At 44.8% G+C, this 288,358-nt stretch overlaps 2 protein-coding genes across 4 annotated transcripts in view; both read left to right on the top strand.

Annotated features, from left to right (window-relative positions):
• The first annotated feature begins 35,943 nt into the window (after nucleotides 1-35,943).
• FASN (fatty acid synthase) lies at nucleotides 35,944-196,671 on the top strand. Its single transcript, XM_078653765.1, has 43 exons — nucleotides 35,944-36,092; nucleotides 66,691-66,828; nucleotides 94,867-95,019; nucleotides 98,161-98,334; nucleotides 99,667-99,867; nucleotides 101,560-101,682; nucleotides 101,916-102,031; nucleotides 107,906-108,040; nucleotides 111,839-112,301; nucleotides 114,012-114,199; nucleotides 117,434-117,623; nucleotides 118,286-118,380; nucleotides 119,112-119,246; nucleotides 124,821-125,024; nucleotides 126,310-126,425; nucleotides 131,371-131,546; nucleotides 132,609-132,800; nucleotides 133,234-133,314; nucleotides 133,551-133,739; nucleotides 137,203-137,382; nucleotides 137,761-137,964; nucleotides 139,231-139,541; nucleotides 139,623-140,012; nucleotides 142,135-142,302; nucleotides 142,655-142,773; nucleotides 152,028-152,182; nucleotides 152,550-152,753; nucleotides 155,948-156,098; nucleotides 158,944-159,122; nucleotides 159,624-159,743; nucleotides 160,550-160,672; nucleotides 161,544-161,767; nucleotides 163,231-163,432; nucleotides 166,551-166,702; nucleotides 171,333-171,424; nucleotides 172,690-172,841; nucleotides 174,230-174,475; nucleotides 183,015-183,203; nucleotides 184,196-184,423; nucleotides 192,173-192,393; nucleotides 192,900-192,998; nucleotides 193,622-193,873; nucleotides 194,553-196,671. Exons 2-43 carry the CDS (start codon nucleotides 66,702-66,704, stop codon nucleotides 194,688-194,690), a joined length of 7,557 nt encoding a protein of 2,518 aa, XP_078509891.1. The 5' UTR covers nucleotides 35,944-36,092; nucleotides 66,691-66,701; the 3' UTR covers nucleotides 194,691-196,671.
• Nucleotides 196,672-246,093: 49,422 nt separating this feature from the next.
• DUS1L (dihydrouridine synthase 1 like) overlaps nucleotides 246,094-288,358 on the top strand; it is a 266,802-nt gene continuing 224,537 nt past the window's right edge. The window contains exons 1-6 of one of the 3 annotated variants that reach the window (XM_078653767.1): nucleotides 246,094-246,211; nucleotides 271,166-271,412; nucleotides 272,891-272,999; nucleotides 274,193-274,243; nucleotides 274,338-274,450; nucleotides 275,139-275,221. In XM_078653767.1, the coding sequence (XP_078509893.1) occupies nucleotides 271,176-271,412; nucleotides 272,891-272,999; nucleotides 274,193-274,243; nucleotides 274,338-274,450; nucleotides 275,139-275,221 (593 nt within the window). In that variant the 5' untranslated portion in view covers nucleotides 246,094-246,211; nucleotides 271,166-271,175. Of the gene's footprint in view, nucleotides 246,284-271,165; nucleotides 271,413-272,890; nucleotides 273,000-274,192; nucleotides 274,244-274,337; nucleotides 274,451-275,138; nucleotides 275,222-288,358 lie in introns of all 3 variants that reach the window. The other 2 variants (XM_078653766.1, XM_078653768.1) reach the window with 2 other exon arrangements.

Raw genomic sequence — 288,358 nt, forward strand, 5'->3', positions numbered from 1 at the left:
TGCCAATTAATCGAAATTAATTACCAATTAAAAATTAATTAACAATAAATTTAAAATCAATACCAATAAATGAAAAAAATTATTTACTTAATAACAATTAAATTACTTCCCACCCTATTCCCCTATAAACCCACAACCCGCTACAGAAAATAAATTTAGAAAATTAATATAATTAACAATTAATCAATTAATACAAATTAATTGGCAATTAATAAAAATGAATTACCAATTAAAAAATAACAATAAATTCAAAATGAATACCAATAAATAAATAAAAATATTTAATTAATTAAAATTAAATTACTTCCCACCCTATTCCCCTATAAACCCACAACCCGCTACAGAACTAAAAAGCAAAATGTAATTAAAAATTAATAATAATTGCTAAAAATTAATATTTAATTTAATATAATTAAATTACTTCCCACCCTATTCCCCTATAAACCCACAACCCGCTACAGAATTAAATTACGCAAAAATTAAATAACATAATATTGATTACTTAAAATACATTAAACATACATTACAAAAATTAATATACACTTTTCACACATATACTAACATACAAAACACTTAAAAAAATTGATATTATTAACAAATCGATATATTTAATGCCTATATTGTATACTTCGATATTTTGACTTCTATATTTTGAAAATCGATATTACTTACCTTAAATTCGATATTTTTAACCACTATATTGTGTCCATTTGATATTTTGTCCATTCTATATTTTTACTTCGATATTATGTCCATTCTATATTTTGGAATCGATATTATGACTGTTTACCGGATCAGCCGCCGCAGGATGAGGGTGTGGTAATGCTGTAGTGTTTTATCTAGGAAACCTGAATCGATATTCCTATTTTATGCCCTTGTCCGGTTATAATCATTAATATCCATACAACGGCATAATAATCATATCCATAATTCAGTTGTAGCACATGCTGTCACATTAAGCAAGGCTACTTCTCCGCCCCCTAGTAAAGCACACCGAGTTCTCTAAACACAACCAAGCCTCCAGCAACCTGGGAAATCCCCCTTGCTTTTGTTTTGATTTCGTCCTAGAACTCCTGTAAATCACTGTAAGAACGGCCAGTTCTTAGTGACATCTTTATTGACGTCTTATGTCCAACCTTACGTCAAACCCAGGCACCTTTCAGATATAAATATACCAACGTTGCCTTAAGCAAACACACGGTAGTGATTCTGGAGCAGAGCAGCTATCTACTTGCCGGAAAGCCCAGCTGATGCGAGAGCCCACGGACGCTGCCCCTCCTCCTTGACGCGCTGAGAAAGACGCTGTCTTTTCGCTTGCCGAGAAATCCAGGTCCAGCGTTTCCAGCCTACCCTTCCGGGTTGCTGGGATATCGAGTCCTGAGAGAGAGATACCAGACCTCCTGCTTTCTATTACCCAGGTACGGAACTGACTAAACCCTTACAGAGAATTCTTGAGTCAGATTCTTGGCAAAACAAACTTAACTTAAACTGCTACTTACTTACTCCTTCCCACGTATTAGGCTTAGGTCAGGTTCACCGGGGTAGGCGTATTTAGAAGCACCAGTTGAGTACGATTAGTCAATGTATATATGTATGTATATATTTGATCTATTTTAAAGTATCATATGGCTAAGAAACCATATCAATGCTTTTACAGTATTATTTTATAATCCTCCTTTTACTGTACGCACTTTACTTTACCATGAGTATTACAATCGTGGCAATTCATTTCTCTTGTATGAGGAAGAAGACTGCTCAATAAATAACACCTTTTATTGAAAACGCCCGTCTCTCTTTTCTCTGCATTCTGGTGAAACTAAGTACGCACATTTGACTGAGTGAAATAGCTGTCTTTTGTTTTCACACGACTCTAGAGATACACTCTTATTCAGGGAGAGCAAAGTTGTCATATTTTATGGTTGTCAGAAGCTAATCCCTTCTTGTCTATCCAGGGAGGTTAAACTCCTCCTCGTTTATTCGAGAAAGTTTCTAGTGACCTCTGAACTAGCTGGCAAACCTTAAGTCTAATATAGTCAGTAGAGACCTAGATAACCTCAGTCCTACGTCTACACTGCTGAATATATTATTCCAATGCGCAGAGCCTATTGGGAATATAGGAACTACACTACAATGCGAGGGCGGGGCGCGGCACAGAAGGAGCCTGCCCGCGGGGGCAGGCGGAAAAGCTTGCCGCCCCGTGTCCAGTTCCCGGAGTTGGAATTTCTGCAAGAAAGGGCGGGCGTGCCTCCAGGCCCCCGGCCGGCCACAGGGGAACTGTTAATCGGCCAGGAGAAACGGGTGGGAGCAGGTGGGGGGAGGGGGGTGGCGCCAGTGATTAATGAGGCGCTGGTGTCTCCTGGTGTGTTGGGTCATGTGCTGGAGTGGGAGGGTGGGCAGGGGGGCGAGGGGCCCTCACGCATAACTCCCGAGGCAGAGCAGGCACTAGTGGTTGGAGAGGAGGATGTTGTGGGGCAATGGGAGGACGCTCCCATTGACCTGTCTATAGGCTCAAGGATCCAGTCTCTGGCCCCAAGGTGATGGGGGCGGCTCCGCGCTGGGGGGCCACATGGCTGGGTATTGGAGCCTGGAGTGGGGTTCCAGGGCTATTGCCCGCCCCCTCCCCTCCCGAATTGGGAGGGGACTGGCGTGGGAGGACAGGCTTCGGGAGCAGAGGCTGCTTGTACAGCTGAGCTCTATTTTGAAGCTGTTTCTAGCATTATATGGTTGTTTTTTAATATAATTTGACAAATTTAAACCGTGCCTAAAACTCTGGTATAATCTTTCTGTGCAGGGAGTATTGTGGCGGGGCACCAAGGGAAGTGAGGACTGAGGGTCCAGTTCCATTCTAATCTTTTGGTTCAGGCCCACCTTAAAATAGACGTTGGGGCGCAGACGCGCAGCAAGCAGTCACTGTTGTCGGTTGTGAGGGTAAACTTGCTGAACTCAGCAGCTGTGACATGAGGTCTGTTTTGAAGCAGTTTTTAGCATTGAATGCATTGTTTTTTAATTTCCTTTGACAAATTTAAACGGTGCCTAAAACTCTGGTATGAACTTTCTGTGGGGGGAATATTGTGCTGGAGCACCAAGGAAAATGAGGACTGCAAGTCACATTTTTGTCAGTTGCGTTCTAGTCTTTTGGTTCCGGCCTGCCTTAAAATGGATGTCGGGTGCAGACGTGCAGCTAACCAGCCACTGTTGTCAGCTGCGGGAAAGTGCACAATACGGTTTCTGGCAATGGCTCAGAACGGAGATGGCCTTGGTCATGGCAGCAGAGGAGCTTCGCTCCACATTGGACTCCGGTGCAAAGGCTGTCTTGAACCTTTTGGATCTTTTGGCGGCCTTTGACACTGTGAACCATGACATTCTCATTCAAAGGCTCCAGAAGCAGGGAGTCTCAAGTTTAGCACAAAGTTTGATCAAATCCTACCTTAATAATAGCCGACAATGTGTTCAGATCGGTGACTGCTGTTCAGAGCAATTCTCACTTCCTTGTGGGGTGACGCAGGGCTCATCAATGAGCCCTACGCTGTTCAATCTGCATGTCACCCCCTTAGCTGATGTTATCAGGCAGTTTGGCTTCTTGCTGGTGTCCTATGCGGACGATACCCAGATTGTAGTATCCATCTCAAGCAATCTGGAGGAAACGGTGGCCCGCTTTAATCAGTGTATGGCCCGCGTAGATCACTGGATGAGGGCAAACTGCCTAAAGCTTAATGGAAGCAAAACAGAGGTTCTTGTGTTGGGATCTGACACCTCCTTTTGGTCTCAGAACTGGTGGTCTCTGGATATGGGAACACTTCCCAAACCAGTGCACAAAGTCAAAAACCCGGGCGTCATCTTTGATGACAGTCTCACCTTTCAATATCAAACTAACAAAGTCGCCTCTCAGGTGCATCTAACACTAAAACTAATCCAGAAGGTGAAATTATATATTCACCCAGCTGCAGTAAAAACATTGGTAACAACTTTAGCATTGGCCAAACAGGACTATACAAACGCCCTTTATCTGGGCCTTCAGAAACAGCACATACTCAAACTGCAGCGGGTTCAAAACAGTGCAGCCAGGATGCTGCTGAATATTCCTAAGTTCCAGTCTGTGTGCCATGACCTAAAACAACTACACTGGCTTCTGGTGAAGAAGAGATCTGAATTCAAATCCTTGTGTTTAGCGTTCAAGGCTTTGCAGGGAACAGCGCCTGAATACTTGAAGCAGAATTTGCTATGGTACCTTCCAGGCAGAATACTTTGCTCAGCTCACAGCAAACTCCTTCAGATACCCAAATTTAGGAGAGTTTGTTGGGGAGGAAGTAGCTTTCGCCTCAACACTGTAAAATTGTGAAATTAATTTACTTTACCCATAAAAAATTGCCCAACATGACTATTGTTTAGAAAGACTTTGAAAACCTGGCTTTTCTCAAACTAAATCATCCGGTTTTACCCTTTTCCGGTAGATTCCTCTGCTGCAGCGCCAAGACGCCCTCGGGCATTCGAGCGCTATATACATTTTCAATTCAATTCAATTAATTGTTTTTTAATTTTCTATGATAAATTTAAACTGTGCCTAAAACTCTGGTATAATATTTCTGTGCAGGAAATATTGAGGTGGGGCACCAAGGGAAATAAGGACTGCGAGTCATGTTTTTGTCAAGTTGTGTTCTAGTCCTTTGGTTCAGGCCTGCCTTACAATGCAGGTCGGGGCACGGACGTGCCGCTAGCACACCTAAGGCAAGCACGTCTGCGCCGGTCCGTGCCCATCTGGTACCATGGGCCAGGGAGGCTGCATTTTTCTAACAAGGTAGGATTCAATACACCTCCGACCAGTTGCGATCACTACGCAGACCAGTCTCCAACACCTGCATGCACTGTATAAACCGCAGTAAGGCACGTTGCAGCTGTGATAACTGTGTTGGTCCCCCCGGTTAGATCTAAATCAATGGCACACTGATGGTATCTTCCCCTCACCAGCTAGACGGGCCAGCCTGATCGATTGTTGATCGCTGGCAGCACACACATATGATATATTTGATGTGCTTTCAGATTTCCGTCTGGATATGCTGTTTCTTACAGAAACGTAGATGTCAGAGGATTCAGGCCGGACTTATCTCAGGCACTTCCCTCCAACTATTGTGCTGTAAAACTAGATTGGCAAGATAAAAGTGGTGGAGAGATAGCCATTATCTACAGGGAGCAGCTGAGCTGTCGTGCTTCCCTAGTTACAATTCCGCACTGCGAGAGCCTGCCCACACTCTATTTTTCTTGTATCCTTATCTATAGACCTCCTGGCCTGTATGCTCAGTTTCTTCAGTCCCTACCAGGAGCAGTGGCAGAGGTAGCCATCGATAAAGCCAACCTCACTGTTCTGAGCAACACACAGAAGACAATACTTTAAAATGTCATCTGCATGAAATGGCTGCATTACAATTAGCTTAGTTGGTTGAAGGCCCCACACATGAGAAGGGCCATACCATTGGTGTGATTTTTAGTAACATGGACACACTTCTGGTTCAGACTCCTATGCTCCATATCTGGTCTGATCACTTACTGATCCCAGTTACGCTACCAACGCCCCTCTGTAACCTGCCTCCTTCCCCGTTCATGAGACTAGACCGTGTCTGGACCAAACTTAATGCAGAAGAGTGGAAACAGGCCTTGGGAACTTCCACACCTGCCCTTACATAAAATGGCAGTTTGGCCTGATGGAATCTAAAGAGGTATTACTTCATAGCGCAAAAAGACGAAGCGCGAAGCAGGTCTGGCACGCCATCATAAGCACAATGATAAAGAAAGGATTACAATATGGAGCACGAGGAGTGCATCTCTTTCCCTTGAACTGCATCTTACATAAAATGGAACAGGTGCATCGCATCAGTTAAAAATGGATCACTGAGTCCATTTCAAAAAAGCTTTATTGGATTTTTTCATAGGAAACGATAAAAGAGGATACATATAAACACAGTTAATAACAGTACTAAAAAGCTGTAGAAAAGCTATATGCACACTATTTAAATATACAACATTCTTATTTACAAGAAACAATTCATTGCAACAGCAATCTCTGTTTTTTGTAAAATATCTTGAAATGCAGACACATTTAAATCGCCATAACTTTCCAAATATGATGCTTTTTCTATAGCTACCTACATTCGTTAAAAATCTTGCCATAGGGGGCCGTGGCCAATACCCGGAATGTAATGGCCGCCTAACCTAATCGCTCCGTGAGCCCTTTCCTCCCCTAGCTATCCTGAACGCAAATCTTGGACCCCTGTGGTGGGTAAACACACCGGAGATCTGGCAGAGCCTCCACAGCTGACTCCCGCTGCCGACTGTCTTTTGTGACTGGAGTAAACAGCCCCAATAGTGGCCTACATTTCGGAGCCGCACTGTGGTGCATTGATAGGGGCGTGATCAAGTTCCCGGCCGGCACCGGATGCACCCATCCTGGTAAGCGGGGGCGCGACTCCTGGTACCTCGCTGGTGCCCCTGCGGCAGTGTCGCCCCAGCCGCCTGCCTTGCAGCGCCGCCTCCGTGCTCACTGCCGGAGCGCGGACGCTGGCTTGACTGCGGAGTAAGTGACGAGGCTTCTGGTGCCGGCCCCGGCGGTGGGCGAAATTGGTGTGGAGGCCCTGGTGCGTGGAATAAGCGGAATAAACCGGCCTCGAGAGGCCCCCCAGCTGAGTGATGACCGGGGAGCTCTGGAAATCCCTTTGGGGGCCTTGCAGAGAATGGAGACAGGGCACCCCTACACAGTGGCCAGAACTCTGGCAGTGGTTAGTGTGGGAGCAGTAAACCAGCATGCTCCATTACCCTGTGCATCAGCCGGTGGGGACAAAACTTACTTCAGGCGTCGGACCCCTCTTAGCCTACCAGGACTTAGATCAATGTTGGAGGGGAGCGTTGTGACACTCGGGCGATCCTAGGGTGCCTGTGTCTGTGTACCTTACCGCCATCTGGCCACCCGGTGGGGCCCGAGCCTGTGCCCCCTGTGAATACTGTGCCTTTGCTCAGACCAGCTTGGCTCCATACAGACGGAATTGAGCTCCTCCCGAGGTGCCACGGGCGCCTGCCTACATTTCCAGCCACTGGGGAGCGTATTCCAAAGACCTTTCAGTAACTTGTCCAAATGGCAGAGGAGAAGGGTAAGATGGCTGGCGCAAGGGGACAGAGGATGGTGCAGACCAACAAACTCGACCGCTACGCCCTCCCTAAGGATATGCTCCGAAATCGACAGTCTGGGGGTGGCCAAACCGGGGACCAAGATGGGGAAGACCAAGAACTATCCTTGAAGGACGTAATGAAGGAGATCACCACAGGTCACACCGCGCTGTGAGCACAAAATGGATACCATCGCCATCTGGGTCAACCTGATCCGAGCTGATCTCTCCAAGCTAATTGAGAAAATTAAGCAGGTGAAACTCACCACCGCCAGTCTTGTGGATGACGTCGCACAGCAACAGGGTCAATTCCAAGACATTCATACCTTTCGGAAAGAAACTGAACTCAAATTAGATGACTATGAAGGTCATCTACGGCGTAACAACCTGCGCATTTTGGGTGTACCACAAAAAGCGGAGGGGCAGGCCCCGAAACTCTTTGTAGAAGACCTTGTGCTACAACACCTAAAACCTAAGGGCCTCAGTAAGTTTTCTGTAATCGAGAGGGCGCACAGGGTCCCCTGCGGTCGGCCCAAGCCGGGAGCCCCCCACCCACGACCGATGCTGGCGAGAGTGCTCAACTTCCGAGACATGGAGGTCATCCTCTAAAACACCAGAGTAGGAGCTCCACTACGCTTCGAGAACGCAGACATCTCCTTTTTTCCCGACTTTACGCAACGGGTGCAGCGTCAAAGGCGATCCTTCATGGCAGTGAAGCAGAAACATGAGCCTAAAGTATTCGATGTTGTTCCCTGCACGTCTCCGAGTGAAATTCGATGGGATAAAATCTTTTTTTTTAGAACAAGCGGAGGAAGCAGCAGACTGGCTTGAGTATCGAACAGACCGAGCCCCGCGGGATCGAGATGCTGGGGATGAGACCCTACTCCCATCCCATGGCTGACAAGGTGGAAATGGAAAGGAGACACTCTTTGGACTGGCTACCTATCAAGTCTAGCTGGGCAGGTAACGAGTGGCGGAGTGAGCTTCTTCTGGTAAAATTCCTCCCAGTGCCAAAACTGGACACTTGAATGTTGGTTTGTGACCTATGCAGGGGTCTCTTTCTCCGTTACATCGGGGGGAATACGGGAAGCAGCGCCCTTACGTTTTCTACTAATAGTTCATTTTCAGGGCGACTGGCACTCTGCAAGTTTTCTATGGGTAGTTTTGAACCTAGAATGCAGAGCAGCAGGGTGGGGGGTAGTTGGGCTGGGTGTGGGTACTGGGAGTTGTATTTAAGCATCACTACGGTTTGCGCACCGGTAATGCATGTTACTATTAATGCAGAGGCACTAGCCATTGGAAACCTGAGCTATGAGCGACATGGGGGACAAAAAAGTTAAGATATTAAGCTAGAACATCAACGGACTTGGGGACAAAATCAAGCACAGTGTGGTTCTTCAATACATCAGACAGCTGGCCCCGGATATTGTTCTCCTTCAGGAGACACACCTGGTGGGGAACCTCTGCAAGTCTATGCACAGGGGGGATACAAAATGGTCACACACGCAGGTTTTACATCAGGCGTCAGAGGTGTCTGTATTATGATTAGAAACACTCTCACTTGAGGTGGGCTTCGTCTGGACAGATGAGAGGGGCAGATACGCTGGGATTTTGTGCACATGGGAGGGCAACACGATCACCTTCATATCAGTATATGTACTTCCGGGTCTCCAAGACACCACCTTCACTGAGCTGGGTTTACTCCTTCTCTTGGTGCCGGATGGCCTCCTGGTCCTCAGTGGCGATTTTAATGCGGTGGTCTCGGGCACACTGGACTACTACCCTCCTAGGGAAATAGGTCCCTCAGCAAGCTGGCTGTCTGAGTTCCTTGACACCATGGGGTTGGTGGACGCTTGGAGAGTTTACCACCCAGGCCAGATACAACACACTTTTCACTCTGGCACCCACCATAGCTTATTGCCTGATGCCGGCAGCCCTAATTACGCACATACACAAAATCAGACATTTAGCTAGGGGTATCTCCGATCACTCACCGGTATGGACACACATAGTACTCAGTCAAACCACGGTGGGCAGGCTGGCTCCTATCAACCATGTACATAAAGGAGCTGAAGGGGGTAAAAAGAACAGGTCGCTCACGGAATCATATACAACAAAATACCTATTCTATAGGTGAGTCAACCATTCAGTGATCCCTCCATGCGTCTAAAGTCACTATACTTTGTATGATAAAACAGTGGTCATATTTATACCGTCTGTGTCTAGGGGAACCTGATTCACCTAATATTTTGTAAAATATTTTTTTTTAATTGGGATGTGTCTAAGGCCTCTGTCTCCTCTGTACCACCTACTAGTGTGTGTAACCCATCATAGAAAGGAAAATAGAAAGACAAGAAAAATAGTGAGAGAGGTAGGCAGCGCTTAACGGGAGTAACACCATGGGAGTATGCAGACTGGTTCTCACCTGCATCCTCAGGTTCTCATCATCAGCAACTGCCAACCCAAACCAAACAAATTGATGAAATAAGAAAAAGGATAAAGTGCTAGGTGTGATATCATGTGATGCCTGTGTACCAGATAACTTATCCGGACACGTGGCGATGTCGACCCTATAAGGAATAGCAGTGTCTGGACTGGGGTACCGCTATCCCTAATCTAAAAACGAGCTAAGCACCCACTGGCTATGTAACTTTATTCCATGCTGTGGGTCTGCTCACTTAAAAAACAACATGTTTCATTGCCTGGAATGAATTATGGCAATTTCATCATGGCAAGGGTCACTTTTACACACTGCACCACTTTGTATCTCTTTTGTATAGCTACGGGAAACAGAGACAACACAATACAACAAATCAACCATTGGCATCAATCATAACGTATACTTTTATAGATGTGTGACCCCCTTAGTTTCATGAACATATTTACCAGGTAGTAGCTCATCATGGGCATACATGCACCCCCTGTAGTATTGAATGTGTGCTGATCAACACTCACACTGTCCGTTACTGTGACTGCTGTACGTCAGTCTGGGAAGAAATAGGGAGATATACGTTGCGTTAAAATTCTGCTATGCCCCTAAATTTGTGAGTGAAATTAGGGCACATTTCTTTTTCTAAAAACACTTTTCTAAGGTTACACTTTTTGAGCATGGTAATACAGCGTGGGGAAGTTAGGTGTACGTTCCCTTTGAGCCTTGTATGTATCTCGCCCCTTCTGCTTACAATGCGTGTGGATATCGCTTGTTTGTTCCTAATATCACAGCATAATTTCGTTTATTTGCTCGAGACAGCAGGATCATGAACCTTCGCCTAACGGGAGTGACCCAGAACGCCCAGAGAGTTTAACAGCACTACTTGCCACTTCTTGCATCCCCAGCATAACTTCATTTTGCTAGCAGTATCGTGAACCTGTTCACCACGAGATAAACCCAGAGGGCTTAAAGGCACTGCTTACCCCTTCCCACCTACTGTGTCCCCGCTTACCATGACCTGGCGAGTGACCAGCATTCGCTCAGCTCCTCGCGGTCTCGACGCGCTGCACTGTATTTCAAAGCACATCGAGCAACGGTGGTGCATGCGTGCCCCACCCCTCTTCTAACCACAGAGTCCTCTACAGTTGTTATGGGCTAGAGCGGTCGACATATTGGAGAGGAGTTCAAAACTAGCTCCCTTATTGGATTTCCATGGGGGGGGGGACATCGATTTTGCACATACTTTTGTGTCACGGACCATATATTGCTAAAAATATTACACATCCTGGTGAAATTGAATACTTATGATAGGAAGCTCTCGGATATAGCATTTCTATATGTATCCTATGATATTGCATCATCCAAGTGGAAGGTGTGCCGGACCCACCTAGGCGACACAGGCCTAAAGTATGTTTACAGTCACGTGATCCCGCTCTATCCGCTCATCACATCTACTCATAGGCAGATATTGGTCGACACGACCATGCACTCACCCATGTTGGCTACATGCAAAAATTGTATTCTCAGGAGGACTTAACGGGGGTACATGAGATTGGCATTCATCTATATTTAATGAAACTCTACTCTGTTCCATTAAATAAAGTCATTCAACCCGTGTTGGTCCACCCTCTTCTGGTAAATCCAGCGCGCTTCTTTAGTACTCAGTCTGGTTTCTATATTGTGCTGGTTGCCCCAACCTTTTCCAGTACCACCTGTCGTATGTCCTTGAAGTGGTGCTTCTGTGTTTGGTAATGTTGCACCAGTCTCGTAGTTAATTTACCAGCTTTCAGTGTGCTCAGGTGTTCCTGTATTCTAGTTTTGACTTTACATGTCGTGAGTCCAATATAATGCAGTCCATATGGAGACGTAAGTCTATAGATGACATTGACTGTGTTGCAATTACTGAACCTGTTAAGGTACTAGGTCTTCCCGTTATTCAAGGTCACGTTTTTGACAGATGTGGTGAGCTCACATACCGAACACCCACCACAAGGTTAATGACCAGAAGGCACCCCGAGTCTTTAGCTTCCTGAATCGGGCGGGTATGTACCAATCGATCACGTAAATTGGCTGACCGCTTAAAGGCAAATCTTGGTTGGGGCATTTTCATGGTAGTAGTACTGAGCAAATGCCAATGCCTCCTGATTAGGGATAGCGGTACCCCAGTCCAGACACCGCTATTCCTTATAGGGTCGACATCGCCACATGCCCGGATAAGTTATCTGGTGCACAGGCATCACATGATACCATGCCTAGCACTTTATCCTTTTTCTTATCTCATCACATTTTCTGGTTTGGATTGGCAGTTCCTGATGATGAGAACCTGAGGACGCAGGCGAGAACCAGTCTGCATACTCCAGTGGTGTTACTCCCGTTAGGCGCTGCCTACATCTCGCACTATTTTTCTTGTCTTTCTATTTTCCTTTCTATGTTGGGTTACACACACTAGATGGTGGTACAGAGGAGACAGAGGCCTTAGACACATCCAATTTAAAAAAAAATATTTTACAAAATATTAGGTGAACCAGGTTCCACTAGACACAGACGGTATAAATATGACCGCTGTTTTGACATTTATTATTTATTTATTTATTTAGTGTTTTATAGAGCGCGAACCAGACCTGTGAGGGTATCAGGGCGCTTTACAGTAGTATCGGGTAGGATAACAGGACAAAAGGGGGGGAGAGTAGAAGGGATAGGGAACACATAGAAAGATACAGTACATGGCAAGACAAAACAATCATAAAATCCGACTCCCTATTGGGATAGGAACAGAAATGATACAATAAGCTAGAAAAGCAGTCTCAGCACCCTGGAAGATTGTTCGGAAGAGCAGAGTGGATAAAAAAAGGAGAGGGGGCCAGGGATAATGCTGTAACGATAGGTAAAGTCAGGTTATGGAGGCGAATGTAACGTGAGCCATACAAAGTATAGTGACTTTAGACACATGGAGGGATCACTGAACAGTTGACTCACCTATACATTAGGTATTTTGTTGTATATGGCTCCTATCAACTCCTGGTACCTTAAAGATCCAAAACTTTGCACAAACCTTCTCAAGGCCATAGACAAGTATTTTACCGAAAACACGGGGTCGGTCTCCTCGTCCCAGTCTCTATGGGAAGCTTTCAAGACAGTGATCCGAGGTCAGGCTCTGTCCTTGATCAGTGGGGCAAAGAGAGAAAAACAAAAAGTCATCCTTGACATAGAGGCCGAAGTCTATTCACTTGAGAGTGACCTTGAGTCAGGCTTAACACCAGAAAAACTACACCTCCTGACCCTGAAACGACATGACTATAGGGCCCTGGTCACTGACAGAGCCAAATCCCTGAGTAGAGAACGTCAAGGTAGGCTATACGATCTGGGTGACAAAGCAGGGAAACTAATAGCCTGGTTGGATAAAAAGGACTTGGCGAGCAGACTAGTCCCTGAGATAAAAGACGACAAGGGTGCCTCTCTAACTGAACCCCAAGAGATAGTTGACAGATTTGCCGCCCATTTCCAATGGGTATATTCGACTGTGACCCCACACACTGAGGAAGACTCACAAGACCTTTTACGCGACATTAGATTCCCTTACCTACCAACAGCTGATCGAGATTTTATGGACAGTGACTTGACTGCAGACGAAATTGCGCAAGCAATACGGGCACTAAAAATGGGCAAAGCTCTCGGACCAAATGACATCCCCATTGAGCTATACAAATTGCAGCCAAATAAGCTTGCACCGCACCTAAAATCGATATTCGAGGAATCGCTGTAGCATGGGGCCTTACCGAGAGATCAGAGAATTGCCACTATAGTCACTATACACAAAGAAGGGAAACCCCGGACTGACTGTGCCTTGTATAAACTGATTTCCCTCCTAAGTGCCGAACCTAACATCCTGGCTAAACTTCTGGCTGGTGATAAGCACCCTGGTGCACTAGGACCAATCCCGCTTTATGCCCCACAGAAACATGGCCCTGAACTTATGCAGGATCCACGGAGTGCAGGGCAAAGCTTCAACCCATCAGGAGTTGGCGGTGATAGTGTCTCTAGATGCGACCATGGCATTCGACACGGTAGAATGGCCATATCTCTGGGCCATTTTGACGGAACTTGGCTTTGGGCCTAAATACATTCAGTGGGTGCGTCTCCTACATCAAAAACCCTTGGCGCAGGTCGTGGTCAATAACAAATTGTCAGCCACGTTCCCACTCCATCGTGGAACCCGTCAGGGCTGCTCACTCTCTCCCCTTTTGTTTGCCCTCACCTTGGAGCCACTGGCAGCCTGGATCCGACAAGACCGGATGATACGAGGGCTGCGATGGTCCGCAGGATGGGAAGACCGCTTATCGCTTTATGCAGACGATATTTTACTCTACTTGGCCTCCCCGGCAAAATCCCTGATATTAGTTCTAGACATTTTGGCAGTGTTTGGTAGATTCTCCGGTATTACAGTTAACTGAGGTAAATCCTTGGTGTTCGCGCTGTGGAGAAACACGTCTATCCCCCCCAGAAATTGCCCAATCCAGGTCAACACAGCGGGCTTTACATACCTGGGCATTTTTATCTCTCATGATTTCTCGGTGCAGTATACCCAAAATCTTCTCCCTCCCCTGCACAGGCTTAAGAAAGACATCAGAAAATGGAAATCCCTTCCCCTCTCCCTGCTGGGAAGAGCAGCCCTGTTTAAAATGATGTTCCTGCCCTCTTCCTCTATGCTTTGCAAAATATTCTTGACCCGGTACCCCCACAATATTTTAAAGAAATTGAGGGCCTGCAGAGAGAATTACTCTGGGATGGTAAACCGCGTATCGCCCTTAATAAATTGACCTTGAACTGCTACGATGGAGGCATAAGCCTTGTCAAATGTCAAATGTCAGACATTCTTATATGGCGCACAACTCACCGTGAGGTCTCATGGACCTAATATATTCCAGATATTAAAAAATACTATTGGACCGCGCACCTAGCTGCCATAAATCAAGGTACGTACGGACGGGGTGACGACCCAGGCTATGCCATAGATAGATGGCCCCTCCCTGGAGGGAATTACAACAGGGCGCTTTACTCACGGCCTAACAAATATAGCTTGACGGGCCCCACCAAACACTTGGTCCAGGTTTGGCATGATGCAACCAATTCCCTTGGTTGGGGACGTGAACTAACGCTGGCTACCTCCCTTTGGGACTCTGAATCTTTGGGCAGCCTATGGAGATCAAAAGGCTTCGACAGATGGGATCTCATTGGCTTTATGCAAATAAAGGACCTCTGGGGAGAAGGGGGAGTTAAGTCTTTCAATACATTACAGACTGAACATGACTTAGCTGAGACAGAATACTTCCGTTATGCCCAAATTCTACACTCTCTCCGCACGCATATACCAGTAGGCACAACACCTCCAGCCGCCTCGCCATTAGAGGACAGAATCCTGGATGGCCACCTTCCCGAAAAGGCGATCTCCCTAATATATAAAAAACGGATAAATAATATGACTGACCCCCTCCAGGTATTAAGGGAGAAGTGGACCGGAGAAGGGATTGAGATAGATTACAAAGATTGGCAAGGGGCGGTTTCATCTCCTAAAGTGGTTGCCATACCAGCATGCCTTCGATTGGTTCAATAAAAAATCCTCCATCGTGTGTACATCACAGGGCCACTCTTGATCCACATGGGGGTCACTGACAGAGGGGCCTGCAGGAGAGGGTGTGGTCATTTGGGAACCTTTTTCCACACTATATGGGAATACAAGTTTGTTAGCGCCTTTTAGCATGAGATAGACGAGGTAAAGTCCGCAGCACTCCATACCCGTCTTTTGTCGGAGGCGAGACGTTGCCTCCTCAACATATGGGAACACACAGATCTTATCACTCACCAGAAACAGTGGGCGACCCTGGGATTCATGATTGTCAAAAGAAACATTGCACAACTGTGGGGAGAGGTTAAATTGCCGACATTAGAGTCCTGGGAGAGAGATATCGACTGGTGTATGTTTAGGGAAAAGACATGTGTCGCTAGGGGTAACCCCAAAAAATTGACACGCATCTGGGGCCCCTGGAATAGTTATTGGGGTGAAATCCGGACACCACTGGAATACTCTGAACTGAATACCCCCCTCACCCCGTGATGTTCCCATCTTATGTTGTAATGTTATCCTTAACATCCACAAGTCGTTTTTAATTGTTCCTCAGTCACTGTGACCTCTGTATTGTTGTATGAACCTGTTTCAATAAAAAGAATTATTAATGGGAAAAAAATCTTGCATAGACAGTGTTATATACTTATTGGATAACAACTGTAAGAATAAAAATGCTGGGCAGCATTTCCTATAACCAAGTGTCCTTAGTATCGTCAAAACCCAAATCGTTTTTGTATTTTCATAAAATTTGCAAAAAAACACGACATGACTTGTTGTCTGCTGTGAGTTTCCGTCACAGGGGCATTTACATAGGTATTGTGACCAGTTGTTTATCTCAGGAAAGCTTGTTAGGTGATAAAAAATGCCCCTTCTAAAGCATATTAACACTAACCTGCCGTAAGCCCCCTCCAGGAATTGTAAATATGGTTGTATATCATAAGTGACCACCATCGTTTGATTATTACAAACTCTCTGCTTTACAAGTTCGAGGTAAGTCTAAGATTCACTGAATTACTTGAAAAAGTGCTGCCCCTTAGCTGGAGGAAAGACAGTAACTGGACACAGAAATTGCAATGGTTTAATGCCCACTTGTTGTCCATGAAGAAAGAAGCAAAGCGTTTGGAGAGGAGCTGGAGGAAGTCTTTTGAGAACTCAAGGAAAGGGGCTTATTGGAAAGCTATCAGGCTTTATCACACAGAAATTAAAATGGCCTAAGCCATTTCCCAAAACACCAAAATCACCAACACCTCCAACGCCTCAAAAGAAAAATCTTCAGAATTTTTAAAGATATCACTATATCACCCACAGTATGCCCAAGACTAGAGGCCTCTGCGGAGCACTGCAACAATCTGGTAAACTTTTTTCAGGAAAAAATACTGAACATTTACTCCTCCTTTCCTGATACAATTGACCTGAGCTGTCCTTCATTTAATAAACTACCATCTAGGAGGAGCCAAGATGGCGATCGGAACAGTCGCATAAACGCTTTGCTCCGAGGGCCCTTCCTCCCCGCACATCTATCCTGAAGATAATCCTGTGCGAGGTTTGCTGATCTAAGTTGTTGAAGGGAAGCAATCACTTACCGTCTGTTTCTGGGGCTCCACCGTGCAGTAGATCCGAAGAACTGTCCCCGTCTGCTTGCCGGCCTTCGTGGCGCTGAAGCCGGGGCCTCGAGTGCAGAGGTTGCCCGGCAGTGATCGTAGTGTTGGCGGCCCTGGTCGGGATGAGAAGCCGGTCAGTGGGAGCCTGAGAGCCGTGAGCCGGGAGAGTTGGTACCAACCCACTCCCAATAGTGGGTTGCCCGTGAACCCGAGATATTGCCGAGCCGGAGAGAGCCCATGTTACCCGGTTCCCCTTGGGTGAGACGCCCGACCATATTAATAGTCCCGTCCGGGAACCAATGGGTGGCTCCCGGCGAGCTGCGGGGAGCACGTCCGGCCTTTTGGTGACTCTCCTTTCTGCAGCAAGCGCCGACTGTCGAGGTCCAGCCATGGGACCTGCTGACACTAGTGTTCGGACGGGGCTCGGAGGTGGAGGGGAAGTGGAGGAGAACGAGATGGCTGAAATGGCGGATGGCGCCTCGGAGTGCACCCCTCCCAGGGACAGAGAAACCGCTGAACTTGAGACCCCCGGAGTTCGGCTACGTGGGGAAACGCTTACGCGTAGCCACGTAATGGCTGCACTGACAACCTTGCGGACTGCTCTGCTCCGGGGAGCCCGGGACTTGGAAGGAAGGATCGCCGCCATTGTTGACCCGCCATTTTGTAGCGGAGTGGTTTGCTTCCGAGTCGGTGCCGATGCGTCTCCCTCTGCCGCAGTGTCATGGTCCCCGGATGAGTCTACAGTCTTGGAGGCGCGAATAGATTTGGTTCCTGAGCTTATTGTCGTCACACCTGTTCCACAAGTGGTTGTCTCATCGGGGCCTTTTTCTGACCAGCAAGTGGAGAAGCTACATCGATCCATGGTACATGAGGCCCGGACTGTGCTGCGGGGCTTCCCACACCCTGTGCTTTCCTTTCCGTGCTTGGCGGACCTGTTTTTGGACTTGGAACTGTTGGTGGTCTGGGTATTGTTGCATTCCGGCCTCCGCCATACATCGTCAGTTGTCTCTCGGTGGCTAGGACCATGTTGGGCGGCGGCGCTACCTGGTCTGCCTGGAAAGATTGAACCTTTTGTATGGAATTGTCTCCCGACTGCAAGGCTGTTTAACATTGCTACTATTGACAGAAGTGGCCAGGGGTGACCTCGCTTGGGACTTGGAGGGACTTCTTGCTGGTCAATGGTGATTCAAGGGCACGTTTAGTGGGGCTGTAATTGTACAGGATTGATTGCGTAATAGATTGCGTTTTATGTGCTTGCTGATATTTGTACTTTTCCATTGCTTCTGTTTATACGATTTTATGTATTTGGGGGTGAGAGTGACTGGGTAACCGAATCGCCGGCCCTTCTCCTCACATTTTTTCTTCTTTTTCTCTTTTCTTTCTATATTTCGGGTCTCTTATTTAGGACGACAGGCACGCTGCTGGGGGGTAGGCCGTAGCCTTTTGCAGGGGTGCAGGGTGGGGGGTTGGGGGATGGGTTTGTTTTCTGCTTCTTTTTTGTTTCTATGGCCCTTTGCCCTCTCCTTTTTCGATGTCGTCGTCTTCATGTCTCCCATTGTACATTCCCTTTTAGGGGTGGGGCTCGCATGCCGTGCCTGGTACGTTACTATTGCATTTATCCTGACTTTGGTACTCTTCTCCTTTCCCATTCAATCTATGTTCATCATCGGAGTGATAATGTGTTTTAACTGACTGTGTTGGGAACGGGAATGACAATGCGATGTCGATTTTTGATTTAATTTTTGGTTATTTAAAAATGAACCGTTTCTAATCCTTGTTATCACGTATTATCTTGATTCTCTGCTGTATCCTGGATGTGGCTTTGTTTTTCATCACCGGATTGATGTGATACTTCTTACTTAATTTCTGCTCGATTTAAATAGAGGCCGGCCACACTGGTTGTAGGCCCGTGTTTGTGATTTCATGCTAACAGAAATAAAGGTTCTTTAAAAAAAAACAAAAAAAAAAGAACTACCATCTAATCCAAGAAGGCCATCTCCTGTCATTGCTGTCCCTTATGGAGAACCTTGCTAAAGAACTTCTGAATGCAGTAAAATGAGGCTTGCCATTAGACCCAGCCCCATTCATGTCCTCCGATAAGGAACTGACCGCATTGCTCCAGTATTGGTAGAGCTGCTAAACTCCTCTCTCGCAAGTGGTCCGGTTCCACCCGCTTAGAAGCATGCAGTAGTCAGACCCCTCTTGAAAAAACCTCCTCTCTCGCAAGTGGTCAGGTTCCACCCGCTTAGAAGCATGCAATAGTCAGATCCCTATTGAAAAAACTAACCCTGGACTGCCTCAGACTAAACAACTAAAAGCCTGTATCCTTACTTCCGAGAGTAGCTAAAAGTCTGTAAAAACACGTCAATAAGACTTTCTCAGCATTTCTGGAATTGCAGTCAGTGCTGCATTACAGCCTGCATGAAGAAAATACTCAAGATTCCCAGATTTAGGAGATCACATTGGGAAGGTCGCTCCGCATCCTACCTGGTGCCCAAACTTTGGAACTCCCTCCTCCTTAAACTCGATGTCTTGGAGCAAGAATTCCCCTTCCACAAAGCTTTCAAGACCCGGTTGTATAGGGAGTAGCTACACCCCGGACCTGTTCTTCAGTGGCTGTGAAAGCCTGGGAGTCCCATGGGTAGCCATGCTCTATACAAATACTGCAGAATATAATAAAATACAATGTCTGATTGAATGAGTCCAAGATGTCATTGAGGGTTGATCAATTTGTCAATTCTTACCACAATTTTATAGTGGCCTTGACACGCTCAGCATAGTCCACCAATCCCAAATAATATAATACTACTACTACTAATGTAGGTTGAGACCCAGTAGGGGAGAGGGGCAGATTGAAACGTTGTCTGCTTCGGGGTAATCATCAGAAGCTAAATAAAGATATATATATAAGAAAAAAAGAAGGAATTAACTAATCTGCCTTAATTGTGTTCTGGAGTGTTACACAAAAGAATAAAAAAATATGTACCATACCGAAATGTCACAATTAGTCCTGGGTGGTGAACTCCACTCCGTTTGCATTGTTTTTCACACTCTGCAGAGTACGCGGAGTTGTGAAAAACTCTGCTCGGCAAATACTAGCAGAATTTTTTCCTCGCTCCAGCTCGCCAACGTAAATGTGGCGAGCGTGATCAAGGAAAATCCAATGCTAGACCACCTCCCAGCGAGATTTCTGAATGTGAGCGGTCACGGATGGTAGCGGCGGTTCACGTTGAGAAACTATCTGTTGGTGTTGAGGAAGCTGCTGCTCCAGTAGAAAATCTACTTGCGCAGCAGAAAAAGGCAGTGCCTTTTTGCACTGCGTGTGGTACCGCTTGCGCTGATTTTTCAGCGCGGGTCAAACACCCAGTGCTAAAAATCTGCGAAAAAACACAACCTAACACACTCAGCCACATGCGGAACTCCACATAGTTCGGCTGAATTTTTGGGGTCACTTTGTGGAGTTCTGCATAGCGGAACTCCACTAACTGCACCCAGGCCTACTCATAATGGCCTATGGTATCTGACTGGAATGTTATAATGGCCTATGGTAAGCTACAGAAGATTAAGTTGACTACACTCACTTCTGTCACATCCAGAAAATATTCTGCACATCTAGGAAATATATTCATAGAATAGTAAAAAATGTGTCATCTTAATAAATAGTTCAACCACTGTCCGGACAACACAGCTTTCTGAGTTCTGCAAATTACAAGCACTGCACCAGTATCTGTGTTGTGAATTAAACATGAAACCAAACCACCACGTTTTCACCGAAGACCAGCACCGACTACTCAATGTATTGTTAGTTGAGGTAGGTGTCTGGTAGAATGTCAGAATGACATTTGAGAATTCTGTCAAGCTGAAGTACCCAAATGAATAAAAGGAAGTGGTCCAAAAAGAGTAACATTGTTATAGGAGGTCATATTTTGCTTTCAGACTGTTTTCTCAGGGACCAAATTCAAGATGCCATTTAAAACCTAATGAAGGACCTTGATTTCTGGAACAGGATCTATAATTTCTACAGAATGTAATAGGGCAACTATTACATGGAATGTGTCCCATTTCTAGAAAATTTACTAGGACATTATCAACTCGTAAAGATTTGGCATGAGATGGACATTCTGATGATTTCCATTCTGATTGTCGCGTCTACCTGACCACCTACCATGAATGGTAATTGATGTGTAGTCCAATTTCAAGAAATCAGTGTTTCCCCTAGTGACTAGTTCTTCAACACAAGGGAATATCTTAATGAGGCATGGGGTTAAAATATTTGCTGAGGTCACATCCCCTACTACATCAGAAGTACTGGTACTTCACAGTATGAAGCAATGATAATGCTAAAAGTATGGATCTGGTGCTTTGATAAACGTCTGTAGTTATTTTATAACTATATATATATATATCATATTTTGTGTCGTAATTGTTATGGTCGACATGATGTCACAAGGTTAATAAACTGTGAAAGCGCAATGCGTGTGCATCTCAGGAACCATAGTAAAGCTGAGTGTGGGTGTCTTCTTTTCAGCACTCAGCCCAGCCTGTGGTCTACCTGAGGCCCAACTTTAGAACTCAACAGTCTTAATGCTTAGGGGGGACTTGCACATTTACCCTGTCAAGACAAGCATTCAAGCTCTCGAGCAGGAAGAGAATTACAGACAGGTTTATGAAAGTACACTAGTGTTCTGCAATGTATGCTTTATATACTGCCAGAGCTGCTTGTTCACATGCACACGGTGTGTTTGCTGATCAACGGTTTTACTTGAAAGGTTACTACTGGCCACAGTGCAGAGGTCACGGTGGATCATTATATTTATTCTTGATGATGTCGTCTGGGTCAGAAGTCGCATCGGCCGTTCCTCTGATCAAGGTCACATAGCATGTAATGTCGTGAGTGGGTGAGATGGTAGAGTGGTGTAATTTCCACTTATTTCCTCATTATGCTAATAAGTGTTTTTAAACCTTAAACAATTCTGCCTCTTTGTGATAGCAGCATGTTGGCAAGTATGCTTCTGGTTGAGACATTTTGGTGGGTTTGAAGTTTATTTTGCGCAGAAGTGTCAGCCGTGCTAAAAAAGTTGGCTACTGTTGTGAGTGAGCGGTTGCCCAAGCATGCTTCTTTATTTGTCTTTAGTGATTCAGACAGTGGCATGCGGGGTGACCGGAGATGGCTGCCCCTGTAGAGCACACCCTGTGTTCAAGCTCACTGTAACCTGAGCCTTTCTTCTTTTTTTTTTTTTTTTAACTTTTTTATTAATCCTTTTACTTTTTTCATCATTCATCAAAAGTAGACACATTTCGGCCATGAAATCCATTATAAAGCGTTATCATGATGTATACTAGGACTTAACACACCTTCATTGGTAGGTAAAATAAAATGAATGTGCACCAAAATAGGTATTATTACCATTTAGACAATTTGTAAGAATACACAGAAACAGTATCAAAAAATAAAACTACTTTGAGAACGCTAAGGTATTGAAAAACAAGCTAATACAAAGAGACTACCCTAAGAAAATAGTAAAAAAATTAAATAAAAAGAGTTTAGTTTAACCCTAAATGTTCTTAGAACCCAGTAACCCAAGAATTTGAAGATACAGTCCACCCCTTGACCCATGCAACAACATGCAGCACAGTAGCTATCTGCATTAAATCTATTATAACAAATAACTGAAAGACGTCAGAAACCTTTAAATTATAAGAACTCCTGCTTGCTTTCCGCTAAGGGCAAGAATTTCTTTTTTTTTTAATTTCGACAAGTTTTTATTATTAGCAGGTTTTTTTTCGTATATACATACAGTACACTGATAGCATTGATAGGAGCGTGTATCGTATGATCGATAGTATAGGCACATTGTTGAGTCTTGTTGTACCCTTATTCAAAGAGAAAGTGAGTGAGAGATAAAGAGAAGAGGGTGAACCTGCGCCTTTCATACAGAAGTATTCCCCCAGATATGGTAGCTTTCCCCGCCAGTGGGATTTCTTCCAAGCGTCACACTGGCACACACACTGGGCAGGCAGCATTCCCAAGTATGAAAGATCCATACACGTCGACAAGTGGGAACAGATAAAAGGGAGATTTTTGTGAAATAAGGACATCGTTACAAGTTAACAAGTAAATTCCAATCCCTGTGTAAACTCTAGAATTGCGAGTTGTGTGATGATTATTACACCCTTGCAGCTTCCACCTGATAGATTCCGGCAGGTCAAACCTACCGTAATTTATTGGGAATCAAAGGCTCAGAAATAAAGGCAAAAGATTGTGTTTGAAACCAACCGTGCAAGTTAGATCTTAATTCCAGGTATAAAACTCTGAATTGAAGGATTTACCCTGGGGTGATCTTCTAGGCAGGGCAGCTGTCTCAAGCAGGAGAGGGGATTTTATCAGAAAAAGATGCTCTCTAGGGTATTATGGGACTCTCCGTGAAGGACTCTCAGATAGGAGTCTATCCCAGGCAGCTACCGGGTAGGGATTGCTCCTTTAGGTAGTTGTCTCTTCAATGGGGGCAAGAGGACTCTCTGGGGCAGCCATGTTCTCCCTCCCAGCCAACGGTGCCCTGTCCTCTTCTTTATAGGAAGGCTACTGCAGATGAAGAGCTCCCCCAGGTAGCGGCTCTCCCATGTAAGGGAGGGTTGGAAAGGTCTCCGCCGCCTCCCAGTTGTAGGCCTCTCCAAAGCGGCGCAGCTCTACGGGGTTATGACTCCTACGAGACATGAAGACTCTCCCAGTAGCAGGGCACACGTCCTAAAAAAAGAAGTGGGGGCGCTGACGTCAATACAGGAAGTGACGTCACTTGAAAGGTGGCTTGCACCATCATTTATTTATTTATTTATTTATGCGATTTTATATAGCGCGAACTTTACCCGAAGGTGTCAGAGCGCTTTACATAGGACCCAGTTTCAACCATAAGGACTGATGGTTACATTCGGAAGAACAGATTTGCAAATTTTTGACTTACATAAGAACCAGTTGAAAACATACGGATTTAGGATTACATGCGTACACAAGGAAGATACACAAATGGATGTATTCTAGGCCTATACTAGTAATATCTCTATCAACATAGGGAGGGGATACACATGGATATACTCTAACAGTCACATAGGGGACTAGTCGTTAGAGTTATCACTCATTGCCTCCCCTCGCTCACCCCTTAGATGCGATTACATCAGAGAAGACAGTGGTGAGCCTCGTTCTGAATGATCTCCGATCTCGCCCCAGAGAGGCCAAAGAGTGAATGTGTGGCTCCATTTGCTCCAGTTATCGAGCTCCTGGTAAAATAAGTGGGGGGACGCCGTTCACCCGCGTGGTACCCTGACTCAAGCCCTGCCCAGAAGACACTATATTTCTTGCTAGTAAAGCGCTTAAAGCAACCAGCGCTCCCAGGCACGAAGAATGCGGTCTTCGAGTCACGGAAGCCCTTCTAGGCAAGGCCTGGGTGCCAGGCTGGGCGGCTCCGCGGCGAACGGCTGATCGCTGCTAGTCCAAGTTCAGCGCGAAGCTCTGAACTCTAGTAACCCTGCCCATGTCTCCTCGGGGAGGTGAACGACCGCCAATAAGCCTCATTCACGGGCTCTCCAGTTGCATCACCAGCCGCCTCACTTCCTCGTTAGCGCCGCCCCCTTGGCAGAGTCACCACATCACCCTATCTCCTAGCAACTCCCACACATCTCTGATGGCTGGGCCGGGAAACACCCCCATCCGCCCTGCCCCGCGCGGAGACCTGCCCCAGTCCGTAGGAGGCAGGTACCTACCGCGACCGAGGAAAGAAACAGACTGCAGGACACAGCCGGTGGGTCTGTCACTGCGCTATAGATAACCAAGTCTCCAGCTCTGCACATCTACTGCTGCTGCAGTGCAGGATGGACAAAAATGACAGCGATGGGACGCCACTTGTGACTTAGACACACAAATATATACCACACACACAGTGACAGGCAGCAGAAAGCAGGAAGGAGGGTCGGGCTTGTGCTCGTTCACGTTGTCTCCTCGCGGGGACACAGTTGAATTGTGGGAAATCCTTCGAGTTCACATTTACGTAAATTACACTGTTGGATAATCTGAACGTACGTGCGTGCCTCTCGGGTGCAGAGGCGTGCGTGTGTGCTTCGATCCTTGTGCTTTTATGCACGTCTGTCTGGTGATTATGAAGGTGCCTGCCTGGTGAGGAGCCCTGCTAAAGTTTCTGATATCTCTAATAGTGACTGTCTCTGAGCTCAGAGTTTCTCTCATTTGTTTCCGAATGTGTCCCCGCTCTTGTAGGTGGCCGGGTGATCGGATCTTGCCCACCAATTCCACAACCAATGGCTCATTGAAGTGAAGGTAGCCAACACGTTGAGTAGGTGAATGTAGTATTTATTTAAGCTATAATAAAATAACAGATGAGAGCCAGGGAAACGAAGTCCTTCTCTCAGCAACTCCTCCAATCTCTCTCTCGTTCCACATGGAACCATCCTACCATTGCATTCTAACGTTCTACCCACGTGAACTTAAAGGAATAACAACATAACACATCCCCCCCCTATACAATAAAGAAAAATTGAACATAAGAAAATAAGTGGTAAGGAAATAAAAAAAACAAAAGGAGAGTTCATCCATATTACACAGTATAGTCTTTAAGCCATTTGGGCATAGATCTTGTTCTTTTATCGAGTAACACACTGGTCTCATTCTGGTTAACACTTTTGTCCAAATTTGTAGAGCTAGAGGTATTGATGTTATTCTGGACTTCATGACTGTAACCCTCACCCACTCCCCCTTCAATATTTAAAGGAAAGCTGGATTGCCTAGGCTCAAAAGAAACAGACGCAAAATCATTACTAAGCTGAGACTGAACATGACTATTCTCAAAATGATCCTCCACCCAATCAAAACTGTTGACATCAGAGTCAGGAAGCACTTCTACGCAGTTCTGGTCAGGGTTAAAGGCAATATTTTTAAGATTCCATACTCTTCCATCCTCCAGTCTTACAGAATTTCTTAAAACTTCAGCTACTTTACATGGTGGTTCAAAACGACTCATACCCTTAGGTACCCTAAAAGGTTTTTTAACTCTTACCCAATCTCCAACCTTAACAGAAACATCCTTGGTGTTGTGATGAGAGTCATAAAATTCTCTACTCTTCTCATGATTGGACAGCAACTTATCTTTGACATCTACTGGAGACCAACACGCTATTTTCCCATCAAAAAGCCAACCAGGATTAAATTTACATCTAGCTGTTCTGCCTCTCATCATTGTGAACGGGGACAAACCAGTGCTGTTCTGCACCGTAACTCTATATGACCAAACTGCTTTTTGTATTTGTATTCTCCAATCTAGTCCACTATGCACCGAGGCCTGAATGACACCTTTAACCACTCTGTTGAACCTTTCAACAGTGCCATTCCCACTAGGGTTATACAACGCAGTTGTCTTATGTTTGATTCCACACCTGTCGAAATACTCCTTAGCTTGCCTGGACGTAAATTGGACACCATTATCAGATAGCACGCAACTCGGTAACCCTTCCACCAAGAATATTTTATCCAAAAATCTAAGTACTGTTTGAGTGTCCACCTTTTCAACAATTTTGACAATAGGCCATTTGGAAAAAAGATCAATTGCTACTAAACCATATTCTTTAGAGTCCCCAACAGGCCCAAAAACATCAACGGCGATGGTGTCCCAAGGAAAGCTAGGAATTAAACCATCACTCATCTTGGGCTTAAATGTCCTGAGAGTCTTGTCAGCGGACCTGCAAACCTCACAATTCTTGACAAACTCCTCGACTTCGCTATCCACTCCTGGCCACCAAAACATCCCCTTAACAATTGATTTGGTCCTCACGATTCCAAAATGCCCCTCATGACAAAGTTGCAGAATTTTCTTTCTTAATGACATGGGTGGAACAATTCTATCACCTCTAAAAAGCATATCATTTTCAGAGGACAACTCCATGCGGATTTGCCAAAAAGCATTCAAACCAGGAACACTCTTTTCCTTGGGCCAGCCCTTGCAAATATATTCTAAAACATTTTTTAAAACAGAGTCTTTTTCCTGTTCCACCAACCATTCTGTTTTACTTATGGCAGGTTCACCACAATCATGCACTAAAGCCACACAGTATTCACTCCAGGGATCATCTTCACATTTTTCAAGAGGAGGTGGAAGCCTCGACAAACAATCGGCAATGCGGTTATCTCTTCCAGGTAGGTAAACCATTTTATATATATATTCTTTCATCCGCATCGATAATCTGGCTAATCTTGCAGACGCACCTGAAATGCCTTCACATGATAAAATGCGGATCAACGGTTTATGGTCAGTGCGAATTGTCACAGACTTCCCCCAAACAAATGCTCGGAAATGTTCCAACGCCCACGCACATGCAAGGGCTTCTCTTTCGATAATAGGGTACCTACTTTCTGCAGGGGAAAGTGCTCTAGAAGCAAACAAAATCACTTTTTCTTTACCCTCCTCATCCTGTTGTGACAATACAGCACCCAAACCCTTGTCACTTGCATCAGTTGTTAACAAACAATCCAAATTGGGGTCAAAACTGGCAAGAGCATTTACTTTTTGTAGTTCATTCTTGATTAACTTAAATTCTCCTTCACATAACTCACTCCATATGAACTTAGTGTTCTTTTTCAAAAGAGCACGCATATTATAAACTTTTGCAGCAAAATTTTTTATAAATTTGGCACAATACTCGGCCATGCCAAGGAATGCTCTTACCTCATCTTTTGAAACAGGTGCGGAGAATTTAACTATATTCTCAACTAATGTTGGTTTGGGTTCAACTCCTTCCTCACTTATAATATGTCCCAAATACGAAACACTTCTTTGACTGAATTTGCATTTGGATAACTCTACAGTCAGACCAGCTGACTGTAAGGTTTCCAAAACTTGTTTTAACTTAAGGTCATGGTTCTCTTTGTCTTTAGCCGCGATAAGAATATCATCCTGAAAGAAAGAGATATTTTCCATGTCTCCAAAAAGTCTGTGCATCAACCGCTGGAAAACAGCAGCGGCTGAAGCCAACCCAAAAGGCATACGCCTGAATTGGTAACAACCAAACGGTGTTATGAACGCCGTAAGATTCTTAGAGTCAGGATCCAACATCACCTGGTGGTAAGCGGCAGAGAGGTCAACCGTGGAAAACCACGTAGCACCTTTAAGGGAAGATACCATTTCATTGATTTTGGGAAGGGGGAATTTTTCAACCACGATATTGTTGTTTAAGTGGCGCAAATCAATGCATAGACGGATTTTTCCGTTGGGTTTCCGGGCAACCACAATCGGCGAAATCCACTCTGATGTCTCAACTTCCTCTATAATGCCCTTAGTAAGTAGTCCCTGAATCTCCTTTTTAACTTCTTCTCTTATAAGTATAGGAATGGGTCTCACCTTGTGAACTTTGGGTTGTGCGTCAGCTTTTAAAATTATCTTATGTTCAAACTCCTTCAGAACACCTAATTCCTTGCTAAACACTTTAGGAAAACTTTCAGACAAAGTTTCTCCCATTTTACTGCAGTCATCTAAAATCAATACTTTGTCTTTAGAATTAGGGTCTAAAATAATGTGTAATTTTTTCTGATCGAACCACCCTAACACCGATGGTCCTATCTTTGCCACATACAGCTTCGCTCTTGTGGATCTGCCTTTAAACAAAAAGGTAAGCCATCTAAAACCAATCATACCAATTCTATTACCCGTGAAACTGATTGGGCAAACATCTGATGGATATAATTGTTCACCAATCTTATTCACAAACTTCTTCCGCCAGACTTCTTCATTTATAATCGTGTAAGGGGAACCAGAGTCCGCATACACACTTATGACTACCCCCCCAAGAGATATCTCACAAATAGGTTTTCCTTTTAGTGAATCCTCAGAGATGTTGATAACGTAGTTTCCCCGAATACTTTTTATGCAACAATCATCCTCAGCTCCCATTTCATCCACACTCTCATCCTCATCCTCATACACATATTTCACATTACTGCGTCTGCGACACATCTTGCTAAAATGACCTAAAAGTCCACAAATACCACATTTTTTTTTAACGCTGGACACATTCTACTATATGCTAGATGCTCTTTACTATCACATCTATAGCATCTTCTATCTTCCATGTTTTTGTTCTGAACTCTTGTAGGCTGACCAGACCATCTCCCTTGTTGTTGCTGCTGACGAAAATTCTTATTGGAAGCCTGAATTTTACAAATAGTTCCCGAAGCCTTGGACAACTCTTTCCCAGTCTCGTTTACCACCGTGGCACACCTCCCTGACATTTCAGATTTTCTCATGATGGCAATTATATCATCAAGAGGTGCATCACCATTAACCCATAAACGATCTTGTAGGGTAGTGTTGTTGTTGTGCATCACCAACTGATCACGTATAAGGTCATCATGCAAATTGTCAAATTTACAATCGATGGCTAATTTTTTGAGGTCATCCATCCATTCATCTACAGTTTCCTCTTTAGTTTGTTTTCTTTGAAAAAATTTGTGCCTTATGACTCCAATGCACACCTTAGGTGCAAAATATTTGTCCATATTTTTTATCGCATTTTCAAACTCATTTAGACCAGAGTCATCGGACGTACTCATTCTAGAAAATGTCTTTAAACCCACGGGACCTAAGGAATGTAATAAAAGTCTCTTTTTCTGCTCAGGCTTCATTTTCTTAGTTTCATCAACAGCCTCCAAATAATTAACGAAGTATTCTTTCCATTCTATCCACTTTAAACTAGGTTGGGTACCTTTAACCCAAAATGGTTCTGGAGGACTAATCGAAAAATTTTGTTGTGCCATGTCCTTAGCTACGGTACTTACACTGGAATCACCTTCTTCCATACACTGTAAGGTGCAGTTTAAATTAATAATAACAACTTTCTCCCGACTTCCTCATCTGTTATAATGCTCCACAAGGAAAAAAAAATAGTTTTTTTTTTTAATTTTTTTTTTTTATAATTTATAAAAGATGTTCGTTCCACCTACTGTGAATTTATCCTCTTAGAGTGAGAGTTTTATCTCTTTCGCGTTGCACCACGCAACTAGACTTTCATTCCGGAGCGCGTCATTCTCGGTTTCTTCTCGATGTACCTGATGTAAACAAAACCCGCAAAATGGCCGCCACGTTGGGGTCACGCTGCGTGACCTGCGTCTGACGTCGGGTGCTGAGGTGATGCGATAAGTCTTCTTCGCAGCCGGCGCACGCAATGGAATGGCAGGCTGAAGTGACGCGCGCAGTCTTCTTCGCAGCTGGCACACGCAATAGAATGGCAGGCACAGTTGAAATGATGCAGGTAAGCGCTGTTTGTAACGGTTGTTTAAAGTAACGCCGTGCTCATAGATACATATCTATTAACACGTAGTCGGCAGGTGGTGGCAACGTAAAAACGAAAGAGAAAATTTGTAACTCACGGAAGTCTCTTGTTCAAATCCGCTTCGATTTCTTCACTCTTTAAATATAAAAGTCCTTCGAATTTTTCCTTTAACAAAATGGTCCGTAAAGACGTCCAAACGCCGGTTTCCCTCGTCGCCAAATTGAAGTGAAGGTAGCCAACACGTTGAGTAGGTGAATGTAGTATTTATTTAAGCTATAATAAAATAACAGATGAGAGCCAGGGAAACGAAGTCCTTCTCTCAGCAACTCCTCCAATCTCTCTCTCGTTCCACATGGAACCATCCTACCATTGCATTCTAACGTTCTACCCACGTGAACTTAAAGGAATAACAACATAACACTCATGTCGGGGTGTGATGCTGTGTGTGGGACGCTGTGCTCATGATAGTGAACACTTCTAACCATTCCATCCTCTGTGCTCATGTTCTTGTCTGACTCTACTCGTGTTCTTGTGTGTTCTGCTCAGTTGTTCACTCCTCCTTCCTTTGTCCGTCTGTGCCCTCACGCGAGTCTCTCCCTCTCTGCTTATGTCACCATCAGTCTTTGTGCTCATTTTTGAGAGTTCAGAAGTGATGGATGGAAATGACTGAATGATGTGACCCCTTGCTAAAGACAATGGGCACAGGACATCTTCTAACTGCACTGTTACAGAATAACCAGATGTAAAGCAGCCCCCCCCCCTCCCCCTCAAAACGAGACAGTCCTGGAGATGAACACAAGCAGTTCTACATGTGTTTGCCCTATTAGGTTTCTGTGTCTGAGATACAGCTCATCTTTGTATGGCACAGCAACTCTGAGACTCGTCTCGAGACACCCACACCATTTGGGGTGACTCTCTTACCACAAAAGTGATGAGTGAAAATGCTTGAGTCGATTTAAATCAGTGGCAGTCACTCTGGATGCATTCCATTCCATTCCGTTGTTTTAGCTGTCACTTTCGAGACTGGCCTTGTTTAATCGGGTGAGCACGTGTCTGGTGGGCAGTCTGCTAGCTTACTCAGTGGAGGCCTTCCTCTCCATCACTGTGGTGGAAGACCGCCTGCCATATGTAAGGATCTCAGTCCGCCTGGCAGGGATCTATCTGTCTGCTGATGGTGCCGCCATTGATTAGGCGGGTAAGCTTTTGGCAGGGCTGAATAGTGAACGTTGAGTGGGCACCATATTTTATTTCACCCACTGACTACTTATTTTTTCGTATGTCTGTTAAAGGCAAATAAAATGACCCTGATGCAAAGGGAGTTTTCTCCCTGCGCATGTGGGCCATTGTTTCTTTTCTCTGCTCTGATTACCCAGGCTTGGAAAATATTTATCAAGAAGATCACTCGAAACAGGGCAGGCCTACCAGAGCACGAACGGCGGTGGCCCTGTGGTGGACAAGTCACCACCACCTGCAGTCAAACAACTGTTCCCCCCTCTAGATGTGGTGGGGAACGGCTGGTTTGGCAGTCAAACAAGTGGACATTTGGTATCCTCCCTCCTTCCCGCCAAACTCTAAACCATCCTTTTACTTTTCTATGGATGGTGTATGTTATATAATGACAGGAATGAGCTAAAAACGTGGAATAGAATGTGGCCTAGAGCGATTCAAATCACTTTACGCCAGGTCCATCCATCAATTGTGCAGAATCTTAATTGTGCTCAACACTGTTCATGTCAGGGTCCTCAGCTCGTGTCAGTGTCCGTTTCTCACTGCTCATGTAAGTGTCTGCCTCTCGACTCATGCCAAGGTCTTATCAGTGTATTGGGTCCTTTTCAGTTCGGGTCTAGTGCATTTCTGCACTTGCAAGAAGGCATGGGGTCGTTTGCCTGTATAGCCAGTTATCAGCAGGTGGCATAGAAGCTGTTGCTCCACTCTCCAGTGTGCTGGAGAGGTATTTTGTCACAACCGCCCAAATCACCAGCAGTGTCACTTTCATCAAACTCCAAAAGAACCGTGCTGTTTAAACCTGGACGGGAGCTTTTATGGCCCACAATGTAATCGTACAGAAGTTAATTACCCCCACTTATCGCCTTTCTCTCACAGTATCTATCTGGCCGTAGTTCTGTGCTGATGAATGTTGCCAAGCAGGCAGTACATGATCGCACTTCTCATGCAGCGTCATTTTCTTGGACCCCAGTGAATGCTGGGTAATGCTGCAGCCCAGGCACCTGCTCGCGATGGCTGCCTTCAGCTGATGCTGCAGGATTCACACTGATGCATCGTGATTTGCACTCTTGGTACCGCGCCAGGGCCCATGGGGAGGGCAGGTGTTGAGTTCCTGTGAATTATCGAGGGCCTCGATTCTACCCTTTGTGTCCACGCTTTTTTAGTGGGATCGGTACAGCTAAAACATTTTCATCTGGTGATCCGATAAGCCATATTTAAAAACATCTCTGCAAGTGATGCCGCACCATGAAGGGATATCATGAAACCTTTCACACTAACGACTTTACAAGAAGAGGATCAAAAGGTGTGACAGTGAAATGAGCTGTGAAAACAAAAAATAAAAACAATTCAACGGTAAACATAAACTAAAACTGTAAGCTTGACTAAAACCGCATACTTCCCAACTTCCGTTTCAATAAAAAGAATATAAACTAGGTACATGTGGAAAGAACATGTGAAACAAATGTCCGTAGATGGAAGGATTTTTATGTGAACATTTTTCAAGAGAGAAAACTACATTTTTTTGCATTCACGAACTCCCTCACCGAAACCAGCGAAGAGATTTCAAATAGATTTCCAATAGGGAAAGCCAATCTTCATTGGTGATGATGCGGAATGTGATCCAGATGATAACAAATGCCGGGAATTATGACATTTGCTTTAGTTGAACCTACAGGACTATAGTGATTTGTGTTATTTTCATATATCCCACACAATTTAAGAAAGGAAACAAAAATATTAAAATCCTTCATTCCATTTATCAGGCCCTTGCTTTGTTATAGTGGAACAGTCGATTTCAGTTTTGGATATTTGAGCGTGCCTCCATGCCTTGTTCTTGATACAGTATATAAAGGGACCATTTCGCTGTGACCAGTACTGCAGTTCTGTACATTTGATAACTCTGAATGCTCACTTTTAATTTAGCATAATTGCTGCTAAAACTGAGGCTGTGTCTCCCAAATCTTTCAATTTCTCGCTGCAAATCTTTGAAGATCTTAAAGCACCCCTGGGATGATCTGCAGATAATTGTGTATAACTCACTAGTTGGTTATTGCGTACACACTATCTTGAAGTAGTGCATCGGTACGTTTATGTGCACCCAAGTATTTGGTCTGTGAGACCACTCATGTTGATGAGGCAAATTATTTTAGATTTCGTCAATCTACCACGCACTGGTTGGCATCTTAGAGTTGGAATTCTATAAATATTGCAGAATAAACCCCACTATTCTAGATATCTTGTTCATCCCACAACCACATTAGCTGTGCTGTTGTTGTCCCAACATACAATATCTATAAAGTCACAAAATGCAAAATCTTGTTTCAGGGCACATATATTTTCATATCTTATTATATATGGGACGACTCGTATCACCTTGTTACTGCTTCCCTCTAGGCGGGATCCCCTTTAGTGGTGAAGGGGTGACTTCCTCAGTAAAAGGTCACCATTAGTGCTAGAAGCTCTGCTCCCCATGCCCCTAATTTGGAAACCCCGGATATAGTTTCCATTTTGAGCTGGCCGCTGCTTTCATTCAGTCACTACCCTCGGCAGTGACTGTTAATGGCAGCTGCCTTCAGACCCACACTCAAATTGGTGCATTGTTTGGGCTTAAGGAAATATATTTGCCTGATTGTATATGTAACACAGAGTTTTATGTATTGCTTCCAGCCCTGAGGAAGTCATAAGGGTTACACCCGCATACGACGAAACGCGTTGGCACAAGGGAGTAGAGGAGAAAGAAAAAGAATAAAAGGATTAAAGACAAAGAGACGAATATACATTTCATGTGTCTTTATATGTTTAATGGAATGTACTCTTTTTGAATGTTTTTTAGCCTGTGCAACAGAAAACTGTGAATAGGGTTTTCAACTTTGTGTTGAGCTTTTGGAGGGATTGGGTGTTTACTCTCCCTTTCTGTGAGCACGGCTGTACTGTGTGGGTGGAAATTGTTCAGAAACAGAATAATTAGTGTAAATTTTACATGAGCGCTCACCATCTCTTTAAACACTGCTTCTTTTTGTAATGCCTTCAGACCCCCTTTGGGGGACATGACATAAACTGATCCATCACTACTGTGAGCTGAAGTCCCCAGCTCACTGCACAAGCATAATCTGGTCTCATTGTAGGTCTGGCGTTAATTAAGGCCTTTTGATTTCACTGAATATATATATATATATATATATATATATATATATATATATATATATATATATATATATATATATATATATATATATAATTCACCGGTGATTTGTGATATATATTTTATATATCACAAATCCTCGCTGCATGCACCTCCATGTTGGAAAAAAGGAGCATGGACCCCAAACTGAGTGCCTTTAATATTCTCCGCCATAACTCATTTCGGCCGATGCCGGCATTGATCACATTATATATATATACCTGTAACACGTTTACTGGAATATAAGTATTTTTGAGATATTTGCACATATGCCCTTCCATTTGCGAGGGATACAAGCCTTACTTAGACCCATGCTGAATGGGACCACTTACAGATTTTACCTGGACTGTGGCAAATCTGTTTATGAATCCACGTTTGCCCTGAGGAAGTCGATGGGCGATATTGGCGAAATATGTATTGGCTACAGGCTACATCTTGGCTATACCAACTACGCCAATCTGTTGTCATGAACCATGTGTAATACATCTACGGTTGTGAACAGGATGAGAGAATTAAGAAATGAAAAAATAAAAAAGAATACTAACACACAAGATTTGGACTGATACTTTCTTGGATTGACTCCCTGAAGATATAATTCTGATTACTCATCTGCCTTTTGCTCGGGAACGGTATTCTGTTTTAAATAATGTTTTTAGTTTTAACCATTTTTTAAAATATATATAAATATATATTAGCAAGATCCTGGCACCTCTCCAACAATTAAGTTGTATAAAGCTCATGGCAAAACGATACTGACAAAGCCAAAGGCCTGGCAGCCAGCGCCAACCCCATTGGCTTTACCAGTGCTTATTGAGGTTGATGCTGGTTATGAGGCTAGTAGAACGTGATGCCAGTCCTGACATTTTAGGGAGTAGACACAGAGTCCAGTGTGTGCCACTGCACAGAGCACATGGCCTCTTAGCCCAGCCTCCATCTTTGTTACCCTGGCTTTTTCCTACTTTTCTTTTTACCTTCTTTCCTTTCTTTTCTCTTTCTTTTCATCCTTTGCTGACTCATTCATTTTTCATTTGGACACCCTCTCTAAATGCATATTTTCCAAATCTCCTTCCTCTCTTCCTTCTCTCACCCATCCCTCCTACATTCCCATGTTCTTCTCATCTGTTTCTTCATCTCTCCCATCCCATGCCTACACTCCCTCTGACTTTAACCTATCTTTCATCTCTCTTCACTCTCCTCTCCTATACTTCCACTCACTCCGTCATAACCTCTCCTTCAACTCTTTCCTTATCTTCCCTGGACCTTCCACCGCTCCTCCCTGTACCCCTTTCTTTAGTCTTTTTCTAGTTTGCCAATTTCCTCTCCTCTTGCTCCCTCCCTTTTTCTTTACCTCTTTCTCCCTTCCTCCTCCTGTCTCCAGGCCCTCTCCCCCTCCTCCTCCCTGCCGCCCTCCCATTGGTCGGCCCTGAGGAGGGAGCTGTCAGCCCATGTGGCGTGTCTGCAGAGGATGCTGTTCATTTAAATAGAGTCAGACCCGGAGCTCGAGGCTGAGGGAGTGAGGTCTGCTTCATCGGGACGAACCGAACCGGGTCGGAAACAGGTATGGAGGGCAGGGGACCCGGGCCGGACGCTGCTGCCGCCGGGCCGGGGGTGGACCGCGGGGTGTATGGGGAGCGGGAGAGGAGGACACCGAACCGGGCTAAACGGGGCACACCTAGGGGGGCACGAGGGGGGCCCTGTGTGGGGTGTGCGGAGCTCGTGTGGACACCGGTACCGCACCGGGGGTGCGGCGAGCCCAGCACGTCACTGGAGGAGGCGGCGTGAACCCGGCGGACCGGCCTGGTACCACTAGCATCGACCTCTTAGAGGGGAGATTAGACTGGGGGGGGGGGGGGGGGGGGGAGTGAGAGTTGTGGGTCCGGGCCCAGCGGGGGCACCGGCGGCCGGGTAAAGAGGGTGTGTGAGGTGGGTGGAGCACCGTCGATCTCGACTGGCCGGGCCGATCACAGGTACCAAGGACAGAGGTCTCGGACCCGAAGCTGGGGGCTGCAGCGCTATTCATTCATTCATTCATTCATTCATTCATTTCTGCTCTTATGTGAGAGAGTCTCGCGGGCTCCGGATTACAGCATGGCCAGAGGGTGATGCCCAGGGTAGGGTATAGTAGGGGCAACATATCGCCGGGTCCCTACATGCCTCCGTGCCCCCTTTCTCCCCTCTGACTACCACGCAGAGGTCCTTCACCCGGGATGCCTGGGAGCTAAAATGGAAGAGCCCTCCAGACGTAACAGAAGGGGGGGGGCATTTTATAAAAGTGAACATTACATGCCATCCGGGTGAGAATTGTAAAAGAAGAGGCTGGGGGTCAATAGGGGAAACACGCATAGCGAATGCTTACTTTATGAAATGTTACAGTGGTGCCATGTTGTTTGTGTGATGGCGGTGGCCATACGGGCCGGATACTTCTTTTAACGTCGGTACACATTTGAGTTGTAAAGGCACAGCCCTTAAACCTGATGCATACTTTGAACGGACTGAGGGGGTCACGTTCTTTCATTTGTTAGATATTAAAAATTTTGTCTGTGGGGGTCGTCTGATTGCCGCGGCTGCTGTTGAGGTGCTTCCCAAGGTTGCTGCACTGAGGCCACTCTGCTGCATTTCGCATCCAGCCATTTTGATAAGACCCCCCCCCCCACCATCCCCTCCCCCTCGTCATTACTAGCCCCCCCCCCCAGGAGCCGGGAGCCGCAGCCCCCTCAATCCCTTCTACAGCTGAGCACCATAGAGCTGCTGCGCACCCCTTCATTGCCCCCCAACATCAGCTTGAAAAGCTGACAGGTGGAAGACACCTTCAGGCATTCCCTGCACACTGGGCCTGAGCGTGACGCCCGTCGGTGGGCGGGGCCTGCGGAGGGTGACGCGGACTGTGACGTGTAGGAGGGTATGCCGGCACTCCCTTAGATACTCACCTTCATAGAAAGCATACACACAATATTACAGCGTCGCCAGACGAGGAGCTCCACATAGCACACGCTCACCTGTGCACGGAAAGGTGCGCTTCATGCCCGAGTATGAACATGTGTACTTTGAGCACCGGGGCCCGGTGCGCCCATTGCACAAGGGTGAAGGAGGAGGCTTGCGCTATTCTGTGTTGTCTTCATTATCGCGCTCATTTATGTCGCTTAAAGTATCGTTGCTTTTCTTGCCTTCGGTACGGAACAACGAGCCCTAGTTGCCTTTTCGTACGTCTTGGTATTTTCTGCTGATTTGTGTTATGTTTCAAGCTCCTCCCGCCCCTTTATGAGGTCAGGAAGCTAAGCTCGGTTGTGATGCACGACTTTATTAACTCTGCAGATGGAGACAGCCTTCCAGCACTTATGGGATTGGTTTTGTGCGTGCTAAATTGTCGAAATTGTGGGGGAGTAAACATTGGTGCAGTGGTTATTTTCCTGTAGTGCGAAGCCAGGACACAGGTCAGAGATGGGGCCTTGTACTTGACTCAGCCTTCACAGCTTGTTTAGGTTCTGCTGAGGGTGGCATGCCCGGTCCTTTTTCGTAACAATTATGTCCAGTGTTAAGAACTCACCCTTCGTTCCCAACTACTCAATCTTTTGACACATGAACTCCAATTCTCTAAAATGACTTATTCAATATAATTAGGGCTCCTGGTTTTAGGGTATTTATATTTTTGTCATTTCCGTCTGTATTTATCCATATTTATTTTTTGATAATTTTACCTGTTATCATCCATATTTATTTCTCTAAGTATTTACCCAGTTAAGGTACACTCGTGAATGAACGCCTGACAGGTTTCAATGATATACACACACTCAGATGATAAAATACCCACATATAGGAAAACTTGCATATTTTACTGTCAAGGTTGTTCAAATCTACAGCTGTTTAAGGCTCTTTACTAAAGTTCCTTTATTTTTTTAATCCCTCGCCTGTCAATCGCACAGCTTTTGGCCTGGCAATCATGATTGACAGCATTCAGAATAACTCAAAAACAACCCAATTTCCGTTTTTATCTACATTTTAAAATAAATATATACGGGAAAATAAATGGTTTTCTGTCAGTATTTATCTGTAAAAATCTGTAAAAACGGAAAACAGGGAGCCCTAAATATAATGTATTTACAGTTGTTTATAGTTTATTGTTTTTCATTATTAAACATTCCAGATTTCTACTGATTGATTGATTGGTTGTACATTTTTATTCGATTATTAAAAATAATCACAAAAGAATAAAACATATATTTAACAATAAATATTTATGTTAAAAAAGAGATGCACAAAAATACATGATCACATGGGCAGAAACATATGAGATTTGGGTCATGGTAGCCAGCTGCGAAACAGGTGGGTTCTGATTGAGCCTATTCGAAATTTAGTTAATAGGGACCTTTTCCATGGATTCCTCACAAGTGAAAGTTAAGGCTCAGGGCCATCACTGGTTTTAATAACCAAGTAGTCTCTCAGTGTTGATTTTACCTGGGCCTCCCTCTCTCTAGATTCTGCGGCACTTGTGCAAACAACACCCTGGCATGTGCATGCTTACTCAGCGCTTGGGGGGGAGATGTACGGCTCAGGTCTGACAATGAATAAGTTCCGCCTTACGTAGTCAAGCCATGGGGTCTTGTCACCGTGCTCTCATTTAAAAAACTTCAAGATCACATCACAATTAAAAACAGTGGGGCAGATTTATGAAGGCCTTGCGCCGCCGGTGCGTCATTTTTAACATGGGAAAAAGTGACGCACCGGCGGCGCAAGGCCTTCATAAATCTGCCCCAGTGTGCCGATTGCACCAAACCGTCACCCATATAAGCCGAGCAGCAAATCTAAATGTGTCTTCCACAGATGCCAGGTTCAGTTCTTCATGCATGACGAAATTAGGAGTTCCTGAGCCCAGTCCTAACAGCATTCTACTGAAACGGTTCTCCTCTTGCCGTAGTGTTCTACAGTCACGGTATCCCCATGTGGCTACCCCAAAAGTCAGAAGGGGAAGACACTTCGATTCATATACTTCCAACAGGGGCAGGAATGGTTTCCTATCAACGCTGGAGGCAAACCTGAACAATGCCCCACTGAACAGTCCAACTGACCATCCTTACCAGTGTACCTTGTTCCCTGGCCCGGTCACCTAGTGGGAAAACTGACCACTTGTGTGCAACTACCTCTGTGGAGACAGCTTGAGCCTCTGGGCATCATCATTGGGGGCCAAATCTGACAAGGGAAGAAATCTCTTATTAATAGGAACAATATGTCTGGCTAACCCATCTGCCCTGGGTGATGGATTCCTGTGCCATGCCTCCATCCTTGTTTGCAAATGTTTAGAAAAAGCCTAAATGAACAATCTCAGTTTCAGTGCCCGGCAAATGCATCCTGGCACCACATTGAATTGAGCGGTGACCCAGACCTGGGTTTTTACAATTAATTACAATACAATCCCTTCTCAATTGTTTAGTCGAATAACCGACCCACCCAACCCTACTCACAAACAAAATATCATTGTATTCATTGATAGTAAAGTCAGAATTTTCAGTCAGCCAGTGAAATACTTTGTTTTTGTGCTGAGAGGTGGGTTCTTCCCTGAGGAGTTCAAGTATGGTACACATATCATGATGGCTACATAGGGGCAACATTCAGAGTGGGGGATTTAAACATGATTGATTCAGAATGGACTGAACCTGACATTCAGTACCCTAGACTGGCAAGACATTTGGAGCTTTTACCACCCAGCAGACCCCTACCTCCATTACGAGAAGGCAAAACTCCATCAGCTTGTGAGGAGGAGGGCTGATCCACAGTGACAACCTCATCCCCATGGGATGGATGTATACCCGAATTGAGAGCAGAACTCGTAGCCAAAGGTCTTCCCAAACTATACAAAGCTGACTTGGTAGATTCAGAATGAGCCATTGGATTTGTATGGAGTTTAGTTAGTTTCAGAATATCTTCTTTCAGACTTTGAAGCCTGTCCACAAGCAACAACAATAGATTTATTTTTCTCTAAAATACAGTCGCAGTCAATATTTAAGGCTTCTTTTGGGGTTCCATTTGCAGATTAGGACAGGCCTGACTGCCGGGAGGTAGACAAAGTGTTCCTAAATGTATTTCATTGGGCTCTAGAAGTCCCTGCTTGTTTGGTTTTGAGCTTTCTTTTGGTAGAATGACCTCAGTCACTTGCGTTGTGTTGCTGAGTTGTTAAGTAAGCCAGTTGATGGTGAGTGAGCTTGCAGTTCAGGCACATCAGGTGATGGGCAACATGTTACAAGAGGGTCTTTGATCCCCACGCGGGGATGGTACCCTGGCTCACCTGGTTAAGAACAGTTAGGACCCTCTCCAATGTCTAAAGATAGACGTCTCACCACAAGGTCAATTTCTTTGGAAATTACTCCAACAGCACGGGCCAGGAAAGAGTCAAGCATAGTGCCCCCTGATGGTTTAACAACAGAAAGATCTACTGTTGCATGGACCTTGGAAACTCGAGACCCCTGCCTTAGAGAAAGTGACTACCTATTTCAAGGGACAGTTGGATTTGTGATATATTTCTGTTTCTTCTGCTTTAGAGGGGAAGACTATTTATTTATTTCTAGAGTTTTTTTTATACATCACTCCTAACCACCCAGTGGTGGCCTCAGAGCGCTACGAGTCTCGGAGTAGTAGAGTATGGCAATGGGCCAGGTTGTGAATACAGAGCCTGGCAATATGAAGTAGTGAATGGGATAGAAGGATTTCGTGCCCAGGTATGAATCAAAAGATGGCAAAGTCTTTAAAAGACTAAGTTCAAAGCCAAATGGGCTGTGCCAGTCTTAGGCGTCTGGCTGACTGGGCTATAAACACCGGGTCTCTAGATTCTCATGCATTGGCTTATTCAAGTTATTAATATATGGGCTAAGTTGGTCAGCACACTGGACCTGGTTCTGAGTTGTACAGTCCAATCTCACTCATTGCTGCCTGTCACTGTGGACAGTTCTGAACAATTCCAGTGCACAGGAAGGGACACAAGGCACTTCCTAGGAAGATCTGACATGGGTGTCAAAGAGTGACAATTTCAACAGCTGCCAACGTGTTTGGATCGTGTGGCTCGGATAACAATAGCTGGGTCTTGGGAGTTTTGTAGGTTTTGAAAAGAAACTTTGGCTTGAAAATCATATATTGTTCTGGATTGTCAATTGCATAGTGTGCTTCTATGTCTTGTGTAGCTTTGAAGCGCACATCTGTGCTTAGGTGTGAATGGCTGGGAGAAAATAAGGAAAGTATAGGGCAATCTTAACTTCCTTTATTTAGTCCATTATTGTGGTCTTAATTGATGGGTTTGAACCATTAATCTTTGTATAAGCCATGCTAAGAAGTATGGTGTCCCTGAAGACATACCTTTGTTGGTTGGCTTGGTGTTATAAGTGCGTGATCTCATCCTAAGGTATTAAAGACCAGTGGTACAGACCACACTTGCAATATCAAGAGACCCTTGTTGAAGATGAGCAAGAGCCTGAGTCCCAGGTGATAGACCAGGAGATGCTGCAGTTCATAAGGGTCCCTAACGTGTGGGTGCTGCGGGCCTTAGCCACCTGTGCAGTAGGACACATACAGCCTTAGACAGGAACAGTTTAACATTTTCAGGGCATTTGAGAGTTTGTCCTAGAGTCCAGCTGTTGTATGGGGGTGGCTGTACAGATCTAATCAACGAGCACTGACAAGTTGAGGGAACTCTGTGCATATGTAAATGTGTATGTTGGCTGGACCAGTGGGGCTCATTCATTTACAGAGGGTAGTTGAGAGTGTTGGTGAATCTGAGGTGACAGACAAATGCCCATGGCAATCCACTGCACTTTCACAAGTTCTTCTTGGAGCACAGAGTTTGGGAGAGCAATCATTGTAGAAGTTGTATTGAGAAAACCCTGGATGTCTTGAAAGAATTTGTTCAGTTTGTTTATGGAGTCTTGCTTTTTAGTGCTCAGATTTAGGAACTGAAGGGCAAAGCTACAGCAAGAATAACTTGAGGAGGTGCACGCTTTCTAAAACACGCACAGACTTTCAGTGAAGCATTGGCACCATCACCAGATACTCAGTGCTAAGCTCTTAGCCCCATCAAACACATGCTGGAAAGCTGTCACCAGAGGCCTCTAAAGAAGCTCAGAAGCATCATTGGAGACATACAATGGTGTTCTGTTACCATATCCAGAGGGATTGCCTCGGCTAGTTTACGTAGCAGGGCTGCATATTACATCAAAGTGGCATTTTGTCAGTAAAGGCCTACTTAAAGAAAAAGTCATGATTTTACGTTCTTCTTAAGGACAAATAGTCCTCCGTTCCGGACACAAAGAAAGAAAAGAGTTTCAGGCTCTGGTGAAAATATAGAAAACATTCTTCCACAGGTACAAGGTTTGAAGAAGCCATGCTTTTTCACTGACAGGTTTTGTGAAAGCTTTGGGCATCCTGGTGCTCACATATCCTGGTGCTCACATATCCTGGTGCTCACATATCCTGGTGCTCACATAATGCCACTAGTTTTCCCTGAGATGAAGTTACTAGTAAAGGGTGGATACGTTGGTCAAGATAGGTGTTCATTGGTGCACTCTCCAAGAAAAGTTGGGTAGGAGCAATATGAATCTTCTTTAAACACTATATCTGATCAGAAGCATCCCAAATTAGACTGCATTGCTGTAAGCCAAGCCAGAGGATATTGTCATTGTGTGACAGATAGAATCTGTTGTTTTGAGGGAGAACATGGAGAATTGTCTTTCAGATCATTAATTGGTGGAAATAAAATCAATCCATAGTGTTTCCCTGGAATACCAGGAGATACACATCCCATAGAATCAGACTGACAGCTTATTTGCCAAAGATCTTCACTCACTACCTGAACCTCAAGGAATCACATGCTTTTGACTCAGCATCAAGACCACACAAAACCAACCCTTGTTAGCTCTATCTTTGACCCTTCTTCTGTAATTAGGTGCAAGAGTGGCACTAACTGCCAGGATCTAAGAATGATAATGTTTCACTGTGGCAGAAGCATTTTCGAGTTCTGGGTTTAGAGGTGTGGATGCACTGAAAAGTGAATTCAATTCTTCAGACATATGTATTTGTGTTCTTTACCCCGGTGTACTTTGGCTTCATTTTTGTTTTTAGCAGGATCTTCAGAATGGCAGTGTTGAAGGTTGGAGATGGAGTGATCTTATGTTAATAGGATCCTTTTCTAGAATGCACTCTGGTTCAAAGGTAGCAAAATCCAGAATGGCTAACTTAGAATGTGTCCGTTTTTTGGTAGCTGCACTAAGAAGACTATCATATGATCGTGTAGGGTATCCTCTTGAGAAAGTTTGTTGGTTGAGTGTAGTTTGGATGAATTATTGACTTTTAGCTGTGTGATGGCAATAACATCATCTTTCTTTTCATTATGATGCTAAGATGGGTATTGATTTAGGTGCATGTTGGTTGGCTGTGGTTGAAAGCGGTTTATTGTTTTTCTGGTACACCCTTGGCTACCATTTCAATATATTTAATACAGGTAGACAGAAGATAACTTTGGGTTGGGTTTTGAGATTAAAAGATGTAATGTCACCTCTTAGTGAAGTGGATATATGTTCACTGTTTGTTTTTACAGAGTTAGGAGTATCGCGAGATGTAAAAGTATTAAGACTCATTACTCTCATAGTATTATGATGAATATTAAGTAAGACTCATTCATAATTGGCTCTTTTAGTGTCATGAAAACTGTGGAGGACTGGTGGCTATAGATGTTAGAGGATTGTACCATCATTTCTCGAATAAAGATACGCAGACAGCTTCAAATTTGTCATCATTATAAAGTGAGATTGAAAAATTGTACCAGTAAAATAGGTTATTGTTTTCCGCTGCGAAGAAATTAGAAGATATTATGTCCGGTAAAATGAAAAAGTCTGTCTTTGTTTGCCCGGTTTCGGTTCCCAGTCCTGCCCTGGAAACAATCACCCTGTGCATTCTATGATAGGACGAGTAGAAACAATCCCATGTGTATGTATGGTAGCAGGAGCAAAATCACAATCCCATGTGCATTCTGTGATAGGCGGAGTAGAAACAATCGCCCTGTGCATTCTATGGTAAGAGGAACAGAGGCAGTCACCCTGCGCATTCTATGATGAGAGGAGCAGAAACAAGAACCCTATGCATTCTATGGTGAGAGGAGCAGAAACAAGAACCCTATGCATTCTATGATGAGAGGAGCAGAAACAAGAACCCTATGCATTCTATGGTGAGAGGAACAGAGGCAGTCACCCTGCGCATTCTATGATGAGAGGAGCAGAAACAAGAACCCTATGCATTCTATGATGAGAGGAGCAGAAACAAGAACCCTATGCATTCTATGGTGAGAGGAACAGAGGCAGTCACCCTGCGCATTCTATGATGAGAGGAGCAGAAACAAGAACCCTATGCATTCTATGGTGAGAGGAGCAGAAACAAGAACCCTATGCATTCTATGGTGAGAGGAGCAGAAACAAGAACCCTATGCATTCTATGGTGAGAGGAGCAGAAACAAGAACCCTATGCATTCTATGGTGAGAGGAGCAGAAACAAGAACCCTATGCATTCTATGGTGAGAGGAGCAGAAACAAGAACCCTATGCATCTATGGTGAGAGGAGCAGAGACAATCACCCTGCGCATTCTATGATGGGAGGTGCAGAAACTGCCCTGTGCATTCTATAATGGGAGGTGCAGAAACAATTACCCTGTGCTTTCCATGATAGGAGGAGCAGAAGCAATCCTATGTGCATTCTATGATGGGAGGAGCAGAAACAATACCATTTACATTTTATGACAGGAGTAGCAGAAACAATCCTATATGGATCTATGACAGGAAAGCAGAAGCAATCCCATGTGCATTCTATGATAGGCGGAGCAAAAACAACCCCATGTGCATTCATTGATGGGAGGAGCAGAAACAATCACATGTGCATTCTATGATGAGAAGAGCAGATACAACCCCATGCTGGGAAGGAGCAGAAACACTCCTATGTGCATTCAATGATGGGAGGAGCAGAAACACTCCTATGTGCATTCAATGATGGGAGGAGCAGAAATTTTTTTCCTGTGCAATATATGATGGAAGGAGCAGAAACCATTGCCCTGTGCTTTCCATGATGGGAGGAGCATAAACAATCGCCATGTGCATGCAATGATGAATGGAGCAGAAACAATGTCACTGTGTATTCTATGATAGGCGGAGCAGAAACAGTCACCATGCACCTTTTATGACAGGAGGAGCAGACACAAACCCATGTGCATTCTATGGCAAGAGGAGCAGAAACAATCCCATGTGCAATCAATGATGGGAGGAGCAGAAACATTTGCCCTCTGATTTCTATGATGGAAGAGGCAGAAACAAGACCATGTGCATTCAATGATGGGAGGAGCAGAAACATTTGCACTCTGCATTCAATGATGGGAGAAGTAGAAACAATTGCCCTGCGCCTTCGATGATGGGAGGAGCAGAAAACATTGCCCTGTGCTTTCTATGATGGGAGGAGCAGAAACAATTGCCCTGTGCATTCTATGATGGAAGGGGCAGAAACAGGACCATGTGCATTCAATGATGGAAGGGGCAGAAACAATCACCCTGTGCATTATATGATGGAAGGAGCAGAAACAGGAACATGTGCATTCAATGATGGAAGGGGCAGAAACAATCACCCTGTGCACTCTATGATGGAAGGGGCAGAAACAAGAACCCTATGCATCTATGGTGAGAGGAGCAGAGACAATCACCCTGCGCATTCTATAATGGGAGGTGCAGAAACAATTACCCTGTGCTTTCCATGATAGGAGGAGCAGAAGCAATCCTATGTGCATTCTATGATGGGAGGAGCAGAAACAATTGCCCTGTGCATTCTATGATGGGAAGAGCAGAAACAATCACCCTGTGCATTCTATGATGGAAGGGGCAGAAACAAATCCATGTGCATTCATTGATGGGAGGAGCAGAAACAATCGCCATGTGCATTCATTGATGGGAGGAGCAGAAACAATCGCCATGTGCATTCATTGAAGAGAGGAGCAGAAACAATCGCATGTGCATTCTATGATGGGAGGAGCATAAACAATGTCACTGTGTATTTTATGATAGGAGGTGTAGAAACAGTCACCATGGACCTTTTATGACAGGAGGAGCAGACACAAACCCATGTGCATTCTATGGCAAGAGGAGCAGAAACAATCCCATGTGCATTATATGACAGCAGGAAAAGCAGAAATAATCCTATATGCATCTATGACAGATAAAGCAGAAAAAATCCCATGTGCATTCTATGATAGGAAAAGCACAAACAATATCATGTGCATTCTATGACAGGTGGAGCAGAATTAACACCATGTGCATTCTATGGTAGGAGTAGTAGAAACAACCCCATGTGCATTTTATGATCGTAGGAACATGAACAGTTACATCATAATACATCCTAAATGCATTTTATGTTACAGAGGGTGCAGAAAACAGCCTGGAGAGATGCAAGTCCAGTCCTTCTCACTCCTAGGCAAGAGGGCAGCAGTCAGCAGGTCAGCACAACACAGCAGAGCAGGAGTCCAGCAGAGTGACAGTCCTTTCTGCAGCACAACAGTCCTTCTGCCTGGCAGTATATCCATAGGCCCAGAAGTGTACTGAAGTGGTAGTGTCTGAGGTCCAATACTTAAACCCAGTTATGCCTTAAAGTGGGGGAGACTTCAAAAAGAGGCATTTGAAGTGCAAGAGTCCCTGCCTTTCCTGTCCTGTCCTCTTACTCACTACAGGGGGGTATGCTGCACTTTATGTGGAGACAGGACGCAGCCTATTCAGGTATAAGTGTCAGCTCCTGCCCAGGATGGCCCATCAGGATGTGGTTGGTCCATCAGTCACACCTAAGCTCCCTTTGTGTGTAGCGTTCTAGAGCGAATGCATAGACAGAAGCACCAAATGGTTAAAGTAAGAAAATGCCAACTTTCTATAAATTTTATTTTCAGAATTGCAATTTAAAATTCAACTTAACCATAAGTTGTGATTTTAAATTGTTAAAACCAGAGACACCAAACTTGGGGGTCCGATCTCTTCCCAATTGGAAATTACACCTATAAAATGTAATACGGTAATCCCAATGCTACCCTACGAGAGAGATAGGCCTTGCAGTAGAGATACATTAATTTGAGAGGTTTTTACTACCAGGACATTTAAAACATAAAAGTGCATGTCCTACTTTTTAAATACACTGCACCCTGCCCTTGGGCTTTCTGGGGCCTACCCAAGGGGTGACCTATATGTATTAAAAAGGAAGGGTTGGGCCTGGAAAGTGGTTTAACTCGCCAGGTCAACATGGCAGTGTAAACTGTCAACAAAGGCTCTGCAGTAGCAGCCTTGGGACATTTTTTAAAGGGCTACTTAAGTGGGTGGCCCAATCAGTGCTGCAGGCCCATTCATTAATAGGCTCTGGCCATATGTAGTGCACTTTACTAGGGAATTATAAGTACATTAAATATGCTAGTTGTGGATAAGTCAATCAAACCATGTTTAAGGAGAGAGCACATGCACTTTAGCACTAGTTAGCAGTGGTATAGTGCCCAGAGGGATGTATGACGTTACAAAGCAGGATATTACAATGCCTGCCTTTACAACGCGGTTTTTACATCGCAAACCTTTACAACGCATAGCGCTTAGAGGTGCTGGATAGTGATAAGTTTAATTTTCTATTCCAACTCCAGTCCCCGTGGACACTAGGGAAGGTGTTGGATAGAAAATTAAACTTATTCCCTATCCTAGAGCGCCCCCCAGCGCAATGCATTGTAATGGTTTGCATTGTAATGACCGCGTTGTAATGGTAGTGCGTTGTAAAAGTTTCGTTGTAAAGGTTGTTCACCTGCCCAAGAGTCCTAAAATCAACAAAAACAAATTCAGTAAAAAGGTGAGGAGATGGATTGCAAAACATTTGGGGGTGACCCTGCAGAAAGGGCAATCTCCAGCAACTCTATTTTGTGTTGTCCATTTTTTTATCTTATTACTTTTGACCCCAATAGTGGTCACAACAACAGTCTCTGGTCAGTTCACTTTATTTTAAGTTTAACCAGAGATTCACAGTTATGACATTAGCTTGCATATGTTGCATGCTTTTTTAATAGACCAACTTGCACGTGTGCATCAGAGCAATTATCAACACAGTAATTGTGATTTCCCAGAAATTATGTTTTTTTATAGAAAGTCCTCTATATCATTGGGAACTTCACAAAAAACAAGGTTATCCATGGGATGTTTGTAATGTTGAATGTTTTTTTAACAGAAGACAGTCCTAACATGTAGACTTGGAAAACAAAACAAACGTGATGCATTTCTTGTATGAGTTGTAGGTTCGGGCAGTGAATGCACTGATTGGTTTATTACAGAGAAAGTCAAATGTAGATTCCTTTCTTTGTGCCACACTTATGGATTGGAGGGATCCGCATTAGTCGATATCCAGATCATAAATATGTCATTAGTCTATGTTATCCGCAACTTGATCTTAGTACTGCATGGTTGGGATGTTGACCCAACTGGCCTGAAAAACATGCCATGTTCATGTTGGCTCATTTAAGTGTGAAGACTTCGTCCCTTCGTTGCATTTTTATTTTAGGAGACCCTCACCCACTAGTTCTAGCTTGTGGTGTATATCATCTCCACTTGTGTGTCCTAGTGGTTAGCTTTATCACCTGGTCCCCTACCTGGACATGAGGATGGCCCGAGTAGGTAACACCTTCACCAGGAGGGAAAGTATCTGGATATAGAATTAAGTGGGATCTGTTAAATGGAGATTAAAATTTGCTCCTACGCCAATATAAAAACTTTAATGTGTGTTGGGGTAGGGGAAAGGTTAAAAAGAAAGGCGATGTATGGGGATGAATAACTGATCCTTCACACCTTACGACAGCGGTCTACATGTTTCAGCCTTTTTGCCCTTTGGGGTCTATTGGCTTTTGTCAGGACTTTGTTGGACCATGTCCCTTTATTAGATATAGGGCATAGGCTCTCCAGTTTTCTAAAGATACTCAAAGATATCAGAGTAAGCACATTTACTCACAAATCTTCAATGGTATCTCTTGTTGTCCATATTCTTAAGATACGGGCAGTCTTATTGTCGCACTTGCATCAAAGTTCCTGCTTGGCTTTTGCACCTAATGTGTCCTCCCCATCCTGCAATATCCAAATCAGCCTATGTCCAGCAGCAGTAGGACATTCCAGCCCGAAGTGTCAGGCTATGTCCCCTCTGAACTGGAACACAAGCGATCCAAGGCTGGTTTCAGCTTGTCATTACGTTGTGGCTTGAGTCCTACGGCATAGTTAGCGTTGTGCCCATACCTAGGCATACCGGCACATTTAAGGTGTAGTACTGAGAAAAACAGAAAAGCGATGAGTGGAATGCTTGAATTAATCTCAGCCACTTGTAAGAACTCAGGGCAGCATCCCAGTCCATCTTCCCCCACAACACAATAGGAATAGTCCAGCCCGAACTGCCAGGCTAGGTTCCCTCTGAACAAAAAACCAACTAACCCCAGACTGGCTTACTTGGGCCTCCTCAGTAGGGTGTAGCTAGGCTCCTATGGCACAGTGAGCATGGGACCCATGTCTGGGCCTATCCATTGTACTTAGGATGTTGTACTGGGGAAAATAAAAAAGTAATGGGCGGTATGCTTAAATTTACTTCGCCATCTGGTAATTCCTATGGGGTGCTTCCCAGTTCGTTTCTTTTTCTGGTAGTAAACATTTGTGAAGGATATGACATCTTTTAATGATCAATGTGCCACAATTGAACCTTAAATCTGCAGGTACCCTGAATGGCCTGACACGCATGTGAGACCAGACGTGTCACTCCGAAAGCATGTAATAGAAGTTTCTAGCAAGTACCTTATGGTTCAGTTAAAACAGTATGTCTGAAGTAGTGGTCATTAAAGTAGTGTCTTTATTGAAGAGTCGATTTTCAAAATGTAAAAATAGGAAATTGATATAAATGAAAGTGATCCAGAATAGGGTTAAAGATGCATAATAATGACCTACCAGAAATGTGGGATAACTGGTGGTCTTTTGGAATTGTAAAAACGCCAGGAGTTTGGGAGAGAAAACACAGCCTAATACAAGGGTCTTCTTAGTCAACTCTAGCATGTGATATTGGGTATCTTGTATAAGGGCAGCAGAGAAGTTTGTTTCTAAAGTATAGTGTTTGCTAGTACTCTTAAACATTATTTTATATAATTAGTAATGGTTTTAGCGCTCTGGAATTGCCTTTGTCAGCCGGTTTTATGTTCAGTCTCCTATAGATGGTGTTTGATTGGATGAAATGCCACTTTAAGTCATATAGGATGACCCATGCTTTCTGAGTACTATAATTTATCAAACCATGCTTAAGATAGTTATCTTATCTTTAACAATTTCAATTTCTGGACACGAACCATGAAACCCATCTTTAAAAGCTGATGATGCTTGTTATAGTCCATGATCGTCAGCTAGCTGTTGTCGTGCTAGTAAGATGTGTTTCATTAAGAACTAATCAGTTTCCAAATGGGATCTGGTTTCTAGGCGGAGATAAAGAGTAAAGCTTCCGTCAGAAGGAACCTCTCTGGATTTGGGAGGGCAGGGCAGGTTGATTGCTGGAATGTGAATGTGCGATGCCATTAAGTTGTTCTTTTTGAATCGTTTGTGGTAGATTCTTTGTAAGGTTTGTGTTTTTTTCTAGAGTCAAGTGATTCAGACAATGACAGTGGTCCCTCTGACTGTGCCCCTATCAATGAAACAAAGCCCTAGCCATGCTTGGTTGTACTGCATTAGTAGTGTATTCCTGTCTTCAATTGCTGAGACCTTGTTCACGTGTGCCTGAAATGTCAGTACTTTAGTCTAAGTAACCATTTGTTTGAACCTGGTAGTATGTATTCATAGGTGTTTTGTTTTTGTATTCCTTTTATGTTTCAATAATAATTGGTTCTGCTAATCATTCATTTCTATAATAATTGCACAATTTGATACAGGTAGTTTTTTTTTTGCATTTCAAGCTAGTTTTAAAATACATTGTTACGCATAGTCATTCTAGGGTGGGGTTGTGATTAAAAATTGTATATTACTAAGAACCAGTCTTCTGCCCCCAGTGAAAACAATGGTTTATTAATTTCATAAAATGGAAACCCATTTCTTCTTACTTTCTTCTGGTTTTATGCTCAGTCAGACTAAGATTACCTTGGCCTTTTTTTTTTGCATTGTGATGGCTAGTTTACTGCAATTTGTTAGACTTAATAAGTACATTGTAATTATTTTATTCAATCTACACAATATGGACATTTTCTTGGAGTTCAAATATTGTGTGACCTGACTGTCTTGTTTTCCAACTTTGAAGTCTTTGTAACCCTGGAGTTGTTTCTTGTTTTCCTCTGTTATTTTGATGTCTTTTATTGATTTCGCAGAGCGCTCTTTGGCGCCTTGCTATTTCCTAGAGTTGTTTTCCACTAATGGTGTGAGCAGCGCCTATGATTAGCATCAGTCTCTAGAGCACCTGTAAGGCTCAGGAGGGAATCATCTCGAAGTTTTCAGCAAGTGTATTAATGCCACCTGTGTTCATTTGCACATTACATCAGGGTGGAATACACCTGAAATAGCCCTAACGGTGTCTAGTGAAACAGATAAAAGTATTTTATTCACTTGGTTATAGACGATATTAGTCGAGGCAAACCAGAATCAATGGACATCTTTAGACCGGTTACCTTGCATTCCGCCATCTTGATCCTAATTTACAATGAAGGACAACAAATGGGGAGGCGGGACGGAATCAGGCCACGATGTCAATGACATTAATACCAAAGAGCCCGGTGTTATCCGTTTACCCCTTCAACAGGTCTGGGGACTAAACCCCTCCATTAGGAGAGGAAGTCTTCAGTCCTTCCCCAATCTCTGCGGGGCTCCTACAATGACAACTTGCATTCCTGGTTGGATGAAAAGTATTTAAAGAAACTGACCACACTCGAATGTGTCTGTAAACTCTGGAGGAGGCCCTAAAGCTATGAAGACACCGCTCCCACCAAGACAGGGCCTGAGGACACTACTCCCTGTGGAGCACGGATGTCCTGGCTCTCCTGTGTCCCTCTACCACAGCTCGGCCGCTGATTGGTGAATGGAAGATGTGGGAATGATTGGTGGCTTCTGGTTGTATCGACATCCCTAATGTGAGTTGCTGCAGTGGCTCTGCATGCTTTAGTTGATCTTTTTAGCACATTTTGGCAGATCGTGGTATGTTATTATTATTTCCCAATGTAAGCTAATGGTGAATAGCTCTCCTTTAACTGAGGCTCGCCACATACATGTTTAGTCCTACTAGCGTTCCCTGTAACTCTAAAGTGCCTACGAGTGAGATGCATAATAAACATGTCCCTCTCCTGGGGTGAGGAGTGTCTGACTCTTGTTAGAACGGGATGCTTTCAGCATCGGACGGTGTGAACACCCCAACGGAATCTCCACACAGACCTAAAACGAGAAGGTTTAGAAATAGAACTCGAGTAGGTAGGAAAAGAATGAGATTTTATTTCCCAAAGAATGCACATACATGTTTGTTTTTGCTGTGTGCAACGGATATATTTCTCTCCTCCGAGTCTCCGACCTTTAACTAAGACCCACTTCACTCATTTCTGGAACTCTGCTATGTAAATTGCTTTGATTATCATTTTATTTTAGTTTTTTTTTAAGAAATGAAGAAATGAAATCTTCATTCTCAGGGAATACTTACTAATAAAAAAGTACTTGCCACAGAAGCTGAAAATATGAAAAGACATCTTTATTAAATTTAATAAGTGAGGCCACGTCACACAGAAGCCGTAGCAACTGAATGAGGTAGTCTGAAGAGTACAGAAAACAGAGGCCTTTTATATGCTTAGGGTTACAAACTTCAGCATACAAGTAAGGGGCAGTCCTAGCTTTTGCAAGCATGCAAAATACCTAACATTCCTTCTTAGGCAAGCCGGACAAACCCATAATAAAAGGACCACAACCCATATGATAAACAGACCATAAAAGAAGGAACAGAAACAGATAGAAGTAGGATAAGGCATGTTTGTGTGCAGTAAAACTTTTTGATGTCCTGTGCTCTGATCCTTAATCTTGATCAGCTAAAGGGCAGGAACTGGTTTAACAAGGTCAGCTTCAGGCAACAGGGTCAGTTCACTCAGGTCAAACAGGAGTCAGCACGAACTCGAGCTAAGGTGTACATGTCCTTAAAAGACTAGTTCAGCCACAATCATTGGCCTATGTGAGGGCAACCACAAAATGGCTGCCATACACAAAATGGAACCCACGGGTTCAGAATTCACAGAACCTCAGACCCTCCTTTTGCCCGTACATAGGCAATCACTCAGTCTGTATCTGCATCGATGTCAATATTATCCGTTATTCCCTTCACTAAGGCATTATTACTCGAGTTATCTTTCATGGAACGCAAGGGATAGACTTCGTTGGCATAAATAAACATCGTCTGATATGCCCATACAGACCCATTGTAACTAAATGACAGAACCAAATAGGGAATACCTCTATCTGTAGTATGTGGCATAAGCCCACACACCCAACAATTAGTGGTGTTCATTACTAACTGGTGTTGATGCTGAAGCTGTAAAAAAGGAATTATTAGTAAACTCTGACCTCCTAACCAGTTCATGTTCAGGTAAAATATGGAAAGAATGCGAAGAAGTAGTAGTAGGAAGAGACATAGGTTGGGAGGTGGGTACAGATGTCAATTGGGTAGCAAAAACAATCCAACCCACAAAAGACAACGTCATGCTTAAAAATACTAGAAAACATGTTATTAAGAACATATGGACAACAGGAGAAAGTAATGACCACTATTACAAACAAAATTATCATTTTTCACAACTCTAAGCAGAAAGCAAATCCTAAAATTATCTAGTAAAATTTTTTTAGGGCTCCTATGCATTTCAGTAACTTGTTATATGTTCAGGTGAAACAGTGGTGATCCTCAACAATGCTCTGAGGTGAAAAGGGATACTCTTCCACAGGGAATGGACTTTATTCTGCTTTTACTAAACAGAATACTACTTTAAAACAATGCCAGCAAAACAGCAAAAATCAGTCTTCTAACACCCATTTTATGCAATCGCACGGGAAATACCCAGAGTCCGTCCAAGCCTCTCCGGCAGGCTTCTATTGTTCATCAAATCCTCATCTGTTGTTTTCTTCCGCATGGGCCTCTTCATTCAGGCCTTTCATGAAAATGGTCCTTCTCAGTATCCGTCGGATTGCCCTCCTGGCAAACACTCACAGCTCATTCGACAGTCTCAATGTCTCAATGCGGTACACCAATATCTCTTCTCTGCGGCAGGCACTACATATAGTGTGCTCTCCATTGATCAAGGGCACAGATCATTTTATGCAGATCCGGGTCTACCTTCTCAGGCTCCAACACTCATTACTCAGTGTCAGAGAACGCTCAGGCTGCTCTTTCATGAGCACCATAATGTAGTGCTCTTTGCAATCTTGGATCCTCCGGTGCACTGCACTTCCGTTGGAGCAAAGGAAAAGGGGGGGGGGGGGTGTGTGGCTAAAACTCAGGCCAAGGGGCTCAAGGGACTGCACACTGTCAGAGGTTGCCAGCACATGACAGGTGGAAGGCTGAAGCCTCAAAACAACATTAATCCTTCTCTTTCGCTCTTTTGCGCTGAAATTCTGGTTCTGTGATGTCCAATGCCATCTGATGGAGCAAGTACGATTCTGTGGAGATACCATGGATGGCGCTCTGGTGATCACTGTCCAGCCTTGCTGCTTTTCTGGGTGCTGAGACTGTCACTGATGGGAATTAGCTTTTCATCAAAGGTCCGCAGGTTATTATGACTGAATCTCGCAGAACCTAGTGACGTAGGAAATGGGACACATTTGTTATTTTCCTTCAATTTAGTACAAAAACAGTTTGTTTTTAACAAGAGGATTGCAAGCAGGTGGCCTGCAATCTGCGAGGGAGTGGCCATACGCCATGAGACAATTCTGGTCTAGAACACACTGTCATTCTCATAGAATACAAAGACAAAGGCAATAAGCAAAACAGTGCCTCCAATTTCTTCAATTGGGTTTCTATGTGAGAGCATATCCTCTACCATCTAAGGGTAGATAACTATATGAGAATTTTATCTAAATGGATGTCCTCACACATAGTCTAATGGGGTAAACACATTTTTTCTCTCAATGATTAAGTCTAGGTGTTCCTAAATTCCTTATCTAGAACATCTCAAAAGAGAAATCACATGATACAGATTATCAGGGACATGTAGATACCTCCCTTTTAATAACTGTGCATCAAGTGCACTATGCAATACACAGGCTAATGATCAAAATGTGAAAACTTGTCTTATAATAGCATTGAGTCAGTTAACCAGTCCATCATTACCATGACGGTCAGACTGGAAAACATCGAGGTAGGCCTAAAGAAAATTCTTAAAAACAGTCTGGTCATACAAAAGGGAATTATACATAATATAGGGGGTTCCTAGTACATTACTGCAATCTGGAAGTGTGAACCTGAACAATACACCTACAATAATAAAGGCTGACTAGTGAAAGGAATATGGAAAAGAGAAATGGGACTAGGTCACAGTTAAAATCCCCAAACGCTAGGCACGATGTGACATCGGTCAGGGGAGAAAAAGAAACATCTATAGGAAGAACAATAAATTACTTGAGTGAACAAAAATCAAAAATAGTTCAGAGATGTTAGCTCTACCGCTGGCCGCTAAACCATATACGGTAATCTCAGCTAATGTTCCAGTTCCTTTTTTCAGGGGAAAATGAAACCTTGTTTCCTTTATGGTACAAAGCCATACACTACTTAGGAAGCAGAACAAAACTGACTAATGTGATATAGAAATTAGGTCACCATGTACAAGAGTCACAAATCTATAATTTTATCCTTACTTCCAATCAGGATACATAAATGTAGGGCTGCCTGTTCCTTAAGGGGAGGGGCAGTACGTGACTAACAGCATGTGACACACTTTGATTCTGTATATCTCTTTTTTATTTTACTTCAAATACCATTAAAGCCAAATTTGACATACACTGATGAAGTGTTGTCTGTCTTTCTGTGAAATTTACTGTCAAAGCAAATCTACCCAACTGTTTGCAGGATACACATCGTCATGTATATCCCTTCACAACACAGGTAAACTTGTAATAGTATCAAAAACAACAACATAAAACAAAAAACATGCAAAAAAACGCACAAAACGGACATGTCAAGCCATCAGATATACTTGCTGTATATCAAGCACAAAAAACATAGACAAGACAATAGCATATGTAAATGAGCGGCGACGCACACACTTCAAGTCCTTTACTTTATGCACTGTGAACCTGCAGCCCAAAACGCAATATTTGGGCTTGCTTAATTTGTCAGGTTTAAAATCCTCACCCTCCTTTTGACAGCAAATCACCATTTATTGGACATTTGGCTGTCAAATACAACCCACTATGTCTCTTCTGACACACAGGACCCGCAGGAACAATTCATGATAGGACCAAATACACAAACATTAAAAAAAACACATGAACATTTCTTCCCCAAGGCTACGCATAAACACATCCCTTTTTAACCAATCAAACTCACGTGTCTTGTCAGCCTTAAAATTACCCAGAACAATCCATGAATGGTCTGTGGGCAAAAGCAAAAAAAAATACACAACACACAAAAGAGAGACATTTCTCATAACAAACAGACATCAATTATACCTTTTAATCAGAAGACAAAACATAATACACATGAACAGACACAAAAATAAATGTCCATTACTTAACTGTTACCATCTTGTCAGTCAGCTTGCAACATTAAGCCATTTTAACTTTCCAAAAGTAAAATTCTTTCACTGACACTCCATGTTATCTTTGGGCCACAATTTCCACTGTAAAACATCATTCTTAATTGGAAAATCATTCTCACTTAGGCATGTAGCCTTCAAAATTTCAATAAAAAGCTTTGTCTTATTTTCTGTCTAAGACTCAATGCAATGCTTCATTTTCGGTCAAATAAAAGCAACTAGCAGACATTATTTTTTTAGAGGCAGAGATACAAATATATCATTTCTGCAGAGCATTTAGCATGTGTTGGGACTTTCAAAGAAACCTTTTTCATATTTTCCCTTTGGAATGAAGTTCTTTAATTTTGTGGAGAAACCAGAAACCCTTCCTTTTAGAGGCCTGTTTAGCAAGGTCATTCTGCATTTCACAGAGACAAGGCCCTAATTTAAAAGATCACAAATGTCAACATGACAGCCTCCTTCCATTGTTTACAGGGGAACTAAAGATAACACCTCAGCGCGACTTGAGCAAGCCTCTGCAGCTCTACTAGCCCCCACCCTCTGCTCATTCTGAGGCTGACAAAGGCAAAAGGCCTTCCTAATTCCTCCTAACCTGCAATAATTCACTCTATTTTGAAAAATAATGTCTCCTTTTTAGGCGCTAAAAAATTATCTCTGTTTCCAGATTATTAAACAACATTTACTGTGAATAATTCACAGAACCTAATAACACACATACCAGTTTTAGAACAAGTGCTTGTTGCAATGGTACTTATTTCATCAACCTTAAATGAATCTCACTGGGCCATTTGAAAGCAAACCCCAAATGAGGACAGCCTGCAAATTTGTATTATACCTAAATGTATGCATTCACTGAAGCCTAAAAGCACTTTAAAGCTATTATAAATGGAAAAAATTCAAAAAATCGACTTTGATATTTGGGGCACTTAAAAATAAATATCCTATAAGTATATTACATATTAATCATCCTCAGAATGTTCTTTACACAATACAGATATTAGACATCAGACATATCTCATGCAAATCCTTAGAAAAATGAGTTTTTTACGCCTTCGCTAAGTGAGATGTCATATGCTAATGTCTTCATTATGCAGTGCAACACAACTCAAATTAAATTATAATGCTAGGAGGTCACAGTATGAGCATTAAGCTTCATGAATAGTAAAAACGAATTTTGTAGCACTTATTTTTAATAATTATTTTTCATAATGTAATAATTATTTTTAATAAACCCAATAATTTTTTATAATACCACATATAAAAGCAAGCTGCATCCCTTATTTCAGACATAAACAGAAAGGGGTGAAACACTCAGGACACACAATACGGCGTGCTTTAGCCATGCATTTCATAAATAGCGCCAACGCTATTCACTTACAGAAATTGCACTAATGGGAAAACCACATAGACATTTACACACACATTTAACCCACAAACCAATACTCAGAACAAAAACAAAGGGCAGCCCACAGACTGTACTTAAACCAAACCATTTGTAAATACTAGTTGTAAGTCATATTTACAAGAAACGCTTCTCAATTGTGTTTCAAAAGACTGCAAAAACAGCCCAACAGACTGATGTATGTCCAAGAAGCGAAAATACACTCAATTCACTAGCTTTGGCCAGCAGAACACCAAAAAATCGTTCTGCATATCTTCCTTCATAACATTGCGCAGAACAAAGGATCCTTATATGTATTATGTCCTATTTTAATTCCCTGGGGATTACAGAATCACCAAGGAAGAAATATGTTTGTATACTTAAACCTATTTAAGTATTCCTTCTAGGAGAGCCGGCTAATTAATTTCACATCACACTATGGTACCTTCCAAATAAAGCCACACATTCTTCTTATGTGAGGTTTTAAACAGGCATGCCAAAAATATTGCAAAATATACAATATTATAATCAATGTAGTGCTTAATGTACTTTTCGTACGTGCAACGTTCAACTAAACCAAATAGAGAAAATTCTCCTCATTACCTGTTCTACACAAATTGCAATTCGCATATACAAACCTATACAAATCCAAAGTTGGCCAACACAAATTCCCAAGTTCCAAAGTTACAGTCCTAAATTTGCTAAGACCAGGCATCTTACAGCTCACTAATCTACCTTCAAACTTCAAGGGGTTATCAAAAACGATATACTCGCAAATATACGAGACCCTCGGCTTTGGTAATTGCAATAACCAAATCAAAACCAAGAAACCAAACAAAGTCGTGGGAGCGACCCACTTGTACTTCTTATTCTTACTAATCAAAAGGTTATCCAAATTCTAACTGTCAAGTTCTACATGACCTAACGGTCCTTTTTTTGAATACTCACGCCAAAAAGGTTCTCAGTCAGGAGTGACATCATGTGGAGGATCAAAATCAGGAAGATCAGAAATATACCGGGCTGCGAAGACAGAGAATCTCCAGAATCCTTGTGCACAAAGTAGCAGAGCCCCATCCTCTCCTCCTCAGTAGATTTCAGTCTCCTGACAAGATCACTCCTTTAGAGAGTCACTTCTCTGATGAAGCCCACATTGGCCGCGCCATTTGAAGAAATGAAATCTTCATGCTCAGGGAATACTTACTAATAAAAAAGAACTTGGCACAGAAGCTGAAAATATGAAAAGACATCTTTATTAAATTTAATAAGTGAGGCCACGTCACACAGAAGCCGTAGCAACTGAATGAGGTAGTCTGAAGAGTACAGAAAACAGAGGCCTTTTATATGCTTAGGGTTACAAACTTCAGCATACAAGTAAGGGGCAGTCCTAGCTTTTGCAAGCATGCAAAATGCCTAACATTCCTTCTTACACAAGCTGGACAAACCCATAATAAAAGGACCACAACCCATATCATAAACAGACCATAAAAGAAGGAACAGAAACAGATAGAAGTAGGATAAGGCATGTTTGTGTGCAGTAAAACTTTATGATGTCCTGTGCTCTGATCCTTAATCTTGATCAGCTAAAAAGCAGAAACTGATTTAACAAGGTCAGCTTCAGGCAACAGGGTCAGTTCACTCAGGTCAAACAGGAGTCAGCACGAACTCGAGCTAAGGTGTACATGTCCTTAAAAGACTAGTTCAGCCACAATCATCGGCCTATGTGAGGGCAACCACAAAATGGCAGCCATACACAAAATGGAACCCACGGGTTCAGAATTCACAGAACCTCAGAAATCACATTGTCAGAGGTGGATGCCGCCTAAATTAGTTTTTTTATTTTAGTTTTTTATAAAGAACTCACACTGGCATGGGTGGATTCAGCGGGCACATACTTGTACAAAGCAGAAGCGACTGAGACAGTTCACCAGAATCGTGGGAAATGCTAGCTCCGCGCCAGGCCCGAAGCTGTTCAGCGTTAAAACCTTTCCCTTGTTGTACATCAGGGAAGATAAATGAGAGGGATGGGCCCTGGCAGCAGCAGGCAGGGAGACTGGGAAGCTGCAGGGGTTCATCTGGCCACACAGCCTATTTGATGCATTATGTGTTGTGGACCAGACCAAAGGCCCCGGAGCAGTGCACAGAGTAGAGGCACATGCACAACTTACGAAGTACGGGAAACACAGACATGAAGCACTGCTCCTGCTTAATTCCTTGCCAGGCTTACGTTGGAGACCAGCATACAGTTCAAATTGGCAATACCCACAAAACCAGCTTCCAGGGAAGCCCCAACTACCTGGCCAATCTCATGACTTTTTTTTCTGGATCCAGATATTCCAGTAGCAAAAACACACTATTATAATTTAAAACAAAAGTGCAGAACAGACATTCATCAGAGTATCAACTTGTCTTTGGAAGTCTCCATCCTTCTTCCTGAGACAACAGCCAGATTTACTCTCCTTCAGAAGGGTCTTAAAACCATTCCTATTCAAGGACACTTCGACTAAGATCTGGGTAGATCTGCGTGTTTGCACCCACTGTGGAATCTATCCATGGCACGTGCTCTCTCCTCCTCTTAGCGAACTCTCCACCAGCCCGTACAATGCTGCCTTCTATGCCTATCTCAGCCCAGACCGCACCCTCGGCACCGTGATAGCGCAGCTGTTACAGGTTCAGTTCACGCATTCCTGGTATGGTTTGTCAAACTTGTAAAGTGCACTAATGTCACGCGGTGCAGTGGCTGTATGTAAAAATATCAGATAAATAAATAAGAAGTTCTTCTACTCACCAGCATCTTGAGGGCAGAAGAGAGGCGAGAACTGCCATCAGGAAGAGGGTGGGGGCCTGACAGATTTTGGATGAGGGGGAGTGAGCAAGGGCGTCAGAAGGAAAGTCTGCAAGTGATCTGACGTGTTCACGGAGAGCAGCCTTTGAGGTCTGTGCCCTGAAGGTTCACCCTGTGTGAAGGAGACCAGGGGATCTGAGAAACGATGGTCAGCCTTAGGATTTCTGTGAGTGGCTGCGGCATGAAGGCCAGCTACAGGGTCCCGGGGCCTCTGTGAATGTCCTGTGAGTGGCTGAGGCATGAAGACCAACTACAGGATCCGAGGGTCTCTGTGAATGTTCTGTAAGTGGCTGAGGCATGAAGGCCAGCTACAGGATCCGAAGGCCTCTGTGGAAGGCCTGTGAGTGGCTGCGGCATGAAGGCCAGCTACAGGGTCCCGGGGCCTCTGTGAATGTCCTGTGAGTGGCTGAGGCATGAAGACCAACTACAGGATCCGAGGGTCTCTGTGAATGTTCTGTAAGTGGCTGAGGCATGAAGGCCAGCTACAGGATCCGAAGGCCTCTGTGGAAGGCCTGTGAGTGGCTGCGGCATGAAGGCCAGCTACAGGGTCCCGGGGCCTCTGTGAATGTCCTGTGAGTGGCTGAGGCATGAAGACCACCTACAGGATCCGAGGGTCTCTGTGAATGTTCTGTAAGTGGCTGAGGCATGAAGGCCAGCTACAGGATCCGAGGGCCTCTGTGGAAGGCCTGTGAGTGGCTGAGGCATGAAGGCCAGCTACAGGATCCGAAGGCCTCTGTGGAAGACCATGAGTGGCTGATGCATGACGGCCAGCTACAGGATCCGCAGGCCGCTGTGAAAGACCATGAGTGGCTAAGGCATGAAGGCCAGTTACAGGATCCGAAGACCTCCGTGAATGTCCTGTGAGTGGCTGAGGCATGAAGGCCAGCTACAGGATCCGAAGGCCTCTGTGGAAGGCCTGTGAGTGGCTGATGCATGACGGCCAGCTACAGGATCCGAGGGCCTCTGTGAATGTCCTGTGAGTGGCTGAGGCATGAAGGCCAACTACAGGATCCGAGGGCCTCTGTGAATGTCCTGTGAGTGGCTGAGGCATGAAGGCCAGCTACAGGATCCGAAGGCCTCTGTGGAAGGCCTGTGAGTGGCTGATGCATGACAGCCAGCTACAGGATCCGAGGGCCTCTGTGAATGTCCTGTGAGTGGCTAAGGCATGAAGGCCAACTACAGGATCCGAGGGCCTTTGTGGAAGGCCTGTGAGTGCTGAGGGATGAAAGCCAGCTACTGGATCCGAGGGCCTCTGTGAATGTCCTGTGAGTGGCTGAGGCATGAAGGCCAACTACAGGATCCGAGGGCCTCTTTGGAAGGCCTGTGAGTGCTGAGGTATGAAGGCCAGCTACAGGATCCGAGGGCCTCTGTGGAAGGCCTGTGAGTGCTGAGGGATGAAGGCCAGCTACTGGATCCGAGGGCCTCTGTGAATGTCCTGTGAGTGGCTGAGGCATGAAGGCCAACTACAGGATCTGAGGGCCTCTTTGGAAGGCCTGTGAGTGCTGAGGTATGAAGGCCAGCTACAGGATCCGAGGGCCTCTATGGAAGGCCTGTGAGTGACTGAGGCATGAAGGCCAGCTACAGGATCCGAGGGCCTCTGTGGAAGGCCTGTGAGTGCTGAGGGATGAAGGCCAGCTACAGGATCCGAGGGCCTCTGTGGAAGACCATCAGTGGCTGAGGCATGAAGGCCAGCTACAGGATCCGAAGACCTCCGTGAATGTCCTGTGAGTGGCTGAGGCATGAAGGCCAGCTACAGGATCCGAGGGCCTCTGTGGAAGACCATGAGTGGCTGAGGCATGAAGGCCAGCTACAGGATCCGAAGACCTCCGTGAATGTCCTGTGAGTGGCTGAGGCATGAAGGCCAGCTACAGGATCCGAAGGCCTCTGTGAAAGGCCTGTGAGTGGCTGATGCATGACGGCCAGCTACAGGATCTGAGGGCCTCTGTGAATGTCCTGCAGTGGCTGAGGCATGAAGGCCAGCTACAGGATCCGAAGGCCTCTGTGAATGTCCTGTGAGTGGCTGAGGCATGAAGGCCAGCTACAGGATCCGAAGGCCTCTGTGGAAGGCCTGTGACCTCTTGAATAGCTGTTTACCCTCTCAGGCACACAATATGGTCCTCTCTGGGATATAATGTGCACCTCTGAGATGCGAGGGTCTCTGGAAGAAGCTGCGAGCTGCCAGCCTGGGTGAAGGGGCTCAAAGCTAAGATAATATTCGCTGCTTGATGTCCAGAAGGAAGCCGTAGCTGCACCTCGCGTCTGCCCGTTGCCTGAAGCGGTTTTGTCTTACACGGCTCCCTTTAGCAGAGAGGGATGAATGCATGACGGGACACAGAGGCGCAGATCATGGGAGGGCTCTTGGCACCTTTACGGCCGAGTGTGCCGTGGACCTTGTAGAAATCAGCGCGTGAACCGCTTCCCGCACTAGCCCAGGTTGGAGGCAAGCGCAGTCTTTACCCCCTGGCCTCTCTGAGAGGAGGCGCTGCTAGAAGTGTGTAGGGCTGGCTAAGCACTGAGACAGCGCCCCCGCTGGTGGACTCGCTGTGGACCGTCCCGCTGCCAGTGCGGCAGACCCGAGGAAGGAGTATTCAGCACCTGGCTAGCTCCCTCCGAGGACTGATGCTGCGTCCCCCGGCCCCGGAGAGCCCCTGTCCGCCCAGGCGCCGTGCACCGCCAAAAGTCAAAAGTCAAAAAGTTTATTATGTTTTGGCTCTCAAAGAGGGCCACATAAAATTAAACACACCATTATACAATTAAAATAGTTGAAAAATAGCAACATACAACAAGAGGAAAAACACTACATTATCGGCGAGTAAAGCAATCATCAACTTCTCACTGTACATCATTAATAAATATTTAAGAACCCTTTAAAAAATTTAAAAATTCTGCAACAAAACATTTCATTTGGAGGGCAGTAAAGTGCTTGGAAGAACATTTTTGCATTTACAATTCCTAATTGTAAACAGATTGGTTTTAGCCTCGCCTCGGTGCAGCTATGGGAAGAGTTCCTTCCCAGGTTTGCAGCAGTGCCGGGATTGACAGGCACTTACAGACACAGACACGTGGACGTACACGGGGAGTGCGCAAAAGGCATACACAAAAATACAAATGTAACTCCTTCTATATATGCCGTTCGGTAATCCGCCGGATAAAGATGCCGACATGCCGTGAGTCCGCAGATGACTGTGTTTGCTGAATATCCTGTTATGCTCTTCAGTGGCGAGTGGTCCCTCTCCATTCCCATGGCGAGTGCCCAGTGTAGGCTCCTACACTGGGTCCACGTGCGCCTTCTAACAAGGTAGGGTAACCCAGTGGGTACAAGATGCACCCAGGAGCATTCCCCGGTGGGTTCGCTCCTTCGTCTCTTCCGGTACAGTGTTCTGCACATACTCTTGGGTCGCTAAATGGACGAACGGATGGATGCTGCCGTGAAATCTGAGGACTTGAAACACTCAGACAGAATAATACGTCTGTGGGTCGCGGCTGCTGTCGTAGGGAAACTCAGACATGCGTCTATTGCAAGCCTCCCCTCGAAGACCTGGCCAACGAACGCCACAAGTCCCCCATGGCCAGCACCTTACCAGAGGCATCTTTTAGTCTCTGTCAGACAATTTGCTCCTAGTGGAAAACACTTGACAGTCTCTCTTGCTAGCCGAGCGTGGGATGCTAACATGGTGAAGGGCGTCTGATGTTTTCATCCTTCGAGGGAAAGACCGAAATAAGGACCCAAAGACAGTGGCCAGGCTTGTAATGGACGAATGAATGAAAGAATTAACTACTTCCAAAGTGCAATGATATCCAGCGGGTATGGTGCTGCCTGCTTTACTAGGTTGGATGACATAGGCACATGTGGCCCTCTGTGCGATATCACATTGCCCTCTCTAAGATTAACGTTTCCTCTCTGGGATCGATTGTTGCCCTGGCTGGGGTAGTAGGCTGCCTTGTTTGGGATAGAATGTTGCCTTCTCTAGTACAGAAAGTATATATGTCTGGAATCTAACGTCGCCCCTCTGAGTTAGTATGTTGTTCTCTCTTGGATAGAATGTTGCCCTATCTTGGAAAGATTGTTGCCCTCTCTGGTGCACAATGTAGTCCTCTCTGTGATATAAAGTTGCCCCTCTGAATTATCATGTTGCCCTCTCTAGGATAGAATTTTGCTCTGTCTGGGATATAATGTTGCCCTCGTGGTGTTAGTATGTTGCCCTCTCTTAGACATATTGTTGTCCTCTCCTGGATTGATTGTTGCCCGTTCTAGTGCAGAATGTTGCCCTCTTTGGCAGTGAATGCTGAGCTCTCTGGCGTGTAATGATGGGCTCTCTGGCGTGTAATGCTGGGCTCTCTGGCGTGTAATGCTGGGCTCTCTGGCGTGTAATGCTGGGCTCTCTGGCGTGTAATGCTGAGCTCTCTGGCGGGTAATGCTGAGCTCTCTGGCGGGTAATGCTGAGCTCTCTGGCAGGTAATGCTGAGCTCTCTGGCGGGTAATGCTGAGCTCTCTGGCGGGTAATGCTGAGCTCTCTGGCATGGCATGTTTCCCTCTAAAGGATGGAATGTTTTCTTCTCCAGGAGCAACAAGTGTCGCCTTCTCTGAGGCAGATGCATAACAAAACCCAGTCTCATCATGCTAGAAGTAATTGGGATACGAAAAGCTCAGGTCCTATGGCAGATAACAATCAGATTTTTGGCATGCTTTAAAAAAAAAAAAGTTTTGTTTAATGACAGCCCTGTTCTGAACGCACATCTATTAATTTGAAAAATCAATGTTTTCTCCCTCTCTTCCATCCTTGCCACTCATGGCTTCTCTATCCCCGCTGCCTTCTCTCCTCCCTACATTCACAATCTTCCTCCTCCATCGATCCCTCATCGACCTCCTTCTACGATCCTTCCATTTTCTTGTTCTTTTTTTATTTCTCTCATCTCTCCCTGTTCTCACCACCACCTTTTCCTACCATACCTCTTGTCACCATTGTTATCCTTTCCTCCTCATGCTTCTTCTCTCCCACTATTTCCCCCTCACTGTTTTCTCCTCGTGCTCTCCTGTTTGCACACTGCTTTCCTCATTTCCTCTTCTCTGACTTGCTATTGCTCCTTCCTCCTCTTGTCCACCTCCTGCCTCTCCTAACCTGACTTCCTCTTCTCCATTACCTCCTTAGAAAGTCACAAGATGGAGGACATAGTCATTGCTGGGATTGCAGGGAGGCTGCCGGAATCAGACAACCTGCAGGAATTCTGGGAGAACCTTCTCAATGGTGTGGACATGGTCACAGAGGACGACCGGCGGTGGAAGCCAGGTGAGTGATGGCGTGAAGTGATTGACGACATGAAGTTTGGAAGTTGTGCTGCTGCCAAGAACGTTTCATTGTCAAACCTCTCACCTAATCTATCCCCAATTTGCAATGGACAGAACCAAATCCAAGGCAATCAGGCAACCTCTTCCCTCAATCTCTTGAACTTTGTAACATGCCACCCTCGGTCCAGTTGCAGTGATGCCTGCAGACACCATCAGCACGCCAGTCGATACCTTGGTGGGCCCACTTGTTCCAGACTGCATGCTCCACAGACCAACCAGCCTACTATGAACCTTAGTTCTCACGAGGCCCCTACTATGTAGAACTGCCCCTCTGTAAGCTTGTTGTGTTAAGTTCCACAGGTAGGAGGAGGCTGCACTAGCACCTTTCCCATACTCACGGCTTCTACTTCGTGGCTTACTCGAAATGGCTGAAATGGCGGAGTAGCAGTGACAAGGTCCACAGCACTATGCTTCCTTCATCGTAGGATAACTTGTCCCTGCAGCTTGTGGCCAGGCTCCTCTTCCAGTGACCCAGTAACAAAAGCCCACATTTTCCTCTTGTGCATTTGTACCCTAAGGGGTTTTTTAATGCAAATTTTTTTTTAATGAATTTGGCATTCAAACATTTGGCTACTGCATAGACGGACAGCTGATTAGAGAGGTGTTTAAACCAGGAAGATATATAGTAAAGAGACGATTTGGCAGAGTCTATAGAAAGAGATGGTTGGCTATGCTTCAGTTAAAGCTTCCCAAACCTTGAGAATTACCATTAGTAGCATTCCACTCTATTGTTTTTTTAGCTTTTTAATGCATTACAAAAGAGTCCCAATCAAATGGAAGGACATCTTTGCACCATTCTAAAGTAACAGTCCATCAAGCCCTGTCCCCATTGCACCACACGCAAACAACCCTTGTCACAAACCAGAGTGGCCTTTTATTACAGGGGATGCTTTGTGCAAGGGGAATTAAATTATAGGGATTAAGCATGCATCCGATTTTACATACATATATAGTTTAGTGCAGGTATAGTTTGATCCATGAGGTCATTAAATATAGGGATATGATATGCATGGAATATGATATACTGGTATTATTAGAAGAATAAGGTAATGTAGTCCTGGCGTAATGTATGTGTGAGCTCGAAGAGACAGTGAGTGGGCAGCTGAGCCTTACCACATTGGGGAAACTAGAGGATTTGACAACAAAAGCGTTCTCTCTCTTTTGACTGTGGTCTAAAGTTAGCAGAGAGAACAAGGGACCTTGAGAGGCTCAAAGTCCCTAGCTCGCACTGTCTAACTTTAGACCACAGCCAAACTTGTTGCAAAGTCGTTTGTTTCTAAAAAGGGAGCATGTTTTGTTCACTGTTGTGGCCGTTTATACACCGGTCCTGATTAAAAAAGATTAGACTTGTTTGCAATCACTACCTGTTTTTGGAATCCACAGTGCTACCTCTTCAGAGTGAAACTGACCACTCGAGTGTAGGTGTTTTTCCAATCCGCAAATAAGCATATAGGGGAAAAAAAAAAGACTTCAGGTTTTAGGTTTCTGTGTTGTAACTTGTACATTGGCCGAAAAATGCAAACTTTCAATGTGCATTAATAGCCTAGTGCGTCGGTTGCATTGTAGCGAAGTACTATCAAAAATGGACCCTGGGCATTCAGTCTGTTTAGTGAATCCCAGAGATGGTCTGCTCTGGTCTACTCCTGGAGTAATCGATTGACCAGACCATCAAAGGAAGCTGTGAATTGCCCAGTGTTGTTCAGTGCCTATCTTCTGGCAGTGAGGAAATGTCTCCTCTCTGATCGGCACAGATTATATTTAGAAGGGTGCCATAGTACTATTTGCGTTTCACAAATGGCCACAAGAGGATCTTGTTGATCTGAGTCCGCATCTCATTGCAATTTACTTCATATTCTTAGCGGCTTTTCATGGTCTTCAGTGTACTAGGGATCAATTGTAGCCAATCATGGGAAGCGTCCATCCACTCAACTGGGTCTCCATCCTTTGCTGCGTTATTCAAATGCCTTTGTATAGGCCACCACCTGAGCTAACACAGCACACAGCTTCACCACTTCTAACTCTCAAACAAACATTAGAAAAGAAATTGCTACCTACAACATTATTATTAATGAGGTAAGTTAGAGTGTCACCCACTCCGAATCAAAATTTTCGGAACAAATCTATTTGTGCATAGGTCGGTTCAAAACATATTTAGTGATCGCAAAAATCCTGGTCGGAAATTGCGACCAGTATGTTGCAAGCAGTACATGGTACATCTGGCCCTCAGTATTGTACAATATGAATATGATGAGTATGAAATTAAGAATTGTGGACTCAACTTTATTGCAGTTGAATCCACCTCTCTTCACTTCTCCATTCCTCCTAATCACCAGTTATCGAATGCCTTCTGTCTTTGGGGCCTATATGACCCTTCTCTCCTAGACCATAACCAGCTTCAGATTTCCTTTCTAATCCACTTGCACACCTCACATATCACCAGCATGAATCTCCTACCAACAATGACTTTACAACTCCACTATTGTAACCAACTCATTCATTAATCGCCTAATATATAACTCCAACTTATCCTCTGAATCTAATTTTAACCATTCCATAAAATACATGTTACCCTCATACAATTTTAGACATAATCAATGACATGGTTTCATCTTGAGAGCATAAGACAATAACCAATTAATCTTTAATCACAAGTATGCTTTACTGAAGTATGAGCTGTATTCCTTCAAAACAAATTAAACAATGAAGGGGCCACTAACCCGGCTTTTGTGGAGTAGTGTGCTGCCCACCAAAAAACACCTCAACGCCTTGTCAAGAGTAGTAAGCGCTATATAAATGCTATCACAATACAATACAAGAATCTCCTACTCTGACAAAACACAGGTCAGGAGCACATCAGATCTAACCTTCAGGAAGGTCCTCCACCTCCTTGTGAAGCCACTGTCCTACAGCTGCCCGTGTGACTGCAAGTGATGCTCTCTTTCGCATATCTGCGCCTCAATGAGTGCATCCCTAACTAGCAGCACCCTCGATCCCCCTTACATCGATTATTGTTGCTGCCAACTGTATCTCCTGGTTCCTGCAACTGTCAGGCTAATGCGCAGGGATGCCAATAGCATTGGATACCGTTTTCCATTCAACGTATATAGAGGTAGAAAAGACAGAGCTGTCATCTGAGCTATTTCCGCCATGTACAATTAAAAAACGGGTTTTGGCTGCTTGCCATTTATATGTTTGGGGTTCTCATTGTGTAGAATGCTTAGCAACTATGCTTTGTGGACCGACAACTAATACCCTTCGTCAAAGAGACAAATGAAGAAAACACATTGAATTTCCCTCGCCCTATGCCAGATGGGATTCACATTAGGCGCTTTATCAAGAAAATGGAATGGTTTTACTGACGAAGCATCACTTGAAGTCACTTACTTTAGCAGCTGAAGCAAGAGATTTGATCTTTTCTCCATCACATCCACAATCTCTGGATTTTAAGCCTAGCCCTAGGGTTACTCAAGCCCTGCATTCACCTTCAGGGTACGTGTGCGAAACATGATCACAGGCTGCTGTCTTCCTAAGCTGCCACATTCTGAGCTGTTTGTTGTTATGTATATGGATGTATAGTACAAAAATCTCAGAAATGCTGGATCCGGCGCTTCTGTCAGTTTATTTGTTTACGTTTTTTCTGTGTAGAAACAAATGTTTCCAATTGCAGTCTAAGACTGTGGGGTCACCACAGCAATGACCCATGAGTCTCACATGAGCCTTAGGCCTGCAGCAGGAGGATGCTACCTATTACATTGCCAAGGCAGGCAGAGCGCTGCAGCTGTGTACGGCAGTCTCAACGCAAGGGCTGCATTCACCACAGCACTGCATAACCCCATAGGAACTTTATATATGCGTGACTTATGCATTTTACTGCGGTGGTATGGACACCATCAATAAAATGCGTTAGTCTAACCCCTGGTGCATGGTACTTGACAGAGCTGACCGTGCACTATTGTACAACAGGACAGAACCCCACACATACATCTATCAGAGACAGGACAGGCCATTCATTAGCTATTGCAACATCCAGAACCCTCGTCACCATTGGTTGCTTTACGAACATACCCTTCTTCCACAAAATGGACATACCTGCGTTCCTCTAAGTAGTGTAAGCGATTCTGTACAGCCTCTGGTCTAACCCACTAAACACTATGCACATCCACTCATAATCCATTGAATTTGACACATTCACTTGTTATGAGAGCAAACCCATTAACATTAGTTAGAGTGCACTCTTCACATCCTAAATCCGGCCTTGGCTAAAGACCTCGGAAGTGCATGGAAAATCAACCATAAGTTCCGGAAAGCTTGGCGATGTCATACAATTACTAGATTGTGCACATACAAAACGGAATAGTACAACAGAATGCTGGCAGTCCAGTTTGTAGGAATTTTGATAGCAGACTGTTCTTGGTGACTATGAGTATGGCAGACTGTGAGTGGGCATTCTAGGGGGTGAGTTCCTGGAGGAGCCTTCACTCCTCTCCTAGGTAGAAGAACATTCACAATGATGTCTTCCTGCCTCCGCCATCTTTAACTTAAGGGAGCTCAGAAGTGGTCATCCTTCTTCTGTACTCCTCTGTACTCTTCGAAGGCATATGGCATTAACAATGAGACCCCACAAGGATCAATCTTGTCATCCTTTCGGTTCAACATGTACATGTATCCTTTTGCCCTTTGCACAATTGCTCCACCAAGCAGGGGTATGATTTCACATGCATTCTTATGATGTTTATCTTTAACCTAGCTAGTGCACAAGATTCTTAAATCAAAAGACAAATCCTTTCATAGGCCCTCAACATTGTCAGGGGATCAGTGGCCGTCAACTTTATTAGGATGCACCTGACCAAAATCTTAATCTTAATTACCTTCACTTCACAATTCACCTTATGGTGAGATAAAATGGACAGACCCCAGATCCTTTGGCAATGGTGTGGAATTTAGGAGTTCTCTTGGACAGCACCGCGTTGTGTGATGGATACCTCTTTCTTCAACCTTTGCTTTCTAATAAAGATTCTCCATTTATTGACCACTTTTTTTGCATATGCTAGTGATGAAAGCTGTAATTCATCCATATCTTGATTTCCTAAGGAATTCATTACAGGTCTTCTAAAAAATTTCCCCATCCTTGATCACTTTTGGCATATGCTAGTCATGAAAACTATTATTAAGTCACATCTTGTCTGTGCTAATTCAATCTATCTTGAATCCCCAGACAAAATATTAAGTCAACTGCAACTTGATTTAAATTCTGTAGCATGAGTGCTTTCCAAAATCGACCAGTAAATCACGTGTTGCCAGTTCTGTGATCTCTTCACTGCTTACCTGTTTGGTATTGGGTAGCCTTATAGGTCCTACCAATTGTCCTAAAATTCCTACACCTCAGATTACCCTCCTTTCCTGCAAATGCATGTTCTTTCTCTGTCATCATGCTTGTCATATTGTCAAATCAATTCTTGCTTGCCACCGCTAGGACCATAACGGTCCTAGCAGAACGGAGACCATTCCTTTTCTGCAGCAGTGGCCAAACGGTGGACCTCTCTTCCTTTGATTTTCTGTTTTAAAGGCCCGCAGAAATCGGGTTTTTTTCTGGCCTTTTTTCCTGGCCCCTATTAGGTTTTAAGGTTGTTTCTTCCTAAAGTGGCAAGAAGGATTTGTGCATGACTGCTCTACAAATGAATCATAACATAACATCCCTTATGTTCACAGTCCTCGAGCTCTCAAGATTTAGAATTTTTTAGGAGTTAATACTAAGAGAGTAAAGCGTGTCTTACTCTAAAAGAAAAATGTCATCAAACCACAATCCAGAATGAGTTGGAAAATACATAGGAACAATGAAGCCAAAACTACACAGGAGGTGGCAACAGTGAAATAACAAAAAGCGCTCAAAATGTAAAATGAACTCAAAACATTGATAAAAGTGATGCATGCCATGTAGTTACCGTGAGAGACAGTTCTTTCCAAAATTCATCTAAAAATAGGAAATGTATCTAGAAGTAGTAAAGCAAAACTGTGCTGTCTGCTGGCACCCGCGGTACAAAAGGGGGTGGTGATGGACGGAGCATCCGAACCAATCAAACACTCACACCCAGTCAAAAGATCTGGGTTTAATCCTTCACCGTTCTTTAGCCCACTCCACCACCCCAGTTCAGACATGGCTATATGCAAATCAGTCTGACCCTGTGCCTCATGGGAACAGTCCAGCCCGAACTGCCAAGCCATGCCTTCCCTGGACCGGAAACAAGCTTCCGAGGACCGGTTTCTGGCATTACAGCCGTCTTCAGCCCGGCTTGCTTGAATCCAGTGGCAAAGTGAGCAAGGGACTCACGTCTGAGCATACCCTGCCACACTTATGGCGGCCAAAAGCGGTACAAAAGGGGGTGGTGATGGACGGAGCAGCCAAACCAATCAAACACTCACACCCAGTCAAAAGATCTGGGTTTAATCTATCACCGTTCTTTAGCCCACTCTGCCACCCCAGTTCAGACATGGCTATGTGCAAATCAGTCTGACCCTGTGGCACCCAGCATCAGCTAAGAGGGTCTCAGATACACTAATCTAGTCTTCCAGACTTCAAGAAAAGAAGCCTTCAGATCACATCAAGTGACCACCCCTATCTCACAAAGAAGAGATCAGGCTTTCCCATTGTTCTCAGTGTAGGCACCCTGCTGCAAAGTACCTATCGGTTTGCTAACTTTCTCTTAATAGTCAGCCGAATTTCTATAACATTAAAATCCATCAGGTACATTTTATTTCTTGCCTCCTCTCTTGGTGAAAGCTTGATCTCATGGAGAGAGCTAATTCCCAGCCCACACCACTATAATATGTATTAAAATTAATATTCTTCTGAGAAAAGGGGAAGGCAAAGTGTACAGCTTCACCATGGAAACAGTTTGTAAAACATATTGCTTTTTTGTATCTTGTGGTGTTCTTTTAAGTCTGGCCCAGAGACAGGTGTATCTGTCTTGCCAGCCTCATGTTTTCAAAAAAGAGTTATATATTTTTCCATTCACTAGCAACCACCTTAACCCATCCATATCCACAAACATATTAACACACTCACAGCAAATTTATTGTACTCATTTACTACATACAAACTAAACCATTTTGTATTGTCTCATCAACCACTACAATACCCCACAAACCACACCTGTACACTTTTCTACCACACAATGGCAACATCACTCTCCCACAAAACACTCTGTCCTATACCACTGACAAATCCACACATCACCCACACAAGACAAACCCATTCTATACATAACTTGAATCCACCCAGACACACACTCCCTGTTCATACAAGGCACCAGCTCTACCCTCTACTTACTCCTAACAAACCCCTTTCTGTCGCCACCAAACCTATACTCAGCCCTCCATCATTTCATTCACAGACACCTGTCTCCTCTTTTTACCAAAAGCACACAATCTAACAATCCTTACACTCCACTCCACCACACATATTACCTCTTTCAGCTATCAAATCTAGCACATACACTCATAACTCTCCATCCCATCTCACACACCATACACAATCTTGTCCAAAGCATATCACCATCCTCATTACCATTCAACTCCCAATCATCAAAAATGCTTTACATACAAATCCTTTTAAAAAAAACACTGTATCATCATCTCTTCTCACTAGTCCACAAAAACAAAACTTAACACACACACACCAGTGGAACAAAACATAACACACACACTAGTTCATAATACATTACATCACAAACAAAAAAGATACACCCACTCCCACTTTCCTGACTACACAGATAATACACATCCTAAACCATCTTTACTGCAAGCTTTCTCTCCTCCCCTACACCTAACAAATACACCACCACAACAACTCTCATTCAACCACCTTTCATCCATTGCACAGTTCAGAGCCTTACAACATGACTTGCATGATGTACCATCACCCCTAACTCATGCGCCATCCAGCCTAACACACGCAAACAAAATAAACAACATGCTACTCTTCACAACTGTGCATCACCATCTCTATTACACCAGAAGGCTACTTTTCGAAAACAACACAGCTTACCAACTCCGTCTCACCCACCATCTCCACCATCTACAAAACAGGTCCATTTAAAATGCCTTCTAAGCCTCCGGGACGAGGAATACAATACAGAAAAACAACTCTATTGCTATCAGCATGCAGCTAATGCCAGCACTAATAACACACCTGCTACAAGATGAAAAAAATACTGCTCACTCTTCTACAAAACAAAGTCACACCATCACCAAAACACAATCTCTAAACTGCCTACTAATGTATGCTTGATCACTATCTAAAAATGTACGACCTACTCACTGACACAACCTTTCATGCTCTTCATAACTGAATCATAGTTGGGAGATGACATGGCTCCAGTGTAGTGTCAAAATATCACACAAAATTGTATAGGAAAAAGTGGAGGTGGCCTAGCTATTATATTCAAGCAAAAATACCGCACAAAGACCGTCTCCTTGGGAGACAGACGTTTGTGGTAACGGCAGCCAGACTTTGGAATGCCCTTCCACTACAGATCCGGTCAAGTCAATCCCTCTTTCCATTCCGAAAACGGTTAAAGACCTGGCTGTTTAATCAGTAAACTTATCCTGATCACTCAGTAACCTCTTTTTCCCAAGAGTCATGTACAGAATCTTTAGCGCCGAGACGCCTACAGGCATTTGTTCGCGCTCTACAAATGTCAAAAATAAATAAATAAAATGTAAATAAAGCTGACAATGTCTCCATACAAGTTTGTGAGACCCTCTTCTCCAGGCGCAACCCTACAACATCTTCTTCGTGGAACTTCCTTCCCCTTTACAGAACTACACCTAGCAATGCAACATTCCTAGCCACATTTCCAGATGCAGTTTCAAACCTGATAACATTTATACTCAAACATATGTATTCTTGGTGACCTCAATATTTGGTTTGACAAACCCACTATGCCCCACCCAAAAACCATTATCACTGGCCTCAACACACTGAACCTACATCAGATCATCCACAAACCCACACACATTGCAGGCACTTCCTAGATTACATTTTTGCAAATCCAGAACTAATTACCTATCAAACGATGATTCCAGTCACATGGACAGATCACCATTTGCAAGCTTTCCACCACAAAACACCACAAAACAACACACCTAAAACCACCTGAAATGCATCCGCCTATCGACTCTGGAGCAAACTCAATTTTTAACACTTAGAAAAATAACTAACACCCAACACAGATCTAGGCACATTAAACTCCATTCAAAAACAAGACGAGTGGCTACAGGAAGCCTTTGATGTCCTAATACCACTCAGAACAATAAAACAGGACAAAAGAAAACAGGCACCTTGGTAAAAAACAGAACTAAAAGAGATAAAATACCAAAATAGGAAGCTGCGATGCACCTGGCTCAAAACAAACCTCAATCAAGACAAGCTACACCTACAGAAACTTAACAGATTATACGGGTCAGCAATCAAAAAAAGCTAATGAAAAAAGGTACTATTCAGACATAGTTCAAAATGCTTAATGTGGCAAATAAAGAATGTTATCAAATTCCCACAGAATTTAATGAACCTAAATGCAGAGAAGGAACTAATCCCATTACTCAAGAATTCAAGGACAAACAGGCAAATCATTACACAACCAAAGCAGATACATTGGACTCCTATTCAAAACAAAGGAAAACCACCAGCACTAACCCCTTTCCCCAAAAAACGTACAAGAGTAGGCTACCTCAGCCATTGCATTCCTTCAAACAAATATCACAAAGTGAATTTATAGATCAGGTGAAATCAAGCAGGCCTGCCGGCAGCCCTTCTTACCGTTGTCCACCGCACACTTTCAATAACATTCTTCTAACTACCTTCCCTGCCACACCAGTAAGAAGAATCATCCATAATTCCTTAACTACGAGAATCTTTCCAGAAGACTTTAAAAAAAGTCTACTTATGTCCATTATTAAAGAAAACTAAACTGGACCCACTTAGCCCCGACAACTACAGACCAATTACAAATATACCTTCCTGGGCAAACTGATAGAAAGAGCATCATTCGCCCAGATGTCACAATTCATTGAAGATAACTCTATACTTTCCGACTTCCAAACAGTATTCTGTCCAGGAAGAGGAACAGAATCTGTCCTCATCGTCATCTGGAATGACCTCAAGAACAATGTCTGCCTTTGACACTGATGACCATGACACTTTAATACACAGACTCAACAAAGTTGGCATAGAGGGAAATGCTATTGACTGGATCACATCCTACCTTTAAAACCAAACAAATGTCATCCTTTCTCCCCTTTTCGTATCCAAACCGTACTTCATAAAAGCAGGGGTCCCTCAAGGCTCTGTCATCTCACCCATGCTTTACAACATCTACATGAAGTAATTACTGGCAATAATCAATTAATTTCAGCTCACATGCAATGACTATGCAGATGGCACACAAATACCCCTTACACTGCACGGCTTTATTACTTGTATCCTTTAAATGCTTAAATTTCAGACACGTCTTTTATTTTCCTTATATTAAGCACTCCAAGAGAGTGTATGTGTTTTCCAGTTGTCTTCCCAGTGTACTTCTCTTCCCCCTCCATGCTCCATGCTGCTCTCTCTCATCCATGTGCTCTCACCCCGTCTCCTCCTTATCGCACTCGCCCTCGTTTGCTTCTCCCCACACGTTGTATACTTGCCCATGTGCTTCTTCCTCCCAGCTCCATGTTGCTTCCTCTCACCTGTGTGCTTCTCTTCCCCGTGTCATCCGTATTGCTTCTGCCTCAGCCCTCCATGTGCTTCCCCATCCCACTTTCTGTGTTTCTTCCCCACCCCACCCCACATTCCGTGTTTCTTCCCCCACCCCACATTCCGTGTTTCTTCCCCCACCCCACATTCCGTGTTCTTTTCCCACCCCACGTTCCATGTTTCTTTTCCCACCCCAGCATGACGTTTTAGGCATGAAGCTTCTGGCCACGTCATAGGTTTTTTTTTCTCTCCTTTAGCAATGCTGCACAGCACTGGGGAGGCTGTAAAACATACCTAAAAAACATTGGCAAGTCCTACAGGTCCCAAAGGCACGACCGGTTAGCCTTGACAATGCTTTATTTATTATTACTATTATTATTTTTCACAGCAGGCTGGGGTTGGGATCATAGCTTTGAAACAAAGGCTGGAATGCCTCAAGTGATTAAGGCCACTTGCTCAGCCTGTTCCGGCTTTCAGTAATCAGCCCTCAGCCGCGGCCTGAGGCTGATAGTCTGAACATCCTGCGGATAATGCAGGGAGAAAACCTCGTCCACAGTCACGGCCAGGAAGGACTGTTGTGTTCCTGGCTCCCTCCTCGACCAGGTCTTCGGCAAATGTGACATCATTCAGACTGGTCACATAAGTATATGTACACAGATGACTTTGTTTTCGAAGAGTCTTTTACATATATAGATATATAAAGATATATATAGATATACACACGTGTATATATACACACACACACATATATGTGTATATATATAAATATATATATATATATATATATATATTTTCACTCTTTGTGGAAAAATATATATATATTTTTTTTTTATATATAATATATATTAGAGTCTCTGAGCCTGACAACAGCAGACCCATCTCCCCCTAAGCCCTGAAGGTCAATGCTGCTGGGGACCACCCTGTAGGAGTCGAGAACCACCCAAATGCAAAAAGAAATGATTTTGAAGCGAGGGTGGTCTTCCTAGTCACTCTTCAAAACCATTTGTTTTGCATTGTTCATTCGTATAGTGCCAAAGTGCTGCAGGCTAGAAGTGGGGCTAGACTAGCCATCCGCAACAAAACTGAGGGCTAGCCCCGGCTCTTCCAGCCCATCGGGATAACAGGTTGGGCCCAGTGGCGCCAGACATGTAATGTTATGCCATGTTAATGAGTTTTCTACAGCAGGCGGGTACTCGGAGTGTCCAGGCGCTACTCAGACATCAGGCCTGCGTCACTGTTCTTTCCCTCAAGCACACGCTTGTCACTCTTTGTCAGACTCTTGGATAACACACCCTCACACACAAGACCCTCACTTTTGCCTCTATGACCCCCACTCTCTAGTACCTTCATCAGTCTCTGTCTCTCACAAATGTCACTCATTGTCGGACACACACACACACGTAATTGTTCCACACACATACAAGGAGGCACTTCTCTGAAGGTCATCCATACACCACTTCCTGTATCTTTTTCTCTATTTCACAAACACACACCGCTGTCTTCAAAAACGTGCCACACTCAGGCATGATAATGTTTCATGCAGACGTACCTCATTCTCACTCCTATTCACTTATACACCATTCTTTCGGATCCTCGCGCACCACTCTCTCCCTCCCTCACACATGCCCCTCTCACTGTCTTTTCCTTTCTCTCAAACGTTGCTGTTTCTGTCCCTCACACATGCACTCAGCGCCCTCTCACTTCTTTCCAGTGTCAGTTACTGAAGGTCTCAGCTGTGTTTGTGGCTTTGCTGCTGTCACTTCTTACTGGTGACCATGAAGCACTTGTGATCTCCCAGATACTCCTGATGTCTCCTGCTCCATTGCTGGGCGTTGCTACAGTAAGGGATGCTTGAAGTGGGTCTTCAGCTGGCTACCACTTCAGGATATCCGGTTAGTTTCTCGCGAGTCATTGCTGGCCTCAAGTGCTCGAGCGCTATCTCCTTAGGTAGGGATGTCTCCATAAGGACTGTAATCCAAACAGTCAGTATTTGAAACCTAGCCTTGATACACTATAATGTGTAAACGTTCACTAGTAGTTTTGAGGCTTTACCTTCTCTGCCAGGTTTCTCCGCTACTCTACCTTCGAAGGTGTCGAGTTAGAGAAGGTGGTGTGGAAAGTGTGTGATGATACTGGAGACTAGTGGAATCTGTTCCTGTTCTTGGTTGTGCGCTCTCACATTTTGCTTGCCTTAGATTAAAAGAATGGTCCTAGGCTTTTACTGTGGTGACGGGTGACATACCGGGTGTTTCTTATGGTTTCTGGCTGGTTGTCTCTTGGAACATGCTAAAGGTTTCGCTTGACCTTTTTACCCTCCACTGCATTAGGTTATTCTCTCGTGTGGATCTTGCATTACACCTTATCCACCTTGCCATTGGATTATAAGTATATTTCTTTCAGGTCCCTGGTTTTCTTTATCATAATCACAAGCTCCTTGTTTGCCACTTTGTTTTGTTATTTATTTATTTGTTTTGAAAGTGGAAGCTTTGCCCATAGGGGCTTTATTGTGATAACAACATAGTAGGTGTTTGCCTATACAATCCCACCACCCACCTCACTCTGTTATTTGTCTGAATTCTGATTGTAGCTTTTTTCAAAATATATATTTATTGTGGGAAAGATTGAGCTTCCGACCTCTTTCTTCATATCTGTAACCTTCCGGTCACACTCAGTGATTGAGCGAACATTTGATTTAAGCCTTGGTCTCAGGTGTGTTAAACACGCCTGTGCATGTCTTCGCTTCTCTACTATTATGGTAGCTGTGGTTGAGAATCGTTTCTTGATTTTTTTTTTAAATTGTAGCCTTTTAAAATATTTTTTTTGCATTAATCGATGGGATGGTGGTTGGAGAGTTGGTTGCGACTTTCTTGAAAGGCGTCTTGCATTCCATGTTTCTCATATAATGTTAGCGCTTGCTTTCTGTTATGGGGTTTTATGTCTGGTTTTGGAGCTGTTCACTTTCCAGCCGGATGGGGGTCTTGATCCAAAATTACTTTGGTGGTGTAGCCAAATGAGCAGACCGTTAAGTTGGCTGCTGTAATGCCCTTGATGAAGCCTGTCATCGGTCACCACTCACTTCCCATCTCTTTTGATTGTCACTTTAATCATGTAGTTTGTCTAAATAGCCTTGTCCTTTGGGTTTGGTTCGATGTGTTAATTATGCTGTTCACGCTTGAGGTTTTTTAACGCACTCTCTTGGCTGATGGATTATTTAGAGGGTTTTGTTTAAAGCTGCTTACTTTTTCTAAACTGATTTAAACATTCCTCATTCTGTTTTTCTTTTATACAGTTGAATAACAGGATATTAGGTTACACTGTAAATTTATTCACAGTGTGCTTTCTCCTCACAATGTTTATTTAATGCCTTCATTAACTCGGCTTTCAGTTCCTCCTGTCAAATATTTTTCTTTTTTAATGCAGCCAGACAATTACCGTTTTCACTTGCTACTGTTGAACATTGGACTTCAAACATATTATCTTCGTTTCATTTACCCCTCTCCAAGATGGCCGCCTAGCACAAGCCTTCTTCTGCTTGAACATTTGAAGAGAGATGTCCTGCCTGCAGGCGCCTGGCTTTTGCAGGCTCCATGCACAGCACAGCTGCTTCCTGTGGTGTTAGCTTTCTAGACGCTACCGGCCTGCGTGTGGCGTAACACGCGCCGGCAGTCAACGCGGGACAGCGCATGCGGGAACGGCTGTTCGCGCACGTCAGAGCCCGGCAGAGCGCGATCTCTAGCAGACGCCCGGCGCTCTTCCCCATAGTATATTTGTAATTAAATAAAGTGATTTCCCCCCTTACACCTGCCTCGGAGTGATCATTGAGGTGTACTTGTGCACCTCTACAGTGGCGACAAGGAGTGGGATCTGTCCACTCTACAAAAAAAAAAATAATAATAGTAGAAATAGTACCTGGTGAGACAAAGGAAGTAGAGGCACAGGGAAGCCCAGGACAAAGATCACCCAGGCCACCTACCTGCAGAATAAGGAGGAAAGAGCGTAGGCGCTACAAAACCGAAGGGAAGAGCGTGGCAGAGGCGCAGAGAGGAAATCAGGCGCATTGACAGTCGGAGAGCCTAGAAGCAAGGCAACCTGCGCAGAAGCACGGTAGGAGCACGCAACCACCCCCACCAAGGGCCCTGGCTGAGAAGGGTGTCCACGAGGGAGCAGGAGGGAGCGCACCTTGCTCCACGACGCCGCAAGCAGAAAGCGCCAACGCACCTGGCAGCCCCAGAAGTCAGGGAGGGAACAATAGCGCGCCGGGCAGCCCCAGAAATCAGGAAGAAGGGCCAGAGAGACAGGTCAAGATGAGCAATCAAGCATCATCACTCACAGCACCGATCCCGTTCCTACCCAGGCCAGGAGAACCACAGATGAAGTGGGAGGACTGGAGGGAGTACTTCAAAAACTACTTAGAAGCCCTGGAGGATGAATCAACTGATGAATTCACTCACGCAAGACGGAGACGGATATTGCTGCACAACCTGGGCCCGGAGGGCATAAGGGTGTTCAAGAACATTGCGACGGCGCCACTACAAGCAGTTGACGCAGATGTCTTCAAACAGGCCTCAGATGACCTAGACGCCCATTACCGCCCAGCTGTATGCGTCTCCATAGATAGGTTCAACTTTCAGCAAAGGAAACACGGCGGCGGAGAGTCAGTTGACGACTATGTGGCAGCCTTGAGGAGACTAGCAGTCACGTGCAAGTACGGGGCACTGGAAGAAGACTTTATCAAGGACCAGATAGTAATGCACACCACCAACAGGAATGTGCAGGGCAAGCTATGGGCTCACGGTGAGGCAACATTGAAAGAAGTAATTGCAATGGTGAAAAAAGCTGAACTCTCCAAGCGATGCGCAGAGGCCGCGAAAAAAGACAGTGCGCAAAGAGTCATGGTTAACAAGATTGATGATACGGAACCATCGAATAGATACAACATGGCGCCGGGAGACAACCGCGGAACCAGCAAATAGGCGGGAAAACCGGGACAAGCAGGAAAACAGTCCTCATTTACCAAATCAACGTGCTATAGGTGTGGAAGTGCGAACCATGCAGCCCAAGACAAACGCTGCCCAGCTTTTCGTGCGAAGTGCATGTTCTGCGGCCTGATTGGCCACTACGAGAAAGTGTGTCGGAAGAAAGAGAAGAAGACGATGGTAAAATACATAGCGCACCAACAGCAGGATGAAGGCGCCGAGGAGGAGTCAGACGAAGACGACGGAGTGTTGTGCATCGAGGAGCAAGTACTAGGCATCGACACTCAGCGGTCTGACAAGCCGAGAGCAGACATGTTAATAGGAGGAGTAAAAATCAGGATCGCGATTGACTCTGGATCCCCGTACACCATTGTGCAGAGATCGGTGTGGGAAGAGGAATTCAGACCGAGCCTGGGCCCACAGCTAAACCCACCGGACATCAGGCCAGTGTCGTACACGAGCAACCCGATCCCCATAGTGCGATACCGGAGCCTGAAGTTCGAATTCAGAGGGAGAACAGCTGGGATGGAGAGACCAGGGAGACTTGGGGATCAAGCTAGACCCAGGAGGCAAAGAACAGGTGCTGCTGACAGACAGTGAACAATGGCCAGACCTGGAAAGGGTGAGAAGAGAATTTCCCAACGTCTTCGGTGGCAAAGTGGGCAAACTGGAGAAGTACATGCATCAAATCGTGCTCAGGGCAAACTCCCAGCCAGTGTCCCACAAGGTCCGCAATGTCCCCATTGCAGTGAGGGAGGCGGTCCAACAAGAACTGTCTCGACTGGAAGAACAAGGGATCATTGAGCCGATCGACAGCTCAGAGTGGTTGGCTCCCTTGGTGGTCGCCAGGAAACCCAATGGCAAAGTGCGCCTATGTGTGGACTTGCGCGAGCTGAATAAATGCTTGGTGGTAGAGAAGTTTCCCCTTCCTAGGATAGAAGAAATGCTGGCGGGAACCAGGGGAGTGAAATGGTTCTCCACCATTAACCTCACGTCAGCATACCACCAGATCGACCTACACCCGTCCAGCAGGAAACTGACGTCTTTCATCACCCCCTACGGTTGTTATCAGTTCCACCGGATGCCCTTCGGGCTGGCGTCTGCCGCGGCGGTATTCCAAAAGCTCATGCATCGCCTGTTCAAAGATGTCAAAGGCATCCAGTATTTCCAGGACGACATCCTGGTAATGGGGATGGATCGTAAAGACCACGACACCAAGCTGGACAAAGTGCTGAGCGTCTTACAGGAAAGAGGACTCCCGGCGGAATGGGAGAAGTGCAGATTCGGAATGACGTCCGTCACCTACCTGGGGCACGAAATAAGCGGACAAGGGATCACGCCCAAGAAAGACAATGTGAGAGCAATCTACCAGGCCAGAGCACCTAACACCAAGGATGAAGTACGGTCATTCCTAGGAATGGCCGAGTACTACAGAAAATTCGTCCAACACTTTGCAACGAAAACGCACAGATTACGACAACTGATAAGAGACAAGGCGTCGTTCCAGTGGGATGACGAGGCTCAGAGGGAGTTCGAAGAGCTGAAGGAGAACATCAGCCAGGCCGTACCATTGCAGGGACATGACCCAACAGGAGTCACCATCCTCACCACTGATGCCAGCGAAAAAGGCCTGGGAGCAGTCCTCGCCCAACAGAGAGACAACAATACAGTTGAAACACTCAGCTTTGCGTCCAGAGCGCTGTCACACACTGAACAGAAGTTCAGTGTAATAGAGAAAGAGATGCTGGCGGTTGTATGAGCCATGGGAAAGTTCTGGCAGTTCCTGTGGGGCACGAGGTTTCACCTACAAACCGACCACAAGCCACTGGTCAAGGTGCTAACCTCAAGCGGACATGCCACGGCCACCCCGCGGATTGCTAAAATGACTCTCAAACTATTAGAGTACATGTATGACGTAGAGTACATCCTGGGTACACGCAACAAAGTGGCGGATTATCTCAGCAGGGCCTCAGCCATGGAGGATGCACCCACGCCTGCAGAGGAGAATGAAGAAATGGTAGCAGTAATGGAAGACATGGAGAAGGCGATCAGCATACAAGAATGGGCACACGCATATAGAAAAGATGAGACCTTGGAAGAAATCAAGAGGTACCTGGTAAATGGGTGGCCAGAAAAGAAAAAGCTAAAGGAGGTGCCCAGGAAACTGTACGAAGTGAGAGAGGAGTTATCCATGAGTGACTCAGGAACATTTCTGTACCGTGGGGACAAGGTGGTATCCCCAGAAGAGCTGATCCCCACATTGCTGAACCAACTGCATGAAGGTCACCTTGGCATAGTGAAGACCAAGTCGAGGGTGAAGCAGATGTAGTGGTGGCCAGGAATGGATATCATGATCGAGAGACACGTCAGGGACTGCAACCAATGCCAGGAGTCAGACAAGGTGCTCAAACCGTTGAGGCCAGCTTTGGGCAGTTTCGAACAACCCCGTGATCCATGGGAAGATCTAGCTGTCGACATCCTAGGGCCGATATTAGACGGACAAGGAACTGCCAAGTACTTGTGTGTGCTGGTGGACAAGTATTCCAAATGGCCAGAAGTGCATGTGCAGGAAGAAATGGACTCGGAGGTAGTCATCAAATTCCTCACCTCGGTGTTCCTAAGGGAAGGCATCCCAAGGACTATATTGACAGACAATGGCCCGCAGTTCACATCAGAGAAGTGGCACAGATACACAGAGAGGAACGGAATCAGGTCCAAGCACACCTCAGTGTATCATCCAGCCAGCAATGGACAGGTGGAAAGGTTTAACCGAGTTCTGATGGGGTCAATTCAAGCTGCCATAATGCAAGGAAAAGACTGGGAAACAGAAATTCAAAGAATGCTGTGGGCGTATAGAATTACTCCCACTGCAACAGGGTACAGTCCCTTCCAAATCCTTAGAGGCAGGCACCCGTTCACGAAGGACAATGTAGTATGGAGAGAAAAAACAATCACCCGTAAGTGGTCGCCTGCTGTAGTCCAGCACAACTTGGAGAAAGCCCAAAGAGTGTACACTGACCACTACAATCAAAGGAAGAGAGTGAAGAACTCGACGTTGGAAACAGGGGAATGGGTGAGAGTTAAACAAGCAGTACTGAGGAAGAAGGGAGAAAGTAAATACAGCCCACCTCTACAAGTGGAGGAAGTGTACAGCAGAGCAGCCCTCCTTAGTGACGGTAAGGTGTGGTCTCAAGATCGCATGGCTAAGGTAAACAAGATTGTGAAATGGCCGGAGGAGAAAGGCAACTGCATTTCTGTTCAAGGACAAGAAGGAGGAACTGAAGAAAGAGAGTCAGTGGACGAAAGTCTGGGAGGTGGAGATGCGTGCATGGAAAGTGAAGATCTGGTTAAGACTAGTGTGAAGGGAACACCAGCAAGGGAAGAATCGACACCTGGGAGATTGGGACATGGTCAAGTGAGAGAAAAGGTAGAGAGCCCCGCTCCTGAGGTGGTCCGTGGAGCCTCCACTCCGGTAAGACGCACGCGCGCTGGGAGAATGGTAGTCAGACCTTCACACCTCAGAGACTTTGAGTGAGATAACGATGAACATTGAACTGTCAAAATCCTTTGTGTAAAAAGGGGAGATATGTGGTGTTAGCGTTCTAGACGCTACCGGCATGCGTGTGACGTAACACGCGCCGGCAGTCAACGCGGGACTGCGCATGCGCGAACGGCTGTTCGCGCGCGTCAGAGCCCGGCAGAGCGCGATCTCTAGCAGACGCCCGGCGCTCTTCCCCATAGTATATTTGTAATTAAATAAAGTGCTTTCCCCCTTACACCTGCCTCGGAGTGATCATTGAGGTGTACTTGTGCACATCTACACTTCCTAACCCTAGGTAGCCCTAGACCTCAAACAAACTGGCAGGACGGCCGACATGTTACATTATCTGTGACCTGTTTCTCGCACTCCAAGGGCCTAGTCCCCGGAGCCCCTAGTTCCTAGAGCTGGCTGTGATACAGGCTGATTTGAGTCTTCGATTCAAGGAGTCGAGCAGCAACTCACTCCTCCAACGATACTCTTCTCTTTAAGGACATACTTTTTGATATAGATTTGTGAATGCCTCTTGTGCCATTAGTAAACCAAATCCCTTTAAAAATGTAGAAAGTGACCGTGGTAGATGTGACGTACTTCTGGCTCTGTGATTGTGTGTGGGAGGCATACAAAAGACGTGGTTAAGAAAGTGTGTCTTGCTCTTTCCCCGAGTTGATTTTGAGTGTCATGTTTTCGTTATCAGACTGGTAAATAGAAATGCAGTCTTCGCGCAGATTATTTTACACAAGAAGTTCCTTTGCGTGAGGTTACTCCTACACGCGCTGTTACAAAGCTCAAATCATTTGCCCCTGAAACGAAGCGTAGACACTGGCTTTGACAAGGTTTAAGAGAAGAGCAGTCAAAGAAAATATATTTAATCTATCCTTAAAATGTATTTACTTATTTCGAAAGGAGGACACTAACAATATAGAGAACACAGGATAGTTTAAAAAAAATGTCAATATGATTGAGAGAAAATATAAGTTTTAAATGTTTTCCTTCACGCACATGGGTGATAAGTGCACTCGCGAATGTGTGACACCTCAAGCCAGTTCAGATTTTTTACCCAGCAGGGGTTTACAATCTTACACTTAAAGTTTTATAACAAAAATTAACATGAAAATCCCAGCGTGCAAAATGCTGGACAAATGAACAGGACTCACTGAATCTGTCACATGAAATGGGCCACGATATTGTTTCTCCCTATTGTACATCAGCATATACCCTGTTGTACATCACCCTGTGGCCCACAGTGCTGCTAACACTCGTGTTCATCTTGGCGGATGGAAAAAGGGGGTGCACCTCGCTGCATTTTGAACAAGGCCCAGGGGCTCTGCAGCAGCCGCTGTGCAATAGGTGGTGCTGCTGATTGGGATCTACTATGAGCAGGCTGCTTGCATGAGGGGAGGGGCATTAATTGTGTATCCAGCAGTATAGCATCGGCATGGAACAATTTTAATCAACATAATATTTTTGGATTTTGATGGATGTTTGATTGTGCATTAGGCTAATCACAGCAATTGTTACCTGCAAGGTTTATATATGGGAATATTGTATTGGTGTCTTTTTTAAACTGTAAATAATCAAAAATTAAACAAGCACTTTCAACGCCAATGTGTTTGGCTTGCATTTTGAGTACTGATTAAACATAAAAACACTGCTGTTATGGAAAAATCAAAAAACATATTTCTGTCTGTGTGGCATGTGTCTATGATATAAAGAACGTAATATGCAATGATGCAGTGTACGTTTTCTGATGTGAATTAGTCCATCATTCATTGCAAGGCAAGCACTCTATAGGAGGCATCATGATACACTGAATAGCCAATAACATGAGGTGAGATAGAATTACTCCTCTGGACGGCCAAAGCACACTATCTGTATAATTTATAGAACTGGTCAAAATAACTCATGTAGACATTTGTAAAGCCAGAACTAAAAAAAACTTTAGGCCACTGCTCCACGCCATCCTAGTTCCATACTGCAGACAGCCCCGGGTCTCTCAAAAGTACATCACCCAGTATCCCCTGGTGCACTCACTCACTCAGGCACTTCACCCAGTATTTGACTACGGGATATCACTCAGGGCACCTTTCATGCACATCATCAAGCAGGCATCAGAGGTGTATCACTTGTGTCCCCAGGTGTACATTATCCTGTACTTCGCTGCAGCATGTCACCATACGCCCTCTTGATGTACATCACCCAGTGTCCCCTGGTGCACTCACTCACTCACTCAGGCACCTCACCCAGTGTTTGACTACGGGATATCACTCAGCGCACCTTTCATGCACATCATCAAGCAGGCACCAGAGGTGGATCACTTGTGTCCCCAGGTGTACATTATCCTGTACTTCGCTGCAGCATGTCACCATGTGCCCTCTTGATGTACATCACCCAGTGTCCCCTGGTGCACTCACTCACTCAGGCACCTCGCCCAGTGTTTGACTAGAGATATCATTCCTAGCACCTTTGTTGCACATCATCAGGCAGGCATCAGAGGTGGATCACTTGTGTCCCCAGGTGTACATTATCTTGTACTTCACTGCAGCATGTCACCATGCGCCCTCTTGATGTACATCACCCAGTGTCCCCTGGTGCACTCACTCACTCAGGCACCTCACCCAGTGTTTGACTACGGGATATCACTCAGCGCGCCTTTCATGCACATCATCAGGCATGCATGCACCAGAGGTGGATCACTTGTGTCCCCAGGTGTACATTATCCTGTACTTCGCTGCAGCATGTCACCATGTGCCCTCTTGATGTACATCACCCAGTGTCCCCTGGTGCACTCACTCACTCAGGCACCTCGCCCAGTGTTTGACTAGAGATATCATTCCTAGCACCTTTGTTGCACATCATCAGGCAGGCATCAGAGGTGGATCACTTGTGTCCCCAGGTGTACATTATCTTGTACTTCACTGCAGCATGTCACCATGCGCCCTCTTGATGTACATCACCCAGTGTCCCCTGGTGCACTCACTCACTCAGGCACCTCACCCAGTGTTTGACTACGGGATATCACTCAGCGCGCCTTTCATGCACATCATCAGGCATGCATGCACCAGAGGTGGATCACTTGTGTCCCCAGGTGTACATTATCCTGTACTTCGCTGCAGCATGTCACCATGCGCCCTCTTGATGCACATCACCCAGTGTCCCCTGGTGCACTCACTCACTCACTCAGGCACCTCACCCAGTGTTTGACTAGAGATATCACTCCTCGCACCTTTGTTGCACATCATCAGGCAGGCATCAGAGGTGGATCACTTGTGTCCCCAGGTGTACATTATCCTGTACTTCACTGCAGCATGTCACCATGCGCCCTCTTGATGCACATCACCCAGTGTCCTCTGGTGCACTCACTCAGGCACCTCACCCAGTGTTGGACTGCGGGATATCACTCAGCGCACCTTTCATGCACAACATCAAGCAGGCATCAGAGGTGGATCACTTGTGTCCCCAGGTGTACATTATCCTATACTTTACTGCAGCATGTCTAATGCGCCCTCTTGATGCACATCACCCAGTGTCCCCTGGTGCACTCACTCACTCAGTCACCTCACCCAGTGTTTGACTACGGGGTATCACTCAGCGCACCTTTCATGCACAACATCAAGCAGGCATCAGAGGTGGATCACTTGTGTCCCCAGGTGTACATTATCCTGTACTTCGCTGCAGCATGTCACTATGTGCCCTCTTGATGTACATCACCCAGTGTCCCCTGGTGCACTCACTCACTCACTCAGGCACCTCACCCAGTGTTTGACTAGAGATATCGCTCCTCGCACCTTTCATGACCATCATCAGGCATGCACCAGAGGTGGATCACTTGTGTCCCCAGGTGTACATTATCCTGTACTTCGCTGCAGCATGTCACCATGCGCCCTCTTGATGCACATCACCCAGTGTCCCCTGGTGCACTCACTCACTCAGGCACCTCACCCAGTGTTTGACTACGGGATATCACTCCTCGCACCTTTGTTGCACATCATCATGCAGGCATCAGAGGTGGATCACTTGTGTCCCCAGGTGTACATTATCCTGTACTTCGCTGCAGCATGTCACCAAGCGCCCTTTTGATGCACATCACCCAGTGTCCCCTGGTGCACTCACTCACTCACTCATGCACCTCATCCAGTGTTTGACTAGAGATATCACTCCTCGCACCTTTGTTGCACATCATCAGGCAGGCATCAGAGGTGGATCACTTGTGTCCCCAGGTGTACATTATCCTGTACTTCACGTCAGCATGTCACCATGCGCCCTCTTGATGCACATCACCCAGTGTCCTCTGGTGCACTCACTCACTCAGGCACCTCACCCAGTGTTGGACTGCGGGATATCACTCAGCGCACCTTTCATGCACAACATCAAGCAGGCATCAGAGGTGGATCACTTGTGTCCCCAGGTGTACATTATCCTATACTTCACTGCAGCATGTCACCATGCGCCCTCTTGATGCACACCACCCAGTGTCCCCTGGTGCACTCACTCACTCAGGCACCTCACCCAGTGTTTGACTACGGGGTATCACTCAGCACACCTTTCATGCATAACATCAAGCAGGCATCAGAGGTGGATCACTTGTGTCCCCAGGTGTACATTATCCTGTACTTCGCTGCAGCATGTCACCATGTGCCCTCTTGATGTACATCACCCAGTGTCCCCTGGTGCACTCACTCACTCACTCAGGCACCTCACCCAGTGTTTGACTAAGGGATATCACTCAGCGCACCTTTCATGCACATCATCAGGCATGCACCAGAGGTGGATCACTAGTGTCCCCAGGTGTACATTACCCTATACTTCACTGCAGCATGTCACCATGCGCCCTCTTGATGCACATCACCCAGTGTCCCCTGGTGCAATCACTCACTCAGGCACCTCACCCAGTGTTTGACTACGGGATATCACTCTTCGCACCTTTCTTGCACATCATCAGGCAGGCACCAGAGGTGGATCACTTATGTCCCCAGGTGTACATTATCCTATACTTCACTGCAGCATGTCACCATGCGCCCTCTTGATGTACATCACCCAGTGTCCCCTGGTGCACTCACTCACTCAGGCACCTCACCGAGTGTTTGACTACGGGGTATCACTCAGCGCACTTTTCATGCACAACATCAAGCAGGCATCAGAGGTGGATCACTTGTGTCCCCAGGTGTACATTATCCTGTGCTTCGCTGCAGCATTTCACCATGCGCCCTCTTGAAATACATCACCAAGTGTCCCCTGGTGCACTAACTCACTCACTCAGGCACCTCACCCAGTGTTTGACTACGGGATATCACTCAGCGCACCTTTCTTGCACATCATCAGGCATGCACCAGAGGTGGATCACTTGTGTCCCCAGGTGTAGATTATCCTGTACTTCACTGCAGCATGTCACCATGCGCCCTCCTGATGTGCATCACCCAGTGTCCCCTGGTGCACTCACTCACTCAGGCACCTCGCCCAGTGTTTGACTAGAGATATCATTCCTAGCACCTTTGTTGCACATCATCAGGCAGGCATCAGAGGTGGATCACTTGTGTCCCCAGGAGTACATTATCCTGTACTTCGCTGCAGCATGTCACCATGCGCCCTCTTGATGTACATCACCCAGTGTCCCCTGGGGCACTCACTCACTCACTCACTCACTCAGGCATCTCACCCAGTGTTTGACTACGGGATATCACTCAGCGCACCTTTCATGCACATCATCAAGCAGGCACCAGAGGTGGATCACTTGTGTCACCAGGTGTACATTATCCTGTACTTCGCTGCAGCATGTCACCATGTGCCCTCTTGATGTACATCACCCAGTTTCCCCTGGTGCACTCACTCACTCAGGCACCTCGCCCAGTGCTTGACTAGAGATATCATTCCTAGCACCTTTGTTGCACATCATCAGGCAGGCATCAGAGGTGGATCACTTGTGTCCCCAGGTGTACATTATCTTGTACTTCACTGCAGCATGTCATCATGCGCCCTCTTGATGTACATCACCCAGTGTCCCCTGGTGCACTCACTCACTCACTCAGGCACCTCACCCAGTGTTTGACTACGGGATATCACTCAGCGCACCTTTCTTGCACAGCATCAGGCAGGCACCAGAGGTGGATCACTTGTGTCCCCAGGTGTACATTATCCTATACTTCACTGCAGCATGTCACCATGCGCCCTCTTGATGTACATCACCCAGTGTCCCCTGGTGCACTCACTCACTCAGGCACCTCACCGAGTGTTTGACTACGGGGTATCACTCAGCGCACCTTTCATGCACAACATCAAGCAGGCATCAGTGGTGGATCACTTGTGTCCCCAGGTGTACATTATACTGTGCTTCGCTGCAGCATGTCACCATGCACCCTCTTGAAATACATCACCCAGTGTCCCCTGGTGCACTCACTCACTCAGGCACCTCACCCAGTGTTTGACTACGGGATATCACTCAGCGCACCTTTCTTGCGCATCATCAGGCATGCACCAGAGGTGGATCACTTGTGTCCCCAGGTGTACATTATCCTGTACTTCACTGCAGCATGTCACCATGCGCCCTCCTGATGTGCATCACCCAGTGTCCCCTGGTGCACTCACTCACTCAGGCACCTCACCCAGTGTTTGACTAGAGATATCACTCCTCGCACCTTTGTTGCACATCATCAGGCAGGCATCAGAGGTGGATCACTTGTGTCCCCAGGAGTACATTATCCTGTTCTTCGCTGCAGCATGTCACCATGCTCCCTCTTGATGTACATCACCCAGTGTCCCCTGGGGCACTCACTCAGGCATCTCACCCAGTGTTTGACTACGGGATATCACTCAGCGCACCTTTCATGCACATCATCAAGCAGGCACCAGAGGTGGATCACTTGTGTCCCCAGGTGTACATTATCCTGTACTTCGCTGCAGCATGTCACCATGTGCCCTCTTGATGAACATCACCCAGTGTCCCCTGGTGCACTCACTCACTCAGGCACCTCGCCCAGTGTTTGACTAGAGATATCATTCCTAGCACCTTTGTTGCACATCATCAGGCAGGCATCAGAGGTGGATCACTTGTGTCCCCAGGTGTACATTATCTTGTACTTCACTGCAGCATGTCACCATGCGCCCTCTTGATGTACATCACCCAGTGTCCCCTGGTGCACTCACTCACTCAGGCACCTCACCCAGTGTTTGACTACGGGATATCACTCAGCGCACCTTTCATGCACAACATCAAGCAGGCATCAGAGGTGGATCACTTGTGTCCCCAGGTGTACATTATCCTGTACTTCACTGCAGCATGTCACCATGCGCCCTCTTGATGTACATCACCCAGTGTCCCCTGGTGCACTCACTCACTCAGGCACCTCCCCCAGTGTTTGACTAGAGATATCACTCCTCGCACCTTTGTTGCACATCATCAGGCAGGCATCAGAGGTGGATCACTTGTGTCCCCAGGAGTACATTATCCTGTACTTCGCTGCAGCATGTCACCATGCGCCCTCTTGATGTACATCACCCAGTGTCCCCTGGTGCACTCACTCACTCACTCAGGTACCTCACCCAGTGTTGGACTGCGGGATATCACTCAGCGCACCTTTCATGCACAACATCAAGCAGGCATCAGAGGTGGATCACTTGTGTCCCCAGGTGTACATTATCCTGTACTTCACTGCAGCATGTCACCATGCGCCCTCTTGATGTACATCACCCAGTGTCCCCTGGTGCACTCACTCACTCAGGCACCTCACCCAGTGTTTGACTACGGGATATCACTCCTCGCACCTTTGTTGCACATCATCAGGCAGGCACCAGAGGTGGATCACTTGTGTCCCCAGGTGTACATTATCCTGTACTTCGCTGCAGCATGTCACCATGCACCCTCCTGATGTACATCACCCAGTGTCCCCTGGTGCACTCACTCACTCACTCACTCAGGCACCTCACCCAGTGTTTGACTACGGGATATCATTCTTCGCACCTTTCTTGCACATCATCAGGCAGGCACCAGAGGTGGATCACTTGTGTCCCCAGGTGTACATTATCCTGTACTTCGCTGCAGCATGTCACCATGCACCCTCCTGATGTGCATCACCTTGTGTTCCTGTTGCACATTATGCTGTGCTTAGCTGGTGTGCCTGTGTTGAACAGGGCTATGTGTGACTGTTGGTCTGTGTGCTTTGATGCCTGGACGTTTATTGGTCCCTGTCCAGGAGCGGCTTTTTGTCTCTTCGATGTTCTGAGAAAGGGTGTTAGTGGGTGTGTTGGTTTGAGTGCGTCCATATGTAGTGCACATGTATGCGCAGGCACATTACAAATGCAAAACCTGTTGACTCTGTCAGTGCTCCTTTTTACACAGACATCTGCATATTTAAAAAATATCGTATCTGCACCCTGCAGCCCACGCAGGGAAGAATCAGTAAGATGCACCGGAGCTGCACGCACGTCACACAACCCAAGCTTTTGTGTCTCACACCGACACTGGCTAATGTGTGCACGTACAGCAACCACGTTCTGCCTCTCTGACGCTCACCGCTCCTTCCATGCCTGGTTCTTGGTGTGCTTCACAGAGGGGCCAAAGATTGAATGGGCAGGTGGTTTTCACTTGCCTGCTCCCACCTGAGGTTTTAGTCACAGTAGTGGGCGGTGTGAGAAGGTGCCAGTCAGTGGTGACATCTTCTGATTGAACTTTCCAGCCACTGATAGGGAACTGGTCTGGCAGTGTGCGTTATATCAAAATGTCTCTTCTTTTAGGACTCTATGGGCTTCCCCTGAGAAATGGAAAACTTAAAGACATCAGCAAATTCGACGCATCCTTTTTCGGAGTCCACCCAAAGCAGGCGCACACCATGGACCCACAGCTGCGCCTGCTGCTGGAGATGTCCTATGAAGCCATCCTGGATGGAGGTAAGCAGAGATATGTCGCAGCGACAGGTGAGGGACATGGACCTGGTGAAGGCCCCTCAGGGTTAAGAGTGAAGGTGAAACACATGGTGCTGCAGATGCCTCTTAGGATTCATAGGGCGGAAGTGAACTGCACCAGCGGCAGCGATGCCTCCGTGGTGAGGGTTGGGAGAGGGGAGACATAGTGTGATGTAGATAGGCCTCTCGGGCTCACTTGGATGGAGTGAAAGGTGCGACCTGGTTGAGTAATCCCATGGCTAAGAGTGTCTGTAAACCTTTTATTTCTGGGGAGGGGCCTCAAAGGGTTTAGGTTTGGCAGGGAGCAGGAAGGTGTTATGTTGCTCCTGTCGATGGAGCAATGAGGAGGCAGACTAGGCTTTCAGGGGGGAAAACGCTTTATTTATATATCACTCGCAAGGAGAGCGCCGAGCGTGTCTCGCGCCGACGCTCCGCTGTAATCTGCGCGTAGCTCCGTGATTCTCGTCTTCGCGCGTTGCGTCATTACGCAACCCGCGAAGACTAGAGCGACTCTACAGAAGGTACAGTGGAAAGGCCTCACAGAGATTTAGGTTGGAGGTGAGCAGCAAAGTGCGTGAAAAGGCCTCCGAGGGTTTACCAGAATGCTGAGATTCTGCAAGGGGCTGTGAATAAGGCTTTTAGACCCTAGAGGAGGAGGTGAGAGGCAATATGCAGGAGAGAGCCACCCACGGACTCGTGGCTAACACCCCTGTTGGTCACTGCCAGTCTAGTCTTTCTTAAAGGAACCCTAGATAAAGAGTGTGTCGGAAGGTACAACAGTGAGTGAGTATGGGAGCCTGTGTATGTAATGAAACCATGGTACTGGCTCCACTGTTGCAGTGTTCAGTGGGGTTCTAGTACTGCACCCTCTGCCAGTGACAGTAATCCAGGGGGTCTACCACTGCAGCTGTAGTATCGGCTCCTCAGTTACAGCGATGGGAGAGTGGTTCCAGCACTGCAGGGCAGCTGTAGTATCGGCTCCTCAGTTACAGTGATGGGAGAGTGGTTCCAGCACTGCAGGGCATCTGTAGTATCGGCTCCTCAGTTACAGTGATGGGAGAGTGGTTCCAGCACTGCAGGGCAGCTGTAGTATCGGCTCCTCTGTTACAGCGATGGGAGAGTGGTTCCAGCACTGCAGTGCAGCTGTAGTATCGGCTCCTCAGTTACAGCGATGGGAGAGTGGTTCCAGCACTGCAGTGCAGCTGTAGTATCGGCTCCTCAGTTACAGTGATGAGAGAGAGGGTCCAGCACTGCAGGGCAGCTGTAGTATCGGCTCCTCAGTTACAGAGATGGGAGAGAGGGTCCAGCACTGCAGGGCAGCTGTAGTATCGGCTCCTAAGTTACAGCGATGGGGGAGGGGTTCCACCAGTGCAACTGTAGTATCGGCTCCTCTGTTACAGCGATGGGAGAGTGGTTCCAGCACTGCAGTGCAGCTGTAGTATCGGCTCCTCAGTTACAGCGATGGGAGAGTGGTTCCAGCACTGCAGGGCAGCTGTAGTATCGGCTCCTCAGTTACAGTGATGGGAGAGTGGTTCCAGCACTGCAGGGCAGCTGTAGTATCGGCTCCTCAGTTACAGTGATGAGAGAGAGGGTCCAGCACTGCAGTGCAGCTGTAGTATCGGCTCCTCAGTTACAGCGATGGGAGAGTGGTTCCAGCACTGCAGGGCAGCTGTAGTATCGGCTCCTCAGTTACAGTGATGGGAGAGTGGTTCCAGCACTGCAGGGCATCTGTAGTATCGGCTCCTCAGTTACAGTGATGGGAGAGTGGTTCCAGCACTGCAGGGCATCTGTAGTATCGGCTCCTCAGTTACAGTGATGGGAGAGTGGTTCCAGCACTGCAGGGCATCTGTAGTATCGGCTCCTCAGTTACAGTGATGGGAGAGTGGTTCCAGCACTGCAGGGCATCTGTAGTATCGGCTCCTCAGTTACAGTGATGAGAGAGAGGGTCCAGCACTGCAGGGCAGCTGTAGTATCGGCTCCTCAGTTACAGAGATGGGAGAGAGGGTCCAGCACTGCAGGGCAGCTGTAGTATCGGCTCCTAAGTTACAGCGATGGGGGAGGGGTTCCACCAGTGCAACTGTAGTATCGGCTCCTCTGTTACAGCGATGGGAGAGTGGTTCCAGCACTGCAGGGCAGCTGTAGTATCGGCTCCTCAGTTACAGTGATGGGAGAGTGGTTCCAGCACTGCAGGGCAGCTGTAGTATCGGCTCCTCAGTTACAGTGATGGGAGAGTGGTTCCAGCACTGCAGGGCAGCTGTAGTATCGGCTCCTCAGTTACAGTGATGAGAGAGGGGTTCCAGCACTGCAGGGCAGCTGTAGTATCGGCTCCTCAGTTACAGCGATGGGGGAGGGGTTCCACCAGTGCAGCTGTAGTATCGGCTACTCAGTTACAGCGATGGGGGAGGGGTTCCAGCACTGCAGTACAGCTGTAGTGTCGGCTCCTCAGGTACAATTATCAGGACAGGGAGGTTATAGTCCTGCGCTGTGGTTCCTCCTGAACTCCAGTGATTGGCCACAATGATTTGAGATCCCTTGTGCACCCAGTGAACCCGGCTCAAGGACCCTTTAATGCCAGGGCATCGATTCAGGTGCTACTTTTATTGAAACCGCTTTTACGCATGGCGTGGCAAGTCAAACCTGGCCTGGTGCCTTTGGAAGGCTCTTCAGTTGAATTTAATGTATTTAGTAAGCCACCAATTGCAATAAATGGTGTCAGTTTTTTGTACTTTTTCCCTTATTTCGAATCTTTAAAAAACTCCACCTGAATTAACATTTTTTTTGTTGATACAAATCTCAGGGGTCTGGACTTTTCCTGCTCTTGTGTTAATTGTTCACAAGTGAACATGAAGTAACCACTGACTTGTTAGAGCTCATTTTCTCAAATAATCGTTTGCAATAAAAACCTGGCTTACATTTTTGTCATCAATAATCTTCAGTAGATTTCTTTTCAAAGATAGTAGTGTTATCAGGCCTCGTCTCACTCAGTGCAATGAGCATAGGAGAAATCACCTGAAGTGTCTGACATGGGTGCCCAGCTGAGGTGCATGGCCATGGGTGCAAGGCAGAGTCCCCTGGATCCTATTTCAGATGTCTCCACCAGTTCTAACCTCACGTCTCTTTTACCAGGCATCAATCCGACCCTCCTCCGAGGGACTAACACTGGGGTCTGGGTGGGCGTCAGTGGCTCCGAGGCAGGAGAAGCATTCAGCAGAGACCCAGAGGAGCTGCTGGGCTACAGCATGACCGGTTGCCAGCGCGCCATGTTTGCCAACAGGATCTCCTACTTCTTTGACTTCAAAGGTAGGTTCCCAGTGGTCACTTACGCCAAGTATTGTGCACAGGGTATGGCTGTGTTAATAAATATAGTTGCTTTATCACACCTTGTTTGTTAATTATTAGTTATATATTATTTATTAGTTATATATTTGTTAGATCATCTTAAAATATAGTCCTGGAAAGTCCACTTAGGCCTCCAGTCTCTGTACATAATAAGTCACTATTGATCAGCTTGTTTTCAAATGTACTAAAGCAGAACATCAGTCTGTGATGTCATCACTGTGCGACATCTTTTTGTTTTTCTGATTTAGAGGGAGCCAAGCAGGTGGGTTGTATCAGTTCTCAATGTATTTCTATCATCCAGAATCCATTACGGCCAATCAGGACGCAGCATGTCACAGATCCATTTATTATTTATAAGTATTGGTAACCAGGTATATAATCAGGCGCACAACTGAATGTAAAAACCAAGTAATCAAAAAATGTGTAAATAAATGAGTGCTCCTAAGGGAAAGAAATAGGTTACCACTCTATCCCACAAGACCCAGAAAATTCTGAGTACAACAATATTATCCAAAAAGTTCTCCCTGAGCGCTTCAAAAGTATAAAATGTTCATAGCATATCTTGTAACACAGGACTAGTTATGTAAGTGCAGAAGCAGTCCATATATTCTTTTCTTCCTTCAATGCAGCATAAAGTTCATACGGTAATATCCAAATGTAGAACGCAAATTTCAGGTATCCAATTTAGAAAGTGTATCCAGAAGTTATTTAATAGGCGTTCTTAGCAGCAAACACGGCTGCTAAGAACGACTATTAAATAACTTCTGGATACACTTTCTAAATTGGATACCTGAAATTTGCGTTCTACATTTGGATATTACCGTATGAACTTTATGCTGCATTGAAGGAAGAAAATAATATATGTACTGCTTCTGCACTTACATAACTAGTCCTGTGTTACAAGATATGCTATGAACATTTTATACTTTTGAAGAGCTCCGGGAGAACTTTTTGGATAATGTCACAGATCCATTTTAGGGTTACTTATGGTCTCGTTTTAAGACTTTGGGCCTGATTCCGATCTCGGTGGACAGGGTTACTCTGTCACAAACGTGACGGATATCTCATCCGCCAAATTACAATTCCATTATATCTTACGGAACTTGTAATACGGCAGATGGGATATCCGTCATGTCAGTGACGGAGTATCCAATCCACCAAGATCGTAATCAGACCCTTTGTTTTTTGTTTTAACAGTTGGTCTGCTGCCCGAGGGGAGCAAATAAGTAGCATTTCAATGAAGGTCCATCTATCAGTCATCAGATAAACTTCCCATTCTTTTGTGCTTTCTAGGTCCCAGCGTGGCCATCGACACAGCTTGCTCTTCCAGCCTCTTGGCTCTTGAGAACGCCTTCAAAGCCATCCACCACGGAGAGTGCGACTCAGCCATTGTAGGGGGAGTCAACTTGCTGTGCAAGCCGAATACATCTGTGCAGTTCATGAAGCTGGGCCTGCTCAGTCCGGATGGTACATGCAAGTCCTTTGATGCTTCAGGTAACGATTAAGCCACAACATTTGTAGAGGCAGTTTATGTGAAAAGTGAAGATTAACACTTTACGTACAGGACACAAAGGTAGAACAGCATTTAGTACCCCAGAAAGATCCACAGAGACTCAAACCTATCTGGAAGAGCCACACTATAACACTTGAGTCCCTTAGGAAAAGCCACAAACTCATATCAGGACCCCCTCTGGTAGAAGCACACACTTTCCCAGTAGGGGTCCATACTGCACCATGCATCTTTAAAGAAGCTGTCCCGTAACCTTCAATGCAGATGGTTCACTAGCATATATAATATTACATTTCACATTAATTACGAGGGCTAAGTGTGGATTGTTCACCTGACCAGGGCAGCTTCAATAAGTGTTTATTTTCTCTCTTAAAACACCTCCTTAATATCAATTCAAAAATACTAAAACACACTTGGAGACTATTCACAACAGTAAATATACAATGTGTAGATTTAATACTGATAAATTTACACGTCTACTTTTGAGTTACTCTACTACTTTGGGCTATTCACAAAATTCTGATGGAGTCAAACTTGCGAGTGTAAAGTTTCTACCGCAGTAGTAAGTCCATCAGCACAAATGACCAACAACTGATACTGCAAAATCCCTCCCATAGAAAATAATGGAGGTGGGGATTTGAAATATCACCCCCATAGGAAATAATGTTAAATTAAAATATCTAAAAGAGTTTAAAATATAAATACATTTTATTTTTATAATGTAATGTTTAAAACAGAATCTAAAAATACAAAACGTCTTTTTTTATTTCATTTTAACATATTTTTATATCCTGGGCTGCTTTTGGTTCTCGAGTCCAGTCCTGGCCCCATTTGACTTCATCAGAGGGGCCTGCATAGCAACAAGTTCAGCAATTTCCTCATAGATCCCCAGAATGCTGTTTCTGGTACTACGTGGAAGACATTCCAACATAAATTCTGAGTGATGCTGTGACTAAACTACACCACCCACTTTCCACAGTGTACATTTCTCAGAACTAAATATAATATTTATATATCTATATATATATCTATATATATATATCTATATATATATATATATATATATATAAAAAAAAAAAATATATATATATATATATATATATATATATATATATATATATATATATATATAGATATATATATATAGAGAGAGAGATCTCTACTGCCCATTAGCACTATTTGAATAAGCATTGGTAAAGGAAATAATGTTTACCTCCATATTCTAACATACAACCCTGGCTTGGAGCTGCCAGAGGTGCAGTCTACACATCAGGAAAATATTAGTATATATGTGTAAGCTGCTTAGAGCGTTTACTTTTATTTATTAGTTCCTTTAACTTCAACTTTCATAGAATTTTCGTTTTCCGACTATGTCTCTCTCTTTCTTTTTGCCTCTCTGTCATCTCTTTGCTCCTTTCTTCCACTATCTCTTTCTTATCTCCCCGCTTTTGTATTACCATTTTCACTCTATCCTGCCTCATTTGTCTCTTCCTGCCCCACCGTACACTTCTCCTTTCGTGTCTCTCTTGTTTCCCTTGTGACTCTGTTGTGTAATTGCTCTTCGCCTCCTGTCTCTGCCGTCCCTGTATATCGCCGCTCCTATCTCTCCCTGCCCCTGTCACTTCCCATTTCGGTCCCTTCCCACTCGTTTACCTCCTTTGCTTCCTCTTTCCTAGGCAATGGATACTGTCGGTCTGAGGCAGTGGTTGCAATCTTGTTGACAAAGAAATCCAGGGCCAAGCGAGTGTACGCAACAGTGGTGAACGCGGGGAGTAACACTGATGGCTACAAAGAACAAGGTGGGTCAGAGTGGTAGGGCTAGGTACTGGAGTGTGGAGGGGTCTGTGAGAGTGACAAAAGGTCTGTCAGATGACTATTTGTTCCTAACACACACACACACTTTTCATTGTGGTCAATATTGGCAAGACTTTTGGCCTCTAAGAGAGACTTTGTGGAGTGTTGAATAGATGGAGGTGTTGAATGTCCCTGTAGGACCAAGAAGGACACTGATGCAGCTCCTTTGTGTTCCCAGGCATAACGTTCCCTTCTGGAGAGATGCAAAGGCAGCTGGTCAGCGCGCTCTACAGAGAGGCCCGAATCTCACCGCAGGACGTTGAGTATATCGAGGCCCACGGCACTGGCACTAAGGTGAGCGAGAAAGACACTTGTGCATGGTTATCACCAAGTAGAGCTAAAGCTGATCCCAGCAGTAGGCTGTCACTAGTGTGAGCTTGTGGTGGGGCAGTGCTGGTGCTGAGCATGGCTGGTGCTTGGTTGGCACAGAATAGGTATGGTGCTGTGTGTTAGCAGCACTGATTCTGAGCAGGACAGTACTATGCGGAAATGGAGAGATGGATGGGGGTTGACCAGAGTTCGTCATGCTGAAGACTGATGCTGTGCAGGGCTGCGGCTCAGGCTGGGAGGTTGATGCTGAGCCTGGACAGAAGCTGAACAGGTTTGGTGCTCGCCTGGACAGCAGAGCTGCAGCTGAGCAGGCCGCGTGCTGAGTCTGGACAGCAGAGCTGAGCAGGCCTGGTGCTGAGCTTGGACAGCAGAGCTGAGCAGGCCTGGTGCTGAGTCTGGACAGCAGAGCTGAGCAGGCCTGGTGCTGAGTCTGGACAGCAGAGCTGCAGCTGAGCAGGCCTGGTGCTGAGTCTGGACAGCAGAGCTGAGCAGGCCTGGTGCTGAACCTGGACAGCAGAGGTGCGGCTGAGCAGGCCTGGTGCTGAGCCTAGACAGCAGAGCTGCAGTTGAGCATACCTAGTGCTGAGTCTGGACAGCAAAGCTGAGCAGGCCTGGTGCTGAGTCTGGACATCAGAGCTGCGGCTGAGCCGGCCTGGTGCTGAACCTGGACATCAGACCTGCGGCTGAGCAGGCCTGGTGCTGAGCCTGGACAGCAGAGCTGCAGCTATTCAGGCCTAGTGATGAGTCTGGCCAGCAGAGCTGAGCAGTGCTGCTGCTGAGCCTGGACATCAGAGCTGCGGCTGAGCAGGCCTGGTGCTGAGTCTGGACAGAAGAGCTGCAGCTAATCAGGCCTGGTGCTGAGTCTGGACAGCAGAGCTGAGCAGTGCTGCTGCTGAGCCTGGACAGCAGAGCTGCGGCTGAGCAGGCCTGGTGTTGAGCCTGGACAGCAGAGCTGCAGCTAATCAGGCCTGGTGATGAGTCTGGACAGCAGAGCTGAGCAGTGCTGCTGCTGAGCCTGGACAGCAGAGCTGCGGATGAGCAGGCCTGGTGCTGAGTCTGGACAGCAGAGCTGCAGCTAATCAGGCCTGGTGCTGAGTCTGGACAGCAGAGCTGAGCAGTGCTGCTGCTGAGCCTGGACAGCAGAGCTGCAGCTGAGCAGGCCTGGTGCTGAGCCTGGACAGCAGAGCTGCAGCTAATCAGGCCTGGTGCTGAGCCTGGACAGCAGAGCTGCGGCTGATCAGGCCTGGTGATGAGTCTGGACAGCAGAGCTGAGCAGTGCTGCTGCTGAGCCTGGACAGCAGAGCTGCGGCAGAGCTGCGGCTGAGAAGGCCTGGTGTTGAGCCTGGACAGCAGAGCTGCAGCTAATCAGGCCTGGTGATGAGTCTGGACAGCAGAGCTGAGCAGTGCTGCTGCTGAGCCTGGACAGCAGAGCTGCGGATGAGCAGGCCTGGTGCTGAGTCTGGACAGCAGAGCTGCAGCTAATCAGGCCTGGTGCTGAGTCTGGACAGCAGAGCTGAGCAGTGCTGCTGCTGAGCCTGGACAGCAGAGCTGCGGCTGAGCAGGCCTGGTGTTGAGCCTGGACAGCAGAGCTGCAGCTAATCAGGCCTGGTGCTGAGTCTGGACAGCAGAGCTGAGCAGTGCTGCTGCTGAGCCCGGACATCAGAGCTGCAGCTGAGCAGGCCTGGTGCTGAGCCTGGACAGCAGAGCTGCAGCTAATCAGGCCTGGTGCTGAGCTTGGACAGCAGAGCTGAGCAGGCCTGGTGCTGAGCCTGGACAGCAGAGCTGCAGTTGAGCATACCTGGTGCTGAGTCTGGACAGCAGAGCTGAGCAGTGCTGCTGCTGAACCTGGACATCAGAGCTGAGGTTGAGCATACCTGGTGCTGAGTCTGGACAGCAGAGCTGCGGCTGAGCAGGCCTGCTGCTGAGCCTGGTGCTGAGCATCTCTGGCGCTGTCCATTATAATCGTTAACATCACAACGGCTTCCTCGCACTGTTCACAAACAGAGGTAGTTAAACATTCCCTTTGAGTGCAAAAACAGGTCATTAATAATATGTTAATAATGTTAATAATAAATATTGAGCAGGAAAGTCACCCCGCCCCCCATATACTCCATAACAAAAGAAATCTGTAACCAAAAAGTACAAGCAAATGCATAAAGTTCTAACAATAAAGCTTCTAAATCCCTCCCCACCTTTCATAACCACTCATTTACTGCCTAATCCGCCGCGTAGTGCTCTGACTGAAGGAATAAGCCACCAAGGCCAAAGTACATGTGGACAATGGCTAGCATTGAGCAGACCTGGCCATGTCCTCTGGATTCATTTGTTTTCCATGTCCTCTTCTCTGATGTCTTTGTTTGTCCTCTTTCTTTGTTGGTGCCTAGCGCTACCTAAGGTTCGTGTTTCCCCTCACTTCTAGCCGCTTTTCCTTTTATCCACACCCCCCCTCCTCTTCCTCTATCCCTTCCCTTTACTGCATGCATCTGTCCCCTGCACAGGTCACCCCTTTCGTCTTCAAGCTCTTCCATCCTCCTTCTGTTGAGGCTCCTGCCCTTCCTCTCCCTGGTCTCCTGCTTCTGCATCTCTCCCCATTCCAGTGGTGTACCTCAAAGGATGGGCTCCCTGCAGAACGTGAAGAGGGGCCCCTGAGTCTCACATAACTCACAGATGTTCATTAGGGCTGAACGGGGCCCCCCTGTAGGGTTGAGGGACCACTGAAGGGTTGGGGAACCACTGGCACTGCACTGCAAGGGCTTGTTTTATTTCGACCTTGCACTTTACTGCTTTCCTCTAGCCTTCTGGATCCAGTGCTTAATTTGTGACAGAACGAGGTCCGGGGCCCTAAGCTCTGCTCCAGCGGCGCTGATACAAATCGGCGGGCCGAATAACAAGGCTGCTCAATGGTGAAGTTTCCTCTGGCCTCTTTAATCCACTAGTCTACCACTCACCGCTGTCACTAAGGCTCCCTGTTGCAGGCTCCTGCTTTCTCCCGTTGTGGCCTTTTTCTGTCTTTCCCTTCCTCCCTCTTTGCTGTTTGTGTGTTTTTCTTTCTGTTGCTCGCGGTCAATATCTGAGGAGAAAAATAAGTGCCGGTCCCCAAAAATGAGAGCCGTTGGGCCCCACCACTTTGACAAACCCGAGGCACAGACCTTGTGCAGCCGGGAATTAGAACAGCAAATGAGTGCCTTGGATGGTATCACCTAAAGACAACCTGGGTAGGCAGGTATTACCTTGCTTCGAAATGAAATAGGCAAGGTTTCGCCTGTACCCAGAGGCTGTTAGCTAATGGACAAACTGATTTAACTAACACGTTTTCACGAAAATGAAAACAAAACAAAGGTATGAAATACGAGTGTTGAGACCATACCTTGTGGCCAAACAGAGGATGGCTGGTAGTAAAAGAAATGCTTTTCGGCATGTCATAAGTGTGGGATGGGGAAGACTCTAGGAACAGGCTTCTGTGGTCTTTTGTGATAAAAGCAAATTAAAATAAAGTCCAAGTAAGCTCAGAGGCTTCTTTGTTGCCAAGCCACTCTGGGAAAATGTAATTAATTCTGAGAAGCACATAACAAAGTGAACCGTTCCTCCATCGCCTCCTCCTTGTTAATCACATCTGAGACAATCGAGGCTTCTTTCATCCTCCTACTCGTGCCCTTCAGTTTATTCTTATTGCTTACCAGCTAAGTTCAACTGAGCTGTGCAGGCAGCTTTCAATAACTCACAAATTATTGGTGGGACTAACAAACTGTGCAATAATGCTGAAAAAAGCACGGGATTTCAGTCTGCTGCACTAGAACTGGTAGGGATTGCTGGAGCTTGGTATCCCAAACTGCGGTTGACTGGCAGAGATGATCAGCTGGAGTACCTATGGTAGAGTACCGCTAGCTTCTTTCCTTGTCAGAAGCTCTACATCCCATGGCAGCACGTGTGGTGTCTTTTCCAACTAGAGAACACTCCACAGGTCTGTGGCTGTGTCTTCCCTTGGTTTGTTTATATTACCAGGCATGAGGCCATGTTTACCAGCTGGCTCATGGACCCAGGTGGAACCTACATTACATCAGGGAAGACAGCCTCATATTTCTGGATCACAGCCAACCCTGTTCTCTGAAGTTCTGTGATCTCATAAGTATCGCACATAGACCACAAACATTCAACTGCCTCGCTATAACCAGCAGCGTTAGAGAACACTTCTCCAATGTTACTCTTTTCTCATCCAACTGGATGTTCACCTCTCTGCCAATTCAAACATATCATCTGCAGTCTCACGGGGCTCAGCACTTTGTCACACTTCTAGTCTCCATATGATGTTCCTGGTGAACTTCACCGGCAACTACATCCTGGGTTTCCACATGTACGCAACAATGCATATGTACACATCAGGATAGTCAGCGATGCTGCTGATCCTTGACTCATCCTGTGCAGCCTCTCACATCCTAAAAAGTGGAGGCGTAGGAACGGGTGCCATCCAGACACCTATAGGACTTAGATTCTTCTGCCGGGACTGGGAGTCCCCACCACACACCATTTGACTAATTAGCCTTTCATGGACCAAATTCTCTTTTTGACTTTGTCACAAAGTACTCATAAGGTTGGAGTAACTATTGACATTGGTTTGTCTCCACTTCCTGTCTCTAATTTCGCAGGTCTACAATGTCGCAAATAATGCACTATTCTAGCTTATCTTTGCATCTTCTGCAGAGTTCTGCCTCTGTTTCTCCTGCCATAATAGATCACTTCCAACTTCTCAAACGTTATTTCATAAATTATTGTAGTGACAAACATAGCACCGTCTATGTTGTGGTGTTGTCCAATTGGCAACATGTTCAAAGTCATGCTGACCATCTCATGTACTGAGTGAGACTCTTCGATCACATGTTCCTCAGCTGGTGACCCTCAACCGATGTCAGACAAGCAGTCCAAGACCATAACTCAAGGTGCAAGACCCTTCATAGTCGACCACCAACTATCTCACCAACTGATCGCACCACATCAACTGTCCAACACATTTTCTGACTACTCAAAAGAGACTTTCAAAATATTTGGTGATATACAACTGTTTTGAGTGTAGAACCTGACATGTTGAAATCTCTTCTCTTTGTTGTCCTTTGTCTTACCTCTTGAACTCCACACTTACTCTTCATGCCTGGGGACAATCACCTAATCCCCCTCCTCCATCCCCATAAGCACGATGAGGTGGCCATTTGCTATCATGAGTGCTATCCAAAAGCAATATATAAAATAAAACTTAAATCCAAATCCTCTTCTGCCGCATCCCCACTTTTTAGGGGTGCCTAGGGCCATTGAGGGGTAAACATCTATCTTATGGATTAGTTTCCCAGTGAAAATAATACAAAAAAGAAAATAGCACAGAATTTTGTCTGGAAAATAAAATGGGAACAGAGGGGGCATTTAAGTCTTACAATAGTTCTTGAAAAGGTCCACTAATCAGCGTGAATCCCTTAACCTCTGCTCAGTAAAAGGGAAATAATATACGCACTAAGTACACTCCGTACAAGCATAACCATAAATCCAGCTACCACTGGTCACCTCTTGCTACCTGTTTCTCTTTCTGTACAGTTGACAATCCCCACTATAAAACTGCATTAACCAGTCAGATTAGCACCTATTCGGGGAATTCCACGTCATTCAATTTATAAGGCTTCTTCATCTTTCCATCTGTCCGAATTCCTCCTTTCCTCTTTCTGGCCCCTCGTATACTCCTCTCTTGCTAGACTTGTCCCATCCTCTGGTGCCCATTTCCTTATGCCAGTAAGTGCTTTGCATACATCTGAGGCTTCTGTCTGACTCGTTCATTAAATCTGTTTCTTGTTCCCTCAGGTGGGCGATCCTCAAGAAGTGAATGGAATTGTCAATGTTTTCTGTCAATCAAACCGGGAACCATTGCTGATTGGGTCCACTAAGTCCAACATGGGCCACCCGGAACCTGCCTCTGGGCTTGCAGCATTGGCCAAGGTATAGTAATCTCAGAACATCATAGTTACCATGCGATTCTTTCATGTGAATAGCTGCTGGCATCTCAGTGTATTTGAGTTTTTCAGGTTTTGTAAAATTTATTTATTGTACAGATTTTTATATAGCACAAACTTGACCTGAGTCGGGTATCAGAGCGCTTTACATGAGCACCAGTTGCGTTTTACATGAGGAAACATTACATTTTTAGTTAGGCACAGGGAGATCAAGTGATTTGCCCAGAATCACAGGATGTTTTGCGTCATTGCCGAGACTCAAACCCAGTTCCCCAGATGCGAGGTCGACCGCCCTAGCCGTTGGCCAACTCCTCTCCCATGGTAACTATGGACTATTGAATGTGTTTCACCTCTGGGCAGGTGAGCAAAAAGTGAACGTAGAATTACACAGAGCCATCAGGGTTACTCCAAGCATTGCACATTGGATGTACCCCTATACCTTGAACAGCATACTTTATGTAATGTTCCAATACCACCTCTACCTATAGTCTGGATGTAACATCTATCTCCTCAGAGTTGGAAATGCAATCTTGTCTGTTCTTCACTAACTTATGATGTGTCCTCCGAGCAAATTCAAGTTCATTGATGCTGTGGATGAAATCTGAAGTCTGGTCTGGTTCTTGTCTTGCAAGCTTCTTGATGATGTAGAAGTTCTTTTTAGGTTTTCGTTTGTCAGGGGCCTCTTCAATACTATTTGTCTATGTCTTTTTGATTTCTGTGTTTCTCCCTTCTGCCTGGGCTAAGAGCTCTTCTTGGTGGTTCAGTTCCGGTTTAGTTTTGCATATTTTCTTTGGCATGTTTTTAGTTTTTCCTCTTATTTTTCAGTCTGTTGGCTTGTATCCCTTTCCATTTGTCTTGGCTTATTTGAAGCAGTTGCTCTCCTTGGGGTTGGGCATGTTCTGTTCTTTCCTTTTGGACTTGGACAGTGTCGTCCCCTTCTGTTCTCTCGCTCTAAGCCCACTTCTTCCTTTCTTTAGGGGAGCTGCTGTTTATCCTTCTAGGGAGGTTCATAGGTGAGATGTCCACAGTACACAAGGTTTGCTCCTGGCCTGAGGTGGACATCCTGGCTATTAATGGCAATTTGCTATCTGGCAATCTGAATTTAATGCTCAAGTCCTTATCTTAACAACATCTTGGACTACTCACTTTTGTAGATCTCTACTTAAAATCCTAGATTTGGAAATGCAAGCCCAGCGTAACATGTTTGGCTAGAGATGGTAATCATGAAGGGGCCCTTGGCTCTGTTTCTTTAGTGAGTCTCTTTTGTTTCTATTGCACTGTAATTCGAGAACCAGACTTAATGTACATTTCATGCATGAGTACCTGCAAATGGGTTCTTATTATTAATATGCTTTTCTTTAAAAAAAAAAAAAAATCAAATTATCAAACAGAACACAATAACATTTGTTTAGATTTTTGTCAGTTTTCCTGATCAACAGTGAGGAACCTCTATAACACAAGTATTCCATTGTGTGTACAGCTCTTTTTTTGAAATTCACTCAAAGATTGTGGTTTGGACTCGCATTTAGAGTTATCACGTTTCACTTAATTACAAACATGTCTGTTTCGTATGACGAAACAATGCCTATGATTCATTATCAATATATGGCCATATGTGCTGCCACTTGGCCCTGTGTCATCAAGCGTATAATCAGCCATCCTGATGTTTTACCCAAAGTACATTAAATTCTGGGTTTCACTCTTCCCAGTAAGCCTGACTATCTAAAGGTGATCCTGCCCACCCGGGTGCAGGTGGCACCTATGTTGTTGTTTTACATCATTGTTAACTTGCCTCGCGCCATTAGGGTGACTTTCAGAGACTCCTACGTTTTGCAGTCAACGGCACCATGCACGATGGGGCTTTTAGACACAATCTTCTTATGGGAACGTTGATTTGACAAAAGTCAGGTTTTGTGACGTGACGTCACTTGAGAACTAGAGCCTTCAATTATTGATTCACATGTTCCCTGCGTCATACACGATGGCGGTGCCGTCCTGCTTTACCTGTTTTTGTCGCACCGCTGTTCATTGTCTCCCCGAGTGACTGTGACTGCCCCACTTGAATGTCTTGTCTTAAAGTAGAAACTCTCACCTGCTTTTATGGTATCATTACGACTTTAATCTTTACAGCCAGACTCCACTGATCCTTCTTTTGCTTTCTTTTCTGATAATCTTTCCCTCTGAAAACGCAGTTTACAATGGCAATTGCTAATGCAGTGGCGTCGGTTTATCTCTGTTGTCTAATCTCAGTGTGTTTTCTGCACTGGGACCTTCCGATGGCTACTGTTCAAGAGCATGAAACCACAAAGCGCGAAGGCCTGGATGCCTAGCATTTTATTTTTGGTTTTTTCTCTCTGGTTTGCCTGCTAATTAATGTATGTTACATTTGATTAATGAAACGCATCCCAACACGAAAATGCGGAATCTGTCTGGTTTCCCAAAGTCGCAGTGATCCATTTAATAATGATAAAATCCCCAAATATGCTTTAACTTCTAGTAAAATGCATTGGAACCCCATATTCATTGTGTGCTTTGAGACCCTGCCTATGGCATTGTAAAGGAATATCATGGTACCCTCTATATGGCCTTTGTTTTCAGCCGTGCAGTATAGTACAGGGGCCATCCACCCCCTGAACAGCCCATCCGGGTTAAAATGTTTTTTTTTTTTTGTACTTGTATAGCGCGCAGCTACCCGGACCGGGTCTCCCGGCGCTTGTACTCATACCGCTAAGGAACCCTTCCTGGTTTTCCTTGTGAAGTGTCCACTCCTGGGCACCCCCATGGTGAAACCAGGCATCCTCACGCTGTTAGGGCCGTTGTGGAGATTAAGCAAGCTATTGCCCAGAGTTGCAGCGTGGGACCCATGATTAGAATAGGCACTGAGGCGAGAACATCCGGTCAGAGGAATTTGAGCCCGAGACCTGCCGAGGCGGGAATCGAACCCTGGTCCCCGGCCAGAGCTCTGCATCAAGGTCTGCCGCTCTAACCATTGAGCTACACTAAAGAAGCATTACTGTAACTGTGCATAGATGCCACGTGGGCGGTGTGACTCCTGTGTTGTAGCCAACACCAATTTGCTTGTTACGTCTTATAGGTTCAAACTTAAAATATTAATAGATATGCCAGACTGTAAGACCCAGAATGCAAAGCGTTGGTTAAGTCACTAGGACTGTCTGAAGGTGTTAATAATAATAATAATAATAATAATAGGGGCATTTATAAAGCGCTGAGTTACGCACACCGGCGTGTCCCCGCGCTAACAATGGGAGAGGCGGATAACAGGGAAATTTAGCTACCAGGCGGACCATTGCATGACGTTTGGCCTCTTGTAGCTATCTCAGTGGACTGGGGCATCTTCAAGCAGTCGGATGGCTGAGTGGACGAACGCATCCCCAGAGGGAATCCGTGTTTGATCCATTGTCACATGTTCTTATCCCAGTGGGTCCACACAGGTGTTCATTCTTCAGAGGCCGTGCGTGTTACTGATAGACATGTTATGTACAACACTATTCTATTGACGGAACAATCACTCTGCAAATGTACTAGGGCCCGGTGCACCATACATCAATGCCCACATTCTTAAGAAGAGCAAAAACAAAAATCCTCTTGTGAATTTGGAAGCAGGTCTGTTTCTCGTTCAGTGAATTAAAGGCTCATCTATGTCAAATGCATGATAGAAAGATGGTAGGAGACAGGGAAGGCCTGAGGTGAGGTGGTGCTGGAGTATCCAGTGCTTGGTCATAAATAACCATCATCATTTACAAGTTGTGCTTCTCTGTTGCAGGTGGTCCTGTCCTTGGAACACGGACTGTGGGCTCCCAATCTCCACTACAACACCCCAAACCCTGACATTCCTGCCTTGCTCGATGGTCGCATCCAGGTGGTCACAGAGCCAACTCCAGTTAAGGGTGGAATCGTTGGTATTAACTCATTTGGTTTTGGTGGGTCGAACGTCCATGTCATCTTGAGACCTAATGAAAAGAAATCCCTTTCATCTGAAGAGACGCTTTATCTTCCACGAATCGTCCAGGGTTGTGGCCGGACGCAGGAAGCTGTGGAATTGTTACTTGAGCAGGGCAAGAAACAGGAAAGGAACAATACTTTAGTGAATATGATAAATGACATCTCCGGGGCCCCCGTCTCTGCCATGCCTTACCGTGGCTTCACCTTGATCAACAGTGAGAGCGATGTGAAAGAGATTCAACAGTGCCAAGCCAGCGGCCGGCCCCTCTGGTACATTTGTTCAGGTAAATATAATGGTAATGCCTTTTGATGAGGAATATCTGTGTCAGTGATAATATGGCTAATGCCCAACATTCCACCGGTACAAGAGCTGAAGAGTCGTTCTCTTGAAAGCACATTTCATTGTTGGGTTTCTCTGCTTCCACTATGATTACCCTACTTACAAAATGTTCCCCATCTTGTGGGCAGTCATGCATCTTTCAGAAAACTCTATAATTGGAGTCATTTTATGTAAAAGTCTAGTGTTTTAAATTTTTTTTGATATAGAGCTAACTTGACCCGGTATCGGGTATCTGAGCGCTTTACATAGCTCCAGTTGCATTACACGAGGACACGTTCATTTTTGTTAGGCACTTGGGATTAAGGGATTAGCCCAGAATCACAGGATGTTCAGTGTCATTGCCAAGACTCGAACCTGGTTCCCCAGATTCGAGGTTGACCGCCCAAGCCATTAGACCAACTCCTCTCCCCAGTGTTCCTGTAGTCCAACATAAGCCACCACCATTCTCGGTGTTCTGGTTTGTAGGAATTCAAATAACAACAAAAGAGCGATGTGATCAGAGAGTCAGAGTAAAATCCCTCTCTTAGAATGCCAGATAAGGACTCAATCATATAATTTTAAAAGATAGATGACAATAAACCACCAAACCCAGTGAATAACAACGCACAAAATAGTAGTAAAAAGAACCCTCACTCACTACCTAGTGGTGACATGCTTCATCACGGGGTTCCCACTGGAAGGACCGAATGTCCTCCCAGTGTGCTACTACGCCTGTTTCAAGCCGGCGGCTTCCCGTGGAAAGCTATCTGGATCCACTTCCGTGGCCCGAATGCGCATTCGGGCCACGGAAGTGAATCCAGATAGGTTTTCCACGGGGAGCCGCCGGCTTGAAAGTTGCACGGCGTGAGGCAAACCCCTGCCGTGTTTGCCCATGATATGCCGAAAGAATACCAATGATAGAATGGGCCCCAGTAAATACTGAGTGTGCCCCCACGGGTAAAGCCGTGAGTAACTATAGACTGTTTTTAACAATTCTTTTTCACACTAATATCTTCACGGTTGGGTGCGCCTTAGTGTGTGCATACCGCCGGAAGATTCACTGTAAGGTCCTGACGAATGCTGAGCGATTTTTTGGCTACCAAGCAGAAAAATGTTGACCGACTTCTAAAAGGACTAGAGGTTTTCAATTAAAAAACCTTCTTCAAAGTCCTATTTTCACCTTTTTTAATCAATGCAAGTTGGACTCTTAATAAAATAGTTGATAGTCACAACTTGGCATTTTTTAATCTTTGCACACAATTAACACTTTTTGGTTGTCACTGTCTCAACACACAAAAAACCAGCTCCGCTGTAAACAGGCGTACTAGCACACTGGGAGGACATTCGGTCCTTCCAGTGGGAACCCCGTGATGAAGCATGTCACCACTAGGTGGTGAGTGAGGGTTCTTTTTACTACTATTTTGTGCGTTGTTATTCACTGGGTTTGGTGGTTTATTGTCATCTATCTTTTAAAATTATATGATTGAGTCCTTATCTGGCATTCTAAGAGAGGGATTTTACTCTGACTCTCTGATCACATCGCTCTTTTGTTGTTATTTGAATACTGACTTATGGGGTAGAAGAGTGTTTGTAACATACCCTGACTCTCTTATTGTTGTGAAGTACTGGTTTGGAGGAACACACAATGGTCTTTCTTTCTGTCTCTTTTATACAGGGATGGGCACGCAGTGGAAGGGGATGGGCCACAGTCTAATGAAGCTGGGGATTTTCCGTGAGTCCATCTTGCGCTCAGATAAGGCCCTGACAGAGACTGGGCTGAAGGTGTCAGAACTGCTGCTCAACGCAGACGACAACACGTTTGAGGATACTGTCCATGCCTTCGTTGGACTTGCTGCTATTCAGGTGGATCACAGCATCACATTGTTTTCTTCTAGTATTCTTGCTCCACACTAAGGAAATGTTTTGTAATGTAATGTGGTAGAATTGTGAACATTCCCTGGTGTGGCTAGACTTGTAATGCATAAAGTTGTTGAGTGTGTCCTACACAGGTTTTCCTGAAGTGTACTGGGGCCTCATTGTGAAAGCCATTTGTGTATCATCCAGAATGTGTTTGACTTGAAAGGGTCCTCCTATGTTTGAATGCATCTGATTGAGAATGTTCTCTGATGTGCACTGGGAATCATTGAGAAGTTAGCCGATGCATCAAAGGGTCTCATTGAGAAGGCTAGATGATGCGCCCTTGGGGCTCTCTGATGTAGGAAGGGGTGTCATTGGGAAGGATCCCTGGTCTCGGTGTATCCTAACTCAAGTTTAGTACTATGTGCCTCAGTGTCCTTAGAATTTTATTTTCTGTTGTATACATGGTTTACTTCAGAAGCTTTTCTGCTGTGCTCAGCGTTGTTACTGGAGAACATGTTGTCATGTGTTATAATGCTTTTGGGAAAGTATTTTGTTTTTTAGCAAGGAGGTATGAGTGAGGAAATGTGCTGATGAGGTATTTGTCATGTGTTATGATGCTTTTGGAAAAGTATTTTGTTTTTTAGCAAGGAGGTATGAGTGAGGAAATGTGCTGATGAGGTATTGGATATCCTTATGATTGTTCTCAGGTGTGTGCTGGTGTACCCGAGGGCTTCCATTGGAAGGTTTGTTGCTCTTCCTGGAGATCGCATGATCTCATTCAGGAGGTTTGTTGCTGTGGGCCAGAGTATCCTTGGTGGTGCTTTTGGTAGCGCTCATTGATGCTCAAGGAAATGTCCCATATCCAGGGTCGTCCATGTTGTCTTGTCTTGGGTTAGTTGCAAGGCTGTGAGGTGGAGCCGTCTTAATACTGCAGTGTCTGCACAACTGTTCTCAGTGTGAGAGTACAACAATTCACTCTTGAAGAGACCAGATTGGTTATGCAAGGCTTTATGGTCAGACATAGCAAGGGTTTTACTCCGTGCTTAAAAGCTACATACTCTCAGTACGATAGGAATGTTGTTATTCGCTGCTCAGAGGCTTCTTTTGGGTGCAGGTTCAACAACTCTATTTTTCCGATATGTGGAACATGTGGAGAATAGAACCTTGTAAAAGACATTGACCAGCGCAGTAAAGTGTTTTCCAAAACCAAGGTTAGGAAAGAGAATCGTTGTCTCCGACTCAGCACAGCTGAGACTATATCTTGTTAAAAGCTAACATGTCAGTTCAAGGTAAAGTTTGCTCAATACGGTTTTCAGTAGGGTTCCATGTTTTGGAATGCAATGGCTTCATGAATGTTACATTATTTATCCAAGATTATCCTTTATGTGGGTATCTGTTTTCAGCTTTAATACCAAGAAGTTCAGTTTTACCTGTGAATTTTATAGCTTTGCCCGGAGTATTCCATTGCATAATTTTGTACAGAGTCAATGCAGTGTGAGGGAGAACAAAAAGGAAAAGAAGCCATCGGAGAGATGGAGAGACGAGGGGTGTAATGTAACATCGTATTGGTTCTCTGCATTGCACTTATGCCCCTCATGGTTACAGCAACAAGCTGAGGTGGAACAGAAGAGAAAGACTCGGACAAGAGAGTGAGGCTTTGGGGAAGATGGAATAAGAGAGGCAAGATTTGAAATGTTTGTTTTCATGTTGCTGTAGCACAAACAAGGTTTTCGATCTCCCAGAGTGTGCTCATAGCCGGGTAGAGGAATCATCGTTTTGTGGCACACGTGACATAGTTTACATTGGTCAATAGACAGCCATCTCCTTTCCTCAAGCATGATACAATATTTCATCAATTGATTTATTTAAAGGAAGTACAGATGTGGCCCGTGTAACTGTAAATGTTTTAAAATGTGCCTCTTGTTTATATGAAGGCTTGAACTCGGATAAGTTGTGTTCCCCGTTTTGTGCTGCTGTTACTCTACTTATGTCTTGGGGCTGTTTGATATTATTTTGGAGGGCTTGCCAATTGTGAAATATGGTAGCACTGAAAGGTTTCCACTGTGCACAAGCATCACTGTGAAAGGTCACTACACTGTCTTGGTGATCACTGCATTCTTTGATGTCCGAAGACTCCTCCCTTGGGGTTAGAACTCCAACGGCCCAACAGACTGGAAGGGGCTGCCTTTTCTTTGGCCCTATTGGTTAGGTAAATGGTATGAGTGGTGTGAAAGTTAACAGTGTTCCTGTCTGATTTTGTTGTGTATTTAGGCAGGTACAAGACTCGATCCCTGGTTTCTGTTGTATTCTCGATTGGTAATTGATTAAATCCCTGGTTCGCCTTGTATGATTGGGCAGTATTGCACAGAGCATGTGCCATTTATATGTATGCTGTGGTGGTAGTTGATTCGGCCTGTTGCGTGTGTTCTATGATGTGTTGGTGGATTCTCTTTTGTGTTGATTTGGTAGTTTAGATGGGCACCTGGAGTCTGTATCCATAATACTAGGCTTTGGAAGGTGGTCTCTTTTTATTTTTTTATCTGTGCTGGTTTGGGAAGGATCTCTTTCTGTTATGTGCAGTGAAGCTGCTGGATGGGATAGGCTGTGGGTTTCTTTTGTCTGATGTTGGGTAGAGTTCCTTTCTTTCACACATGTTCCCAGGGCTTTTTGATGGGTTCCCTCATTTATGCTGTGTTTTGGCTTTTTATACAGCCACCTATTTTAGAAGTATGTTGTGTGGGAGTGATTTGCTTCGGTGCTGTGCAGGGTTAGTATTTAACGTGGGTTGGTTGTTTCTGATATGTGTTGTGATGGTATTGGATGTGGTCCTTGATTCCTGTTGTTTGCAGTGATGATATTGAATGAGTTTCCTTGGTCTTTGTTGTATGGTGTGTTGGTATCAAATGTGAATGTCTATCTTCTCCAACAAGCGGATCTTTTATTAAAGTGCCCTTAAAGCTTTTTTGGCTGAATTGATAAGGTGTCTGTTCTATGTTTGGATGGTATTTAATGGGGAACCTCTTTTTTATTTTTTTATAGATGTATTCCTTAATATGTTGTGCTAGTAATAGATGGAATCGTGTTTTTATGTTATGTGTCAAACTAATAGTAGGTTCGTCCCCTAATGCATGCAGGTTTATGGATGTTTCTTCTGTGCATTATTAGTGGTATGCTGGATTCCCAAGGCTGCCCTCAATTCTGCTCTGTCTTGCTAATGTATTCTTGTTCCTTTGTTAGATTGCACAGATCGATATGCTAAGGGCAATGAAACTGGAGCCTGATGGTATTGTTGGCCACTCCGTTGGAGAGCTGGCTTGTGGCTACGCTGACAGTTCCTTGAGTCATGAAGAGGCCATTCTTGCTGCCTACTGGAGAGGGCGCTGTATCAAAGAAGCCAAACTTCCACCGGGAGGCATGGCTGCTGTTGGTAAGCCGACCGGAGCTCTCTGATTGGAGCTTTTGCTCAACCACATGTGACTTCTGTCCTCTTGTTCATTTTAATCCTTTTAAGGCCATGTGTCTGTGCCAGCCCTCAACCCACCTCATACCAATCTGCAAGCATTGTGGTCTTATGTTCTCACTTCTGCTACAAATGGAACTGTTCAGTTGCTAAAAGCCATGTGACTATTTGCTGCAAAATTAGATTTTGGTACATAAACCAAACCTCTCCCTTTTCTTATTGTGAGATTTCGCTAATGAAACCAGACTCAAACAGATTCCATCAGCCGCTGGGTTTTTGGAATATGTTTGCATATTTGGAAGTAGGAGCTTTTCCAAGACTAGCTATTAGGGTTTGTGAATCCAGGTGTGGTTAGTAATGGAAAGAGATCATGAACAACCGTGATTAACCTCTGTGAATTTTAATTATCCACCACTAATTCCACTGATAAGGTAACAAACAACAATACTATAGGAAGTATCTGGAGAAACCAATTTCCTCCTCAGGAAGCTTGTGCCAGAATCCCTCTTATTGCCTTCTGGCTGCCCTTATTGCTGCACAGAGTCCTCAGCTGGGGCTTGCATTTGTTACACTGCTCTTGTGATGTGGTGTTTGCTTCTAGTGAAGGCTACTTATGATTACTGTTTCAGGGCTAACGTGGGAGGAATGCAAGCAGCAGTGTCCGCAGGGAGTGGTACCAGCATGCCACAATTCGGAGGACACCGTCACCATTTCAGGCCCTCAAGTGAGTATCAAAAGACCAAGACTGTTCAGATGATGAGCAAGTTTCTGCTGAGGGCGGGAGAGACATATAGGTCATCGCTGACCAAGAGAGGGATGTTCATCTCAGCATGGAGCGATGAAGGAAGGTACAGCATTGTGGTTAGCAAGTGGCAGATGTACAGCTCTGCACTTACAAGGGAGGGATGTGCAGCTCAATCCTGAGATGAATATGGATGTTCACCTCAGCACTGTGCTGAGGGACATGCAACTCTGCTCTGACCTAATTGAGTGATGTTGACTTAGCTATAAGGCGAGAGTGATGTGCCACTGGTTTTCCAAAATATCAGTGCTCTTCAGTCAGTCTCCTGAGAGAAAGATGAGACCCTACTAAAACCATGAAAACAAAGGGATCCATCTGTGTGAGACCAGTCATAGTTATCCTTTCTTTCCACAAATACATGCAGCCAACACTGAGCAACAACTCTGGTCGCACTCAGTTGCCGAAATTCCCCATGCATAGGCCTCCAATGCTAGCTAGCAACGATGATCAGGAGACATCTCCCTTGATTACCCAGTCTCTCCTATAAGAGACCATCAAAACCTTCACCTCCCTTTTAACAATTCAATAGGTATCAGAAGAGATCTTAGGGTCTGCCACCCAGTGACAATTGATCGAGGACTAATATCTTCCAGATGGCATAAGTAGTAATGTTTAAGATACTAATATAAATTATCTTGTTGTTCCAAACGCAGGCTTCAGTATCTGAGTTTGTGGCAAAACTGAAATCCGAAGGAGTGTTTGCCAAGGAAGTGCAGAGTGCAGGTGTGGCCTTCCACTCGTACTACATGGCTTCCATTGCACCCGCCCTGCTTGGCGCCCTGAAGAAGGTAAGCATGGCCTGCACATTCGACATTGTCCTGTGGTTGAATTTGGTTATACATTCTTTAATATTGTTATTTGTGCAGTATCTCTCATCCATTAGTGCTCTAACTTCTCAGACTTACATCTGGAGTTAAGATACATGGAAGAGTGAGTCTTTGCTAATTGAAGAGCAGCTGTTGAGCCCTGGGCTCTGAAGCTGAATGACCGCCACATAGCAGCAGAGAGAAAAGAGAATACAATGATGAGAGTGTAGTTCAATGCAGTGACATACAGAAATGGAGGGCAGAATAAAAAGGTGTAGGGAAGAGTGAATGATCATGGATGTAAGCACGTAGATCAGGATACCTGCTTGCTGCATGACCAATAATACTTTTAATGCTACACTACGCATATTAAAAATAACGGCAAATGCAAGATGGCTCTCTGCCAGATCCACTTTGAAGGGCCTGTCACACACAGTTGGTTACTTTGCCAAAACATAAGGTACTGAGATTGTTTACCACTGGTGTCCCAGCACTGGAGCTATCACACTCTGCCAGCTGAGCACCAAGTACTCCCCTGTAGCACTTTACAATGGTAGATGCCAGTGAGCAGATTCAGGCCTACTCGGAGAGGTGGTGTGGGGTCAGAGAGCCACACAATGACCCCCCACAGACAGACTGTCCAGCTAGTCCTCGATCTTATAAAAAAGAGAAGTACTTTATTCTCTCTACAACTCAGTACTACATAAACTCTACCAAATGTCATCTGCAATAAGGAAAAATAATATTTCTATACAGCAATATCACTAGCCGCTACGCACTTTACAACCCTGGGGAAAACCTGTGCTGATTCTCCTCACTCTTGGGTTACACGTGTTAGCTTCCTTCCCCACCTGGAATCAGTGAGCACTTTGATCAGTCTTGTCAATGTCCAGTCTGCCATGTGTTACACTCTTTCTTACCCCTGCCCTTCAGCTGGCTTTGTCTGGTGGATCACATCTGTTACCTGCATCGCTGGAGTGAGTCTTACAGGAGCAGCTCGTGTGTCTATGAATGGGAGGGCTTGGTGTGGTTTATCCTGATTGGCCACATCCTCCTACCTAGACACCTGGTACCATCGAGGAAGGCGACTGCCGAAACGTGTCTGGTGCGTTTGAGAGTCAAAATAAAATCTACTGACTCTCCCCCGCGAGTGCTGTGTCTTTTCTAAACAAAGAGAGGAGGCGAGTAGCGGTATATTGGAGGGAGCACCCCCCGCACTACAGCACCCGTTCTGGAGTGCGTGAGTTTGGTGCAGGTGGAGCGAGGATGTATATATATATATATATATATATATATATATATATATATATATACACATATGGGACCCAGAAGTCGACATTGGCCGGCCTCTACAAGGGGGATTTCATTGAGGAGGACATTTCATCTTGCCGGAGCCCATCTGGGGGTTCTTTAAAAGCGGGACATTTGGCACGCTTTATTCAAAACCGGCACAATGATTCCCATAATGCTTTGTGGAGTGTACACGCAGCAACCAATCAGGTGGTGTGCCGCGATGTGCGCTTATAGAGGGGAGTGACCGGAGGTGCCTTTTCCACCATTTGCCCATGAAGCAGAGGATTGTCACGAAACGAGTCAGCGTTTTGGTGGGGACCGCGAAAGGAGCAAGCTGGTGTTTCCCTTCCCGTTTCAATAAAGTGTTTTGCTTGGAACACTACAATGATGTCTGAGCGCTCTTCACATGAACGACGTAACCAAGCCTGAGTCTGATGTCTTGACGGCGGTCGTGCCGTCGAAGAGCACCACCCCGAGAACCTGGGGGCCCCAGCAGTCGACATTGGCCGGCCTCTACAAGGGGGATTTCATTGAGGAATTGAGGAGGACATTTCATCTTGCCGGAGCCCATCTGGGGGCTCTGTAACAGCGGGACATTTGGTACGCTTTATTCAAAACCGGCACAACGATTCCCATAATGCTTTGTGGAGTGCACATGCGCCAACCGATCAGGTGGTGTGCCGCGATGTGCGCTTATAGAGGGGAGTGACCGGAGGTGCCTTTTCCACCATTTGCCCATGAAGAAGAGGATTGTCTCGAAACGCGTCGGCGTTTTGGTGGGAACCGCGAAAGGAACGAGCTGGTGCTTTCCTTCCCGTTTCAATAAAGTGTTTTGCTTGGAACTCTACAATGATGTCTGAGTGCTCTTCACATGAAAGACATAACCAAGCCTGGGCCTGATGTATTGACGGCAGTCGTGCCGTCGAAGAGCACCACCCCGAGAACCTGGGGGCCCCAGCAGTCGACATTGGCCGTCCTCTACAAGGGGGATTTCATTGAGGAATTGAGGAGGACATGTCATCTTGCCGGAGCCCATCTGGGGGCTCTGTAACAGCTGAACATTTGGCACGCTTTATTCAAAACCGGCACTACGATTCCCATAATGCTTTGTGGAGTGCACACGCAGCAACCAATCAGGTGGTGTGCCGCGATGTGCCCTTTTAGAGGGGAGTGACCGGAGGTGCCTTTTCCACCATTTGCCCATGAAGAAGAGGATTGAAACGCGTCGGCGTTTTGGTGGTGATCGTGAAAGGAGCAAGCTGGTGTCCCGTTTCAATAAAGTGTTTTGCTTGGAACACTACTATGATGTCTGAGTGCTCTTCACGTGAACGACGTAACCAAGACTGAGCCTGATATATATATGTGTGTGTGTTCCATTGAGGCCAAGGATAGGGGTCAAAGGTCAGAATTAGCGCACATCAGCATGGTAGGTTAGACTTGTAGAAGTCGCTCTGAGTCAAGTCAAGTCAGTGATCCTTATGCTATTTCCTTTAAAAACATTAAATCACAAATACAGCACATTTGAATTCATTAAAAACTTTGTACATAAAACAAATATTAAGCTCAGTGGATACGGTAAAACAATTATCCAAGATAAAATAGCCTTTTTGTGACCAGACACCACCCCACCCATTGTACAGCATAACAGTTGTTCAAGTCTTTCTAGCATTATACAGGCCGAGCCCTCACACACCATCACAGATAATTAAGAGTCTTTCTGACACTATGCACAACCCAGAGAAAGCGTGTCATACTGCAACAAATCTCCTTGGTGGACACGGTTTGTAAAAACAAATATTCTGGGTGCATTGTGAAAGATGAAATGGCCTTAACAGAGGCAAAATGCAGCGCTTCCTCTGAGTGGTATATAATTTACAGAAGACCATTATAGCCTTAGTAGTCAGAAGACTCAAGATCACATGGGCAGGACATTAATATGGGGGACCAATCATCAATAACAGGAAAACTGGTGAGACGATGGAAAATGTCCAGTCTGAAGCGAGTCAGAACAAAATGATGCCTAGGGTTCAATATGAGTTTAAGATTGGGCTGCCTGTCATAAGTAATCAACATGGATTGATTCCTCAAGACACTAGGCTCTGAGTCATTTTTGTCACACGAAGCGTGGCATCCGGCAACCCTGGCATGCAGTGTGTGACACTGGGACACAATGAGTTCTTCAGACATGCTGGACACACAAGAAGCAGCACAACTGCACAGGCCTAAGATGAGTGGGTCTTCCATGCTGGCCACACGATAGGTAGCACAGCTGGCATATGATGAGTGGCATATGAAGAGTGGCACACAATGAGTGGCAGAGCTGCACTGGGCACGCCTTCTATTCCCTTGTTTTCAGTTATTCTGGGTGGTCTCCTTCCTAAGGGGCACCTCCATCTCCCTTCCTTACAGCATCTAGATAGAAATTATAGGGGTCATTTGTGAGCGCAGTATTCACATGTATGGCTATCAGGGCACTGGACCAACACAGTTTTATTAAAGGTCACTTCTTATGCTGGGTAGCATCACTGGAGGGCCAAAAGGAACACCCTAGATAAAAAGATCAGCCCTATATTACAAAAGAGATTCCTGTCTCAAGTCCTAACAACTCCCATCTAAACTAATGCATTGCTCCTGTCAGGATCAAAAGGTCTTGACTCAGCTGCTGCTGCATTTCTAAAGCTGACTTTGTCACCATGATCCTACTCCTCACATTCTGGTGCCTTACAGAAGTTTCTGAGATGCACGGCCAGAAGGCATTACTCTATCCACTTTCAACAGAGGCCCAAGATGGAACCCACTGTGTCCATAGAACACATTCCACACATAGTCCTTTTGTTATACGCTGAAGCATGGACTCATGCACCCTTACTGACAGTATCTTCACGCGTACAGTTATGTAGCGCAGGACCGTAAACATGGCAAGGCCAGCGGACCTTTCACCCATGTAGGCACCTGGTAAAAAGGCTTATTCTGGAACTAGGAATGAATGCATGCAGCCACAACGGCCAGCTCCTTATTGTCGGCTTAGCTGACAATAGCCAGGCTCATAACTGAAGGCATGCTTGGTGAACCCCTCCACTTTAGGTCATTGTATCTTACCCTGGAGTTCACAGCACAGTTATGCATGAGGATCATGTGTGCTGATAACATACCAGAAATACAAAACATTCCAGAGACTCGTATGCAGGCTCACTTAGGACAGAGGCGTATATCCATTCCCGTCCGAACACTCCCTTATTATTGACCACAAAAACAACTGTTGATGGATTCCTCCATAGGCCGGAAAGGAGCTTACAGGGGCTATACATTTGAAATGAAATGAATTCGTACTTGTAAAGCGCACTTATACCCTGAGGTGTCTTGGCGCTGTACGCATACCGCTGTGGAACCCTTCCTGGCTTTTCCCTGTGAAATGCCCAATCCTGGGCATCCCCAAGGTGAAGCCAGGCATCCCAGTGCTGTTGGGGCCGTTGTGGAGATTAAGCAAGCTATTGCCCAGAGTTGCAGAGTGGGACCCATGATTAGAAAAGGCACCGAGGCGAGAATTATCAGGTCCGAGGAAATTGAGCCCAAGACCCGCCGAGGCGGGAATTGAACCCTGGTCCCGGGCCAGACCTCTGCATCAGGGTCTGCCGATCTAACCATTGAGCCACACATCTCCACACTCGGATATTGTGGCTCATTTCACCTGCTGCAAGTAAACACTGAAGCTGGTGGTTTCGTAGGTGGGTTGAAGCTAGGGATCGGTAATGAACAAGCATCAAGAGATAAGAATGACATTTCTGGGTTACTAGAAAGTCTGAGACCTGAGACTTTGGTTAGAAGTCTGCGGGTGGAGGGAAGAACATCATGTTCCATCACTATTGCTCACCAACATCGTCCAAATCAGCATCTGTCTGCAATCTCCAAACCCTATGTGATATTTGGAGGAGAGTGTCTGTGTGTAGCAACCTGTCTTAACAACCCTCCCCCTGCTCCCACTGATGCATCAGGTGGTTCAGGGCAGCATGACGCTCTACTCTTCGATGCGCAGGCGATACAAGGCAACGCCAGACTGTACCCTCTGATGTGTGTGTGGTAAGGTGCAGCTGTTGGACTCTATCCCTTGCTGAGCAGACAGTGCAGATTACTTCACGGTGTGCTGTGCGTGTGGTAAATTGCAGTCCCACACTAAACTGCTGTGCACCATGTACAGTTTTTAGATGTTCTGAGGGCTCCTGAGGGAGAAGCTGGATTTTATTGTATTCTTGTTGTGTGTTGTAGGTAATTCGGAGTCCAAAGCCGCGCTCTCCTCGGTGGATCAGCACTTCCATCCCAGAGTCGCAGAGGGACAGTGAGCTGGCTCAGTTCTCATCTGCGGAGTACCATGTCAACAACCTGGTGAGCCCGGTGCTGTTCCAAGAGGGCCTGGTGCAGATCCCTGACAACGCGGTGGTGGTGGAGATCGCCCCTCATGCTCTGCTGCAGGTACTACTACATATGGATCAAGCTTGGGAACATCCGCGATTACTGGCTAGCCTTGGTGAAATATGTTGTTCCACACACGGTTTCAGATAACCTCTTTACATGTCACTATTTTGTTGTATTTGAGGTTTAGTGTGTTAGCCACTGGCCTGAAGAAGCTTTGACACGTGAGATTCTTTCACACAAAGTCCACTCCAAGAACTGAATGTACCAGCAATGCAATGTATATGTAGCGAGTCGTGTGGTGAGCTCTTTGAAATTGTTGACCCTATTAAGTCAGTGACTCAATTGCAATTCAGAGGAATACACACTCTTAGTGTCGGTGGATGTGAGATCCTCAGCGCATGGTCAGAGAGCCCTCATGCTTACTGATACTTTCAGTCCATATTCTGGTCGGTCCTCCTACTACTTGCCGTAGGCTATGAGCAGCAAATATGTGGCTGGTTAGAGTCTATGACTGGTACAATGGGACACAACTGTAGTGTTGTCATGGTGGCTAATGCCACTCCCCGCTACCTCTGGCATTTTGGCAAAAGAATATCCTTGAGCATGACGAGGAAGAGACAGTCCTGCTGGTATTTTTGGAACACTTAAAATAATTATCTGGTCAGCTCTTGCAAAGAGAGGAAAAATAAACTGTTCTTCTAGAATCTGATATCATTGACAGGGACACTGAGGGGCAGGATTTAGGACCCTGGGAATTTCATAGACTGAACTGGACGAGACCCTGCAGATAAGACGGGGAACTACTGAACTGGTTAACTCCTCTCTAGGGTTTCACAGGGGAAATAACAGTCTTCTCAAGGCTACTAAGCACAGTCCAGCCTTGTCATTCAGTGAGGTGTCTGTGTGTTGTGTTGCTACAGCAATCATAAATCCCAAACTGAAGATTATATTTCACATTCACCCTTGCCCGTTCACAGAGCTTCCTGCTCGAGCTATCAATTTAACAAATGAAATTGGATGCAGCACTGTTGGCACCTTTAACTTGTAGACCTTAAAGGCAAATGTGAACGTCTGACACATATCATAGAGCTGTCTGAAGAACTTAGCACAAGAACTGTAGCCCATATCCATATGCTGTCTCGACTCAGAGAGCACTTCCAGGTCCTACCCACAAATCCTTGACAATAGCATGGGTGTGGCTTTTGAAATCAGGGGAGATAACCACATCGACATACAACAATACTGGTGAGGATCAAAAGAAATTAGGGGTTGCAGGGGATAGGGGATTTACACTCCATTCCAATCGAAGCTGGTTATCACCTGGTGAGCTTTTCTCTTCTAGGCCATTCTGCGGAGGAGCCTGAAGCCGTCATGCACGATTCTACCTCTGATGAAGAGAGGTCATCCCAACAACCTGGAGTTCTTACTCACACACATAGGGAAGATTTATTCACAAGGGTGAGTGCATTCCAAAGTCACCTACACAATTCAAGATTTTTCAAAATTCCAAAAGCACAATGAATGTTTCCATTCTTGTAGCATTTGTTGTAAAAATTGCTTTATTACTATAATCTGCATCATGTTGTTATGCATACAACTACACTTATGAAGTATTAATGTCTTGTATTTATATATTGCTTCACACCACCCTTTCACAAAATATAACCTAATTTAGCTTGACAATACTACTTCTTTTAACCTAAATGGGATTAGATTTTGTTATAGTAGAAGCATGGACAGTTCCAAAAACACAAAAAACAAACCCATAAAACAAAAAAAACATTGTCTTGTTGAGGCTGCCTCACAGTCTTCTTACCATTTCCTGCAACAAATCTTCGTTTCATAAGGTCTATACCATAGCAAGGGAAGACCCTAGTTCCTGGTACTTTACTCCAGATGACTACTTTTTACAGTTCGGAAGATGCTTAAAGTACTTATACAACTATATCTTTTCAATAGCCACAAAATAAGAATGATGTTTACAAGTTTTACTTAACATGGAGATGCCCATAGATAACTGAGTTTTTACTCTATTGGCTGGTGGAATCTATGACATAATATCGACAGACAGAATATCTACATACAAAAATATCGACACAAAAATATCGACATCAAAAATATCGGAGTTATATCTTCATAAAGAGGTAAGTACAAAAATATCGAAAAAATTATATCGTAGTACACAAATATCGAAATTAAAAATATCATTTTTTTAAATGTATTAATAATAATGTAAAAATAATTTAACAATACATATAATTTTACAAATATTAAATAAAAACATTAAAACATATAAAAAAAATTATAACTAATACATATACATTTAAAATAAATTAAAAACTCTACATATAAATTTATATATATACTTACTCCACATATTGCAACAGTAGGAAATGCATTGGATAGCGTAGGGGTAAAAATTACTATTCCCACTCCAGAGGGTGCAACAGTAGGGAAAGCGTTGGATAGCGTAGGGGTAAAAATTACTATTCCCACTCCAGAGGGTGCAACAGTAGGGAACATGTTGGATAGCGTAGGGGTAAAAATTACTATTCCCCCTCCAGAGGGTGCAACAGTAGGGAAAGCATTGGATAGCGTAGGGGTTTAAATTACTATTCCCACTCCAAAGGGTGCAACAGTAGGGAAAGCGTTGGATAGCGTAGGGGTAACAATTACTATTCCCACTCCAGAGGGTGCAACAGTAGGGAAAGCGTTGGATAGCGTAGGGGTAAAAATTACTATACCCACTCCAGAGGGTGCAACAGTAGGGAAAATGTTGGATAGCGTAGGGGTAAAAATTACTATTCCCACTCCAGAGGGTGCAGCAGTAGGGAAAGTGTTTGATAGCGTAGGGGTAAAAATTACTATTCCCACTCCAGAGGGTGCAACAGTAGGGAAAGCGTTGGATAGCGTAGGGGTTTAAATTACTATTCCCACTCCAGAGGGTGCAACAGTAGGGAAAGCGTTGGATTGCGTAGGGGTAAACATTACTATTCCCACTCCAGAGAGTGCAACAGTAGGGAAAGCATTGGAGAGCGTAGGGGTAAAAATTACTATTCCCACTCCAGAGGGTGCAACAGTAGGGAAAGCGTTGGATAGCGTAGGGGTTTAAATTACTATTCCCACTCCAGAGGGTGCAACAGTAGGGAAACGTTGGATTGCGTAGGGGTAAAAATTACTATTCCCACTCCAGAGGGTACAACAGTAGGGAAAATGTTGGATAGCGTAGGGGTAAAAATTACTATTCCCACTCCAGAGGGTGCAACAGTAGGGAAAGTGTTTGATAGCGTAGGGGTAAAAATTACTATTCCCACTCCGGAGGGTGCAACAGTAGAGAAAGCGTTGGATAGCGTAGGGGTAAAAATTACTATTCCCACTCCAGAGAGTGCAACAGTAGGGAAAGCATTGGATAGCATGAGGGTAAAAATTACTTCCCACACTACTCCCCCTTTAGCACACAACACACTACACATACAAAAAAACACAAATAATATAAATATCAATTAATCAATTAATAACAATTAATATTATTAAATTGATGTAATTATAAATGAACTAATTAACACATATTAATTACCAATTAATTAACAATAAATAAATACAATCTCTTTAATTAATTACATTTAATTATATCACACCCTATTCCCCTATAAACACACAACCCACTACACATAAATAAATCACATCATGTAATCGCTTAATAATTAATAATTACCAATTAATTATTATTTAACAATAACAACAATTTAAATATATTAGCACATTAACTTTAATTAATTTAATTAAATAATTAATATTATTTAATTACCAATTAATTATTATTTAACAATAACAACAATTTAAATATATTAGCACATTAACTTTAATTAATTTAATTAAATAATTAATATTATTTAATTAACAATTAATTATTAATTAACAATAACAAAAAATTAAATATATTAGCACATTAACTCTAATTAATTTAATTAACTAATTAATATTAATTAATTACCAATTAATTATTAATTAAAAATATTTAAATATATTAATTAATTAATTATTATTACATTACTTCCCACCCTATTCCCCTATAAACCCACAACCCGCTCTGGTACTAAAACGCAAAATGTAAACAAAATTACTAATTTTCAAACATACATTAAAAAACATATTTAACAAACATATAAACAACATAATAAAATACATAACACTAAACAAAATTTTGATATTAGTAAATTTCGATATTAATAACATACATACCTTAAAAAGGATATTCTGTCTGTCGATATTTTGCTCATCGATATTCTATACCATCAAAATTAAAACATCGATATTATTGTATATCGATATTTTAATTTCGATATTTTGTCTCTCTACCGGCTGGTGACCCACTAATTTATCGGATAATTTTGCCAACACACTATCTAAAATAGATCCTTTATATTAAGTTATTTGGAGAAAAGCAGTCGAAACCCTTTTAGGTTCAGATTTTATTTGTTTACTTGGCATCATTTTCCTGTTATACATACAAATATAACAAGCAAACTATGAATGTACTTTGGCCCCAATGTGAATAGTTGCCAACTATCCACACTCCAATAGCTTGGTGTCAAACTGTCAGATGCACAATATATTGATTACAGCCACAATTCACCCAGATAGACCAATCCAAATGTAAGATTAGAAGGACCTCGGCCTTATAGACTTTACTCCGGGAAAGGTTAATCAATACGATATAAAGTGCTCCTTATTCGTCTTTCAATACAAGTGTTTCATCTACATGATGAGTTTTAAGTGTACCATAGATAAGAAATCAGTTTTCATGTGTTTAACAATTGTTCATAAAGATTACAACATCACTTCCATCCATCAGGCCAAGGAACATTGTTGTAAACATTATGATATTGAAATGGTTGCTGTTTTTATCTGCCCACAATGTGAGTTAAGCCTTTTATAATTGCAAATCTACTGGAGTGCGGTTTGACATAACTTTTTATGGCACACAGATCACCTAGAACAGGGAGACCATCAGAGGTGCTATTAAGCAGTACTGTCACAAGCCAGTATTTTCTGGGGTGTGTTTTCGGGTAGCCATTTCTTGTGTTTGTGACTTGTGTTGAATTATCAGAATCTATGACTGCATGACCAAGTTTTAAAAAAAAACCAGTTTTCATTGTCATTTCATTGTAATCCATATGCATCACAAAATTTGAATCAGAAGATTATTAAATTGATCAGACCAAAGTTTGTGTTCATTATTTTATTGGTGGTATTTCTGAAACATTAACTTAGCCCTATAGCAAATAGGTACAAACCTACATGAAAGGATATGAAGAGATGCAGGTTTATTTTCAGCATGAATTGTGGACAATTGTCCGAGGACATAGAGAAAGGGTTAGACAGAGGGGATGAAAGAGTCTTTTGTGTCTGAATGTTGAGCATGGGATCATTGCTTCCCAAAAATCAATGGAGAGGTCCTTGTCCGTGATCACCTTGAAGTCTTTGTGCTGGGTGGATAGGTGACATGTGACTGAGTCGTTCATCATCAATAACACATTCCATTAGGTCGATGCTTAAAGTGGTCCTGTATCCCTGAGTATCTAGCTTGAGGTCTAGCCTATTTATGGATCCTGCAGGATGGGCCTTAATATATGTACTTAGGCTTTACAAGACAATCTTCTATAGATAGGAGATCTAGCGTCCGCCCTTACTTACGCAGTCTTCATTGGCTTCCGGTTGCTCACCAGATTTTGTTTAAATCACTGGTTCTCTCCTTTCGTGCGACCCATCAGCTCGGCCCTGTGTACTTGAGGAAAAGGTTTACCTTATATGTGACGAACCGGTGCCTCCGCTCGGCCAATCCATGCCAAATGACTGTGCCTAGATTTAGGTACTCTAGGCTAGGAGGCCAGTCTATCTCTGTTAGGGCCTCTAGGGCCTTGAACGCTCTTCCTCTGCATCTTAGGGTTGCCCCGACCGTTGCTGCCTTCAAGAAAGGGCTGAAAACTCATTTGTTCCATATGATCCTTTAATTGTCAGCTCTTTTTTTCCACTACCTTCTGCAACCTCACTCACCGCGCCAGGATACTTGCTAGTAATGGAGCGCGATATAAAGGTTTTTATAACACTATTTGATAAGCTGGATCCTGTTTCTTATGGAAAGAGGTGCCTTGGAATCTGCGATGGAATCCCATTTTATTACAAGAGATTATTGTTCTAGACTGTGAATTTGCAAAGTGTTTATTTAAACCCTGAGGCAGACCATGGGCGGCAGCAGGTAAGCATGGAGCGAATTATATGTACATTGTATCTCATCTTTACAGCTCATCCCACATGTTTCTTTTAGATGCAAGCCAGCGGGGGTTTAGAATAATTTCAGGTTGTCTGTTGCTAACACCTATCTCTCTTTGTGTCTTTTTAGGATAAATCTCGACTCTAATAATCTGTTTCCACCTGTTGAATATCCTGCGCCTGTAGGAACTCCTCTCATCTCTCCCTTTATCACTTGGGATCACAGTCAGATCTGGGATGTTCCAAAAACTGAAGATTTCCCAGCAGGCTCTGGGGGATCTAACTCAGCCACTGTTTTTAATATTGGTACGTATCTGAGGAAACCTGATAGTAATAATAATAATTTTTAAAAAGCACCGGAGCCCCGCATCAGGGTCAAAGCTGCAATTGTATAAAAAGACTCGGGCACAGTCTGAGGAATCCTACATGAGTCTGTGTTATCAGAGTGCATCAGCTGAGTTCATATACCTGGCACTTGCATAAAGATAGGCTATAAATGGGAGATCTCAGTGCTTACAGCCTGACGCCCAGTGATTGGACTTGTAGTGATGGGAGACCCAGTGTGAGTGTGAACGCTGGGGTTTGGGTGATCAGACATGTAGTGTGTTCAGTCTAAGGGAAGGACCGGCCTGCTCTTTGGCCTGGTGGTTTGGTGGGACAGGACTTGAGTCTGACGGATGGTGATGGATGGAGACTCAATGAATTCTGAGTAAGGGTAGATTCAGCACCTGGAGCCTCAGGGATGAGAAGCCTATCACTAGGCGCCCGAAGAGCCCGTGGATTATGAGAGATGTGAGAGTCAGCATTAACCTCCAGGGATTGGAGTGCTTGAATCTCAACAGTTAAATAATTCGGTATTGGAACTTGAGAGTAGAGATGCCCCATTCCAGGAGTTCGAGTGATGGATGCATAGGGCATAGAGTCTGAGGGCAGGAGACTCAGAGATTGAGTCTGAGGTATGAAAGCCTGTGTGCTTCTAGTTGAAGTTATAAGTAGTTGAGCGCTAGAAGTGGGAAGGTGAGTGCTAAAGGTTGGGCTGATTGTATGATGGAAGGGTTAGTGCATAGATGATGGGAGGAAAGTGCTCAATTAAACGGCGGACAACTGAGAGCTAAGAGTGTGAGGGAGAGAGTGGGATTGCTAGGTCTGTGAGTGAAAGGAAGAGGAGTACTAGCTCTTTGGCTGATGGGTAGTTTGGGTGACTGGAGTATGATTGCAGGGTATTAAGGTGAATGCTTGAATTTGTGTGGTGGGGTTGATTTGCTACTGGAAGATACAAGTATTTCCTCTTCAGAGGATGCATGCCTCGGTTTTAGAGACAGTGTATTCTGATTTTTCAATAGGATTTTGCATTTATTAAATCTACAGATATCTCCCCGGATTCACCTGATTACTTTCTCATTGGGCACTGTATTGATGGGCGAATAATTTACCCAGCTACTGGGTACCTGGTGTTAGCATGGCGGACCCTGGCCCGGAGCCTGGGTGTAGTCATGGAATCAACTCCCATCATGTTTGAGGATGTTACTATCCATCGTGCAACAATCCTTCCTAAAGCAGGTGAGTCGGAACCATGGGTCGGGAGGATGTACTTTGAGGTCTGATAGGTGTGACACCATTCACAACTGCAGATGTAGGAGTGAGCGACATAGAGGTGTGAGTGATGGAGAGATGATAGTAAAAATGCTTAACTGGGAGTCAGTGGCACAATGACAAAGTTTAGATGGGTGTGCAATATATAAGGAGGTGGTGAAATAAGTAGGGATGAAACTGTGATATTTACACAAAAATGTAAGTTGAGTGCGAGTATCTGAGGTTAATGGAGAGAAAGAGGAGATGGTCGAGAGGACACTGGTGGGAGAGTGATGATGATGATGACAGGAGGTAAGTAGGTTTAGGATTGTGAGTGAGGGTAAAAGAGAAAGCAGTGCACTACACGAAAAATAGAGATACTGCTCTTTTAGGTCTAATCGAAGGTCCAATCTCTCAACAGGTTCTGTCCAGCTTGAGGTCCGGTTAATGCCAGCATCGAGCCAATTTGAGGTCTCTGAAGGTGGAAACCTGGCTGTGAGTGGTACGTAGTGATATCTATTTAGAGGCAGTGCGTGGGGTATCTCCTACCACAACAATGTCCATAATACCACCTTGACTTTGGACAACGAGAACCCTAGAAATGTAATGGGTGCCCAGACTGCAAAAGCACTACATGTCTATAAACATGGTAGTAATGCGCTGTACAAATATTTGTAAGCAAACGTAACACGTTATGAGTCACTTGCAATCTAACTTTTTTGTTTATTCTTTTATTAGGTAAAATCTGCCTCCTGGAAGAAACTGCATTAAACAACTTCCGTAACCAGCTTAGTTCCTCACAGGACACGCTTTCTGGCAATGGGTCTCAATTCCAACTCACGGACAAAGACATTTACAAGGAGCTGCGCCTGAGAGGTTACGACTATGGACCAGCATTCCAGGGAATTTTAGAGTCTAACAACACAGGTAGGCTCATAAGGAAGGTACAATGAGGAGTGGTGGTAGGTGTACGGGCTCATTGCTAAAGACTATCACAATCTTTGAAGAGCGAATACGTTATCAAAGTAATTAGGAATAAAGTTGACATCCGGGGAGTAAGTTGGAAACTCTGCCTAATGGACAGTGAAAGCATTTAAGTACCTGGATTATGGACAAAAAATGAAACTGAGCACATCGTTGTGAACTCTATGTGTGTATTTGTTATTTTCATATTGTAGATGTTTTTAATTAAATCTATTAGGTAAGCCATGTGTGAGACTTTTGCCAGTGGTGGCTTTTCAACCAGCAGCACTTTCCATGTACTTTTAAATCCATGCTTACAACATTATAAATGCATCTGTAAATCCGATAATGCAGAGTGTTGTTAGCTAAAATGCACGGATTGGCTGAATATGTCACATGACTCATGACAGCTATGTTAAGACAGGCACACATTTAATTATTTCTCCCAGGTACAAGTACTGTTTAATAAAAAATTTAAAAAATGCAATGTTGTAAAAACATTAAAATGAAGGTTTCAGAGGACACAGTTGCTTCTTTGGCTCTTCTGGTTGAATAATAGATGTAAGATAGCTCCAATTTAACAGGGTTACTTGTCAGTTCTTCAATTTCACCCTACTGCATTAAGCATGCTGGCCCCGGTAGTTTCAATTTTCCTTATATGAGTATGACCTACTATTCCTTTGGCCTACAAGTAACTTCAGCTTAAACATACCTTGTCCTTCAGACCAGGTATCAAGCCTTTGCTCCTCAATGCAAAGCATGTAAGTGTTTCACAGACCCACATTGCAAAGAATCTATAAGGAAAATAGCAGCCTACAGTGCTGTAGATTCGCATGCTGCACCGGGCTCGGACACAGTTGTATTTCTTCAAAAAAGAGGTTTCGATCTCAGGGTGACTCTTGATGTATCACCTGAAACCAACAATGCACCATAGATTCCACCTCAATTGTTGTTAATTGGAGCTTACAGAGTCCCCATCTGCAGTAACTGGAAATCAACAGAACACCATATACAGTGAAGAGGTGATTTTTTGTTTTACAGAGTTTTATATAGCGCGAACTTGACCCGAATCGGGTATCAGAGCGCTTTACATAGCACCAGTTGCATTACAGGTGATGATTCAGGATCTTTTCATAGATTCACAATCGTTTACACAGTGGGTGTTGGTATATAAGCTCAGCCCTTCGAGCAAGAGGAGCCATGACGTTGGTCAACAACAGCTCCAGAATAGGTGCATTTTCAGCTCTTTTCTGCAATGGGCGAGACAGTCTGATCTGTGGTAGAACTATGTTCCAGATCCTGGTTGTATAGCTTGAGAAGGCGCATATTCTAATTGTGTCTCTGTGTAACCCTTCATTTCCAGTCTGGCAATGTCTTTTTTATGGTGTACCACTGGCCCTCTGTGACAGTGATTATGTTTTGGCAGGTGAAATGGTATGTTAGTTTACCATATAAACACTTGCTGGTTTGACAAATTAGAACACGAGATTTAACAGTTTTGATTTGATCGAGAGCTGTTTGTTATTAGTTCTTAATTGTTCGCTGGGTCTAGCATGACGCTTGTCAATTGTTGCATAGTTTTTTAATGATGTATTATAAATTTTGATGCTTCTAATCACTTAGTGTAGCAGCTATGAATGACACCCCTCAGGGCCTCCCAGGCAACTGCACTATTAGTGCTTCCTATTGTATCTGTCATACAATACTGCATTTTGTCAGAGACAACTTTGTTTACATCGATATCATTATGAAGGGCCCTATCTAGGATCCTTTTGGTGACCAATTAATGCAAGGAGTGGTAAAAGGGCAAATGATGTGGTTGCCTGTTTTGCAAGGTCTTTGGTGCTTGGCGCTTTTCATGCCCCAATAGCATAAACTGGAGTCATCTCTATCTTTGCTTTAAACACTCAGACAAGGAGTCCCTGTAACTTTCACAGAATAACGTTTAGTAGGAGAAAGCCATCTATCCATGCTTTCCAGGTAGCTGGAATCCCGGCCAAAGGGCACGTTTTAGTCTCGGAGCAGGTCTGGTTATGCTTCTATATTACAACAATTTTTTGGAGTCAGCACCCATCAAAAGAATTTCTTAAACACTCAAGTCCTTTCGCAAAAATGTAATCCAAAAAAAACCCAATGAAAATGAGCAGGTCCGGGCTCCACTGATGATCAGAATGTTTTCTTTATTGTTCAATCCAAACATTAAAATCCAGAAACACTATTAATTTTCTTTTTTAGCCAACGTGTTTCGTCTCTTAATAGAGACTTCTTCAGGGCTCAAAAAAGTCACAGTTAAATCTGTTTTGAAAAACTATTGACGATTAAGGACATCAATGTACATATTTCTTTCAGGTCTGTAATCTTCAAATGATAATCTAAGCTGTAACATTCCACGGTAGTTGTTTAGGCATACAGGGGCATTGTGGCCAGTAGAGAAAAGCAGCGTCCGCGGTCAAGTGGTAACGCTTCTATATTAGTTGACCTAGAATCGTCCATATCTCACAGATATTCATTGAACGTGGGCTGAATGGGTCCCCGTTGAAAGGTTGAGGGCCCCCTAGAGGGTTGAGGCCCATTGGGGCCCAGTCTGCCCTGTAGCCCTGTAGCCCTGTAGCCCTGCACAGTAGCAGCTGCAGGGGCCTGTTATGTCCCTGTAGCTGGTGAACCAGGCAGTAGAAGGGGATTTGTTCCAGGAACTGAGTCCTGAGGAGGGCTGAGTCGCATGAGTGGGACTGACCTTGCTTGACGGGGTTCTTCAATATTAAGTGCACTAGCAGGAAGCGGTCCTCCTTTCTAGGGCTTGCTGTCCAGCGGTGAGGTCAATTTTTACTGCGGTGTGACCGGGTGTTTCCGCTGTGGGTGTGTTGAGTTTTTTAGGGTGTTTTCACTGATGTTAACCTGACCGTCATTCTGGGTGACTGGTGCACCAAGCAGTGGATGGAGCTCAGTCCCTTGTGCAGATTTGATATTGCTCAGAGGTGATGTGGTGTTCCTATTCTGGGTGCAGTGCTCTGTAAGGTATTCCTACTGGTAGGAAACTGTCCAGCTTCTCCTCATTTGTGTCAAATATTGTAGGGATCCTGAAGTTGTCACATAAGCAAATCAAGCATTGCTATGAGAGGCCTGGGTCTGTTACAGATTATAGTGTGCCGACTAACTCCTTACTCATTGATAAAAAGGCTGTAGAAAAATAAGCTATTCCCAGGGTCATGGTTTGACAATATAATTTAAATGTATTAGATTGTGGTTTTCCAGTTAGTGTTACCCAGTCTGTTTTGAAATTTCAAAATGTTAATGCTCACATGTTTTTAAACTACTCTGAGAAGAACTCTTCGGGGTATGGAGCATACCAAGCACAGGAGCTTATAAAGGGTACCGGGCTGCAGAGTGTAATGTGAATTTAAGTATCTTCTGTCCTTCTCCTCCACAGGGGACAAGGGGAAGCTGTTGTGGGACGGGAACTGGGTGACTTTCCTCGACACCATGCTACAGATGATTGTGGTTGGAATGGCAGGTCGCAGTCTGCGGTTACCCACGAGGATTCGCTCTGTGTGTATTGATACCGCCTCACACCAAGAAGGGGTTTGCGAGCACGGCGACGGTAAACAAGGTAAACTCTTGTGGACTCCACTTTGAGCATAGCCCTAAGAAATGTCCTTCCCTTGAGCCCATGTAGGCTGCTCTTCTCTTGTATTATTTATGAAGTCTTCCGTTGTCTTGGATGGCCGCAGTGGGTAGTGTGGGGGGGTCCACATGCGCGGGTGACCCGGGCACAATTTTTATAATGAAAATATTGTGCCACCTAAACCACGGACCGTTAGCACTTCCAGAGCTAACAGTCCACTGGGTAGGGGGCGCAATACTTTCTTTTAAAATGTTGCCCCTGGTGCTGGCAACCAGTGGCAGCCCTCACTTAAACAGTGTTGTGATGAGAATTGTATATTTGTTGCTTGTTCCATACACCTCATGTCTGACCTTCCTTTTGCAGCTGTGAAAGTGGTTGTTAATCGTTGCTTGGACAACATCGTAGCAGCAGGGGTCCAGTTGGCAGGACTGCATGCCACAGTAGCCCCCCGACGCCAGCAACAGCAGACTGCTCCCACCTTGGAGAAATTCATCTTCGTCCCCTACTTCGAGGAGGAGTGCCTGGCCTCTGACTCCCGGCTCCACAGCTTCCTGACCCTCTGCAAAGGTAGCATCAGCATAGCAATTCTGCGCTCTGCCCCCATTAGCTAATCCATCCCTGGAGATGTATCTCTTGTCTGCTGAAGGCGAACATAGGATGAAAATTGGCAGACCACATCAGTAGCCTTAATGTATTCTTTTTTCTGTGTGAAAAATTCGCCAGCTAATGCATGCATCTTGGCAATTGGCTTTTCTAATCAGAAAGTCGAGATTTTAATAGTAACCTGCCAACTAATTGTCGCCAAATATCTTGAAGGTAATTATATACAGGTAAGAATAAATTTACTATTCTTCACTCAATATATATGTGTCATCACAATATGAACATCTTCGAGGTACGTAGATGTGGAGTTAAGAATAGTAAAGCTACTCTCACCTATATGTAGTTACTGCCATGAAATAATGGTCATCGATATTTTGGCTACAATATTTTTACGGTTCAATATTTTTACCTTGATATTCTGTCATACAATCAGCAGGTGCACTGTTCTTACAATGTAACTTTAATTTGTATCACACAAATTGTGCATGGTGAGTTCTTAGGCAGCATCGCTGAACATCAACTTCACAGGCTTACGTCTAGGGTAGCAAAGCTCAGACTGTGCTGACTGTCCTTTTGTACCCCAGGAATTCCCAGTGCACAGACATTTTAACCGCATCCATGCGGTGCATTTTCCCGCTGTGCGCTGGAAAATTGAAAAACCCACTTTACATGACGAGCTCACCTTGTCATAAGCGTACCAGAGGTACAACTCATGACGAGCTGAGCTCGTCATGAGCATCGAAGGGGTTAAGCATTCACTCTAGGCAACATAGCTAACCCTCATGTAAACACAAATCTTGTAGACACAGACTGCAGAGAGGAGACCTGTATTTGAAGTTGCTCAGACCTCACTGGGTTATCTAGGCTGGTAGGGCCCATATGCTCTTGTATCTGTATGCTCCTATTGTGCAGTAGCCTATATCCTCTAATTTACAAATCAATCACCGTCCACATGTGCAGTCTTTGCATATGCTTGCTTTTGTCTGAGAGCTTGGAGAGATCTGTGTAGTAGATTTTCTTGCTGTAGATGATTTTTCAGAAATACATTTCTCGAAAGGGAAATCCCTAAACCTTCTAGCTATGGGCCAAGAGCATCAGAGAGTGGCAATGGTGGGATTTCAAGGATATCAGCCTGTTGTGGAATGTGGCATCTGCCCAGAATGTGCAACACATTATTATTAGTTAGTTGACATACTTTGTGATCATACAATGTTTTGTTTTCACCTTTAGCACGGATTCAGGAGCTACAGGTGAAAGTAAAGCAGCATGGTGTCAGCTTGGCGATCCCAGGACTCGAGGGTGCATACACCGCTCCAGCGACTGACTGCACAGAGAAAGGCCTTCTACATCTTCTCACCCAGGTTTGCCATCTGGAATTCAATGGAAACCTGCACTCTGAGCTGGAGAAAATGGTGACTCACCAGATGGGGCTCCTCCAAGAGGATCCGCTCTTGGCGGGGCTGCTGGACGCACCACAGCTCAAGAGTTGTGTGGATATTGCGCTGGAGAACACGTCAGTTTCTAAAATGAAGATTGTGGAGGTGGGTTGAGGCCATGTGTTCTCTTCAAACAATGTGTCCCAGAGTCATTCCTTGCCCTGACCGCTTTCCTTCATCTTGCAGGTATTGGCAGGAGACGGTCGCATGTTCACTCGCATTCCATCTCTTTTGAACACACAGCCCATGTTGCAGTTAGATTATAGCGCCACCGACCTCTCACTAGACACCCTGTCGGCAAGTGAGGACCAGCTCAGTGCAGCAGGAGTGTCCATTATTCAGTGGGACCCTGCAAGTGCAGCTCCAACTAATCTGAGTAATGCCGACCTGTTGGTCTGCAACTGCTCAGTGAACCTACTCCAGAACCCTCCCGAGAACCTCTCCAACATGGCGGCGGCAGTGAAAGAGGGAGGGTTTATCCTGCTCCACACGCTCCTCAGGGGAGAAACCCTGGGCGAGGCTGTTGCTTTCCTCACAACGCAAGATGTTCAACAGAAGCCGGGCCTCCTTACACAGGTAAGATTTGGCCTAAATCGACTGTATAAAGAATTTTTTTCTCACAGCATCCTAGAGTCTGTATGAATGGAGGTCCAAGATGAGTAGCAGAGAAAGAAGGTAGAGACCCCTATATGCATCAGGAATGCATGTTCTGTTCTGGAACAGGCGACATTAGGAGTGAGTGTTTTTATTCTGGAAGCAGAGAAGTAGGAGTGGGGACAAGGGAAGTGTATAAAATGTAGCAAAAATAGGGAACTATAGCAATAGAGTGTATGCTTGCTTGCCACAGTAATAACAGATTGTGTGCGGTACTTGTGGAAAATGCCAATACTAACATGTCCTTCTCACTGGTTTGTGCCCTCCTTCCCTTGACTGAACGAAAGGGAGGACTGGTTTCATCTGGCTTCTTTGAACCATTTGCCAATGATTCCCCTCTCCTCCCTTTTCATAGGTCTCCATGAATCATCTTTATAATGCTTCTTTCCTTACTAATCCTGTCAGAGCATGAGAGGAATTCTTGTGTCTTGTCTTATCATCATTGGCCCTTGGTGCTCCTCTCCACATTTGCATTTGCAGACATATGGAAGGCATTGTTAGGTCTCGCTCTTTGGGACTGGTATATATTTATGTATATTATTTATGGAAAGTGCACTGCAATGTTAGTCCCCTTTGTGAACTTTCAAAATCAAGACCTTCAACACTGGCTGGTAAATAGGAAGACATATATGTAGCAGTAATAGAATAGATAGCCGGAAGCCCTGCTCAGAGAGAGACATAGTAAACCTCAGAAAGTGTGTTGATCAAATGTGCATATGCTGCTCTGCATACTGTACTTCTTAGCATGGATACAGTGATCTATTCTTACTGCAGGGTGTAGGTCTGGGAGCCAGTGAGGGCCACTGCTGGTGTCATCTGTTTCTGGAGTTTGGATAAAAGAGGAAGAGTAGTACGGAAGGGTGTCTTGGAACCAGTCATCCTCATGGCAGAGAGTTTGTTATAAAGAGGTGGAATCCTTGTCCTTGGTCCCTGAGTAGTGAGACATCATAGTGTGCATGCACATATTTAAGAGGTATGGTGAGGGGTGGAGCTGGAGAAAAGACTTTGAGAGAATGGGCTGTGGTTTTACTTGTTAGCGATGATTATTCTGAAACAGCAAAAGGTGATGGGTCCTATGTGGGTCCTGCGCTTACTGCACTATAGAATGCAAGCCGCAGGTCACCATAGGATGCAAGACGCACGTCAGCAATGAACCACAATAAAGCTGTTTGTGTTGCTGCTCAGAGGGACTTGGTGTGACATTTTGGGCCGAACTGTTCCTATTGGAGCAGGACCAAAACTGATTTGCATGGCAGAGGTGTGGCACACTCCGGAGTGTGGGGCTCACGGTTCGATTCCCAGCGCCAGAGGCAGATCAGCTCAGCATCATGTGACTCTGGGCAATAGTTCACTTATTCTCCCCGATGGCCCCCCAACACCTTGAAACCCTTGGGAGTGATTAGTTTGCGAGTTATGTGGTTGCTGCAAATGTTGAATGCTAGAATGGATGAAAAAAACAATGCATTGGAATGTGGCTAAAGTATCTCAAAGTGGCAGAAGCTTTTGTAGGTGTTCCACCCATCATCTTTTGTTGTTGTAATGGTTACTTAATAAGGAGTTGAATCAGTCAAGACAAGGTTTATCAGTGTTGGTGGCTTTCTATAGACTTTATGCAAGGGACCACATTGAAAGCAGCACAAAAGTCAAGGAGGATTTGTTTAATTGAGGTGCTGTAACTGGTCTAAGTCATGGTTGTGTCAAAAAACTTAAATTATAACATTTCTGTGCTATACCTACAACGAGAATGTGTCCAGGGCATTCTTCCAAAAAGTGGTTAAGTTGGGATACTACTGCATTTTCCTGTGCTACTGAGGGCTCGCCAAGAAAGGCAATAGTCTGGTAGTTCTCATATGTGTCACAGAGAGTGGGTTTTATCCACAGAGCACATCTATAACCTTGCCTTTCAAAGTAAAAGAAGTGGCTTGGTCTTGCCACATTTTCCTTTTACCCACCCTTGGTACAGAAGGCACAGACGAAGCAGCTGTTTGGTCACTTTTTTTTTAACCATTTAGCTATAATGTTTCTCTTGCCGTTTGCTTGACAGGCGGAGTGGAAGGAGTTATTTCATCTAGCATCTCTGAACCTGGTTTCCATGAAGACGTCATTCTACGGCTCAGTTCTCTTCTTGTGCCGCCGGCAAGCTGCCCAAGACAAGACACCCATCTTTCTGCCTGTTGACCAGACTGACTACCACTGGGTGGAAACACTGAAGGTAACGCAGCTTTATTCTACTGAGACCCCTAAATTTAATGCATGATCACTCCTGAGGCCACATCACAATAGGACTCATCCAGTCAATCAGTTCAGGCCATGGCTCAGTGGGAGGCGGGGTATAAAGGCCATTGAGAGGAAAGGTCTGTAGAGGGCATGTCACAAAAAAGAAGTGTGGAGGGGTGCAAAGAGAGCACTGTCTATTGTGAATTGGAATGGTAGGTGCGGAATCACAAGGGACGGGAGAGTGGGAGAATGTGACTGGCTGTACCCATGACTTCAATCCGAGGCAGGCTTTGGTAGTAAAGAAGGAGTGTCTTCTGTAACCGGACCCAATGGGACATCTCTTGCAGGCTGTGCTAGCAGATTCCTCAGAACACCCTCTCTGGCTGACTGCAACCTCACGTGGTGACTCTGGGATTGTGGGGATGGTCAACTGCTTGCGACACGAGCCTGGAGGTCATAGGGTCAGGTAAGCAAGATAGTTGCCCACACTGGCCACTGGCATTTATGGTAAACCTACATGAAGTGAAGTGATGTTTGAATTTGTATTGCATTTATTTAGGGAACTTACCAAAGCCTTTCATGCAGGTTATAGGAAACTAATTAGTGGGATTTACAACTGAGATCTGTGAATAGCAAGGAAGGACCAAAGGTTAGTGGCACACCCAACAGAAGAAATAGTGAGTTCCAACATTAGGTGCCTTTAGGCTAAAAGAAGGACAAGCTTATATATGGGTGTTTTGAATTGCTAACACTTATATGGTGACTAGGAAGAGCAAGAGTGCAGAGGACACCGACATAAAGAACAGAGCGAAATATTGACAGAGAAAGAAAGGTAGGAATGTCAAGAAGAAGCAGAGTAATGATCTAGACATGCGAAGATCAGGAGAATGTGCAGGAGTTTGAAAAAAAAGTCCAAAGGCTGGATGTTCTAGACTATGGATACTTCAAAGTGCGGCCCGAAGACCGCATGCGGCCCTCCTGGTCTTCACATGCAGCCCATTGTGAACAGCAGCACTGGACTACTGTTTACTTGACAAAATACTAACATTCAGAAAGCTGCTAAAGAGGCAAATATTTATTTACATGCTTACTAAGGTAAAGGACAAAAGTGAACAAGGTAACCTGCACCACCAACCTTTAGGAACACATTAATTTTAACCCCTCCCATGCTGATGACGAGCTCAGCTCGTCATCAGCCACGGTGCTCGTGTGCTGATGACGAGCTGAGCTTGTCATGGCCTTTAGAACGCTCACACGCAGGGATAATTCCCCCGCTATGCTGAGCGTTCTAAGGAAACGGGTGTGGCCGTGACGAGCTGAGCTCGTCATCAGCACACGAGCACCGTGGCTGATGACGAGCTGAGCTCGTCTTCAGCACCGGGGCGCTGTGCGCGCCCCCCAGCACAGCGGGGGATTAACCCCCGCAGCCAAGGGGTTAAAGACAATATGCCACAAAGATGTAAAATTATGATAAATTATCTTCAGAATTCAAAAAAGTGTATTTCATTAACATGCAGAAATGTTTTACCTCAGTGCATCAGATATCACTGGATTGAGAGGCATTTATCGGAAGTGGTAGTTTACAGAAATAAACTTAAAAACATGTGGGACCTCTTGGCGACATAGGTTGTTATTATACTTGGAACACCATTATAGTTTATTAAATCAAACACAAGAGAACCTTTTGTATAGCGCATATCCTGAACTCCAGTGAAATAAAAGAAATGCCTAGGCTCATACAATTTTAGTCTAGTAGGGAAGGTGGGTTTGATTCCAGGTTTCTGGTTTTACATTGTGCAATTCAGCCACCAGATGGGTATCTCTTTCTCTCTCAAGTTTTACATCAAAAGGTAATGCTATGTCTTTAATTCTTTGTTATTTGTATAAGCTTTATTCGAGACAGTTCTCATAAAAGCACATAAAATCAAAACAGTTACACAAAAATACATAGTCACATGGTAAAAAATTAATTAAACACAGTACAGCTCATACTTCATTACACATAAAACGAATTATACCAATTACATAAAAATTTATTAAAAAGGGAATCCCTGATTACCTGCTACCCCCCAAAGACCGTCGTCTTATCGCCCAAGCCCAACCCAAGTATTTGGCTACCCCCATGACTATTGATTCCTGGTTTGTTGTGCATAAAATTCTTAAGGCCACTGTACTATCTCGTGTCCCCAGGTTTTTACATACCGGCGAGAGCCATTTTCTCCTCGGATTTACATAGGCTTGACATGCGAAGAGAAAATGGCCTATGCTCTCCTCGGCATTTTCACAAGCAGGACATAGGTTGTTAGTGGGTCTGTGCCAGCCAGATGTCAATTTCTTAAGGGGGATAGATCCTGACCTTAGCTGAAAGACAAGTTTCCTGTCCATAGGTACCGTGATAATGGCCCAATAATTTTCTAGGACAGGAAAAATTTTAGTCTCCAGGAAACGACCAGACATAGAATCTGCCCTGGTGTCGTTCAGCATCTTGCCTCCCACCCAATCCCAATATTGCTCTTTGAGGGCATCTTTACTTGGGAAGATTTCTCCCTCGGGGTTGTTCCAAAGATTCGAATACCCTAAATTTACCAGCATGGTCTTAAGGTGTTTTAACCATTTTATCTTATGGAAGATATCTTCCTTAATTATCCACAGAAAGCCCTCTGCGTACTGTCTTATTTCTGGAGTCGTCCAGAGGCGTCTCCAGTAAAGTACTGGTCGCAATCGAGCTCTGTCGACAATCGTACGTCTACCTAGCTCCAAGAACAATGGGATTAGGGGGGTGCTCTGTGGAAGTCCAGTAATCCCTCGCATGAATTTGTTCTCAGAAGTCTGAAGAGCCACCAGACTGTTCCAAGCCCATAGTTCCGCGCCATATAAAGTGGCACCCAAAACCTTCGCATCGTACACAGTCATTGCGGGTTTTATAGGTTTTGTTTTTGATTTGCGGTGTTCCCCCCTTAGGGCACCTGAAAGCTGCTGGTGCTTTAGCACTACTTTATTCACATGCTGCGTCCAGCCAGTCCCCCCCGCGATCTGCACTCCCAGATACGTGAATTCATTAACTATATCAAGCCTGCTGTTATTTAGGGTTATCTTAGGATAACTCCTGCGTCCTACAGAGAAGGCCATTAGTTTGGTTTTTCCTACATTTACCTCTAGCCCGTGTTCCAGGCAAAAAGCATCAAAAATGCTTAATGCACGTTGCAGCCCCATGGGGGTCTTAGACAAAATAAGAGTATCATCGGCGAACATCAGGATCGGAACCCTGGTGTCCGCTAATGAAGGGGCATCTACACTAGCCCTCAACATTCTCTCCACTATCCCGTTAATGAATAGCGAGAAAAGTAGAGGGGCCATGGAACAGCCTTGCCTAACACCCCTTTCCACTGCGAAGTCCGATGTTATCTCCCTGCTTCCTCCCCACTGGACTCTAGCAAAGTTGGATTCATGCAGTCGCATGATTAATGTTAGCAGATCTGCTGGAATCCCCAGCTTTTGGAGAACCGACCATAGCTTGTACCGGGGGACTAGATCGAACGCAGCCCGCAGGTCGACAAACGCGACGTACAGACTGCCCCTTCCCAGATCAACGGTCTTCCACCGCAATATGGTGAAGCGGAAGACCTGATCAATGGTACTAGTTGCTCGCCTAAATCCTGCTTGGTATGGGGAGAGGGCGCTATTTTCTTCTACCCAGTCCATTAGCTGGTTTGTTACCATTCTCCCAACAATTTTCTGCATGGTGGCTATTAAACTTATAGGCCTGTAATTAGCAGGCAGTGAGCGATCGCCCTTCTTGTAAATGGGGATAATGGTTGCACCCTTCCAAATGTCAGGGACCACTGCCCCCTTTGCTAGGGCATTTGCTACTAGGAGGGTGTATCTCGCCCATCTAGTCACATCATGTTTGAAAATATCAGGGGGGATACCATCTGGACCTGGTGCCCTCCCACATTTCGCGGAGTAGATGGCAATTTCTGCTTCTCTAAGGGAGAATAGATCTTCGGTTGCATAAACCGGTATTATATTGTCAGCAACCACGGGTTTATTGCTTTCCGCATACTGTGGCCCGAAGTAATCGACCCAGGCTTCCACCGGTACATTGTTGTCGGGTTTTACTGGGCCCGCACCACTACCCCACTTGATAATTTTCCAGAACAACATTGAGTCTTTATTATCAGAGGCTTCTTTTAATTGGGCCCAATGGTCTTCGTCCCATTTCTTTTTGGCACGATAGATGGCTAATTTGTACAGTTTCCTATTCTTTGTCACTGCAGCACGGTCCCTGTTCCTAATGGCATGTCCAAGTTCAAGACGTGCTGTTCTACAGTGGTTATCAAACCACCTGCCCACTTCCTTAGTTTTCTTCCCTTTTGTTTTTTTATTAAAAAAACATGGTCTTAGAAGGGAGAATAGCTTATTGTGGATTTCAGTAATACCGTTGTCCCCTGGGTCCACCGGCACTGCTGCTTCAATCGCGGAAATTGCACGATCAACCTCATTGGTAATGTATGTCATAGTGGCCTCATTTGCTAGTACCTTGGGCCATTTTAACCTTCGCTCATCGTTACTTAAAAGAGGGGTTTCATCGTGTGTTTCAATAGGGTTTCCTGGACCGGTGTTCCACCACCTGTGGGACACACACAGGGGGTTGTGGTCACTTTCAACCCGGGGCCTAACAGCCATGTCGACAACCCCATTCCACAGCTGGAGACTACACAATATATAATCAATTCGGCTCCTATTAATACCATTGTCAAAAGTGTAGCTGCCCTCCTTGTCACCTGGTGTTCTGCCGTTAAGAGCTCTTAGGCCATGTTCCAAACAAATTCCATTTAGCAATAAAATCTCTTTTGTCCATCGCTTCACAGGTTTTAGGTTTAGAGATGGTACTCCCCAGAGACCATAAGGTCATTTGTACAGTCCAAGGGTTCAAAAGTCCTGTTCAGATCCCCAACAATTATCTTTACATTGTCCTGGGAATTGGCCTCCATGGCATCAGACAACAACTCGATAGTGGATAGATTTGTTACTTTGTCTCCTCTCACGTAAATATTGTACAAGTCTATTGATTGGCCCTTAGCAACAGAGATTCTTAATGCTTGTAGATCAATGTTCCCTACGTCTAGGGTTTTTATCTTAGTGTGCAAATCCTGTCTAACCCAAACAGTTAGGCCACCCTTGGGCCGCCCTCTTCCCCCTTTTGAGGCTGGTATACAATAATTCAAGTAACCTAGGCAAAAGAGTGGATCACAAGCCCAGGTTTCTTGGAAACAACAAATGTCAAAACCACTTATAAAATCCACCCAAAGTTGGGAATCCAGCTTGCTAGCCAACCCAGCGACATTCCAAGATAAAAGGGTACCAGTATCTACATTTGTCCCGTCCCTAGCTTTGACAAGTGGAAATACATGGGCTGACATTGGGCTCTCCATTAGACTAGTCAGCCTTTCTAAATCATCTGTTGGGTCCACAGTTAAAACATCTATTGCAGGGTGTATGACATTTGTGTTTAGTGTTCCCAGTCTTAGTCCACCTTCTTCAGCCACAGACCCAGCCTCAATGTTGTTCACCAATACATTTATAGCAATGGTATTACCACAAACATCACGTAACCCTTCTACTTCTTTTATAGTTCCACCTATGCTATCAATACCAGTATGTCAATACCCCCAGCCCGAATCCTTCCATCCTACATAGGGATTGTAATATGTATGTGAGGTATGATTGTGACCAGCAGGGGGAGGTGGTAAAGAAATGACTGACCATGGTACAGTAGGGGGGATTAAGGGCTCGTTGAGTAGACTTGTAGTTACACTTAAGGGTCGGGGGTAAAAAAAGGTAAGGTCCACAATACCAATACCACCCTTGTTTGTTGCCCATCCCTGTCTTGTTATCCAACCCACCACCCTAGGATCTTGGAAATTAACCACTATACAGTCCCCCCCCAGGGTTTTTGGTGTGTGACCCATCCAATCAATTCTCCTTACCCCTATTATCAGCCCGTCTATATCACCCGGCAGAGGACGGTTTTCCTTTAACCAGTGCATGGACTTGTTTTTAAGCATCTGGAAATTTTCTCTCTGTCCTGGGGATAAAGGTGGTACATTAATAAGAACTGCCACGTAGGGGAAGGAGTCAGGAGTAAGATTAATTGGGGGTTTTCTATGAGGTGGCTTTGGCAAGGGCGGTGGGATAGATTTGGGAACTTGGGGAACAAGTTGAAGGGCAGGCTTCTGCACCTGTAAATTATTATTTGCTTGGGACGATGCTAAAGATTTACCAGCCGGCTGGCATACGTTAGCCCCATTACCTCCCCCCGGGATGTTTGGAGGTGTGCGTGTATTATTGGTTACGTTTACAGATGTTGGTACTTTACCCACTTGTTGGGACAAAGTAATCTCAACATTTGCAACGGCCGGTGGATTTTGTGTCTGGGCTAGTATGGGCTGTGTAGGATGTGTTAAAGTCAACTGCGATGGTTCAGAACCAGCAGTCACTCTCTCAGCCCTCTCTGAAGTTTTTGCAGTGGCTTTAGCAGGAGGTTTGTTATGTTTGGGAGGTAAAGGAGAGCCATTTCGGGGATTTCTACCCTTGTCCTGCACATAAGGGTTATTTACGACCTGGGGGTTTGTGTTTGCTTCCGCCCTATTTGCTTTAATCAAGGATTTTGTAGAATAGAAATTGTCTAATGTTGTCTGCTCGAAGTGGTTTAACCTATCTGCGAGCTTAGCAATTCTATCCTCAATAGGGATAAGTAGCAGTCTAAACATTTTTTCCAATTCAGGAAGCACATTTGCAAATAATACAACGTTTTCTTTACTTGGTACATTGGAAACAGTACAAGAGTTGTTCGCTATGTCTTGGCTATCCTGGGATACAAGAATAGTTGGTATTACACTTCCTGTACTTTGAGCTTGTTCATTAGCTGCCTTACCAATGTTCACAAGTTTATGTAACTTCCTGGGTTTTTGAGGGAGTCTGACCACCTTTTTGCATTTTTTACGGAAGCTGGTCGTTTCCTTTTGAGCCCGATTTTGGGGTTGGCCGATGTAACCTGAGGACCTAAATCGGGGTGCGGTGATGAATAGGATTTACTACCACAAGGATTATTTGAATCTGCCACGGCACTCTTGTTTGTTTTATCGCCCTGAGCCTCAAAGTGTTCGTATGTGGCTGGGAGGTTCACTGATGATAAGGGGGTTACCAAAGTGGGGTAGGCTATGTTTGAAAACTTGTCCGTGGAGTTCTTAAGTATTTCGATGGATAACCTGCGCTCTGCACGCTTCTCAGCCAAAGTTAATTCTTTGTCTATTGTCAATGAGCGATTAAAAAAGAATTTGTCTAAGGGACCAATGGCCAGTGGACCAGGCTCCGTTGGTAAAGTCATCAAGTGGCTGATTGCAGGGCTTGTGTTTGTAGTCATTGCCATGTTGGTTACAAAATAATGCAGGAGAGTCTATGTCACTTACTGAGATAGATGATGTATAGCGCTGGCAAGAGGGGTGGCCAGGCCCGGCCTCCTTCGGCCCCGGACGGCCACAGACGGTCCCGCCCTTGTCCCGGGCTTCTCCCGGCACCCTCCCGCGCGCTCCCGCGCAGCGGGATCGTTGTAGACTAATAAGGGTGAAAGGGTGGGGCAGGGGGCGTGGCGATCAGGGAGAGCGACCCAGGTGTTGAGGGTTGACCGCACGCAGGGGCTCCTGGTAGTTGGAGTCCCTGCCGGTCCGCTCGCAGCCCTGTGCCTGCCTGTTCTCACTTGCCCAATCCAATATCCAGTTCCTGTGGCGCAGCGCCCCTTTAACACACAGCGCCTCGCACCACGCGGCGAAGCGGGACCCGCGGAGCGGGTCCGGTGAGGAGCTGCTTCAACAGGGAGGGGTCCAGGTACAAAGAGAGAGACCACGGCAACGGTCAGTGCAACAGAGAGTCCCACGACGATCTAGGCGAAGGCTATTTTCACCGCTGCTGGGGCAGGGGGCGTGGCGATCAGGGAGAGCGACCCAGGTGTTGAGGGTTGACCGCACGCAGGGGCTCCTGGTAGTTGGAGTCGCTGCCGGTCCGCTCGCAGCCCTGTGCCTGCCTGTTCTCACTTGCCCAATCCAATATCCAGTTCCTGTGGCGCAGCGCCCCTTTAACACACAGCGCCTCGCACCACGCGGCGAAGCGGGACCCGCAGAGCGGGTCCGGCGAGGAGCTGCTTCAACAGGGAGGGGTCCAGGTACAAAGAGAGAGACCACGGCAACGGTCAGTGCAACAGAGAGTCCCACGACGATCTAGGCGAAGGCTATTTTCACCGCTGCTGGGGCAGGGGGCGTGGCGATCAGGGAGAGCGACCCAGGTGTTGAGGGTTGACCGCACGCAGGGGCTCCTGGTAGTTGGAGTCCCTGCCGGTCCGCTCGCAGCCCTGTGCCTGCCTGTTCTCACTTGCCCAATCCAATATCCAGTTCCTGTGGCGCAGCGCCCCTTTAACACACAGCGCCTCGCACCACGCGGCGAAGCGGGACCCGCGGAGCGGGTCCGGCGAGGAGCTGCTTCAACAGGGAGGGGTCCAGGTACAAAGAGAGAGACCACGGCAACGGTCAGCGCAACAGAGAGTCCCACGACGATCTAGGCGAAGGCTATTTTCACCGCTGCTGGGGCAGGGGGCGTGGCGATCAGGGAGAGCGACCCAGGTGTTGAGGGTTGACCGCACGCAGGGGCTCCTGGTAGTTGGAGTCGCTGCCGGTCCGCTCGCAGCCCTGTGCCTGCCTGTTCTCACTTGCCCAATCCAATATCCAGTTCCTGTGGCGCAGCGCCCCTTTAACACACAGCGCCTCGCACCACGCGGCGAAGCGGGACCCGCGGAGCGGGTCCGGCGAGGAGCTGCTTCAACAGGGAGGGGTCCAGGTACAAAGAGAGAGACCACGGCAACGGTCAGTGCAACAGAGAGTTCTTTGTGCATGAGGTTAGAGTGTGGGTGGCAGACAGACACCACCTGAAGGCGCCGTTAGTTTTAGGATTGAGTATTTAAGTAAACCTTGAGCGAAATCGGAGCCTGCCCCTTTTTAAAAGGGTCAGGTTCACACGTTTCACTCACCACTCAGAGCTAGAAATATAGCTCAAAGTGAGGGGTATTTCATTTTTCTTGCTGTTGTGTTGGCATGAGATACATATGGTTTGGATACCTATCAGGAAGGAGTGAGGAAAGGGCGAGTCCACTCCTGGGACATTCTGAAGCATGAGCAATCTGCTGCCACCTTCAAAGGCGAGCCCAGCTTATAATGTAATGCATAGACATGGGATATGGGAGGCCTCAACCACAGTAGGGGATCCAAAGTCTTTTCCATCCTGAAATATATTATGTTGGGAGTGGGTGAAGTTTCAAACATCACCCAAAAGGTCTGCAAGGTTTGCACTTTGTGCAATGTGGGATATTTGCAGAGGTTCCAACCTTCTCCTCTCTTCACCTAAGGGAGAAGTATTTTTGTAATATAATTTATTTTGCAAGAGCAACCTCCAGTTAAAAGTCTGATTTTTTTCCCCCTAGTCTTATATTTTATGAAGATTTTTTTCCCGTTGCTGCACAGATATCTGTGTGTAAACCCATGTTAGAAGTACAAATCCCAGTAAGGCCTGTCCCCCTTCAAAGTTTGACAAAATGAGTTAGGTAACAATAGCACAAAATATTTTAGAATCATTAAGGAAACAAGGTGTCAGTAGTCTATCTTTGCCTTGCAGATGTGTTTTCATTTCCAACTTGGGGCCATCGTCGAGCCTCCCAAATTTGGTGCCTCATGCAGTCGAGATGCAGAATCTGCTCTGCCAGGACATGGTCATGAATGTTTACCGCGATGGCCAATGGGGAACCTTCCGACACATCTTGCTGCCGCAAGGTAATCTTTTCTAGAAGTGTTGTAAAGGGTTAAAGAGTTCCTCTTCTGACATTAATACATAGGTATGCATGTGTGCTCATGAACTACACTGTCCTGTGTGTCTGGACTTGCACCACCCATTCTAGAATTATTAAAGTCCCCTTTCCTTTTACTCTTCAATTGCTGTCTCAAACACCCTCATACTGTGTCTACACATGCTCCTCGTTGATCCTTGCACAGCCCTGGCCAATTACTTATTTGTTCTTTGAATTGCCTTGTACCATAGCCTTTAATTCTCCCATCATATAGCATGTTTAGGCTGGAGAATCACATCACAGGATGAGCATAGGTTCTCCTTTAATTTCACTATAATATTTCTATTTTACAGATCACCCTGAAGAAGAAACAGACTTTGCATATGTGAATGTTCTGACCAGGGGAGACCTCTCATCCCTGCGATGGATATCCTCCCCTCTGCGGCACTTTAAAGCGACGAACCCCAATGTACAGCTCTACAGAGTCTACTATGCCTCTCTGAATTTCCGTGACATTATGCTAGCAACGGGGAAGCTCCCACCCGATGCCATCCCAGGTAAGCCTCCATCATAGGCACTCTAGCATCCAAATGGTCCTAAAGGCCTGATATAGCGCTTGGTAGATGGTGCTCCATCTATGAGGGTGGAGGAGGACATTCATCAGGTTTGTCACACTGATGGACTACCGTCTGCCATATTTAGATATCACTGCAGGCACAGCAGCGATTTCTGCACCTTGATAGGAACTGCCGTCATAGAGTTTGTCATTGAAAAACAAAAACAAAAACCTGATGCCCACACCCACCAACCTTTTCCCTGGGTGCAGGGGTCATTAGTTTTATATTTTCGACCAGGTTTTACAGGAGTGTAAGGAACAGAAAAATAAGGTGGGGCGTAATGCCTCTCCTCTGATGGCTCTCTACTCTGTTGGGCCTTGAGGGGAAGTTTTCCATCAGCTGAGCCAATATGGGCTCCGGCAATGGAAAGCTGGCAGTCCTTTTGACCCTAAATATGCCGGGCAGGCCATCGGTTTGGCAGTGATATTGTACTCCAGCATATTTGTGACTGAGTACTCTGTCCGCTAAACTTTAAATCGGCCTCTAATTCCTAAATTAGTTTCCAGGCTACGTGAGGGTGTTAGCACTAGCTCAGTCTTCATCACAAGTGAAACTCCATCCTAAGAAGGTTTAAAATCAGAGTTAAGAAAATGAAATTCTGTTTTTGGTCAATTTAGCTTCATGTATTAATTGAACATCAGACAACGGCTTGATATGTTTTTAGGTAGACCACATCCTGCACCCAAAATGTCCTCAAATAAAGCTGGGTATTGTCAGCATAGGAGGATGCTGAGGACCTGCTTTAAAACGAGATCACCCAGCTAGCCCATGTACATGTGAAAGTATACTGGAGTATTGCTTCAAGGCGTGCTGCAAGCTGTACTGCATGGGACGCTGGAAGGCAAACACATGCTCATGGCATTGATACAAATGATCTTTAACTGCATAGAAATATTTATTAAGACCCCATCGTCAGTGGTGTACTTCCTAACTGTGCCTGTTCGCTTCGAAGGCAGCTTTGCTAAAATTAGAGAAAGCTTGAAATCTTTTGACAGGCATATTGTCATAAACCTTCACCAGCCTGTGGTGTTGTGTTTTGTCTTTGATTTCCACTCCCTCCTCAGTCCCTGTACACAGGGCCGGACTGGGAACCAAAACCAGCGCTGGCAAAGTGCTCCGCCCCCCCTTCCCCCCCGGCGGGGGGTTGGGGGTGCAACCGCGCTCTTTGCCAGGCCGGTTTTCTGCCGATTTTGCAGCTATGCTGCAAAAACGGCCCTGTAACAAAAACGACCCTCAGGGGCCCAAAACCGGCCCCCACCCGCGCGGCATACCGGGGGATTGCCCAGTGACCGCTACGGTCAGTCCGGCCCTGCCTGTGCACTTTGAATTTCCTTTCTTCGTTGTCCCAACGCTATTCCAAAACAATAAATAAAATGAAATAACGAAAGATTCAGATCTACAAATAGGCATGAGTGCGCTTAATTTGATAGCACCACAGTTTTAGAGTCAGATTTATGTTAAAACACAATCAAGCAAACCTGCTTCACCACAAAGTTTTACCACAAAGTTTTACATGGTTTTGAACATTGTTTTTAAATATTTATTTACTTCAACGTTATTCCTGAAACAGGGGCAATACTCCCATTCCTTTCCTCATAACTCCAGAGAAGCTGATTTTATCTCAAAAGTTGAAAAGCACTAGTGCAAGGAGGCAAAGGTTATTCCCTACCCATGGATTGCTATGTTAGATTTTTAACCCAAGAGTGTCTAAGTCCCAGTTTCGGTTGATCCGAGAGCTGTTGAATCAATGAAAAGAGTTGTTAATTTGTAGTCAAGTGTCTCCTAAAATCACGTGATTGTACAATTCTGGGGTGAACCTGGCCTGTCACTGGAAGAATTGTGGATTAGGGTCTATCACTTTTTAGCTTTTCCAGTTCTGCAGGAATTCAAACTTTCCATAAACTGGCAGACTTTAGAAGATGTACAGGGCGAGGTCATGTTTGTCACTCTTTTCATTATCTACTCTTAAATATGAAATTGTATTTGAAAAGAATGGTGCAAAGGCATTCATTACTCACACTGAACAGAACTGGAATGTTAACATCAGTGGCGAGGAGTTGGGAGGCTATTAAGTTCCCAATGTGCATATTTTGAATTTATTTTCTTCTTTTTCACCTGTCCTTAGTGCTTTGAATCAAGCATGTTCTGACATACAACACAATACAAATAACATTTTCCGAAAGCCCTAAGTTGGTCAGAAGTGTGCATGGTTAAAATTACCTCTCCGCCCTCAAGTTTATGCCATGCAGTTTCTCTCATGGGTAACAACCAAAGATTGTGATTATACTTTGGTTGTTATTGGTGCGGCCTCCATTCTTATACAGGAAACAACATTTTGACTAGGTCATGCCTAACCTTTTGCTGTTGCTTTTTAACCAGAGCTGTACACTTACCAGTAAGCACCCTCCTTGTTGAGGATCACTTTTGATACTGTGGCTATCTTTGATAGTAACACAGTTCAAAAAGGGGTGTGGCCTCAAATGTGTTACTTTTTCAAGCTTTACATATGAATGGAATACCTGTGTAAATAGTCTCTGTTAGCCATACAAATGTAGGTTTACTGTTACTCTGGTATATCCTATCAATTGCTGGGATCCTCTTCTTTAATACTCTGTCTTGTTTGGGGTCAATTTCTAGAGACCATCTCTGGACTATTGTGCCCACTTTTAGAGGTCACAGTTCGAGATGCATAAACTCATATGAGCGTAACTGAGCTGGTATCTTGATTCTTATAAAGCAAGACCTAAAATAATGGTAATTTGTTTAACCTAGAGAAACCAGAAAAAAAGGACAGGACAAGACTTTTACATTTGTTTCTTTGATCAATGATTCTAGAGCATGGATATTAGACTTTGGGGTTTAGCCTTTGAGCGAAATAAAGAGACCGCTTTTATTTGAAAGTTTAGGAAATGCATGGACTGGATCGCTAGCAGAATTTATATGGTCAAATCTAATAATAGAATTTAAGGATACCTTAAACAAACAGAGTGAAAGTTAAGCTGGAGATCAAAGTGACTTAACCTCTACAGAAAAGAAAACTAAAATGGTCCCTGCTTGCAAATCCTGGTACTAACTGCTGTTCTGTATTGTTTCTAAGTCCTGAGACATTTATACAAATATAAATATTTTTTTAGGTGACTTAGCATTGCAGCAGTGCGTGCTGGGAATGGAGTTCTCAGGCCTTGACCCAGCTGGCAAGAGGGTTATGGGATTGCTTCGTGCAAAAGGTCTAGCAACAGTGGTGGATGCAGACCGGAGGTTCCTGTGGGATGTCCCAGAGAATTGGTGAGTGTGGGTCACGTTTTGTATTTAAGATATTCATCATGCCTACGCAGAAAAGTAATATCTGGAAAACAAGTAGAACAAGAGGTTGTAAGCAAACAGGGACTGACAAGGGTGGAAGGGAGCACAACCAGCAAACTCCACAGAGGTCTGGACTACACAGGAAGATATGATGTTGTGGATTGGACATGTGCTGTTAAGCAAAGATCTTGGTCTTCGAATATGTGGTGAAGTCACATTTTTTCACTAAAGCTGTTCAGGTACACATTGGTGATCTGTCAAAAGCATCGTAGGGAGAATACGCCATTATTTCTGCTTCATTCTATTAGAAACCATTGGGTTTCACTGGAAACCTGATTAACTCCAGTCAACAGACTTGGAGACCCAGGAAGAAAGTGCTAATTGTATCCATTTAAATCGGTTTTCTTCCCTGGACAATAACAAGGTGAATTGTGATTGGCCAATCTTCCAGGAAATGGCAAAATGAGTGTGATCCACAATGAAAAAGTCAAACCAGGAGAGCATTGATCTAGCAAAGGACATTTACTGACCTAAGATGTCTGTCAGAGGATCTGGTGGTCCATGGTGTCCAATGCTGCAGGGAGATCTTGAAGACCAAGCAAGGACTTCAAGTCACATTGTTGTAATATAATAATAATTCCAGATTTGTAAAGCACACACTTATCACCCTAAGGGCATCCAGGCACTGAGGGCCATCGGGGAAATTAAGTGAGCTATTGCACTGAGTCACACAATGCTGAGCTGCCGCCGGCGATCGAACCATGAGCCCCTTGCTTCAGAGTCAGCCGCTCAGGCCGGTGCTCCACACCTCTCCCATATAATATATACCGCAGTCTGCCCTAAAAGCTGATTGAAAATCACCACAAAGTTTCCATCCAATGGTAAATGTGCAAGCTGGATGACAGCACAACTGTCTATCAATCACCTTCCTCAGAAGGGAAGGAATCAGAATTGTTTTTTGTGTTTCAAGTGCTGTGGGATTAAAGGTGAATCTCCTAATCACTTAGGGCCATATGTATCAAGCAAATTCGCATTCGTTTGTGAATGCGAATTTGCCAAATGGTATCTATTAAGCAAAATCTGGTGCAAAACAAGGAATCTCAAAATTTGTGATTCCTTATTTTGCAAATGCATTTAAGGAATCGCAAATTTTGCGATTCCTTAAATGCAATGTATGAAGCAAAAAAAAATGCAAATTGTCCTTATGGAATCGCAAATTACCACCAACTTCAAGTTGGTGGTAATTTGCGAATTCCTTGAAAAAATGCACATTTTTGCGTTTTTCAACGTGCCATGTGACGCACATACATGCCCTTAGGGCATGTATGTGCGCCACATGTGCACCCATGCTTATTTCAGGGGTGCAACAGGGTGTCCTTTGGACACCCCTGCACCCTTGAAATTATTCTCAATTTGCGATTCTCAAATTGCGAATCGCAAATTGAGAATAACTTCCCATTCATTCCTATGGGCCTCCTGGCCCATAGAAATGAATGGGAAAGTATTCCTTAATTGCGATTCACAATTTGCTAATCGCAATTAAAGAATACTAAGAATTCGCAAAAAAATTGTGAATTTGTACATACATCCCTATTTGTGATTCTGAAATAGCGATTTCTAAAAAATCCCTATTTCAAAATCGCAAATCAGGTTGATGATACATATGGCCCTTAGTGACTTGTATATATGTATCCTAAAATTGTGTTCTCATACCACTCTTGTGATGTAGATGTCTGTTATAGCCACTGAACATAAATGTTATGGCAAGTGGCCCACATACGCTTGCTCAATGTCAGTACAACTTTGGGAAAAGAGCTTGGTACAGGAGTGGACTAACACCCCAGCAGTAAAAGGGTTAATCAAGAGTGGGACTGATCTTATTTTTAATTACCTAAGAAGACACAGCTGAATTCAAGAAGTGACAGCAAGTATTTAATAAAGGGACAGTTAGTGTTTGGGGCGAGACCAGTATGTTTGGGATTGAAAACTGCATATATCTATAAGCAGAGTCCTAGGTACGTCACTACCTGGCTGAAAACCAGTGGAAATGGTAAAGAGGACTGGCTGCAGCATCTCTGCAGTAAGCTCACAAAAAGACTCTGCTGTGCACATGACTGAAGAAAGACTGCCTAGGGGTTAGGCCCTGCAGGAGGAGAAATAGGCCACAGCAGACTTTTATTACTAGAGTACGCTGTCCTAGCTCCAACGCTATATCCTAAAGATGCACAGTAGTGACGCATCCAGAATACCATTATGAAGAGAATCATATATTATTCAATCAACCAATTATTTCAAGTTCAAATAACTTAATTGCACCTCTCTGGACTTCATCCTTATAAAATGTTTAAAGCTTCAGTCACATGGGTTTTGGTTTGCCCTATCATTAACAAGAAAAATGCTACTTGCATCATGTGATCTCTTTGGATCTTAGATCAGAACCATTTCCTTTCTTCTTTCAGTCATTGAGCCTGCTAGAAAAGAGGACACTGGAGACCTTGCACATGACTAAATTCAAGTAAAAAGTGAACAAGTAAAAGGGGCTCAAATGGGGCTTATCGGGGTACCAGTGTCATCATTGGGGTCTCTTCTGCTGAGAGCTGGGGTTTTGGCACCAGGAATTAGTCATTGGTTGAGGGCTGGTGGAGCCTGCAACAATCTCTATGGGCATCCTCCCTAAGAACCAGTCTCCTGGTAATCGGTGTAACATTTTCTCATGTTAGCCTTTTTCAATTCAACCATTTGTAAATACCAATAAAACAATTTCAATTATATGCACAGCACAATTGCCCTTTCCTGAATGGAATGCTTTTTTGATCCCTATTTGCAGGTCCTTGGAAGATGCTGCAACTGTGCCTGTAGTGTATGCCACTGCTTACTATGCCCTGGTGGTCCGTGGCCGCCTGAAGAAGGGTGAGAGTGTGCTCATCCACTCTGGTTCTGGCGGTGTGGGTCAGGCTGCTATTGCCATTGCCCTGAGATTTGGCTGCCGTGTTTTTACAACTGTGGGTAAGTTATGAATGTGCCTATTCTGTTAACAGATACCACCCACCTATGTATGTCCCATCCATTGCCTCAGCTTGATTACAAGCTTCCCTCAAATCACGCTCCCTGGTGCCGCCTTTATACACAGAGTTAAAATGTACTGCTTATCCTTGGCTCACTTTCCTTTAACCCATATGGCTTCCCCTGTCTCTTCACAGACACAGGTTGCCCCGCCTCTGTTACCAGACTTCAGGCATACAACCACATGAATCATTTAATCTATGCACATATACCACCCCAATCTTGCCTGTGTCTGTCCTTAAAGCCCAGTTTTTCGCCTCGGCATGGAATGCTCTCTCCCCATTCTAAACTGAGCAAGCCTTTCCTTGTCAATCCAACTGCAGGGTGTGCCAATTCCTCACAGGGCTGACACTTAGATACATGGTTGTGACTCTTGAAGTCATGGTTCCCTATAAGTTGCCCCATCACTGCCTGATCTATTCTAATCTTGAATTATTCCTGTAGGTTCTTTGGAGAAGAGGGAGTATCTGCAGACCAAGTTCCCCCAGCTAGACGAAAGCTGCTTCGCCAACTCCCGAAATACATCTTTTGAGCAACATGTTCTAAAATCAACGAATGGTAAAGGTGAGCATGAGAAAACGGCATAAGTGGGGCTTGGTAGCAATGGACCTCAAAGGGTGAACCCAGTTGGTGAACACAAAATGGATATAGCGAAAATTGCATAATTGCAGGTACAGTAGATGTGGTACACAAAGGGAGAACTGAAAAGGCAAGGAGAGGAGCATGACTGGTGCTTAGCATATGGGGAAAGAAAATGAGGAACTCACACAGGGCATGAAAGGATGGAACCATAGATGGTGTATTGGGAAAGCGTAAAAGGGGGCATGGAGGAGTGGTAGCTTTACAATGGCATGGATGACGGGCAGGAGTAGAAGAGTCCTGGAGGAGACAGAGTGGGAAGAGGGCAGGCAAGTAAGGCTATTAAGGATGCATGAAGAGGGGGAACAGGAGTAGGCAGGAAGAGAGCATGCAGAGGAAATGTGATATGTAAACCATGTAAGGTACATAGAGAGTTTAGTATGAAAGGCATAAAATGTAAGGTCTATGGATAGTGTTTTAAGTGACATTCAGGGTGTAGCATAATGGTCCCATGGAAGGTATGGTAGGCAGGGGCTATGGATGATGTCTTATGAAGGACGGTGAGGGATGAGCAGGAAAGCGCCAGCAAAGTACTTTATGATGTGGCCTTGGAGGGCGTAATATGAAAAGAACGTGGACGGTGCAGAATATATTGACTTTGGACAATGCTTATTGAAGGAAACATTGGTTTTATGAAGGGACCTTAGGCAGTGCAACATGAAGGAATCCTGGAGGGTTGAGTATGGAATGTGCATGGAGTCTACAGAAGTTATGTGATTCCTCTTTTGCAGGTGTTGCCTTGGTGCTGAACTCCCTGGCAGAGGAGAAGCTGCAGGCCAGTCTACGCTGCCTGGCTAAGCATGGACGCTTCCTGGAAATTGGCAAATATGATATGTCCAACAATAACCCTCTTGGTAAGGCTCCCAAAGCTGCACATGCCGCCACAAGGAGTCGCTTAGCACGTCTGAATAAGATACACTAGACTTGCCATATAATATGCATCCTAAACAAGACTTGCACACAGACTTATATGTGTCAACAGACACATTCACACAAATAAAGAACAATATATTGGGCATTGGCACACATTTGTGAGATACAGATTCATTCACATTCTGAGAATGATCATGGATACAGACTTGCAAATATGCACATGGAAAGACACATACCTACTATTATACTTCGAACCTTAGATCAACACACCGTCTAATGAAATCCCCACATAAAAGCTTACACAGCGCACACCAGCACCGGATAACTTACAATTCCGTTTTGGTTTATCAAAAGTCTAGCAGTATTGAGAGATTGGATTGAACACAGAGCCCGATATGTTGACATCCTACAGAGCCACGCTGTATGAAACAAATACACAGATAGGCGCACACTGCAACATGTACACAAATCATAAAGGCAAATGCACACCTATTTCAAGATGAAAACAATGTTTTCATCCACTCAAGTGAAACAGTATTTATTCCACAATGGGTCCTAGAGATTATGTGACTTTCTTTGAAAAAATACATTGTATTAAAAATCAATCATTCATCATTTCTATGTCTCTAACGCTGATGAGACTTTAACAAGTCAGCCCCCAACCTTTCCTTGAGTTTAAGAGGTTGGTGAGTGTTTAATTCTCCGAACCTGCCACTGACTTTGGGATGCTGGTGCGTCTTCAATGTCCTTTACCTATTGCTGAAGTTGAGCAGTTTGTAAGTCACTGTTGCTTTTAACTTGTCACTGATACTGCTACACCTCTAACTTGTCCTCTTGACTTGTCCTCCATAGGAATGGCGCTATTCTTGAAGAATGTGGCTTTCCATGGTATCCTACTCGATGCACTGTTTGACGAGGGGAATGCTGAGTGGCAGGAAGTGGCAGACCTAGTGAAGAAGGGCATCCGAGATGGAGTGGTGGTACCCCTGCAGAGCACTGTCTTCCAGAGGACAGAGGTAGAGCCTGCCTTCCGATTCATGGCGCAAGGGAAGCACGTCGGCAAAGTACTGTTGAAGGTAAGCTATAACCTGAGAGCTGGACTATAAGGGATCCTTGTCCTTTTAGGGGAACATATATAAATGTGTACTACTTAGTGAGGATGATGGTAGAACGTGAAATTGATGGGCAGTTTATTTTATCAAGAGGCATATGTAATGCTGACGATATTTTTTGTAGGTGGTAAGTTGAGTGGGGATGTGACCTCTGCATATGTCATATGTGCATGCATGAGAGAATCATACCAGCAGGCATGAGAGAGGGCTATTTTAGTGCTGGGTTGGAGGGTAAATGGCATTTTAAAAGAGAATCAACAACTATCTGGACAGCAAAAGATGGGCTGAATAGGGTTTGGACCATATACTGGAGTTGTGTCAGGAGCTGGTGTCTATACAGAAGAGTCCACAAGAAAGAAGAACTGTAATGGGGAGCCCTTGTTCCTCATTGCTGAGGATGCAAAGGGCGTGTGTGGGGTTTTAGTATGCATTGCCCTTAGGATCTCAAGTAGGCACTTGTGTGACTCGCATGAATTGTCATAGACATAGGCATAATATGCATAGGCAGCATTTCGGATCCTTTGCCCTCAGGATCCCCATGGTATGATAGGTGTGTGTGGTTTGTAGATTCCTTGGCCCTGCGGAACCCCACAGACACTGGTGTCATAGGTGTGTGGTTTGTAGAATCCTTTGTTCTCCGGGGCTCCATAGACACAAATGTAATAGGTGTGTGTGGTTTGTAGAATCCTTTGCCCTCTGGATTTCCATGGACACAGGTGTGATATGTGTGTGGTTTTAATATGTTTTACCCTACAGATCTCTCTTGTCACAGGTGTGATGTGAGTGTGTGTGTGTGTGTTTAGAATACTTTCATCCAAGGGTCCTTGTGCGGAACGTTGTTGACGCATAGTTCTGGTAACTGATTGACTAGGAAGCCCAGATATGGCACTTCTGAAGGGGCTGGGTCTTTTTGAGTTATGAGAGCGAACAGTTGTTTCTTCAAAGAGTAAATCCAAAATTGGCCTTTAAAAGAACAGAGTTGCTTTCACAATTGCAGTCCCCTGAGCTGTGCACATGCGAATTGGTTTGCCAGTTCTTGGCCTTGGTTCTGTGTGCTGCAGGAGTGGGGTGTCTCCTGTCCTTTGGGTCTCCCTCATACATGAAATTAATCTGATCGCAATCTTATAGTTCCAAACAGTTTCTCCTCGGATTATTACCATGCAAGAATTTGAAAAATGCTGTGAGTGAAGGTTTCCTAAGGTTTACAAAAATAAAGGTGATTGTAAATTAGAAACAAGCGATGTATTTTTCAGATCAACTCACAGCTTTATGCCTTAACACTGAACCGGCTGTGACGTATTGCTACGAAACTATAATTTTAATCCCAGTAGAGCCAGGCACATGGGGGCATTTGGTCACAATTATAGGGTGCTGTCACAGTGATCCATGAGGTGTCCCCACCTCTTCCATTCTGTGTTTCTCTGCAGGTCCGAGATGAAGATCAGAAGTTCCCTAGGGGTGAGACAGAGCCGGGGCTTCTGAGGGCCATCTCACGCACATCATGCCCACCGGAGAAGTCCTACGTCATCACGGGAGGTCTTGGAGGCTTTGGCCTTGAGTTGGCTCAGTGGCTGATAGAAAGAGGGGCTCAAAACCTTGTGCTAACATCTCGTTCCGGAATACGACATGGTACATATCAAAAGCGGACAGGCATCACAACATTTTGCAATCATTAAGTCTTCAAAATAATTATTTAACATTAGAAGAGCCATCCTATCCCCAGTTTCCATGACTTCTTTGATTCCGTTTCTCTGAAATGATGCCACTGTATAGTTTCAGTAATTTTGTAAATGTAGTTAATCAAACATAATTGGACAACGTAGTAAAGATCTAGGGGCCGATTAGGATGGCGGACGGACTTGCGTCCGTCCGCCACCCCTGAGTAGGAGGGACCGTCCGCATGGGCAGCGGCGGTCCCTCCATGGCAATTAGGATGTGACCGCCAGGGTGGCGGTCACATCCTCTATTTTTAACATTGCGGCGGGTGCAGCTTCAAGCTGCACCCGCCGCAATGTTAAAAATGCATGTGTTGCATTTACATGCACAAAGCGGCAGGCACCGCACGGTGCCTGCTGCTTTGTGTACGCAAATGCAGGGGGGTACCATAGGTACCCCCCATGTGCACCCCCCACCCCCCATTCACCCAGGGGGCCCGCAACGGGCCCCCAAAGTGAATGTCCGTATGCTTTTCCATGGCGGAAAAGCCGCCGTGGAAAAGCATATTTACACAAATATCATAATATGGCGGACGGTGTCTCATAGACACCGCCTGCCATGTTATAGCTTTTCCACCGCGGTCGGAAGCCGACCGCGGCGGAAAAGCGGCGGACGGAATTCCAGACCCACCAGCCATCCTAATTTGGCGGTGGGTCTTTGGAGTCTCCGCCGCGGTTTTTCCGCATCCTCCAGGCCGGCGGACACTTCCGCCGGCCCGGAGGATGCGGAAAAACCGCCATCCTAATGAGGCCCCTAATCTCTAGAAAGAGTGTGTACACAAATATTTTTGATAAATGGGATTTTATTTGAAACCTCACAGTGCTTTAAACACATTCATAGAGCTCCAAATTCCCTTAGGGGGTTAGGAGAGCCTTCCAGATGTTGTGAGCGCCCGCTGACCGTCTTGATTTCTCTCTGAGAGATAGGAGTGCACTCTGAGAGTTGTGAATGTCATTGGAAAGCTGTTTGTGATCTCCGCGGGAACTAGGAGTTCACACAGATCTAGTAACGTTATGTGAGAAGAGGAGGCCCTTTTGGGAGATGTCCATGACTTCTTCATCCTAGAACTGCCCTCTGGGGGGTCTACGAGTTGTTAGGTTATGTTATGTTATTCGCTTTTATATAGCGCTCGAATCACCTGGGGGCATCTCGGCGCACCCTCTAAATCAACTCCAAGGGAGGGCCGCACAAGGAACAGGGACGGGTTTAATACAGGAGAGCTTTTAAATGTTTTCTAAAAATAAGGTAGGAGGGGGTTTCTCATAGAGAGAGTGGAAGGCTGTTCCAATATTTGGGGGCAATATATGAGAATGCCATGCCTTCGGATCTACAGAGTCTAATGCGGGGCACCAGAAGCAACTGCTGCGTGCAAGATCTTAGAGGGCGAGTAGGGGCATATCTTTTCAGTTTATTCTGGAGATATAGTGGCCCCTGACCCTGAAGCGCACAGAAGGTAAGGCAGCATATTTTAAAGAAGGATCTCTGTTTAATCGGAAGCCAGTGTAATTTTCTCAGCAGTGGTTGAGAGGGGGTGCCGGCTGGCATATTCAGAACCAGCCTGGCTGCCGTATTCTGAATAACCTGTAGTTTTTTCAGGGATGTGGTTCCCACTTCGGCCAGCAGGGCGTTCCCGTAGTCCATGCGGCTCATAACTAGGGCCCCGGTTACGGTTCTACGATGTTCCATGGGGATGAACGGCAAGATCTTTCGCAGTAATCTTAATCTATAATAGCATGCCCCTGATATTGCGGTCACATGGTCTTGCATGGACAAAGACTGATTTAATTTTATGCCCAGATTGTTGACACATGGTTTCGGCGTTGGGGGGGGACCTAGTTGTAGCGGCCACCAATCATTCGACCAGACTGCTAAGGCCTTCCCAAGAAGCATGACTTCCGTCTTGCTTGGATTTAACTGTAAACAGTTGTTGGTCATCCACTCGGAGATTGCCGAAATTCCCGTAGCAAAGCGGAGTCTGTCAGTTTCAGGGTGTTGGCTGATGTTAAATAGCAGCTGGGTATAGTCAGCGTACGATATTATTTCAAACCCCAGGGCTTCCACCACCTTAGCCAAAGGAGCCATATAGATATTAAAAAGAGTGGGGCTAAGGCAGGAGCCCTGGGGGACACACTTGTCTAGTGATATTTTCTCTGATTGGTGGGGTCCCAGTATGACCGTTTGGGAGCGATCTGCCAAACAATTCCGTAGCCATTTATGAGCCAGTCCCTGGATACCGCAGGAGCTTAGCATGACTTGTTAGTACGAGTAGTACCCTTTTAGAGTTAGGAGTGCCACTTCATGTGAGGAGGCACATCTGAGACGTATTCATGAAATCTTACCTTTGGGAGTGCCCTCTGAGAACTCTGAGTGCCCCCTAAAAATTGTGAATGTTAATTGAGAGGACGAGGAGGCCCTCTGAGAGGTAGCCATTGCTTCTCAGCCCTAGAAGAGGACTCTGGGGCTGCAAGTGCTCCCTGAGAACTAAAGGTGACTGGGAGGAAGTGAGAAACAACAATAAAATATTAATGTCAACTTATCAAATGGTCCCTTCTTCACATGTGTCCCCCTGAGAGTTTTAAATTATCACCATCAGTGCACTAGTACCCCTCAAATTAGCTTCATCAGCAATTACATGAGTTTATGGCTAGAGGGAAAAATATAAAAATGAAAACATATCCATAACACTTTGCACTTTAATATGCCTCTTGTTTTTCTGTTTGCAATAAAGGGGCGGGGAGGGGGTTCAATTTTTTTTCTGTCTTGACTTGTTTTTTTTCTGGGTTGGTGCCCTGGGTGGCCCTCACCATCTGTCTCATTTTTCTCCCCCCCCCATTTGCTTCGAGTCCCTTTTGCCATTGTATCTTTCTGTACATTTCATTTGCAGCTTTGCTATCACGGAAATCCTGGAATGTCTAGGGAAAAAAACATCTAAACGATATGATTTGATATTTCAGATGTCAGTGTTTTGTTTTATTCCATAGAGTTCAACAACATTTATTTTCTTCATTCATCAAACATTATGTCTTTGAAGGCTACCAAGCAAAGCGCATCCAGGACTGGAAGACGGTAGGGGTGCAGGTCATAGTGTCCACCAAGGATGTTGGATCTTTGGAAGAAACTCGTGATCTTCTAGAAGAAGCTTCTAAACTGGGACCTGTTGGAGGGATTTTCAACTTGGCCATGGTGAGCATCATGGGAGCTAGGAGGAGTGGAAAGAGGGCAGTTCAAGCACATGGCAGTGAGGTGGCATCCAAAGGAAAATAAGACAGGAAGGCCAAATCCATGGCAATGGGGATTAAGATTGGAAGAAGAAGGGGGTTACAGAGGGTCATGACAAATTGTGGTAGGGTAACAGTTTCAGTGAACTGGATGAAAGTGAAAGGTGGATGAGATGAACAGCAGAAGGGGAAAGCATGACTGGTGTTGGAGAGGGTATGGAGTGTGGTAGTGCACATCCTGACCACAGTGAGCGACTCAAGATGTGGACGAGGTAAATCAGCAGTCATTATCCTGCTCACATCTCACAGTGGTTTCTAGTCAGTAAGATCTCTCTAGTTCTTTATACGGGCGCTCAGGACACTCAAATATGTTATTGATTTTATCTACACTATGGACATCTTGTTATGGTGAGTAAATTTTTTTTGCTAGGTTGAAGACAATAGATGAATAAAACTTGGATCTAATCTAAGACGCTTAATTTCAAGGAAAATTTGTAGGATTATCTAAAAATTGTAGGATATCTAAAACGTTTTAGCCTAGGAAAAATCAACCAGTCTATCGGAACCTTATCCTCAAGTTCTCAGGAATTAAGCAAGGCAGTTGTAAGAAAACTATGAGCAGTCATGTTTGAAAAATCATTGGAGATTGGTAAAGTCCATGAGGTGTACAGAAAGTTAGAAGTAGGAACTGTATTTGAATGAAAGATCAAAACATCCCCACAGAAATTACAGTCCAATGAGTTGGACTTTATTATCAGTAACCAATACATAGGAGAGATGGCAACTGTGAGGCTTGCAGGATCCTGCCTCTGATCGCGTGATGCATGTTCTTCACAGGGAGAAGACCATGACCACACAAACAATAATGCGCATTGCAAAAAGTGAGCATGATAATGACTAAACTGAGTGCTGCCTCGTCACTCAGAGTGGAACTGTATCAAATAAGCATAAGAGGCAAAACATGCCTTTGCTAGACGGCGAAGAAAACCGGAGAGAGCTGGAAATGTGAAACAAGTGGAAGAGAAAAGCAAGCCAGTAGAGATTCGGATGTCTGCATTTCAAATGGCCACCTCCAGCCACATGTCCTACAACACTCATGCCAAGGGATCTGAGACAACCAGCTTCATCCTGAGGCTGTGATTGGGATGCAGGGAATCGCAGACAGGTATGATATCGTAGACAAGAGCCATCTGGCCTGGGTGTTTCCTGTTCGGCAACGTATTTGGCTTTTGGACTTGAAGTGAATCACTAGCAAATCAGGAACAAGCAAGGGCAGGTAGAAGGCAGACTTGTCACTAAGAGCTAAATAGCTGAATACAAAAGACAGAGATATGCTTTTAGAGCAGATACAACTTTGGATCTCCTTAAAGTCACAGACTTCCCTTATACTATATGAATGCATGGATTTAAATCCCATATGTGGTCTTCAAAGCTCCTGAACAGCTGTGTTGATCTAGCTTGTAAAACGCAAAGAGCTAAGAACTAAGTTTAATGCAAGTTAAGAGAAAATCACAGCCTCACTTGTTGAGACTCGTGGTCTTCCAAGTAGTCAGGTTTTAAGAGCATCTAACTCCCAGGAGGGACATTCATATGAATTTGTCAATAGCTCAGAGCAGGCAGACGGTGTCAATGGTGCAGTGCCAATTCTTGGCAGCACATAGGCTGAGACTTTTGTTATGGAAATAGAGAGAAACTTCTCTCCATTAAAGGAAACATCAGTCAAAAGGGCATTTGTACCTCTGCAAGAAAGATGCTCCAGTCACGCTGCAAGCAGCTCCCCAGTGCATCCTGTTTCTGTTCTCCAATCCAACCACTGGCCCTTTCTTCATTCTCACTGGAATCTCAATGAAGTTCTAAATCCAAAACTAAGAGTAAAAGTCAAATATCCCAAAGATATTTACAAACTAAGGAATTTCCTCAGGGCTTTGCATTTAAAAACAAATCTCCATCGCCAATTGATTCCATCGCGAGACGGCAATAGAGGTTACGATTTATGGTTGAGTGGCAGTAGGCCAGACTGAGACTTCTATCTCCATTTTTTATCGACAACAAAGTCTTACACTGGCTGTTGGAACTAGTCCCAAAGAAATTACATCTGAAAAAGTCCATGAAAAAGAAGACTAACTTTAAAGGAGGAGTATCTGTTAATACCTTGATTCAGGCACTTGAAGCTAAGCTGAGAAATAAGTCTCCCTCTAAATGTCTTATTAAACTGACAGATAGCCTTCTAAATGCCTTAAGCACTTTCATGTTTCATACTAGCTAGCAAAAACACAAAAAGCGCCAAGTGAAAGTTGCAAACTTAGCACCTGTAGCAAACAGATGATCACGTGTTACCGGTAGTACCAACTATAGCCCATTCAGGTTATGGCTGTAGCATGATTTAGAAAAAATTACCAAAATGGTGAACTACTGACCCCTGGGGAGAGCAGAAGATCACAATAAAATTATACGGTTAAGATGTAGCCATTCATGGTTTTATGCAGATAAGAGGCAGAATGCCTTGTAGCGATGTAGCCTTACGTACTGCTGCCTGGCTGAACTGTGTTTGGAACAGTTTAGAAGGGACTTCTTAAGGCCAAAGCTGACATTACCTTGCCAGACCTATATGTTCCTCTCATGGTGCTGTATGGGAGATTAGTCGTTCCATTGCTGTACATGTATCCCAAAGCAGCATCGCACAGGATGTGGCAAGGCAGGCTGCAGGTGCATAGGCAGAGCGGTGTGGCGAGCTAACTTCTAATAGCTGGGAGTGCATCAGGGTTCAGGTGCCGTAGTTGAGCGATATTCTGAACCCAGCACAACATAAGAGAGGTAAGTAAGGGCGAGATGGAGCAAAAACAAGCTGGAGTGTTAGAAGAGGTACAGAGGGGTGTGATTCACGCTTTAAGGTATGTTAGACATAACGCCTTGTTTAGATCTTAGTATATTTGCTCTGACAAAGCTATAGGCTGTTTTTACTGCATGATGGTAGGGAGTTTTGAACTTCACCCTGCTGAGGGCAAGCTCTGGACAGTGAGCTCTTAGTCTAGTGTTCGAAGAAAGAACAATGAACACCTGAAAGAAGGAACATTAATAGGGACTGTATCTAGAAGTGGAACAGCCTAGACAAACCCAACTTTTATCAAAGTGAAAATGGACAATAAATAACAGAAGAAAATTAAATTAGCCCTGATGAGTCTCTATGACAGAAGATCTGAGAAACTGCTATTACGTAACAGCCCAAGCTCACAGCTGATAGATGGACCATTTTGGTGATATAACTTCCTCACTTAAAGTAGCTGACAGCGGGGGTGATTGGGAAACATCTGACTAACCTTTAATCATCTAGTGCAAGAACTTGGCCATAGAGTATCCAAACCAGTAATTACCTGTCTCAGACTCATGCGCACTGCTCCTGGTTGACTACATTTTTTACTTTCAGCTGCGTTGCTGTACAACATCGCTCGCTAAAAAACCTCAACAAAGCCAATAGATCTCACATATTAGTGACCTGTTGGCTTTGCACTAGTTAGGTGACTGCATTGCAGTACCTGAGAGAGGATTTAGGGATTTGTTTAATGTATATAATCTATACTGGATACTTTGATGGTGTGACATGTAGCAAATTGCCTCATAAGGCTAGGGACAAGAAGTAACAGGATGGACTGTACAAATGTGCTTTTTTTTCCAGACATTTAGATCCAGTCGAGCAGAGCCAGGCAACAAGGGCCGTCTGAAGGCATGCAGATTGGTTGAGTTTCTAATTTGTTTGGGTAAAAAATCAAAGGGTCACAGGAAAATGAACCAAAAAGTCAATGTGATTCAGTAGCAAAACCAAATCAAATGCACAGACCCTTGTTACGAATGGCCCAGCCAGAGTACATATTTATTGCTTCGGCTGTGCTGTGATACCCCGGGTATCTCAAAATAACACACGCAGTAATTATTGCAGATTCTTAGTTTACCCCTGCAAAATCTGGCACGCTGCACCAAATGTCTGCAGATTTGACCTGCTGAAATTATCTTGGGATAAATTGCAGGGGTGCTGTGTTAGGCAGTATTTGCGGTAAGAGGAGGTATCGCACATACTGTAATTTCATGAACAACTCACAATATTGCCGTGTGGCTTCTGATGTTGTCAGACTGCGTCACCGCCTAGTGAGAAATCATACGTTTCCAGAAAGAGTCGCCCCCTTCTGAGGAATCCAAGGAGAATAAACTTATATTTCGTATTTGGGGGAAGCTTCTTTCACAATAACTTATAAATCTGGATAGGGTCAGAGTGATCTGCATGTGAGTAAAACCACAAGGCAAATGTTGATTCTGAGGCTGCAATATTTGTTCTTCTGCATGCTCAAATGTATGTTCATATTTCAATCTCAAAATCCTCACAATCTACCATCAAGGAACTGGATCTGCCTTATGTTGCTGCAGTATGGTTCAGAGTTTGAGGGGGATCCTTATTGAGAAAGCTTGCGTGAAATCTTAATGTCTGATAGAGTGCTGCGGGTTGTGAGGTTTCTAGTGCTGTCTCAGGTGACAACACTATTGGGTATTGGTTCACTGTGTATTAAACTGATGGGAAGTCACATAGGGCACTGTCTTTTCTCCAGGTCCTGAAAGATGCCATGTTGGAGAACCAGACCCCACAGCTTTTCCAGGAAGTCAACAAACCAAAGTACATGGGCACTGTGAACCTGGACAGGTGAGTAACAATATTTTGATGATACAGATGGACATAATCTCAGGTACTCCTACATGTATGCAAACTCTGACCTTGTCTAGGGTTTGACATGCTATATCAGGAACTTCAAATACAAATATTAGTACTTTAATGCATTAATACCATGCCACCTCGTAAGAACCCAACTTCCGTCACAGTGTTTTGACATGCAAACAGCTTCCCCTAATATCGTTTTTTCAGAAAATGCAGAAGATTTTATTCTTAAATGTTAGAATTGCTGTCAGAGGACAGTAGTATTTCCTTTGATGTTTCTTTAATGCATCTTTCAGTTGGAATCTGCAAGAGTTTTCTACGAAATGAGAAGAGTCTAAGAACACAATCACAAATGTCATTCTTTGTCACTTTGATATCATGAAATACAAGTACTTTTGTGGACTCTCTCCCAAAAATATCATGAATAAGCCATAATTTCACTGGTTGAAGTCCATGTGGACTTCTACTTCCACATGTCTAGGTGGAGATTTAACTGATAGAGTAATTGTTCCACTTCTTAATAATCTGAAACGAATTTGAGGCCTGTGTAATGGAATATCCCCTTTGTAGCACACTTATGTGCACAATGTGATTGAGTTGAGTTCATTGAAAAGGGTTACAATGAGCAAATCATTATATAGTTTAGTTAATTTATTTAAAGCCATGACTACCGAAAATGTGTGATTCTGTCTTCTAGATGTTTTTGCTTAATTATGAATTTGCCACACAATTTATTATCTGCCGAATAAACTTCAAATTTCAATTAAATTATTTTTTGCTAAAGGGGAGAAGAACACTGAATATGGAATCTATTACTTACCTTGATATTTTTGAAAAAAGTAATTAGTTAGCGTTCACCTGTTGATTGTGATATTCAAGCATTAAAGGGGTGATAATTTCACCGACGTTATGTTTATAACATTTTGAATAATATTTGTTGAAAGTGCATACTTTTTTCCTAAGAAGCATGTGTATTACCTAAAGCGCTGTAATCCATTTCTGTCAATAGCTATGTGTGTTGCAGTACCGCGTATTTTGCTTTTAATTGCATAATATGATTCATGATGTTTTTTCACTCACTGTATTAGTCATTCAACCGTGCCGCATAATGTTCTCTGATGCTGAATTCCAGTGGTCTTAACAATATCCTTCTTGGATTTACTGCACAGTAGAATTGCCCTACTGGTTTAAGACATGATTTGTGCAATATGGCAAGAAAAACTGTAAACGTTGTTTGTTTTTCCTATTGCTAGGGTGAGTCGAGAGAGATGTCCAGAGCTAGATTACTTTGTTGCTTTCTCATCTGTAAGCTGTGGGAGGGGAAATGCTGGCCAAAGTAACTATGGTTTTGCAAACTCAACAATGGAACGGATTTGCGAGCAACGACGTCATGACAAACTCCCAGGTAATAAAAATGTCCTTCCCATTTCCTGTGGAGAACATCCATGACTGTAATTTCAGGGATCATTCACACCCTCAATGAGTTGAGTTCTGAAAACTTCTTAACAAAAATTCCATGAGCATATTCAATGGTAAATCATCTCAGTATGAAATATGAAGAGTCCAAGTGAATATAACTCAAAGGAAAATTCATACTGTCATTGGCAAAAGGTCCAGAAAACATCCTATGGAGAGGCCCAGAGACAAAGAACCTGGGGCCTTTTAACATTCTCAAAGGAATAAAATAGAAGAGATTCTTGTAGAGAACCAAGATGATGGTAACTCTGGGGACAACTCCCACTGCTACAGATAAAACGTCCAGAGCACCTCATATGAAGCACCGCAGTAGTAATAGCTCTGGGCACCATTCACATGGTGAACAGCAGATGGATTCTGAGTGAATGATAGCAATATAAGAGTGATCCTTATTCTCAGTCCAAAGCAATCTTCTGATTACAGTCACTTACTTTAGGGAGTGACACAACAATGTCACAGAGTCCTGTCTTCTCTCACTGCTGATGCTGAAACCACATTTCAAGTGTTCACATGTCAAAGTTTGCTTAATGTCTCACACAAATCAGGGAGTACAACTAGGAGCTATTTTGTCTAAGTTGTTTGGAAAACTTTACTTTCTCCTGAGATAGAGTAAACCAGAGGCACTATGTTGTGACCATAGGTCAGTGTGATATGGTCAAATGGAGTCAGTTGAGATTCATGCAGTAGTTTTGATTGTGTTGAGTGTTAAAAGATCCAGAGGAGTGCTGTTTTATAAATGGGATCTTACATTGGCAAAAATATAGATCATGAAATTGCTCAGATGAATGTTGTGACACTGGATTAGTTCATACACCAATGGCGTATATTCATTGTGGTGGCTATTGTAGGCTGTGAGGGGTTGTGTTGGACACAGCTGGCTGGGAGTGCTTGTGGTGGATTGTGTGCTGGGAGGGGTATGTATGAACCATGTCAACTTGGGGTGTGTATAATGGAGATTGGGGACAAAGTGTTTGTAGTGGCCTAGGAGAGGTTGAAGTAGACTGTGTGGGCTGGTTGTGACAGGAGTGTTTTGCAATGGCATTGATGGGTAGAAGGAACATGCTGGAAGTATAGGTTGAGACTGGTTTTGGTGGATGGTGTGGGTTAAGAGTGGTAAGGGTTGATAGAGATTCAGGGAGTGTGGATATTGAGCGTTCCTGTGACTGATGTGAGCTGAGAGTGATGTTTAATGGCTAGTAATATTTATGTCAGCTATGGTACACTGGATTGATTTCCACCACCTCATCCCATAATCCTATGGCTCAACCCCCAACTTTTTTTTCTTTGCAGTTACTAACACTTTACTTCTCTCCTCAGGTTTGGCCATACAGTGGGGCGCAATTGGTGATGTGGGAATTGTCTTGGAGACAATGGGAAGTAATGATAGTGTGATTGGTGGAACCCTACCCCAACGAATCAGTTCCTGCCTGGAGGTCCTTGACCAGTTCCTGAACCAGCCCCACCCTGTTATGTCCAGCTTTGTCCTTGCTGAGAAAACCGTTTCTATGAGGAGCGAGGATGGTAGCAAACGGGATCTTGTGGAGGCAGTCGCTAATATTCTAGGTAAATATTGTTCAATACAACAGCTCAAAACACTAGAACTCTGGGAGTAAACTGATACATCTGTGCAGCAGTTGGCCAATGATGAAGGTAGTCACTCTTAAGAACAAGCATTTACAATGCAATAGGTCTCGCAGCATTAAAGTTTGAGTTATTGGCATTGTTAATGACAATGCAATGCCAATAGTTATAACTTTGCAAATGTGACACCTATAGCATTTGTAATGCAATATGAACACAGAAATTCATATCTAAAGTATTCTTGATTAACACAAGCTAAATATCTGGTCATTTTTGCTGGTGATCCCGCTATGTTCTAGCAAGTCAGACACTAGTTGACCCTGGTTGCTCCAGATTGGCCCAAGAGGGTCTGGTACGCTGAACCTCTGTGGAGGTCCCTCCTTAGTAATGAAAGGAAACAACAGGAAAAGGGTATCCAGAGAGTAAATAGATGAATAGGCATCTTTTAAGAGGAGACATAGGAGTGATGGCAATTAATAGGATTTAAAATGTAAATGATAACAGGCGTAAGTTATACACCTGTGTATGGTCGCAAATCACACATTTTGCTAACATACAAAACATGTTATCTTACATAAGAGTAACAAATACATATTAATGTAATTAAGGGGAAATGACACAGACACCTTTAGACCTAATGCTGTCTACTTTTGCATAGTTTATGCATGTCAAGTATTCACCCCCGTTCACTGTTACCAAAGGTTTAGGCTCATTGAAATCTCCCAGTCTCCAAGTATTTCTCTGCTAGGAGAATGTGGGAGCTCAAGTGCAGCTCACACCAAAATGGTCTCTCTGACATTATTTACCAGGATACTTTCCAACAATGACTATTGGTTTTCAAATCTCTCACCCACCATTGTATCACCACGACCCCGAAACATTTCCACCTAATTTGCAGCATCTCCACATGTACCATTTATTTTAAGGTTTGGCGTTACCCAAGACCTTTTGTTTACAATAAATATATTAGACATATTTGCAGAGGCTTTCACTTAGCACGTCATCCACTGGTCTGCTGAAAATTTACTCCAATTTTGCTTCCTCCCTCTACAGCATGGGGCACAGGGTCAGCCCACCTCGCCCACTAGGTTACCCGACTTGGTGAGGACATTCTGCTCTTGCAGAACGTGGAATTCCAACCAAAAGTAATCCCATTCAGTTCCAGGGATTACTAGTTTAATGAGTGCTTCTACATAAAGAAACATATATTTTGGCTTTAGACAAAACCTGTTTTCATACAAGTATGCCTTCATACAAAAATCATTCACAAACAAATAATAAGTATTGGCAAAGTAAAAAGTTCTTCAGTCAACGAAAGACCGATTTCCTTTGCCAATTCTCGTTTTCCATGCAAAAGCTTATTTTAAAAATTCTCATGATGGCATCAAATTCCAAACTAAAATATGCTTGAGGCAATAGACTGACATGAGGAGACGGAGGTCCAAGGAGAGGTGTGCCAGGTGCACAAAACATTAGAACGGAGGTGCAAGATCGTGAGCTTAGTTATGAGGAATGAGAAGAGTTCCTGAATATTTCTAATAGCTTACAAGTTTCTAAATATTACACTGTGTAATTACATTCCAACACAGTTTGTTTCTAATGAAAGCATGTACATGTTGACCTTTCTGCCCCTTATTTGAAAGATTTCCCTACTGTTTTTTTCCTCAACATTTCAGTAGCTGTAAAAAGAATTTCCTCAGACTTGGCATGCTTATAATAGCGACCCCCTTGAAACCATGGATTAAGATTATAAAGACTGGTTATCCAAATTCACATGCTAATGGATTCCTATAACAGATGGACATGTGCATTCTATCTTGAGCGGTTCAATGTGAGCACTACATCAGGCAGTGGAGAATCGAACCAAGGAGGGTCAATCTTCAGCATTATGCATCATAATACCCAGTGCCAAGAGCAGCAAACAGAAAAAGCTTCTGTTTGTCGAAAGGATTCAGGAGAACGCGAGTCCCTTTTAGAATGTTGATGGCTAAACTACAGCTTCCCTGTGGGGCCTCAGCATAAACATTCGTTAGAGCCAGTATAACTACATTTCACCCTGCACAACAGGTAGTGATTAGCTTTTAAAGTGCCAATGTATGCTTGCAGTTACAGTAACTGAAGGATGATGGTACACTGCTAACTTTTACGGTGTGATGTTTTTACCCGTATTTTAGTAGTGGTCGCCATTTTATTGCAACGATTTTTATTAACTTCACAATAAAAGTAATTCTGATTGTACACTATCTCTCCCAGAGACTACCATACACCCCTCAATTCATTATCACGTGACAATTCAGCGTTACAGTATCTGCACCTGCAGGGCAGGGTTCATTATTATTGTACCTGGCATGGTAGCGCAGCTGTCAAACGCATTTGAAGCCCTTTACAAGACAGCAACAGTCAATAATGCAAAAGGGCGGGCAGGCAGCAAGCATATAGTAAACGGAACACAAACACATGATATCCGTCACATGGCATAAAGAAAGGTACTGCTAACCAGTTGCCAAGCACACAGACAACAAGTAAATAGACCAAAAGATAAACGGCCCAAGCTACCGGCTTTAGTAGTGTGTGCAAGATAACCATGAATTTGTGGCGAGTAGGCGGATTATTCCACTGGAAGTTATAATGCACGTAAGAACATTGCAAAACAAAAATCGGTTCACTTCCCAATAAGTGGAAGTAAACATGCAATACCATTTCTCATGTTGAACACCAACAGAAGGGACATGAATGCAGAAAGAAAGAAAACAAGCAAACAAATCCCCCCGGCCCTCACTTACCTAACGCTGGAACACGCACACCGCAAGTCGGCCTGGAGTGCGCCTCGGAAGAGACGCGGGAGGACAGGAGCGTGACGCGCGTGAACGTGCACGTTGACGTTCCCGCGCGTTCACGGACCTGAGTCGGCTCGTGCCCAGGTTTGGAGCTACTCGTTCACAGCTCTGACTCCCTTGGCAGGGAGGAAGGCGGATATAAGTCTCGTTGGAATAAATCTCTCTCATTGCAGTGATATAATCTAATGTACTAAGGTGTAATGCTTCCATGTGTTAAAGATAAGACTACTTTTCCATATAGTTTTGTTACAATTACAGGCAAATTAGAATAAAAGTCAATAGCCTACATTTTTTACAAGGGGAAAATACGGCCACCATTTGTTTACCCCTTGTAAGCCATTTAACCAAAACAGAACAACAATAACTAAGGTCACTGCTGTATACGGTAAGGATAGCATGATCCAATTAAATGTCCTTCGGAAAATCAAACACCAAGTGAGCCAGAAACATTTGAAGAAGAAATGGTCTAGGTTAAAACGTGCACTAGTTGCTAATCAGTCAGTGGACCAAATCTATGCTAAGTCAAACAACAATTAATAACCAGGAAAGGCTTTCAGGCGCCAAAGACTAAGGCGTTTGGTTAGGTATTTGGCAACATCAGGATGAACGCCATCAAAAGGTCGGCTGGGTTGGCACACAGTAATAAACGGAAATGTTATCGATTTAATTTAAGTTATCTTTCAGGCATCCATAGATCTATCAAGCCTTCGAAGATGAGCTCTAAACTAAATAGAGGCATTCATGCTGGTAACTGAACGGCCAAAGTAAACAAAGGCCTATGAACAGGAAAGGAAAATGCAACCCTGATCAGACAAAAGAGCGAAATAAGAAAAAAATATACATTTAAAAAAAGAAAATGGAAAAAAGGTAAGAGACCTATAATGCAAAGAGCATCAAAAAGGCACATTCTCAATGTAAAAATACAAGAACACTTAAGTGTCTGAAACTTTCTAACACGAGAGACCAACTATGGATACATCCCAATACATACCCAGTAAAGTCTCCTGACTGGCAGCATCTGTGTGAAATCCATCACTGACCTTGGTCCTGTTGCCTACATTTATTTTCAGTTGTTTGCTTGGCAAAACATTATTTTGAGCAACAGGGATCCTCTATTGTGTTGCAAGGCAACAGGTTCACCGATTTTCTAGGGAAAAGAGGTTACTACCAAGGCAAGTGTTGATTGCTTTGGTTAAATTGTTTTGTATGAAGTCACCCGATAAAAGCTTAAACATAGGTTTCTGGTACACACTGCTTGTTGTCCAGCTGTTTAGGTTTGAAATTGCATGTCACAGTCAATGATTAATTTGAAGCTGAATGAGAAACATAAATTCCAAAATAGAGAATCCAGCTGGAAACTGCAATTAGGTTCTCCTACTAACAGGATGACTGGTTTTGAGTTGGAGACTATCTGAAAATAAGCAGATCAGGTTGCGCCAGGCGGGGAATTGCCCCTTTGATTAAATTTTGCTATTATGGAAATCCCTGATAAAATAAATTAAAAACCGGTAAGAGATAACCCTAAAACTAGCTTTAATGTCCCATTCCTACACTGTTCATATACTGAAAGGTTTTTAATAATTTTGTCCTGGACAGGGACAAGAACGGACTACAGCTCTGTTGCACAGCTACTAAGCAACTGGGACAAACATGTAGCCAACCGCGTGTGATGCTTGTAGAGGTCACAAATTAAAGATGCCAGACTTCCCCTGAGTAACACAGATCTTAGGACTTGTTCCTGTATTGATAACAATGTCTTGATCTTGTGCAGTCCAAACAATACCAACCTTCAAAGAATGCTCCAAAGCTATGCAGACAGGGTCATGTGGAATCAAGAGGTTTGCAATCCACAACTTCAGCTACCGAATAACCCATACTTCAGGAAGAACCCTGCGAAGAAGGCCACTGGAGAAAAGTCACCAGTGTTTGTGTTTTACAAAACTAAAATCACTAAGTATCATGTTTTGTTTCTTCAAATCCCTATTCTTGTGTCAATAGTTACAATTGCAGGACAATAGGCGAGACAGCTCGGCCACTGCATTTTTTGCGGAGGCAAACTTCATGCATTCGTCATTGCAGGAGATTCAGGCCGAGTGCCCTGGGAAATTAAGCTTGAAGCCACATAACCAAGCCCTGCATATGTCTGATTGATTCAGAGTGGGGAGTCAAAATATCAGTTTTATTATTGACCCGAGGAACCCACTTCGTCTGTGCACCTCATGTACCATTGAGGCTAGCCAAGCTAGTTTGTGACTATTTCAGGCGCAGTTTTCGGATTCAGACTTACTGGTGAGTTTTTATTAGAAAGAAAGTAATTAAATAAATAAAAAGAAAGAAATCAAGTGGCCCCTTCGTTGCTTCGGGGAAGAAGATAGGGCACTCATGTGAGTTGTACCCCTGCATAACATTAAGAGTTGATTAACGGATTTCCGTGGTCCTTAGAAAGGAAAGGATGGGGTGTTTGAATATTAGGTATATTTAGGATTCTAATAAGTAAGGAGACTTTTTGTTTAAAGCAAGCTTGAAACGTACATCATTGTTCAAAAGACGTGGGGATGATTGTTATTTTATGTGTGGTCTACTCGAGGTATTCATTGTATAACGACCAGTCTTTGTAGATGTTGAAATGTGCTAATTTAAACGGAGCTTTCTGTTCTGAAGTTCTAGAACAATACTTAATATAGGGAAAGATCGTATATAGTGGTTTTATTTACATTATTTAGATTTATTGAGAGACTATGTTTCCTTATGGATTGGACTGCGGGATACTGCTTAAGGACTTCATTGTGCTGCCTACTGTAGACCAGAAAAAGCAGTGGGTCCGACTACCAAACAGCTGCTAGAGTGCCTTCTGGTCTCACTGCTCCCACTTGTACGAGCACACTTGTCCCAGGCAGATGGTGCTAGCACCCAGGGCTGTATGGGTGCAGACCACTCATTCCATACCAAAGGGCAGTAACTGATCTGGAAGGAGACGCTCACTATTGGACAGTAATATCGTGAACACCATCGTTCCAGTATCATATTTTCACCCTCTCTACTCTTTCCCGCCATGTCTTTTCTGCTCCCAACTTTCCATCCAACTAATCAAAACCCCAGTGCTATCCTTTATTCACTAGCGCTTCACTCTGGATTGGGGCAAAAACTTTGAGAACGCTCATTACATTCACAAAGTTATGCCCTCCCTCTCTTTCCATCCATCGCCCAGTGCATTGAAGCAACTAGAGGGCTGTATTAAGAGCTCTAGAAACAACCAAATTAAGAGTACGCCGATTCCCAAGTCCTCATTTCTAAAAGATTCTTGCCCCTGAGGTGTCTTGCTTTTCTCTCCTGATCCATGTGGGACACATTTGTCTCTACGCATCTCTCTTAAGGGCTAATTTCTGAAGATGCTGCTATGCGAGCTATTGAGGAGGCAGCAGGATGGCTCAGTGAGCTGCGAAACAGCAAATGAAGAGTCAAAGGTTTCCCTAATATAAACACAACCAATGTGGAAAAAAATAAATTTGAAAGATGCATCTGTAACTTCGGCAGAGACTGTGCCCATACTTTATGAAGCCTCTTCCACTGTAATACTCAACACCATGTGTAGCTACAGGCACACACCATATAATTTGGTCTGCTTAAAACATATTCGGGTAAGGGGGATAGCAGGTAGCCTGGATAAAAACAAGCTCACTCTCTGAAGCAGCGTTCAGCAGTTCAAGAATGGCAGATCGCTATACAAACAAGAAAGTCCCCGCCGCGCTGCCTGCGATGACCCGGAAGCGGTTGGGCAGCCGGCCAATCCCATCGCGGCCCCAACCGGAAGTCCCGCCCCATCGCGGCGAGAGCGAGAGAGAGCTGCCCGAGGAGCCACGAAGGCTCCTGATTGAGTCCCGGTCCCGAGATGGGGACCGGGTGAAGAGCGGCCGGGCGCATGGGGAAGGCAGGGCTCTCATGTGGTGAGAGAGCCCCGCAAAGCGCTACCGCCGCCCGAGAGCCAGAACCGCCGCCGAGCAACGCCAGAACAGGTGAGTGTGTTGAGGGAGAGGAGAGGTGTGTGTGTGTGTGTGCGTGCGTCTGTCTGTCTGTCTGTGTGCGCGTGTGTCTGTTTAAGGGGGGGTGCGTGTGTGTATGCAGTGTGTGTATGGCTGTGTATGTGCGCATGCGTGAGTGTTTGTGCATGGGAATAGGAGGCTCGCCGACGTGCGCGCTCCCGAGGTGAAATCTCGGCCAGGGAAAGCGCGTGGAACTCTGCTGTCCACATTCCCCCAAAAGTAACTACATAAGTTGTCTCGCCAGACAGCAAAGCTTTGCTTTGCTTCGTCTAGGCGAGACCTAAAAAAAAGGGCCCTCGACGCTGTCGGGGATGAACCTGTGTGCCCAGGTGTACTATAATGGAGTTACACCTACTATTTCCATGCTCAAAGACTAGTGTGAGTTCTTATTTTAACTCTGGAGTTCTGTCCTCTTTGAGCCACTGGTAAGAGTGGGCTACTCTCTTTTTTTCCCATCAACCATGGAGAACGCCAAAGCTAATTTAATATCTCAGTCTGTGTGGCTGTGGTAGTGAACGGTAAACTGTGTAGGTTTTTCTCCACCCTTAAGCACTCCACTGTATATGCTGCATGTGATGTTATCCCACTAAAAGCAGGATCACTGCACAGATTAAGGTTTGGGTGAGAAGAGTATAGATGGCACGGTGAAAGACAGGTTATCGAGAAGAAGCAGGGCTAGTGCAATCAACGGGTATGATGCAATGTCAAGGAAAATGCTGCACAGCTGACGGGCAAAGTGCAAAGTCAGGGGACATGCTGGTGTTATGGGTTTCTAAAACAATGAGGTTTCAAAAGTGACAAATGAGTCTTAGTGGGTGCAGCCACCAGGCACCAAATAGAGGTCTAGCTGTAGCTGAGGAACTTAGAGTTGATTGTTCTCTATTCTGGGAGGAATGACACCCATACACATGATTTGCACTGAGCCTTGCAAATAGATTATGGAAATCAATCTGGAACTCCATTGTGAATGAGTGTAAATCAAAGAAGAAGAGTGTGATATGTTCCAGGGAACTAAAACACAAGCGTTCACACCTGATGCTTTGTCACATTCACCCACAGACTTCTACCAAAAACACAATGGGATACCTCTAAGCTTGCATAAACTCAGGAGGGATATTGAGGTGCTAGTATTTTGGAAACTCTTTCTCACAAAAGAGTTACATGCCTTTTGGTATTACTGATTATGTGGAGTGTAGGAGGGCTCCACATGTGTAGGTGTTCAATAGCCTGTGTCTGACAGAGGGGTGCATGCATGTTGTCATTCCAGAATCTCTTGTCCTAAAGGAGTGTTGCACACATGTTCATATTCTGATATTTTGTTCCTGCACATATTGTGCCCACATTAAGTTATTCCACAGCCTGCCTGTTTCAGTCAGTCATATTTTGTCCTTTTTTTTAAATGTCCAAACGGAAGTTTACGCCTTACTTTCTGTTTGTTGAACACAGGACGTATGTCAAAAAGAGGTTGATGTGCTGACTGCCCTGTTTATATTGTATAAGGCCTGCATGCCATCCTAATAGAAACAACAGACACTTTTTGGCAGATATTTTGCATCCACCAAATTCTATCTAAGGTTCTTAGTAACTTGTGGATCTAGATGTCTGGTTTCTCCTGATGTGTACTTAAATTTCAATAACCCACAGGTGTCCGTGATGTGAGTAGCTTGAATCCTGACACAACACTGGCTGATCTTGGCTTGGATTCTCTAATGGGAGTAGAGGTTCGTCAGACCTTGGAGCGGGACTACGATATTGTCATGGCAATGAGAGAAGTTCGACTGCTTACGATCAACAAACTGCGCGACCTCTCCACCAAGACCAGTGCCACTGAAGGTATGTCTTGGGTAATTTAAAGGTATCACATTCTAGGTCCAGGCTGATTAAACATAGGTCCTGCCATAGCCAGTGCCACAGAGGGAACATCCCAGGTATCATTAAGGCTACCTGTGAGGCCCACTGCCTTTGAAGCATAACCTATGTGTGTGATCACCAGCTTGCAACTTATTCTACCTACCACTTGGGCCTTATTGTCCTCAAACTATCCACTCATTTAAGTGTCCGTTACACCAACATATCTACCCATCACCCACATATAACTCCCAATCCACTTGCAAATCTCGTCAAACACCAGGATAAATTAACTACCCACAAAGCTAACCGTGCTCCCACATACCCATCCATGCACCCACATCCCACGTTACATTATATATCCACACTTGGAACATAATCATTCAGTGACATAACTATGCATCTATTCACTTAACATCCGTTACCCCTTCAAACCTACCAATGCTCAAAAATATCTATGCATGCACACTCATAACTTCCCATCACACCACAACCTACTTAGGTGCTTGTCAAAATACTACTTAATTAATGTATGTCACCCAACCATTACATGCTGCAAAGTGGCTAGATAAGTGATTTAGCTGCATCCCCATACATGCGTCAGTTTTCCTTTGACCAAGGCACAGGAAGTGGTTTATACAGACTTCCACAAAGACGCTGCTTTCTTGGGGCATAACAAGGTGTATATGCATTTATAGTAGAACACAGCTTTCATGAAGCAAGAAGAGATGTATCTGCACTTCCTTACAGCCTGGTCTTTCACAGAGCCAGTGAAAAGAAAGTTCTGCATGCACATACCTGTTACTAATCTCTTTAGGATATGTATTTTCCAAGTTGTACAAAAAGCATTTCTGCTGGATCTTGAGCTGTCATAATTGTCCATCATCACATGCCTCTAATAGACACTCTCTGAGGTTAAATGTCAGATGTATTGTTACTGCTGCTTGTGAACGCTCTTCCTTCTGTCTTCTGTTCAGAGCTGATCCCCAGCCCGCTGAAGAAGGTCGGCCAGGCAGATTTATCATCACAAGACCTGTCCAGCCTTCTTGTGAACCCAGAGGGACCCACCATTACCCAGCTCAATGAGGTGCAGAACAGCGAGCGACCCCTCTTCCTGGTGCACCCGATTGAGGGCTCCATCACAGCTTTCCACACTCTGGCATCAAAGCTAAGCATGCCCTGCTATGGCCTGCAGTGCACAAAAGGTATGTTAGCACCCACAACGCTTCATCTAACCAGTGCATTCCATGAGAGGAATGACAGTGCACCAAAGGCTTTTTGAAACCCACATCCACACTTCACCTATGTTAAGCTTGCCTTTCTAAGGCCTGGGTTGACTCAAACACAGTTTGGCACTCACACACGTGCTTTATTATACATTATTCAATCAATCAATCAGTGTTTTGTAGAGCACAGTACTCACCCGTGAGGGTCTCAAGGCGCTGAAGGAGTGGGGTGTGAGCAGCTCCGTTGGGGTTGGATGCCGTTATTAAGGCATTAGTTATAAGTACTCCAGAATTATTATACTCATTATTTCCCTATCCCAGATATACTGTGTGTCCCTCATTTCAAGGGCAAACAATAATAGAGATCAAAGATTTGGGGATTAATATGCAGGAATTGGCCTTGCAAGAAGACTTAATTTCCCATCATTCATCTGCACTGGAGGGGACATCACTGCATTTCCCTGCATTCATCCGAACAGGAAGTGACGTCAGTGTTTTCCTGCCAAAACTAACTTTGAAAAGCAGGAGCTAAGCAAAAGGTCTTCATTTTCTATCATCCATCAGCAGAAGAAGTGGCATCACTGAATTTCCCATCATTCATCTCGACAGGAAGTGGCACCCCTCTATTTCCTGTTCATTCATCTCCACAGGTAGTCACTTTACCTTCTGCCTTCTCCCTGTTTCACTCAAATCTTCAGGGCATCCCATCGCCCTTGCACCCCCAGCAAATGATGAGCACAGATATCACCTGTTTGGACTTCTTAGGGCCATGGGTTAGAACCCCTGTTCCACTGAATCATAATAGGTAAGATACAATATTGTGCCTCACCCAGCACTCCATGCTGCCATTCTCCACAATCACACACAGATCTATAAGGGCTAGACACTCACATAGCATGTTACGTCAGACTGCATTTTGGTCCATCTGGGACCCTACAAGCATGAAAAAGTTGGTGCTGGCTTACTTACTTGTAGATGGGGATGATGTAGCCTCATAACTCCTATGATGCTCTTCTTCGATCTTGCATCTCCCGGACAGTTGGGTTTTGAGGATCTTTTGGCTCTAGAGCCCTGAGACATTCTCTATTCATATTTCGCTGTGGGTTGGGCCTTCTGCAACCGTCCTAGAATTAGAGTAGTTCCTGTTAAATGGTGCAATCCAGTAAGTTCTGCAGGAAAGTAAGCACCAATTCTTTCCTCAATTTACATCAATGAGTCTAGAGTCCGACTCCTCAGTCCGTGGCCTAGTCTGGAGATAAAGTTGCAGGCCAGCAGAGGATCAACTGCTAGGTCTTCATTATAAGAGGCCAGGGTCAATATCCCAGATGTGATACCATGCTTAACCATTTTGAGTAACCATTGTTTCCAAATATGTATCCATCCTCAGAGGATTATTATAGTAAGGATATATATTGGCGTGGCGGCCCCTGGGGTTTGGTGGCCCTGTGCAGGTGAACAGCTTGCACATGCTTAAGGCCGCCCCTGCTAGGGGGGTCAGGTAGACCAGTACATATGCTCCTGCTGTGGACATGTCAACAAGTCCGAGCCAGCCAGACGTCTACTGTGCAAGTAAAGTTTTGCACACTCAGTGCTGGAGAAATGCATGTTTCTACTCTTGTTGACTATTCCCAGGCTATGAAGCAAAGTGTCAATCAGAACTAGTTGGGGTGATTTGTGGATTTCAACTCGTATATCTCCTCCTCAGTTCCTGCTGCCTTAGCAACCAGAAAAGCCACAGGAAGACAGGGAGGGGAGGGCGTAGCAAGTGTGCCAAAGGCACTAAAGCAAGCAAACCCCCATCCCCGCTCATAGATGGTTGGTTAGTACAATACAGTACATATCAGGGTCCAGTGGCCCCACAGGTCTCTCAGGAACGCTGCCACTGCATCTGTGGGACCACAGATAACCACACCTTTAGTTGTGCCTGAGCCTGGAGTCATCTGCTTTGAGTAAATGAATGGGCTGTTGCACTCTCCCCTTTCACCAGGTACAACAGCTTTTAGGATTGATAACCTAGGGAAGGCAAATGTATAGCTTGGACTGCCCAACTTAGACAAGGCCAGCCTTCACAAAGGAAAGAGACCATTTGGGCAGAATACACACAAAATCCATATCGACTCCACCATTCAACAAGTGCCCATAAACCAAACATATTACACACACTTAAAAAATATCCAACTTACGGCAAAGATTAGAAGAACAGAGCAAAACTCTTTCAGAGTGGAGAGCCAGTGGTCAGTGTCCCTGGACTACAAATCGCTATCCCCACCATCAGTCCCTGCTTAGCCTTTGTTGAGGGACCAGATGCCCCCATCACACAGAATAACTCTTGCTTTTGGTGTGTCCCTCTGTCATCTGATCACAAACAGAACATTAAGAAGTGCATGTTTGTGTGAGTTCCCGGAGTTAAAAACGCAGGATTAGCTAGACTAAAGGGAAAGGGCAGGATTTCCAAGGTGTGAAGAGGACTACTTAAGTCTTTAAAATGATAACTCGCACCAATCCAGGGAATAAGTTATCTGTCTGGGCCTTTCTACAAAGGTAGGAGGGAAGCATGATTCATATACATGTTCAAAGACAGGGAACATCTTTAGTAAATATTGTTATGCCAAGTTAAAGCATCTCCACTTAAATAAGAGGTGACAAATATGAGCCTAGACTGATTACTAGGTGATGTTTTCCATGGTCTAATACGCTCAGGTGAAGTGATAGCTCTACGGGGCGTGGTATATCCTGATTCCAAGTCCCTTGGTTGCATCACACCCAAAAATCCCAGCTGCAGTGAAACCAAAACAGAGGTCAACCTGCCTACTACAGGTTGAACTCATGGACAGAAAATTGCCTGGTAATGGGGGACGCCGTTATTCCCCATTAGCATGTCATTATCCCACAATGGCAGTGAGATACTGCACAATCTCTATAATTTCAGATGCAGAGATATGTTGTCGCAGTTACCCGGCCAATTGTGATCGCACACACCTTTTCACTGATTCTAAGCAGCAAATCAGTTCACATTTTCCATTGAAGTAAACTGTAAATTGGAAGGGTACTACAGTGTATTTAATAACCTCTATTCTTTTTAGCATAATCAATACTATTCTCCCTAGAATTAATAATATGTTGCAAGTATTAACTACTTGTATTTTTTAAAGGCATAATTCTATCTAATGTGTGTGGATTCTCTGCACTCGCTTCCCATACTTCCATGGTTAATGCTCTAAAGGTATTAACTATCTGTTTCACTGTGGGCGGATCTATCAGGGTGGATGGGTAAAACCCTGACTGTCAAGATTCATGTGGGAGCTTATTGTATACAAAGAGACTGAACTAAATCCTCCCACCACTGTTATGCTACTTCCTGAAAGGTTTTGAAACTTACCAGTTATTCAGCAAAGTATACAAGGTGTTGAACGGCATGTTTCGGTATACTACCCCTGACTAGGAAAGACTTCATTAAGAAATCTGATTTGTTTTTGCTTGATATGTCTTCAGCATGCTTCTTCTGTTCTGTAGGCTTATGACCTAGTAACTGTCTCTCTAAACATGCCACAAACATATAAATAAAAACACAGCCATCGTGAACCATGAGCTCTATATCTTACTGCCAATTTTCTCAATAGTAAAGTGGCTCTTCTTTGTAGCAGCCCTAAAATGTATGATTGCAACAAGTTGTTTTTCTTTGAAGAAGTGGTTAGTTTCAAGGTGATTCTGAGGTGACCTCTCCCGAATGCTACAATGCACCAGGTCACAGACTCCACTTAAGAGTTTTTAGGGCTCGCGCCCTGCGTTGCACTGCTCAGCAGTGCTTCGCGCAGAGCGAGGCATTAATTAATCGAAAAACGGTGTTTGAAAGCTGCTCTAGGAATCGCACACGCTCGTGCGTGTGCTTTTCCTTTTGTGAGCAGCTATTGGCCTTTGCGTGCATCTTTTAATAAAAGACTGCACGCAATAGGCCACAGGCGGGCGCATTGCTCCGCCCATGGCCTATTGGTGTCTATTACGCGCTTGGTGCGCGTAATAGACACCAATAGGCCATAGCTCACAGTGGCACCACTCGCGGGCTTTTTTTTTTTCAATCGGCAGTGAAAGCGAATGCTTTCCCTGCCGCTTGTTGAGCTTTGGTGGCGGCAAACAAGCATGATCAAACGCGACTGAACCCTTTTTATGATTCCGTTTTCAATACATCTGAAGATGCAGATCTAAAATCTTAAAAAATGTAGTTTTAAAGACGCCCCTTTATGCTAAATGTTTCAAACTAATCAACGAAATTATCACCAGGACTATCATTTTAGTTTTGTTGCCACATATTCGGCATTACACGTAAAGTGTCATAATAAGCATAGGGGCGTTCAGGAAAAAGCATGACATTTATTCTGTGCTTATATAAGCCACTCATTTGCATCAGATGAACACTGACCCATGTGCTTTAAACTTTCATTTTCTGAGCAGTAACTCACCAGAAGGCAGTGAACGGGGTCTCCTCTCAGATTTATTTATTTTGTTGCATATTTATATAGCGCAAACTCAACCCGAAGGTATTGGAGCGCTTTACATGAGCACCGTATTTACATTCAGGCACAGGGAAATCAAGTGATTTGCCCAGAATCACAGGATGTGGACGTGACCCGAGGTTTGAACCCTGGTCTCTGGCACCAAAGTCAGCAGTCTTAAGGAGGCGCCAGTCTCCTCCTTTGTTATAAGTGATGAAGGTTTTGACCTGGTTGTCAGTCTTCTTGTTAGCCAGAAACATTCCCTTTATCCCTGCTACCTAGGAGAAATTAGAACAGCTGAAAAACGTGTAGGTTGAAGGACCGTTTTAAACACATTACATCAGCAGGATTCGGAATATTAAGCACATGAAAGCAACGTCATCCAGTGTAATTATAATGTTCTATGTGCGTCCTCAAGTATATGAGGGTACGAAGTCTATATGAGGTTACCCTGGGCCTGATTTCCCAAGATCCTCTTCGATAGTGAGGCACATTGTTCCACCCCTCCCCCCCCCACCACCCCAAGAAAAATAGCCTTCTTAGCTTAAGTACTCATAGGAGAGGAAACCCAGGCTCAAAGTGCATGACCCACAACTTAACTATTACAGTTGCATGGATCCGACCAACCAGCCTTACACCGAGTTGCCACCCTTGATACTAGAAATTAGTTATCAAACCTTAACGTATAGTTTTATTAGCATTCGATAGTCTGCACGGATATCACTTCCATTCTAGTTTGTTTAGTTAGTTTCCAGCATAAAGCAGAATCATCGCGGAAATCGAGTAATGCACGGGTAACGTTTCCAGTGTATGAGTGCGCTTTATAAACTATTTTTATTTGACAGCTGCAGATTTCAGCGCGTTTTTTTCGTAGTAGTTGTATTTGAAGTGTTACATTTTCAATAGAAAAAAACAAGTGTCATAGAATCTCAAAATACAGCAATCATGTAGGTTTCTAGAATAATCACTCTGTGTTTTTCACAGTGCACAATCCTGCAAAGAGTACATTTTACATCTGGCCAGGAAAGCGTTTTGTTCCTTCTTTTATGTGCGGAGGGCTGATGCATTGTTAGTGCGGAATGCTATCGTGTAACACTGTTGGGAGGGGCAATGGTGTCAGCAGAGTATATTCTGCAGCATGGCAAAGCAGAGAAACAACCCTGAGGCTGTGTGTAGAAACCATATGAGGAGAGCTACGTAGTTCAATGGCTGTGCCTCTCAACCTCTGACTCTCCTAGTAGAGTGAACGTATCGATGGCGATGCAAATATGTTTTTTTGCGGGTAAAGAGTGCTTTCCGGTCGGGTGATCACAGTGAAGTCTTTGTGAAGTTATTTCACTGGTTCGAAGATGGTCCAAAGAGGGGGAGACCCTCCAAACTAAAGTGAGTTAAAAGGTACGAAAATATTGCCAATAACACCTCTGCCTCTTTCACTTTTGTCACCATAACAAGGAAAGCAAATTCTGAAACTTCAGGGGCTTGTCAGTTGCCGCCGAAGGGGATTACTGGCAAATTCTAGACTTGGCTCTTATTACACACCTCAAACAAACATTTGCAATGCATTAGAGCTCAGATTTACGAGAGTTTGAGCTATTGGCATTGTAAATGACGATGCCTTTTATTTATCTGCTTTGAAAACTGACACACAAATCAAAGGCATAGTCATTTTTCAATGGCAATAGCTAAAACTCTCGCAAATGCGAGACCTATTGCATTGCAAATGCTTGTTTTTATCGCCATTGAGTTTGGACAGTTTCAACTGTGCATTACAGCTGCACATTGAAGGAAACCTTTGACAGGAGAACTGGAACCCCGAGGTCTTCCATTTGACCATTTCTTCTAGATCATGCTGAAGATGGAAGATACTTTGTTTACATTTTGTCAAACATGCATCTGCAAGTTTCTGTGAATGGACCAGCATTAAGTTGGCAACCTCTGTTTGCATAGGGACCATGAAGAGAGCGCCTGTTCTGCCTCCAGTGTTTTCCATTACAAAAGAGACATTTCCATTACCAATGAGACAGAAGGAAGGCACATTGAGCAGTCATGTAGTGCTAGGGCTCTAATGAGCTCCCATCTGATGCACTTGCTGAGGCTCTCGAAGGATTCAAGTCCGATGACAACCTGGTGAGTGCTTCAGGTAGCCTGGAAGCCCAACTAAAGTGGAGTCCAGTCTCTGTGTCCCCTGAAGACTCCTACTCCATAGGCCAGGGATCTCCAGCGCTCCCAACAAAATCTGTAGCTAGAACTAGGACCAAACCATGGGTTTCAGTCAGCGACATCAAACTTCGGTTGCAACACCCCTAGCCTAAAAAGCACTAAAAATGAGGGTTAATATTAAATGTCAGGGGTAATTCTGAGTGTATTATATATTGCCGCAACACTATGCCACCTATCTGCCTCAACAGCCATTTTCAGAACCTAAATAGAGGCAGAGAAGAAAGGAAGGAGGTGGAGAAGAGTGTCAAGAATGTTTCAATGCAGACAAGAAGTCGAAGAAGGGGAAAGGCCCTTTTAGAATGTTTGAGACACTAAACTGATCGAGGAAACATGAGAGATGGAAGAAAAATGTCGGTACACTAGAGTTTGATAGGAGAGGGTTTCATATTACAATTGAGATGAGTTGAAGATGAAGGGTAAAAGCTGAGGCCAAGATTGCTATGAATGCGAAAGGTGTACTGAGGGGAAGGGGAAGTTAAGTTTTGTTATGATTGGACGTGCTACAGTACATTGTAGTATATCGAACTGTGCGGGGTCAAATGGGAGCGACATGAGAGGGTGCTAGCAATAGGAATGGGGCCCTAGCAGCGAGTTTGAACTAAAGAACAGTAGGAGAGGAATCACGCCTAATAGAGAGAGTCCAGACTATTGGTGTGCTCTCCATTTGCTTACCTTTAGGCAGGCCCTTCCATTTCCATCTCTCACCCTGAACAAACATTTAGCAGAAGACCACAGAGCTGAAGAAATGCCAGCATGCCAGGAGAGCTGGGAGTCTGATAATCTACCCAAAGGCGCATGGTTTTTCGGAAGGAATGCTTTCTTGTGCTGCTCTGGTGTCTTCATCTGGAAGGACCTGGTATGCGCTTAAAGTACTGGCTACCATTCGTCCTGCCAGAGTTAGAGTCAGGATCACATTCCTATTGTTGTCCGTTCTTCTCCGAGTAGTTGACCCGTAGAAGCATCTGCGGCTGTTGTAAGGTCTGAGCTCTTATACAACTTTTCTTGTCTGCTTTTTCAGCTGCCCCACTGGACAGTATTCAGAGTTTGGCCACCTATTACACCCAGTGTATCAAGCAGGTGCAGCCCGAGGGGCCATACTGGATCGCAGGCTATTCCTTTGGGGCATGCGTGGCCTTTGAAATGTGCTCCCAGCTGCAGGCCCAGCAGAAGCAATGCCCGTCCCCTGACAGCCTCTTCTTGTTTGATGGCTCTCACTCATACGTGGCAGCTTATACCCAGGTAAGGTCTCACAGTCTGTAAGCAGGTTTATGTACTAACCCTATGTCCATAGTGATTGCTCGTTTATAGAGGGCCATGGCCTCATGTCCCTCCCATGGTGAAAGCACTGTAAGAATTTGCAATCAGACTCCGCGCACAGGGCCTCGCATCCAACCATTATACAGCTTCATCTGCTCAGTGCGCGTGTAACATGGTTTACTCAACTCTGTACAGAGCTGTTCATTCACTCACACAGCACATACAGGCGCATCCTCTTGCATATAATAGGTACTCAGTGGAGTCGGACACATGACACGTAGTAGATTGTTAAGCAAATAGATATACTATGCAATCTTGCAAAGGTAATACCTTTATTAGGTTAATAATAGTTACTAGATGTCAAGACCATATTGCCCCATACCTTACTTTTTACTGTACAGCTGAACAAAATGTTCAAGCAGTCTGCTTGTAAATTATTGTTTTCCACATTAAGATGCTCTCAGCTCATTGCAAATGTCTTTCTACAGAGCTACCGTGCAAAGTTGACCCCAGGCAGTGATGCCGAAGCCGAGACTGAGGCTCTTTGTGCCTTCATCCAGCAGTTCACAGGGACGGAGTACAACAAGGTAGAGTCCTGCATCCTGCAACAGTCTCCACCAACGTTATTCTAGGGTTAATTTCTTCTATTACACTACAGGGCCGGCTCTAGGCTCACGGAGGCCCTGAGCAGGGAGTGTAGGTAGGGGGCCCGAGGCCGCCAAATCCCTGCCAGGGGCCGCCACGCAACTCCTCTATGACACTACTGCTCCTGACACCTCCATTACAACAAAATTGGCTCCATGCCAATTCATGGCGCTCAGCCGTACTCCTTCTGACTGGTTAGTATGTGTCGAGCCAGGCCCTAGTCTCTTAAACTAGGATTTATTCACTTGGTTTGGGTTTAATTGCTAAAGCCCCACGTCCATTTACTTGGTTTTGTTATTCCAGCAAGTTAAGCCATACTCTCTCAGACCTGCTCCAATGGATTGAGTTGAAATCCTTCAGATTAGGATTTCTTATTTTTGGCTGTGCCTTATGTCCCCAGGGTTAATCCTTTTGACCTGACCTTACACCCTTGGGTTGGGACTTGGTCCCTATGGATTGGTGTTGCTCCACCTGGTTACGTCCTGGGCTCAGTCTGTCCTAACTCTCTTGAAGTGACATTTATTCCCTTGAGGTTAAATTTACCCGTCTCTTCCCATCTCTGCAGCTGCTGGAGACTCTGCTCCCTCTAAAGGACCTGGAATCTCGTGTGAATGTCGCAGTTGAGCTGATTATTCAGAGCTACCGACACATCAACCCTGAGGACCTACGCTTTGCGGCCACCTCTTTCTACTATAAGCTAAAAGCTGCAGACAAGTATGTTCCCAATGCAAAGTACCATGGCAACGTGACCTTGCTGCGAGCCAAGACCCACAACGAATATGCAGGGGGCCTGGGAGGAGACTACCGGCTCTCAGAGGTCAGTAAAGTGTCTGGATAGAAGGCTCTACAGTGTTACTACCATTTATGGGCATACATCAGCACTCCTATTGAGCAAAAAAAGGATTAATCCATTGGCGTGTTAAATTGTCATTCATATTTTGCTTCTGCCCACCGTAGCATTCAAAAACATAATTTTTAGAATTTTATTGGCTGCATATTGAGGTCCTGTTTAGGTTTTCTTTCTTTTTTTCTGACATAAACTTGCAATACAACTTTTTTTAACATTATTTCAGCTTCCCAGTGGAAAACCTCCGGATTTTGCCAATGCTGAATTTTCTCTGGCTTGACAGTGCAGCTGTCTGCATGACCTATTGTTACCAGTTTGTTAAAATATGAATAGAGTCAGCTTTGGTTCCACTCAGAGGAGTATTACTCTACCAACTTGCTATTGGCTGTTTGGTATATCATACCGCCTTCCAGGAAGTGCTTCCATTGGAATGCATGAGGGACTATTTTACATCTGAAAAGTGCACGCAATAATCACATCATTTTTCGCAGTCGATACTTCATCTCATAAATGCATTTTATAATGAAAGCCATCTTTTTTTGCTAATCTTGTCTCAGCCTCGGCAAAGAAAGGAGGGCAGGCTTTAACATGAGAAACAGCATTTGTGTTTGTATGTACGTACTTAAAACTGTTATTGTGCTTTCTCCAGGTCTGTGATGGAAAGGTGTCAGTCCATGTCATTGAAGGAGACCACCACTCATTCCTCCAGGGCACTGGGGTCGACTCCATCATTGGAATCATCCACAGCTCCTTGGCGGAGCCGCGCGTCAGTGTCCGCGAAGGATAAAGCATCGCACAGCATTGGCTTCCATATTCTGCAAGTACCAGCATGAGCAGGCGGAAGAGGGCCTCCTACAGATTCTATGGCCCAGCACCAGAAGGACTTGCAGCCTGTTCCAAGGATACTGTCTGTCGGGACATCAGGATTTTAAGATGGGAATCCTGTAAATCAGACCACTCCCCATCTCCCATGCACGGTACCAAAACCCATTCAAGCCTGCACTGTAACACAGCTAATTCCACTTGCACGGTACCAATTCCTTACCCCACCTGCAAGGTACCGGCAACATTCCTCCTGTTTGGTACCGCTTCCCAATCCTGAGTAAATGGTACTTTCGCCCCCATTGCGGACGCATTTCAAGCCTTCGATGCTCGAAACATAACCTGCAAGTAGATTTATTTTCATGTTACATGCATTGTCCGTCTGTCCCGCCTATTGCAAAGCAGACGTTATAGCACTTATTGGCCCCAGAGCCCAAGTTGAGGCACACACTTGGACTCAGGCTTCCCTTTGAGCCGAGGCGTTCACTTGGCCACACCTCTGAGGCTCCAAGGAGCTGGTGAAGAGGTAGCCCTTCCCCCACTGTGACGCTGAACTGCTCCCGCACACGGGAGGGTGAGTCACAGAGGGATCCGAACTTTTTTAACTGTATTTTTTTATTTGAAATGTTTTTGTATTTAATGAGTTGTCTCAGATGGCAGACAGAGTTAATTTGTCTTTAATTTATACATAGCTACTGAGTCTATTGGGGAAACTGGAAGTGTGGAGAAGGCTTATTTTACCTTGGCACACCAAGTCTTCATCTTGTACCCCCCCCAATCCACATTTGACCCTTTTTTGCACTTGATCCATGTGGACTTCAAGGAGTAAGGTTCCGAAGCTCACAGCCCTTACTCAAAAGTCTGTCTTTGATCACTCTTACTGAGGGTTCTCAGCCTGCGGGGTAGTGCACAAAGTTGCAGAATCCGGTGACCGGCCTTGACTGGCATACATCACCGAAATTCATAGGCCTTAGGATGAATAGGTCCTCTCTCTGCAGGGGTCTGTGTTAAACTGTATTAGCAAGCTTGACGCAGCATATGACCGCTCAGAAAGCTGCGCTGCACCAGGAAAAATTCCTCCTGAACTGTTCAGCAAGCTGTGCGGATGCAGACTGGTTTCTTTTCTCAAGCTTGCCACAATATGCCCGTTGGCTACTGACCGGCTTGAGTGTTGCTGATGACTGCCATTGGATAATAATATGACATCATTTATCGTCAACACTGTACACAGTGTGCATTTGAGTAACCAGTGCATTCAAGGTTGGTGCATCTTTGATATATTGGGTGGCTGTGGCACCATCCTTACCATAGGCAAAAGTGTTCTTTTTAAACCTTCCAGGATAATACATACCAATTCTGTTGATCCTGCTTATTAAACTTTCTTCACCCAAACATTATCTCAGAGGCTCATTGGAGGAAAGTGTGTGATGCAGAGCATGACAGGCCATTATGCCCTTCTGGCTACTTTGCCCCTTAAGCTTCCCCTTCTCGTTATCCCAGCCCAGGTGCCTGAAGATACTCACTCTCCTCTTCTTAGAGGTACTCGAGACCTGCTGCACTTATGACACAGACAGGATCTACAAATGGCTCAGTAACATCAAGTGCCCCGGAATAGCTGGCGCACTGGCTGCGTAGTCTCGGCGTGCATGGTCAGCACCGGGGTGTTGCGTGGTGGTGGACCTGCCAGACTCATCCTCAACCTTCCTAGGGCCCTTGATGGGCTCCACAAGTCCTGCTCTGTTGACAGCAGCAGGAAGCCCTGTTGTGATAAATACCAAGGTGTAATCATTATCAGCTGAGTCTGGAGCCCAAGAGTGTCATCTGTGTTCCCTTGTCTGTAAGTGGCTAACTCTCATTTGGTTCCTGCATCGAGTGAGCGCGATACTCTACAGAGCGCCACAAAGTCTGTTCCACCCTCCTAGTATTAAAGTATTTTTTTGTGTTCAGTTCTGTGTTTGGTTGTTCATTTCTTGTTTTAAGTCTGTTTATAGGGCAGTTCAACAGCAGCTGCAGAAAAAGGAAATATGAAGAAACACAAAGCAGTGTAGACCTGATCCCCGACAACCATCCATTTTACATAATTCAAGTTCACAATCTGTCATTAAACTCCTGGTACAGGAAATGGATTCAGTATTGTGGAGTTATCAACTTTGAAATCAGAAGTGATTCTAGGACCGTGAAAACACCCTTTTTTTGGAACCTTAAATAGGTATTTATGTATTGGATTTATTAAACAAAAATCCGGCTACAAAAAACAAAGCACTATACAGGTAGGTACAGAGAGGAGTAGGGGAGAAAGTGGTAGGGGTAGCTCTTGGACTTGAGTGGACAGGATGACAGAGGGAGCACCAAAGGGAACGTATGTGCTTCAGTGGAAATGACAGGGGGGGGTATGTGGGGATGAGGTGCTACTTGAATAGGTGTGTCTTCGCCCTCTTCGGGAACCGGAGGAGTTTAACCTTCTGTACAAATATAGTGTACATATTCTGGGCATTAGGCAGGAGAAGGCTTGGCATCTTGATTGTGCCTTCTTTCAATTCCTCATTTCTAGTGCAGCGATGCTAATGCCATGAGTTATCCACATTCCAAAAGAGGTCTTGATCTTGGTTGCATGGTTTGTAGGGTTGTTGGTGGCCTTGTAGATGGGGCATTCTGTTTTGAGTGTCATGAGTGCTTGTAGGGGGAGGCAATATAATTCTCGGAGTATTGCAGTGATTCTCCCTTGTTTGTAAGCAATGTTGCTGCAAGAAAGAGACCCTTCAGTTGTGTTGGGTGGGTCTCTGGGACACCTTTGCTTTTGTCCACGTGGGGATAAGGCGGCCTCCTTCACACTGTCTAGAAACCTATTTCCTGGAGGGAGGGCTTCACTTTGTGAAGCAGAGTCAGTGGATGCCAGGTCATCTTTTATTGTGTACCATGTGGGTTTTGAAGCTGAGGTTGGTGTTGATGTGAAAGCCCAAGAACTTTATCCATTTGACAAGCAGATGATTGAAACCTGCCAGATTCATCGCTGAGAGCCAATCTTGCACCCAATGTTTGCTGTTGCTGAGTATAAATTCTGGGATTCAGTTTCAGGAACAAATACACACAACAACTCAAAAGCAGCAGTCGCTGACATGTTGAAATGAGCAAAGGTAGCCTGACCATAAAAGGGGCTATATTTAACCCGTGATTTCTTTACAAAAATAAAGCAGAACAAATTGATGCGAGGAGTGTGTAAATTAATCTCAGCCACTGGTATTTACCCTGGTGGCTTTCCTGATTGGTCTACTGGAGCTTTCCCTGATATGCGCGTGCTGTATGCATCTAGAATTTTCCAAACCAAAGATGAATATACATGAATATACATGACATTTTGAAACAGCTTGACTTACTTATAAGCACTGAGACTTGCTACCTTGGTTTAGGAGTCTTTTTATCTTGCATCCTCATAAATCTGCATTCAACTTCCGTTGACCGGGACAAACTCGGATTTCCTATTTAGATTCAATACATGTGCGCTATATTTCGTGCTTGTACTGACACACACATTTGATAAAGCTACAGGGTGTTACAGGATGTTTTTTATTCATCTTTTTATATTCCCTTCCTTCCTCCCATTGACAGGGTTAGTGGAAGAGCTGGCAGACCACTGTTAGATTCTAGTGTTCAGAGTGAGCAGTTCAGATTTAGAACATAGGGTTTAGCTTTCTCCACTCTATACCAGCACGTCTACCTGTATTAACGCAAATGAGGAGAAGCCCGGGGCATTTTCCATGAATGCCTTGAACTCCAACCTCTGTTTTTCCCCGTGACTCGTTTCATGCATTTCTTTCATTCAAACCACTGGACTTCTGGTTCTTCCATGTTTCTATATAGTCTCATTGTCTCAACACTCTTCAGGTGGTATCTATTGGGAAGTTCTTAATGTAGCCTTCTTACCGAGGATAGTATGGGAGGTTGAATAAGCTATATAGTCAGATTCATTATTGAAATCATATTGTCTCCTATTTCAGGTTCTTTCTGTTTTGTCTTTGATTTCATTGAGGGTAAACCTAGAGAGATCTCTCCTCTGAAATTGTGTTGTAGAATTGTTTTTAAGAGGTGCCCCGGGCGGGGGCCATGCTGGGGATGGGAGGCGAGAGCTGCTAAGTGAGAGAAGTTCATTGAAGGAGACAAAGAAAGAAACAATGACAACTTTGCAAATGGACACAAAGAGGAGCAAACAAAGCTAGTGGGTGTGAGAAAGATGAAATAAAAAAAAGAGAAAAGAAAACAGATAGAAAATGAGAAAGAGGCACAGGCGAAGTAAGGAATAGAGGAAGAAAGGGTTAAAGGAAGGAAACATGAAAGGAATTAATGAAAGGTGAAATGAAAGAAGAAAAGGTGAAAAGAACAAAGACAAGGGTGCAAGAATAGGTGGCTGGAAGAGTCAAAGGATCAAAGGATGGAAGGGTAAAGGGATAGATGGATAGGTGGATAGAAGGATAGACAGAAGGGTGACAGGATGAATGGATGGAATATGAAATGAGCGGGTGGATGGATGGATGGATTGATGTGAGATTCGAATGGTCATTCGTTGAATGGAATGGTGAAAGAAAGGGTGGATAGGTAAACAGACAATGGGGGATAAAGGCATGGATGAATTAGTGAAAAGATAGATGAAAGGATGGTTGATTGAAGGGTGGGAGGAAGAATGGATAGATGAGTGGGTGTAAGGGTCGGGCTTACCTACTTGGCTCATTCTGTATCATCAGAGGTTTAGTTCTAAGTGGGGTATTTTAATTTTTAGTCTACCCCCGTGGCAGTGAGAAAGATGAAAGAGAAAGATGAAAGAGCAGGCCCAAGAGAGTATGGTATGAAATAGAAAAGATTATAGAGGGTTCTGCGGGAATGAGTGGTGACCACGTGTTTTACCATTGTGAGCATTAAGTTTGTAATGGAAATTGGTATGGCAAGCTTGCATGCACAGCATGCATGCACTGTAATATTGTTTGCCATTTCTGGCCATGCTACTCACTCCTCCTTGCTACACTTTAATACCACCCCCACTAGTGGGGCAAGCCAAAACATGCAAATAATGGGCATGGAGTGGGCAAAGAATGGTGTACAGTACGTCATCTACAGTACGTCACAACACAAACACACCTCCTTGCTTTTTTCATTCAACCACGTGCACCACCATTCAAAGTTCACCCCTATTTTTTCTATCGTTTGTTCTTCCTTCATATCAAAAAGATCCCAAAGTGAGTAAAATTCGATGATGCCTTCACTCAGAATTCCTTAATGAGGACAAATTGAAATAGCAATCACTGTGCGAGCCTCGAATGGAGTTTGGAATTGTTAAACTCAATGGCTGCCTTTGAGCTGCATTAGGAATTCTTCTCATACATCTTTTATTGTGGTGATCGAACTGCAATTCATGATATCACTGCCTGGTTGCTTCTATTTGATCCAGGTTTCATACGTCTTTATTTCGATTTTTACATCATAAAAGATAATTTATACAATAAAAAAAGAAAAAAAATAGGATACATAAAATGAATAAAAAAACACCATATGTGCTTGAGACATTTCATCATTAAAAGGAATTAAACAGTATATTAAAGACCCAATATATGAAATACCCAGCTAAAATTTTTCAATCAACTAGGTGCAAATGTCTGGCTCTGATGATCCATGCCCACCCCAAGTACTTGGCCACACCTATTACCACCATCTCTGAGGTGTTGGTACGTAACGCCCACAAAGCTTCAGTGCTCCCTTTGATTTTCATTTGACAACAAATAGGCCTAATCCATTTCATTCTAGGGGCATAATATGCTGGACATGCAAAAATAAAATGACCCACACTCTCCCTTTGATCAACACACCAAGGGCAAAGATCATTAGAATGAGCGGACCAATTTTTGGTAAAAGACCTTACTGGTAGGGACCCGACTCGAAACTGATGGTATAGTTTTTTATCAAGAGATTTTGGAATTACGTCCCAATAGTTCTCCAGAAGGGGGTCTAGTTTATGGGCCAAAAATCTGCCTGACAAGCTGGTAGCATCAGATTGCACAATGGATAGGGGTTTAACAGATGCCCAGTAAAGTGCTTTAAAGGCTTGCTTCGACGAAAAAATGGTGGACCCCGGAGATACCCACAGGTCTTTAAGACCCATGTCCTCCAAAATTAATTTCACCTCACGTAGCCAAGGAATGTTACTAGAACCCAGTGCTGATCTCACGTCCGCCAGTTCGCTGGCAACGAGACTTAGGTCCGGAGATGTCCAGATCCGTCTCCACAGGGCCACTAGCCGATAACGCGCCATCTCGTTAATCGGTTTGCAGCCCATGTCCAGCAAAAGCGGTTTGGTTGGTGTAGATTGGGGGAGACCTACCAAATTTCGCAGGAATTTATTTTGTACTTTTACCAATGGCGATAGGTCCTTGTAACCCCAGAGGTCAGCCCCGTACAAAATGGCAGAACTAATCTTGGCTTCATAGATTCTAAGTGCTGGTTTAACCCGTTTAGTTAGTGAAATTTTTTGTTCCTGAATTAAACAGCCCGTAAGGCGTACAAATTTTAAATGAAGCACATCAATCTGGGGTTTCCAGCGGAGGCGATAATCTATAGTCACTCCAAGGTATGTCATAGCCTCCACTTGTTCAAAGCTGGCACCATTCAACGTAACAGAGCTTTTAATGGGACGGTTTTTGGTTAGGACCATGAATTTGGTCTTGCTCACGTTTATTTGCAGATCATTTAATTTGCAAAACTCCTCGAACCTATTTAATGCGGTTTGCAGCCCTCTGCATGTCTTTGGGAGGAGTAAGGTATCATCTGTAAAGATGAGCATTGGGAATTTGGACCCACCTAAGCATAGTGCATCAGTAGGGGTATCAGCAAAGAACTTCACCACCTGATCAATGAACAATAGGAAGAGGGTGGGTGCCAGGACACACCCCTGACGGACACCTCGTGTTACGGGAAAGCTGTCCGTCACCTGCCCTTGGCATCCCCACCTTACCCTGGCAAAATTGCCCTCGTGTAATCTAACCACAAGATCTAGGAGGTCTAACGGTAAACCCAAGTTTCTCAGGACCGCCCACAATTTATCCAATGCATTTGATCACTTTATTTCGGTCGACGACCATAAAAGCACAGATAAAATATGTACATACAATAAAATACATAAATAATTAAGGGCCAGTAGTTAAAACATTATTAAACAATCAGTTATCAACAAAATGGTCTTCATTGGAATTAATCACAATTAATCAAGGCGGACCTTCTCCGACACATTCCGTACAAAAAACGGGAGACCGAAAACACAATGAGGGGGGATGTATCATATTTTAAAATTCTAACGGCTTGAGCACAATGTTTTAGTCCCAGATTTCTGCATAATGGTACCAACCAAGCTCTCCGAATTGCGCTATAAGCGGGGCAGAAAAACAAAACATGGGCAGTGTCTTCTTTGCTGTTATTGCAGAGAGGGCAAATTCCCTCCTCTTGTCCTGCCCATTTGCAGGTCAGTGACCCAAGTGGCAGGCAGCCGTGCCTTAATTGTGTGTATAGTTTTCTTGCTAGGGGAGGTTCAATTTGGTCCAGAAATTCCTCCCTTCTGGGCGCAAGTTTTACCTGTAAAAATTCTGAGGACATCCTGCCCATACTTGGGAGGCGATGCAGCAGACTTAGGTTATAGTGCCTCAGAAAGGTCAGCAACTCAGTTCTCCGCACCACTAGGCAACTCTCCGCCGGAGACTCCCATATTTGGGGCATTCCTATACGATAGGCAATAGATTTAATATGGAGCAGCCAGGATATTTTCTTGCTCTTCAACGACCCCCAGACAGCAGCGAACTCAGTTCTATAGTCCACAAGCTCAGGTACTGTCCAGAGCCTTCTCCAATACAGGAGGGGTCGGGCCGCTACTAATTCAGAGATGGGCTCCACACCTAGGTCGAAAATCAAGGGTAAGAGCGGGGTACTTTGGGGTAGACCAATCATATTCCTCATAAAGGCCCGTTCAACCCTGAGCAGGCTTGCTATGCTTGAATGTCCCCAAAGTTCTGCACCGTAGGTTGCAGCAGGTCTAGCTTGAGCACTGTAAATTTCAAGCACTGGGGAGACTGGCTTAAATTGCGTTGTTTGGTGGAACTTACCTATGCCCCCTGATGTCTGTGCGAGCTTAAGGGTAGATTTGGCTACCTGGGGGCCCCAGCCAAAGTCCTCAGTCAAAGTGACCCCCAGGTATACAAAAGTTCTCACCCTTTCTAGCGGGGTGCCGTTTAGCGTAGGGCTAGCGCGGGTGCGTTTCGGGGGACCGAAGATCATAAATTTTGTTTTCTCTAAATTAATCTCGAGTCCCCGCGATGCGCAGAATGAAACAAAACCGTCCAAAACCCGCTGGATGCCTTGGCACAAGATCAAAGGCCGACCTCAGATCTATAAAGGCGGCGTAGATGTGTCCACCGCCCACCAGCACCACCTTCCAGTATATCAGAGTAAATCTGAATACCTGGTCGATGGTGCTGGTGCCTGATCTGAAGCCCGCCTGTAATGGGGAAAGAATGCTTTCCATCTCGATTCAACCCTGGACTCTGGCAAGGACCATCCTGGCAAAGATTTTTTGTAGTGAGTCGATTAAACTGATGGGGCGGTAATTCCCCGGTACCGAACGGTCCCCTTTTTTAAAAATCGGAAGAATTTCCGCCCCTTTCCAGGACTCTGGGATCCTTGCCCCTTTAACGATTGCATTGGCAATCAGGGTTATGTAGGGAACCCAAAGTTGGAGGTTTGTTTTAAAGAGGTCCGCCGGAATAGAATCCATCCCTGGGGCTTTCCCCGATTGTACCAAGTTGAGAGCAGACTCCGTGTCAAGAGTCGTAAAGACCTACGAGTGGCTATGGATAAGGAGTATTGACATCTGCATCCCTTGCTCATTAAAAGGTTCAAAATTAAGATCCTTAAACTGTCGAGAATAAAAATCCACCCAATCTTCCACAGACACGTGGTTTACTGGGATTTGGGAATCGGGGTTCCTGCCCCATTTCACAATTTCCCAGAATTTTGCCTGGTTCGCGGATAAGCAGGCCTTGAAGAGATTGTACCAATGGCACTCATCCCACCCTCTCTTCACCTCCCACTGGACTTTTTTATACATTTTGCGTGCCGTTTTAATATCACTAGTGACCCTAGATTTGATAGCTTTAATTAGGTTACTATGTCCAGCCCTACAGTTCTTATTGTACCATTTTTTCCGGCAACCCATTGCCATCTCTTTCCCTTGTTTGAATGGTAGAGTCAGGAGGGCCTTAAGTTTAATGAAACACTGTTCATGAAGATCACTGATCTGGGGAGCAGCAACCAAAGTGGTTGATAAATTCAACATGGCACTCAATGTCGTCGAAACTTCCTTTGATATGCCATCTAACAGAGTAGCATCCTTCACGGCCCTACACCATTTGACCCTTCTTCTGTCATTGGTCAGGATGGCCTCGGCCGTTATGCATGGAGCTAATAGGGGCCTATCCAGATTGCCTGGGAGCTTCAGGGTTAAGAACAATGGGTTGTGGTCGCTTTCTGGGCGAACCACAACTTCCATGTCGACCAGAAGTGACCAATATTCCATTTTAATCAAGATATAATCTAGTCTACTTTTGCTAACCCCATTATCAAAGGTGGGGTAGCCAGCTTTGTCGGAGGTCGAACGCCCGTTTGCCGCTCTCAAACCCCACTCCAAACACAACCCTGACCAGTGAAGAGTGGCCTCAGTCCCCTTCTTGCTATTATTCAAGGTCAACTCCGGGATATTCCACGCTGCATCTTCCTCGGACCCCAAGTCCTCCCCCTCACTGAACAGGGGTTCGAAGGTGAAGTTTAGGTCCCCTGCTACAAGAATTAATTTGTCTCTCCCAATTAAATCAAGGTAGGAGTCCAGTTCGTTAACGATAACTGGACAACGCCCACAGGGGCGGCCTCGGGCATAGATATTAATAACTACTATGTCCTGATGATTTTTCCTTCGTAATTTAATTCCCAGGAGATCTAGGTTATCCACTACAATTTCTGTTGGATTATAACCAATAGACTGCCTGACCCAGATCACTAGACCCCCTGAAGCTCTACCTTTGGGACCCTGAATCGCTGGTTTATAAAAATTTAAAAACCCTACCCGATATATTGGATCAGGAGCCCAGCTCTCTTGAAAGATTAGAATATCTAAGGTGTCAATAAAATCTATCCAAACCTCTGAGCCTACACGCCCCTTTAGCCCTGCGATGTTCCATGAGGCCATTTTGAGCGGCACAACCTGACTGGTGGGTACAACATAATCCGGGGCCCACTGTTCCGGACTTGAATTCCTGTCAATGCTTGAAGGACAAACAACTGACCGGATACCTTCTACATGGCTTACTACGGTTGTGACCAACCCTTTCTCAAGGTTTTCTCCTTCCATACTCGCGGTCACATTGCCTACTCCATCACCCCTACTACCATAATTGTCACATTCACTCCCTCTGTCACAAATGGAATAGAGTCAATTGATGCCCTCCAGGCCAGATAGAGGTTCAAAACCGTTAAACAAGCGTGGGTAAAAGGGGGAATGTGGAAACCCAACCGCTTGGGATCTCCCAACTAAACTGTTCGGCATCAGAGAGTTGGCAACGGGCACACTGTATCTTTTGGGATAAAAATAGCCAAGACCCAGAGACTGCACATCACCCACCCTCCCAAACCTTGCTTCTCTACGTATGTAGTCCACTACCCAAGGGTCTCTAAAGTTTATAATAATACAATCCCCTTCTAGATCCTTTGCAGAATGTCCCACCCAATCAACTCTTCTCACATTCAATATATCTGTGGCAGAAGACGGTGGGAGGAGACGATTTTTGTTTAACCAAAAAACAACTTTGTTTTTAAGATCCCCATAAGCTTCGTTTTGGCCCTCCCTACAGGGTGAGACACCTGTTAGAATAATCGTATAAGGGGATGCTTCAATGGGTAAGTCTGTGCAAGGGGGACTCCGTTTATTAGCCTTCAATGGTGGAAAGACAGAATTAGTAGTTACACTCCCCACTGCTCTTGAACTTATTTTAGAATGCGTAGAAGGTATGGAGCTACCCCTCCCATGGTCCTGAGAACGAGTTATAGATGTAAGCATGGAGTTACTTTGCAAGGGCGGGGGATTGGATTTAGAGCTGGCCTTCTTGGGTTTCAAAACCTGTAAACATGGTGCCGGTGCGGGAATAATAACATTATGGGGATTACTGTCCCCAGTGCCCGTACGGGCAGAATTATTTGTAGCTGGCCGGGTAGTGGCTGACTTACCAGAAGCTAAGATGGACTGCTTACTGATAACAGCTACTCCCTGAGTTTTGGGCTTACTAGAACTAATAGAATTAGACAAAACCACTTGGTCGTTAGCTAATTTTTTTAACAGACCAGTGTTAATATTAAAAATATTCTCGAGGGTGTCCAATTTTGAGTGCATAAGTCTGGTTCTTTCCAATAAGGGCAGCATAAGTGTTTTAAATAGTACTTCCGTTTTACCCAGTAGGCCCTCATCACCACTACAACTCACGGGATAGGAACCGGAGGACCAGATTGTACTTGCGAGGAAGGTAGGGGATCCCTGGTAAACTGTAGAGACTGTGAACTGGTATAGGCTTCAGGCATAGTTGATGGCTGGGGAGAGCTAATTATTTTAGTTATTTTTGAGATACCTCCCCTCTGGCAATCCTTACTTCGTTTTCTTCGTTTCCTTTTGCAGGGTAAATTCATGGGCAAGTCCCCGGTTGATGAAGAGTCTAGTTGGGATTGTACACTCCCCCCCACCTTACTCCTAGATGACTCACTAGAGCTCGTGTCACTGTCGGTGGGAATCAAAGACAAACCATCCGCCTCACAGTGTGTATCCACCAATACTGGAACCAGAGATGCAATAGTGACTGGTGCCGAATCTTTAGGACTAGATGCCATGACAAGGGGGCCTAACGAGGACCGTTTCCCACTAATCAGGTCAAGTGAGAGCCTTTTTTCAGCAAAAGCTATCTCCTTTTCCAGAATTCCTGTCGCCTTAGTAATAAAGGCATCCAAGGGGCCAGTAACCACCCCCTTACTAGTCTGTAATTGAACAGAACGTTCCTTTCCAGAACGCAAAGGCATGATGGCAACAACCAGTAACAAAAAGCGGAACAAGAGTTTAGTAAATCCACAATAACTCGCTTTATAAGGGGAAAGAACCAGGGGGGGTGGCCCAACCCAACCTCGCCCGACCGCGGACGGCCGCAGACGGTCCCGCCCTTGTCCCGGGCTTCTCCTGGGACGCTCCAACGCAGCGGGGAGATTGACCTGTTAATATAGAGGAGATAGTTGGTGGGGGGCAGGGCAAGCAGGGAGAGCGGCCCAGGTGTCTCGGGTCAGGCTAGCAGGGACTCCTGGGAGATGGAGTCCCTGGTCCCACCGCTCGCAGCCCTGCTGCTACACTACACACCCCACAGCAGTCTTCAAGGACCCGACCCTTCCTTTGGTCCAAATCCACAAACAGCGTGCACAGCGAAGCGGGTCCGGCGAGGTGCAGCGCTTCAGGGAGAGCTCACAGCAGCAACAAAGGACCGAAGCTCAGCGTCCCGGCAGGTAGGCAGAATTAGAGTCCCAAGCAGGGTTAGGAGGCAAAGGTTTTTAACAGCGTTGGTGGGGGCGGGCAAGCAGGGAGAGCGGCCCAGGTGTCTCGGGTCAGGCTAGCAGGGACTCCTGGGAGATGGAGTCCCTGGTCCCACCGCTCGCAGCCCTGCTGCTACACTACACACCCCACAGGAGTCTTCAAGGACCCCACCCTTCCTTTGGTCCAAATCCACAAACAGCGTGCACAGCGAAGCGGGATCCGCGAAGCGGGTCCGGCGAGGTGCAGCGCTTCAGGGAGAGCTCACAGCAGCAACAAAGGACCGAAGCTCAGCGTCCCAGCAGGTAGGCAGAATTAGAGAATATTTGATCCATATATAGAAGGGCCAGAGCCAATGAGGAATTAGTTGGGATGGTGCCAACTTCCAGGTAGGTCCGGAGGACCCCTACTGGAATGCATTTATTAACGAAACAAGGTTCCACAAGAATTTGAAGCTAAACATTTTAAAGTTAGTCTCTCACTGCTTTTTACAGAGGGTGCCTAAACCTTTTGACTTGACTCTTTGCTTGAGTTAAGCATCGTATTATTTGGCAATGGTCAGTCACTTAAGAGAGTCATTATGGTCACTCAAGAGAGGCCACTGCAATGGTCACACGAGAGAGGCCACAAGAGCAGCCATTATTGATTTCAATTTCTTTGAGACTTCCAGAGGTGGCTAACTGTTACATTATTATTGTGATCACACACTTTGGCTGAAGTGATTGTCAGAAGTTCAACTCGTGGGTAGCCAGTGAACCCATCCACAATGACAAGACCTAAGCACTCATTTGGGATACTTTTGAAATCTGAATTAGTTTGTCTCATGGGGGCATGCTCAGGTCTTCTAACATGATGGGAAATGGCATCTCAGATTCCCGATACCTGGTACAGTAAATAGCCAGCTACATCCAACTTGTCCGTCCAACTTTTTTTGACTATGATCATTCCTTTTATAATCCTGAGCATTATGAATGAGCACAACTGTATTGCTATGCACACCCAAATAATAGAAAATACAGCTTTCCCACAAGGAGGCGCACACACGGCGAAACAAGAAAACACCTGGGAAGGGATTTCACTCTTATAAAATGAGGCACATCAAAAGAAAGTTTTCAGAATAAAGCGGGGTTTTTATTTGTGCAACACTCTCTAACAGAAAGGCTTTACCAGATGTCAAATAAAAACAACGTATAAATGTATATCGAATAATAACACACTTACAAGTAAGCAAATGAAACTGTTAAATGCATGGAATAAAATACAAGCAGATAATATTAGTGGCGGATAATAATTATAATAATACTGGACGTCCACTGCAAGAAATAAACATTGTTAAATGCAAATAATCAGACACAAGGAATAAACGGAAAGCATGAAAAGATATAAGGATATATATACACTGAATACATCAGGTGATTATAACCTTGGAGACTTGAATATGCACACAGACACAGTAACACATCACAATGCAAATAATAAAAGAAAATACATTACCAGCTACAATAACTCCATCTTAGCCCACTCCGGACTGGGGGATGCACAGCCGGGTTCAAGAGACTCAGCAAGCCGGGCACTCCTACATTGAATAAGGTCCAAAATCCCACTATCCAAGTCAACAAACCCCCGTTTTATAATCTCAATGCAGTAGATGTTTCCGAGAGGACCTCGTCTCAGCCAAGGAAACTTACTGGAGTTGGCCAAACTCCCAAAAGCATTCCTAAGGCAAAGGAGTTCTTGTGTATTCCTCTGCGCTCCCACATGTTCCAGTCCCGTATCTTAGTTAAGCTTACGGAAGTAGAAAACATCTCCAAAAGTACAGAAAACATATCCAAAAGTACAGAAAACAGTCTTGAATGTGGATAGCCTAAGCAACTTGAGTGATCTGGGGGCCTGCTTCTGTGCACAAAGCTCAAGCTAGACAGAGTCCAAACTCAAGATGGCATGTCAAAGCCAACAGTAAAAACTTCATAAAACTTCCCAATATACAACACAATGCATATTTGTGCACCGCTGCCTATAGGATCATACACTACATTTCCCAATGTACAACTTAATTCACATTTGAGCACCACTGGATAGAACACTACACTCCAAGACAGAGAAGTACATTCCACACCTTTCTCTCTCTCATGCTTTCAAATACACATCCCGCACGTTCTGTTCCTGGCAAGGCTGTTCTTGAGGTAGATTTGAGTGTCGTCTGCATAGAGATGATAGTGGATCCCAGATTTACCTAGGCAATTTCCTAGTGGTTTTAAGTAGAGGTTGAACAATGTGGGTGCAAGTATGGAGCCTTGAGGAACACCTTTACCTACCACCAAAGGAGGTAAAAGACTGTTCGCTATTTTGATCATTTGGGATCTATCAGAGAGGAAGGAAGCAAACCATTTAAGCACAGTACCCTCCATGCCCATTCTCTGTTGAAGAGTGTTGAGGAGAGTATTGTGATTGACAGTGTCAAAGGCTGCAGAAAGGTCAAGGAGGATTAGAAGACAAGACCCCTCGAGTCGAGTATTCACAGCGCGTCATCAATCACTTGCAGCAAGGCTGTTTCAGTGCTGCAGTTTTGGATGAAGCTGGACTGAAAATTGTCAAGAAGATTATTGTCCTTGAAATGACGAGAGAGTTGTTTCGCTACACATCTTTCTGTGATCTTCGCAAGAAAGGGTAGGTTAGTGATGGGGCAGAAATTGTTGAGGTCATTCACATCAGCAGTGGGTGTTTTAAGCAGAGGTGTGACCTGCCCAGTTTTGAAGGAGACAGGAAGGGAGCCTTGACAGAGGGAGAGGTTGATCAGAGTGGTCCAATAGGAAAGGGAATGGGTATAGAAGTCAATGGCAATGGCACTAGGGCTGGGGTCAAGGGAATAGTTGGAGGTCTTTGTTTCGTGGATGCACTTGAGGAGGGCATCTTCAGAGATGGGATCAAAGTTCTGCCAAATGGCTAAGGATTTGCTCTCCTCTGGAGAGGTAGTATGAACGACCTGATCCACAAGTGATTTCACTTTTTCGTCAAAGAATTTAGCGAAATCCGCTGTTTAAATTCATTTCGTTAATTCAGGTAAAGGATGTCAGCAACGGTGTCAGTCTGCACTGTAAGGTGATCACTTCGGGATTGGGGGCTCCCATACCCTCACGTCCACACTCAGACACAGGCCCCCACATGCAAGGCAGGGACAGCAGGTAAACCAACAGGTCACAGTATGATCTTAAAAAGCAACAAGCATCACTCGTCTTGCTAAAAACATTTTTCAGAAAGCACATGTTCTCCTTTTTAGGTCTCGCCTAGCTCGCTCTGCGGGCATATTATATTAGGGTATATTTTAGAAGTGGAGTGGGAGCCCCACCCATCTTTTTCATTGGCTGGTGTCATCATCCATGGTAAATCCTGGCTTCTGATTGATAATGAGGCTTCTTAGTCCCTCCTTGTTATCGCCCTCTCTCCTTTTGGGACCGCCCATCAGGACTGGATCGTTTACTTGCAGCGTTATACTGTCTCCTTCAATTACTGGATAAGCACTTTTTTTTCCATTTGCACAATGGGCCCTCTGTTTTCTGACTGGCGCTGGCACCAGTTCGGCCACCAAAGCCCTGCACATTCCAGCTTTGGGCTGACATTCCGGTAGGCAGAGCGTGTGACGCCCAGCGGAGGAATGTGGCCGTGTGGGCCGAGCCAAGGGGTCTCTGCGTCCTGTGCTTCACTGACGCCTGCTGCCTCCCTCGTGCACTGGGATGGCTCCCGGTGTGCACCCTCCCTTGGGCTCTGGTTGCGTCTGGCTACTCAACTCTGCATCAATAACAGGGGCCTGGAGATGGCCTGCCCGCGTCCTGGGGAGTCATGATTGCGGTGCCAGCTCCTCTATGAGTAGCGATGCGGCACCTTAGAGGTATCCGAGCACGGTAGCTTCCCCTCGCTCCGCAAGAAGTGCTCTAAGCCATGTCCACCCACCTTTAGATCGTGAGGGCCGCGGGGAACAGAGGCTTGATGTGTCATAGAGTTATCATGGGCAGTGGGAGGGGGCCTTCCACGCTGGCTGAGAGAGGTCCGCATTTACATGATGGCTTACGGCCTGGAAGCGTTTGAAAATGAGCTTTTGGCATCTGTTGTCATCCTATTGTTGATGGTTGTTGGTGTGACAATGACAATGCCTTTTATTTATGTTTTAAAAAATAAAAAATAAATAAAATGCTTTGTCATTTACAATGCCAATAGCTCAAACTCGCATAAATGTGAGACCTTTTGCATTGCAAATCCTTGTTCTGTTTTGGGTTTGATGACAATGTTTTATCTTTTCTGTCTGCACTGTTCTCTGCTGGTTCTTGGGAATTGTCTGAGAATTCTACGCACACTTTGGCCTATGGTTTCTCGGTAGTGGAGTCATACTCTCCTTCCCCTTGCTCAGAAAGACGGGCTGGGGCAGTCCCCTTCCTGACTATCTCTCCATACATTGCTGAATAAGTACATCCTTGATTATTTGGCATGGGCCCAATGCAATCCACCTGCCCTATCTGCACTGGTAATTTTCCTTCTCCAACTGGCCCCTCACCTCCTGTAGGACTGGTCTGTGTTCTGCATGTTGACAAATAGAAATCACAGTTCTAGGTAAGTCTAGGGGATGTGCCTCCATTCGTTCTCTGCCCACCTGTTAGTGTCTTTCTCTTCCAGGTGGTCCCACTTCGTCATCCTCACCAATTCAAAATTGGGCGTCACCACCTCTATCTCCAAGATTTTAGCCTTTGCATCTGTAAGGAAATTAAAGCATCTGTGTAGTAAATTTATGGGCCAACGAGCGCCTACATGACACAATGTAACTGTGCTTTGCAGTAACAATTCCTTGCCACAACTCCTTTTCCACTTCACAGGGGAATTCTGTGTTTCAGGCACCTCAAGCACCGTCCCTGCATTTTCTACTAGGACCTGCACCAGCTGTTCATGCAAAACTGCACTTTCTGCCTGAACGTACCACTTGATCACATTTGCTTCTTGTGCATTACCTGTTCTGTATAACTCAGAAGAATCCATCATCCATTGCATTAGAGAAATTTCAAATTTCAAAATCACATTGTGCCTTATTTTCATCCGTCCAGTGTCTGTCAGTGTGCAAAAACACAAAAGCAACTGTATCTGCCCAGTGTCTGTCAAAGCACAAAACCACACAACTGTATCTGCCCAGTGTCTGTCACAGTGCATTGACACAAAAACAACTGTTTTCCAAAGGGAGCAAACCACTCTCCAGCATCTCCCAATATTTTTATCCAAAAGCCCAAGAGTACCCTTTGTTTTCCTTGTTTTTCCCACATACTCCAAGTGGCATACTGCCCCTGAACTGTCACGTGTAACTCAATGTCTCCTTTCTGCATTGGCCACACGTCTGTAAAACATTGTATAGCCTCTTTTACAGATTCAACAGCACATTGCTGCCTCGTTCCCCATTCAGTCATGTTTAAAAATAGCATTCTTCAACATTTCTGCTTTTCAGTTTCTGCATAGCGTCTCTCCATGTAAACCAAGGTTTGTCACTCACGGGCCAGTGTGACTTATGACTGCAAGTAACAATCACTAGCTGTAACAGGCTGATTTGTTTATCTTCTCTGTAATTTCTAAAATATTCTTGCATATAACAGTCAAGGCTGAGTGTATACAACTGTGGAACATTTTCTCCATTTAACATCACTTCAGAGGTTCCTAAATCAAATAAAAGCTCAAACCATGTTATCAATTCCTCCTCCGATTTCTGCAGACATCTGTCCAAAATGCCTTTAATGTCTACATGAGAAAAGTCCTCAATAGAATTCATTAAAACCTCATGTGAGCATTCTAAATTAACCTGCAGCTTTCCTTGAACATTATTCTTTGTCGGCGATTCACTCTGACTGTCTGGAAAGTCCAGTAATGTACACTGCGTCATATTCACAGTTTCTCAATCTTGCGCTGCCTAGTACATCTGCAACTCTTTTTTAAATGATCTATTCTCACAAATGAATATATCGAAATTCTCTTTAACTTCAATCAACTCCTGTTGTATTTCATTGCACACATTTTTCATACATGCTACGAATAACATTAAAAAGAAAACCACTTTTTATATCTGAAATACCAAGTTATTTTCCCTCTTCAAAGGAAACTTTTTTGCAAACATTTAAGTGTCTGTGCTTGCCCCTCGTCTGTTAAACATGCATTAGAGGCAACTTCCCACCCCAAAAGCTCAGTTGGCATCTGGGAATCTGCAACAGAAAAATTGACTTTTTTGAAAACATGTATCCCCTTTTAATTTTTGCATCCTGCAAAGTGATGCCAAAATGTTTTGCTTCGCACTCCCAAATAATAGAAAATACCGCTCTCCCACACAGAGGCACACACACGGCGAAGCAAGAAAACACCTGAAAAGGGATTTCACTCTCATAAAATGAATAAATAAGATGATTATAACCACTGGAGACTTGAATGTGCAACCAGACACACTCACAATGGCAACACTGAATAAGATGTGTCCTGTCCTTTTAGGTCCAAAATCCCGCTTTCCAAGTCAACAAACCCCAGTTTTATAATCTCAATTCACTAGAAGTTTCCGAGAACACCTCCTCTGTGCCAAGGAAACTCACTGGAGTTTGCCAAATTCCCACAAGCATTCCATAGGCAAAGGAGTTCTCACATAGTCTTCTGCGTTCCCACATGTTCCAGCCGCTTATCTTAGTGAAGCTTATGAAAGAAGAAAACATATCCAAAAGTACAGAAAACAATCTTGGACATGGATAGCCTAAACAACTTGAAGGATCTGGGGTCCTGCTTGTGTGCGCAAAGCTCAAGCAAGACAGAGTCAGAATTTAAGAAGGCATGAGGGCATGCTAAAGCCAATACTAAAAACGTCATAATACTTCACAATATACAACACAATGCACATTTGTGCACCGCTGCCTAGAGCATGGTACACTTCATTTCCCTATGTACAACATAATGCACATTTGAGCACCACTGCATATAACACTACCCTCCGAGACAGCAAAGTACATTCTAAACCTTTCTCTCCCTCATGCTTTCAAATGCGCATCCCACACGTTCTGTTCCAGGAAAGGCTGTTCTACTCTGTGAAAACACTCCCACTCTGCAGCTTTAAGGAGACACGAAATGCAAGTGCAAAGTGGAAATAAAACACATACAGGCATTTGCAATGCAATAGGTCTCGCATTAATTAAGTTTGAGCTATTGGCATTGCTAAATATTGCAACACCAATTGCAACAAAAGTCTATAAATTGTAGGCCAAAAAATGGTGTATTTATTTTTGTAGCAATGGTGGCATGCTGCGCTTTAGATGAATATGTTTGAAAGTAAAGTGCATCTTTGTGGGCCAGTTCGAGTCAAATGTGGTCCTGCACTCTTCCAACCCCTTCAAGGATAACATCACCTTGTGGAAGAGATATATTGACGACATCCTCTGTATCTGGACAGGTACAGAGGACCGTTTGTCCAGTTTCTTGACATGGCTTAACCAGGCGGACGATAACCTCCGGTTCACGTGGTCCATCAGTGCCACATCCGCTGTATATCTCGATGTGGACATTACAGCAGAGGGTACTGGGCTGACGACAAGTGTACACCACAAGCCAACAGATAGGAACTCCCTCCTCCACTACCAGTCGTTCCATCCCCGTGCCCTGAGGGACAATCTCCCAGTTGGTCAATTCTTGCGTTACCGCCGGAATTGTTCTGATACGAACACTTTTATTGATCAGTCAGAGGAGTTAATGGGAAAACTGGCCGTGAGAGGCTACCCCTTGAAGACTGTGAAAAGAGCGCGCAAAAGGGCTTTGAACACTCCACGTGAAGCACTCCTGGAAAGGAATATTCGAACGAAAAAAGAGTGCATCCCGGTTGTCACCACTTTCGATCCCCTGTCTACACAAACTAGACAAATCATACGGAAACATTGGGGTTTATTGAGCACACCCACAGATGAAATGCCACCGCCTCGCTTTGCGTTTAAGCGAGCACCCAACTTAAAGGACAAGTTGGTGCATACTCGGAACCCCACTGTTCCAGTAAATAGCGCCCTTCCTAGTGGCCATTTACCAATTGCTCAGTTTGTTCCCTCACTGACGCCACCAAGGAGGTGACTCTTAATGATGGAAGGATCTGGGAGCTCCGACGTTTTAGCAATTGTAACACCTCACATGTGATCTACAGACTGACATGTAGCTGTGGTTTGCACTACATTGGGCTAACGTCACGAAAGATCAAGATTCGTATACAGGAGCACTTGAGCACACTGAAAGCCAGGAAACTCTCCACACGCCTGGTACAACACTTTGCTGAGAAAAAACATGAACCCAGGGATCTAAGATGGGTGGTGTTAGAAAGAGTGGTGGGTGAGTCTCACAATATTGAAAACATACTGGCAAGGAAGGAGGCAAGATGGATCTATTCCGAGAAAGCGGACAGGAAGGGTCTTAACGACCACATTGAATGGAATAAGGTTAGCAGATACTGATTATCCCCACTCCACCAACTGGTGATTTTACATGTAATGAGCAGTGTGCAGTGTCATTTACTTTTTACCACATGGTTGTGTCAGGAGTAATATCTGGTACACACTTCCCTGTGTGTTGGTGGACCCTGTGGGTTTATACCACTCCTCTAGCTGCTGGTGGTGCCTTCAACCATTGCTTGTGATTTGCTGGGGTATGCCAGTTTTTTCAACTGTCTGTTAGCACCTCTAGAGTAGCATTCGATACACCCCATTTGGACAATGGGTGTTAATAATTTGACCATTTCAGCGTCTTGTATGAACATTATTGTTTTTAAGAAGAAAAAATTCTTTTTGGGGGCAGTTCCAAACACGTTGTGTGCCATTTTTTAGCGTTCGTGTTGAGTTGTCAACAATTTCCCATTCCTGTTGTATCGCAGCCCTGTGAGAAATGTAAGGAGGTGGGATCACTTTTGACCCAGTCGAACTCTCCCTGACTACAGGATTGGAAGGCAACTCAATTGTTATCAGTGGCGGGTTAGACACTTCATCATGGCCGCCACAGTGCCGCGTTGCGCGGCCTGCCGCATTCGGCCACACCCACATGGGCGCGAGGAGCGGAAATGACGTTCTTGTCTGTTTAAATGATCGGGAACATGTCATCTCTGTAGTCGGAGCTCCTCTAACGCCGGTGGGACGCGGCTACGGTGAGGTGATGCAGCATCTCGAAGGGTAGCTTCCTGTCATTCACGTCTTGCACCGCGGTGGGCGGCTGACTTAATTTACTGACGCGAGGGATGGTTTGCGTGGGCTGCCCCTTGTTGTCTGGCACATCGCGAGGTTGTTATGTGTATCACAAGCATAGATTATCTGACAGAGCATCTGATGATGTGAGAGTTTTCAGGGTGCCGTGTCACGCACACCCCGTTTAACTTTACATTTGGACACCATAAGAAAGGGACTTTTAACTTGAAAAAGAATTGCGGAGTGAGTCTATGTTGTTATGATAAGACCACTGTATTCACCTGCTTTCTTACAAAGCGAATACCAGTGAATGTGTAATTGGATTTTAACGCATTTACATGTGAAATCTTGTCTTTTTTTGTTCCCTCACATACATGTGTAGAACCCCGACAGTGCAGTGGGTGTTCGCAGGGCAACGTGATCGAGTGACACGGTGACCCGGATTCGAGGTGTGCTGGTATGTTGGCACAAGGCCACCTCGAGGTAATTGTCTTTCTAGTGACGGATGTGTAAAGATACGCAACACATCATGATAGTGGCTGTTCTGCACAGCATCTGCCGCTTTGGTTGTTTTTACAGTTTGTCTGTTCACCATTATTTACCACTACAGGTGTCGCACTGAATGACACCAGGAAATGAACGAAAGGATACACCCCTACAAGCCCTGATGAAGTTGCGCCATTTAATAGCAACGAAACATGTTGGCAATTGAAAAGGAGGTTGGTTACATCATAAACCAATTTTAGTTTGACAGGCTCACAGCCCAGAATAAAGGTCAGAGTGGCATAGTGAGCTCAATTTTATTGTTGAGAATCACGTTTCTCACGAGGGGTGTGGATGTAGACGTGCACAAATGGGAATTATGATTTTTGTTCCTGTGGAGTGAATTGATGTGTTTACTATACACTCTGTTTCTTTCCTTTCTTCTTTATTTCCTGAGCGAGAGAGAGTTACCGATGATGATAAGTGGGTAAGCTGGTAAATCATCAGCCAGCAACCCCTTGTGGCGGTTCTTCCGTGAGGCACTCTCTCTCGTTCCTCACATTTTTTTATGTGTATGGAATGTGGGGTCTGATGGTGGTAACTTGGTGACAGTATATGTTTTATAGAAATTGGACATAGTGACATTTCTGAACTAATATAATGGTTTAGAAATGGGAAACATGAAAAGTTGATGTTCCCAGTCAGTCATTGCCAGAGTTGTGATGTCCAGCAGGAGGATACCTTTTTTTGTATAGATAGGCTTTGAGTGGGGGGCAGTCTCCTCCTTTTCTCCCCCCTGTGCTCCTTGTTAAGTGTGAAACTAAAGTGCGCCATACTGCGATTGCTACAATAGTTAATTGTGGATGCGTTAACAATTGATGTGTGAACTGACGGCTGGTGGTGTTTGTACCTGGTGAAAGCGTGCACTGAGGACTGGTGGTGTTTGTGCCCGGTGAAAGCGTGCCCTGACGACTGATGGTGTTTGTGCCTGGTGAAAGTGTGCCGTGACGGTGTGTTTGTGTGTGTGTGTTTGTGTGTGTGTGGTTGTGTGTGTGTGGTTGTGTGGGGGTGGTTGTGTGTGCAGTTGTGTGTACAGTTGTGTGTGCAGTTGTATGTGTGGTTGTGTGTGTGTGTGGTGTGTGTGGTTGTGTGTAGGGTTGTGTGTGTCCTCCCATTTGCTGCTTTAACAAAACTGTCTTCCTATTGGCTGCCCTGGTTACTAAACTGAGTGAGGAGAAATTCGAAGAGGTCGGGCTGGTCCCTTTTGAAAACAAGAGACAATGGGATGACCTTTCACACAGCAGCAGCAGGAGACTGCCATTGGCTGAAAGGGGAGCCAATAGCCTACCGCATTGCTTCAGCACAGAACACAATACCATGGACCAGGTATTGTTAACATGCGGGAAGCCAGGGTCCATTCACGATAAATTAAAGTAATGGTTGGGAAAGAGAATGCAAAAGAAAATCCTCCAACCGTCATACACGCAGGCCTCATTCTGCTGCCGCTACCGACAGCAAACATTAGCCGTCAATACTCAAGGCCCCCAATTTCATGAGTTACAATTTTATTTATTTAGTGTATTTTTTATAAAGCGCGGACATTACCCGAAGGTGTCAGAGCGCTGTAAATCGGACGTCAATGAGGCAAAAATGCACTCCTCCCCCCATGAATTTATGTTCAAAATACTTTCTCAAATTCTCCCTCTGGCCTGCTTTCACATAGTGCATGTGCGTTTTAGTGGAGTAAGAGACAGACCCTTCACTGTTGAGTCATCACACTGCACCAAGCACCCCCTCCCCCCCCATCCCTGGGTGCGGTACTAGCCACTTGGGGAGGATTAACAATCCCATCCATGGCAGTGAAGTCTACAGCTGTGTGTGGGGGTGTAATACTGTATTACACCCCCACACACAGCTGTAGACTTCACTGCCATGCTAATACACGGGGTGTTTAATGGTGCCCATTGCATTCAATGGGCAAGTCCTGATGATTGTCACTGTAATGAAAGGTCAGCCCGGATTACTCACAGGAAATGCGGTAATTAGCACCCGGCATCAAAGTGAATGGAGTGGGAGCTCTGCCCCTGCCTGTCGGTGCATTGCGGGAAGGGGGAGGGAGTAATCTGTCAGGTCATTAGAGGAAGTTCTTCAGGGTGTGTTGGGGGTTGGGGAGGATGCAATCACTCTGGCTTAAAGGGATTGCCTTTCCGGGTGTCTCACGGTGAGTCAGTGTTAATGTTGTGAAGGGTTGGGGTGCGGGCCGGCAGGGGCGCTACTCAAGTCGGGACGGCGGTTCCTGCGTGAAAAGCATTGTGACCCGATGGGTTAGCCATGGACATGTGAGGCAGTGTAAGAGTTAAAATGTCGGCCCTGGTGCCACTGCGCCTGCTGCACTCTTGACAGCACCTTCTCCGGCTCACACCTCACTCGGTTTCTCAGGGCTGGGCTGGGCGCAGGGACTTACCTTACTCAAGTGTTTCAGGACGAGGTGGGCGCAGGATCAGGCTTCCCTAAAGATGTCCAGGGCGCGCGCACAGGAAGATCTTTCACTGGGGTGGGGTGGGGTGAACAGACAGGGAGCGCTGAAAGGGCCCATCCTCAACCTTTGAGAGACCCCCTAGTTTTTTCATCCCACTTAAAGCCCTGCTAGGGAGACACTTGGAACCCAGCCTGCTTCAGCTTCTAGTGTGTGCTCTGTGGTGGTCTTAAACACTTTCATGTGTCACATCTTTATTCACGCGGTTATTAAAAACCATTGCAATTATAGAACAAGTGTGTTCGTATTACCATGGCAACCAACTCCTGAGTCATGCTGCGAGCTACGCACGGGCACTAGTGATGACTTTTAAGAACTAGTCCCATCTCCCCATCACCCGCCCGAAAGTGCCGTACTTCGGATGTAGGCGTACTTGCTCTCGTCCAGCTGGCATGCTGCTCCCAGCTCCTCTGTGCGAGCTCCTGTGCCCGTGTTCAGTAAAAATGAAAACTTCCTGCCAGAGGCCGTGATGTCGGGATGTGCAGCCGTGAGCGTGCACATCCCGAAACCGAAAGTTTGGGTGCGTCACGCCTGTTGTAGGGCGGGACTTCCGTCTTCTATGGGAAGCCCGCGCCCACGGAGTGGCTGGCCCAGAGAAGCAGTACTGACGCGGGGCTCCCATGCCTGAGGGAGAGCCCCGCGGTGGCTGCAGAAGTCAGGGGTGGCGGCTGAGGCCGCCGATGCGGTGAGTGGGACGGCGGGGGGGGGCAATGCGCGTGTGAGCGTGTGTGTGTATGTGTGTGTGTGCGTGGGTGTGTGTGTGTGTGTAAGTGTGCGCGTGTGTGTGTGCGCGCGTGTCTGCGTGTGTGTGCTTGTGTGTGTGTTTAAGGAAGGGGGGCTGGCTGTGTGTGTGTGAGCGCGCAGTAAGTGCATGCTAGCCAAGCGAAAGCAGGGGCTGTGTGTGTATATGGAAGCGCGTCTGTGCAAGCGCGAATCTTTAGAAGCGCGTCCACAGAAATCAATCGGCTCATGCCCCAGTCTGTACCACTTGGCAGGCAAGACGACCACAATAGGTCTCGCTGGCGACAGCGCTTTCACGCTGCATCACCAGCGAGACCTAAAAAAGGCACAATAGGTGTGAGGGATAACAATAACGTGTAAGGGGACTGGTGTTCCAGTACTTAGCTTTCAGTCAGCTGTGGAGCAGCCAAGAAAGAGGGAAAGCAAGAGGGTACTACTAACGCATATATGGACAGCCCCAGATGTGACTGAACGACCCTTGAACTCTGTTACTTCTCTTTTTACGCTAGTGTTCCTGGGAAATTAAGTTTAATATGGCGTTTTTTAAATGTTTTAACTTGGTTGCAATGAAGAATAAATGAAGTAAAGTCTAATTTTCACCTCCTGCTCCTGATATAGAAATCCTCCATTCTAGGAAGCACGGAAGGGAATCAAGCCCACCCTAAATCACAGCTGCCTCTATTTTTCAATTGCCTTTGCTTGTGTAAGATATTATTGTTGATGTAGAAATAGTGAATTATAGTGAGATATAGCCACATTAATAAATTGTGGTTTATGAAAATCCTGTGGGACAGAAAGCAATTGGCCTGTTTATTCAACATTCTGGATTTTACTTTACACTGCAGCTCCAGCTCCTGAATCCCTCCCGCAGCTAGTCCTCGCAAACCTGCTTCAAAATAAGATTTCCTGGGGAAATTGGCAGGTGTTATGCATAATTGCAGTGGATTATTTATTGAACTGAGGGTGGCATTCATTACCTTTGTACAATATGAAAAAAAATCGAGAGCAGCATCAGCTGGTAACTCAGATCAAATTTCAATCAGATCTGCACTTGGGAAGTCGTAATCAGAATGCATGGCGGTAGACAATGAGCTGTAATTTTTACAGTAAATGGCCCAGCTTATTTCTAAAAGCGATCATGCTGTATAGAAATGTAGGAGTTAATTTGTACTGTACGACTTTACAAATCTTAATGACTTTTGATCGGGAGAAGTTCTTCAACAATCTGATGAATGCTATGCTTTGATATTGCACCACACTTTTGAGCACTAGCTTGTGGGCATCGAACAGGCCTCATTCCTTAAAACCATACTCCCAGATACTTGTAGGAGGTACTTTTTCTATTTAAGCAGAGTAAATGTACAAGGCACCATTTTTCTTGAAGAATATGATCTTGTTTTTTAAGAAATTAATCTTGATGCAATTTACCTTGTAATAAGCTGATAGTTCTTCCAAAGACTTTTGTATCCACGGATGTCTGATCTAAAAGTATAGAATCATTCAGATGTGGTGGGTGGTCACTGAGGACGCGAGGGCAGAGACAGCACGGAAGCACAGAGGAGTGAGGAGCGAGCAAACCCTCCCAGGTTCCACTGCCAGTGAATTGAATTGCTATCACGAGCCACGACCCGCAAACCTCGGCACACGACAGCTGGCTTAACCACGAACACCAGGGGGATGCGGACCAGGAGGAGCAGAGGCCAAATAAAACAAGAGCGGCTGCATTTGTGGGTGGCCGCTAAGTGTGCGACTCACCGCCCTGCGGAGGCGGCCCTTCTAGGATCGGCTGTATCCTGCAGGCGCTGTGTAGTCTCCCGCTTGTCTGCCTGATACACCAACAAAACCTAACTTCCACTGCCACGCCTACCAACGGTCATCAGGGATTGGACCTTCAACGCACAAGCAGGCAGGGAGGTACGCAGGTACGGAGGGCGCAGGAGCAGGGACAGGAGCGATGGGAGTGAGATGCAGTGGAGCCATGGTGAGTCAGTGGGTGAGTCAGCGGCGTATTACACCACACATCACCCCCACTTCCCCATAATGCTGCGGCTACCAGCACCCTACCCCCGTGACTCGCCCTTCCACCGCATTTTGCCCCCACTACTGTGCACTCCTCAGTCGGTCCCATCTTCAGAGGGAAGCACGTAAACATCAATGGGGGCATTTCACCTCGAGAGAGTGAAGCTGCAGGTGAACTGTGGGGGTGCTGCGGGGGCGGCACGGTCAGCTCTGGGCATTGTCAGCAGCCCTCCCCCTCCTGCCCCCCCTCCACAGAGGCCCTACTTGAACCGCTTTTCCTTACCTCACTTATTGTGGCGCTTAGCAACTGTTTACTAGTGAGGCATTCCTGGCGACATTGGGTGTCCCCAGACGAATCCAGACATTTCCAGGCACATGGTGAGCCCATGGCGGCTGGGGGGGGGGGGAGCAATGCGCGTGTGCGCAAGACGACCACAATAGAGATCGCTGGCCACAGCGCTTTCGCGCTGCATCATCAGCGAGACCTAAAAATCAATTAAAACAATGGTAGTCAAAGATCATCACGTGGTCCCAATATATACGGAAGTGCCTCTGGCACTACAATAGCACTTCCACATCTTGTAGGCCATGGTCTTCCTCAGTGACTGGTAGCTCCTGATGGATGCTCATAAACGTAAAGACCTTGCTGGTCGCCCTGGTGGTGTATCAGAAACTTCAAATGCTTCCACCCACTGCACGTTTGGCCATGATTGACGGCTTGTAGGCACTCTCCTTCAGATTTACATGGTGAGGGCTTGTGGGATGGCATGCTCTTACTTGCAATCTGCTTCTGCTTGTATGCTGGGAGGGCTTCGATGTCTGGGAAGGCAGTAAGCAAGGTTGTCTACACCAGCCTAGTACAGTACGGTTAATCAGTATTGCTGCAGCTGGAGGATCCATTCTCTGCAAAGAGGGGAGTGTAGAGCAGGCTCCTAAAAAAATTGCAATAGTAGCCTGTGGATAGTAGTCATGGTTAATGAGTTTCCCTATATGTAAAAAAAAGTAGCAGTTCCACCAAGAATATGATGATGGCCTCTCTGTGTATGTGAATAACATTGTTTGGTGGACTTCAAAGCCCAGTTGGCATAAGCTCTTGATGGTAAGTGTCCTTTGCCTTCCTGGTGCAGCACATCTCCCAGTCCGAAAGGGGCAGCCACCCATCACCATCATCGGCCTTGGTAAATCTGGGGGTGCGACAAAATCTATGTGTGGATGTGTGAGAACACCTACACTCTATACAACACCTTCCCACGACAGAGAAACGCAAGGAAGTAACTTGAGCTGCCTTGCGTTACTCCAGATTTACCAAGCAATGCAGGGCAATGCAAGGTAGCCTTGTGTTGCTTCGATAATCTGACTTTAGTATTGCATTTTCCTTGTGGCACTATGCGTGACGCAAATGCAACACAATACTATGATAAATCTATCCCCTAATATTTTGAACCCTTTACTTTCTAAATAATGCTATGTCCTCGAGCACCTTCATTTTTCTCTCTACCTGTTAGTGCATCCTGTCTGGTACCAAAACGAGAAACTGAAGTTTACACTGAAAGTTACTCCTATAGAATAGTGTACCAGGAATATATTTTTGTCATTTTCTTTGAAAAGCTCAAGGACTGAAAGACGAAGATCGAAACATGTTAGCTACAACAATACCTGCACTTCTGATCACTAAGTCAGCATTTGCCTGTATATCTATTTTAAAGATCAACAAAAAGTAAAGAAATCAACAAAAAACAAGAGACCCAGGCATGTGCCTATTATTTTGATTGGAGCGTGCTTGAGTGGAAACTCAATTCAGCGTGTTTTACATTTCCGTCTAGCTACAAGAGTCAGAGCTAGTATAGCATTAACGCAGCACTCTTAAAAAACTAGGCAGGATAATATAACCACAACATTGGCCATTCCAGTATATTATACCAACAAGTGATCAGATACCAAATAAATACGCATACAGAAAGCAATTTACAAACAGATTTTATTGTTTGGAAGGAACGTCGTTCACAATAATGAGCTTAGAAAAATAAGATCCCCAGACCTAACTACTAATATATTAGCATATGCGTATTGGACCATTAAGTCTTCTCCAGTTGGCTCAGTTACACAAAGGAATTCAAATCGCTTTGTCTGACTGCTCATATGGGTCTGACTTGCGATTATGAGGGTAGATTTCCAGAATGTGTATTTTACCACACAACATTTTTACAATCCACCCTGGGGTTTCTTCCTCCTCCTAGAGGTTTCCATATGCAGTTTCTTTGTCCTGCTGAAGGTATCTGTATGTTAAGAAGCAGTTTAGTTGGGGTTCTCCCTTTGCTCCCCAAACTTCAGTCCCTTTTTCTCCTGTCAACAAAAGGGATGGGCCAGAAGGCTTCTTTTTAGGTCATGTGCTTCGTATAGACTAACAAGATGGGTCTGCGTACATACACCCAAGTCTCTGGACACCTCAGATCCATTTTTCTTTGGGCTGAGTACTGGCTCATCCCTAAAGAATCTCTTCCCAGAATTCTTCGATGAGTATGTGAATGGTTAAAGTGAGGTAAACTGTGCGCATTATAAAAACACCCCCTTTTCCCCTGAACAGAAAGACTCCTGTCCCAGTTGTCACATTGCCCTTGTTTCACCTTCTTGCAGGAGTTTTGCTGCTGAGGAATAGAAGTGTGTTTTCTACTTCGCTACACTGGGCCTGCTCTCAAATCTGCCTTGAACTTGGGCCATCCCGCATGTAGGAGCTGATACCCAAGAAACCTTTGTGTTGTGCCTAAACAAGGTCAGGCACTGAGATGAAGGTGGTCTCTTGTATCTAGCAGCACAATGGATGACTTCTGGCCATTGATTTCTCCTGTCCGGGAAACATCCTAAACAACGAAATTTTAATTACGACTTACCTGAACAAAAAGCTAAGTAACAGTAACCATAATTTCAAAGGCTGTATGTAGCCCTAAAAGTATAATAGGCATTCAACACTGAAGAATCTACAAACACATTGAAGTGAAATCATTCATTCGAAATTATAGAAAGTCAAGTAACATGTGAGGAGGAAGGACTGGAAGAGTCCATTTGACCCAGCTTGTTTGAATTGATGAAGCTTTGCAGTCGGACAGGATCTTCATAGGAAGATGTTCTGTTGTAAAATGTGACTTTGAATATACAAGGGTGGAAGAGACCATATCTCGCTCCGTGGGGTACCAATGCTAAATCATTCGTAGACAACCTGATTCTGGGTCAGGGTTTTGTAAGTAGCAGAGCAGCTACCTCGCTGTGATCTTTGAAAGTCATCCTCTGACCAAAGCTTTTGTCTCTCCGTGCGTGGGCGCCCGCGGACGCCCTCTGCCGGGCCGGGCGGCAGGGACGTGGAGGGGGTAACTTGGGCCTACAGGAGGCCGCCTTCACCACGTCCCCTCCTGTCCCTGCCCCACCGGGGTGCGGGGATGGGGTCACCATCCCTTGCGGGTCGCCAGGGCGACCAGATGGCCCGGGCCATCCGGGCCTCCTCTTCCCGCTGCTCTCGGGCATGTCGAGCAGGGAGGTGAGCAGTGGCAGCCCCTAGGAAGGAGCCTTCTGAGCGTCTGCCTCGGAGCACCTGTCCACCCTCGCCAGACTGCAAGGGCGACTGGGTACGGAACCCTCCCATGCCATCTGGGCACTGGGTCATCCCGGGCCATCTGGTCACCTGGCTGCACGTACACATGGCCATGCGGGCAATGCGACCATATGGCCCAGTGGGCCAGGCGACCATATGGCCCTGCGGACCCTGTGACCAGATGGCCCTGCGGGCCGGGTGATCAGATGGCCCTGCGGGCCGGGTGGCCAGATGGCTGGCCTACTGGCCGGCTGGGCTGCCTCCAACTTTTGTCCTTCCCCAGAGTTCTGTAAGCCCCCAATATGTGGGGGCTTAATAGTCGAGAAAAAAGGGCCCCCCGGGCAGGCCATTCGGGAGAGGACATGGCCTGGGCTTAACCCTTCTTGGTTCCAACCGAGGGTCTGGGTGCTGGGGACAGCGGGTCCACCGGGCCTGGGGAGGCTCGCCCCGGCCTGGCTAGGGTTCGGAAGCTGGGCCTGGGGCTTGAGCTCCGTCCGGCGGGCCCCGGGGTGCGGGAGCGTTCATCGGGGCCAAGGTAGGCTCTCACCCGGCCTGGCTAGGGTTCAGTACCTAGGCCGGGGCCGGGGTTCGTGCTTCATCCCGGGGTCTCAGGGTGCGGAAGCCCCCATCCTGCAAGCCAGCCGAGGGTCGGGGCGCTGGGGACGGAGGTCCACCGTGTTGTGTCCTATGAGGATAGACACCAGGAGCCAGGATGTATAATTAAGTCTTATTTATTAATTCTCCAGTTCAGGTTACAACAGTCTTGCCTCCAGCCAGCCTAATGTGGTACCAGCCCCACTAGGAGCAGCCTGCCTCGCTGCTCAGCCCATCTCTAACTGCCAAAATTCATCCCACTCAGACACCCAGGCATTCCACGCATCACAGGCACACCAACATTCTAAGACCAACTCACACTCTGGCTGAGCAGCTAGAGGCAGCAGGGCTGGAATACATGTTATACAAATAAGTAGGGTATAACATTATCCCTTTTTCCTTAAACAAAAACAAAAAGGAAACGGGAGAACTATACACAGGTAAAGTAATGAAACGAATCTCAAAGATGCCGCCAAAAGGACAGAGCATCAAAGAAGATAGAACCATAAAAAAAAGACAGGATGGTTACAATACAGCATCGTAAGGTTGAGCAACAATATCTACCATCCTCCCCCACGCAAAAATATGAAAGCTATTTAAAGAGTGAGCAAATAGTACAATTCTGTAGGAATATAAAATGTAAGATTTGAAATAAACACTGTAAGCAAATGCATACAGACGCAAACTGCAACACACCCTGCAACTACAATCCCAAAAGTAAGAAAACAAAATGTATATGGGTCGTCACCCATAGAAACACCCGTGTAGGGATGTACCTTGGTACTGCGCGCAACTGAAAAAGGAGACTAAGTCCATATCCCAACCCAGTGTAAGGGTTGACCTAGTTCTACTATGGGAACTAACCCATGTCCAAACCCCTTTTTGAGGGATTAACCTGGATCCAATATGGGAACTAACCCATACCCAACCCCCTTGGAGATAACACACTGTCATATAAGGTTAACAAAACATAACTGTGAAAAGGGCTGTTACTCACACCCAAGCTATGGGTACTGCACCAACTGTGATGACCACCCCAAAAACTAATATAAGACCCAAAAGCGTAAAGCGTAAACCTGTGGCATCACTACATCAAATGTACTGTAAAAGAAGGTTACACTAACTTACCTAAGAGATAAGTACTCTGTAGCTTTAAACACAGCACACTATAGTATAGGAAGTTGCGACATAATAGAGAAAAGCAACACTGTAAACATTTACAAAGGTAAGAGTGCAAGACATTTGTCATAAGTAATATTCCACACTGAAACCTAAATTACTTGAATATGTTCTTTTTTGCGAAAAAAAAATAAATCAGACTCAAAATAATCAGATGAAGTAACATGCCAGATATGCTGCTCCGAATACACATCGTCAGCCAGTCTAAGACTGCACGCACCGCAACCTCTGACAATATTTGCATGTTGAGGTCACTGCCAAACTCAGGCAACTTGGGTCACCATCAAACAAAAACGCTGCAGGAAAACTTAACTGATGGCAAAAGAGTAACAAGTTCCTCGTATAGTGTCGTGGTTAAAACATGTGGCCACACGGAAATAGCGAGAAGAGTCATCCTACCTCTGACATACATGAAACAGAGGATTTCGAAGGAGACGATTCAACGATATTGAAGAGAAGACACTGCGCATTGACCCCGGTCCTCATATTGACTTCAAAAGCTTTACAGCATGATGCACGTGTGCCGCGGTTGGCAGGAAAACCAGAAGGTACCAAGGAACGTTATGTATCTATGTGCCACCACCCACCCTAAGATGGCGGCACGCATGCAGCTTTGCACCGGGTGGCTCACGGCACATGAATGCACCAAAACGCTCCCAAACAATGCTAAAATGTCACAGAGGAGCTCTCGCAGGAGTACGCAGCATGGAGGAAACACCAGAGGCATCGCAGGTAAGAGCCCACGTACTGAATGTAGCGCGCGCCTGAGCTTTTGAATTTCAAAGATAGCAGACAAACTGACATAGTGATGCGCTGCCAATAACAATAAAAACAAAAGAAAGGCTCACCTCAAAAAGGTATTAGAGACTGGATTTTGACAATGGATTAGAACCATTACCTCCATATCTTCCCGCATAAGATGTAGAAAATGGCCAAATAATAAAAAACTGTATAATGATTTGCTGCTCCAACTTCCCTTCCAGTGCACCTACTAATAAACGCTCCTAAATATTCTGCCTGCAAATTCTTGTACAAGTATCTGCAACAATGTAAAAACGAACCATCAACAAGACGCCCCAAAGTGCCCAAAGACATGGAGCAAGCACCTTGCCTCTATAGTAGTCGTCCAGAGATTGACGAAGTAGAGGCAGCTCCCTCGTTTCTTCAAACATGCAGCTGCACAGTAGCACGTAGTATCCGGTAGATGTACTGCCTTTGGTTGAAATACTGGTCACAATCTTTGTTAAAATTCTTGTCATGCATAAAACATTGTCCATCTGTGCTACTACTGAAGGGATATCGTTGTGACATAATACCTTTTCAATATAAATCTCTGTAGTCTTAGAAGTACTTTAAATCTCCACTACTGTGAATAAATCACTTCAAAATTCTCCATCTATGCAGCCACTGCACACTTTATGTACTTACACCTTTATGACTACAAATCCCAAATTGTGTCTTATCTTAAAAGACACTGTAGACACATTTGCGCGGTGTGGCTGGAACACTAACACCAGGTTGTAGAGAGGCTAACCATCCAACTCACCAAACACTTTTGAAGATAACAATGTGGCTGGAACACCAGATGTGGCTGTAATTGAACTACTCCTCCGACTCACTGTACTCTTTTGTGGCTGGAACACCAATTGTGGTTGTAGTTGAACTACTCCTTCAACTCACTGTACTCCTTTGTGGCTGGAACACCAATTGCAGTTGTAGTTGAACTACTCCTCCAACTCACTGTAATCCATTGTGCTTTGCACGCGTGGGTTTGAATCCTATCTTTGTCGCCAAAATATGTTGTGTCCTCTGAGGATAGACACCAGGAGCCAGGATGTATAATTAAGTCTTCTTTATTGAGTCTCCAGTTCAGGTTTCAACAGTTTTGACTCCAGCCAGCCTAATGTGGTACCAGCCCCACCAGGAGCAACATGCCTAGCTGCTCAGCCCATCTCTAACTGCCAACATTCATCCCACTCAGACACCCAGGCATTCCATGGATCACAGGCACACCAAGATTCTAAGACCAACTCACACTCTGGCTGAGCAGCTAGAGGCAGCAGGGCTGGAATACAGGTTACACAAATAAGTAGGCTATAACACACGGGCCCGGGGAGGCTCTCCCCGGCCAAGCTATGGTTCGGAAGCTGGGACTGAGCCCGGGGCTCGTGCTCCGTTCCAGGGTCCGAGGGTGCGGGAGACCCCTGTCCTGCAAGTCAGCCGAAGGTCCGAGAGCTGGGGAAGGGGGTCCACTGGGGCCCGGGGGAGGATCTCCCTGGCCTGGCTAGGGTTCGGAAGCTGGGACCGGGCCCGGGGTTCATGCTCTGTCCCAGGGTGCGGGAGCCCCCCATCCGGCAAGCCAGCTGAGGGTCTGGGCGCTGATGACGGGGGTCCACCGGGGCCTCGGGAAGCTCTCTCCAGCCTGGCTAGGGTTCTGAAGCTGGGACTGGGCCCTGGGATCATGCTTCGTCCGGCGGGCCCAGGGGTGGAAGAGCCCCCCGTCCTGCAAGCCAGCCGAGGGTCCGGGCGCTGGGGAAGGGGGTCCACCGGGGCCCGGGGAGGCTCTACCTTGCCAGGCTAGGGTTCGGAAGCTGTGACCGGGCCCGGGGCTCGTGCTCCGTCCCAGTGTCCCAGGGTGCAGTAGCCCCCCGTCCTGCAAGCCAGCCGAGGGTCCGAGGACTGGGGACGGGTGTCCACCGGGGCCCTGGGAGGTTCTCCCCGGCTAGGGTTCAGAAGCTGGGAAGGGGCCCGGGGCTCGTGCTCCGTCGGCGTGCAGGAGCCATCCGTCCTGCAAGCCAGCCGAGGGTCGGGCGCTGTGGAAGGGGGTCTTCCCGACCTGGCTTGGGTTCGGAAGCTGGGACCGGGCCCAGGGCTCGTGCTCCGTACAGCGGGAGCCCCCCATCCTGCAAGCCAGCAAAGGGTCCGGGCACTAGGGACGGGGGTCCACCGGGGCCAGGGGAGGCTCTCCTCTGCCTGGCTGCTTACAGAAGCAGGTACCGGGCCGGGGAGCGGGGGTGGCTGGCTTTATCTGCTCCATGGAGCGGAGTTTTTCTGCCCAACCCTACTCCAAACAGCCTTGTGCTGGAATTTGTATAGACTGTTGAAGAGAGGTGGGCGATCCCACAGAGTAACAGGAAGAGGAGAGCCGATGATGGGCTGTGGCTCTTAGAGTCCCTGCAAATGCCCATCTCTGAAAATAACTGGCTTGTAAATCATGCCACAAACATCATGTTAGAATAAGATGTGTCTTTAAAATTCAAAAAAGTGTATTTAACATTTGGTAGAGTTTCAGCTTAATACCTCAGACAGAAATATTAAAAGAGGAATGTTTTAAACCATGCACTGAGAAACATTACTTCTTCTGCACTGATGAAAAGGCTATTAGTGAACTTAGGCAAATCAGTTATGTGTACCCCTGTGAGAAAAAATAAGTTTTAAGAAAAAGGTACGGCTGGCCTCGGGCCATAATTGGCCTGAGGAGGGGGGTCACACGGACCCCTCCAAAGAAATACATTTAAAAAAACGACTGGCCATGCCCCGGGGGGTGGGGTCCTCGGGCGAAATTTGCCTCAGGAGGGGGGCCACGCGGCCCCCTTCCCGATTAAAAAAACAAAAAAGAAGAAAATGAATAAAAAGGGGTGAGGCCCTGGGGGATGGGGTCCCTAGGGCCCCAAAACTGTAAAAGAAGGGGGCCGCACAGCCCCCCTTGTAGGAATTTTTTTTTTTTTAAACGCTGGCATCTAGCAAGAGGCCACACCCCCTTTTTCCACCACACTGCAAACACACCCCCTGGCGCGTTGTTAGTTGGGGAATTAATTCCCCTTGAATACTGAGGGTCCCTGGGGGCCAACTAGCCCACCAGGCCCCTCCAATTTGCACCACAGAACTGCGTTGCAGAGAAGTGGTCTGAGGCCACGCTTCTTTTTTACACCACTCTGCAACGCAGCTCTGTGGCGCAAACTGGAGGTACCTGGTGGGCTAGTTGGCCCCAGGGACCCTCAGGTTTCAAGGGGACTTTATCCCCCAAGTTACAATGCGCCAGGGGGCGTGTTTGCACAGTGGGACAGAGGGGCCTGATATAACAAGGGTGCAAAATGCCCCCTGGCATGTTGCAAATTGGGGGATTAAGTCCCCTTCAATCCGGAGGGTCCCTGGGGGCCAACTAGCCCACCAAGTACCTCCTGTAAGCGCCACAGAGCTGTAATGCAGAGAGGTGCAAATGCTGCTCTGGTGCACTGCTGGTAGGGTGATGAGGTCCTCCTGTGTCCTGAGGACCTCAGGACACAAGTGGACTTCATGCTCTGAGGAGCAGTGTGCCAGAAGCTGCATTTGCAGCGTGGTGTAAAAAGGGCTGTGGCCTCACAACACCTCTTTGCAGCACAGCTCTGTGGCGCTTAATGGAGGTACCTGGTGGACTAGTTGGCCCCCAGGGCCCCCTAGGATTCAAGGGGACTTAATAGGGACATTAAAGTTAGAAATTAGTGTTTAAAAAATCTTTGAAATTCACTGAAAAAACCATAGGTTTTAGGGACGTTACAGTTTGAAATTAGCATTTTAAAAACCTTTGAAATTCACTGAAAAAACCATTGGTTTCTGGGACATTATAGTTAGAAATTTGCATTAAAAAAACCTTAGAAATTCACTCAAAAAACCATAGGTTTCAGGCACATTATAGTTAGAAATTAGCATTTAAAAAACCTTAGAAATTCACTGAAAAAAAACACAGGTTTCAGGGACGTTATAGTTAGTTGGACATTTCACTCGTACAAAAGCTGTGAAATTCGTCCGTTATAGAATATATATAGGATGGGGAAACACCTAAAGATTGCCAATGTAATGGCTCATGTCTCATGTTGACTCAAATGTAGCCCTGAAGTCTAAAACCCAAATAGCTCAGATGAAGACCGCTTCCGCTAACGCAGGAGCTGAACGCTCCCTGAAGGCTTGTCAGGGGTCAGTCCCAATCTTCAGCCCTTTGAGCTCTGTGGATGATCAAGGGGCAAGGGGTCTAGAGGATCAAAATCAGGAGAGGCCCGAAAAATCAACCGGGAGGAGGCGTCTTCTGATAGAGGAGTTGAAGGACCGGATAGTGTCCAACCCATCTTAGTCATGTCCGGGGCGAAATCTGTTGTAGACAAACTGATATTAGAGTATCTAGAAGCTACATTGGACCAAGAAAATGCACAGAAAAATTCCTCCAGTGCTCTTCAAAGTAAGACTAAGGAATACCTGCTCTATTTCAAAACTAAAATGCCCTCCCTGCCTCTACAAAGCCCAACTTCAGAACACCAGCTTCTTGATACTTCATTAGGGAGTGCTCCATTAGCCACCCAGAGTCCGGCTACATCTTGAGACCATTGGATATTCTTCCCTTATCCTGCGGGGCAGGTAAACAACTGGCAGCGGGGCAGCAGGGTTGGCAAGGGCTGAAAGATATTCTTGGAGACCAGTTAGTAGAGCCTGGGACTAGCTTCCAATACGATCTTAAAACCATGTTAAATCTCATCCTCAACGAGATGCGGAAGCTGAAAATAACGCAAGCGAATGAAATAGCAGCACTACACTTGCGCCTCTCTAAAATTGAAGAATCAGTTGGCTCTTTTCCGGTAAGACTACAAAAGCAGAATCCAGGATTTCTCTTCTGGAAGATCAGATGACCTCAATGCAGCAGCAGGCCACACTAGATAAGAAACAGAAAATGTTGTTGGAAAGTAAGCTCGAAGAGTTGGAAAACCATTCTTGACAATCTAACCTACGGCTGGTTGGGCGAAGGGACACAGATGCCCCAGTGGGTTGAGTCATTCATCAAAGATTATGTGCTACCCGAGTTCTCTGGTGTGCTTACTATTACGTGGGCACATAGAGTTCCAGCTCAGCTATTTCCAAATACAAAGCTACCTAGAGCTATCCTAGTCAACTTTGCGGACTACCGAATGAAAGAACAGGAACTGACCAGAGCCATTCAAAAGAAACAATTTTCTTCTCGGCAAGTTCATGTTGCTGTATTTTTTCTGACTGCTTCTGCAGCAGCTTGTCGTCTGAAAGAATTTGTTAAGCTTCTGTATCTGTTAAAGGCAATGGGAACCCAGGCGGCCATAGCCCAACAATCAAAGCTCGATTCCTGGTCAAAGGGAAATTCCACATGTTTGCAAATCACGATGAAGCACAGGAATTATTGCAGAAAATCACTACGGAGAAGTAGAAAGTCAGAAAAGAATGAAGTGACTCTTGCTCTTCTCTTTTGATTCTGAATATATAATGATTTCGGTTTTTTTTTATATCAAGGGGGGCATGGTAGTAGGTCACATTAGGGTGCAATACCATGGCACCCAGCTTAGGGATTTTCCTGGGAGGGGAGGCAGCGGGTATGGTGGGCTATTCCCCAACTGCCAGGGGTGGGGAGAGACACAGGGCTTGGTAAAGGGTAGGGTGGGGGATAGGCAAGAGGGAGGGAGAGGTAGGGAGGAAGGGGTAAGGGGAGTAAAAGTGCGGGAAAAAGTGCAGAATTATAGAAGAAAGAGTAATTATGAGATTAAATAAGAGGACAGAATAGTTTGTAGGAACATATTGCAGGGGTATAAAAATTGTTTGTTTTTTTACTGCATTTATGTGTGAAGAAATCAAAACTAACTTTTTTTCTCGCCTGCACCGATGGATTACTGGGCTCCAGGGGGTGGGTGGGGGGGGATGAAAATAATTAAATTTATTGTTGTAAAGGCAATTCGTTATTGTTTCACTCTGTAAAAATAAATGTGTGAAGAAATATGGATCTTAAAATAAGGATAATATTGATGAATGTTAACGGTGTGTCCAATAAGAAAAAATATGGTGGACTGATTTAATGGCTAACCTCTTTTTCTCCTCAGGTTTTATATCTCCAGGAGACTCATTTAAAAACAAATTCAGCTAAAAATGTATTGCTAAATATTATTCAAAGTCTATTTTTGTTTCTGCTGGGCTAGCAGTTAGGGGAGTAGCTATTTATTTTGGGCAAGGGATTTATTGTGAGATTGATCAAGTTATGAGAGACCCCCAAGGGAGGTGTATTTGGATCATCGCCAGGGTAGACGGGATACCTTTTAATTTTATAAACTATCACGCCCCAATTGGTGATGATCATATAGCTCTTATAAAGATTAATGAGTTGGTTAGAGGCATAGAGAACCTATAATATTAGGAGGTGATTTTAATTTCATTCAGGGTTTAAAAGGGACACCTCTAATAAAGCAGAAAAGCAACTAAAGCTAAAAATCTTAAACTTCATGACACGGGATTATCAACTCCTAGAACCATCGCGCGAGGCGCACCAAGGAGATACACAACGATTCCAGACAACTTCCCGTATCGATTTCTTTCTTATTCCTCGCTATGTTAATTGTATAAGTGCTGAAATCAGGGCTTATTCATTCTCAGATCACTCACTAGTTATAATTGAGATCAAAGTAGAAGCTGTAAGGCGGGAGTGATACAGGTGGCAGATGGATCGGCTCCTCCTTTCAAACCCTAAATGGGTAGAGGACATTAAAGTTTGGATTAAGACATTCATCCGGGAGAATATGGGCACAGCAGCTCTCTTCTCGGTCTGGGGGCCTTTAAGGCAACATTGCGGGCCAGATGTTGGCATTTACGGCAGCGCAATCTAAGATGCGGAGGCAACAAATTACTAAACTGCAATGCGCCGTTGATACTGCTTTAATTGGCAGGGGGAGGTGCTCGGTAGTGGAGAAACAATTTGGAAGAAATAGCTAGCTCCCGGATGTATCAGCAGCGTGTATGTGAGGACAGTCAGATAGTGGGGAAATTGCTCGCCAGGGCAAGCAGAGTTAAGCAGGAAACTACATTAATTATAGAATTGGAAGAACCAGAGACAGGGGTATTGACTTGTGACAAGGCAAAAATCTTTGTGGAGCATTATTACAATTTATATACAACTAAATATAAGGTGTCAAAGGAGGTGATACATCAATATTTTAGGGCATCAATCTCCCACAGCTTACAGCTGACCAGGCAGAGGAAATAAGTGCAAAAATTACTTTAACTTAAATTAAGAGCGCTCTCGCCTCAATTCCGGGTGGAAAGGCCTCAGGAAATGATGGCCTACCAACGGAGTTTTATAAGGCATTCTGAGAGGAACTAGCACCGTTTCTGGTAGAGCTCTTTAACTTTGTGAGAATAGGAGGGAAAGCTTCTTCTACTTTTAAGGAGTCCACCATAGTTAGTTTTGTTAAAAAGGACAAGATGCCCTAAAAATGTTAAATAGTATAGACCAATTAGTCTGTTGAATGTTGATTATAAGTTATTAATGACAATTTGAGCAAATCGAGTTTCTCCGATAATATATAAAGATCAGACGGGATTTGTCTCAGGAAGATACATGTCATCTAATAAGTTTTTTTTTAGTTCAAGCAATTGATTTTTTTAACACTAACAAACTGCCTGTTTTAATCATGATGGTCGATGCTGAAAAAGTTTTTGATCTAGTTAACTGGGACACTCTCTTTGCTGTCCTTACAAAGTTGGGATTTCGAATACAGATAACACAAATGTTGGCAAACCTATATCAAGGAGCTCAGGCCCAAGTCTTTATTAACTCGCGGGCAGTAGGAAGTGTGGACATAAGGCGAGGGACTCGTGAGGGATGTCCTTTATCCCCCCGCTCTGTTTGTGTTCTTTATAGAACCACTCGCTGTAAAGATTAGGGATACTCTGCAGATAAAAGAACCTCTGGCAGGTATGTCTAAATTGAAATTGTTTGCAGACGACATTATTCTTCACATTAGGCCAGAGGAACAGAATATCAGGACAACATTGACAGAATGTATCCGGTTTCAAGCTATTGTGGGATATAAAATTAATCATAATAAAACTGAAATCCTGTTACTTAACGCAAATAGTCAAATTCTTCCAAGTTTTTTGCAACGGCAAGCACAATCTTTTGACCCTATTTGATATTTAGGGATCTGCACTACTAACAACTATGATGAACTTTTTTAATTGAATTACTTAGCGATGATTATAAAGATTAGAATTGTATTAGATAGATGGACCCTTCTTCCACTTACATTAATCGGTAGGGTAGCCATTTTAAAAATGTCCATTTTACCATTATTAATATTTTTATTTTCAAATGTGCCGATTAAAATTAACATGGCTTACTTTAAGCAGTTGGAAGCTATATTTCGTCAATTTATTTGAAAGAAAAAGGCCTCACAAGTAAGACTTCCATTGCTTCAACTCGACATAAGGCAAGGGGGATTGGCACTTCCCCAGGTGCGAACCTATTATGAAGCTACTTTTGTAGGTATATTGGCTCGAACACTAGATGGCAAAGAATCATTGGATAGTTTTTTTGTGGATAAGATGGTGCAAGAAGCAGAATCTCAGACTTTAGTCTTTATCAAAACTCCCCAAAAAGACTTGATATAAGACATTACAGGAATTTGGGGATTGAAACTCACAGAATGCAAAATGCTTGGCCTTCATATACAGAGTAGCCAGATACAATTTTGGGACAATAATGGGTTTAGGGAATTATGCCGCTTTATAGTTAGGGGGAGATGTTTAAAATGGCAGGGGTTCCAGGCTAGGTGTGACGCTAGTTGCACGCCATATATTTGGGTTTATTCTCAGATTACTCAATTTATGAAAAAATGTTGCTTTCCATTAAGTAATCCGCCGGTGCCCTTATTGAGAGCTAATTATAGAACTAAACTAAGGGGTTTTAGAAACTGGTACAGACTTTTACAGAATCAAAGAGATAGCTCTCTAGTAAAAGGCTTTTTAGATAAGATTTCCCAAGAGACACAGTGTACTTTTTCAGAACTAGAGTGGCAGGAGATTACGATATATGGCAATAAAGTACTAAGAATGGCATTTTTATCATGCTGGATGTCTTATTATACACCAAGAGTTTTACATAAAATGTATTCAGAAGTAGAGGACAAGTGCTTCCGCTACCAACAAATGGGTTTGGGAGGTTGGCTACATATTTTTTCACCTGCCTGCTTTTAACCCAGTTCTGGGAGGAAGTGTTCTCCACTTTCAACAAGGGCTTAAAGAGAAAACTTAAACCAGAGCCAGAGATAGCATTGTTTGGGTTTGTAAGGCCGAACTCTAATGGCCCAATCGCCCAAGAGGGGAAAGAATTTATAGCGATGTCTGCTTTAGTAGCACGGTCCTTGATCCATCAGAATTGGAGGACAATTAAAGCTCCAACCTACCTACATTGGCATACAAAAATGTTACATATTAAAACCTTCGAGGAAGCCTATGCAAAGAGGGCAGGGGCTACTAAGTAATTCTGGGGAATTTGGAAATGTATGGATGACACAAGAAAGTAAAATATATAGCATTTTAGACTGAGACAGGAAGGCTAACTCTTGGTGGATAAGATATATCTATTTGTTAATGAAGAAAGGATTTAAAATGTTATCTAAAGAAGTGTTATCTGTAATAATGACATTATTGAGTTAATTATGTAAAAGCTGCTATGCATTGCACTTTAGCTTTAGCATTTAGGATCAGTAGGAGGTTTGTGATGTCTTGAAAATGGTTTAATCATGTAAAAGCTGCTATGCACCGCACTTTAGTTTCTGAATTTAGGACATGAGAGAGATTTGTCTTTTAATAACTTGATTGTAAAATCTGCTATGCACCGCACTTTAGAATTTGTAGAAGGCGACTTGCATTTTATTTATTTTTTTAGCTAGGTACAGCACGTATTGGTTTTATTATATAATTGAACACATTTTAGCTGCCCAATTACAGGACAATCTTATTTTAAAAATTGTAGTTTCTTACTACTGAAAGCAGATTTACTGTTATGCCATGCTATAGGCCCACTCAGGCTCAGGATTGATGGCACATGATTTACAACTTGTCCCTTACATTACCTATGCTGGGCACAAGCAGTACTCGAGAGGTGTTTTCATGGAGTCCTAAGTCTGTGTCTTGTGTGGATATTGGTAATTGCCACTGGTCCTGGGATGAACGTCCTCTGCATGACTTGGTAAAACTATGCTGCCCTGCCATTATACAATTATGGGCAACCACATGTATTTCCCCATAGTCAACTAAATAATCCTGAGAGACCCATGGGTAACTCCTCTTACACTGTATTTTTTATGAATAGTGTGCCCTTATGGGGTTGGGGTTAGTTGCCAGCAGCCATTCTCCCAAGAAATGTTAGTTCAGTTTCCCATAAATAAGGTCCTTTGTTTAGCTTCAGCTTTAGGACTTTGCCTTTGTCAGATAAATTAGTAGAGACTCCCATAAGCTATTGACTTGCAGTGGATTATAATATGCAAAGGACAGTGATTTGATGCATACAAATCACTTGGCATTTCGCGACTTGCATTTTTAGTAAGTTGAGCTTAAACACCTGTTCAAATTGCTTTGCACCCCACTTTTTTATTTATTATCTGTATATGGGCTAGGCGCAGGAGTTGCGCCTGTCTGAGATGAAGATGTGGGAAAGATATTATTTCAGTTATTAGTTAAGAAGAAGCATTTAATTAATAATCATATGTACTGTGAATGATTTCTTGCTCTGCTATAATTCTGCTCAATAAAATATATATATTTTTAAATAGAATAAACTATGTCCTGCAAATCAAGGAACTGCTGTATCTTACAAGACCCCAAAAACACAAAAAGATAGGTGTCGCTGTGGGACACACTGTTTCTTCACTCATGAAATGGCGACTGGTGACTCAGTGAAGAGCCACTATCACTGACATGGTAAGCTGTAAACCCTTGAACACAACAGGTTTCCAAAGCAGGCGTGCATGTTCTGCTATGTTTAGCTCAAATCAAATCTTACCAGGACAAGGGAAGTGAATCTAGATGATTTTGTCTTTGCTGTGAGGGAGGGTAGGCGTTATGGTTCAAAACTCCATGCTTCATGACCCCTGTCCATCACTCCACCCCATCTACATTTGTGAGCACATGGCAGGTCTGCTTCTCACCCCAGCAGCAGTCACAGTGACTTCCCAAGTCATCTGTAAGAGTTTGTTATATAGGTCCCACAACCAACTGATTATGTCCACAACTTAACTAATAATATTAGAGCTAGACTGTTCACAGACATTGCAGGGTCCCTGTGTTACTGTTATTTGTCCAACTCCTTATGCCCTACAATTTAACAATATATAGCACCACAGAGTCACAACCAGCACATCTACAGTTACGACTGTGCTGAATATTATATATGGGATAAAATACCCCCTGTCGTACATGATAAGGATACTGCAAGTCACTAAGGAGTTCCACATAGAGGTTGGAGAGCCACTGAAAGCTTGAGCCAGGTTCGAGCCTGAAGCCTGACTCTGGCTCAGCTCGAGGTCCCGTTGGAATCTGCAGCCCATAACGAGCCACGCTTTCACGTGGCTTCTGTCTGCCTGCCTCCCTCTACCCAGAATGTGGCGTTATGGCCAGAACTGCCAAACAGGTTTGAGTCTCGGCATCAGCTCAACATCCTGGTTTTCTGGGCAATTCATTTAATCTCCCCGCCTATAAACAATTAATGTGACCTTGTGTCATATAATTACCATGTAAAGTGCTTAAATATCTTCACGTCGAGTTCACACTATACAAAATATAAAAATTGCAGAAAATGCACACAGAGATCAAAAACACAAAGCCTTAATAAAAGGAAAGTGAATTTGATACCCATTTCCTGGCTGATTTCTACTAAGAAAGACCAGAACCCTTGAAAAAAAGCAGCTTCCCCACTTAAATTATGTGGTCTTAAGCAAATACTTTATTTCACCAAAACTCTTATTTCCTCATTAATGAATGCAAAAGCAGTTTCAAATATGTGAGTTCATAAATACCAGTTGTACTAAAACCTACTGTGCTTAATTTAATAGACTCTAATGTTGATCTACACCAAACTGGGTCACATACACTGTTAACAGGACAATTGTCTTGCCTCTTAGTGCACTAATGGTTCATATTTAAAACTATCATTTTTAATAAGTATTTCCCAGTGCAATGTTATACTGTTATCTATTAATGTCAAAGCTTTGCATATTAAGAAAATAAACTTTCTAGAATTTTGAAGAGGCTTTATTATCTTCTACATTATGCTTGAGTGTATTTTACAGAGCAAATATTTTCAGGGCTTGGCTTTTACACAGGTTCTAGATCCCAGCCAGACCCTTGGCTCGACTTTGGCTTGGCTCTCCCTGTAATTCTGTTCACTCGCCCACCTCTAGTTCCATGCCCACATAGAGGAACAAGGCTGAGTTCCTTTATAAAGTTATGGAACGCCGAAGTTACTTGCAATATCCATATTATGTTCGGCAGGGGGTAATTTATTCCTTGCAACAGATGGGAATACCTTCACCTTTCCCACAAATCACTTACATCCTTGGTGTGTAGCTGTTTCCTATTAAAGTGAGAGAATGTTTGCAAACATAAATAAAAATAGAATCCCTCATGCTAAATTAAACACATTAAAAAAACTGCTAGTTGTTGCAAACAGATATTAATGACAGTTTAATACAAGGCAACTTTTCTATAACTACCCAAGGAGTGCCAAAAATAAACATGTCGCTATAAATATCTACTTTCTGCTCGTAACTCTACAGCTAGAAAAATAGAGCTGAAGAAAGAAAAGCCATATTTCGTTATCCTTCTTTAAATAGCTACTTTAATCATGCTCCCTGACCTGCACTTCCTTTCTCCTCTGCTGCTGGCAGCAGACATTGTGACAACAGAACACATCTGGAATGAGTTATTACAGTCGATTTCTATTGTCCTTTATTTATAATCGGTGACTGTATGCGTCACTAGTCGCCCACTATAAAGAAATTAGAGATAACTTTTTATAAAGGGATTCCAGAATCTGAGGTCTTATAAAGTACTGTAAAGCAGTTCTGTCTGGCAGGATGGTGCTAAGGCTGGTATTGCACTTGTCTGAGCTCTAGAGCAGTGTTTCCTGACCAGTGGATCACAGAGCAAATTTTGGTTTGGTCGTGAAAGTCCAAGAAATGAATAAAGATGCCTTTAAACTATGTATTTAACTTGTTGCAATCGCTGCGCTCAAAAGACAAAGCTCAAAAGTCAGGCTATGCTTTCAGATAAATTGCTACTTATTTTTAGGTCTCGCCTAGCGCAGCGTATGTGCTACTCGCTCTGCGAGATTTATGGTAAATGGTGGGCTTCCATTGAAAATAAGCTTTCTTGGTTGCCTCCCTTTCGCTTTTTGGTCTGGCCCACCCGGACTGGCACGCCTGCTTTCCTTCTGTCGTGAAGCAGTTTCTTATCGCAAGGAGGCGTGTTATATAAACAAGCCCTGCGATACAGTCTGGATGGGACGTCCCAAAAGGAGACAGAGCGCTGCGTGTTTATTTTTACATCGCGCTTTCACTTTAAAGTGAAAGCTCGATGCAAAAATAAACAGCAGGAATGGCGAGCGCTTGTTTTACAACTCTTCATAGTTTTTGGCCACGCGTTTTCTTTTTAGGCGCTTCGAGGCCACCCGTGCGCCATGTAATGCTATGTAAAATTAATGTAGTTGTTAACCTGTTGCTATCGTCTGCCTGTGTCTCATTCAGTCACTCCACCTTTCCTCTGTCTTCTTTGCTTGTTTTACAACTCTTCATAGTTTTTGGCCTCGCTGTTTCTTTTTAGGCGCTTCGAGGCCATCCGTGTGCCATGTAACGCTCTGTAAAATTAAATGCAGTTGTTAACCTGTTGCTACCGTCTGCCCTTGTCTCATTCAGTCACTCCACCTTTCCTCTGTCTTCTTCTCACGAAAGGCAGTAAAGCCTCTCATGTGTCTTTCTCCCTGTGCGCATCACACGCCTCATTAGACGCTATAACAATACTTTCCCCCAAAGGAATCCTCTCTTTCTCTCCTTCAGGTTCATCATTCCTCTCCTTGCTAATTATCCTCCCTCTACGCCTCCACCTTTATTCCCTGTTCCTTGCCTTCTCTCTCACACCCCTTATCCATTTCCCACCTGCACTGCTTTTATTACCCCCGCTCTCGAACTGTTTCTCTCTACTGTCTGTCTCGGTCAGACCCTCTTTCTCTCATTGTTTCTTCATCCCTTTCACTCGCTGACACTCCTCTGCTACACTCTTCTTCCCTCATTCACTCCTTCACCCCTGCCTTACCTTTTCTAGATTTCTCCTTCCCCTCTCTTTTACTTTGCATATCTCCTCTGTACACTCTGTGCCCCTACACTGTGTCTCTTAATCCTCTCTTTCTCTAGCTCCTCTCTTTGTTTAGTCTCTCCCGCCCATGCCCTTTCTTTCTTCAGTTTTATTCTCTGAATCATCCCTTGACTTTCTCTCCTTCCCTTCCATCTTGCCCCTTCCCTTTAGCTCCTCCTTTCTATACCACGCTCTCTCTTCCCCTCTTCCCTCTCCCTTCTCCCCTTTATTCTCTCTCCTTCTTCGCCTCCTCTTTCATGCTCCCTCTTCTATCGACTTCGTCCTTTCCCAGTACTTAGTCCAAGTTTCGAGTTAAACTTATTTTGTGGGAAAGGGCAACGTTCCGGAAGGAGCTGTCAGGAGACATACCACACCGCTATTGGAGCCTTCAAGACGCAGGGCCCATGCCAGCGAGTGGTGGGGGCTGAGTGGGGGCAGTGGAGGGAAAGATGTAATGTAAAAACCGCCTGCCCCCGCGGCGTGAGCCTCAACCTCTTTTTAAGGAGGGCGGGCTGTACCTCAGGGCGCGTCCTGACAGTAGGCAGCAGCTGTCGAGAGCCCAGACTGCGAGGCCGTCGCAGTGGCGTAATGCGAAATGACAGCTCTCCCATGCAGAATGTGATGTGGGCCCCAGAGTCTCTCAAACTGAACAGATATTCACTTGTCTTGGGCTCAATAGGGCCCCCGAAGAAGTGAGGTCCCCTCTAAAGGGTTGGAGGTCCCCTGTGCCCTTCCTGTGTCACGCCCCTTCCATGCACTTTCACTGGGCCTCTGTCTGGCAGCAATATGCACTTACCAGATTTGTAATTCTGTTTGTTATTGCTCGGAAAAGCAGAGTGTCTTTCCTGAGCTCTAAACTGTTTCATATTGCTTGGCATTTTACACGTTCTGCCGGCATGTAATCGCAAGGCTAACAGGCACCTCTCCAAAACAAGGTACATAGGGCCCCCCTTCCCTGCGCACCTCGGAGGCTGTAGAGGGGTCTCCATTATGCCCGGTGGTCGAAGTGGGGGAAAAAAGGAGGGGAACTGTCGGTGGAGAATCAGAGGGCAGGAATAACCTGTGGATTGGGTCAGTGGGCGGAGTCAGAGGTGTGGCAAAATGAGCAAAATATCTCAATTTTTTTGTATTTGTTTCCCATTTTACCAACCGGTTACAGTTTATTATGTTAATTAATGTAACATTCCCTCCCTCTGGAAATATGTTGTAACCCCTCTTACCCTAGCTTCAAAAAGGACCTAAAGCTGCACCTTCTTAACAAATATCAGGGCACTTAAATTCTTTTATCTGGACCCTAATTCCCCACCACCCTTCCTTCTGTATAGGTTTCCCCCTTTCGATGCTCTGACTCCCTCTCCTTCCCCTCTTGACCTATTTTCCATTACTTCTGTCTCTCTCCCTTTTATTTCTATTGTTGTTTTTGCCCTTGCACGTATACTATTTTGCTATTCATCATCCTCAACTGTTTCCCCCAACCCTTACTTCCCTCCTCCTCCCCATCCCCATTTTACTTCCCCCTGTCTTTTCTGTATTGTTTTTCATGTCCCCATTGCTTGTATTTTTCCTTATTGTCCAAATGTTCAATGCAATCTTGCCTGTCTAGACCCTTGTAAAGCGCTCCGATACCTTCGGGTCCAGCCAGCGCTATACAAAACCTTTAAAAAAATAAATAAAACCAATGGATACACAGGTTTAATTAAGATTTCATATGAGTTATTGACATTACAATACATTCAAAAAGTGGGATACGTTTCCAATCACGGAATGTCCCAAATATCCTGAAAAGTGGAATCGCAAGCCATTTGTCTCCCAAGCAATGGAGTTTCTGTCATCAGCACTTCTCTTCCCCTTTTCCACAAGAGCAGTTCAAACATGAATGGCAAAATATCCTAGTTTGCAAATATTTTCCACATAATTATGGCTCTGCCATATTTGCCACATAATACATAATTTGCTGCATAATCTGACAATTTCAATAGATTGTTTATAGCTCAAACGGATCAAAAGTTCCAAAAAAAATGTGACTTGTGCTGCTGTGAAGTGGAGGGCCCTTTGCAAAGGTTGACTGGTCACCTTTCTCACTGCTGCAGTTGTATGTTCCACTGGTACTCATAAGGAAAAATCTTTGCAGAGAGTGTTAGCATGTGTAACAAGCATTTGCAATGCAATAGGTCTCGCATTTACACGAGTTTAAGCTATTTGCATTGTAAATGACGATGCTTTTTATTTATGTTTTAAAAAATAAAATAAAATAAAAGGCAGTGTTATTTGCAATGTCAATAGCTCAAACTTTCATTAATGCGAGACCTATTGCATTGCAAATGCTTGTTTAACATGTGATGGGTGTTTACAAACTTCTCTCACTTTGCAGTTAGAGAGAGATAAGTAAAGTAAATTATGTGGCTATCTTGTTGGGGTAGAGTGTGAACGGTAAGGCTGTAGGGTGTCATTTTTTGTAACACTACAAAATCTAAATAGCTGTAAATGAAATGAGAGGATGTGTCATAACAGCGAGAGCTGCCAACTTTAGTACTGGGGAACCAGGCAAACACTCAACATCTTGTGTCTCTGAGTAAATCACTACTCTCCCCTCCCTAACCAAAACTGAATGTCATTCTGTAATGCATCTGCGGCTCATGTAAAGTGCTACAGTACCTTTGGGTTGAGTTTGTGCTATATGAAAGTGCAAAAATGTTAATAAACTGTACACATTAAGCAGGTAGGAAAGCAAAAATTAAACACGTTTGTTAATTCTTAAGTGTGATGGAACCAAAGATTTGAATAGGAATAAAACAAATCAAAACACTTCACTTGGAGATGCACAAATGTGAATATCCACTCAAACCAGATTCCACACATGATCCCTTTTGTGCAGTATAGTTTTATCAGTAGAACAGTATGGCTGTGCGAATTTAGTGGCCATTTCAATAGAAAATGCGCTGTCTGAAAAGGACAGTGCGCTCCCATGCAATGCTTTAGTTACATTAAACATCGCCACCTCTTGGCAATTAAACTTGGGTGAGTCGTGAAAGTTTGTCATTCTAAAAAGGGGGTCGTGGTGCTAAAAGGTTTGGAAACACCGCTGTGGAGCACATGCGAAAAAAATACAGCATTCTAATAACTTCTACTCCACGCTCGCCACGCTTCACTCCTATCAGCACTATTACGTTCAGGAAGTTCTTCTAGCATTAGACGTCGAGAGGAAGTCCTATTTTGTTCTCTACTCCGCTTCGAACCGGAAAAGGAAGAGTAGCCGCAAAAGATGCTGCACACTTCCGGGTTTACCCTTCAGTAGCCGGCGAGGTTTAGGCTGGGAAAAGGACAGCGCTGATGACATTTCTACATGGTTTGTGTCCTGCCCCACCTTGAGTGCGGGAAGGCGTTTCACACTGGAATGTGCCCGCAGGATATATGATAGGTGCGGGAGGGGTGGGGAAGGAGCTGTGAGTTGTGTCTATGGAATTATGGAGCCCGCTGTAAGTTTGTGAGGGAAGATTTCTGGTAACTTAATGAGTGTTGGTACTCCATGCTGGTTGGTAGGCGCATTGGGAGTAGGTCGCTGTGCTATGGAGTTTGGTTGGTAGTGGTTTCGGGACTGGGTATGTTGCAGGGGCTCTTTGAAATTGGTGAATGTTGCAACGGTAGAATTGGTAAAAATAAAAAGTGTTGCAATTGTAATGTGTGACTTAACATTTGGCTGGGCGACTAGAAGGGCAGTGACACCGGGGTATGGGTTAATGATGCTGGATCGGAGGCATGGCTAGAACTAGTACTCTGTCCGTCATACTTTCTAACCACTCCATCTGAGTGGTACATGGTTACGCTGCCACCTATAACACCCCCCTTTCTCTCCCCTTTCACTTTTCCTTTTCTGCTTGTAGGGCAGGCAGTTCAGGTCCCGGGGGTGGGGATCGGAAGGGAGGTTGGGGGGGGGGGGGGGGTGTAGGAGAAAGATTAGGACACTTGAAGTTAGGAGGAGGAAGTGGGGAGAAGGGAGTGTGAGGTGCTGTTAGTGGGAGGTGAGAGATACATGAAGGCTTGATCAGAGAGAGGGGGAAGAGCACTTAAAGCGTATTGAATTTACGTTAGATCCCTCATTAAAACCAAATTACACATCTGAGAATTGCTTAATGATAATGCAAGTACACATCTAAAATGTACTTAATAATGAGTGTAAATGTTTTTAATATGTGCTTGCTGTCCTCTATCGTTCACAATTTGTATGCACCTTGTCTTGGATACCTTCTCCCTTTCTGGTGCTACCGTCCCCATAAGCCCCCTTTCTGTCTATGCTATGTTCTTATTAACACTCTCTTCAACCTCTCTCTAGAGCATCGCAAGTTCCCTCCATTTGTAAAAAGGCACTCATTGAGCCCCTTTTAAAAAATAAACTATTATGTTGAGTGGAATAACATTCTCCATCCCCTTCAGTCTGGCGTCTGTGCAGACTTTAGCACGGAATTCGCCCTTTTGGAGGTTACTGAATATATCCAAACAAACTTTTTTCTTTTGAGTTTTATATAGCGCAAACTAAACCCGAAGATATCTGGTTACAAAGCGCTTTACATGAGTACCAGTTTTGTTACACAAGGACACATTAATTTTTTGTTAGGCACAGGGAGATTAAGTGATTTGACCAGAATCACAGGATGTTAAGCATCGTTGCCGAGACTTGAACCCAGTTCTCCAGCTTCGAGGTCGACTGCTCTAGCCGTAAAGGCTATATCGTCTCCCAAACTTGATATGGGATGTGAGGCATTGATCATTTTGTTATATCCCTCCACTGCTTTTCACACTGTATCTCATTAAGTTTTCCTACAGAGATTGGAGAAGGTAGAAATAGTGGGCAGGGTTTTATATTGGGCGTGCTCCTACCTATCCCGAAGGCAACATGCAGTATTCCTTTAGCCCTTTACCACCCAGTTTCGATCCATAAGTTGTGGTGTCCCGCAGGGTTCAGCCTTGAGTCCCAGTCTTTTTGACATCTGTATGGCCCCAGTGGTAGAACAGTGAAGTTTGAATATTGTATCGAACCTAAGTTATCATTACCACCACCACAGATAAGATGGAAAACAAGCATTTACAATGCAACGGTTTCGCCTTAGGAGAAGTTAGAGCTATTGGCATTGTAAATGACAAAATTTGTATTTATGTGTTGGTTTTGAAAACAGATAAATAAATGGCATTGTTATTTACATTGCCAATAGCTTAATCTGTCGCAAATGTGAGAACTATTGTACCCTACGGACGAGCTCAGCAGACAGCAATTACTACCACCCACACACACACACACACCCAGAGCCAGCCACACACACCCAGAGCCAGCCACACACACCCAGAGCCAGCCACACACACCCAGAGCCAGCCACACACACCCAGAGCCAGCCACACACACCCAGAGCCAGCCACACACACCCAGAGCCAGCCACACACACCCAGAGCCAGCCACACACACCCAGAGCCAGCCACACACACACCCAGAGCCAGCCACACACACACCCAGAGCCAGCCACACACACACACCCAGAGCCAGCCACACACACACCCAGAGCCAGCCACACACACACCCAGAGCCAGCCACACACACACCCAGAGCCAGCCACACACCCACCCAGAGCCAGCCACACACCCACCCAGAGCCAGCCACACACCCACCCAGAGCCAGCCACACACCCACCCAGAGCCAGCCACACACCCACCCAGAGCCAGCCACACACCCACCCAGAGCCAGCCACACACCCACCCAGAGCCAGCCACACACCCACCCAGAGCCAGCCACACACACACCCAGAGCCAGCCACACACACACCCAGAGCCAGCCACACACACACCCAGAGCCAGCCACACACACACCCAGAGCCAGCCACACACACACCCAGAGCCAGCCACACACACCCAGAGCCCTCCACACACCCAGAGCCCCCAGAACACAAACAACCAGAGCAGTCGCATACACACACACCCACTGGAGCAGTCACACACACACACACACACACACACACACACACACACACACACACACTGGAGCAGTCACATACACACACACACACTCTGGAGCAGTCACATACACACACTCTGGAGCAGTCACATACACACACACACACTCTGGAGCAGTCACATACACACACACACACACTCTGGAGCAGTCACATACACACACACAATCTGGAGCAGTCACATACACACACCCAGGAGCAGTCACACACACACACACACACACACACGCACACCCAGGAGCAGTCACACACACACACACACTCTGGAGCAGTCACATGCACGCACACACTGGAGCAGTCACACACGCACACACACACTGGAGCAGTCACATACACACACACACTCTGGAGCAGTCACATACACATACACACACACCCACTCTGGAGCAGTCACATACACACACACCCTGGAGCAGTCACACATACACACACACCCAGGAGCAGTCACACACACACACACTCTGGAGCAGTCACATGCACGCACACACTGGAGCAGTCACACACGCACACACTGGAGCAGTCACACACGCACACACTCGGGATCCCTCATGTGTAGCCAGCGGGTGAGATCGTTGGTGTTTTCAAATATAGAAGAACGGGCAAAATGGAAGACTTTACTAAATGTGAATCTTTCCTAGTACTGATAAGATCCGTGAAATGTGTTTCCCTTCACTTAGAATTTCCTGCTCATTTCTTTTGCGATACATAATATCCTCAAACAACGGAGCCTTCAAGGAAGCCTTAATTAATTTCATCCCAGAACCAACAATAAGCAACATCTGTCTCTGTCTTAGGCAACGAACATTTGGTATGACCATACTGACGTGGCAAGAAAATTTCTATGTGGCTTGACCCACACGTAATCTTTGGCATGCCGGGATTAATCACAACAAGAAGAAACATGAACTTAATCTGGTGTGACCATCACATCTTCTCTTTACATAACAACTTTGCAACTTGAAAAGCCCCAGCAGAAGTGACACGAAACTATGTCACCTACAGGCACCTTAAGAAATTAAACCTTTCAGCCCTTGAACATATCTCACTGAGACCTCATCTAACAAGCAATTAACACAGATAGCTAATGTCTACAACTAGCCTTCTAATGGCTCCAGCAAATACCAAAGAGGGCGTTCACTGACACAAAACACAGAATAAGGACTCCTAAGATAAATGAAATGATAAAGTGCTACGAAACTCCAGTTTTGTATTTCCAAACGCTACCCTACATTTTCTTAAAGCTTCACTAGGCGCCGGCACCGTAGAACACTGTTCATCCGCTTTTTAAAAAAAAATACAATTCTTTACAACTACTCCCTCAATACGGCATGTGCCCCACGTCACTTGCACTGCGCGGGAATCGCCGTCACCCAATAATTGTTTAAGGGGCAAGGCTTTACTCAATTGTACTCGAAAAGCAGGGATGGATAATGAAGGGAAAGTCCTCTGGAATGCGACTACTCTGCAAGTAGTAAGAAACCACAAACTTCTATCGACGCTCCGTGGTGAACCCCACAACGCTGCAGAAATGACATCAGAGGAGCTAGGGAGGGACAGTGTACACCGGGCGGGAGTCATTACTTTGCAACAGACTTTCGGACAGCTGGAGGCACACGGACAGCGGGAGGGGGGCGGGCAGGCACACGGACAGCGGGAGGGGGCGGGCAAGCACACGGACAGCAGGAGGGGGGCGGGCAGGCACACAGACAGCGGGAGGGGGGCGGGAACGGGGACACGAACACACGGAAGGCACACACCTGGACTTCCGTCGGCGGTCGGCCGCGGAATGACGAAAATAAACATCGAAGAGAAAAATAAACCCCGCCCACCGCCGCACTGACGTTTCCAAAGGGGCAGGATGAGTAAAAATGGCTGGAACGCCCCCGAATTTGATCCGCAATTGACGGACAGATCTCTGTTCCAATGGCTAGCCTCCATTTATGGAGCTAGCCAATGGGAAACAGAGGCGGGACGAACATCCATACTCTTAACAAAAGTTTTGGCCTGGGCGGAGCACTGCGTGCTACGGCCAGGTCGAAACCTAAAAAGGCGAACACAAAACACCCAAAGTGCAGCCGAGAACGAGCACACAGAAAGCAAAAAGACCCATAGAAGAGATCTCATAACTTCTATCTATTAATGTCCATTTAATGCATTTACCTCAGCTGCAAAATAACCCAAAACCATATATGATCACACATCTGAGTGCCACAACCATCGGTGTTGTAAGAGCACTTTCTCAATATAAAAATAGGAACTCACCCTAGACTGTTTCGAAATATCACACTGAGTTTTATTCCATATCAATAAATCCTTCGTGCTGCATCCAAAATAAACACGATATATATCTTTATCTTATTTGTACCACATATCGAGCCACTAATCTATTAGTCAGGAAGTACATAACTCTCTTACCAGGTTAAATTTATGTATTGGATATCTGTATTTGTGCATAAGCCTCCAACATTACAAATTTCATCACAGGCTTTAAATCACAACCAACCCAGTGGGGCTGAGTTTTTGTCGGTACGTTAGTGGTGCTTACTTCTCGAGCTTATTATTGGGCTATCCATACATTTAATAACCGTTATGAGGTATTTTCGGGACCATTTACATGTTATGACATGTATTACGACGGAGTTTTCAGTTAAGGTGTGCTTTGCTGTGGTTCTCACAAACAAGATGCTGATTGATTAAAGTGTATAAATCTTTCGTTTTAGATAGGCTTTAAATTTGGAACTTGAACTAAGACCAAGTATATTTGGATTGGTTGTGATTTGAAGCCCGTGATGAAATTTGCAATGTTGGAGGCTTATGCACAAATACAGATATCCAATACAGAAATTTAACCTGGTAAGAGAGTTACGTACTTCCTGACTAATAGAGTGGCTCGATATGTGGTACAAATAAGATAAAGATATGGCTTGCAGAAAATGGAAGGGAAAGATGGGGCAATTTGAAAAAAGGAGACTCAACAATAAGTTTTGATTAAAGGTGGTTTTTTCATGCCAGACTTTTTCTAGAGAGGATCATTATTTTGGTGGCAAGCCTTTTAAGGATACAAGACTCGAAAGAAGCTTTATTGGTATGTGAAGATAGTGTTATATTAGATATTTTTGATAGGCATTAGATTCAGAAAGAGCCTGCCTGATAGGAAGATAGTGCTAGTCCACCGCTTCAGGCAGGTCAGCTGATGAGCTCAAAGGTTGGAAGCAGAAAGGAATGGATCAGCACATATGTAGCAAAATATTGAGAGCTTAGGCTGCACTCAAGTAAGCAGGCAATTAACAAACATAGCAATTTAAGAAAATATAAAAGTGATGAATGCAACCATTGAAACATGGCAGTGGATGTCTTCGGATGTCCATTCTCAAGCTTGGCTCACAGTATTATAAAAGCAATGTGAGATCCATTTGGATGTGTCTGGTTTTGCATGGTACAAGATAGAGTGCTGTCCGCTTCCCCTGGCGGGTGGAGATCCAGAATGTGTGGTGTGGCAGATGGTAAATGAACTCCCTTTCTAAATTAATTGAAGGTTTTTAAGTAGAGGCTGCTAATTTGACTTCCTGAAGCACTCCTCTTTGGTAAATAGTAGGGGTGAAGGGTGACTCGACGCATTCTGATGTGCAACGTGAGGGGCTCCTCTTGGTGCGGCTCAGTCATTCACTTCCTTGCTCACACTTAGTTGGGTTCATACACAAAGACTGCAGCTGGAGAGCAGCCTGGAAGGACATTTGACAGGAGAGCCTCCCCAAACCGGTTTTGATACATGGCGGCAATGATTGTTACATCAATCTAAGCCATTTCCCTGCGTTATCTGGCTCCACATCCCTTTTGGTGGGGTGATGCCTCTTCAGAGTGTGATTGTGCTCAACTCTCTCAGGATCTGCTCTGTGCTGGAGAGCAGGAGCAACCAGTAGTGTGGTCATGCTAGGGAGCAGTACGAGGGGTTGGCAAGACATAGAAAGCAGAACAGGCACTTGCAAGGATGGGGCCTACTAACCCAGCTCAAGTGCCAACCTCGGAAGCAGGTGGCTCGAACAAAGTTATGGCTTCACCACTCCTTCCTCATGCAACCCTACAAAGCCCTCCACGATCTTGGACCTGCCTACATCAACCATTGCCTGGACTTCTGCAAACCCTTCATACACCTGGGTCCTCTTCACTCGCCCTCGCACATACACACATATATACACACACACACCTTGCATCCGTTCCAGCCGGATCGGTGACCGTTCCTTCTCTTACATAGCTGCCAAGACCTAGAACGACCTGCTCCCCGAGCTACGCACAACCTCCTCGCTAGCAGACTTCAGAAAGAGACTCCAGACCTGGCTCTTCGGAGACATAGCTCCCAAATACCCCTAGGGGTGATAGTGTTGTGCTTTACAAATGCTATTTGATTTGCTGATAGCTCTCAGATCTGTTAAGTTAAGGTGTCAGGATGCACTGAAACATATGACAGACTTTCACTGGGACAAAAGGTTTTCATGCTGCTTCTGAAAGCTGCTGCATTGGCACCTTTTTCACCAGATTCCCCCAAAAGCCTTTTTTTTAAACGAATATATGTCTGCATTCCTGCTTTGATAAGTATGGACAATTACAAAGTTATGGCATGTAAGTAGCATTTGCGTCTTGGGCTGTAGGAAAGAAGGCAGAGCCTGCCTGTCGTTCACTGGTGGCTCGTGATGTCTTCCTTCTTGACCCGATGCTCCTCCATTGCAGGAGGAGCAGAGTCGGACTCCAGGGGAGGTGAGGAGAGCCAGGCGGTATGCAGGCACAACTCTTCTCTTACTCAACAGGTCCTCAGGGTCTTGCGGCCTCCAAACTCTCAAAGGCAGCCAACACAGTGAAGCAGCCAAGATATCTTAGCAGGTTGATGCCCTGGCTACGGATACAGAAGTTGTACTCATTTGGTTTAAGTCTAGGCTTGGCTCACTCCTGTTATCAAGGCACTTCCTGGCTTAGGCCACTTAGGAGTAAAAGTGATAAATAGCGAGGTTTACAAAGGCCTGGGTACATAGCAAACCATCCCCATGTATGCTCCTCTAGGGCCACCCCTCCGCCCATCGACACTCCCAGGGCTAAAGTAAAGACTATATATACCTAAACCTCAGTAAAATAACTTGGGTTCCCTGTAGAGATCTCACTCTTTTAAAGTTGATAAACCGAGGACCACTTTACTGGTAAAAATATGTTATTAAAAACTCTGTGAAGCCACCAGATGCGCATCGATCTGTACATGAAGAGGTACCAAATAAACCATTTAGGTGAAATATCCCACTTAATGTTTTCTTAGGGTTGAGCATAGACTGATTTTTCTGTGATATTGCCAGTTTAATATAGGTGAGTGATGGGCTGGTAGCTTGTGAAGTTATCTGGGTACCACCTTCTTACTATACTGCGACATTCAGAGCAAACAATACTCGTCTGGGAGAGACATGCGGACAATAAACAGCCATTGCTAGCTATTTGGGGTAGTTTACAACTTTTAGAAAAGTTCACAGCAAACAATCCCTCTTCCACTCCCACTAGTTAGGGAGCTCTGCAACAAGTTTTCCTTAGGAAAAGTGCAGACGATTAGGACAGGCATAGCACTCTATATAAGAACCACCTGCACCACATCACCAAAGGAAATATGTTCTTATTCAGCAAGCTCACTCCTAAAGAACTGTTTCCATGTTTAAAATAATAATAATAATAAACATAGTCCTGGCAACGATTCTGGAGATCCAAACTAGCCATCATCACCGCTGTACACAGTGAAGTTCTGGCCACGCCAATAACTGCATTCATCAACGAGTTACTAATAACAGATAAGTCTATTATGCTGCAAATATACCACATGCCGCAATGAAGACTTCTATTCAAACATATGCTCATGTTTTGTTAGCAAACCATTCATGTTGCATAAATGTTGCATTGTGATGCTTATGGAATGTTGAAATTGATGTGCCTTTTTTCCACTGTGCCGGTCTTGAGGACTAAATCCTAGTCATCAGCAAAGAAAGAAATTCCTTTTTTCCCACCTACAAGCCCACCTAGTATCAAACCACTTTATGGACCCCTTAGATTCAGCCCTTAACCTGTGATCTTGGATCCCTGGAGGTCTGTTTCTCTCATTTATGTGGTCTGCAGATCCAAATAACCTCTAACCATTATTTTCTATGGTTGATCATACGCATTTTGAACTCAATTACTATAAAAGGGTGTTTCCTCTTCTGATAATACTTTTGAGTAACAATAACAATGTAATGCCTCCCCAATGTATTAAAAAAAATCCACAAAGATATGTTTTAAAAAAGAATGTTTTAAAAAACTTTTTAGTCAGTAGTTGATTACTAGTTTAGGGTGGAGGATGTGAGATAGTTCACTGTCAGTGTTCTTTCAAACATTCTCCTACCTAAACTGCGTATGATTTAATAAAAAAATCATCATACGTGTTAACACACTTAGAGAGCCAGTGCTCAGTGATCTATGAATGTATACAGATGAGGCCCTTCTAGGCTGAATATTCTCTGTTTCATATGGGCAGGCACTTATGGACGCCAAGCACCTACACTTATATTGAAAGGGAGAGTACTATTTCACAGCAGGCAGCATGTACTCAGGCATTTTGAGCAACGGCTCTTATCGCATTTAGTCAGTTGCTGTCTTTGTCACATTTGATTTAAAGACACTGCATGATCTCCCGCTTTGTCTGTACCAAGCTTTACGTCTTTCCATGGTCATTGTTAATCTGGTTGCTACTTCTGTTTCACTGCTTTTGCAGAGAACACAATGTCACGATTCTCCATTGAGCAGTAAATAATGCTAGGTCTTTCACTAGTATGTACTTTCTCTTCTTTTTCGGTCTCGCACAGGCAGCGCATGCGCTGCCTCTCTGAGGCATTAAGTAATTAGTAAAACCAGCGAAACTCCACCCATTGCATTTCTTTTTGTTTTTTCACTTGCCATTGGTCCAATCTGACATTGCTTTTCTTACCTTGCTTATTGTTGGCTAGTGGTCCCATCCGTCACTTCCGTTTTATTTAGTTTCTGCAGAAGCAGCATTGACCAACTACAGTAGACGTACACTGCAGGGCGATATCTTTTGATGTAGGAACTACTTTGTGGTTTTGTAAGTCTCGCATAGGGATCACCGAGAGCTGCGCCGAGTGCGCTGAGCACCTGCAGCCCCCCCCACGTCCCAGCCGCAGCCCCCATGCCCTCTGTTACTGCTCTGTCTGCAGTGTTCGCTTTCATTAGATGGTAGAAAGCACTATTTAATTCACGTCTTGCCGAAGCAAGCATAACAGAGCTCATAGCAATCTCTCCTTTTTCCACTTTAATAATGATTTCCACTTATTTAAAGTGCAGCCCAAAGCACTCCTGAGATGCAGGTTTCAACAATTGCGGCCGCTGGTGTGTGTATTTGCATCGAGCCTTGCAGACTTTCACTTTCACAATAGCTGGAGCTCCATACAGCACTCATGTCCTGTTCTGGGAGTGCTGTGTGGGGCAGCAGCTATTTTTAAAGTGAAAGTGGGCATGTTCCCTACAAATACAAACAAGCAGTCGCCAAAACAACAGGAGCACAAAACAGCTGAACACCGGCTTTGGCAATGCCGGCTGCTTGATTGTATTTGCAGTGCGCCATACTCACTTTTACTTTAAGAACAGCTGCCCTCCCACACAGCACTCGCATTACAAATTAAATTGCGCATGGTGTGCTGCAAATACAAACAGGCGACCGCCATTGCCTGCTTAACAGACAGGGACCAAAAAAACATGGAACTTCGGCAATGGCTGCCCCTAGTTTCATTTGCTTTTGATGCTTTTTTTTTTTAATTTGGTATCCCACTTTTCATTTCCTTTTTCTACGATTGGCTGCTTATGCTGAAGGTCGTAGCCTCCTTCTAAAATGCCAGCATGCTGTCAGAGGTATTGGACTGCTGTGAGTTTGCTCAAATTCACGGGATGTTAAGACCTCGCCAGGACGCAAATCTGCGTTTCTGCAGCTGTGCTTTCTGTCTCTTCCCCCCCCGCCCCCCGAGTCACTCGGTCCCTGTACTTTTAAATTTCGTTTTCAGGGGGGCATGAGACATTGTAGTCCTTCCACTTTCCCTTTTTAAGCATGTTGGGGCTTCAGGGCCTGGGGACGGCTATGTGCCTTTCTTATTTTCTACATGAGCCCAATTTTATCATGCTCCCCCACCTGCCCCCATTGCTGCCATGTGTCATCACTGCTTGTAAACCTGTTACCAAGCCATAACACGCACATTCCAGAGCCCCGTGCTACTGTGGTGGTCCGCAAAAGACTCTTCACATTACATTTCCCAACCATCGCTGCGCTCTGCAGCTTCTTTCCATTTTTCAGCAGCAGGCAGAGAAAATGTCAAAATGCTGCAGTCTGTGGGCTTCTACTGGTCATTTAATCATGCAGATGCCGTTTGGAAGGTTTTATGATAAAGTGCAGGAGCCCCATGAGAGAAAATAGAACAATAGGTCTCGCATTTACTAGAGTTTGAGCTATTGGCATTGTAGATTACAATGCCTTTTATTAATGTGTTGGTTTTTGAAACAAATAAATAAAAGGCATTGTCATTTACAATGCCAATAGCATAAACTCTTGCAAATGCGAGACCTATTGCATTGTAAATGCTTGTTAAGTATGCAGTTTCAAAGGAAAGTAGATGCACTGAGTTCATATAGTGTGCACCTATTTTTTGTGTTATTGTCGAGTTCCCTGGTTTCCAGTTGTAGTTCACTGAGGTCCCCAGAAGTCAAAAGGTTAAGAACCACTGTCCTAAACAGTCCAGCTTGAGACCCAAAACTGAAAGGGCTCTAGTTAACACCTAGGATGATGTGCTAGAAGTGGCAGACCAATGTTTCTTCAGCATGCTAATCCCCTTAGACTTTTTCATTACATTCAGCACCATGGACCTCCGGACTCTTGTACGCGTCCAATTGGTGGCACGCATCGCCAACACTTCATTCTTTCACGCTGATTTTACGTGTGGATTCTAGACAGGATACCTAATGTCACAAGCAATCTGTCACTTGTGAAGTATTCTGCACTTTCTCAGGACTCCTAACTTCAATTCCATTCATACGGGAATGACAGGCATATCTGATTGTGTATCATGGGAGACAGATAACGTTTGAAGACCTTAAAAGCAATAGAGGCTGAATGAGCCACAACTGGCTGATGCTCTGAAACTCCAAATGGAAACCCATGATCTAGTTCTACCGTACCTGATTAACACAAAGAATATGATGGATTGTCTACCCATCCACCCATCCACTTTATTGATGCTCGAAGCATTAAAACAACATTCAGACACCTCCGGTGATATGAAAAGGCTAACTAGAACGGATATTAAGTTTATTTAGCGTACTCCACAACAAATTTTTATAGGTGCTGACCTTCATCTGAATACCAAAATATAGTAACAGAAGTCAAAATCACCTTCTTTCAAATGAAGAACAACGGTCCACCTGAGGCCAGCTCACATTTACAAGCCAAAATGAGACTACAAAAAGCTGAAAAAAATGCACTGCCCATCATCTTCATCTGTAAGAATCAGATAGCCACGCTGACACTAGACCCTTTTAATAGCTCCCCAAACTCAAAACTCCTTTCCGTACACTCAAAAGCCTAGAAGGTTTAGCAGAGAGTACCTATAGAAAAAATGAGTCCCATTTGTCCATCTCACCCGCTTAAATCTAACCAGGTTAATTTCCTAGTGATTTGCCCTGAGCAAATGCAAGCCTGGAAGAAGCTAGACAGTGATTCAACAGCCCACTCCCATAGGATGAAATCTTGTACAAAATCCATGGCGTCCCTGACCTCTCAAGCTTAGGTTGCAAACTGGAAATAGACGTGTTCTGACAACTTCATTGTCACTAAAAACCATTCTGGTCAATATTTGGACTCCTAAACACTTATATGTTGGCTATAATCTAAAGCGGAGATTCTTAGCCTTTTGACTTCTGTGGACCCCCTCCCCGCCCTGTAATTATGACTGGAACCCAGGGATATTACTGAAAGCTGAGGACCCTGGCCTAAACATTTCTGATGAGTTGACTGGCTAAACAATAAAAAAAAATACAGAAGCAAGCATTCATCAAACAAATACAAAAAATATGAAATATTTTATTTATTTAGCAAATACAAAGAAATCAGAATTTTAATAGGAAGGTTGGAGCTTTTCTAAAATTAAATTGAGGCCACTCTTCGGCCATACTATATTCTGTTTGAATCCTTGCACTGCTCCCACAAATCAATCTAAGGAGGCTACTAAGTGAATTTTTAGACTCCAATTTCGAATTCCTTCATGTTTACAGAACATGTTAAAATGTTCGATTGTACCATATGCTTCTACATTTACTTTTACCAATCTGTTAATATTATTTCATTTTCTAAGCTGTCTGCAACCGCCTAAGTGGGCTTTTCGGACCCCCATGGGTCCCTGAACCACAGGTTAAGAATCAATGTACTAAAGTGTTTGTATGATAATGAGAGTGATTAATGCAGAGGTGTGTGTACTAATGACTAATTGCCAGCAAGCAGTACCTGTGTCCTGTGCCCTCTAGACCAGCTGGGAGAAGAAGCAGCAGGGGGGGCCTACATCGCCCATCATTCTAAGCGCCCGGAGGCGCTTGAAAACACTGTTGCCAGCCCGCGGAGTGGGACACGCGCGGGGACACGCCCAGGCCACGTCAGGGCGAAGGGCGGGCCCATCCACGCCCGTCATAACCTGGAGGAGGCTGTGCTGGCCCCCCCCCCTAACACCGGGACAACGGAAAGTGATTCTTCAGCCCTCGGGTACCATGATGTTTTATACCCCTATTGACTATTACTACTTGTGCTTAGATAGGGGTTTTCCTGCCTGATATTTGAATCCACAATGAGCAAGCGCAAGGGAGTAGCGGGAACCTTGAATCCCTTTATTACTAGGGCTGAATCTATGCTCAGCCATGAGATCGAGCGAACGAAGCGGTGACTCTCTTTAGATCCTCTTACTTTGCAGAGACACTCTCCATTAGGCTCTTTCACCTCGGGTGGTGTCCCACAAACCACTTTGTCTGCTCCAGCGCAAAGTTTGTCTCGGCTCCCCTCTGCACCAGATCTGGATGCACCTTCTATCGATATTCAAAACGGGCCTAGCACAGCTACGAGGGGCCAGGTTTCCCAATCTCACACTGAGGACAATATGAGAGACCACCGGTGAAGAAAAGGAGGGGCGCAGGCACTCAAAAACAAAAAATAGCCCGACTTGCTAAACCTAAGGGGAATGGTGAACTGGAACAGGGGATAACCCCGGCTCTACTCAGCCATGATCAGGCCACACTCCCCTCTGCCGGGTGAAGAGGAATTCTGGAAAAGGATGGAGACTATGGTTACAGTCCTATTAAGCCCCCTCCAGCTCAAACTTTCAGAAATTGAAGAGAGATAATCTAAGTTAGAGGGCTTGGGCGTATTGGTTAGACCACACATATCACATGAGACGGAGAGTGTCTCATCAGCATTATAAACGGCCGAAGATTATCCATCTCACCCACCATCTGACTCACCTCCATTAGAACTTCATCATAATAAGGACACAAACATTCTTTCACCTGCTCCTCACCGGCATGGGCAACCCATCACATTGCAAAGTACTGTTAATCGCTCAAACTCGAGTGAACTGAGACGCTCATCTTGTATCTCTTCTAGAATTGCCTTGGGCAGGCCGCTAAGTAACTCACAGGCAGCTAGCTTAGAGGATGGAAATTTTCCTGGCATAATAACTGGGAAAAGGTTCGTCTTTTCCCAGTTATTATGCCGGTAGCTGCTGCTGCATTTTGAGTGTACATCGCGTTAAGTGGTTGCTGAATAGAAGTGCCCCTTGTACGTTTCTTTATTTCTACTGCCTGGATCGGCTTATTAGAGTCTTGTATATATGTTTGTGCCAGGGGCACACTACTGTGTGTGACCGAAATTCCCTTCACTCGGGTTGGATTCACCTGGTGAGGAGTCTCCTCCGTTTGTGTGTGAAACTTTGGGACGACTTTACTCTTGCCCCGGGATCCGAGTTTGATCTGACTAACTGTGTGATTTCTTTTATTATTTTGGATACTTTCGGGACTTGCTTCTGTAAAATCTGAATTGCCCTGACGAAGTTCCGCCCAGGAACGAAACGCGTTGGCTGTGCAACTTATCTGGCATAATTGCTACAATAAAGAATTGAACACTTTGGACTAAAGAAGATTCCTTTCTTATATTTAAATGAGTGCGCCTTCCAACATCTGAAGAAACTTGTTGACCTTTTTTGTGCCTTGTGACGACGGGCACGGGAAGTGTGCTGCACCGACTTTACACTTATTATATATATTTATGTTATGGTTGTGCTGAACCTTGGTCAGGTCGTCTGTTTCGTAATTTTTACGCCTCAAACTCTATTTAAGTGAAGATATCGGTGGGGAGAGAGCAGCTGCTTTTTCCTACGATCATTTGCCATGGTATTTAATTGAATGGTTTTATATTGCGTTCTCTGACCAAGTATTATTGGGATGCAGTAATTCAAGTGAGAGAAGGGCAAAAAACTCTATAGTTTTTAATACAAATGATTATCCCAGTAGTGTTAGGGCAAAGTACAGCATGAGATATTTTATTTAGTTTAAGAATTGAAATATGCAGGATTTATAGGTTGTTTCAGTATGTGTTGACATTTAGAAATGTAGCAAGACCAGTGCATAAAGATTTTAGAGCAAATTGAGTGAGGTATTTGGAGCATTTCATGTGGACAAAACGGGGGCAGTCGGAAACAAAGGAAGAGAATCCCCCAGCAGCTTTAACCTTTATGGCCTTGTGCTAGTTAACAGTGGTCTCTCCACAATTAGTGGCCCCGCCCTTTTGTACCACCAGTACACAAAATCCCTTGGGCCTGAGTTTTTCATGAGTCTTCCCCTTTTTGTTCTACTAAAACCACTGCTGATGGTTTGGGTTGAATCGGGGCGCCTCCAATTAGCTATCTGAAAGGTTTTGCTATTCTTCAGGATCTTCATTTTCCAGCTCTACAGTAAAAGCCAATGGTTGCCTGGTGAGCAACTGAAGTAGTGCTGCATGGAACAATATGGGCTTCAAAGTCTGCCAGGTACTATTGCATACTCATTCTTTCTTTGAGACAATACACTTGGTTAAGAGTTCTTTCCCAGGAGCGTGTATTTACTTACTTGGCTTTCCCAAGCTCTGTTTAGCTGGTAGTAGATGCCTTTCTCAGGAGGAGCTGCATGTGTTGGCAAATCCCTCTGTGGTTGCCATTACTACTTCTGTTCTATCTCCCATGTTGGTAAATGGCTGTATTTTTATTTTATAAATATGTCAAAGTGTCTTTAGGCTACTGGTTGCAAGATGCGTTCTGTTTGTAAATGCAACACCTTTAAGTGGGAGAAAACTGTAATAATAATTTCTATGGAACCCATATAAACATAAAGCTAACTCTTAAGTTTATTTTATTTACATTTCAGTGTTGCATTTAGACGTAGCAGGCAGTTTCCTCCCAGTACCTGGTGAATATGGAGTCATATTTGTAAGTGAAAAAAATACAGCCATTGATCCTACACAAAAGTCGACATGTTTCAGCCATAAAGTATAATGGCCTTAGGGTCCTGGGCTTTCATCAGGAGTGAATGAGCTGCAAGCTCCGGAAAAATGTTGTCATTTAAAGTTGCCAGTTAAACTAGAGCTATTCTGTCAGGACAAATACACAAAATATAACATAAATACTTTGCAAAAGACTTGCTCTTTCCCCATGATGTGCTCGTCCTGCTTGCTGTAGGAGAGAAAAACAAGCATTTACAATGCAATGGTTTAGCCTTTTGAAAAGTTTGAGCTATTGGCATTGTAAATGACAACATTTTTATTTATGTGTTGGTTTTGAAAATAAATAAATAAATGGCATTGTCATTTACAATGCCAATAGCTTAATCTCTCGCAAATGCGAGACCTATAGCATTTGCAATGCAATAGGTCGCGTATTTACGCGAGTTTGAGCTAATGATATTGCAGATAACAATGCGTTTTTTTGTTTCAAAAACTAAAACATAAATAAAAGGTCTCTCTCACTGCTGTCTCTCACACTGCTGTCTCTCTCACACTGCTGTCTCTCTCACACACTGCTGTCTCTCACACACTGCTGTCTCTCACACACTGCTGTCTCTCACACACTGCTGTCTCTCACACACTGCTGTCTCTCACACACTGCTGTCTCTCACACACTGCTGTCTCTCACACACTGCTGTCTCTCACACACCATGTTCTCCCACACACCATGCTCTCCCACACACCATGCTCTCCCACACACCATGCTCTCCCTAGAAGACTCACACTGCTGTCGCTCTCACACTGCTGTCGCTCTCACACTGCTGTCGCTCTCACACTGCTGTCGCTCTCACACTGCTGTCTCTCCCACACACACACACATGCAGAGAGCGACACACACACAGCCACACACGCATACAGAGAGCCACACACACAGCCACACACATACAGAGAGCCACACACACACAGCCACACATACAGAGAGCCACACACACAGCCACACACATACATACAGAGAGACACACACACACATTCATGATCAATTTCTGAGTGAATGCCAGATTGAGGTATGGTGCAGGCAAGCAGAGTGGTGCTGTTTTCAACTCTAAGAATGTTCGGGACACAAGATTCAGCGTCTGTGATGGGCCGGTCTGCCTGAAATCCCATGGTGCTTAAAATGTACTACTTCAACACACAATAGTAATCTCACTCCTGCTTTTGGCGCTGCAAGGTCACTAGCTAGCAGAACTTGAACTGAAAGAGTCAAAATAAACACCATTTTAAATACTTACTTCAGAGACGAGCACTTACACACGTTGACCTTCCAGGCACCCGGATCTCATATTTTACCATTGGCCACCACTGTGTACTTAATATATTTGATCCCATAATTGGAAAAACATGTGGTTGTGATAACTTTTGCAGTAAAACCCCACTGAGCTACATTACCAACTTATAGAGCTAGGAGGCAAAGTTCTACTTGAGAGGCTCCGAGGCCACACTGGTCTTCGCACAATAACGACTGCAGCATACGGCACGGAGAGCACCGCAGGCTTACAGGGCAAGCCCGCTGCAGCATGGGAACTGAAATGACAGTGAAGCCGCATAGCTTAAACTGCGGACGCTGGTCCACCCTTTTGGTTTTGCTGCGGGGGGAGTAGACCGCAATCGCATATGTAATTTAGCAACCGCAATTTCAAAGTGCGCCCGTCGGAGCCAAGGGCCACCCGGCCTTGACTCAACATGTCCCCTGAACTAACCGGAAGCTTCGCCGAGGCACGGATCTGGTGCCCCAGCTCCGAAGTCGGCAGCTCTGGCCGCGAGGCTACACCCTTTCCCCATATGAACCCCCCCCCCCCTCGCATGGCCAGCCCAGCTTCGAGCAACCGAGTAAGGCCAGACCGCCCCAACACAACGGAAGGCCCCGAGAGAGGTTGCAACAATTACCGTAAGGTACCTCGGCTCAGGGGCTGCCGACAGTAGAGGGGTTATACTGTTCCCACCCAGGGCCGCAACACGCAACGGGCAGGGTGTTGACTAGCCCCATACTCCGGTCACGGGTGTTTTACGATCGGAGCACACCCGGGAGGATAGGGGCACTGTTCGCGCTATCTAAAATCGCATCGCATTAACTAAAATTACTAAAGATAGGGTGCCGACCACGAGACATTAGTGTCAAAGGAAACGTACGCATACATACCACTGGAAAGAGATTCGGTGAAACGCGCAGAAAAGTCACGACACGGGGCCTAGAAAAATACATCAACCAAAAGCTTACCTTAAACTCGAAAACAGAGAGCCAACATGACACGGGCTAAAAGACAGCAACGAGACACGAAAAACATGCAGCATAAATACGAAAACAGGGAGATAACATGAGACAGAGTATACATACAAAGTGAAAACAAAATAAAAAAAAAAAAGGTGCTTACCTGATCGCAAATACAAAGTCCTTCCTTGGCAACTTCAAACTCGCAGCCGACTCCTTGCAAAGACACTTCGACAATGAACCAAAAAAGCCAAGAGCCCAAAAAAAAAATACACACCCACCGCCGCATGACGTGGGCAAAATGCGAAAAACTGTCGGGAACGCCCACGAATCTGTTCCAATGGCTAGCCTCCATTTATGGAGCTAGCCAATGGAACAGAGAGGCGGCACAAACATCCATACTGTAACTCATAAGATTTCGCCTGAGCGAAAATCTGCTGCGCAGCTTTCGGCGAGGCGAAACCTAAAAACAATGGACTTGTTTCAACTTTGTTATGCACGTCAGTCGTGCACTATTACCCCAATCAATGAAAAAGACGGCACCTTTAGGAAAAATCTGTTCTGTATAAATATTTTTAGTAGGAACCACAAAACCTTCAGACATAACACACAAATACTAACAAGTCTTTTTTTGTTAGTTGTATTTACTAATCTGTGAAAGATGAAGGATGCGATATTGTGCACATACAATAATCACGAGCAGTAACCTACCCTGGGATGTCTGGATAATATGCTACATGGGATGAGTAGGTGACCTGCTCCTGAAGTCACACTATATTGGTTATGTCAGGAGACATGTAGTGGATAATACGATAAGGGGGAATAGTAAACAGCCAGTGCTCGTACCTTCCATTGTTCTCTATATCAGAATGCATCCATTCTACTTACTTCATCAATGGTGTCATGTCACCTATATCACCTACTTGGGCCCCTTCACGTCCCTGATGATAACTAGGATAGGAAAAGCATGTTGTTTCAACTCTGTGGTCCGGAATTCGCATGCGCATTACACCAGTGAGCTTAATGGAAAATGAAGTCCCAGTGAAATGTGCAAAACTGCGCATTTGCAAAATACGACAAATACAAACTATGTATTGCTGCACATGCCCATAGAGTTTCTCTGTTATGAAATCCCATCTTGAAGGTGTAAACAGGCACTCCATTCATAATGTGCTGGTGTGTAACAGTATTTAGATAAGAAGGGTATACCAAGGCATAGTGGTTATTATGCTAGTGCGTGTTCATGCATGCACATTGCCTCAGGTTTGCTTCATGTGAAATGAAGTCCCAGTAATTCGCATTAGACCACACGTGTGAAATAGATGAAAAATGCAAACTATATATTGGTGTACTTGTCTAGAAAGGTTCTCTATTGAGGAATCCCATCTCAACGGTGTAACAGGTACTCAACTTATAATGTGCCAGTGTGTGATACAGTATTTTGATAATCTCCATACCTTGGTAGTGCTTTATATTTCTCGGTCGGTATTACTTGAAAACCAATTCTGGTTTCATTACTGGTGGTAACGTATTTCTTCTTTTATTCTTTGTTTTTGTCATTGGTCTGGCAATGCGAAACATAGTCTTACCATAAAAATCATACTCTGGGGCAAGGTTGAATCTTCTAGTTGTGGACACATGATAAATGGATACTTGATTTGTTAGTGTGTGACTTTCTCATGGGGATAATTATAGAAGTGATAATGGGACTCTTACGCCAACTGGTATGGCTTGAATTTATGTCCATGGTGTTTCAAGATGTTCTATTAATATTGTAAGGAATTTAACTGAATCCATGGTATATCATCATTAAGTACCATCAGGTGAGTCACTCTCCGGCACATTATAAATCGAGTACCCACCCAAGCATTATTAGGACCCAGGGACCCTATCCCCGTGGCCGAGTAATTATTAAAAGGAGGGAAGAACTTCCCTCTCCCTGAGCCTAATTTAGCCCTGGCGACCCCATTCCCCCTGGGCTGAAATATAAATAAAAGAGGTGGGGGCTGAGTGGCCAAACTCCACAAGCATCATCAGGCCCTGGGAACCACATACCCCAGGGCAATATTTACTTTGAAGAGGACGGAGGGACTGGCTGCCTCCCCAAGGTTAATATGGCCAAGTGGAACCCATTTCCTGGGGCCTACATTATTTAACAGTGGGTACCCTGGTGCACCTACCATGCATAGCGTTAAGGGCCACGGGGGAGCCCCAAGCCCTCTGAGTCCCCAGCTTGCTCCCCGCATGGAGCTAGCATTGCTCCCATCCGGAGGGAGCAACTATTTATGCTGCTGCCTCCAGATGGGAACATTATCTTGATCTGTTTCCCTGCGGGCATCAGTGTGGGCAGTGAAACCGATTTCAAGTCTGCTCCCAGCCTGGTGTGGAATTTTTAAAGTTCCCGCCCGCTGGGGGCAGACTTTGTGTCTGCTTCCATTTGATTTAAAAATGTTCCCAGGAGCAAACGCAAGGTTTACTGCCCACCCGGTGCGGGTTGGGAAACTGCTGTTCTGGTTGTGGTCTCCACAGGACACAGCAAGTGAGCTGGTCCCAGGGGATGGGGTCCCGGGGGCCATTAATGGCTCAGGGAGGGAGACTGCCCTCCCTTTTCACTGAGTAACGACCTTTGGGGGTGAGTTCCACAGGACCTTTTAAAGGCCTACTTAGTGGGGCTGCGCGCCCCCCTCCCCATAAAATATACTTTGGGCCCCAGGGGATGGAGTCCCCAGGGCGTACACAGCTTGGGGAGGTCGGGCAGTGTGCCCCGGTTTCCTGATTAATTAAATTGGGCCAGTGGGAGATGTGATCCCTGGGTCGAAAGTGATTCTGGGAGGGTGGCCTTGGCCCACCCTCCCCTAAAAAAATGAACATTCGGGCCCATGGGGGTGGGGTCCCCGGGGCCAAAAATGGCCAGCGAGAGAGGCTGCCTGGCCCTCCTCACGTCAAAAAATACTTTAGGCCCTGGGGGATTGGGTGCCAGGGCCGAAAATCATGCGGGGGAGGCACACGCCCCTCTCTCCAAAATAACATTTTTATGTCCCCCTGGGCCCTGGCCTACCCCAGAGGGTAATATAAAGAAGCGCGGGATCACAGATTTTTTTCTTTTCTTAAATTTTGCGTGTATTCACAGACCACCCCCACCTCACGAATTCTCAGCTAATTTATTTTAAAAACTTGGCCCCAGGAAGGGCTCCTCTGGAACTCTACCACCAGGCTAATTTCTAACCTGCCTCCTAATATCCTTCTTTTGGTTTCCATTCTTTTTAGGACTTGCTACTGACTCCCGACTCTTAAAATGGCTGCCACCACTTCCTGGTTCAGGTGGTGGCAGCTAACCAGATCTCTGTCTGAGATCTGTCAGCTCTGAGTATCTTCTGTGGCTTAATGTATACAACTTTTTTAACCTTAATGTCTCCAAAATGACCTAATGGGTTTACACCAAAAGGCAAAAAGCACTGTTTCTGGCCCAAGGTCTAGCGTTCTGCCAAATTTGGTGAATCCCTTCAGCGGTTTGCACTGTGGCTGTGTCTAAAGTTCCTATGGAAAAATTAATGGGGAAAACTCATTTTGGGACTCCTGTCCCTTTTTCTCTGCCCCTAAATGACCGATCACCCCGAAACTTTCCATGTGCAAGGTATGCAAGAAGTAGCATTTTATTGGAAAGTTTCTTGGAGAGAGTTATTAGCAACACAAAAAATTTATTTCCTATGGAAACAGGATCACATTCCTAACTATAACTCTCCAGTGGCGACCGCCACTGGATTATGTATTTGTATTAAAAAGGTAGCTGAAAACAAATGCGTGGTTTCCTTCATGAGGGGTTTATGAACCAGACTTTATTTGATGCAAAGGTGGTATTGTTGAAGCAAATTAGTGAAGTGCCTGACTGCACAGTGAAAGCAGGTTAATATAGGTAATATTGCCTCATAATTCTGTTAGCAAGACTAAAATACTGCAGCTCGTGCTTTTTTTTTTATTTTGTTTACCACCAACCTAATGTATTCCACCATTGTACTAATTTGTTTTAGTTGATCTAGTTGCACCTATCCACCTGAAAACTATGATTGGTAAAGCAAATGCGAATGCTTAACTTATCCTTTGTGAGGTAGAACCATCTATTAGTTGTAATGAAAGTGCATGCTGACGCAGTGGGCTGGAGAGTTGAGGATTGACTGCCATGAAGTAACCTGGGCTTTTGGATGGTTGATGATGTCTGATGAGTTCTTTAGAGCACAGGCGAGCTGCTGAGAGTTGTTGGTTAGCAGTGGTGCTGTGAGGACATTTAAGGGCCAGAACAGAGGGTGGGAGGGCTAAATTATGTGTTCATGAGGGCATTGTGATTGGTTAATGGATAGTATTGGAGGTCATAGTGGTTCTGGGACCAAGTAGGGTGGGGTTGACGGTCAGTTCTGGGGGTCTGTGATGGCCAACTAAGGGTCTGTTCTACCAGCTAAACAACTCTTTGGCCACTTGATGGTACCACAGGATAACTTATGTTGGCTAGAGGACAGTGTAAGGGTGATGGTTGAAAGGTAGAGACTCAATGGAAGTGAGAACCGAAAGAGAGGGTCCCAGCACTAGCAGTCTGTGACTGAAGGACTTAATAAGGGTATCTGTAACCTTCCTTCCTACATCCACTGGTAGCAGCAGGAGGATTACCCACAAGGCTTTACCCTTGCTTATTGCCATGCATTGTAGGACCAAGCAGCAGATGACCGCTAGTCCTCCTCCCCGGCTACCCCCATCCATCCCTGCTCTCTGGCTTGCCTTTCTTTTACAGATACTACACATGTATTGTCTGTTATCAGGCCAGCCCTCCCCACTTTGGCCATTTTCAAGATGGCAGAAGTCTTTACCCATACTAGACTTGGTCTCTGAGGGTTGTATCTATGTGTGGGGAGTGTATGATGGTAATCCTGGTGTCCTCCACATAAAACCCAGTTTGAGGCAGTCACTGTACCCTTATTAAGCCCAGATGCTGAGATCTGGTGGAATAAAGCTGAGTTTTCCAGCAACCAGTCAAGGAATACAGAAGTATTGTCTTGCATCCTGTTCTCATCCTTTGAAGTGTGCTCCTACCGTTCTGTGTAAAATACCAGCAGACTTGTCCTGCAGGATTTAACATTCAAGCGGGATTTGACTCTGTATACATACATATTCTGTCGGGTTCAGATGGGCCATCTCTTCCTATTCAGGTTAGTCTGTTTGCTCCTGGAAGGCATTACAAACCTATTCACACCCATTCAAATGTTAAGTACTGGGTGGCAGAAGTGGGAAAGTACATGCAAATGGGTGCCAGAAGCCTTAGACAGGGAAAAGATAACTTTCTAAAAATACCTGTTCATTAATATTCATCAAAAAACTGACCACCATTGTTTTGGGTTTTTGAGGACTATTAAAAATTATGTAATTATTTTTCTAGCTGTTTCCCAACCCAAATTAGCATTACTAAATGTAATAATATAGCCCTGTGTTTTCCTATGGAACGGTCAGCCTTTCTACAGTAAAAATAAAGTATGTAGCTTGTTTCACTAGAACATGTTAACATTAAATTCCTGCATGCCCTACTTTTAAATACCATGCACCTTGTCTTATGGACAATAAGCTGTACATAGGGAGGACTTATGAATGTTTCAAAGGAATATTTTGACCTGTCAAAAGGGGTGATTTTGATGGGCTGAAATTTCAGTTTAAAACTGCAACAGCTAAGCTACAAATGGTAGTCCTGCAGTCATGTTTGCACTACTATTGTAGTGGGTGGCACAATGGATCCCTCAGTCCACTAGTACATTTAATTTACGGGCCCTTAACCCCTTCCACGCTCATGACGAGCTGGGCTCGTCATGAAGTAGCCTCCTCGCACGCTCATGACGAGCCCAGCTCGTCATGATGTGTGGGATTTCCGATTTCTCAGCATAGCAGGGAAATATGCCGAGCATCCAAGAGGTTAATACACTTTGTACCATAGCCTAGGGACTTATAGCTAAGTTAAATATGGCAATTAGAGGTATGTTAACTTGACCATGTTGAATGGGGGAGTGCAAACACGTTATCTCTGGTTAGAAGGTGTAACATGCATATAGTGCTACAGCCGGCAAAAAAATAGGGTCCAGTTAAAGGTGAAAAATCCGGGATGGCCCTGCAGAAAAGGCAAACTTGTTACATGAACTAGTTGCCGAAGAACATTTTGAATAGGCCCAAATGTGTTTATCACCGGTTCATCAATACTCTTCAAAGAGCATCATCTCCAGAGGATGTATGCACCTAATGTAGGTTTATGTCTCTGATCAGCTGTTTTGAGATTGCTTATGAACCTATGCATCCCACCACTTCAAAATCAATATCTTCACTGATCTCTCGTGAAACAGCCTAAGGGCTCCTTGATAGAATTGTTTTGAGTCTGCTGTCTGAAGACCTCTAAACCAACACTCTTGCACTGAATGTTTCTCACGCTGCCTTCTTTTTCAGTCAGGTCAAGATGACAAAGCTTCAAGGACTCAATTTTTGGAACAAAACCCTGAATGGTGCTCACTATGTGGTGGCGCCCATGGTTGACCAGAGTGAATTGCCCTGGAGGATGCTGAGCCGGCGCCATGGCGCACAGTTGTGCTACACTCCTATGCTGCATGCACAGGTGTTTGTGAGAGACATCAACTACCGCCGTGAGAACCTGTATTGTGAAGTGTGTCCTGAGGATCGCCCCTTGATTGTCCAGGTAGTGACCTCCCCTATCTCGTTTTCTAGGTTCTTTCTGTCTCCACCACCTGGTAGGTTTCACCAGACCCCTCCCTTACTAGTGTAGGAGATCTGCTCTTTCAATTTCAACTTCCTCAGTGTATCTGATAAGAGCAAGGATTATCTCTTGAAGCCAATTCTTGGTGTGAGATTGTCAACCAGTCACAGCCTCTGACGTGTGCTTCACCCTTCCTCAAGCCAGTCTGTGAAAAATGCTGTACTTTGTATTGATTACTGCCCACTTGTTGTCTAACATCAACTTCGGCCTTCACATGCAATACCTAATGGGCAACGGGAGACACTTTACCAGATAGCTGTACAGGGGTATACGAACACACGCTGCAACTTCATTACAGGTGCTTAGAGATAAATGGAGCGGAGACATAGGCTGGGAGTTGACAGATAAGGAGTGGGGGGTGATATTAGAATACCCAAAGAAGATATCTTGTAATCCTAAGTTCAAGTTTCTACTGTCCATGATAGTACATAGAGCTTACCAGACCCCCAGGAAGCTGCACAGAATGTTTCCAGACACGGTAGACACATGTCCCAGATGCCACGCTATGCATGGACATGCTGCATATGTTGTGGGCTTGCCCATGGTTGATACACTTCTGGACAACAGTACCCAAAATACTATGTGAAATAGCCCCTTTGGTGGGAGTAGATACTCTCAAATATAGTATATTAGGAGTAAGCCCTAAATGCAAGAAAAGAGGAACATAGAATAGGTTTGCTAATTTGGCACGGATACTGGCCAAACGGTCAGTCACAATGCGATGGAAAGCTGCTAAGGCACTGACAGTACAGGGATGGCATGACGAGGGAGTTAGACGGGGTAGAGCCCAAAGTATGGAGATTAAACAGGAAGAAAATAGGGGATTGAGGAAATTTCATATCTCGCTGGAATGGAATGCAATGCTGGAGGGGTTTATTGCCACAGAACTCCCTATACAACAGGATGTGTAAATCAAAACACTGAATAACGTATCTAGAGATGCAGATTGGAAATGGCCCGGATCCCGCACTAGGACAATTGGATGGTGCAGGACCAAGAATCTTACACATGAGTTAATGTGCCACACAGAAAGGATATGCTGACTGACTATCCTCTGTAATAGATGGAATGAGTCTGAGGGTCGGTATAAGGGGGGGGTGGGACTCAGTTGTTTTGTTAATAGTTTAGGGTGGGGTTGGGTTGTTTCTCAATATGGCAACTGCAGTACATTAACATTCAGATATCATCATTGCTTTTATTGAAAATATAATGTAATTAATGCATACTTGATACTATGTGTACTCTGTACTGATACATGAAACAGTTAAATGTACCCTCTACTGGTAATGTATATGCCTTCGACAATGGCCTTTGTTGCATTATGAAAAACCATTAAAATGTGTTTAAAAAAATATTTAGGCCTTCACTGCTCACAAAACTAACCCCTTGCTTTTTTTCAGTTTTGTGCCAATGACCCAGAGGTGTTTGTTCAGGCTGCCCTCTTAGCTCAGGATTACTGTGATGCTATTGATTTGAATCTGGGCTGTCCACAAATGATCGCTAAGAGAGGTAAGTAGCAGGTCATGGTAAAAACATGCTTGGACTACATTGTCATGGGGAGCGTGTGTGGCGGATGGGCTGGGTATTTGTCTGAGTGAGCAAGTTAGACCTAAATGTTATGTCATGGTGCTGGATTGCACCAGTCTAATGAGATTGGGGGCATGTGCTGTGGTGAGAGGCATGCTGTCCTGTCAGCCTTTTATCGCATTTATCTCTGGAATGACTGCTAACCAGTCTCTGAGCTGCCATGAAATAGGGTTTCTAGGGACTTCCAAGAATTCTACAAATCATTTTAAATCCCAGGAATTAAAGGGCTCTTGTGGGCTGAATTTTACACTGAAATAAAGGATTCACACCTAGTCGCAGAAGGAAATGTATGAGGAAACCCCAATAACAGAATGTGTGCACACAATTACTGACTGACTTAGAAGGAGGCTTAATCATTATAATTATTTTGTGCTACTGGGCTCGGTTTTGATCTTGGCTGAGAAACTCCGTTATAGTCAAGGAAGACATTATTAGGAAAAGGACCTGGCCATATTTTCTATTTCATGGTGTGGTGAAAGGGATAGACCACAGAGGAGGCCCGAGGCATCTTCACATAAGATTCTCTGCTGAGCTTATATATGCACGCTCTACTAGGCTGGCCTCTTACCAGGGAACCTTTCATTAAAGCTTCTTCAATAAGCTTTTAGGTTATTGTGCGTTCATGACTCTAAATGAGCAGTGCTCCAGGAAGTAGGTACTAGGGTACTTGAGTTGGCATTCCGTCTTTTTTGGGTCTTGGTTGTAGTGCCACCAGAGTGAATTGAGATGAAATGTTTAGGAAGAAAGTGGAGGACAATCGTTTTTAAGTGATTTAGACATGTGAGGCGTTTTAAAGTGTTTTAGAGATGTGAGGCAGAAGGACGATGCAAACTGACAGTGGGCAATTGATATGTAAACATATTGGAATAGGGTCTGCAATTGATTCTTTCCTTCAGGCACCAGACAAGTTTGTTAATGCTTAGCATAAGGGTAGTTTGATTAAAACAGATCAGCATGTATGTAACTACATCAACATAAAATGACAAAATAAGAAAAAGAGGGTTTGAAAAATTCTTCAGAGCTTGCTATGTGTAATATGTTCTCTTTTCATGACTGTTAGTAGATTGCACAAAAGTGATTCTCACAATGCATTTTTTGGTGCTATTTTCTTTCAGGGCACTACGGGTCATTCTTGCAGGAGGAGTGGGATCTCCTGGAGAGAATGAGTGAGTGTTGCACGGTTTCCCTGCCCTCCGGCATCGCTGTCTGCACGATTGCCTGATCCTCATGCCTCATGGACTCCTCCCGTTTCTCTCCTAGTTCGGCTGGCCGACGAGAAGCTGTCAGTCCCCATCACTTGCAAGATCCGTGTCTTCCCAGAAATAAAGAAGACGGTGAAATATGCCCAATTGCTGGAAAAGGCGGGGTGTCAGGTAAGGGGACTGCATTGCTTGCTGCTGGATAATTGAAATGGACTTCCTATAGCTAGGTAAGGAGGTTGCTCTTCGTTCGGCTCTTTAATGGGGCAGTAATGCTTGTTGCATGATAAAGAAGTTGCATAGTCTTCCTGTGAATAATGAGGCTGCATGCTTTGCTACACTCATTACTATTGGGCAAGAAGCTTCACCCTTCCCTCCTGATCTGCAGATTGCAGTTCCCGCTTTTGGGCAAGGACTCCATCACTGCTGGTTACAATGTCTGCAGTCATAGCAGCATTGCAAGCAGGCTTTGTTTTAAGGAGCTCCACTGGGGCTGCTGGGTTATGAACGAACTTCTGCTTGTGGGCGACGGTCTATTTTCTGTTATGGAATAATGAGGACACTGCTTACTCATGATTCCTCTAAATCTACTTTACTTGCATCCCACTACGTTGTTGTCTTCAAGCCCCTTTACTGTTTTTTTGAGCCACCGTGTTTTTTGCGGTTTTGTCTCTGTTGCCTGCGGTGTGCGTACAGTGGTGAAGCCTGTGTGCTCCCCCTCTGTCTTGGTGGCAAGTATTCATAAGGCAGATGAGATTATGGCTTCACCTATTCTGGATTGTAAGTGTGTGTGGATTGGAGGACCGTGTGCTGCACGTAGAGGAAGGGGTCCGAGTTTTAAAGAGTCTGTTTTGCCTCTTAGTTGCTGACAGTTCATGGACGGACCAAGGAACAGAAAGGACCCTTGACTGGAGTGGCATCTTGGGAACACATAAAGGCTGTCCGGTAAGTAAGCCTCAGAGAATCACACAGATTAACCTACAGGCGTACACATTAGCAGGTCTTCATACAGATCCGAATGCATTCAAACATGGAGACCGACTCCTCGCCGTACATTCATTCGTACTCTGTGGAACCTATTTGAAAATACATACTTTGTAATACATGCTTGCCCTTTTGTTAATACCTGCGAGGCTTGGAAGCACATTCGCAGACACTTAAACAGGCATGCATACACATTTGCTGACACTGCTTGTATGTGCTAATTTCCTTACTGACTGACACTAGCGCAGGCAATCGTTCAGACTTGCTACATTACAATCCCTCCCACCATTTGCTTTACTCTTAGGAATTTGCAATGAAGCCAACTCTCCCTCTTCCAAAGGCGTGTCTCCAGTACGTTTTAAAAAAACAACAAAAACGAAGAATGTGTGTGCAGTAACGCCACAATTGGAGCCTTTTCCACTTAAGAATGCTTAACTTTTCACACCCGGTCCTGCCAGTTGCCTCGTGTCTTGATATATTGTTTAGTGTATCTGGACCCGCTGGTGTCAGAAAACTTGTGTAATGGCTCCTGCTTTCTTCCATAACTTTGTAGATGTGTGTTTTTGTTTTCTTTGTTGGCGCCATTGTTCTGCATCGTAGGATCGTCATTGGTAGTCATGAATTCCAGAATGACCCCCCCCCACTGTCTACCTGTAATCCGAAAGACTTTATATTACATCTTTGTCCATAAATTCATAGATGGGCTGCTCATTTCCAAATAATGAGCATCATTCTTCAGGGGCCTATCGTAAACAAGAATTTTCTAAAAATGTAGGCTATCAAACTCCAAAAACCTTATCTCTGGACTAAGTTGCAGAATATACTGTTCAGAAAGCTGAAATGTCTGTGTACTACAAAGAAAAAAGTGCAGCTTGATAAGCTTGCATTGATGAAGCCTCAGAAATAGCCTTGTGTCTCCAGTAGTCTCCTCTACCTATGATGCTTTGTACTCGTAGTTGCTTCACAATGTCTCCAAGAATATGACCTTTTCAGCTTGATGTGACCTCCTTATCACCTGTCTACCGAATGAACCTATTTTTATTATATTTTACAGAATGTATTCTTTCAAAGCCTTCATTCTGTGAGACATGTCCGGTCTGGGGCAGGAAAAATGCAGCCACTGCCCCACACCAAATGTATGTGGTGTGTCTTACCTCTTCACATTCTGTGAAGGAATGTGTGAATTTCTAAGAAAATGACAAAAACAACATTAAAAGGGTGGAAAGGCATCAAGGCTGAAAGGCACATTGGAGGACATGATGATTAGGGCGGAGTAGAGTAAGAAGAGAGAGGCGAAAAGACTTCTAGCTATGCAACCTTGACGGATAAGGATCGAGCGCTCCAGAAAGGCTCTTGCAGAGATGAGGAGAGGAGCTTGATTACTAATAGTAGCAGACATCAGCACCCGCTCTTCTCAATAACTCTCCTGGTCGATGTCAAAGATCACAACATGGTTGTCGAAGGCTTCTACCGTTAAAAGTTGGATCAGTGCCAACGGTCATGTATCAACAACAGAACAGATCTTCAAAGTCATCTGCCTCAAGGTACTCCTTATGACTGCATCTCATTCACTTTCAGTATACAAGTCAATAAATCATCAGACTATGGCGATATATTTGCTGTTTAAATGGCCCCACCCAGCGACTACACCTTCACTGGTGGTGTCAAGGCCCAGTGTAATTCAGATGGTTTTCCCGTTCATGTAATCAATGCACTCTGTGTCCCCACTTCACTGTCCGAGGCTGGACTTGCATCACACTTCTTGACGTTACTAAGATCGAAGCTGAGGTTCTTGATGTTTCTGTAACTCCAGCTCTAAGAAAGCCTGAGCCTCGCTCCCAAAGAGATTGAAATAGGATTGGGACCTCCTTTTTTGTCATCCTAGTGGCAGACCCATTTCAATTTCTATTCTGACATCTTAACATGACTTTACAGCCAAGAATGGCCTCTAGCCAAACACCCATGTCTCCTGTCAGTAAGCTGCCTGTGCTAACTCGAATCCCATTAGAAGAAACATTACCTCATGTTTCAGCTTCATCGGGGAACCCAACACTCCAAGCATTCCAGAGCTACACTAGAGGTGCAGGTCTCCCTCAAGGTCCCACACCTATGGTGATGACTCACTTTAGGACAAATATCAACACCTGCAACCTCATCCTGAGGGCTTCAACAAGACTTGCACTGCCTTAGAAATATTATCCACTGCAACAACACATGTAGTTTTAATGTTGGATCTAAAACCAGACTCTAATTGCCACATCAGTGAGACACCAGCATATATCAGCCCCAGAGAAGACTGCGCCACTGGAAAGGGAGAGCAAGTACTTCTGGAAGAAAGATGTGAGGGGCCGCGGCTAACACTGTGAAGGACTCCAGTCAGATAACTGTCCTGATATGTATTGCAAAAACAGCAGCAGTGGAAAGATACAACCAGCACTGAAACCTGCCTCAAAATGTGGTCAGTACATTATTTTGTGTGCTACAACAGACAGTGCTCCTGCTGCAAAGAAGTGCACTTAAGTGTATTCCCATGAGCAATGACATCCAAAACCTCTAACCACTGCCTGGAGCTCAACACAGTTTGGGCTAGTAAAGTCACAATTTTAATGTGGTCAAGAAAAAAACATATTGTTAGCAACAATGTTTTGTTAAGTATGGCCAGAAAAGTTTTACCAACTCAGCTATAGTTTAGTAGTGTCAGTATATCACACATTAACAGTACATATGTAATCAAGAAGATACAGTACAAAAATACATACGTCCTTAGCACAATACAGAAAATTGTCAAGATACAGCCACAAAGTGCATTTATGTCCAAGCACAGCCAGCACGTGTTTTGTCTTTGACTAAGACTTTCTCAGGGCTGTAAAAGCAAGAGAATACATGCATTTTGTCACAGATGCTTATTTGCAGATTGGTAATCACCTCTGGATGCATTCATGGGAAACATGCCATGCACCTCAAAATGTGGTAACCTGTATTCGTAGCTACACTGATGAAAAGATATTGAACACGTTGTGCGACAGGCTGGTTCTACCCTGGCCACCAGAATGTGCTACGAGCCACAAATTGAGTGAAAAAGAAATAAATAGGGCAAATTGCCCATCACAGTGAACATTTAGTACCATATCTACACGCCATTATAACAAAAAATGCTCGAACATAAACAAGACAAAGACCAGTGTTCTTTATCCTAAGATAAAGAAAAATGAAAAAAGAAAAAGAGACGTCTTAAAAAAATAGTGAAAAGACAAATGTGCCACTGCTGAATCAGAAGCAAACATTTTTCCTCATTGTTATGTTATGTTATGTTATACTTTTTTGTAGACCCCACGTACACCAGATTGGTTTCATGGCACTACTCTGGCGATGTTGGTCTGAGATGTTACTCGTATGCTTGTCCAATTAGCCATGTTTTTAGGAGTCTACGAAAACTCATGAGGTCTGTTCAGAATCTAATTTCTAGAGGCGGGGAGTTCCAGTATCTGGGGCCTACTATGAAGAACCTTGTTCCACCAAAACATTTCAGTTTAAAGAGATTTGTAGTCCGGAGATGCATATGGGCAGATCGCAGGTTGCGGGTCGGAATGTATCTTTCAATCAGATTGTTGATGAATTTAGGGGTTTTACCATTCAGGGACTTAAAGATCATACATCTCACCTTGAAAGCGCATCTCTGGGTTATGGGGAGCCAGTGTAGCTTCCTCAGAAGAGGAGTGACATGTTGACGCCTGTTTTCCTGAAGAATCAGTCTGTCTGCCTGGTTCTCTACTAGTTGAAGAGGTGGGTGAGATAAGCAGGAATGCCAAAGTATAGAGAGTTGGCGTAGTCTGTATGGGATATCACCATAGCAAGAACTGCCTGTATTTTTGCTTCCTGTGTAAGGAATCTGCTAATTTTCTTTATTTTTCTTAGTTGGAAAAAGCATGTTGAAATTACGGATCCTATTTGTGTTTCCATTGTAAGATCATTATTAATTATGACTCCCAGAGTTTTGGCAGATATGGAAGGAGTAGGGGGCTGTCCCAGCTCCTTAGGCCAGAACTGGGAACTCCAGGAGTTTAAGGATCCTCCCATAAGACTCACGTCCGTCTTATCTGGATTTAACTTCAGATGGTTGCTGTTCATCCAGTCACGGATGAACATCATCGTAGTCTGGAATTCATGGACAGATGTAGGAGAGTTATTGATAGAGAACACTAGTTGGAAGCCCCCCGCATAGTTAAAAGTGTGAACTTTCCTTTCTTTCAGGGCGTGGATCAGAGGGAGAAGGTATAAGTTGAACAGATGAGGGGAAAGTGAGGATCCCTGGGGAACGCCACATGTAGTTCTTATCTTGGGAGTGGTGAATTGGTCTAGGCGGACCGCCTGAAATCGGTTTGTTAAAAAGGAGCTAATCCATTCAAGGGCTGAGCCATGAATTCCTGCATCCTTGACACGGTCGACCAGGATATTATGGTCGACCTTGTCAAATGCCGAAAGGTCCCGCAACACCAAGGCTTGCGGAGAGCCCCTGTCGGCCATATCCCGGAGGGTGTCCAATACTGTCAGTATAACTGACTCTGTGGAGTGAGCTGGGCGGAATCCTGCTTGGTGTGTGTCCAGATAATTGAACTGCTCCAGGAAAGCAGATAGACTTTTGGCCACAAGGGCTTCCAGTAGTTTGGCCAGGTAAGGTAGCAATGAGATAGGTTGGTAGTTGGTTAGGATTTTAAGGTCCGCTCCTGGCTTCTTTAGGAGGGGGATGACAGAAGCCTCCTTAAAGATGTCCGGTACATAGCCCTGGGACAGTGACTCGTTTAACAGGGACATTGTTGGACTCTGGCAAGCAGTAAAGGCTTCCCTCAGGATCCAAGGGAGGCAGCAATTCCTAGGAGAGCCAGATTTTACTTTTGTCATGTTACATTCACCTCAGACTTCAATCTGTCTCGCAACGTTTTCCGATTTGTGCCGTTGGATTATGTGTGAAAGACATTAGACCAAGGAGGCTGCGTCTCTCTCATGATACCTGACTAAGTGAGCTGGGTTTTTTAAGCAGCAATGAGAGCTGTAAAAGTGTAATCACTGAACATGTTATATGCTCCTTGCGTTAATGCCCTTGTGTCCCCCTGTCCACTCCATCAACTTTTTCCTCTTAGATTCTCCCTCTGCCACATCCATTTTCGATAAATAATGTGCGTCAAGCCACTCTGAATAAAGGGGAGGCATATCACCCACCCATTTTCTACAGATTTCCCTTCTCGCTAGCACAGTGAGATAGAAAAGTATCTTTCTCCTATCACCACTCAACTCCTCCGGCCCCTGTACTATGCCAAAGATAACCCAAGTGAGGCGTACCTTAATATCCACCCCCACAATGCTCAAAACAATCTTACCCACTTCTTCTCAAAACTTCGGGATTTCTGGACATTCTGTGAACATATAGATGTCAGTCAGCTTTTCTAACCCGCTTTTGGCTACACCCCATTTACCCCCATCTTCAAGATTCTGTATGGCGACAAGTAGGCTCTATGAAGGGAAAAAATGATATCTTCTTAAAAAAGTGGCTTAACAATAGTAAATAAAGTGTGCTTTGATACTTGCCACATGTTTTGTAACTACGCTCTTGGCAGGCATCATCCCCAGAGTTCCTCTGCCAGCTTGAAGTACCCGTCTGTAGTCTCTAACGGTTCCCAGTAGCAGATTGTTACTTCCTTCTTCCCTGGGCTTTTTCCAGACAGTTGTTTCTCCAAATGGCTCATAGATCCCATATCAAATTGCAAACTCTGCGCCCAGCCTCTCAGCTGTAAGTACTTGAATCTTGAGCGATTTCCCCCCCATCTTCTTGCTTAGCTCAACCCAGGGGAGTAGCGTGCCAGCCCAGGAGAGGTTAACCCAGGATTGTGTGCCTGTCGCCTTTATTGGTAGCGCCGTACACTGGAGTACCCGGGGAATCCCAGATGGGAACCAAGTTGCTGTAATACTTCGCTTTCATTACACGTCTGATACAAGACCACATCCTGGCCATTGCTTTCAGCACTTCCAGTCTCGCCTTTTTGAAGAACTTCACATCTCTGAATGTAAAGAAGAAATGCATTGCCGCCCCTTTAACTCCTTTTAGCATGGCTTTAAACAGGGACCATATTTCTAAGCAGTTGGGTGTATTGAACAGCATCCTAGCATTCTTCAACTAAAAGACCCAAGCATAGCATTACTTGTCTGGCAGGGATAAACCCCCTTTTCCCCTCCTATGCAACTTTCTCCGTGAGATCCTCTGCTCCTTAAATGCCCAAATAAAGGAATTTATTTCCTACTGTATTTTCTCTAATAAATCTTTCTTGAGATCTAAAGTGATTGTATTAAAGAAAAACAACATTTAGGAATAATCCCTATCTTCACTAAATTGGTTCTTCCAAAGATCGTCAGAGGCAGATGAACCCACCCCTTTATCAAACTGGTTGTTTCTGCCAGTGTGTTCCCAAGGTTTACATCCAGAATTTTGTTGATATCCCGCATAATCTATAACCCCAAATATTTAATCTCATTCTTAATTAAGGGCTAATCCCTCTTCTGATTCCAAACCATAAACTCGGTTTTCTGAGCATTAACAGAGTAGCCTGAGCCCTTTGCTGATATCTGCAAAATCACTGGAAAGTATGTGGATAAGTCAGATTTAAAAATCATAAGATTAATAAAACATTGTTGCAAGCAATAGGTTTTTACTTGACCACATTAAAGTTGTGTCTTTACTAGCCCAAACTGTGTTGTGCTCTAGACATTGATTGGCGTTGTCCTGATAAGGTTTTTCAGATATGAGTGAAGTTGGTTAAATTGAGGATGAGACCCAAAGGTGGTAGGGTTTGAGGAGAAATGGGTTCTTTGAAATGCAATATCAATCTAAAGAGCATAGTTATTTACCATGGAGAGTTAAGTCACCTCGCTGTCCTATTAACAGCAAGCCCAGAGATTCCTTTACTAGAGAAAACCATAAAAGGCCAAATCAACACCATTGGGAACATTTCATACATCATACTCTTCTGGAAGGCAGCAGTGATCTCCTCCTCTCTGTTCACCACTTCAGTTACGAGCGCGGCATCTCATTATCTGTAAGATTGGGATTGGGAGATAATTACAGACAAGTAGGTGCTGAATATTATGATTCATGGATACTCGCTAAGTTTCAGGGCAAAACCACTACCCTTCCTCCAAAAACATTTATTTTTACATCTTGAGGAAATAAATGTGCATTGCTGAAACGTGCAGTCGATGGAGCTCCATCCTCACAAAAGAGGATAAAGTTTACTCCTGATACTTAAAAGAATCATACAATTTCAGACCATTTGTCGACCTGCGCTTCATCAACAAATGGATCTGTAATGACGTTTCACAGGCTTTTATGTATGCATGGAATGGATTTACTGGGCTCTTCCTTCAACATAATAGCAAAACATCACAGGAAGTGTATGAGATTTATAGTCGGAAATTCAAATTTTCAATTCACAGTTCTGCCATTTGGACACATCTGTCTCATGCAAATTCTCCAAATGCAGTACTGCTGTGGTGCCTTATCTACCAAGCCAAGGGATGCTCTCCAATCCTTATGTAGACGATCGGCTACTGTGAACCTACCGTCCATTGAGGCTTCAGAAGGGCAAGAAGTTAGCGACACATTTTAGGCCTTCACAACAATAGATAGAAATCGGTGTCAGTACCTACTCAATGCCTATCGTATCTAGGAGTGACAATAGACACAGTAGATGGAAACGTGAAGGAGTGTTTGTAATCAATAAAAGACCAGGATCACCATATGATGAAAAATACAAAACCAGTGGTTCGGCGGATCTCCTTCCTTCTCAGTTCCATAGCTTCCTGCAAATCCATTGTCCTGAGTTCAATCACTTGAGACCCTGCAGCAGTGACTAAAGGATAAATGCTTACGAAGAAACAACCGCCAAGGGGACAAAGTGTAGTTAACGCTTCGAGAGAAGCAATTCCTTACATGGTGCAAAAGAGGGGATCTGCAAGAAGGTTCATTTCAACAAGAAACCCTACCTGAAATGATTGTCACAGATGCCTCGTACAGGATTGAGAGGTCATCTAGGACAGCTGTCTATTCAGTAGTATCCCTCTGATAAATTAAAGAGGGCTCCTGCATATCAACTATCTGGTGGACAATAAAATGACCGTGAACAAACAGAGAAGCACAAGATTAAGACCACTATTGCTGGAAGCAAAGAATATCCCACTGTGCGCAGTAGTCTGAGTTCTTGTATCTGGGCAGTTCATATTCCAGGCGTCTACTCAACGGGCAGACTTCCAAAGCCACGCACACAAAGAGAACCTCAATGAGCTCTGGAGAAACGAAGTATTGAAAGAGTGGGTAACTCCATTACCATACCTCTTTTCAATAACTCAAAGCAATAAATGCATAGACTTTGTCAGGATCGAAATTCAGTCGGCAGTACCCCTATGATAAGGACATTACTGGACACCTTATCTCCGATCACACTGATTCCAAATGTAGCTTTGACAATTCGCAGATGTCAAGCATCAATGATGCCAGAAGTGCAAAGTCGCTGAAACAGTGATGGGACCCACATCTATTGCATATGTTTGAGGCCAAACAAGAAGTTACCATGGACACCAAAACTACTGACCAGACTACAAAGGAAAGTTCAGCATCCAAACATGACATCACCGAATTTGGTAGCACATCTCATGAAATCACACAATATGGCCATCTAATCTGCCATCCGCATGTATGGACTTTCTTAGACCAAGCGACTATTATCTAGGACCTGCTATGCACTAATATGGAAAAGATGTTTACATAAAATCTGCCCAGAACGATGGTATACATGTTGGAGATGCAAGGACTCACCATGGAACCTGGTTCCCATTCTCTGGGAATGCCCAGACTGACACACTTCTGGGAAGAGATCCTATCGGAAGTCGAAACCCATTTTGACACTCAACTCCCCAGATTTCCCCCTACTATATAGTGGGAAGGTTATCGGGTTTGGGAGACCTAGGTCTCCCCAACCCGATAACCTTCCCACTCCAATCTAAGAGAGGCAGATATGTTACATTGGCTTTGAGGGCGGTGCACCAATCAACACTGGCTTTATGGGGTCCTGGCTACCTCGTATTTGGGATTTGCTGGGGATGGAGAGGCTGGCATCAACACTTAAATCTGAAGGGACACATTTAGAGATACTTGGCGCCCTTTTATAAAGCTTCTCTCGCAAGAATTCACCGAGCTCACATGTCGCACATACCTCAGCCTGCTACGCTTGACAGAGCCACCACCACACCCAAATTAACTTGACCACATGGCCTAAAGGCTGCTATTCTAGGACGCACTTCTAATAACAAGGCACCGTGGGGGGAGGGGCAATGGGGTGGGGAAAGAAATGGGGAAATTTAAAGTTATAATTTGCATAACTTCTGAGAATGTCCGAATGTTGACGCCAGTCCAGCAGAGGATTGATTATATTACCATTCTTTTCCAGCAACAATGAAACAAATGTAAACATAAAATGGGAAAGATTCTGCATATGCTGCCAGAAAAATTGGAATAACTGTTACTTGCCAAGAGGAAGTTGCCATCCCATATCTCTCAAAGTTGGCATCCAAACTGCTCTTTTAACATACTAAATTGCACCTAGCTGCAAATACAGTTTACAGAGAATCTCCAAACCTGACACCATTAAAGAGTCCTATGGTCAAAGACTTAGAATATCAGAAGAAAGTGCTTCTTGCAATTGGAACACCATTTCCTCCATGGAAATAAAATCTGGTTTGGTCAAAACTCGTGGCTGCACTTTTTTTTACAATCCCTTTATTGATTTCTGAACACACAGACAAGACATTAAACATCAGACCAATGTTGTCTTTTACAAATCCCGCCCCTCACTCAAGTCTGGTGTACATAAATAATGCCAATCAGATCCTGCATACACACCTATGCTACCAATCCCATATGCCAAACGGATGCCAAAGTAGCCCGTTTCGTCCTGTCCCTACAATTACCCTTGGTCCATGCGCTGTTTCCAGGGACGCCATACATTTTCAAATTTGCGTAGGGGCTCAGCTGGACTCGTGCTGTTTAATCTCCATTTTGTTACCTTTTTGGGTATCTCTGGTCCCCAACAACAGATTATGTCACACCTAGCCACCACCAGCAACACATTTAAAAACAGTGGTGCATATTTAGCCAGAGATTGTGATCCCTAGCCCCCCCTTTTAAAATTCCCACCCAAATTCCCAGTGTTAGGATGGGTGGAGTAAGGGTAAAGCATGTCCTTGTCCTTTTGACAATATTTTACAGTTCGAATCCCAGTCTTTACACCGGTATGGACATTTCCACAGCATATATATTAGAGTATTCCACTGTTTGCAGCTTCTAAGGCACCATTCATTGCCCACTTTATCCATGGCCCATAGTTGAGATATGGTATAATACACTGTAATAGCTTTAGTTGTATCAATTGGAAACCTGCCTGTATAGCCACCACCCTAGGTTAGCTAACTGCTTCTCCCCAGGCTTCATCCTGGTGTTTCCCAAGTCTTGTTCCCACATGTCTCTGATTGCTGTTATCAACAAGAGGCTGCTGTTGAGCAGTGTGGCTTAGATCTGTGAAGCATTGCTAGAGATGAGTACTGGGGACTCTCATGCACAAACATTTTGTCTTCTCCGCTAACTCACCCAATACGCCCATATGTTTCTTTAGTATGTTTCATTTGCATGTGCTGAAGGAATATGCTATCAAATTGTGCTTGAAGCTCCCGAAAGAGGATTATGTCCCCATTTCTTCATACATCCCCCCCACCCCCAACTTGGATATGCCCAACAGGCCCCACTTCTTGTTGCCGTCTTTATTCCGCAAGTCTTTCAGTGCCTCAGATTCCCATACTGGTGATTCCTGTGTCATTCCCCCAACACTCCCCCCAGCAACCCCTTTAACCCCTGCCCACCAGTAGTAGCTGTCTCCTTTCTCCAGATTCACACTACAGACTGTTGGGTAGGACAATGAGAGTGTCCTGGCATTACCAGATAGGCATCAGAGGTAGCCGTCCGGGGTCATAGCATGCCTGTCTCCCAATGTGACTGGGCCTTGTTGGGTTCCATATACCTAGTCGTTGACCATTGATAGTATGGATGCCCAATAATGGAGCTTTACATCGTGGTTGGTCCCCACCCCAGAGAAGCTCCCTCGTCCATGAGTCTACTTCCTAGAAGAACCGGCCAGGTACCTTAAAAGGGGCATTTTGCTGAACGTACAAAGATTTGGATTGATGTATCATTTTAAATGCAGGCGCCCTCCCTACCAGCAGTAGGCAGCCTTTTGCAATGTTTGGCTTTATTTTTATAGTTCTCCAGTACCCGTCCAAGGTTTCTGCTGTAACACCTATTCCGGTGAGTTGTCACAAAAACCCCCAGGTATGTAAACCCAGTGGGTTCCCATTTCAGTGGGCATTCCCTCCCTTTACTCTGTTGTCATTTCGTCACTGGGTTGATGTATTGCAATTTTTTTTCTTCTTTAAAAGAAATCTTTTTTTAAATTGGTTATTTGGTATAATTAAGGACATTTTTCACCATCCACCTTACAGTAAGTATACAGATGACTCATTGATAATTGTTATAAACATATTCCTAACTCCTCCCACCCCCTCGTGCAGCCCAAGCATGGTTATAAACAAAATCTAAGTGAAAACGTATATGCGACATAGTCAGTACTTTGCATTTGACATGTTTCACAACCTTACACTTTTACTTCTGAATGAGATGGAATAGCCCTTAGCAATCATTGAAGTCAATATATATATATATATTCACTGAAAAAACCATAGGTTATAGACCATATATAGTTAGGAATTAGCATTTAAAAAACCTTATTTTACTCACACAAAACCATTGAAATTCCATATATAGTTAGTTGCACTAACTATATATCGCGCACCCGCAATCCACTGCTGATCATGTCACATATTACATCATTCATGACATGGTCAGTGACATCACTGATGACATCACTGATGACATCTCAAATGACATCACTGATGACATCACTGATGACAACATCCAGTGACTGTATTTTTCTGTAAAGTTAAAATATGTCTTGAGTGGATGTATAAGTGTCTGGATGAAGGATTTAGTAGGTGCATGACTGACTGTATGAGTGAGTGATTAAATGTGTCTCACTGAATGCATGGGTTAGTGACTAAACTGTCTTAATTTGTGCATCATTATGTCTGTTGTTCTGTAAACTGCTGCATGTGTTGATCATTAGCTATACGAGAGGCTATATGTGTTATTAATTGGTTGCCCAAGTATTTCTATGGGAGATTGAGTTTGTGTGGGGGTGGCTGGAAGGTGTGAGACTCTATGCATAGATGTGTGAGCAGTTTATTCACTAGGTGTATGAGTTCAAGAGTGCATGTGGAAACAGCTACATGGGCAGTTGACTGTGTGCATGAGTGTATTGATGAGTGAATGGATATCTCAATGCTACATGTCATAGTAAGTACATATGTAAAACACAGTACATGTGAGAGTTGGCATATATAAGTAACTGTGCATGAGAGCCACTGAATGAGTGAGTGGTTGTATCGATCATTGTGAACTTGTATCAGGGATTGTATAAGAGAGTAAATATGTGTTAGTATATGTTTCAATAAGTAAGGTGTGTTTAACTGTATAGTTGAAGAAATGGAGGTGAGATTGTTTCTTTGCATGACTGACTGGGTGTGTGAGTAACTCCATGGATGAGTGGCAGTGTGTGAGTGTCTGTATACACTGAGTGTATCTAAGGTTATATTAGAGTCTGAAGAGGTTTATCGTATTAGCACAAGAATGATGTCAAATGAGATGTCATCAGTGATGTCATCAGTGATGTCATTTGAGATGTCATCAGTGATGTCATCAGTGATGTCACTGACCATGTCATGAATGATGTAATATGTGACATGATCAGCAGTGGATTGCGGGTGCGCGATATATAGTTAGTGCAACTAACTATATATGGAATTTCAATGGTTTTGTGTGAGTAAAATAAGGTTTTTTAAATGCTAATTCCTAACTATATATGGTCTATAACCTATGGTTTTTTCAGTGAA

The sequence above is a fragment of the Lissotriton helveticus genome, chromosome 7 (genome assembly GCF_964261635.1).
Source record: "Lissotriton helveticus chromosome 7, aLisHel1.1, whole genome shotgun sequence".
Classification (NCBI taxonomy): Eukaryota; Metazoa; Chordata; class Amphibia; order Caudata; family Salamandridae; genus Lissotriton; species Lissotriton helveticus.

Coding starts and splice junctions, on each gene's coding strand:
- FASN (XM_078653765.1), top strand. CDS start 66,702: ATGGAGGACATAGTCATTGCTGGGATTGCAGGGAGGCTGCCGGAATCA. Junction 152,183..152,549: donor ACACATCTTGCTGCCGCAAG/GTAATCTTTTCT, acceptor TCTATTTTACAG/ATCACCCTGAAGAAGAAACA. Junction 183,204..184,195: donor CAAGACCAGTGCCACTGAAG/GTATGTCTTGGG, acceptor TCTTCTGTTCAG/AGCTGATCCCCAGCCCGCTG.